The sequence below is a fragment of the Vipera berus genome, assembly GCF_964194415.1.
Source record: "Vipera berus genome assembly, chromosome: 2".
In the NCBI taxonomy this organism is placed as follows: domain Eukaryota; kingdom Metazoa; phylum Chordata; class Lepidosauria; order Squamata; family Viperidae; genus Vipera; species Vipera berus.
This window is the reverse complement of record NC_138203.1, coordinates 220,824,145-221,051,932: the sequence shown is the minus strand read 5'-3', so window position 1 is coordinate 221,051,932 and position 227,788 is coordinate 220,824,145. Positions and strand designations below refer to the sequence as shown.

The 227,788-nt window shown below is 38.6% G+C and overlaps 1 protein-coding gene across 1 annotated transcript; it reads right to left on the bottom strand.

Annotated features, from left to right (window-relative positions):
• Positions 1-10,983: 10,983 nt before the first annotated feature.
• DOCK3 (dedicator of cytokinesis 3) lies at positions 10,984-193,936 on the bottom strand (the record flags this gene model as incomplete). Its single annotated transcript, XM_081319050.1, has 53 exons — positions 10,984-11,490; positions 13,416-13,498; positions 16,102-16,189; positions 19,722-19,840; positions 30,821-30,960; positions 31,857-31,997; positions 33,215-33,336; positions 34,144-34,260; positions 35,044-35,127; positions 35,989-36,168; positions 37,577-37,663; positions 39,663-39,829; positions 41,924-42,065; positions 51,955-52,059; positions 55,611-55,697; positions 56,913-57,061; positions 57,689-57,782; positions 62,637-62,697; positions 63,144-63,239; positions 63,357-63,383; positions 65,542-65,627; positions 87,519-87,667; positions 88,106-88,164; positions 88,338-88,438; positions 89,687-89,762; positions 93,307-93,401; positions 95,082-95,180; positions 96,206-96,352; positions 97,876-98,003; positions 100,277-100,469; positions 105,961-106,131; positions 107,076-107,157; positions 107,756-107,856; positions 108,439-108,522; positions 109,930-110,027; positions 112,555-112,726; positions 114,543-114,649; positions 116,011-116,173; positions 120,125-120,249; positions 127,740-127,865; positions 129,846-129,934; positions 146,606-146,753; positions 149,649-149,709; positions 152,298-152,379; positions 153,552-153,706; positions 155,755-155,796; positions 159,335-159,419; positions 161,431-161,579; positions 167,197-167,293; positions 169,183-169,238; positions 170,358-170,398; positions 175,002-175,085; positions 193,900-193,936. 53 exons carry the CDS (start codon positions 193,934-193,936, stop codon positions 10,984-10,986), a joined length of 6,084 nt encoding a protein of 2,027 aa, XP_081175176.1.
• Positions 193,937-227,788: the final 33,852 nt, after the last annotated feature.

Here is a 227,788-nt window from a genome sequence, read left to right as displayed (position 1 = left end):
GGTGAATCTTACCGGCATAGGCTGAGTGCCGTCCGCTTCTGGTCTGGCATCTGAAATGAAAAGATCCAATTTGGGTCGGTCACCGGGACCAGAGGTTTAATCTTCCGAGCTTTCGGACTCAAGCTGGAGCCCATCCTCGGGGAACGTCTGGTGAGAGACATACCCTGAGGATGGGCTGGTCCAGCATGAGTCCGAAAACTCGGAAGACTAAACCTCTGAGGTCCCGGTGACCGACCCAGATTGGATCCTGTAACATTATGACGGGACACCTATATTTGCCTCCATTTGTGAAATAAAAAGACACACCAAAAAAAACACGTTCTTGACTTTTGGGATGGGGACCTCTTTAATTACAGATCGAGAAGCGTCCACCAGAGGAGGCTCTTCAAAGCGAGGAATCTTATGAATCAGTTTAGATATGACCCGCATCATTACAAATACTAATTATTTGGGGAGGCTAAAATTAGGTAGTTGGAGATAAAGAGTAGGGGATTTGCAACTGCCTCTAGGAATATAAATCTGAAAATAAGACAACTCTCGTAAACATGACAGCTTTATGATGGGAATGTTGTGGAACTAAAGTAAGATAAAAATTATGTCTGACATGAAAATCTATATATTTCAGAGTCGACCAGGAATATATATATATTCAGGTGCTGAAAGCAATTAGGAAATTGTACTCCAGGAAAGGGGAGGTGACTTAAAACTTCAGTATAAAATCTCTTTTGAGATTTATGCATTGGTAAAAAACTAGATCACATGTATACAATATTGCACTACTTATTTATGAATTCATGAAATTTATATGGCCACCCAACTCAAGGTGACTGCAGGCAGCTTACAGGAATAAAACTCAAAATATAAAAATATCTCCCCATTCCTCTAGCAAGAACAATCATAGTAACTACTTGATTGGCTCCATATCAGCCTGGGGATCCCCAGGCCCTGGCAAAACCATGTCTTCGGAGCTTTTTGGAAGAGTAAAGGAGGAGCCCAGTCTTATCTCCATGAAGACACCACGGAAAAGGCCCTTCTAAGCTGACTTACTTAATGGGAATTTGTAATATACCCTGCTGCTTACCTAACTATGCAATTTTTTATATGTAAAGCACCTTAACACTTGAGTTGTAACCTGAATTTTAGTGTTTATAAATGGGTTTGGGAATGAACTGAAATGTTAATCTCTAATATTCCTGAATATTAAATATTAAAAAGTGTTTAAAGTAATATATATAAAGTACCTTCTTCCGTGTCTAGATCAAACTTTGAACTGCCAGAATAAAGCCACCTTCTTTGCTTTGTCATTGGCCAAAAATAAGTCATTATTGGTACGTTTCTGGTAGTAGCTGACATGCCAGCAGATGGACTGGGCTCTAGTCCTTCTATCCAGGATCTAGCATGTAAGTGATGCTTGAGCAAGGTCTGCAGGACCTCTTCATGACCTGTTTTCCTTGTTATCTTCTGGGAGGAGGCTTCGTGGTGTCCGAAGCAGAACATCTGGATTCAGTCACAGTTTTGTTCCATATAGTATCAACCTTGTGAACTCTCAAGTTTCCTTTTTCTGCTATGTGTTCAAAATGGACAGTGATTAATATTTATATGTATGGGCGTAGGTGTGTGTGTGTGTGTGTGTGTAATGTATATATGTGTGTTGTGTATGGGTAGATATATACTTTCTTTTGAGAGCAGGCAACAGAATTTTGTTTTTAATGTGGGCCAGCTTTAAAGTTATTCCTTGTTTGATGGTCTCCTTCCTCCATCTTTCAATTTGCTTTTGTTCTTGCATACCCTCAAGAATGTTGTTACCATAAAATTGTTCTTAGATAAGTCGGTGGGGCTTGGGGCATATGTCCATTCAGGAGGTGTTGATCATTGTCTTGCTTAGTTCTCTCGGCATCTACTGCTACTTCTCTCCTGATCTTAGGTGAAGCAATACCAGTGAGAGGATATATTTTCTCAGTTGGTGTAGATTTGAGACAACCTGTCACTGAGCGTACTGCTTCATTAATTGTGACATCATCATCATCAACTTGTTTCGCATGTGCAGATGTGCCCCACACTGGAGTAGCATATTGTGCTGCAGAGATGGTCAAGGCCAAAGCTGATGTGCACAATGTAGATGGTTGAGCTCCCCATGTGTAGTTTTATCAGTTTCCTAATTATATTGTTCCTCTAGTTGACTTTAGTTTTAATGTTTAAAAAAGAATGTCCTATCAAGAGTCACACCAAGATAGTTCAGTGTTGGACAGTGTTGTAGTTGGTTCCCTTGCCACATAACATCCAACTCTTCCCTTGCATCTCGATTTCGGAGGTGGAAAGCACATATTTGGGTCTTGTTTGGGTAGGGCTTTAAATATAGTAGTGGATAGTGTAATATCAAGGGACGCGGTGGCTCAGTGGGTTAGGACGCTGAGCTTGTCGATCAGGTCGGCAGTTTGGCAGGTCGAATCCCGAGTGCCGCATAACAGAGTGAGCGCCTGTTACTCGTCCCAGCTTCTGCCAACCTAGCAGTTCGAAAGCACATAAAAAATGCAAGTAGAAAAATAGGGACCACTACAGTGGGAAGGTAACAGTGTTCCGTGTGCCTTTGGCATCTAGTCATGCCGGCCACATGACCACGGAGACGTCCTCGGACAAACGCTGGCTCTTTGGCTTTGAAATGGAGATGAGCACCGGCCCCTAGAGTTGGAAACGACTAGCACGCATGTGTGGGGGAACCTTTACCTTTACTAGTGTAATATCATCCTTATTCTTCAAGTGCTACTGTAAGTTTCCCAGCTACCTTTTCAAAAATTGATCCTTGTGTAGCCACTGCTGTATTGTCTGCATAGATGAATGTGTTGTCAGGGACTGGTTGATCATTCATATATATGTTATACAATATGGGAGACAATACACTTTCTTGTGGCAGCCCTTTCTTCTCTATCCTCCATCTACTGTTCTTATCATTTAGTATCACATAAAAATCTTCAGGTCTGGTAAGCTTATTATCTCCGATGATATTATTTAACTTGCATAACAATATTCTATGGTTAACAATGTAACGTGCTGTAGTTAAGTCAATGAAAGTCACTCCAGTAATTAACTTTCTTTTGAAACCACTCTCAATATGTTTTGTAAGATTTAGGATTTGGCCACAACATGACCGCCCAGGTCTAAAACCTGCTTGCTCCCTTAAGATCTTTGCATCAATGAGGTATGGTTGAGAATCATCCATTCCAGTTTCTGATGTTCCATATGGACCTGTTTATTACTTTCATCAATAATTTTTAGCTTATCTACATCCTATTCATCTTTACATGACCTTTATGCACAAATCAATATTAAAATTTAGCTATTAGTATTTATACTGCTAAGTTTTAATGACAAAAAACTTTTCTTTATCTCAGTTCATAACAATGTCTTGTGTTTAACATGCACATCTTATCTATTTAAGTATATTCTGTTTTAGATTTCAATAAGATGGTCGAAACTCCATTCTTCTTCAGTCTTATTCTAGCTTTTTTTCCTTTGCCAAATCATCTTCCATGTCCTTGTTTTTGGGTCATCAAACCAATCTCCTTGTAATGTTATATATATTAATTGATGTTGGCGAAACCATCCAGTCACCATTTTTTTGAGAGGACTTGTAGATCTGGTGGGTCGTGTCTTCCATATCGACGTGATTGTTCTGAATTGTTTATCTTCTCATTTTCTAGATCCTCCAATTCCTTCTGATTTGTATAGGAAACCTTTTCCTTTTTCCAAGTTGTCAGTGTCTTTTCTGGATTTTCAAATGTCAATATTTGTTTCATTTTTTTCTATTGTATTTTGTATAGATGATTCTTAGTTGTGGTCAAAATCTGGGCTTTCATATCTGGGCTGTCTTCTTGTTCCTTCCCATAGCCTCTTAGTTTTTCATTGGCTGTGATAAGAGTTTGAATTATTGTTTTCAACATAGAATTTGTTGATCTTCATCCATAAGGAAATTTTGTTCCTGGTCTTCTTCCATATTAGTATTTTAGACTAAAGGCTTTATACTTAGGAAATCCAAAAGAAAGAAAAAAATTTCTGGGTAAGGAACACAGAGCCTTTCACAGCTGTTGTTTCCAAATTTTCAAGGTTATGTGTCTTATCTATTTCCCTGGGCTGTCAGCCAGGCCCCTGAAGAATAACAGATTAAAATACTAAATTTGACCACACGGTGTTGCCTCTACCTTTTAAACTTTCCCTTTGAGTCCCAAAGTTATTTTAATTTTTTCAGTTTTAATTCTTTTTTTATAAGGAAAAACCCAGATTTTCAACAGAAGTAGATAATGAAAAATAAAAAGTAAAAAGTCTTTCAGTCCACAAGCTTTGAGAAATAAAATTCCAATTGGGATTCAGTTACTTTTTCAACGTTTTAAACTCCCCTGGGTGGTTGGTTGCAGCTCTTTCTGGAGGGAGGGCTAAAATCCTCCTTCCCTCACCAAAGGGGGGAAAATGCTTAGCAGCTTAAGGAGGTACAGAAAATAATTAGGGTGTAAAAGAGGTAGATCTCACCCAGTCTCTTCCCCGCTGCTTTAAGAGTTGCCTGGTGGAAAATGTGACTTTGGCTGTTCACAGCCTAGGCCCTAGGGACAAGCCCTAATGGCCGGTCCTTTTGCCTGCCGGTTTGGAGGGATTGCCAAGTCTAACGGGAGAGTTGTGGCTCTCCCATGATCACCCCTCCTTGCTGGTCACCTCTTCGGGGCAACTTTCGGCCCTTCTCAGGGCCCCTCAGCAATGCGAAACTGGACGGGGGAGAGACAGCAAGTCTCCCAGCTGTCCATGGCGGCCGCATGGCAAACCAGTTTAAGCAAGAGATAGCAGATACAAAGAGGAAGAGAGGAAGTATTAAATACTGAAATAAAAAGAAATTTTGATTTCTACTTGGGAGCAGCAAAATTGCATTGCCTCAAAGTGTCGCATTGGCTTGCAAACATTTTGCGTGGAGAATAGAAGCTTCTGGGCGCTGTGATCTTGTGGGACTTCAGGCTGCCATTCTCTGCAGAAGTGGATGGGTGCCTGAGGTCCCACGTGATCATGGTGTTTAGAAATTTCCAGTCTCCATGCAAAATGTTTGCAAGCCAATGGGATGCTTTGAGGCAACGCAATTTCAAAGCCTCTTGTTGGCATGCAAACACTTTTTGTGCTACGACTGGAAGCCTTTGGGGGAGACAACGTGGCTGTTCCGCTGCTCCAGAAGCCAAGCAGGACACATTTGTCCCGTTCTGCTTTTGGAGCATCGGGAGCAGACACAAACTGCAGCAGAGAGGCCGGAGAAGAGACAGCTTGCTAGATCTTCACAAGATGAGTCTCCACAGGCCAGTGCCTGTGGGGGGGGGGGGGTGAAGACAAACTGTGTGGAGCATGAGGCATCTCAGTGGGTCGGGAAAGGCCTTGGGTGGTCTTAAGAAGGTGGCCTGTTCCATCACCAGGCCCCCCATGGCCTTCCCCACCCTGAGATACCCTGTGTACTTAACGACCCACGCATTCAATTAGTAAAGTTTTCACGTTCATTTCACATGATTTACTCTAATGAATCCTATGGTTACAAATGTAATTGGCAGGCTCCATTGCATTCGTAACTTGGGAACTACCTGTACAGAGTCTGGTATGATATACTTGGCCATCTAAATAAATATTTCATCACTAACTCAGAAAATATATTTTGCTCAATGCTTTTTAATATCAGTATTAATCTTTAATTCCACATCACAGCAGTTGAGTGGGGAAAGAAAAATTCCAAAACAAAACATCAGATATTTACACCTAAAATTCACATCACTTATCTGTTGATTCTGGAAACATGCTATCACAATATATACAACCAAATATCTTTAGGACTCTGGTACATTTTTTTCCTTTAGTTTGTTTTCCTTACAATTAATACAGGTTTTCTGAACAAGAATACACAAAAAGAGAATTGGCTTAATGTGTGTGTGTGTGTTTAAATAAGATTGGCATAGGTTAAAAAACACATTTACAGGGCAGAGTACCAGACATCACAATCTATACATTTTTTGCTCAATTTTCTGTACAACTACAAAGCATTCATGTGAGATATCTACATAAACATAATGCAGAGAAAATTAAGCAAATTATACTCCCTTTGTAAAGTTCCTGCAGTCTCATTATTCCTCATATAGAAAATTATTTAGTCCCCATTGACAATAAAATGAGGACGAGGGTGGGATGGGGAGTCAAAATTATTATGGGGACATTTCCTGGGGAAGGATTTTTTTCCTATAATAACAAAATTTAACTATATTCTCTATTACTAATACATGATGGAATGAATTCATCCCATTTTCCAACCACCATTGTCTTTGAAGTTTCTCTTCCAGGCAACATATTATATTTTGGAGCACTTATACCTTTTTCAAGGCAGCAGGATTGTGATATTTTTGTGTCCAAAAATATAAAAAAGATTATTTTCCATTAGCTACCTGTGTCCAAGAAAAAAGATGCTTTTTTACAGAAAGCCACTTTAACACATAGATTCCATGCAATAGTGCTTATTTGGTGATCTGAAAAATTAATAAGTAACTTTAGCAATATAGCATACGGTATCTAATAAAGAGCCTGACTTCTATCCACATACAGATAGTCCTCGACTTACAACAGTTCATTTAGTGACCAAAGTTACATCACTGAAAAAAGTGTCTTTTTCACATGACCATCACAGCATTCCCATGGTCACGTGATCGAAATTCAGATGCTTGGTAACTGGTTCATATTTATGACAATTGCAATGTTCCGGAGTCATGTGACCTTCTGAAAGCAAAGTCAATGGGGAAACCAGTTTCACTTAACAATCATGTTACTTAATTTAGTAACTGCAGTGATTCACTTAACAACTGCGACAAGAAAAATCGTAAAAAGGGGCAAAACTCACTTAACAAATGTTTAACTTAGCAACAGAAAATTTTGGCTCAATTTTAGTCGTAAGTTGAGGACTAACTGTATTTTGTGATCTTTCAGTTCCAAATTATACAATGCTTAATTTCACATTAATCTTTTAAAATATACTGGAAATCTGATTTTATATTTTGCACAGATATATACACAATGCTTCCTTTAAAAGGCTATCACAAACCTGCGTGGACACGCACCAACATCATAAAAGAAACTGAAAAATAATGGATCCTGAAAATCCTTATTAATGAATCAAAATGGGCCTTCTCCACAGAACCTGGTGATTATGGTAATATGAATGCACTTGGTCTTTGAAACCCTATTTAACATCTACATGAAACCTCTGGGTGAGGTCATCTGTTGGCACTGAATCAAGTATTATCAGTATGTTGATGATACTCAGTTATAATTCTCTGCACCGGGCCATCCAATTGATACTACTGAGGTAGTCTGCCAGTACCTGGATGCTGGGAGAGTGGTGGAGAAGAACAGGCTTTTTCTCAACTGATGAGATTGACTACCTTTGGCTTTTAAAGCTCCCTGAATCTAGTGATCTTCCATTCTTAATATCGTATGGGGTGACATTCCCACAGAGTTGGTAGTCTGGTAGTCCTCAACTTCTGATTGAGGAACAGATAGCAGTTGTGGAAAAAAGGTCTCTGAATAGAGACATCTTATGTATCAGTTGTGCCAGTTCCTAGATTGGGAGGCAGTGCCCTAATAACCTCCCAATTTTCCTTCCTTCTGGTCAATCATATTCAGGTCTTGGAGATTTCCTGGACAAGTTTCTGAAGTTATCCTGCCAAGTTCCAGTAATGGTTTGTAATTGCCTCTTTCCAAGGCTGAGAGAAAATGAGTGGGCCAAGGTCATCCAGTTGGCTTTGTGCCCAATGCAGGATTAGAACTCAGTCTCCTGGTTTTTAGCCTGATTCCTTAATCACTACATCAAATTGGCTCTCAACCTCCCAATTAGACAGTGGCCTGTTCAGTTCTGGATACAATACAATATGCTCATCTAACACTGCTGCTATGTAAACTTCACTGGTTCCCAGTAGACTTCCAAGTGCAATTCAAGATACTGGTTGTCACCTTATCTACGAGCCATGGAGCCAGGTTACTTGCAGTACCGCTACTCCCATTTGTTTCTGCTTGTTCCACTAAATACATCAAGATGGGCATGTTCCAAATCCTCTCAGTGAAACAGTCACTTGGTAGATCCTAGGAAGTGTGCCTTCTCGGCACCTCCCTTAGGGAATAATCTCCCTCTGAACTTTGAAATAGTTCAATCTTTTTTGCTTCTACAAGTCTGTGAAAACCTGGCTTCTCCTTTAGGCACACAGGCCACAATATCGATGGATCCTGGTTTCTGTCTGGGGGAGGTGTTGGCAAAGTGTTTTTCAGTGGTCTTGACTGACTTGTGTGTTATACTTTATCTTTTCTTACCACCTAGAGAGCCATTAGTAGGTCAGCTATATAAATTTATTAAATAAATATTATATGACCTGTTAAAAAATTCAGAATTAAATAAAAAGAAAAAATATAGTTAACATCCAGAATTCAATCCTCTAACCACCACTTATTATAGAACGAGATTCAATGAATTTAAACAAATATTTTATTTAAACATACTTGGGAGTGTGCTGCCGCTCTCTCAAACTTCAAAAAGATTACATACTTCAAGTATCCTGTTGGAGTTTTGAATGTGTGAAATTTAGGATGCCTGGATGTTTGATGTTCTAAAATTTGAAACTTAGGTTTTCTACTGTGCTTTTGTAGATATGCTTTTGGGGGCACCAATGGGAAAATGCTGCTAATGGGACCAAGTTAAGAAATGACTGTAAACAAAATCAACTTTTCATGTTATTTCACTTAAGAATTTAATGTTTCTTGTGCACACAAGAGACACTGAAGAAAGTAACTGAACAACCTGACTTTTGAGCACAATTGGGAGAGGAACTTCCATTTGAAGGTGATGCGATCATTAAATGAGTCGCACCTGATTTTACTATCTTTTTTTGCTACGTTTATTAAGTAAAAACAGCTTCCCCCATTGATTTTGCACATGGGGAATCTCTGGGAAGGTCACAAATCACGAACATGTGACCCTAGGATGCTGCAACCATTGCAAATACATGCCAAGTGCCAATCTCCCAATTTTAATCACATGATCCTGGGGATGCTACAATGGTTCTTAAGTGCAGAGACCAATTATAAGTCAGTTTTTTCAGCACTGTCATAATTTCAGGTGGTTGTTAAACAAACAGTTGTAAGTCAAGGACTACCTGCACTTCCATGAAAAGCAATTTCGGCCACAGGAAGCTGTTGCACATCGTACCCTTGGTCTTTAATTTTTTTCCCCTTTTTTCCTACGAATAATGATTCACTAATTAAAGAAATCAAGATTTTAAATTTGATTTTTTTCCTTAGATTCTATTTACATTTCCATGAGCAGAGTTTGACTCATACATTGCCCATTATTTTTTGCTTTTATACTCCTAAAGTCTGCTTCAAAGAAGACCCCTGGAGTACATCTTGAGAGTATTAAGGGCACAAGAAGGAGAATCCATTCTACGAGTGTTGCATGTTCTATTAATGGATAGACATTTTAATTATTTGCCTTTGTAGGAGAAACACTGAGTAAATCCATTGTAGTGAATAGGATCCATTTTCCTACAATATTAAGTGATTCATAATTTTGTGGAACAGCCATGAACTTATAAATTTTTCACAATGTGCTTGTGAAAAATGTAAAAATAAATGGAATGTTTACCCTTCCAAGGACTGGGCAAAAAACAAAAACAAATCTAGACCTTAAAGCTTTTCCATTTATATTTTCCATTTTAAGAACCTGGAATGAATTATAAGAAAATGAAGCATTGATTAAAATTCTTCAATTATCAATATAAAACTATTTTGCATTATAAGTTTTCCATATTGCTTAATGTGTGTATTCCTTTCATACATTTTCTGACACTTTTCCAACTTTAGTTACGCTATCAACTACTGCATAATATATGGCACCATGTATCATGGTTCCTTTGGTGATAATGTACAATGGCAACAAGTTAAATTAATTGGTAGAACTAGTTCTTGAATACAAATTAAGTAGCTCCTTCCTCTGTATGTCAATGCCTTTCAATCAGTCACGATTTTAATACCTATACTTTAACCCACTGGAACAGGGTTGGGGTGTGTTTTTTTGTGTGTGACATGAACGTCTTTGGGGAACTTAACACAAGACGTTTGAGGCAAAGATCAAGTATGCACTCAGTTCTTCCTTTTATTTTATTCTAGACTAGATTCCCAGCTGCTGAGTCAGTTATTCCTTCTCCAATCCTGAATTGGCTTTTGGCAACACCATTTTTTAAGAATAAAAGAATGCTGGGGCCAAAAGCTTCTTTAGGCACAGCTGGCCAAAAATGGGCTACGGCTTGTTTGAATACACCATAATGAATGAGAAAAAAAAATGAAATAAAAAGTCTAGCAAACTAGAAAATATTTAAAATAGGCAATAGCAAGCGAACGTAAGTCAGATTGCTTCAGCATTCCTGAGGCAGTGCAGGGAGATCACCACAAAAGAGTTCATATGCCCGAAGCCTGAAAGATCCAGTATCTTCAAAAGCAGAATTCACTGTACCTCAAACTTTAAACTGCACCTTCTGGCTTGACATTTCATGGAATCCCCAAATCTATTTAACACAACAAATAAACACATTCCTAGTGCAACTGCTTCAATTTGTGCACATCTTCAAACCAAAAGCTTGTAAAAATCCCATGCCACTTCCCTGTGCGTCATTCAATTCTTCTGTTGTCTGAAACTGTAGAAGGAATGTAGCATCCAGTGTGGGAAAAAGAACAAATCCCAAACCACTAAAAACTTGGAAAGTATAAAATTAAATAAAAAGGAAAGCAGCAGGTTTTTTTTTTACATGCTGGCTCAGTCTCTGATTCCAGTCAATCTCACAGCAGTAGAAAAAAAACACCAACTTCTTCTCTACTTTTTCACACACTGTTCTGGTTCTAAAACCTGGAATGATCATACAAACTATACTCTGAAAATTCTGCCTACTGCTCGCTGATGCCATGTTCCCATGCCACCCTTGCTTGCTCCTCTTTTGCACAAGTAGCTGGTTGGGCAATTTTGCGATGCAGTGCTCGATATTTTTCATCCTCTTCCAGAATCATTCCCTCTTCTTTATCCATGTTTGGGTGACGGGAATGATATGGTTTAGGGGGCAGAGCTGGAGGGTCCATAGTGTCCTGAGGAATGACTCCAGATGGAGCGGAGTGGCTTCGGCAGGGCTGGGTTTTGAGAGTTTCTAAAACATCCGGTTCTGAGAGACTGTACCTGACAGGGAGATAGGGCGTCTCTAAGTCTTCATCAGTGTTCCACGTCTGGCTAGGGACAGAATCCATGGTGTCTGTTCGAGGAGGGGGCTCAGACGAATGGCCAAAATTGCTTTCACTTAGTGAGGAAACGCCACTGCTAGCGCTACCAGAAAGAGTGGAATTGCTTCCATCCAGGCCAGACTGGGGACTGGTGGGGGATGCAGGTATCGGGTGAAGAGGAGACTATTTAAATGGAAAAGCAAAGCAAAAGAGACAGACAGACAGACAGACAGACAGACAGACACATATATTAGAACATACAAAGAGTTTCATGTATTTCCATGGTGAATACTTTATGTTTGCTCTAGATAAAAGAATATTATTCCTATTTTCAGCTCATTTTAGTGATATTCTTGTTTTTCATGTCAATTAAAAAGGAACATATCTCACCTCCTCTAAGCTTCTAAAATGCTACACCTGTTTGTGATATATATATATACATACATATATATATATATATATATATATATATATATATATATATATATATATATATATATATATATATATATATATTCCTGAACTGAAAAAAAAATCACAAAAAATGAGCATTTGTATGGGGTAATACTGAGTAAAAAGCACAATATCTACAGCTAAACAAACTGGGCCAAGCAAAATGTCCAAAACAGCATGCATGAAGCAAATGAATTTTAGTTAAATATGTACAATTTCTGGGGAAGACTGCTTTTTGTTTTTAAAGGTAATTTGCTGATAATTTTATTTCTTGGTGAACTGGATGCTATTTGCATACAAAATAGAAGATTTGGCTTTTGTTCAAGTATGGAAAATTTCAAATGACTAGGTTTGGGAGGTGCTTTGCATTTTTTTGTGTTCTTTCATTTAGTGAGCTTGTAAAACGTAATAAAATTAAAGTAATAGTGCAAAGAGTTGACTGTTTGCCCAGAAAGTGATGTACGTAAATAGTATTATTAAGTGAACAAGGCTACAGTCAGTTATAAAGAAATTAGAACAAAAATTGGTGGAAACTTAACCAAAGATGCCATTTCTACTGTACCCCTACTTTTCCCAAAAGGTTTCCACAATTTTGGCCACTACTGTACATAAGCATTTAAATTTATGAAAGATGGCAAAAATGGCACAAACATTTTTCCCATTTTTTCATAGGCAACATAAAGATGATTCTAACTATCATCTAGATAGATGCATTTAAGAAGGAAGTTTAAAATGGATAAAGGGGTCAGTTAAATTTGATTAGAATATTTACTGAAGAGTTTTAAAAATAATTAAATAAATAATAGATTAATGGGAATGCAGACTGTTCAGAGTTCTAATAGAAAGAAGGATTTAGCAAAACAAATCTGAGACAAACCATGTGTTCACAGAATTAGGGATCAAAGAATTAAGGATGAAATCAAAGATTTAAGGTAGAACAAAGAGTAAACTTTTTTATTTCTATTTTTGCAAGTCAAGATGGAATTTTTGGGAAATAAACAAATTCTGGAAAACAAAATAGAGATAATAAGCAGACTATTTTCTTTCTAAAGACCTAGTTAAATATCTCTTTTTGAATCAATATGTTCAAATAACTGGAAATGAAAATATGTGCTAAGAAAAGGCTTATTTTGTCAGTGGTATCTTAGATGTTCAGCTAAGTTTAGAATATACTGTGTATCGCCTCCTTGATTTTGACAGCACAGCTCAGCAGCAAAGATTCCTTTTCCTTCCCTAGTATTAAGCTAGGAGGAAACTTTGGACTCATCCTCTCACATTAGTCTGGAAGCAAAAGCAAAAATTGGACATAATTTAGACTACTATTTATATGAGCTTGTTCAAGGTGAACAGCTTATATAAAAGAATAAATAGGAATATTTTATTTTTCTTTTGAACATCCTGGGGATGTGTTTCACTTTTTAGCATCTTATTCTCAAATAAACCAGGAGACCCTTATATGATAGCTTGCAGTTTATATGTTTCTCTTAGGGATACTGATTTTTGCTTTTAATCTCTCCAAAAACTGGGTATAACCTAAGCAATACTAGGGTGATATAATATGACAGAGAATGGTTATCAATAAAGTATTTATTTTATATGCCAAAAGAACTGTAACTGACTGGATAGAAGGTTCTGAAATGTGACAAAACATTTACCTTGCGCAATGTTCGTGCAGGCAGCGCTGGGGGAGCGTCATTAAGATGATGGTGGAAGGCATCAAAGTGCAGTAAATAGTGACCTTATAAGGGAAGTCAGATAGGGCAGAATCACTGATCTATTCATACGTCTTAATTTGTGCAATACTGGTTAAAGCAAATGTTAATCCTGACAGTTCAATACCCAATTTCAGAAATCAGTCTTTTTATGTAAATACAGTCTAATGTTTTTAATAAACATAAAATGGAAAATAAAAGGTAAAGGCAGCGGAATTTTACCAACAGCTGATATTGTATCAAGGCTCCCGTGGCAAGAAAATAGGCTCATTAGCAATCCACATCTGAAATCTCAATTACTTTTTGGTACTTGATTGTCCTTGGAAGGATGATAAAAATCTCCTAAGTCATATTTGTTTTCAAAAATAGCTTGAGCTCAATATATATTTATACATTAAAACCTACAGCAAGACACCAGGCTACCTTACATCATTCAAAAATCCAAGTCCAGTCCCAAAGCACATTCACAGCCCTTCTGAAGTTTTCAAGGTTTAGGTAATTGTCAGCCAAAGAGAACCAGGAAAATATTTTCTTCCAAGAATTCCCTTTCTTTTTAGAGAAGTCACAAAGATGTCTGTGTTGGCCTTCACATGATTTTGTCTGGGCATCATTGAAGGGGTTCTGGTGCAGACCCCCTGACCATTTCCTTACCATGGGTCAAACTTCGGGGAGGCACTGGTGGGACCAGGATGCTCCCAACATGAGCAGACAGGAATGGCCGGGCCTCCCTGGTTCCGCTGTCCAGGCTCCAGCTGCTCGGTGCTGCTGAAACAGCTGAAGGATGGAAACAGATTGAATTTGGATAATAGTGAAATACAAGTTTTATTGGGACTTGACAGTATTGAAGGCTGACATTTTTATTTCCTTCAGTCTCTGGAGTATTTTGGGACTGGCTCCGTGCTGTTACATATATTTTTCTATCAGATAGGGTAGATGATAGGAAATAATGGATTTTTTTAACTGAAAGAACAGAACAACTCTGAAAACTAGTAATATATATATATATATATATATATATATATATATATATATATATATATATATATATATATATATATATATATATATATATATATATATATATATATATATATAGTAAGTTGTTTGCTTTGAAAAGCAAGATTTAAAAAAAGCAAAAAATTAGGAAAAGAAGCAACAATATGCACAACAGAGCCTGTTACTGTGCCGCGATGACCAAGATAAAGATGTTTTTCATAGCTTCAAACTGTTTTTCAAAACATTCTCAATAATCATGACACTAAACAAAGAGTATTTCATCAAATACAGTTTATACTGATCTGTAATTACATTCCAAATTAGATCCTTTCTAAAAAACTTGTTTTAATAACTATCCACAAGATTTTTCATTGATCATGTCTGAAGAATTGCTTCTTTGACTGCTAAACAACCAGCACAATCTTAGGCGAATCTGATACAGCACATTAGCCAAAGTCTTATATATCAGCACTTTGTCACTTGAAGGAGAGTACTACAGTTGAAAAAGATGACAATTTGCAGCCTTAGAACCTAGTCCATTTTCACAACCATTTTTTCACAAGTCCATTTTTAAAAATCCAAATATAGTTGCTTTCTATTTTAGCAGGTTTTCTGCTCCTATCATGAGCTAAGCTGCTTTTTGCCACACTTTCAAGCCATTTTTTTAATCTAAAGGCAATATGTTTGAACTCAAAAGTAATTTGAGACAATTCTTTTAATGTGCATTTTTCTTTAAACTCTATGTTGTGCTCTGGGGCCAGATTCCATAGTTCAATAGTCTCAATCCCTATTTAGCAAGTCTCTTAACTGAAGAACATGATTAAGAGAGCAAAATTAGAGATTAGAGTACAGAATCTTGAGAATTTAAGTTAGACCCCTCCAGTCCTCATTTATTAGTGGCTTTGGTAAGAAGAATCTTCAAAAAAATTTGTTTCCAAAAAATGTTTTCATGGTGGACTAAGTCTATTTACTTGACAAACCCTTGATGAAATCCCCCATTTGCTATTTTTTTGGATTCAGAGATACTCTTCTTTCTTTCTCAGCCTCAGCACAATGTCTTATACCATCAGATGCCATTTCTGTTTCATAGTTCATTTGAAAATCTCTTGTTTGCTGTTGGACAACTGATTTTAACTGCTATTTACAGTGGAGAATTAAATGGTACATCTGCAGGAAACCAAGATTCCAGCAAAATCTGACAGATAAAGCATGTGTTGTGATATGGCAATACGAACATTCTTCCCTACGTATTTGTGTGGCACATCACAATGCAACTGCAAAAAGAGTGCAGTCACATCTAATCATTTGCTCACTGCCCAACTTGGCCATTTATTGTATTTTAGTATAGATCAGACCTGTCAAACTCGCGACGTCACATGACTATTTATTTATTTTGAAAATTCCAATTTGAATATATTTTTGTTTGTATGCATTAGTGATGCTTCAGAAATTATTTCCTTAACAATTGTTTTCTGGAGATATTATCTGGATAAAAAGTATGATATATAAACTTAACAGATTGGTGATAAGATTATTTTGTATCAGATAAAATGAAATACTATTAATATCAAGCTTACAAAGGAAAAACAGTAACTGAATGTATAAAACATATATAAAATAGAGTAGACAATACCTTTTTCAGCAACAGATAGATTAGGATCACTGCAGGGTTTGCACGGCCCAATTACCTGCTGGAATAAGGCTCTCTGGAAATTTGGATGCTAGGAAAGATAAAATGCAATTCAAGACTATTGAAAAAAAATATTCCATATAACAAATGCAGAATCATAGGATTAATTAATCAAATATCCTTTTTGCAATGAAAGATCTCATTTGCATATCATGTTCAGGTCTCAAATGGTTAAATAGCAAATGCATTATCTTAGAAATTCCTATGGTGACAGAACAGAAATCCTGTGTCTGAAGCCTTGAAGATAAGGCAGCCAGTTAATCCAAATAATGCTAGTGATTTCCTGGCTATATCACATCATACCAATTTATTCATTAAGGCTGAAATTGAAGCCAAGCAAGACAGAGGTGTGTTCTTTTTCAGTGTTATATCTCAAAGAAATGACACTGCCCCCATGGGAGCAGGTTCATGATTTGAGACCTTCCTTGATTTCTAGCTTCAACTGGGGGGGGCAATGGAGGATATGGTGATGTGAACCTCAGCCAAACATTGGCTCGTGCACCAGCAGTAGCTCTTTTTGGAGAGAAGACTTTGTGACAGACACTCGCTTGTACTCTCATTGCAAGCCAATTAGATTACTACAATGTATTCTACATGGAGCTGCCTTTAAAGACTCGAAGAAAACCAGTTGGTTCAATATGCAACACCCATGTAGTAACTGGCACTAGGTGTCATGTGCACAAATTCATATTGTGCGCCTACTGTACCTGTTCCTGGATTGTGAAGCTCTACTCACAGTCACTCATGCCCTCCTCATCTCCTGAATGGACTAGTGTAACATGCTCTAAATGGGGCTGCTCCTGAAAAGTATCTGGAAGCTTCAGCTGGTGCAAAATGGAGTAATATGGGCAGTAATGGATGTTCCGAGAAGGATTCACATTATACTTCTCTCCATGAGCTGCACTGGTTGCCAGTTTGCTTTTGGTATAGTTCAAGATAGTGTATTTGACCTTTAAAGCTCTATGTGACATGGGGCCAGATTATCTGAGGACCAGTTACTAACTTCTATCAAGGAGCTTCATCAAGAGGCCTGCTGCAGGTCCCATTTGCTAAGGAATTCCATTTGATGGGTTCCCGGAATTGAGCCCTTTCTACTATGGCACTTACCCTCTGTAACATTCCTCCCCTCAATACCTTACAGCCTTTTGGAAAGCACACAAAATATAGTTTTCCCATCAGGCCTGGGGAATCCCCTGGCAGCAGTTAGTTGAACCATGTATAACAGACATGTCAAACACAAGGCCCAGGGGCCGGATGCGGCCCGCGAAGTGGTTTCATGTGGCTCGTGAAGCCATCCTGGAAACAGTTAAGAGAACGGCCCCCGCTGTCTTGGCCCCGACCCAGGTTGGCCAGGAGCCAATGTACAATTTCGTGGTGGTCATCTATGCTGAAATACATTCAGTCTTAGCTCCACAAGGCCATCTGGAAACAGCGAGGAACCGGCCCGTGCTGTGTCGGCACTGCCCCCTCGGCGCATGCTGGGGAGGTATCACCCTTTGTGAGGAATGAAGAAATGCACCAACACCTGGAAGTGGCCAGCAGATGGCCCTGCCTACTTTGGGCAGGCTAGGGGTTGGGGAGCATTGTGCTTCTCTTCAGATTCATGCCACCCGGTTCATCCTCTCGGCACTGTGAGTAGAGCACTCTGCTACCTGCCAAAACCAGGCAGGCTAGGGGCTGGGCAGCATTGCGCAGGTAACATGGCATCCCCTCCCATAGAGCCCACCAAGCTGGATATGTGAAGTAGGCGAGGGCCATGTGCTGGCCATTTCCAGGCAATGGTGCATTTCTTCATTCCTCACGGAGGATGACACTTCCCGAGCTGTGTTTCTTGCCTGTTTTTCTCCCTCCCTCATCTCAAATATTTTCCCACCACTCTGTTCTTTGGAAGGAAGGAAGGAGAGGGAAGGTCTGAGGGAAGTCCTACCTTAGTCCTGCCCTGCTGCCCTTTCACCATCCCCTTGCCCCCTCCTCCTGGCCTATCGTGGGGTGTCTCCCATCCTATTGCTAAGGAAGCTTTGGATACAAAGCCAGGTCTCCTCACATGGAGAGGGAATGGGCCTCCCTCTTGATTTTGCCCTCGTACCCATAATGAGCAACCTGGCTAAGGAGAGCAAGCACAGCAGCAGCAACAGCAGCCTTGAGGAGGAGGTAAATGCAGCTGGGCACCCCCTTGGGGAAGTAGGGCTGGGCTTAGTGCCGTGGGTGCTTGATGGCTGGGCTAGGCATTTGACCTCCATGCCACCATCCAGCCCCCCTCCCCCGCATGGCCTGAGAGGAACAGTGAGGCTCCTCTGGTGGACCATGCCTTGGCACTTCCCTGGTCCCATCTCCTTCTGCCAGAGACCCTCAGATCTGTCCCACTCCTGCCCAGGCCCCCATAGGCACCCTTGACGCAAATGATGTAGAGCTGGCCATGCCCACCCAGTAGGCCACGCCCACCCTGGCCACACCCAGCCGGCCCCCTAAGGGCAACCGCAATGCTGATGCGGCCCTCAATGAAATTGAGTTTGACACCCCTGATGTATAACATCTTAATTAACTCTCTTGAAATATTGTTTTTATACTTATGTTAATTATTTAATAATTTTAACTGGTTTTTATGTTTGACTTTAATAGTTTTATTGTACATCATCCAAAATCATTTTGTGTGAGATGGGTAGGCATATTAATTTGATAAATAAATTATACCTTGTTACAGGTCCTGAATTGGTAGCCAATGGTTTTCCAGAAGTAGTTTAAAGCAATGGTTTTAACTCATAAAGCCCTATATGTCTTGAAGAGTGTATACTATCAGCATGCATGTGATAGTATAATACATTTATACTTAAATTACAAGCAGTAAGTGACAATATACCTTTGCTGATAGATAATGGAATGTAGAATTAAATCCTTTAGTAAGATGCTGAATAAAAGAAAACAGCTGAAGACAGATAATTGGGTGCAAGAGTAATTATGACATGAAGGAACAGAGAAAATCTCAAGCATATCCCTTTTTGGAGACGAGAGTACCTTCATTTGCAGCAGAAAAAGAACCTTTTTCTCTCTCTCTAGACGTATATGTCTCTAGACCCTGCATTTCCCTCCCCTACAACCACAGTGCCTGGCAAGGAAGACTTCCTATTCTTCCAGGTTGATTTGAAGAGTGGCTGTGCTTTCCTGTCAAGTGACTCCATGATGCGACAAAAATAAGGAAGGGGTGATGGCACTGCTGGCTGATTTCTCTCCCACTATTATTGATCCGGTCAGAGTTGTAGCTGTAGCAAGGATGGCAGTGAGGACACTTGTGGCACCTTCCAGAAACACTTCCAATAGCATGGAAGAGTGAAACCAGTGACTGGCTTTTAGCAAAATATATACTAACCGTATCCTTTGCCCAAATCAGGAAAGTATCTAATTTCCTGTAGGTAATTTTTAAGACAACTCCCCACATATAGGAAAATGTTTTTAAGCTAATTGTGTCAGAGCTGGTATAATCTAACTCACAAAGATACACACATATATGCAGGTACATGGGTATGCATGCATATACATACAAAGACACACACGCACACATACTTTACCTGTCCATTTTCCATGATAGCTGTAGGATACATAGCACTGCTAGGCCGATCCCGGTGTGCTGGTAGTAGCATCATTAATTCTCGATGATGACGGTATTTATCTGGTAGAGAGGGAGAGCCTGTAAACGAGTCAGAGCAATCACGTACACATGACAAAACACAAAAGGTTCTCTTTCATCCAGTTCTTTCATCTTCCGGAGATGTATAACTCACAAACATTTACAACATTCCAAATATAAGATGGCAATGAGAGAGTGGGTAATTATGGGAGGATAATGAGGAATTATGATAATGAGGAATCTTGTGGTGAACAAAGATGACATTGGCAGAAAGTGACCAACCGAATGAAACTACAACAGACAAGGAGATAAGAGTGGGATTTTTAAAGGAATTTGAAAGTTATTTAATAAATGTAATATACCCTACATCACAAAATGGCAGAGAATTATGCCATCATTTTTCATCAGCTTATCAAAGGGGGTTTGGGTGGCTTGAAGAACCATCAGGTTAGAGCAGCCGGGTTAATAAGTCAATGAATTCTATAACTCCATTTTTACTGAAATAAAAATCTTTCTGGTACATCTGCCAGCATTAGCTTCAGTGGCAGTGTGACTGTCTAAAAAAGACCGTCTGCCTGGGAAACTAGATGTACCAGATACTTGTGCACTTGGTTGGCCACTCTGAGAACAGATAGCTGGTTGAGATGGGCCAAAGGTCCAATTCAGCAAGGCACTGCTTATGTTATTAGTTACCTTTCTACATTTATATAATTTCATTTTAAAAATATTAACATATTTGACTGAACAGGAAGGAATACTACATGTTCAGCTTTGGCATATATTTTATACAGTACATCTCACTCAAACAATACTGTGTTTCCCCTAAAATAAGACCCACCCAGAAAATAAACCCTAGCCTGATTTTTTTGGGTAGACCAAAAGAAGCAGTTGGTCTTATAGGCAGGCTTTTGAACCTCTAGCATTCCACTCAGATGACGTCAGCAGTTAGCCGACGAAAGCTAAGTTTATTAAACAGTTGTTGGTTTTTTTATATATATATATTATCCCGTTGTTTGACTATTTTTCATACACACACACACACACACACACACACACACACGGGTATAAAGTTAGGGCTATAAGTTCAAAACAAATTTATTTTTCCCCCTCCAAAAAATTAAGCAGTTAAAAATTAATCTGAAAATATTAAAACACTATTATAGCCAATTCTATCTTTAAACTGGCAGAACAGCATCCACAAGCATAGAAGCCCAATAACGTCTATGGGCTTTATCAATTTGCATATTTTCAAAACTATTCCAGAGGGTTGGCAATATATGAAAGCACTGTAAGAGACTAATTTTTAGATTTTCCACTTTGATAGAAGTTTGTTGGAAAATTGCAGTTTTTCTACTCTTCAAAATGTATGTTGACGTGTATAGCTTTTGAAAATTTAATTTGGGGAAAATGGTTACATTGCTCACCAATCTCCCAAATGATTAAATTTTCTGAATTTTTTTTAGATATTTATATTGTCTCTAATTTATGCTTAGGTTTATATCAACAATGATAATGAACTGAATAAGTACACTTGCTACAAGGGCTATGACTGCCACTTGGTAAATTTTCCAGAACTCGGAATGTTGGAGCCCTTCCAACGGATCTGTCTAAAGCTGATCTGGCTTTCACATCAATAGAAACATAGTATATGTCCTGGGTCCCAGATATACCCCCTGACCATTTTATAATAAACAAGATTCTCTGTTGTGCCGAGATGGACAGGTTAACATACATTTTAAAAGATAAACGTGAATCACTATATAATATAAGTTGGAACAAATGTTTTGTATGGCTTAAAAGAAGGTTCAATTTAGGAGACGAGTGATGAGATCGCCCACTTAATTGACCTGTGTAATTTATTAGGCTTACAAGGTTGACAAGATATGACCAATGGTAGTTTTGTTTTTCTTTTAATGATAAGGATATTCTATGTATTGGAAAGTTTAGCTGGGATGATATATTTTTTGTTAATAGGAGAGTAGATATAACTCTTGGTCTGTTTTGTTTGTCTTCCATGGTTTGTGTTATGTGATTATATGGTTTGTGTCTTTAAACCCCTTGTCCCTTCCCCTATGTATTATTCTGTTGTCATTCTTATTGTAAATAATTAATAAATATTAATTAAAAAATTATAAAAAAATAAACATAGTATGTGGATTGTAGTAATAAATTAATTAGTAATACAGGGGAAAGCATTAGAGTTGCAGTTTTTCTCATGTTCAAATATACATAGCAAATACTTAATTCACAAAGCACATATGACACAAATGGTCTGAACCCACAATCACTCACAATATTAACTTAAGTAAACATATTTTGCTCATCCTACTCATATGCACATCAAAGATAAGTTTGATGCATATATGAATAAAATAGTGAACTTTCTTGAACATGAAAAATTGTATAAAGGCCCACTGAATGTCACGGGTTCCTCCTCTTTATCCAATATTTCTCATATTGTTTCCCAAATGCAGATACAGATATCATAAATTTCAAAAAGCACATGGCTCTAAGACAGTTACTGCCTTAACCTAATCTGTAAAATGTAGTTGTGCAGCTTTTGGTATTGGAATTGGTGGTTAGCGGGGAGTCTCTCACCTGGAATATTTGTTTATTTAATATATTATTCTTGTTAAATAGGGATAGGAGAGTTTATAACTATTTGTAGACTCATTTTGTAAACGGGAGGAAAATTTATCAGTTTTTCTTCTTCCTCAGTAAGCAGCAGGGGTGGATTCTATCAGCTTAATGTTAAATTTATTTGATATTTGGGTTATTTTTTCCTTTTTTATACACAATTTATTTTACTTTTTTGTTGTTAGGTTTGGAAGTATGTTTTTATTATTATTATTATTATTATTATTATTATTATTATTATTATTATTATTATTATTATTATTATTATTATTATTATTATTATTATTATTATTACTTTGCACTTTATTCTTGTTATCTCTCTGTCTATTTTGCTAATTTTTTTCCTGTGCACTAATTCGGAAACTACTGAATCAAAAAAGAGGACCATTTTCAAAGTAAAAGAACATGTAAAAAGTAATATTGTAAGTAACAGAACTTTGTAAATCCTAACCATTTGGACAAGGTTTAGATATATTCTCTTACTAGGGAAAACAAAGGTATTGGCATCTTTTTAAAAATAACAGCAAATAGAATATCTAAGTTCCTTGTTATCAGATGTTTGCAGATAGCTCAGAGATATACTGGATGGATGCTTCATAAATATATGCATCTCTGATCATACAAAATACCTACTTCCTGTATTACTTTTAGGCTGACATACTGCAAAAGAGCAGCACACTCACATTTAAATGGGAAAAAAGGTTCAATCATTTAAAGTTGTAAATACAATGGTATGCACACAGGAATCGGATAGTTGTTTGATCCATAAACAAAGATATCAGAGGCATCTTTCAATCAATATGTTTGACTCTGTCAGTTTAATTGATGAGCAGTTTTCTCATCAATTAAATACCAATATTCAGTACAAAAATAACATCAAATCTTTACAACAGATGTCTTTGATAAAGATGTTGTATAGAAAAATAATAATCTATAATCTATAATTAATAATCTAATTGTTGTACAATAAAATTGGCAGCTGGAAATGGGATATCTGGATAATTTTGTTAATGCCACTGGACAAGTATCTGAAAGAAGTGATCCTAGCTTTAAGAGAGGCTACGATTGATAAGGAAATGATGTGATTTACTATATAATTAGAATATTTTCTTCTTGAAGTTTTGAATTAAACACTCAGGGTTTATAAACAATCAGCGTGGTTTGATTGTCAATATCTCTGAGCAAGGCGGGTAGTTCAAAAATGTGAAAAATAAATAAACATTTATTTTTTAAATTAAATTTGATTTTGCATATCCTGCCTCTTTTGGGATCACCCTTCCAATAAAATATAAAAAATATTCTTAGTGCTGTGGCATTGGAGTTTTGTTGGGTATTATGAACATATCAACATATAATCCTGCACATAGGAATGCATGAATATGTGGTACATTCATATTGCAGTAAAGCTTGAAATGGTATTTACTACATATATTGAAATTGAATGACAGCTGATGGCCAAAAATATAGCATGATTCTGATCTACAGCTGACAACATTTGAAAAGAATAAATGACTATGAGAACATGAAATGCCTCTACTAAAAGATAGTATTAATAGTCTCTCAGCGACAGTCACGTACACAAAACGTGGCCATTCATGCATTTAATTTACATATAATCATTACATACAGACATAAGTGTGTGTACATGTGTGTACTTGTGTGTACGTGTGTGTGTGTGTGAGAGAGAGAGAGAGAGAGAGAGAGACGCTACACATAAATCTTTAAAGAGTACAAAACTGTATTACAATGTGCCTTCTACATGCAAATATGGTAAGATAGGAACTGCCATTACTACAGCCTGTCCACAATTCTGCAAACAAAATAATCCTCAGACAGCTTCAGTAGAAGTAATATATAATTCAGCCAATTCAGATACAAGCAACTTAAAATGTTTGATTTCATTGGATCAACTGCTGTATTAAATGCCCTCCTTATTTGCAGTATGCACAGCAACATCTGAGTGGATTACTTTGCTAACAGCAGAAAGAAATATGCATCTTTTCAACCAACCCTAATAAAATCATTACTTTTATTCAGGTGTATGTATGTCACATACATTTATCATTTTGGGAAGTCACATCACAACTTGCGCGGCTGAATTCTGCACCAGTTGAAGCCTCCGAGTGGTCCTCAAGGGCAGCCCCATGTAGAGGGCATTGCAGTAGTCTAAACGGGAAGTCACAAGTGCATGAGTGACTGTGTGTAGGGCATCTCGATCCAGATAGGGCCACAACTGGCTCACCAGGCAAATCTGGGCAAAAGCCCCCCTGGTCACGGCTCCTATATGATCTTCAAAACTGAGTTGTGAATCCAGGAGGACGCCCAAGTTGCGAGCCCTATCAACAGGGGGTAACACCTCATCCCCTATTGTTAATGATGGAGAAAACTGGTCAGCCCGAGATGACGGTATGAACAGCCACTCAGTCTTGGCAGGATTGAGACGAAGCCTGTTTCTCCCCATCCAAACCCGGACCGCCTCTAGGCAACGGGACATCACGGCGAGGGCATCAATGGGTTGGTTAGGGGTGGAAAGAAAAAGTTGGGTATCATCAGCGTACTGGTGATACCCCACCACGAAACCACGAATGAGCTCACCCAGCAGCTTCATGTAGATGTTGAACAGGAGGGGAGAGAGGACCGACCCCTGAGGGGCTCTACAAATGAGAGATCTCGGGGTGGACCTCTGTCCTCCCGTCAACACCGACTGTGAGCGGCCCAAGAGGTAGGAGAACCACCATAAAACAGCGCCCCCCACTCCCAGCCCCCTGAGACGCCGCAATAGGATACCATGGTCAATGGTATCAAAAGCCGCTGAGAGGTCTAATAGGACTAGGACAGAGGAACAACCCAAGCCCGCCAGAGATCATTCACCAGCACGACCAATGCTGTCTCCGTGCTATGCCCGGGCCTGAAACCCGATTGGTACGGGTCAAGATAATCAGTTTCCTCCAGGAATAGAGGGAGCTGATGCGCTACCACACTCTCAACAACCTTCGCCAAAAAGCGAAGGTTGGAGACAGGACAATATTCAAAATCGCCGGGTCCAGGGCAGGCTTCTTGAGGAGGGGCCTCACCACTGCCTCTTTCAAGGCGGCAGGGAAAACACCCTCCCTCAAAGAAGCAGTTATTACTGCCTGGAACCAGCCTCGTGTCTCCTCCCGGGCTGCATAAACCAGCCAGGAGGGGCACGGGTCCAATAAACAGGTGGTAGAGCTCAGCCTCCTCATGATCCTGTCCACCTCATCGGGGGTCATAGGATCAAACTCAGTCCAGATAACACTCTCAAGACCGCTCGATTCCTCCCCGTCAGACTCTGTCCAGTCAGAGTCCAAGCTGGCCCGAATCTGAGCAATTTTATCCATAAGATGACGACTAAACTCCTCGGCCTGCCCCTGCAAGGGCTCCTCCCTCTTCTCCCGATGAAGGAGGGAGCGAGTAACCCGAACCAGGGCAGCCGGGCGATTATCTGCGGACGCGATGAGGGCAGCAAAGTAATTAGACTTCGCCGTCCTCATTGCAGTGAGATAAGACCTCGTAAAGGCTCTTAGCCGCAATCGGTCAGGTTCAGACCGGCTGGATCTCCAACAGCACTCTAGACCCCGTCTCTTATAATTATTATAAGAGGAAAACGAATTATATGAACTGAATACCATCCTGTGTTTCTGAGCGAAGAAATGAGATGAAAAATATTTAAAAGATATTTTGAAACATTTGTTCTAAAGCATTTGTTCCATTTTCTAGATGCACATAAAACTTAAGACTCGTAAGTCTCTATATAGCTAACATAAAGCTAAATTTGTGGCATACATTTTCACTGTGAACTCAAAATCTCACAATTCATTATCTCTCATTTTGTACAACTGGTATTCCTTATTCCTAAATAACTTTGTTATATACAACAAATATGTATTGATAGGTTCATATTTACTAAATTTCTTAACGTTCTTTTAAATACAAGTCTAATATTAATCTTCTACTATATAATTCTGATTATTTATGTAATTATTTATAAATGTGATTTGCTGCTTAGGCGGAGGAAAGAAAAGTCCGATAAAATAGCATGAATTACCAGATTGTTCCCACTATGACCATAGCAGGGAGCCATTTTGAAAATATATTAACTACATTTAAATATTGCTTTCAAACAGAATTAATGTATCTTTGCATGAAACGTTCCTATTTTAACTTCAGATGAAATCTTATATATAAAATATGAGGCCATGGCAAACAGTGCTTCTCTAGCATTAGTCCACAGGACGAATCATTACAGAAGGTCACTGCTCCTCCTTTTCAATAAATTCATGTTAGTGCAGTCATGATCTTATTAACAATAAATATGGCACCCTATTATGTAGCATGTGAAGGAGTAAGGACTTCAGTTTTTTTGTATTTAGATTTATAAAACAAATATATGAATGTTTATTTAATATCATTGATATTACATCAGTTGCTAATTAGTTGCTAATTACAGATATATACTAGAAATTTTATCTCAGTATTGTCATCCAAGAATAGCTAGTGCTTGTAGAATCCTTATGGAAGTTTTATCTGTGCTCTAAGTTCAATTCTGAAAGAAGGGTATGTACTAGATTAGAAATTCATAACTAGCATTTGTGAGGGAAAAGATTATATGACTTCTTACACTGTTAGTAAATAGCATTTTGAGTTATACTTTAGAATGCCAATAAATTAATCTGTGAAGCAAAGCTTCTTAAAGTTGCTTTATGCATCATGTTTTACTACTCTAAGAACAGAATATAACTATAGAAAATGGATTAATACAGGATACTTTTTATTTCACAGTGGTATGAATTTAGAATATACCAGCATTTTGCTAGACAGTACTACTTTCAATAGTACTTTGAGATTTTTGTAAACTGCAAATGAAACAGCTTGACACATTTTTTTTATTCACTAATATTTACTTCATGAAATAGAATAATATGCAAGGAAGAAAAGTATTCTTTTAATTTGAATTTCATGTCATGCTGGCTTATGAAAGGGCCAATCAAAATACTCAATATTTTGCTGGAAATTAAGAAATTGTTGGAAAAGTGTAGTGACTGACATATCGTTTAGGCCAACAATGATCCTCGATATCTCTATTCAGTTAGTCAAGGCTCAGTAACAATTTCTGAAATCATGGTGGAATCTATCGACACTGAATAGATACAGTGAAACCTGCTGATGAATGTGGCACATTTTCTGACTGAACGGGGTATGCTACCACAAGCTAGCAGTCTTAACAGAAAGGCCAAGGACTGAAAGAGCCATGGAGACCAATCTCTCTTCTCACCTCTAGAGGTGGTCCCTCCAGGACAGAGATGAGGCACATTGGTGGGGGCAGTGTGGGAAAGCTTGCACTGCTGCCGCCCAGGCTGTATCTGTTCTGTGGATAAATAGAGGGCTTCAGCCTCCAGAGTTGTCAATCCAGCACCCTTCAGCACTAAATTAAAAAGAATATAAATAAATATAAAAGAACTGAGGTAGATTGGCAAAGCTAGGCATTTGAAACATGAATTGTACCTTGCTTTAGTGCCAGTGCTTATTTGACGTATAAAATCATTAAAATAAAAAAGCACAAATGAACGAACGAAAACCTTGCTATTTTTGCACCAGGATCAATATGGTTTGCTAAACAATATCATCCTCCATGGTGGTTTCATAAAAATACATTATTAATGAAGCATCAAAATGATTTTAATTTTTCTATTTTACTATTTTCTAGAATTTCAAATTGTTTATCAGTTACTCTGGGGACACTGTTTAAAAATAAATGATAACATTTCAGTATATGTCATAAACATATACTGAAGTACATAAACATTTCTTTCTATATGAAGCTAAAAGAATAAAAAGTGATCATTTTGTTTGCTTTTTAATTCTTTTTGAGGGAAATGCTGATTTATTTATTAGCTCTCCATTAAACAGATTGTCTGGTCTCTCTAGAATCAAACAGTAGGAAAGCTTTTTGAAAAATTCAGCATATACAAATCCAATATGTTACCAGCAGTTACAATAGTATTTTTCTGCAAAATGCATACTGCAAAATGTATAGATTGATACAATTAGTTTACAAGTATGAGGTTACATATTTATTTATCCCCATTATTATTATATCATCTTACTAATGTTAAATACTTTTGCATCCATTTATATGTAATGTTCAGTCCAATATAAAAGGAATTGTTACATCTGGTACATGATGAAAAGAAAACAAAATTATTTTTAATGGCATGATTTGTCAATATACTTCCTCTGGAAAATAAAAAGCAATTACTTTTTTAAAAAGTGGGGAATGTTACTCAGAAGTGATGTAAAAACAAAGAAACTGTTACTTTCTGATTATATATTATACAGTTTACATATATCTATCCCAAAATATTATCTCAGTGCAAGAAATTCATGTTTAGCTCCTTTAGTTAATGTATACCAACTATTTACTGCCCCTATATTTAGAAGACTCATCTTTTTCTGACAATTTACTTAACGGTAAAAGATCAAAAGGGGTGTACTGTAGACCAGGAGCAACAAACATTTTTAGGACTGGTAGAAGCTTTTATAATTTTGAGACCAAAGTTGTTGATCAGCAGTGCCCAACTTTCTGGCTCTGCAGACCAGCAGCGGCAGTGGCAGAGAGGGGGAGGGGGTATGGTTCTGCAAGAGCAGCGGGTGAGTGTGTACATGTGCAGCTCATGCAAATGGAGCTTTGCACGCTTGTCCACTGCTCGCACAAGTGGAGCTGCGCACACTTGTTTGCTCGCCCACTACTTGTGTGGCCCAGTTCCAAATGGGCCATGGCCCAGTACCAGCCTGGGGCTGGGGACCCCTGTTATGGATAGTCTTGCAAAACAGTTTCTGGGAATAGAAGACTTCTGCAAAATGGCTATCATAAGAGGTATAACTAACTACATTTTGTCAGAAATCTACATGCTACTCCTATAACATCTCTCATAGGATGCTTCCTATCACCCATACATATTTTGCTCCTTTTTTCTGTGCCCATTTCCAAAAAAAAAACAAAAACCCTCAGCTAAAACCTCCAGATATATTTATATTTGAAGAAAGCATAAGGGTCCTGGGAACCCTGGAAAATTAGAATGATTTTGGAGGCTACCATTTCGCTTTGTAGCATTACATTGTCTAAAGTTTTATATTAAAGATTATTTTCAATCTAAGTCAGGTAGAACACAGAGCATGTTGAATGCCAAGGGACACCACACTGGGCATGTTAGTACCTTGGGGTAAACTTTTGGGAACCAAAGCCATGAGACTTTACAGAATAAGATGGCACGGAAAAAAGTGACTTATGACCGGTTTCCATATTTACAACCATTGCAGCTTACCCATAGTCACGTGATCAAAATTTGGACACTTGACAATGACATGTATTTATGATAGTTGAACTGTCCCGAGATCATGTGATTGCCATTTGTAACCTTCCCAGACAGCGTCTAACAAAGACAATGTGGGAAGCCAGATTCACTTAACAAACACATGATTCACTTAACAACTATGGCAAAAAGGTCATAAAGTGAGGCAAAACTCACTTAATGAGTGCTTTGTTGTAAGCCAAGAACTATCTGTGATCTCTTTTTGTACAGTGCATATTTCAACATTTTTTTTCTTTTCTAAGTATTATATCAATTATTGGGAAGGTCCTCTTTGTTTCTTTCTATCTATCTAAAGCTTTGAAGGCTTATTCACAATACAATAGTGAGAAGAGTTTTTTTATATCTCCCAATCCCCTCTCTAATTGCTTTTGTTTGGGTAGAATTAAACTGCAAGGCTGATAAACATAGCACAATCAGTCTGGGATTATCTCAGACATACTCCCAATTTTATTTCTATACTTCAGAATAATAGAATAACTATTATTGGAGGGACTTTGAATGTCTTCTAGTCCAACCCCCTGCTCAGGCAGGAAACCCTATACCATTTAAGAAAAATGGTTGTCCAATCTCTTCTTAAAAACTTCTAGTGTTGGAGCACCAGTATTGGGATTCAGCCGGTTCGCACCATTTCGGCAGAACCGGTATCTAATTTTTTGTTGCCCAGGCCCAAAATGGACTTCCAGAAGAGGCATCCACACAGAGAACTGGTTGTTCACATATCTGAATCCCACCACTGTGGAGCACCCATAGCTTTTGGAGGCAAAACAGTGATCTGATGTCAGAAAGATATAACATTGAAATCTCCTGGATATCCCTTTGTACTGTTCTAAGAACAGAACCCCAAAATATCCTATAGTGTCCAGGAAATCTAGGCAGAATATGGTACTGCAGTTGAAAGTCACTTTCTGTGAGATGCCCTGTTATATAAATTTAATAAATAAATAAAAAGCAATTATCTCAGCCATTTGTAGGACTTTGCATTACTTTATCTTAAATGCCTCATTCATACCTCTTGCACTAGCAGGTGCAGAGTTGATCATTTGAGATGGCGCAGAATGGGTAGAGCTCAAGCTTGAGGTGGAAGGACTGGCCTGGGAATAAGCAAAAACAACCCTGATAAGTAAGTTCAAATATTTATTATTAAGGAGCCTGTGATGTATATGACAACATTAACAAGATGAAGGACTCGGGGGAAAATAGATTATTTATTTTAAATACTTATAATGCCACCCATCTTATTTGTCATATCCTTCGGTGGCTCACAATTTGCTTCATAGCACCTTTATCTTGCATAATTAATACAATTCATATCCAATATTGCAAAATATACCCACTAGCGCTTTCCATGCAATGTAAAAGAAATCTACATTCCTTTAACTTTATACTTCAAGTTATTATTTGTACACTCAGGCATATAGGACTGCACTATTTGGGCCAGTATAAAATTTTCAAATTCTTCAAACAGAGTAACCAGGTATAAGAAGTTTATCCATCCACGACTCTAGAGAAGCAATAAAAATGCAAAAGGAACAGCAGAAAGAAGCTTTTGGTAGCTCTGGAATATTCATTTTACCTCAGCAGGTGCAGAAACCTGGAAGGATCTCACAAAGGACAAATAACGGAATATAATGTCTTTCTCATCAAGACTGGTACCATGGAGCCCTTAGATCAGGGGTGTTAAACTGCCAGCCCGCAGGGCGGTTTCATCATACCGAAGCAGCACCCACCCTATTGCCAGCAATGCAAAAAGAGTTGCGATATGTCGTGACACGTCACGTGACGTGGCGAGTTGGACACCCGTGCCTTGGATAGAATCCTTTGGAGAACTGTGGCTCCGAAGAAAGATATTTTGCCTAAGGCCTCATAGGCAAGTTAATGGCATAAGACAAGGTGTTAATTGAGATTTCTCAGTTTGTAGCTCAGTCTATTACCTATTATGCTACAGTAGTAACTTCTACAAGCACATTGTATGTAATCTATAGTTTTCTGTAAAATAGTCATGAATTATATATACTGCTTGCAATGTGTTTCTAGTATATTTGCATGATACCTGCATGTGGTACACATCCTCTGCGTTTTCTCCAGCAGAACTGTCTGTTAATATAACCATATTTCCTGTTTCACTTGATGTATGGGAAGAAAGGGAAGATGACGAGTGTCGGACCGTACCCAGCATATTCAAAGGGCTACAAAAAAAATACAAAACTGCTATTAACAAATATTTTCTTAAGCTTTTTTAATGAAGAAAATTTCATGCTGAAACATGCAGAACTTTGAATTCTTATACAGGTCTGTTCGTAACATGTACAGACAAGCATTTTTTATTTCTGCATGGAAAACATTAGCAAATTAATACAAACACACACACACACGTTCCCAAATGGAAATAGTTAAAACTAGCGATATAAATATTTTCATCATACTATTCTCTTTTGGAATAAACAGCAGAAGATGAAGAAAAAAGTAGTTACTGTATTCTATCCAGATATTGTCTTTTCTTTTTTAAACTAATAATCTCTCTTTTCCAAGTTCTCATTAATTCCATCTAACCCTCTTTCTACTTCCTCTCAAAAATATTAATTCCTTGTTTGTATATTATTTTTGCAATTCAGTCTTCATTCATTTTATCACTATGATCAAAAAAGCTGAGTATTTCTTTCATACTGATTGCTTTTGTAATTCAAATTTATCCGACAGCACCCATTAATTTATGACTCTGTTCTGGGTTGATCACACACACTTAAGTAATCCACTTCCATTTCAGCATATGTTTTTCTTGACACACGCAGACTTTCAGTTCTGAATGAATCATGGTTTTATACACAGCCATTTTGGTTGAGTTGGGTTTTTTTTTAACAAACATTCATTCATTCCTGACATCTAGCACTATTTTTCTACTTACATTTGCACATTTTAAAATTTCTCCATCCATTTTCCTGTCTTTAATAAATATTCTAAGATGCACTAAATCATTTTCTTCTTTGTATTTTCATCATTAATGTGTAACTTGCAATCATTCAGCCTACACAATTATCTTGGTCTTCGATAACATCAATTTTCAGATATTAATAACTGAAAAATTATTTTTCTATTAGATCTGGTTGATAATCATTATGATCTTATCATTTTATTACCTGTTAATGTCAGGTTACTACATAAATAGTAAGAAATAATAAATGTTCAGACAACAAAAACAATCTTATAGGAAATTTAATCCCACAATAATAAAGTAAATTTAAAAGTCTGGCCTTTTATTTATTATAATTTTGAATACTCCAAAAGTTTTGTTAATGAGACTTTTTAGTTACACGTAGCAGGTATATTAATTATACAATTTCAGATGTTACTTGAAAATGCAGATACAGAAAGACTCTTCTAAAATAGAACGTGTTTAAAATAATACCTGTGGCGATGCATTACTTTGATGTTCTCTGGACTCATTGGACTGTGTGATACAAGCATACTGCTGCGTGGTGTGCTTGTTCCTGAGCAGGCTGGACTCAATTTTTCCAGAGTGGGTAACTCCTATAAAGGGCATTAAATGCTAGTTGTGAATGGATACGGAAGACTATAAATATTGTTTATAAAACTGGATACAACCAATATGGTCTGTCCACCAGTTCTACATGTTTAGAAGATAATACAAATAAAATAAGCAAAGATGAAGAAATTGAAAAATTGAGTCATGGTGACAATATTCACTTCTAAAACATAACAAGAAGATCAATGGTAGAGACAAAAAGTATGGAAATTCTGTATCTTAGAATAGCATTAATAATGTTTTGTTTAAACTGGATTATTTCTTGGCATGGAACCACAACGTGAAGGTAATAATATCACAAAGGCACTACATTAACAATGTGTGTTTAGTGGAAAAGCTCTATTTATTTATTTATAAAATTTATTGGCTGCCCATCTTATCACAGAATCTTATCTCAATGCTGAATTTCAGTGAAACAAAAAACAAAATGATTAATATAATTCGATTTTTTGTTTTATACATGTAATGAAAACTAAAATATGTTTATCAGCTCATTTACTATCAGCCAAACAGTTCTTTCATGTATTGTCACTTGCAAGTATTGACTATATATGGATAATGAAACAATCAAGACCATGTAAAATAATTCACTGGAATAATATCTAATTGAGGAAAAAGTTAAGGTCCAATGGGTAACTAGACACGAGTGGTATCCAAAATGTATTTCTGTTAACATCATACATCTCAAGTGTTACTAAAAATTCTGTCTCAAAGTTTAAAAGTACAAATTTATATTTATTCTATTTTATAAGACATATTGGATAAGGTCAAAAATACTGTTATGAACTTACATGGTACAAACTAGATCGCATCATTTGAAATTGGTCAATTAATTTCTTATGGAGTGGACGCATCTCAGGATGTACAAACTTCTCATGTACTGCCAGACCTATTCCTAGGATATGTACCTATTAAAATTAAAATCACAACTTAATATTCAGTTTCAATGAGACTACAGTATAATGTTTTCAATATTGCAAGCTTACTAAAAATATTTAAACATTGTAGCTATTAAAATTATAATTCATGATTGCTAGATATGATTTCCAGATTTTACTAGTAAGAATTGTAAATGATATCTAAGCAATAATTGATTTACTTCCCTGGTAACTATTTTGAAACAAACTTTCTAGTAGCAATGTTAAGACTATGAAATGATAACAGTTTTAATTGGAAAGATAAAAATGCAGATACATATGAAAGGTATTTGATAAATTGAAACAACCTAGCACACTGGCATTTTTTTATCTGAAAAGGAAATGTGAGTTTGAGATCATAATCTTTTTAAAAAGATTTGTTCTACAAGTATGTGCACTTCTATTTACACTACTGAAGATCCAAGTGGCTAATACAGGTTAGCAAACAGCATTTTTTAGATTTGCATTGTCCCCACTTTCTTAGTTTTCAGTTATTTTCAAGTATCTGTATTTGTTTTATACATCTGGTACATAATGTTATAAAGGTGGACATCAAATTCTACATTTCTACATTTTTTTTGTTTTGTCATTAAATCCTATAGTTGTTTTAGAAGATGAGCATAAACCAAATATATATGTAGTGTAACGTTCTGGTCTTCAGTATTTTATATAGTTTAAATAATTCCATGTTATTTTGCATTACTGTAGATAATATTAAAAGAAACAAATTTTATTACAGTATTATTTATTTTTATTTAAAAAAGATAAGAATACCTGTTCATGCATCAGTTCTTTCAACTGTGTGATTTTTTCTGCATCTCCAGGATGAGAGGAGATATAATCCCTATCAAAAAATGCCTGGAGAAGAAAAATTATAAGTTGTACTTTGGTAGCTTTATTTTTTATACATGACTATGGAATCCATTTTAAATATTTTGTCACCTTCTCCTCCCATTTTATGCAGCCTATATTTTCCCCATTCTTGGATTTTGTAAATTCAAAAGCCAACACATATAAATCAGTGGCAAAGGAAATTTGCTCTAGGATAGTGCTAAGCAATTTTTAGTAGACCAAATTTATTTTAAATTTCAACAGTAATACTACCAACATATTTCTTCACAAAATCCTGAAACTCTCATTTATTTCATTGTTTATTTCCACTGAACAGTAGATGAGAAATAAGCGATCATCAATATAAAAGTGTTTTGTGGATTTTCTGCATGCAGATAATCCAGAAATAATTTTACTAATTTACATTTTAACTAAGATCAACATTACTTAACAGCTTAGTTGTTGAAAAGTAATGAATTCCTCAGCAATTGTCACTATCCTTCTCTTTAGACATATATCCAACATTATCAAGATAATGACTTTGATTATTTTATTAACACAGCAATTTCTAAGGAGCATTTATTATTTGTAATTATTATAATTACAAACTTTTATCTTTTCAATGAATTTCATATTTATACAAACAATAAAATATGATGCTATAACAATTTACTTATATACAGAAGGTAGAATGACCCAAAATAAAATAGCTACTGTTGTTTAGACTAGAATACTGACATAAAGCTAAGCATTGTGTTATAATTATGAAAAATTAACAGTTTCTTATATAATTAAACATTCTTATATATTGTTAAAGACAACAATGAAATACAACTGTATTGTGAAAAGCTGCTGAAAGTAACAATAATCAGAGAAGTCTGAATTTACCTCCTGATAACGGGCTATGCCACCATTCACAGCAGCGTCAATAACTCCATTCAGGCACATACTGAGTAGGTTAATGTTCCCATGCATTTGTTTGTGTTGATACTGGCTTATCAGTGTCCTTAGCTCCTGATTTTTGTTCTCTACTACTTGAATGGCATTTTCTAGTGGGCTTACTTCAACCTATAAGACATACAAGCATGTATCAATATTATCATATATCATTATCATATACCTTCATCATAAGTATAAATAAATGTAGTGCCTCTTCATCCCTTCTAATATTATAAAAATTATCTCTTCACATTATATCCCGTCTCTTATCTATAGGCACATTCATAAAATATCATCAGTCTGGGTGTCAGCAGAAAGCCCAGAAGTAATAACACATCTTGTTTTAACCTTATTCAAATAAGCTAACTTTATATTCCTTTCTTTTTCTTCTAATAGTCTTCAGTTCAGACAAATATTGTTGTAGGATTTGATTTCTTATCCCATCACATTACAGTTCTTCAAGTTTTAATACGTCATTTTTGCAAATCCAGTAAGAAAAAATTATTCAGGTCACTTGGTTTACCATTTGTATTTTCCTTCTCATTTTTAAAACAATGATCAGTTTCTTTTGTATAGCCAATGAGACATCCTTTTCCAAGTCCTTCCTTGTAAATCCACTTTCAGTATCATCCCTGTCAGTCAGATAAAATTTGTTCCACATCAGTCATTTCTTTAATAACATCTTTTGGACATAATCTATCCATAGAGGTAGATATCATGGCTGATACTGTTGATATTATGGCTGCTAATTTGGGGGTCCATTCTTCAAAAGTCTTCTTTAATAGTTTCAATGTTATAAAGTTTTGCATCATTTTATAGGTCTTAGTTAATTAACACCAAAAATAGGCTTGTGTTTTGTCCTTCTGCCTAGAATGTTTAGTCCCATCTACTGTCCAGTTTTTAAAATCATAAAATAAGTTATCTTTATGTCTTGCAAAACCCGAAAGAGATATACAGTATCTCTAGTGAGAAGTTGTTCTTTATTAATTCAAAATCTTATTGTAAAAGTTTCTGTATTCCAAATTTATCTGAACTCTTAATCTGTTTGTAACTTTTAAAGATCAATATTTTATTTAACTTTTTACTCTTTACTTCAAATTCTTTAAATTCACATGGTATTTTCAAGCATTATAATGAGCAATTTACAGAGTAGTTAGAAAGTGAGGTTAGCACACCTCACTTTCCTTTAAAAGGCACCAATTGCAATTGCAAGCAAGAGGACAATTCCCGTTTCCCAACAGTTGCAGTTTCCTTGCAGGAAGCAGCCATCCTGAGCATGTATGGACAGGTTTTTGTCCTTTCTTTATCTTGAAGTTCCATGGTTCTCTGGTCTTGTTATGGTTGTCAGTTCCATTTTCGTGGAGACATATTCAGTGGAACACTCCTCTCCGGGGAGACCTTTTATTAAATTAGTCTTAATTATGTGAAACACTCATTTGTTACAAGCACATTTAACATTTTATTTTATCCATTAGATAAAAAATTAACCACTCTTTCTCTTTACTTTATACCTTAACTTACAAAAATAATAGATTACCAATTCTCGTTTTTCCACTTCAAACCACCGAGAGATTCCAGGTAAACTGTGAGTCAGGGTTAGAGTGGTACGTTCAATCCACAAGCTCTACAAAGAAAAACAAAGCTTGGTAGAATAATCAGGTTTTCACTAAAGGTGGGTCAAGAAGGGGGCAATTACACATGATGGGAAGGAACTATTCCAGAGAAGGGGAAGTGACTGAAAAAGTATATTTATAAGGTCCCCAAAGGTGAAAAGTATTTAATTGAGTGAATGAGTGATCTTATTGTGTAGGCAAACATTACAGGGAGAAAACAGTCCTGCAGATAACAGGCTCTGAACCATGAAGGTGAGAACCACACTTTGAATTGCATTCAAAAGGCAACTGGCAATCAGCTGCACTAGTTGCCAGTTGGCTTCTGAATGCAATTCAGAAGTTATAGGTATGTTTCAAGTGCATCCATCGTTTCTCAAGCTGCTGCATTCTGGACCATCTGCAGCTTTTGAATGTTCTTCAAGGGAAGCCCCATGTAGAACTTAATATAATAGTCCAATAGACAGGAAGTCATTCCTGTCATTCCAGGAAAAGTAGCAATTGGCAGACTAGATGAAAGCAAATTCTTTTTAACCTTAACTACCCCTAGCTCCTAAAGCAGGATCCACTAGTTCAACCCTCAAAATTGCGAAGTAATTCTGCTCAGGGAAGTACAATTCTATTTAGAATTAAGGATGTAATTTTACTGGAAAGTGTCAGAAATTTGCAGATGATGGGTCTTGATCCCCTGTGATCCTGACTGAAAACATCATTTTAGCAATTGCCATGATATAATGTTTTCCCCCCACTCATAAACTTCAGAGATGGTTCAGAAGCATACGTACAGTACTATTGAAAGCTGCTGGGAGACAAAGAAGGATGGTTGCATTACTCTTATCTCAGTTCTGCCAGATTAGTTTTTAATTGTGCTGAAACTAGGCAGAAACTGGGCTGAAACTAGGCAGAAACTGGGCTGAAACAGATCCAGATAATCTGTTGTAGTCTAACCAAGTAAAATTGGGCCAAGCAATGATTTCTTAAGGAGAGGGTGCATCATCACCTCTTTCAAAGTATGCAATAATATACCTTCTTTCAAGGATGCATTTTACCATCTCCCTGACTGAGCTTTCTATAATCTCCTTGGCAGTTTTTACCAACTACTGTAGAAGGGGCAGAGGTCCAGACCAAAGGTAGTTGGGTTGCAAAGGATCAGATCACACACAGGATCAAACTCATCTCAGATAACTCAGATAACACCCAAGGACTCACTAAATTCCTCTGAAGCTGCTCAGCTGGCATCAAGCTCCAAGTGAATCTGAACAACTATGTCCTTCAGATGCCTAAAAGGATTTTCACAGTGGCTTCTTATATGATCTTCCTGCTTCTTCTTACCCAGTGGGATTTTTGTCACTTTGGAAAGAGCTGCTGAGCAGCAGTTTGTGGATACAATAGGAGAGTGAAGAAATATCAATATTTTGCCACTGTCATCACTATGGTGTAGACCTTGATATGGGCTCTTATCCATGCTTGGTCATATTCTGCTTTTTGTTTTGCTCCAGTAGTACACTAGTTTTTTTTAATTATTATTATTTGTTTCATTTCATGGAACTCCTCAAAAAAGCAACAACCTCCCTCTGTCCTCCAAGTCTACAAATTGGGAGAAGACATTCAAATGCAATTTTGTTCACGGGCACTGCAACTTTCCTATTTCAGCGGGAAGTTCAGGCCTTGGCTTCTGAAGCATCCTCTAGAAACTAGAGAGTTCCATTAGCTCCCTCAGTCAGATTAATCAATCTGTTATTGCACAGTGCTGTGCATGCCTAAACAGAATTATGTCTTATAGAGCTCAACAAGGGTTACTTTTGCACCAGTTGAGCTGCTTTACAAGATCTACTTTTATATCATAAAGCTGCAATCAAATATTCAAAGATTTTAGTTGCTATTATTTTTCTCAACATTAAAATTGTTTAACACTTGCTTTGAGGATAGCAATAATGCTATGAGCTCTTACATATGTCTAAAAGTTCAATATATTTTGCATAAAAATGTTAATATATTAGGAAGAATTAGAACCTTAAATTCATTTTCCTTGTCTTTGGGGCCCTTGTGAAAAGGCCTATCATAGCGGAATTTCCTGATGTTGTTAACTCGATAAAAGCTCTTTATACGATCAGGGACACGATCCATATGTAGTACATCAATATTGTCAGGAATTGGAGTCACCGCATAGATTTGCAAGTCTGTAATAAGAGTCCAGTCAAAGGAAAAAACTACATACAATACAAAAGAATACAGATTAGCCTTACACATTGCATAGTAATATTACAGTTCTTTATTATTTTTAATACTTTTTAAACCATACACACACCCCGGAAACTCATGCAGGATAGAAACTACAATGTGAATCTGTGCAATTTTAGCAACTATGGCATCCTATGACATAAACTTGCTAACATCATGTAGTTCTAACCTGTTCCTCCAAATGAAATAATTGAAAGTGAGATGACGGGTACTTTCAGTATTATTTCCTTCCCATTTCTACTTGCATCTTGATCTGTTATAAAATACTATTGGATGAACATTTTTTAAAATGATACTCATTGTACCTTGTTCAATAATTTTCCATTTCTGTCGTGTTCTTAAAAGCTCTTCTGAGCCCTAATTTGCTTTAAATTTAGCCCTAATAAAACAAATACTCATTTTCCTTTTTTCACTATTTTTTCATAAGGAAACCACAGTTTAAATCAACGTTATCACAGGATTTAATCCATTTTTATTCGGACATCTGAACATATATATTCATTTCAAGTTTGCAAAAGGATTTGTAATAGAACTTTATATTAGAATTTGCATTAAAACTTTGGTGTTTATTTCGCTGTGCTATGTAAGTTTCCTGTTTTTATTTCTCTGTACAAGATGTATAATTATGATATTTCAGCCATTTATGCCTACTTTAGATTGTTCATGAATATTTAATTTCTAGTTTGAACTTTTAGTGATCTGGAATTAAAAACTGAAATTCTTCCTCTATCTCTTTACAGCAAGTTATTTTTTTACTTCGAGTAGACAGCACTAAAACAATTTTTATTTCCATCAAAATTCCTATAGTTTTTTTCTTGCCAGTGTTTTTTTTTCTTATACTAGAGCAATTTATTATGTTACTTTGGATTTTACTATTGCTGAAAATTCAATTCTAATTCTCAGGCAATTTAATTAAGTTTTTATTTTAAAAGTGCCCAGGTTTAAGGGCAAATATTACCATCAATTCTTTTTGTTTCATCGAAGTCTAAGGTCACATTTAGTTTTCATTTCAATTTATTAAATTTATTTACCAAATTTTGCTTCTTAACAACAACACTATCCAATAAATTCACAATCAAGGCCTCTCAGAAATTTAAAATAAAATAAAGTGCTAGTTTTTAAAGGTTCAGCAAGAAAGTCATATGCATCCTCAACTTATTTTTAACAGTATGCTGTTGTCAGTGAATGTATGAAAATTTCCCTCTGCCCCATATATAGATAATTATACATGGAGGAACCCTATTAGATATGGTAATTAATATATTCTAAATTTGGGTTACAACTTAGACTTTAAAATACATTATGGTTGAGCTTTATCAAACAGCTGGAATCTAGGAATATCAACAACAAATGATAGCTACTACAGTACTGACAAATGAAGTAAACAATATCTTTTTCCTATTTAAACAGTATACAGAAATGATTATCATAAAAGTTTTATTGCATCTGATTTGCTATTGATTTCACAGTGCAATTTATTATGTATATCATAAAGATAATAAATGACACTGTAAACTCCTACAACAGATACTTTGCAATAATAAATGTATTAATATTTAAGGTGCTATAAAATTCTGTTGCTTTTTCTGCAAAACACTAATATGGCACTCTGGGAACATGTTTATTTGGGCATTCTCATTCTTTTAAAAAGTTAGGCATCTCAACTTACATTTCTTGATTTCACTTCACAGGGGAAAAGGAAATAAGCAACACACTTTTTAAAAAATGTTTTGAGGGGGATATTAGAATAGAAATACTGTAGAAGTAAAAACAAAGATCTTGTCAGGAAATTACAGAATATAATTTTATGAAGTTAGGAAAAATTAACATGTATGATAGTGAATATCAAAGCTCCCTTTCACAAATCTGACAGTGCATGCTATATTCTATTTTTAAGCAACCCCCCCAAACCCCCATTGCAGTTAAAGTTTTAACTGTCTGTAAGAGGGCAATGAAAAATATTAAAATTACTATAATGTGTTCCAATTGTGAAATCTTGGTAACTTAATTCTAAAAATATTAATCAAGGATACACTGGGCATCACACTGCAATATGCTGTCATCTGGGTGATTTGGATGTTGCATTGCAATGGCTTGTGGAAATTCACTAAGCATTCTTTGTTGGAAGGTCTCTAATCTCTCATAGTCATGGCCTCGGCAAACATACTCTTTATTCTGAAAGGAGAAGAAAGTAACATGAAATTAAAATATCACTGAATTGTTCCCTTAGCCTCCTCATTTTTATTTATCAACCAGACTAAAAGACAGTGGAATAAGACAGTTCAAACAATTTTACAAAGTGGAAAGAAGGAAGGGGCAAACCATACCTCCAGAGGAGGCATGTTTCAGAGTATGGTTCTAGCACAGGTAGTTGTTAAGTTACGACTGTAATAGAGCCTGCCCATTATTGTCATAATGTTAAGTGAATCACATTAAATGAATGAGCCCCCATCCCTGCTCTCCTTAATGTGTCCTTTCTTCAGACCTTGGCGAAGTTGTTTTCCTTCAATCTTGCATTTTTACACATGCTTCCATCCTCTCTGGAAAAGCCTTTTTGCACGGAGGACAGAGGCCTGCATGGTCATGAGATCTATTGCACCCCTGCAGGCTTCCACCCTCTTTAGAAAAGCATTTTTGTGGGGAGGACGAAATCATATGTAAGAACACGAGATCTATTGTGAGGTCTGCAGAGACAGAGGCATTTCCAAAGAGGAAAATAGAAAGAGCTTCCTCTGAGCAAAAAGGCGTTTCTAAAGAGAATGGAAGCATGTGTAAGAAAAAGAAATCTAAGGAAAACAGCTTTGCCAGGCTCTTGAGAAAAAGGCCACTTTTTTGCAACGTGGCCCAGTCTGTTCTCCTTTCCTACCCCGACATCTTGAGGTCTGGAGATCTTCGAAAGGTGAGTGATCGGTGACAGGGTGGGGAGAAGCACATGGAACCCCATGGGCTAGCAAAGCAGGCCTAGTGCCTGTGGGGACCGAGTGGGCAGGACTGGAGGGGAAATAGACAGGGGGCCTGTTGCAGCAGGTTGTAAGGGATAATGATCACTGTGGTGCTACAACATACGTAACTGCAGGACCGGATCATAAGTATTTTTGGGTGTGTGTGTGTGTCATAACTTTGAACTGTCGCTAAGTGAATGGTCGTAACTAAGGACTACCTGTAGTGAGAAGCTGTGCAATGTCATTCATAGTGGACACTTTATATAGTGCCTGCACAGAATTCTTAGTAGAACCTCTTTAGATGTTCAGATCAGATAGGTGGATTCAACTTTAGCAGGCTAGTATGGGATGTATTCCAGTGCTACATCATATAAGTGACAATTAGCACCTTGAAACTCACTAACAACCATGACCAACTTTAAATTTGTGTATTCTGCAGTGCCAGACTGCTAGATTTTGCACAATTGCATCTTTCGAGTCAACTTGGAAGGCAGCTCCATGTGAGATATTTCACAGTAATCCAACTGCATCATGGTTAAGACATGAGTTACCACTACCAGAGGATCTTAATATAGATAGTGACATAACTGGCAAATCTGCTACAATTGGGCAAAGGCTAAACAAAGGACACCAGATCATTAGTCAACTTTTTTAGAGGGAGAATAATTCCATCCAAGATAACTGCAAGGACTAATGTTTCAAAATTCCCTGAATATTTATTAATACATCTCAACCCGGGTAATATTTTGTCTGAGCTTATTTCACTCCATCTAGTTTTTAACAGCTTCCAAGCCCTAATTCAAGCTTTCTACAATCTAGGATAGTAATGTATAAATGAATATCATTAGCATACTCATAGAATCATAGTATCATAGGGTTGGAAAGGACCTTGAAATCATCCAGTCCATGTCCTTGTCCTGGATAGGAATCACAGCATCGCAGACAAATGGCTACCCAAACCTTGAGCCTAGGACCGAAGTCAAATAAACTGTTTCATTGCTTAATTGTTCTGATGACACTTTACTGTAGTCCACTGATAGTGATCACTGATAGTGCCTTTCATGTGCATGATAAATAATTCCTGGGGAGAGCAGTGAACCCTGTGAAGCCCCCTGTTCATATAGGAGAGAATCACCATTATATAGTGCAATGTCCAATCTTTGCTGATAATCCAGACAGTTGATAGTATGTCTTGAGTGTTTTGAGCACCTCGTCAACCCAAATATGGGCGAATCTCAGAAGGGTGTGACTGACTGATGAGAGCAAAGAAGCTTGAAATAGCTATATCAGTCTCCCTTTAATTCTTTGTTAGCAATCCAAATTTATTTAATACAAAGAATTGTTGCAGTTGCGACTGCTGCCTATGGATGGTCCTAGTTTGGGCTGATACAGGCAAAAGATTTCACCCATATTTGGATCAAGGAAGTGCTCAAAACACTCAAGACATATCTCCTCCCCTCGTCTCTTTCTTCCCTAATGCAGCTGAGAAAGTGAGAAAGAGCCTGTGGCCTAGAGGTTAAAACAACTGCCTAACATGCAAAGCAGCCCAGGTTCGAATCTCAGAAGGGTGTGGCTGACTGATGAGAGTAAAGAAGCTTGAAATAGCTATATCAGTCTCCCTTTAATTCTTTGTCAGCAATCCAAATTTATTTAATACAGTTGCTAGTATCCAACACTGCAGAGTCTGATAAGACTGAAATGGACAACATTCACTATTTACTGTAGGTCTTAGTGAGAGTTATCTTCCGTCACCAGTAACATTTTTGTCCCATGACTGGGCCTGAATTCCAACTGGTACAGATCCAAATAAACATTTCCTTTAGGATCCTCTATAGGTGATTTCCCACATTGTTCCAAACAATCTTCCATAAAAAGAGAAGGTTGGAGACAAAACAAAATTTGTTCAGGAAAAACGTCAGAATGTGACCACCTCCTCATTCAAAGCTGTGTCACTATGTCTTCCCTCAAAGCAAGACTGGCTGATCTCCTGGATCCAACCACTCACACCCACTAGCCACCTAAAGGAATTAGGAAGAGCATGAATTTGGCCAACATGTAATGAGAATTTTGGTCATATCCACATCTGGTTTTCCATTACTGTTGCTCTATGTATGTTTTTAGTCACTTTATCTCAGTGGATATGATTATGAAATGGTCAAACAGGCCCAATCATATCCAGCATCTTTTCAATGTCTGAATTCCAGAAATTCAGAGGGCATAAAACAGAACTGCCCACCAAATTGTCAGGAAAGTACCAAAGTGACTTTTGAAAGGCCTGTTCCACATGCAAAGTTCAGGTATCCATGACCCTCAGTTTAATAAGGAACTGGTTTGATTATGGCAAAAGAAAGATATCAGTGTTATTTTCAGATCACATTTCATCTTCTTCAAATCTCTAGCTTATGTCTTCCCACATGTGTTGTGACCACTATTACGTTTGACACCCCCACGGTTGTCATTAGGGCTATCAGCTCACAAATGATACTGGAACCCTCCTCCAGTACAAGAAGGCTGAAGATATTATAGAACAATAAAATTATGTAGTTGGAGGGAATGCTTAGGCCAGGGGTAGGCAACTTTGGCTCTTTTATGACTCGTGGACTTCAACTCCCAGAATTCCTCAGCCAGCATGCCTGGCTCAGGAATTCTGGGAGTTGAAGTCCATGAGTCATAAAAGAGCCAAGGTTGTCTACCCCTGGCTTAGGCCATCCAATGCAAACTACAGTTTAACACAGGAATCAAAAACATCCTTGACAAATGTCTGTCCAGGCTCTGCTTGAAGACTTCCAGTAAAAGTGAACTCACCATCTTCTAGATAAATAGTCCCATAATCTATCTGCTGTTACAGTTAGCATTTTTTTTCTAATATTCAACAAAAATCTTGGAATTTAAAATCATTATTCTGTATCCTGCATTCTGGGTCAGCAGAAAATAAGTCAAGATTTAATTCTTGTGACAATATATATTAATTGAATTGATTATGTGTCATCAAGCCGTTCCTGACTCTCAGCAACCATACAGATTTCCCCCCCAAGATGATCTATGCTTAATTTGTTCTTTCAGGTCTCCCAAATGTGCACCTTTATAACAGTCCATCCACCTTGCTGCTGGTCATCTTCTCTTTTCTTCTGCTTTTTCCAGCATTAGATCCTTTTACAGAGACCCAAGTCTTCACATAATGTGTCTGAAGTAGAGTAATTTGAGCCTAATTACTTATATCTTGAATGAAAAATTTGATTTGATTTGTTCAATGATCCATCAGTTTGTTTTCTGGACTAACCACAATATTCTCAGCAGTCTTTTCCAACACCAAAATTCAAAAACATCAATACTCTCCCTATCTTGCTTCTTCAAAGTTCAACTTTTGTTTCCATGGTGTGTATCAGGGAATACCATGGCTTGCATGATTCTGATCTTTGATGGTACACATCAAGGCATTTGAATATTGTTTCCTAGGTCTTCATGGCTGTTCTAACAAGTGCTAGTATGCAGCGTATTTCTTGTTCCTTTACTGTTGATAGTTGATCCTAAAAGCTATTGACCATTTCACCATCTTCACTGTCGATTCTAAAGCTGATTATTAGGCTATTCAGTGAGGATATGGGAATCTAGACATCCCTGAAGCTGTGGATATGGCATTAAAGCTGAAATTGGTGGGGAATGGATTGATTAATTAATTAGGATGGAATCTCTCTGGAGATTTGCTCTCTCTGGAGAGAGATTGAGGGATTGACCATATATACTCTGGACAGCTGCTTGCTCTTCATGAGTAAACCACCAAGAATTTTGGGTGATAAGTGGAGAGATCCCATCTATGCCCACAACTGTAATGCAGCCTATGTGGACATAAAGTTTGGCTGAGCCTCATTTCCTAATCACCTTTGGAATTACTTTTTTTTACTGTTTTAAAATATTAAGAATCTTAGGAGCAGCAAATTTGATAGCATTGACTGGGATTCCTTCAATCTTTCAAGAAATTTTAATTGGAGCTTTAAAGATTTCACAATTTGGGCAAACAAATAGAAAAAAATAATTAGAGTATTATTTTAGGAAAGATGTAAGGGTCTAGATCAGACCTGGGCATTTTATGGCCCCAACCCACATCCAGCCCTTTTGCTGTCCTTGTCCAACCTGTGTGAGGTCAACTGGAAAGTACAACTCAAATGTAAATAAGGGTACACCATCCATGCAATACAACTGCGTTGCTTTTATTTTGAAGCAGACTATTTTTTCATCAACTTACATATGTGTCTGCATGTGTGCCTACTACTTTCACTATTGGATTGATCCTCCACAACAGTCACAGTTTCTCATGTGGCCCCTTGAGATAATTAATTTCCCATCTAGATGGACTTTAAATAGGTTTTTGAAATTAATTGAATAAATCATCCCTGTGGGAAAATGGCCTATGTTTTGAATTCTAAAAAAACCAAACATGATAGTATGGGATTTTGAAGGCTGGACACTAGAAGGAGCTAAAAGGAAGTAAAGATTACAATTAAAGGAGAAGAAAATCTATTTGATTTGTTAATACAGAATGGAGCCAAATACCTTATAACACTGAATGTACTGAAGGATATATGTGAACAATAGTGTCATAAATTAATTTTAAAAATGTCAATCATAGACAAATTCCATAACATGATGTTATGGAAGAGGAATAAGTTCTATCAGAGAAAACCGAAGTAGAACTGAATGTGGATTTTTAAAATGATGGACTATAAGCATGATCTGGAAAAAGATAAAATATTAAATTTACAAATGAAACTGGCTGACATCTTATTAATTAAAAAAGGACATATAAACAACTAACATGAAACGATTTGGATAATTTTAAAATATTAGATTTACAAAGGACATCTGTTAAGTTTTGAAAGAGTTGGTGAGAAGGAAAAAAAGAAAAAGAAATTTAAGTTCTAGGATATTATTTGAAGAAATAAAAGATCAAGATTGTTAAATGTAAAGGGAATAAATATAAAGTTGATTTATTTGATCAAGATTAAAACAGAAGTTGTTATTTCTGATAATGCTTAATAAACTTGCTGACTAGGACTGAATGACAAGATTTGCTTCTTTATTTTTTTTCTTTGGTTATAGTCATATTTTTCTTTCTTCTCTATTCTTTCTTTTATATGCTTCTTTTTTCCTTTTCTACACTTTGTATTTTTTCTTTTTGTCTGCATAACCATTAGAATAAATTCTAAGGCTGGTTGTATTGCCTGTTGTCATTAATTTGGTCTTTCTAATATTTAATTTTAGTCCCTTTTTTCACTGTGCTTTTTAGTTGTAGTATTAGGGCTTGGAGATCATTTGCATTTTCAGTTTTTAGGATATTATCATCAGCATAGCACAGATTATTAATGTTTCTTCCTCCTATTTTAAAACCATGCTTCCAATCTAGCTTCCCTTCATATATAATCAACATATAGATTGAATAAAGAAGAGAGTATGCAGCCTTGTTGTACTCCTTTACTAACCTGGCTCCTGCTTTACCATCTTCTCTTATTCTGTGGCTTCCTGACCTTTATATAAGTTTGTCGTAAGGAAAATGAGATGTTCTGAAATTCTGAGCACATTCCACAGCTTGACATGTAATTTAATTTTATTTAATTACAACCTTTCTAATATGTGTAATAAACTTATTTATCTAACAGCTGCATCCTTGAAACTGCTTGCTAGCCTTCAAGTTTGAATATCACTCTGGGTGAAGCCTGACAATCTTACACAACTTCAAAATCTGTTTCTTCTTCTTCCAGAATGCAGGACATAAGGGTACAGAATGTTTAAAATAAGGCAATTAATTTTAGGAATTAATTCCCAATTAATATTACGAAAAACTTCATACCTGTAAGAGCAATTTGATCAGGTACCAATTAACCAGAGAGGTAGTGGGCTTTCACTGGATCTGTTCAACTAGAAGCTAGACATTCATTTGTCTGGGATTCTTCATCTTGGATTCCTATACTGAGTGGGGGGTGGGAAGTTAGAATTCATATCCTAAATAGTTCTTTCAAACTGATTGTATTCTTTTTAGATTAGTTTAGATAACCTTTATTGTCATTTTTTACTGTGGGCACAATGGCACACATTAAAAATGAAATTTAGTTGCTTGCTCTCAAAGTGTACACATACACAACACACATTTAAACATACTATATACAACGTATGTATAAATCTACACCCTTACATATAAGTAACATATAAATATTAATCACTGTCCATCTTGAATACATAACTGAAGGAGGAAGCTTTAGAGTTCACAAGGTTAATACTGTATGGAGCAAAACTGTGACTGAATCTGGATGTTTTGCTTCAGATACCACAAAGTCTCCTCCCAGAAGGTAACAAGGAAAACAGGTCGTGAAGAGGATGTGTAATGTCCCAGACAATCTTATGTGCTATGTCCTGGATGGAAGAGAGGGAACTGTCAATAATCTTTTCAGCCATCCTGAACACTCTCTGCACCGCCTTCCTGTCTGAAGCAATGATGCTTCTACACCAGACTGTGATGCTGTATGACAGGATGCTCTCGATCATCCCTCTGTAGAAAGTGGTAAGGACAGGGGAAAGAAGATGTGCTTTTCTCATGCTACGGAGAAAATATAGACACTGCTGTGCCTACTTCACCAGTGTCTTGCTGTTAAGCGACCAAGCCAGCCTACTTGTTAACTGCACACCCAGGAATTTGATGCTGGTAACCATCTCCACAGTGAACCATTAATGCACAGAGGAGTGTGGTTGTGCCTACCATTTCTGAAATCGACAATGATCTCTTTGGTTTTTCCAGTATTTAAAACTAGGCTGTTTTCCTTACACCAGTTCACCAAACCCTCAACCTCCTTGCGGTAAGCACCCTAACTGTCATCATGAATAAGGCCCCCTACTGTTGTATCATCTGCAAACTTCACAATATGGCTGGTGGCAAACCTAGCACAACAATCATGGGTCAACAGGGTGAACAGCAGTGGACTTAGGACACAGCCCTGAGGAGAACCTGTGTTCAAGAAAATGGTGTTAGAAATATTTGTTCCAGCTCGCACATATTAGGGCCTGTTAGTAAGAAAATCAAGAATCCAGTTGCACAAAGGAGTGTTTAAGCCTAAAAGGCCCAGTTTGTGTACTAGATGCTAGGGAATGATTGTGTTAAATGCCAAACTGAAGTCGACAAACACCAAATGCACATGAGTGTTTCATTCCTCTAAGTGCTTCAAGTTTAGATGGAGAACGGAAGAAATAGCATCCTCCGTAGAGTGATTTGGTCGGTAAGCAAACTGAAGCAGGTCAAATGCTGGCAGGAGACTAGATACAATAATGTCCTTTATCAGTTTCTCAAAGCATTTCATAATGATGGATGTCAGTGCAACCGGACTGTTTGCTTCACAACAATGCTTTTAAGGACACAGACTTCCTCTATGCACTTTTGGATATATGCAGACACTGTGGTGGCATATTCCTCAACATTTATACGTTGGTTATGAGTAGCTGCTTCTTTAAACATGCCCCAATCTGTGCATTCAAAGCAGTCTTATAATGCTTCTATCCCTCTGCTTTACTGTAGGTTTCACTCTGACTAATAAAGGTTTATGTGTTGGAATAAGCAACACTGAGATTATCAGAGGGGCCCAGGTGAGGGCGAGGGATAGCTTTGAATGCATTCTTGACGTTGGAATAAGCAAGATCCAGTGTATTCTCCCCTCTGGTTGCAAAGTCCACATATTGATGGAAATGTGGCAGAGTAGCTTTCAGATCAACTTGATTAAAGTCCCCCACTACAATAAATGCAGCCCCAGAGTGAGTAGTTTGTAAGTCACTGATGGTATGATAGAGAACATTCAGGGCCTCTTCTCTGTTTGCATCAGGGGGGATATATACAGCTGTGATAATGATAACAGAACATTCTCTAAGCAGATAGAAGGGTCTGCATTTGATGGTCAGAAGCTCCTCATCAGGGGAGCACAGAGTTGAAACCAGCTTGGCATTATTACACTATCTGTCATTTATATAAAAACAGAAAAACAGACACCCCCTCCCCAGGATTTGCCACTAACAGCAAAACTCCGGTCCAGCCAAAATGTTGAAAATCCCATCAAGCTAACAGCACTATCTGGGACAGAGGGCTTTAACCAAGTTTCTGTTGCAATGAGGAGACAGCAGTTTCTCACCTCCCAGTGTGATGTTAAATCTAGCCTCAAGTAATCTATTTTCGGCTCTAAGGAACAAGCATTTGCAAACAAAATAGATGGAAGTGATGCTCTGTAAGGTCTAACTTTTAGCCTAGATGTTAGGCGTCCGCATTTGCCATGTTTCCTCTTTCGGTCACAACTCCTCCTCTTCTTCCGAAGATGGCCAGCAACGGAGGGAAACTTCCCAGCTGCAATGGCCACTGCCCCATTCTGCCCGTCACCCGAAACGCTGCCTTCGCTACTCAAAACATTGAGCACGACACTGTTTCCACCTCCAGTAATTCCCTTTCTTCCTCCCCGCTCCTCTAGACTTTGCAGCCGATCTCTCACCCTCCATGTCAACCGCCGGTGCCTCCGTTGTTGATTCTTTCCCCCATAGTAATCCGAGGCCATGCAGACTCTCCAGAACAGTTTTCTCGACAGTTCCTCTCTCGCTAACTAACTTTATCTCCAGTATGGACTGACGTTCGTATGAAAGTTTAGCAATCCAACTCGGCTTACTTGTCACTATTTTTGAAATAGATTCTGTGAATCTAAGTCTCGTTTGAATTAATATTACTTGGCAATGCTATTAAACTATAGAATGACTTTTTGAAATTTCAAACCTAGCTGTCTTATCACTGCAGTTAGAAGATTTATTGTATGTACAATATTTTATATGAAAAAAACTCAATCATATTTATAAATAATGAAACAGCCACTAGGAATGCATATACTTTCCAGCTACAAAACTACATTAAATATTAAACTTTGGAAAATAGAGACAATAACTAAACTAGCAGAAACAACAATATTTTGGATGAATCAAGCAATTTTATAATTTTCTAGATAAATCCATGTTTTAAAACAGAACAATTTTAATTCCTTCAATGAATACACAAATCATCATTATGAATTGCAGTTAATTCATACAGTAATGAAAATGTTAAACGCACTTACACGGAGGAAGAAAGGAAATTTTCTTCCATAAAAGCCAACTCTGAAAAATTCAGGTTCCAACCGTTGCTGTTCCATTATATTGTCATAATAGTTAGCTTCCATTTTCTAAAGATAGAAAAGAAAAAATTATACTGGACTGAAATAATGCTGTACCTTTAGGAGAAAAATGCTGACAGCTGGAACAACTCACTGAGGCCATCTCGTTATGGCTGTCTCACTGCTGCCAGCTTGCCCTGGCCATCTTGACAGAAACACAAATAATGCTGAAGAAACAGTGGAGGATAATATTTATCACCTTGAGTTATGCTTAGTGGAACTATCCCCCAGCGAGTTGTCCTGTGGTGAGTTGGCTGCAACAAGTTATCCCGTGGCGAGTTGTCCCAGACCTTATGTAGTAACACTATGGCATCTGACACCATTAACAGGTGGTTTTTCAAACATTTAAAGTATCATACCATTATGAAACACATATTCAAGGTAACTTTACAGAGAACTCCGTTTTTTATAGAGAGGATTCTATGCATACGTACTTTTAATATTTTTATAGAATACAATAATTCTTTTTACAAGCTTAAGGTTATAAGAACTCAAAGAACAGTTAACAATAGACAATCTTTGGCAAAATTAAGTTCATCAGGTCATAAAGATTCAGAAGTGATTGAATGTCTGAACAATTTTTAGCATAAAGCATATAGAGTAGACTATTGATTAAACAAAGTGTTGTGAAAAGTTTTCAAAGATTCATATAAAAATCCAAACCAATGCCTTAGACTTGTAACAATGTAAAAACGCATAATCCTATGTACAAATTTGAAAAGAAATTTTATTTTCATCCCTTTATCTTCAATTAATTTTAAAAAGAGCAGCCTGAAGGTTAAACAGTGTTGATTTGAGGATTTGAAAATATAATTATTTTCAGTTATATAGTGTTAAATTTAATCACACTTATTTCCATTTGAATAACTATACTCAGGGCTTTTTTTTCTCACAGAATGCTCAGAATGGCATTCTGGCACCTTTTTTTGCCAAAAAAAAGCTCCCTCTATTGGCTTTAGGAGTAGGCAATCTTGGCTCTTTTTTATGACTCGTGGACTTCAACTCCCAGAAATCCTGAGCCAGCCACACTGAGAGGAAAGGGAGAGGTTTCCAAGCTGAGCTGTGCTGGCTCAGGAATTCTGGGAGTTGAAGTCCTTGAGTCATAAAAGAGCCTGCAGTAGAGGAGGACATTAAAATTATTTACAGGATTACTTCTTTAGGAACTAAACTTTTAGAATCTAAAACAGCTAATTCAAAAAAGCCAACAAGAAAGAACCTCACATTTTTCCTCTGCTTCTGTCTTTTGGAAGGTAAAATTAGATAACAAAATAATCTATTTCCTATGTTAACATCTCTGCAATGAAATCAATAAAGGTAACAGGAAAGAAATGAGAAACATTTTTCTCAATGTAATATGTCTAATTTAGCTGATGCTAGAAAAAATAGTATCTTTTGTACACTCTTGAAAACTATTTTGAATCTATAACCATCTATTACAACTAAACCACTTTAAATTAAACAATTCTTAAGAATGAAATATTCTTAACTTGGACTTTACTTTTACTGCTTGGACTGTTGTGTGTTTTGAAAAATAGATTATTTAGAATCTAGTTATGTTGCACTTCAGTCTTTAAATAATTAACCTAGCATATACATAACAATATATGATGTTTTCCATGGTGAGCTTAACATCAATAACAACATTTATTAAAAAGGCTAAAATAATTTCTAGTGGTATTATCTGTACATTAAAATTTTGTTTAGTCACAATCTTTCACTTTTCACATTCTGGACAAGCAGTGGTCATGTATCCTAGCAAAAGATGTTACATATGTGCATAAGTGTAGTCAGTAGCATATGCCTTTTTAAAAATATCAAACTTGGAAAGAAACAAAAATAAGTCCAAAATATCTGTATTACATCCAGGAAAGCCAACTTTGCAACCAATATTTCTCATCCATAACTATGGCACCCTAAGGATACCTGCATACATGCAAATGCTTCTCTGGGATCAGTAACGCAGCAGGGATTGCTTTTTCCTTCCAGTAACAGATTGCTGGGAAATACCAAACATGGCCTTGAGAATTCCAATGTTTGTTACAAATTTTTCTGGATGTGGTTGGAAGGAGGCTGTTTGGTGCCGGAGACCACTACCACGAGGAACACAGCTCTGGGTCAGGGTTTGGAGCAGCTCCGGGTGGGGGCTCAGCACAGGCTGCGGCATGGCAACTACGGGGAGGGGAATCCCCACAGCGGCTGTGGGGATGGGAATCCTGGCGGCATGTGGCTCCAAGCCACAGGGGTGGGGGTGTAAAGGCAGGCGGCGACGCCGTAGCAAGACACTGGCATTGCTCCCAGTGACAGCACCTCTGAGTTCCGGCACCTTTTTTTTTTTTTAGAAAAAAAGCACTGACTATACCATATATAGACTGGATGTCTGAATTTCTATATACATTTTAGTAAAATATGGAATTTTGTCAAAAAAACTGAATGATAAAGGGATCCTTGAGGACCACTCGGAGGCTTCAGCTGGTGCAGAATGCAGCCGCGCGAGTAGTGTTGGGGGTCTCCCGATACTCCCATGTTACACCTCTGCTCCGCGAGCTGCATTGGCTGCCAGTTGCCCTCCGGGTGAGATTCAAGGTGCTGGTGATGACCTTTAAAGCCCTACATGGCATGGGTCCGGATTACCTACAGCAGCACCTGCTGCCGGCGTCAACTTCCCTCCGCCCAGTGCGCTCCCACAGAGTGGGCCTCCTCAGGGTGCCTCCGATCAGAGAATGTCGATTGGTGGCCCCCAGGGGGAGGGCGTTCTCTGTGGGCGCGCCAGACCTATGGAACCGCTTGCCGGTTGAGCTCCAGACGGCCCCCGACCTTCGCTCCTTCCGACGCGATCTAAAACCTTATTTATTTGAACAATCCGGCCTGGTCTGATGGGGTTGGGGTTTGGATTTGGTTTTAACATTTTTTAATCATTGTTTTATATTGGGCATAATTATTTAATTCTTTTTAACTTTTGTATGTATATTTTGATATTTATTGGCAAAAAAGTGACCGCTGCCAGGTGGGAAAGGAAGCAAGATCTGTGGATAGCCAGGGAAATACAGAATGAGTATGGCGGGGTTTGGGGTAGCTGCTGTCAGGCAGGAGAGTGCGCAAGTAGCCAGGGAGGGTGTGCAGGGTTGCACAAATAGCAGAGAGGCTATCCAGGTGGTTGCTGAAGCACAGCATGTCAGCAAGAACAAAGGTACTGAGGGAAGGTATGTGAGTGGGTGAGACTTATCTGAACAACTTGCAGTTTTCCCATCTGGCTTTGCTTATGGGAAGCCCACAGGGAAGGTTGTAAATCACAATCACATGATTGTAGGATGCTGCAACCATTGCAAGTGCAAGCTGGTTGCCAAGCACCCAGATCATTATCGTATGACTGGAGGGTGCTGGGATGGCTGGTACTATGAGGACCAGTCATAGCCACCACTTGTTCAACACCATTGTAACTTTGAATGATCACTAAACAAGTGATATTAACCAAGGACTGTCTGTATATTTCTGATTGGCAAAATATTGTGACAGCATTTGTCCTGCAGGAAATGCCATTTTAAAAGCTGAACATCACTCACCCGAATCCAGCTGAGACTTTGATAATCATATAATGTTTCATACTGAGTAGCCAACTCTCTGCATAGCGGGATTCCAAATTCCCAGCTCTAAAAGAAAGATTAAAAACTGAGATGAAATATGATTTTTATTCATTAAAAATATATAATTAAAATTAAGAAAGTAACCCTTAGTAGTGTAACCCTAACCCTAACCTTAACCCTATGATAAACTTAAGAATGGAGACAAGAAAAATAAGTGAACATTTAATCATTCTTAATGAGCTCCTTTATTATTTGTTAGCCAGTCAGAGGTATAGACTCTAGGTTTTCTGTTCTCTAGCCAAAGAAAAGATTAGTTGAGTTGGACAAAAGATACCATGCAAAATCAAAAAATGTTTATCAAAACAATACTAACAATGAATAACAGCAGACAGTAAAGCATAGGGTAGGTTTAATATGACAATTCTGCAAAAACGTAAAAGAAAGAATGAATCTAAATTCTGTGTTTCTGTTTCTTATTGTATATAAATATTTACTCAAATATTACCCTAACCATCTTCTGGGGAAGAAAGAATATAGTGTGCGTGTTTGTTTGTGTACGCAATGACTCAAACTTAGATTGTAATAGCACGTTTCTTATTTCAGGAGAGAAAATCAGATGTTTCTTTGACTGAATATAACTTGAAGCTTTCTTAAATTAAACACTCTTTTCCTAGGAGAGTTTTAAGCAGGTATAAGATCTGTTCAGCAGAAATGCAAATCTATATTTATTTAATTGTTCTTTGAAACAATTTGTACAACCTGATTAGCACAGATCTTGGAATGTAAAAAAGTAATAGAGCTGAGAAATTCTGATGAAAATTAGACCCATCTCCAGAAGATCTTGTGTAACACATTTCTACTAAAAGCAGCATTTGCAGAAGTTTATTTATCTTGTGGCACCTTGCCAATGTATGGACAAAAAACAAATATAAAGCTCATCCACTTCTTCCACTTATTGCTAACCATTTTTAAGGGACATGATTTTGCCTCTATCTAATCCATTATTAAGATGGCCTGAATTTTAGGCATTCCACCATGAAAGTGGTGCTTTCTCCCTTATTCCAGCAAGTCTTTCCACACATGCTTAAATTGGAAACCTGTACCAATCAGACTAGATTTGAAAGCCTAAATGGCTCCTTCCTACAGTGTAATGCAATGAATTTATGATTCTCCTGACAAGTAAATAAATCTTCCAGTAATTTTGCAGAAAACATTTAGTTCTATCTTTAGCAAAGAATATCAAATAAAATTTGAAAACAATTACTAATAACATTTGCTGACCTTGCCTTTATTAAAATAATGGATAATCTTCCGACAAAGATTTTCTTTACGTTGCCACTCTGTCTGAGATGGATAGTGGAGGAATTCCCGAAGAGGCCTGTCCTCCCATTGTAGTAGCTCACAATACAAAAGCAATGTAAAAGCAGCCTCTGCCAAACCAATAAGCAATGAACACTGCATAATAATATCAAAACATTTCAACTTGTATAAATATGTAAACAGACAAACTAAAAAGTTATGAAAATCCTAAATGAATCAGATAAAAAAGGCATTTTGCTAGTAAAAAGTTATGCTGAAGTAAAGAAAAATAAATTGAGAGACCACACAGTGTTTAGTTAATTAATTATTCTTATTTGGACTTTAGATAATATCAATGAAAATAATGTGGATTTAGTAAAAAAATACACTATATGCATGCAATTAAAATAAATTAGCTGTAACTCTCCAGCTAGTGCTTATATGCACCTCAAATGGCTAATTGCTAATCTAAGTATTTATGCAGACATTGGTAATGTAAACAAATAATGGAGAATTAGTTGCAACCTGCTTACAAAAATGCAATGTCTTCCAACGATATTGTGTCACTATTTGAAAACATCCATGATCCTAGCTACGTACTTTTACTGACCACTGATATAATTTAATATGAATTATGCTACTTACTGTATGCTTATACAACCATTTACTGTGTAAACTACACAGTTACAGTAAAAAATATATGAAAATGTACATATTTAAGAGACCACTGTAAATATATAACTTTCTTCCATATTTACCTGTGTAATTTTCAGCCTGCAGATGCATGTCACATAACTTGTGTATATAACGAATATACATTTCCTCCTTATTAATTTCAGATTTATAAAAATTCTGAAAAATAAAATATTTCAAAAAAATAATCTCTGAAAATTTATCAATCAAAATATTTTCAAGACTTTTGTATTTTTTTCAAAATACAGCGCTCAATCATGTTTCAGTTTCATGAAATAAACCATGAAGAAACTGAAAACAATATATCCTCTTCTACATCCACCTTCTTCTATGCTCATCCTTCCAGTGCAGGAAGCTTTTAGTTTTGAATGTACTGTATTACATTTCTGTGTTACATCTTAATTTTGTTTATTCCATCATATTTTATTTACAAATTAGGATTATTTGAAATACAAATTAGATCTCAGTAGATTCAATGATCTCTTAATACAGGTAACAGCTCAAAACAAATAATGGCCCAATATTATGTCTTTAACAGGTCCTCCTTAAGAAATGTACTTAAAGGTTGAAAATGGTGCCATTCTATTTTTATTTAAATCATGTCAAATTAATATATATATTGATTTTAGGGGATTTTTTCTTCTTTCTTTTTTCTTCCATTTAATCTATTGGAGAGTGCCTGGATAAGTCCATCTAGTTTTCTTGACAAGGTTTTTCAGAAGTGGGTTGTCACTGCCTCCTTCCTAGGGCTTAGAGAAAGTGGATGGTCCAAGATCATTCAGCTGGCTTTGTGCCCAAGGCAGGATTAGAACTTACAGCATTCCAGTTTCTAGCCTGATTCCTTAATTACTATATAATATTTTTTTAAAAATCCCTTCTCACCTCGATGGGGAATACAATCTTATGTCTTCCATGTGGTATCTTAGCTCTTTGGGACAGAGAGCTCTGATATTGTTCCTGGGAACAGCTGGAGCCACTCTCTCATCTTAAGATTCACAGCCCTGACTGCTCCTCCTACCACTAGGACCACTTTGGTCTTTACTTTCCACATCCTCTCTAGTTCTTCCTTCAAGCCCTGGTACTTCTCCAGTTTCTCATATTCCTTTTTCCTGATGCTGCTGTCACTTGGCTCCACTACATCTATCACTACCACTGTCTTCTGGTCCTTGTCTTTTACCATGTTATCTTCTTGACTGGTTAATACCTGCCTGTCCATCTGGATTTGGACGTCCCACAAGATCTTAGCTCTGTTAAGTCTCCACAACTTTCTGTTGTGATTCAGGGTCAGCCTGTGGGTTCGGCAGTTGGGTCGGACGACTCAGAGGAGGAGGAGGAGGGGGGTGTTGAAGAGCTTGCTGAGGGGGGTTGGACAGCTTGATGAGAGCCCTCAGCCAGGCCCCTCTCATCTGGTCACGACGCAGACCCAGCTGTGTGAGCCTGACAGCGTGGATAAAGATGACCCACAGCTGGCCCTGTTCAAGGACGCCCGACGCAGGAGGCAGTCAATCAGGAGTAAACAGAGGAAGGCAATGGGGCTCCTCGGAAGCCACGCCCTGAACTGTATTTAAGGGGGAATGCGTGGGAGGGCTGGTTTGCTGAAGGCAACCGCTTGAAAAGCTCCTGTTTCTTGGTTTGTGTCTTGTTCTATTTGTTTTTGTAGCAATAAATTTGGCAGGCGTAATTCCAGCCTCTTGCCTTCTTGTAAAAGGGGTTGTCCCTGCCTTTTCTGCAGGGCCGGTAGCAGGCTGGTACAGAACACTTTCTACGGAACTTCCCATCTGGACTTTGGAGGTCTAGCCCATACACTCTGGTACACAATGCCAGCTACTTAGTTCAGTGCATGCTTCTGCCTGCATCTTACATCATGCCACTATGTGCTGGACTGTCTCTGAGGCCTCTCTTCAGTCTGCATCTTGGTTCCTGTCTAGTGTGGTAAATCCCTGTTTTTATGGATCTGGTGTTAGTGCCTGTTCTTGTACTGCGATAATCAGTCCCTCGGTGTTGTCTTTCAGTTCAGCCCCTTTCAGACACTGGTAGAATTTCTCAATGTCAGCCATCTCAGCTATCTATCAGTGATACATCTCACGCAGGGTATTGTCTTGGCATGGCACTTCCTCTGCTTGATCTTCTTTCCAGGTTTGCTGCTGCCTCAGACATTCCCTTAGCAGCTCATTTTCAAGTGCCCTCTTATAGCTAGATGCTCTAGGTTTTGTCCAGGACAGTACTAATGAACTTAAAACTTAGATATTTTGAGCACATAGTACAAAGGCAGGAGTCATTGGAGAAAACCCCAGTGTTTGGAACAATAAAAAGAATCATTTGAATCAGAATAGAGCTGGAAGGGATCTTGGAGGTCTTCTAGTTCAACCCCCTGCTCAAGCAGGAGACCCTATACTATTTCAGACAAGAGACTGTCCAGTCTCCAGTGAGGAAGTACCCTCAACTTCTGACAGCAAGCTGTTCCACTGGTTAATTGTCCTATTAGAAATTTTCTCCTTAATTCCAGGTTGCTTTTCTCCTTGATTAGTTTCAATCCATTGTTTCTTGTCTTGTCTTCTAGTGCTTTGGAAAATATGTTGACTCCCTCTTCTTTATGGCAGACCCTCAAATACTGAATACTACTATCATGTCCCCACTGGTTCTTCTTTTCTCTAGACTAGTTAAACCCAAGTCCTGCAAACATTCTTCATGTTTAACCTTCAGGCCCTTAAATCATCTTAGTTGCTCTTCTTTGCACATTTTCCAAAGTCTCAATATCTTTTTTGTAATGTAGTGACCCAAACTGGATGCAGTATTCCAGGCGAGGCCTTACTAAGGCTTTATGAAGTGGTACTAATACCACATGATTTTCATTCTATGCCTCTGTTTATGCAACCAAGGATTGTATTAGCTTTTTTTGGCTGCTGCTGCACACTGTTGGCTCCTATTTAAGTGATCATCCACTAGGACTCCAAGGTCCCTCTCACAGTTACTGTTTTGAGCCAGGTTTAACCTAATCTGTACTCGTACCTTTGGTTTTTCCTGCCTATATATAAAACCTTGTTTTTCTCCACATTAAATTTTATTTTGTTGGATAGGGCCCTTTGTTCAAGTCTGTCAAGATCTTTTTGGATTCTGAGCTTGTCTTCTGGGGTGTTGGCTATTCCTTCTAGCTTAGTGTCATCTGCAGATTTGATGAGTTCTCCTTCTATTCCCTTATCTAAGTCATTTATGAAGATATTGAAGAATACTGGGGCTAAGACAGAGCCTTGTGGTACCCCGCTGCTTACTTCTCTTTATGTGAATATAGTACATTAAGGACTACTCATTGAGTGCGGTTTGCCAGCCAGCTATATATCCATCTGGTCTATTCCACCTTTTTCTAGCTTACCAAGAAATAGATTGTGGTCTACTTTGTCAAATGCCTTAATGAAATCTAAGTATACTATGTGCACAGCATTCCGCTGGCCTACTAATTTAGTTCTTTCTTAAAGAATGAAATGAGATTGGCTTGGCATTATGTTTAACAAACCCATGCTGGCTTTTAGTTATAACTTTATTTGTTTCTAGATGTTCACAGATCTGTTTTTTTTTATTATCTTTTCCAGTATCTTCCCAGGTATTGATATTAGGCTGAGTGGTCTGTAGTTTCCTGGGTCTGTTTTTTCCCTTTTTTGAAGATGGGAACATATCAGCTCTTTTCCAATCCTCAGGTAATTCCCTGGTATTCCAGGATTTTTGAAAGATATGGTACAATGGTTCTGAAATAATATCTGCCAGTTTCTTCAGAACACTGGGATGTAATCTGTCAGATCCTGGTGAATTATATTTGTTAAGATCAGATAAGTGTTCTCTAACCATTTTCTTGCTTATTGTAATTTTTATTTCTAGTCTGTCTTTTACAATTATTTTTGGTAGGCTGGGCTATAGTTTCTTTTTGCGTGAAGACTGATGCAAGGAACGAATTAAGCTGTTCAGCTTTCTCTCTGCTGCCTGTTACTTCCTTGCCATCTTCTCTCTTAAGTAGATCTATTGTTTCCTTGACTTTTTTCTTGTTATTTATATGTTGAAAGAAACTTTTTTTAAAATTATCTTTGACTTCTCTTGCAAATCTTTGTTCATTCTGAGCCTTTGCTTTCCTGACTTCATCTTTGGAGATTCTGACTACAGTATCTGCTGATACTGCCTTAGTTATGTGTCCCTCTTTCTATTTTTTGTACTTGTCCTTTTTGTCTTTTAGTTCATCAAAGAGATCTTTGTGCAACCATGCTGGATTCTTCTTAAATTTCTTGTTTTTCTTTTTCAGTGGTATTGTGCTGTACTGGGCTTTTATTATCATATTTTCCAGAGTTTCCCACGCTTCTTGAGTTGTTTTCGCCTTTGGGATTTTCATCCATGGAATTTTTCTTAGACTTTCTCTGAATTTGTTGAAATCAGCTCTTCTGAAGTTTAAGACACTGGCTGGATTATCTTCTATTGCTTGTGTTTGCATTATATTGAATTCCAATATGATGTGGTCACTTCTGACCCAAAGTTCCAGCAACTTCAACACTCTCTATCACTTCTTCTCTATTAGTAGGAATTAGGTCCAGTATAGCTTTTCCTCTAGTTCCCTCCTCTACCTTTTGGATGACAAAGTTGTCAGCTAGTTTGATTAGAAATTTGTTTGATTTCCCACTTGCTACAGAGTTTGTCTCCCAGTTGATATCAGGGTAGTTAAAGTCTCCCATTACTATTATGGTATATTTCCTATATACATTTGTTAATTGTTTAGTAAAAAGTTTATCTATTTCTTCTGCTTGGTTGGGTGGCCTGTAGTATACGCCTGTAGCAATGTCATTCCTTTTTCCTTTTATATTGATCCATATGGATTCTAGGAAGTTTTCATCCTTGGTTTTTTTATTTCTGTAGGCCAACAAAATATAAGGAGGCTAAATGCTTTCACTGACACAAGTATGAGATTACAAGAATTGAAAGAAAGAGTTTTTGATCCTGGCAAATAATGTTTGTCATGTCACAAAGGATGATTCTCACCATCAAGTTAACAGTGCAACCAATTTTCTTGTTCTCTGTTTCATCTCCTTTCATACAGTCTCTGAAAAAAAGGAACAGTTGATATGTTCAAATTTCAAAACCTTCTTCCATTACGGAATTAAAAACAATATAGGCAGTTCTGAAGAATTAATCCATAAAGTTATTTCTACAACTTTGACTATGTAACTTTAGCAAGATTAGCAGTTTTATTTACTTCTTGATTCTGTAAATCATCAAGAAATTCCTTAGTCTTAATTCTCTAGGGTTTTTTTCTTTTTCTTTTATATCATTTATATAATATACTAGAGAGGCATTTATTCTGAAAATACAAAAAAGTGATTACATATTAAATTCTTAAAAAACTGGTGTACAACTCATGATACTCATTGTACATACACTGTTATAAGCATGAAAAAAATATTTGGGGAAAAATATTATGTCATTAGTTACTCCTAACATTACTTGCATATGTATCAGAGGTCCATGAACTGTGAATAACTGCATTACCTGTAGTCAAGGAGACGCTCCATCAAACGAGTAACTGATGTAACGAAAGAAACACCTGTCTCCCTCCAAGTTTCTTGTTCTATCTTTTCTAGCAGGCTGTGTGAAAGTGAACAATCAGTAAGACTTACTCAGAAATATTATTGATTGTGAATAGTTTTGAGAACATTTAAAATACCTAAACCCTTCCATACAAAATCTGAACAATCATCTTACCTGGGATAAGGCCCAAACAGCTGGGTTCTGATCCACGTTGCATGAAGCAAAGACAAGGAAATTATTGAACTAAGATGATACACTATTATTATTTCATACCAAGAAAATATTGTGCCTGGTCTAGAGATTGCATTTACACTACTGCTACTTGTGAATGTTACTCTGGGTAGTTTGCATACATTTGCAGACATACACACACATATTTCCTTTACTGTAGAAATAATGTACTGCTGAGAAAAAGCAGGGTTCACACTATGAGATTGCGTTCATCAAGCTGATTTCTGCCCCCCCCCCCCATGCCCAGCGATACTGTTGGTGCTCAAATTAGAAAGTAAGCATTAGTATTGTGGTGATGTTATCATTCAGTTGAGTCCAACTCTTGGTGTAACTATGGGCCTAGTCTTTCCACATCTTCTGATCTTGCACCATTTCTTTCAGGTTTTTCTATGCTCTGCCTACTGTCAGCTTTAATAGTGTCCAGCCTCCATGTTCTTTGACAGCCTGGTTTTCTTTTACACATTATTATTAATGGGAGATAAAAGAAATCTCAACATTCCTCTGCTTGGTTCTTTTCTAAAATTACAAGTTATATGTCTTCTCTCCTTAAAAAGATACAAAGTTCTTTTTCATAATATCCAGTATTTTTAACAATGGAGCAACTGAAAGCACAGCATGGAAATATAGTTCTATTCAGTGCTTCTAGTATAGCAATAGCACTTAGACTTATATATCGCTTCACAGTGCTTTACAGCCCTGTAAGCGGTTTACAGAGTCAGCATATTGCCCACAACAATCTGGGTCCTCATTTTACTGACCTTGGAAGGATCAAAGGCTGAGTCAACCTTGAGCCAGTGAGATTCGAACTGCCAAACTACTGGCAGCCAGGAGTCAGCAGAAGTAGCCAGCAGTAATACATTCTAACCACTACACCACCAGGACTCAATATAATATTTTATTTTTCAGTAATGTAAGTTGTATAACATCTATATATTGTTTGTGTATTTACATTGTGAAATAGTGGCTATGAAGTGGCTATGACTACAAGAATAAACTAACCTGACATTTTCTGCAAGTAAGGATGGCTTCGGTAAAAATATTTTTAAAAATCTGAGCTTTCAGAAGTGAACTCTTCAATTTAATTAATTTGGTTCAGAGAATTAATAACATATTTTATCTTAATCATTTAAGTTTGTGTTAGTTATGACACTAATATTGAAACACTGCTGAAATTTAATATTTTAATATTGACTTTAAACCATCTGAAAAACAAACTCCTTTGTATGGTCTTTTGACAAGTTCTGAATGATCAGGAAAGAATTTAGGTTGTCAAAGCAATATAATGAATATTTTAATAGTTAGTGCTTTAATTCAGGGGTCCCCAACCCCCGGTCCATGGACCAATACTGGGTCACGGCATGCTAGCAACCAGTTCACACAAACAAGAAAAGCCCCATCCACAGGATGCAGGCAGCACACAAAGGCATGCTCCCTACGGTCCGCAGAAAAATCTTTCTCCACATAACCGGCCCCTGGTGGCCAAAAGGTTGGGGACCTCTGCTTTAATTCATGTCTTAATTTTGGAACAATGCCAGTTTCTTTTCAGAATTCATGGTGTGCTTATTTTAAAAATGAATAACAACAGAGATCTTATGGTAATTCAGAGCTGTTTGCCTAACCTCATTTTTCGTGTCATGTACTTTCATTGACACTCCAAACTATATTTGTGCAATCTTAATGAAGCTCATATATTTCACAAATAATTTAGTAAATCCTGTTGAAGATAAAAGATTACAAGAAGATATTCAATTCAGTTTGAGACACTGAAAGGATAATTATTGGGAAACAGCAGGCAAGACTTCTTCCCTACTCCCGTACTCATTTTGTCAAAACATAGGGATATATATCTCCAATTGTAAAATGGCATCTCAAAACAGAAAGTAAAGAAAAAAACAGAAATCCAAACATCCTTCAGAAAAAATGAAGGCATTCAAATTTCTGCAATTATTAAATAAAATGGATATGCTACTTTATATTGAAGTTTTTGTTGTACTTTTTAATCAAACCAGAGAGCCATTCATTGTGATGTATTATTCATTTCTAAGAACAGTTATTATGTTTAGATCATCCTTCCAATCACTTTTATATAGATATGTAAAGTTTTAATAATGCTAAACATAAGACTTACAGCAGACTGAAAAGTTCCCTGTAATTTTCATCTCCCTTTCCCTCTGATACCAAACTGTCCAGCTTATCAATCAATTCTGCCTCCACCTGGATAAAAAAAAAGAATTTGTAAGAGTAGCTTAGTTTGTAAACTCTAAATAAAAAGAAGGATGTGAAAATGATATTTCATGATATTTCTCCTACTCTGCATGAAGATTATTTTTATGGTGCTATGAATGATTTAATATAAAGAGCTCCAAAAGGAGCAAAGCCTAATTTCATAAAACAATGGTTTTATGAAAAATAATATACCTCATTTGTCTGAGCAGTAAGCACTGTCACAATTTTTTTGACTGGACATCCAATACAATGGCCTTTTTTCATTTTCCAAATATCACTACTCATTCTTATTTATGCATTTAGTGTAGAATAAACAACTTTCTAGAAAATCAGTGTATTATTTAAAATGTAAAGCAAAACCATTCGCCAAAACTGTTACTTGCTAATTAAAGTTGATCAAAAAATAATTAGGTCTTCATAATAATTCCTTAGCTATGTAATTGCAATTCCAAGACTTTTTAAAATATTAGTGTAGTTGCATAGTTAAATCTTGTCTGGGCTTTTCTAAACACACATTTTCTTCCACATATATCCCACAGGTATTATGCATCTATTGAGAAACTGGTCATTAAATAAAACTCATTTTTCCCTGAACTAATATGGCGTTCTATTAATAGACAATTCACAAGAAAAAGTAGCTGTTTTTGTTGCACAGATATTTACTAGACACTCATTAATAGCATTGTAAGACTGTCAAGCACGCCATTCCTCAATATCCTTCATTGCTTTACCAATGATTTTTTTTGCCATTTCTCTTATTTCATTCCTTTTCCAATAATGCAAATTGTGTGTATATAATAACATTTTTAAAAAGGAGATTTTGTTGCCCTCAGTTGGACAGCCTTGTTTTTCTCTAGTGCATGGGGAAGATTTATGTCTTGCCTATAAGATATGGTGGATGGCTAGAAAAACTCTGCTACTTTCCTTATTACACTTTAATTTGTACTGCACTTCATTTTTCTTATAACAAACCTGTAGATGTAACAGCTTTAGTCATGGCTTGGAATGTGTTATACTTTTGCTTTTATATAGTTCTTAAAACCAAACATTTCTAAGGTTTGAAGAAAAAACATATTACATATTTGCAAAAGTCTATAACAAGACAGACTGCACAAAGTAATCATCAGCGATATTTGTGTAGATATGATCTGTTGCCAGTGGTGGGATTCAGCCAGTTCGCATGAGTTCGGCAGAACTTCCGGGAGCGGCATCCACACAGAGAACCAGTTGTTCACATATTTGAATCCTACCACTGTCCGTGGCTATACACAGATGTGGTATTTTTGGGAGAAAGCTGCCATTTCTCATATATTCAATGTATATCATAGCCAAACTAACATGATCCACTTTTCTGTGATCAACAATTAGTTTAGCTGATCATGGGAATGTGGTAGATAGTATATCTTAACTTCAGCAAAGCATTCAGTAAAGATTCCAATGATATACTGGTAGAGAACAAGACAAAATGTGGGCTGGATTATACTATAATTAGTAGACAATCATATCTATTAGGTATGTGTCAATAGCTCTATTAGATATATGTCAATAGCTCTATTAGATACATGTCAATAGCTCAACATCAAGTTGGAAGTGTAAATTGGTACATCAGAATTCCATTCTAAGCCCTATGCTGTTGAATAAATGACTTAGAAAAGAGAATTAAAAAATAAGGTTATAAAATATGGTTAGTCGATATAAAAGTAGCAGGGGTAGCACATATCTTAGAGGATAATATTAACATTCAGGAAGACCTTGACAAGCTAAAACAATCAAGATAAATTTCGGTGGAGAAAAATCCTATATTTGGATAGAATAAATTAAATGTTTGGGTGAAGGAACCATACTGAGTAGCAGGTGTCCTGGTAAATCAAAAATTAAATGTGAGCAAACATATGATGCAGCTGTGAAAAAAGCAAATGCAATCCTATACAAAAGTAAAGTATAAGATCAGAGAAACAATTGTTCCTTCCTATTCTGTGTTGGTCACATCACACTTAGAAAATTGCTTTCAGTTCTTGGCATCTGGTTTTAAGAAAGAAATGGCAAACTGAAACATGTCTGGAAGACAACAACCAACTTGATAGGAAATGGTTGGATGCATTGGACATATTTAGCCTGGAGAATAAACTATTGTGTGAAAACACAATAGTGGCCTTCAGAAATTGTCTGAATTGTCATGTAGAAATAGGAACAGAATTGTTCAGAGTTGTTCCAGCAGACTAGGCAAGAAATCATGGATTTAAATCATAAGGAAATAATTTCACTTGAACATCAGAAAATATTTCTTAATGCTGTTAGATTTTCAACCATAAATTGTCTTGTGAAATGGTGGACTTTCCATCTAAGGTTATATTTAAAAATTAAATTTAACATTTAAAAGATATTCAAAATTTAAGTTTACAAGGTAACTTTATATTTAAGTTATATAAACTATGATCTGTTCTCCATCTAAGTCCTAAAACTAAAGAAAACACAAGCAAATGAGTCAAAAATATTATACTTGTTCATTATTGAGGAGAATAACCCAAAGCTGCATTTTTGTGTGGGGCAAAATTAGGTGAACCTCTGCTTTCACTAACTGGCATGGACTGTTGGGCAGTAATAACTGCAACTACATGTTTCTGATAATTGTTGAGCAATCCTGTGCATCAGCATGGACAAATTTTAGCCTATTCATCCTTTAAAAATTGACTTGGTGGCTGTTTTAATTTGAAAATGTAATAATTATGTAGTTACAGAACTGGCTTGTAATAATTATAGGTATATACTCTGTCTAATCTTTGATTGTCAGTTGCAAAGGAACTGTGTCGTGTAAGACCTGTCTTGCCCATCAATAGTTTCAATAATCATTGGACATTCTAGGCCTTGAGTAGGCAACTTAAGTTTCTGTACTGTTTCTGTATCAATAAAATTAGTAGTTGTCCCATAGTTTACAAGAGCTGAAAGCCTGGAATCTAAAGTAATAATAGCAGGAGTAATTAAGAATGTTTGCCTTATCTGCCTGTAAAGGTAAAGGTTCCCCCGCACATGCGTGCTAGTCGTTTCCAACTCTAGGGGCCGGTGCTCATCTCCATTTCAAAGCTGAAGAGCCAGCGCTTGTCCGAGGACATCTCCGTGGTCATGTGGCCGGCATGACTAGACGCCAAAGGTGCACGGAACACTGTTACCTTCCCACCATAGTGGTCCCTATTCTTCTACTTGCATTTTTACGTGCTTTCGAACTGCTAGGTTGGCAGAAGGTGGGATGAGTAACAGGCGCTCACTCTGTTACGTGGCACTCGGGATTCAACCCACCAAACTGCCGACCATCTGATCAACAAGCTCAGCGTGTTAACCCGCTGAGCCACCGCGTCCCTGCCTGAGCTCTCCTCAAATAATGGATGGCCCCTCTTCAGATCTCTGGGGATAGGGACTGGCAAAGTTGCCGCAAGGTACTATCTGGGACTGAGCTGGGCATTTGATGGCTTCATGCTCCGTACATTTCTGTATCTTATTGTATTGTCTCTTTCAGTGTCATGGATCATCTAGCTGCTCTTATTTGTGTAGGTTCTCCCACTATGGATTCCGAAGAGGTCACTGGGAGGGGTGCTATGGGGGAAGACAGGCTGCACATTCTTTTTTCCTTCCCATTTCTCCTTTGCTTCCACTCTTCCAGTTGGGCATCTATAATTATGCAGAGGTAATAATGCTCTTCCGGAGTAATAAGAGTGCCTTGTCTCATCAGCTCAACTCTCAGGTCATCGGTTAGCTCTCTGTGATACTCTGTGTGGTATCCCTAAAATGTCTCTTGAGTATAGAAGAAATCTTAATAGTGGTTCTGCATTGGAGTGTTCCCCAGTGAACAGTATCGCCTGTTTGGCTGCTATTTCCTTCAGCAAGCTCAGCACCAAGTTACCTTGGTGTGATCAATGGGAAACTCCAGTAATCTGCTTGCCATAAACATTTCACACTGAGCAACAAAAGTACAGAATTGATCCTGTTCTCTCCAAAAGAGAGCCTTGGTGGAGCAGTGGGCTAATGCCTCCTTAAGTAACACCAGCTGCCTGCAATTAGTGCAGGTTCGAGTCCCACCAGGCTCAAGGTTGACTCAGCCTTCCATCCTTCCGAGGTAGGTAAAATGAGGACCCAGATTGTTGGGGGCAATAAGCTGACTTTGTAATAATGCTGCTTGGGGGGCGGGACGAAAGCCCTAATAAGCAGGCATATACATAGAATGAAGGCTATTGCTAAGCACATTGATTTGTGTTTAGATTGTAAGCCGCCCTGAGTCTTCGGAGAAGGGCGGGATATAAATGGGATTAAAAAAAAAGTCTCTGGTAAGCTTCCATGGGAATGCAGAATCATTAGTTAACCTGCTATCTGTTGTGCTGCCATAGGTTGAGGCAAATTCTACTCCACTTGCTGAATTTGTTGTATCATGGCATTCTGTACATCTACTTGTTGTTGCCGTTCTAATATAAGGTGACTGCCAGATGCTCAGTGCATCAGAGAATCAGAGACCAGTGTTGAAATTCCTCTTTCTGAAAGAGAGTAGGAGACTTGCAAGATTGTTATCAGGAAAAAAAATTTTTTCCACTGAAAAGAGGAAAAGCAAATTTTCATCTTTTAGTCCTCAAATTATCATGTATTCCATTTTTTAAAAAATTTGATTTGATGACTGTATGACATCCCTCCCAGGTAACCCAGGCAGGAAGCATGACCAGATGAGCTAAATCTACTTTATTGAAAAGCTGTATTAATACAATCTTGCAAGTCTGAAAGTACAAGCTTCTAGTACCACTTTTAATTGCTTGATCCATTAGGGTGAGTCCTTCCTAAGTTTCTCTCTCTGTTAAGCCACTGGGGATTCCTGCCTCTCTCATTTGATTGTTTCCTAGGCAGCATCTCTTATCCTCACACCCCAAGCTCATTTGCACATTCTATTATAGTATTTGCCTTTTGCCTTTCTAATTTTTCCAATAGCCTTCTGTTTATCCACAGGGTCTTTTGCCAACTACTGTATAATTGAGCAACAATGTTCTTTTTGGAGAGTCTGGCTTTTTCCTTTCAACCCTGCCAGGTACACTATTACAGTTTGTTGTTGATAAGCACAAATGCTTATCATCACCAATGCAAAAGAGGCCTTGAGTTCCTTAGATGTTATGCTAGGCTTCTTTGAAACCTCCTGGAGTATTACATACCTTGTATTAGGTGTGATCTTGGTTGGCTGACCACTCCTGAGGATAAAATGATATTGAATTGCCTCCCTTTCTACACATTGGATAGGTAGGGTCCAAACATTTTGGAAATCATTTTGTTAACTTTTTCCACTTGGTTTCTGGAAGTCCTCAGAAATCTTTGCCTGAACCATGACATATTTCTACAAACCTGGATTCTAAAGATCAGATTTTGATAGTGAATACCCAGAATTCTTTTCTATAAATAAAGCAGGAAACTTCATACTCAAATCTAATTATCATTCCATTGTTTGAAACAGCTGACTCTACCGTCCCCTTCAAATGAACTAATAATCTTAGAGGCTCACATGTTGACTTGTAAAGCCCTACATGGCACAGGGAACCTATGGAACTGGCCCATTACATAGCCATCCCACCTGGTCAGGCAGGGAAAGTATGTTACATACCCTGTCAGTTAAAGAACTCCAATTGGCAGGATTCAGGAAAAGTGCCTTCTCTGCTGTTACCCCCGTCCTGTGGAATATTCTCTCCCTGGAGATGAGGAATTCCTGGCCTTCCAAAATGGACTTAAAACACACTCTGCAGTCTTGCATGGGGAACCGAAATGAGCACCCAGTTGTGGAGTTGGTTGGTGCCATGAGAGCCCTTCTCTGCTTTTTTTAACTATTTTTAACAGGGTTTAATTATTCTTGCCTCATTTTATAATTTATAAAACTTTTATAATTCTAAAACTTTAATTTTAACATTTTAATTTTTATCTACTATTTTTATAGTTTGATGTTTTATTGTACACTGCTCAAGAGTTCCTCTTTGAGGGAGATGGGCAGTTCAGTAATGTGAAAAACAAAAAAACAATTTTTTTTTTGCTTTGGATCATTTCCCTCAATAAATCAATTAACAAAAATAATGTTTCTGACTCATTTGTTTAACTGAATTCTCTTTAACTAGTTTTAGGCCTTGGGTGGAGAACAGATCACATTTCAGGTCAAATATGTGCAATTCAATAGGATTCACAAAAGTTTAAACATTGTTATGCATGATCCCCTTAATTCCTCCCAATATTATATTCTATGATTCTAGAAGTACTACTACCTATTCTCTTCAGTTTGTTTATCAATATAGTGGATAGAAATATATGAAAATAACAAGAATCTGAGAAAGGAAGCAACTAGTTGAGTGAATAGAAAATTACTATTTAAAGTATCAAAGTTACATATATACAACTTACCTTTTCTCTTGTTCTCTGTGCATCACTTACATGGGTGAATAATGAACTTATTTGTGGAGGACAGATATAAATTAAAGCAGACAAGACAAGACAGAACATCATGATCAATGCCATTATCACAGGTTTAGATAATTATGGCATATGAAAATTTGATGACTGGTCCTCACATATTAAAAAGAGTGACTCTATTGAAAAATGCTAGAGAAATCACCATTATTCTAGTATTCTGGTCCCTAATGGAAGACGATTTCAGTTCAGTGGTATTTCACAATCAATAAGCAAACTTTATGAACTTGTGAACAGCGTCTTGTGGACAAAGATAGGATACAAAACTCTAAAGTCCATCTGATTTTCAAGAAATGTAAAGAAAGTTTAAGAGGCATAATCAGGTTTGAAAGGAACACAGCACATCAAAGTGTGAACACAGCTTAAGAGCATGTTTGATCGTAGACAAGTATTTGTGTATGAGTGAGTGAAGTGTATGACCATCAGCAAGTGAGAAAACAAAATTAATTAGCACTACATGTGGAAACAGTTCATGTGAAGAAGTGTTTCTTAATGGAAAAACAAACAGAAATCTAAAAAGAAAGTAATTAGACTAAAATTCAGTAAGTGCCAACATGGATTTTGAAAGCACAAGTTCCAAGTATGCATTGCTACTTGAAAGTAGAGGATGGAAATTGGTATGTTCCATAGTTAATTTTCTCAAATGTAAATATTTTTAAAAGAATACAGTATATTACAGAGGAATGATATCTAGAAATCCCAATAAAATAACCTGGGACTGAGAAAGTTTTCAAAGTCAGGAATATTTTTTTTAAAAAAGCTGCTCACAAATAAATAAGACAAAAAATGCACAAAGCATAACTCAAAAAAAATCCATTTTAAAGGTATGCAGAACTTTCAGAAAGGTTTTCAAGAAACCTGAATCACATTTGTTGCAGACATGGACTCAAAGAATAATTCAGTGCTGCGAGTATCAGAGCAAACCAACTAAGAAAGGATACCGATTCTTTTCTTGTCCTGGGATAGAAGGTCAGACATTTTTAAAGGAGAGAAAAGTTCCTATATGGATGAATGGTTTCAAATTAGTACTGAATTATAACCTGAAAGAAAACTTTTACAAAATGATATATTGCTGGTATCTAATGCCTGACACAGCGTTCCGTGCGCCTTTGGCATCTAGTCATGCCGGCCACATGACCACAGAGACGTCCTCGGACAAGCGCTGGCTCTTCGGCTTTGAAACGGAGATGAGCACCAGCCCCTAGAGTTGGAAACGACTAGCACGCATGTGCGGGGGAACCTTTACCTTTACCTAATGCCTGACAAAGATATTTCTGTTGGAAATATAATTGTAAAGAAGGTGCTTATTATCTTTGGTGGAATTGTGATAAAGCGAAAAAATATTGGGGCCAGATTCATGCTTTGATTCAGAAGAGCTTTAAAACAAATATAAAACTGAAGTTTTTCTTCTGAGACTATTGGACAAGGATCTTGAAAAATTTAAAACTTTGTTATTATGTATGTTGATTGCGGCGAGCATTCTGTATGCGCAAAAGTGGAAAAATATGTCAGTTCCTACAATGGAAGAACAGATGGAAAAAGTGGTGGAGCTAACAGAGATGGAAAAATGAACTTTTTGAATTAAAGAAGAGAATGCATCTAGTTTTGTTTTTAATTAAAAACCTCTTGTACACTTAGTGCTGAGAAGAGAAAAAAATTTGCAATTCTGACTTTCTGTTTTGCTGATTAGAGAAATGGATAGTACTCACTAAATGTGCAGAAGTAAAAAGCTGAAGTTGCAACTTTATTTTGTATTTTTCTGCACGCAAAAATTGAAGTACTGTTTTTTCTTTTCTTTCTTTCCTTTTACCCTACACTCCTTTCCTCCTTCTTTTTCCTCCCCTATTTTCCTATTTTTATTTTCATTTGTATAATATAAATATAAATTATGTATTTTGGGGAAAAAATAAGTTCATATGACTACCTGGAACAATGTTGGAAATCAAGCCTGGCATGGCAATCACAGACAGTGAATATACAGTCTGCTTTGCATGTTTGCATAGGAAAACTACATTTATGACAAAGGAAATTGGAGAGAAGATCTAGAAAATATGACAATCCCACTTACATATATCTGTTACAATTATGGAAGGTTGCAGGAGGAAAAAATGGTCCTGCATTTTTAAGCTTGAGAGGAAAAGACAAGCTCAAAAATTAGAGTACAAAAATAAAAGTACAAAATTTTAACAGTTGAAAACCAACACTGAACCTAGGAAGTGAGAGAAAACAGGGTGAACAGAATTTAAAGAATACATTTTTGTTTGGTTTGAAATCACAAACCAAACTCACTGACATCAGTATGCTGTGTCACTGTAAGCACCTTAGATCTAGGATCTGATATCCACATCTAACTTCAGAACTGTGAAATATTTCTTGAAGGAATGCATTATTTCATGGCACCTTTATTCATACTGGAAATCTCAGTTTCTTGAGATGGCAAGGAATTGCTACCAGAAAATACCAAGAGGAGAAAATGTATTAAGTTATGTGGCATATGAGTGTTTGATGATGAACGCTTAGAATCAAAGAGTTCATTTTTGGTTAATTGGTTCCACTGTTGAACTGCTTTAACTATTAGGACACCTTTTTAAACTTTCAACTGAAATTAACTTTCTGTCATTTAAATCCATTATTCCAGCGATCCCCAACCTTTGTGGCTTGGCGGCTCAGCTGAGGGAGAGGGGGTACCGGGCTATGTGAGTGACGGGCTGGCATGTGCGCGTACACACCTACCACAGCTCCACTCACAAAAGAGAGAAGAGAAGCCTTTGGGGAGCGGTTTCACGCTCCTTCAGGCTTCTCCGCACCAAAAGCTTTTGCAAAGGGACGGAAGGCCTGAAGCAGCGCAAGATCACTCCCCCAAAGTCTTTCATCCATTTGCAAAAGCTTTTGGCTTGGAGAAAAGAAGTCTTTGGGGGATGCAGTCTTGTGCTCCTTCAGACTCACCAAGGTTGCCTGATGCTCCAAAACCAGATTGGGGGTCCTGCGCAGGAAGCCCCGGTAAGTCAGCAAAACTGAGCAGGTGACGCTCGTCCCATCAGACTCTGTTCGCACCACTCTGCTTTTGGAGCATTGGGAGTAGGTAGCTTGGCGGCCCAGCTGGAAGGGGAGAGGGAAACCAGGCTGTGCGAGTGGGGGGGCCTGAGCACATGCGCAGCTCCATTCATGCACAAAAGAGAGGCCTTTGGAGTGCCGCTCGCACAAGTGGAGCTGCGTGCCACACTGGCCCGCCTTGCATGGCCCAGTTCCAAATAGGCCACGGCCCACTGTTGGGCCGCAGTCCAGGAGTTAGGGACCCCTGCATTATTTCATGTCCTGTGTTCTGGAATGAGCATGAACAGAATTTAACCTTCTATGTGACATTGTTTCAGGTATTTCAAAATGGCTATCATACCCCACCCCATACTCTCAATGACTAAAATTGACCATCACCTTCAATCTCTCTCTATAGGGCTTGGTTTCTGATCATCATCCTTTCTCTGTACCTGTTCTGATTTATTTATTTATTTTATTTATTTATTTGCATTTATATACCGCCCTATTCCCTGAGGACTCAGGGCGGTTTTATTTCACAAAATAGTTTCCTAAGTACGTTGTCCTCCCAAAAGATACAGTAACCAAGGTGAGAGTGATCAAAGTAGGATAAAGTTGAATGGTTATTTCTTGTAATTTGGAAATTATATTTACTTTGGTGCAGCCTGAAATTACATTTGCCTGGCTTGTAGCCACTATTTATTGGTGATTCATATTCAATTTGCAATTAACTAATATTCTAAGATGTTTTTTATAAATACCACAGGTATCTCCTATATAGCTATATACGTAGTTTAACTGTCATGTCATCTAATCCAGACTTATATATATATATAAAACATATAAAGTATATGATAGTGTGTCATATTTTGTCAAATGCTTTGCTGAAGTCAAGATAAATTGTTGTGGCACTGCTAAGGAAGTGACCCAATCAAAAAGTGAGATAAGATTAGTCTGGAAAGATCTGTTCTTGACAAATCCATGCTAATATCTGGTAACTCCAGCATTATTCTCAACATGTTTACAGATCGGCAACTCCTTGATCTTCTCCTCCTTTTCTTGGGACTAATGTTAGACTGGTGTTTAGTTTCCAAGACATTCCTTTTCCCCATTTAAAGACAGGAATGTTTGCTTTTTTCCATTGATATGGTACTTTACCAATTCACCAAATCTCCTAGAGAGATTTAAACTTATTCAAAGTAAAGAGGCATTAGTCTTAATTTTCAATCCTGACCCTTTGTCCTGATATTCAGAAATTTCCTGGTGCAACACATTCTTCTTAGATGGAGAAGATGGAACCAAAAATCAAATTTGAGTAGCCTTGCCTATTACATGTTTGAATGTTGATGCCTTTATTTGGAATCTGGTTTGATTTTTTTAATATTCTGAGAAATAATGTCCTTTGTTATTCTTAAATTCCTTCATTAACCTTTTGCTGATTCTAAGATTTCACTTTTCTGATTCCATCTCTACATATTTGGACTATCACTCTGTATGCTTTTTTTCTGATCTCCCAATTTTCATTTTCTACATATGCTATTGTTACTTTCAAATATTCAGTAAGCTTTCTGCATAGCCATGCTGGTTACTCTGGCTGTCTTCCATTTGGTTTCTTCTAACTGGAATTTTTGTAACTGCTTTTAATATCTTCTTCTATAGAACTCCCTCATTCCTGGAGCTTCTTTTCCCATCAGCATTTCCTGTCATGGTATTGCACGTGCCACTGCTCTGAGTTATTAAAATACTATACATTTTCTTAAAATCTGGGGTATATGTTAGACAAATGCTCAGTTTTCCATTTCCTTCAAATCAAGAATTTGGAGCTCCAACATTACCCGGCAACCTTTCCCCCAATATTCCTGTTACTTCCACCTCCTCAACAAGGATTTCCAAATGATTAAAATCTGATCAAAGATATCTGATCTTGTGCCTGTGTCTGCTCTTTGAAAGAAAATATTGCCAACAATAACAACAATAATAATAAAAAGCCAGGCGTTTTCTGAAAAAATCATGTAACACAATGATTTCTCCCCTGATATTAATGACAGTTTGCCTTTGGAAAATATTGTCTGCATTTTTCCCCCCTGGTTGGGAGGGAAACAGTAGAAAATAATGCTATCTTGAATTGTTCCTCAATTTATTTTAATTGAAATAATCTCTACAGCATTGCCATTCTTTGAATAAGAATACTTGTTTTTAACGTTCAGCACATCTACACCTGATTTTCTTTTGCTTCTGTTCCTTTTGAACATATTCTCTCTTTTAGTTACCATATTCCAGTCATGGATATCATCCCATCAGGTCTCCATTACATGTATTAAATTATATTTGTCTTTCTGTACCAGGAATGTAACTGCAAGAACATTATTTCTTATATATTGGTGTATTATACACAATGAAGGCCGTGACCACCATAAGTCCATCTTTTTTCTGATTTGCTTTTCTTTCTTGCAAATTTTCTTTCAAATGATTTAAGAGGATTGATGTATGTTTATCAGTTTGTATGAAGTACAGCCCACATGCCAGTAATTCCATTATCTAAATAAATCAGACTGTGGCTCCAGAAACTAAATCTCTTCATTCATATGGCACCATTTCGACGGCGGAGGGGACGACCGCTGGTCAGCTTGGTGGCAGAGATGTCCCTTGTGCTGTTTTTCGGGCCACTGCCGGCGGCGGAGGCGGCGACGGTGACGGCGTCCTCGGGCTGCCTTGGGCAGTGGAGAGGACGACCGCGGCGACGGTGGCGGTGCTGTTGCTTCGTTTGCCTCGTTCCGGCCTCTGACGGTGATGGCGACGACGGCGTTTTCGGGGCTTGCTGGCCCGTTCCATCGGCAGCGATATGGCGGTGGTTGGTGCTTTCATCTGGTCTGCGGTGGCCGTAGCAGCTCCGGTGGACTACCAATTACTAACTTTCCATCTGCCTCCCTATTCCCCTTTGGACTGGGACGGACCTGGGTACAAGCCGCAGTGGAAGAGCGGCTTGTTTTACATCGGCACCCCCATAGAGGTGGGAGCTCTATGGGTTATGCCCCACCCAGGGTGTACATTCTGGACCATCCCCTGGAGCAGACTTTTGACCTGTCGTGAGAGGACGGGTTGGGGTCTGCCCCCGGGAGCACCCAACCGGGTGGCAGTAGGTTGGGTGATGGCCCGAATGTTTCACTCCCTCCCTTTTGAACCTCCTACTGGACTTTTCTATCACGGGACTGCCTTATCTGGACTTGTTGGACTTATGTATAGATACTCCAGCACGGACTTGCTCGCCCTCAGGGGTGCCCCCCTCTCCTGGGTGCGTCCCGCCTTCTTTGCCACTCCCAGTCTCAATGAAGGGCCCAATTATTGGGACCCTGAGAGATGGCCGGGTAAGGTCAGGGGCTCTCGATATAAATTTAATAGGAGGCCCCTGGTTAAATTTTTAGTCAAATTTTTAGGGGGTTAGGGAGAGGGGCGGGGGGTAATGGTTGTTTGATTATGGGGGGTGGCCATACAACCGTGGTGCAGGCCAGGCCTGGGTCCGACTGCGTTCGGGGGGAGCGGGGTGTGGTTACATCTGGGGCTCGGGAGCGGGTCGTGGGATTACCGATTCCCACGACACTGGGGTATGGCAGCAGGCGTATGGACAGAGGGCCGTATCGTTACCGGGAGGGCCGTCCCCGCTGTCTACAAGCGGTGAGGCGCTCCGACCCTCTGTTTCTTCCCCGAGGTGCCGGGAGCGAGGATGTGCAGCCTCCTGAGCTCCGGCTGGTTTACCTGAATGCCAGGTCCGTGGTTAACAAGGCTCCCCTTGTGCGGGATTTGGTGGAGGGTGAGCATGCGGACCTGGCTTGTATCACCGAAACCTGGTTGGGTCCGGAGGGTGGGGTCCCTTTGGTTGATCTTTGCCCACCAGGTTTCCGAGCGTTACACCGGCCTCGAGCTCAAGGTAGGGGCGGGGGAGTGGCGGTAGTTATCAGGGAGACCTTATGTCCGCGGGAGACCACCGTCCCTCAGATAGTCGGGTGTGAGTCTCTCTTTTTGAGGTTTGGTTCGGGGGCGCAGTTGGGCTTGCTGCTGGTGTACGTTTCGCCTAGTCACACAGCGGCAGCCCTGCCTGAGCTACTCGATGTCCTCTCCGGTTTGGTGATTGAGTTCCCCAAACTTTTAGTTTTGGGTGACTTCAATCTACCATCCCTGGGAGGGTCATCTGAGTTAGCTCGGGAGTTCATGGCTTCCATGACGGCCATGGACCTGACGCAGGTAATTTCTGAACCAACTCATGAGGGAGGCCACACCCTTGACCTGGTTTTTTTATCTGGACGATGGTTGGATGATCTTGGTGGGGGCTCTCCATTTATTATGCCCCTGTCATGGACCGATCATCACCTCCTGCGGCTGGTCTTCCGTTTTACCACCCCCCGCCGTGGGGATGCGGAACCAATTAGATGGTACCGCCCCAGGCGCTTAATGGACCCTGACGGGTTCCGGGCAGCGCTGGGATCCCCACCTGCCTCCGTCGCTCACAACTCGGCGGATGCCTTAGTGGAAGCCTGGGAAAGGGCAGCCACTGAGGCACTGGACCGAGTTGTACCCTTGCGGCCCCTTATCCGGTGCAGATCCCAACGAGCTCCATGGTTTTCCGCGGAGCTCCGGGAGATGAAGCGTCGGAAACGGGGCCTAGAGAGCTGCTGGAGGTCCAGCCGATCCGAATCCGACCGGTTGCGGTTAAGAACCTATATTAGGTCTTATCTCGCAGCGATGAGGGCGGCGAGGTGTAATTACTTCTCCGCCCTCATCGCGTCCGCAGATAATCGCCCGGCCGCCCTGTTCAGGGTGACTCGCTCACTTCTTAATCAGGAGGTGAGGGGGGATCCCTTGCAGGGTCGTGCCGAGGAGTTTGGTCAGCATCTGTCGGATAAAATCGCTCGGATTCGGACCGGTCTGGACTCCAGCTGGGCAGAGTCTGACGATCAGGACACGGGCGGTCTTGTCAATGTTATCTGGGAGGAGTTTGATTCTGTGACCCCTGATGAAGTGGACAGGATTATGGGGAGGTTGAGCTCCACCACATGTTTATTGGACCCGTGCCCTTCCTGGCTGGTTTATGCAGCTAGGGAGAGGACACGAGGCTGGTTCCAGGCGATTATATCTGCTTCTTTGAGTGAGGGTAATTTCCCCACCGTCTTGAAGGAGGCGGTGGTGAGACCCCTCCTCAAGAAGCCAGCCTTGGACCCAGCTGTGTTGAACAACTTTCGTCCAGTCTCCAACCTTCGCTTTCTTGCGAAGGTTGTTGAGAGTGTGGTGGCGCATCAGCTCCCTCTGGTCCTGGATGAAGCGGATTATCTGGATCCGTACCAATCGGGTTTCAGGCCCGGGTACAGCACGGAGATGGCATTGGTCGCTCTGGTGAATGATCTCTGGAGGGCTTGGGATAGGGGATGTTCCTCTGTCCTAGTCCTATTAGACCTCTCAGCGGCTTTCGATACCATCGACCATGGTATCCTACTGCGGCGTCTAAAGGGGATTGGGAGTGGGAGGCACGGTTCTTCGGTGGTTCTCCTCCTATCTCCTGGGACGTTCGCAGTCGGTGTTGGCAGGGGGGCAGAGATCGGCCCCTAGGTCTCTCGTTTGTGGAGTTCCTCAGGGGTCGGTTCTCTCGCCTCTCCTGTTCAACATCTACATGAAACCGCTGGGTGAGATCATTCGTGGTTTTGGAGTTGGGTATCATCAATATGCTGATGATACCCAACTTTTTATTTCGACCCCAAACCACCCCAGTGATGCCCTCGCTGTGATGTCCCGTTGCCTGGAGGCGGTTCGGGTCTGGATGGGGAGGAACAGACTTCAACTCAACCCTGACAAGACTGAGTGGCTGTACATTCCGGCATCCCGGGACATTCAAAATGTTCCATCTCTCTTTATGGGGGGTGAGTCTTTACCCCCCGTGGATAGGGCGCGCAACTTGGGAGTCCTCCTAGATTCGCGGCTTACCTTAGAAGATCATATAGTAGCCGTGACTAGGGGGGCTTTCGCTCAGGTTCGCCTGGTGCGTCAGTTGCAGCCCTATCTAGACCGGGATGCCTTGTGTACGGTCACTCATGCGCTCGTGACCTCTCGTCTTGACTATTGCAATGCTCTCTACATGGGGCTTCCCTTGAAGACCACTCGGAGGCTCCAACTGGTACAGAATGCGGCCGCGAGAGTTGTCTTGGGAGTTTCCCGGTACTCCCATGTTACACCTTTGCTCCGCGAGCTGCATTGGTTACCAGTTGTCTTCCGGGTGAGGTTCAAGGTCTTAGTGATGGTTTTTAAGTCCTTACATGGCATGGGTCCGGAATACCTCGGGGATCACCTGCTGCCGGCGTCAACTCCCCTCCGCCCTGTGCGTTCCCACAGAGAGGGCCTCCTCAGGGTGCCTCCGGTCAGAGAATGCCGGCTGGTGGCCCCCAGGGGGAGGGCCTTCTCTGTGGGCGCCCCGGCTTTGTGGAATCAACTGCCGGTTGAGCTCCGGATGGCACCGGATCTCCGCTCCTTCCGGCGCGGGTTAAAGACCCACTTATTCGAACAAGCTGGCCTGGCCTGATGGGGAGTTAATTTAGGGTTTTAAATATTTGTATATTTTATTGTTTTATTTTGGGCATTAATTTAATTCTATTTTAACTTTTGTATTTTTGTATTTTTATTATATGCCCTGTTCACCGCCCTGAGTCCTTCAGGAGAAGGGCGGTATAAAAATTTAATAAAACGTAAACGTAAACGTAAACCATTCATATAGCTAGATGTTGACATCTAAGATTTCTGGTTCTCTTCCACAGACCAGGATGAAAATACAAATTGATCTTCCAGTTTCTTGAGATTCCTTCTGAGTTTTTCAAAGAAATATGGTTATAGCTGCTCTTTGAAGTATAATTTGTTCCCACATGTGCTGGCAAAAGACGATCATTATTTTGGCAACTGTTCCATTACATCTTTCCATTTTGCTGTTGCTAGATAGCATACTTCATGAGGCATTGGTCAGCATACATTTGCTTTAGTTTCTTTTAAAGATGAACTATTAAATTGCAATGAATCTTCTTTTTTGTTTTTTACAGTGTACAGCTGCATCCTCCCTACCTTTCAGAAGGACCCATGATCCTGTCTCCTGCTCTGCAGCATCTTTTTACTCTTGAATGCTCACGTTTTTTCATCTGCAAGGCCAGAAAACTAAACTGCAGCTCTATCACCTGTCTTATGTTTCTTATTGATACCCTCACCCACTGTATTTGCTCCTTGTCTGCTTGCTTATGGGGAATACTCTATTATCCGCTTTTGTTCTAGAGCCTCATTTAGTCAAACCAACACATCATCATCCTTTTTCATTGGCTGCAAATTTTCCTTTTGATGCTCCAATCTTTTTCTTCAAATGCTGCCGCAATTGCTGCTGCTCTAAATATATCCCAGAGTGTTTTTAGATAGGAATACGAATATACTATTAACATTTCAGGTTGCAGCTGCAGATTTCTGTCCAGTCAACTTTACATTTACTTCACAGGGCATAGAAGTAGAAAAGCTTTTATTTTTTCTTGATGTTTCTTTACTTTTTTTCTTGTTCCTTTCTCAGGCTCTATTCTTTTTTGTTTCATTCTCAGGCTCCAAATTTACACTGTTCACTTATATACCGAAAAAAATGTTAGGGATTTCTATTTCAGATACATATTAATTTTTCCTATTCATTTACTTAGTGAACTCATTATCAGGCAGCCATACAGATTCTACTAACTCAGCAAAAGGAAGCACTCACTCCATTACCCACAATGAGCAACTCTCAGGACACCCCCCAGTATGCTCAACAATTCAAGAGATCCCACATCTTAGCACACAAAGCATCCTGGTCCTTATTCTCTTTTTCCCTCTGTTGAACTATCCAGGGAAACGCCTGTTAGCCTTCCTTATCAGCTCACTTAGATATGTACTTGCCTGGCATAATATGGGTCACTGATATGCAAAATACCATAGTCTGTGATTGAAATGAATGAGAATCTTATTTTTGGGATGGGACTACATCATAATAAAAAATATTGCTTACAACTCTGTTGATTTGCTGTGGGGAGCCCTCTTGAATTTTGAGGAGGCAAAAGAAGACTTCAAGCCCTGCAGGTAGAAAAATAAGATGACTCTGATGTGAAGACTGACCAAACTCTTTTGGCATCTGGAACCTAGAACCAGGACATACATAGGAATGCTGTGGTTGAAATGAAAAGCTCATCTTCTATCTTGTAGTTCTTAGTTTCTTTACTCTATTGAACACATCACTATCAAAGTATGTGTATTCACCAAGACTCCTTCATTAAAAGAAAGGTTTTCCATTTTGAAATGTATCCTTTGGGACAGACTTGCTAGTTTGTGCTAAACATAAGGATAGAAGGCTATTGATCTAGCCAAGGTCACCACAGCACCGCATGTTTATAGAGTTTAGTATAATCCTTTGAAAAATAAATGCTTTCCATCTCAAAAGAAACCTCTTGAGAAATCACTGGTAATGTGATACGTAAGCCTCACAGTTAGCACTAGAAAATTCCAAAGAAGCTGAGAAGTAATGTTTCTTTTACCTAGCTTCCAGTATCTAGCTCTCTTTTTTCAGCTGATGCTGAAAGTTTCTGGCTAGAATTTCCCGAAGAAGTCTCAACAATAACTGAAGGAAAAAAATCTTGAGAAAAAAAAATCTACAGCCCTATACATTATTATGGGTTTCCAATTTCCTGAATACTGGCATTGTAGGTGATGGCTTCTATGGCAGGAGCAGGTTGTTGCTTGACTTCCAGTTAAAAGGAAGGAACCATGTGAAATAGTTACTGTGAATATTTTTTCTTCTTTTGAAAAAAAAATAGGTTTAATAATGCATTATCAAGAAAAAAGCGTAACAGTTCAGAAGCAAAAATGGAAGCAGATTCTAATGTGCTACCCATCCCTCTAGCACATACTGTATTCCAGGAATATTATTCAGATTAATAATATGAAATGGGAGCAAGGAAGAAAATCTTGGGAGTTAGGAAGATGAGAGATATTTGAAGGCACAGGAACAAAAATTTGAGCAAAACTGAGAAAGTTGCTTATAGTGAAAGTCGTTCCTGGCAAAGGTACATGTGGGATATAAGTAGAGTAAAAAATGACATTCCCAGCAGCAGCTGAGAGAAGATAGGAAATGGAGGGAAGGGAAAGTACTGGAAAGTCTGGGGAACAAGTGGGCTGGTGGGATATGCTATGTTGGGAGGCTGTCCTTACTGCAATAAGGAAGCCTTGCAATTAAGGAACAAGTGCAGAGGCCAGTATACCAGTGGTAGCTATGGAGAGGGAGGAAAACAAAATGCTTGAAAGATTGTGCTTAAGCTGTCTGGTGGGATATGTTGATCTGGGACCTTGGTGTAGCTAAGAGAAGGAAGAGAGGAATAATGCTGTGGTGATTCAGAGAAAGCAGAGAAGGAACTGCTAAGAAGACTGGGATGGGCAGCCTGGTGGAATATGATATCCTGAGATATCTGTGAGAGCACAGTAGGAAACAGCCTAAAATGACTACGGAGTGGGTAGGCCAATATGATATGCTGGATGGGAAGTTGCTGAAAGGGAGTCAAAAGAAAGGGGTCATGAACCAGCCTTGCCATTTATCCCATAAAATCACTGTAAAATTTTCCAAAATCCTTCTGAATTTTTTCATTGAAAATGTGTTTGGTATTTTAATATTCTATGATAGCAAAGCTAATTCAGGATTGTTCAACAAAAAACTTTGGAGTACAATAATTTGTTTTGGATTAAAACAAAACAAAGTTTCTGCTTTGTGCATAGCGCTACTTGGGAATCTGAGACTAAAAATCGTAAGAATTGTGTGGCTACAATTCTGGTTTTCACTAGAGAATGTGCAGCTTGAAGGCCTCCTATAAAATGAGTTGATATCCAAGTCACAATCATTATCATACTAAGGAAGTGAAATAGGGAGAAGGTTGAACTGCTTAATTCATATTTTGCATCTGTAGTTTGGCAAAAGAAAAGAGGACTGGTCCAAACTGTCATAAGCTGCATTGGGTGTTGGGATAAGAAGAGAAAGGTCATAATTGACAAAGAATTGGTGAAAAAAAACCTGAGTAATTTTCAATCAAGGATCTGGAACTATTGCAGGAATTAGCACATGTAATTTCAGAACACTAATTGTAATCTTTGAAAATTGTTAAAGAATTAAAAGAAAGTTTGTTCTGGAAGAAATGCCAGAAAACTGTAGAAGAGCAAATGTTGCCCCCATTTTCTTAAAAAGGAAAACATTGATTCAGGAAACTACAGATCGGTTAAGTTGACATCAGTAAGTGGGAAATTCTAGAAAAGATAATTAAACAGTGGCTCTGCAGGCACCTAGAGAAGAACAAAATGATTATTAGTAGCCAGCATGGTTTTGTCAAAACTAGGTCACACCAGACAAATCTTAGTACATTTTTTTGATGAAGTGATTAATTTAGTAGACCAGGAAAATGCTGTGAATATAGTGTAATTACTTCCAATATGGTATTTAATAATATTGACCATATGCTTTTCCTTGAAAAAATAGAACAATGTGGGATGGATAATCTCTCTAGCACAGGGCTTCCCAGCCGGGGGTGTGAGACAATATTCCAGGGACTGCGAAAATTTGACTTTTCAAAATTATAGTGTATATGCATAATTCATTGCCGTTATTTTGAACTTTTGTAAGGGTGTGAGAATATATCAGAAGTGTTCTAGGGGCACAGGGCATAGCAAAGGTTGGGAGCCATTGCTCTAGCAGAAGGATTTGTAGCTGACTGAACAACCAGCCTCAACATGTGATCCTTGATTACTTCTATGCCAACGTGGAGAGATAAGTATCCTGTGGAAGATCTTGACTACTTTGATGATGAACTAGAAGGAGTACAAAAAAATTGCAGATGATGCAAAGCTAGGGATTGCTAACACATTAGAAAACAGACTCAGTGTTCCAAAGGATTTTGACAGTTTTGAACACTGGGCCATAGCCAAGAAAAAACAATTCAATGTTGAGAAATGTAGGTTCTACAGATAGGTAGGAAAAACAGATACAAGATAGGCAGCAATAGCCTAGTAATAATACAGTACTTAGAAAGTGGATCAGGTAGGACTAGTAGACCACTTCAGCCAGTAATGTGATGCTGCCGCCAAAACAGCTAATTCACTCTTGAGCAACATTAATAGAACTATAGTGTCAAGATCATGAGAAGAGATAATTCTGCTCCATGCTGCATCTGCCAGACTGTATTTGGGATATTGATTGCCTTAATACAAGGATGATGAGGACCCAGAAAGAGTGCAAAGAGTGACAAAGATGACAAGGGGCTTGGAAACTAAACCCAATGAAGAAAGCTTAAATGAACAGGCTATGTTTAGCTTTAAGAAGAAAAGATTGAAAGGAAACATGATAGCCGTCTTCAAATACTTAAAGGGTCATCCTAGGGAAGCTAGGAGCCATGGCTCCTGAGAGTAAGACAAAAAGTAATGGGTGGATGCTTTACAGAGGAGATCCAAACTCTAAATTAATATATTCTTCACTTACAGCTATTTTGCAGTAGTAGTAGCTATTTAGCTTTTTGGAGTTGTGGGTACTCTGTCACTGGAGGTTTTCAAGCAAGCCTTGGAGAGTCCTTTGGGTTGTATAAAATGAGGATTCCTGCTCTGGACATAGGATTGAATCTCTTCAGTCCTATGATTCGATGAAGGTTTTCTCCTGTGAGTATTCTACATTAATCAAAGCCTCCATAAATAACTTTAGTACAATTGTTTTCTGTAATGCATAAATATTTGTGTGATATACAGAGATAATAAAGAAGAATGGTTTGTCTTCTAATTTTTTCCAGAGACGGAAAATACACAAAATTTAAACCCATTATTTCATCTTAACAAAAATAAAAATTAAAGAGACAAGGGATCCTTTTCCCTTTTTAAGATTAGAGCTTGAAAGGAGGAAGAATACAACTCACAATCTGGATTTACTGTACAGTTGAACCAAAATTCAGAACAGCTTGTGAGTGGGAAACAGTAAAATAGAGAATGGGATTGGAAAAAGTCTCACTCAAATGGGAAGAAGCTTTGCAATTGGCTGTATATTCTATACATAGTTCCTGACTTACAACCATTTGTTTAGTAACTATTCAAAGTTACATTGGTGGTGAAAACTGACTTACTTCCAACCCTTTGCACTTAAGACCATCACAGAGTCCCCATATATGGGTACTTGGCAGCCAGCATTTAATTATGATGGTTGCAGTATTCCAAGGTCATTGAAATATGCTTAATACTTTGGGAGCAAAATGCTTATTATTTCTACTCTGTAAATGAACATTTAAGTAAGAAATAACCATTATAAGAACTGAAAAGACATTTTACCTGTTTAAAGTTGCCATTTTTTCGCTGTTCCCAGTCCATCATATCATGAAAAATGGGGATCATAATGTTGCGGACCTCTAGCTGTGGGACAAGTGTGACACCCAGAAAAGGACCAATCATTCCAGGAATAAAGTGAATTTTATGTTCCCCTGAACAACAACAATAACAAAAGAAAACAAAAACAAGCAGTTATTTACACCATTTCCTTTGCATACCATTTCCCGCTCTTTTTTGTTTACCTTCACTGCTAATTGAAAATATTCTATAACTGAAGATAAGGAATCAAGTCAGATATGAATCAAGCTAGATGCTTACCATAAAGAATTAAACCAAGAAGGATAGAATAAGTTATGCCTGGAAATGTGTATGTGCATGAGCAACTATCATCTAGTGATAGTGTACAGTTCCAAAGGACAAATGATTCTCCTGTTTTATAAAAATTATTTCTATGAAGTTGTACCAATATGTGCTATATAATCTGAATGTTCCTTTAACAGTGGATGAAAGATTGTCCAGCACTGTGCTATTATATTAAAAATAAATCTTAAAACTGAGCAAAACTCAGTTTACTTTCAAGATTAACTTACCCAAATTCTGCCACATGCTGAAAAGCTCATATGCCATCATCACACGCATATCACCATATCTGAAATATAAACACAGATCCAAAGAAAAAAATTGGAATATTGGAATTTTAAAAATAAAACAATATTTGGCAGCATTACTACATCTTATAAAAACAGACCCAGAGGGAAAAACCAACTACCTTACTTTCAAAACAAAAATCTGAAAATGAAAATTAAGTTAATATGTTCTTACTTGTCCAGAATCTTTTTCTGCTTAGCTGGAGTAAATGTTTCTAGCTGCAGGCTGGGTTGGTTGATAAATAAAACAGACAAGCTGAAATAAGAGTTCCAGGCCTACAAAACAGAAAAACAATGAAGCAACTAACTGAAAATTCATATACAATTTACTTCTTTACTATACCATTAATAAATGTCAACCGACTGTTCTAAAAAGCATCAGAGATAAAGATAATGACAATGTACTTATTATGATGATAAATTTATATTCTGCGTATCTGCTCAGAAAACATCCAAGCCAAATGATTATAACAAATAAATACCCTCATTACATAATGATGGTAGTTTCATGGTCCATTCTGTATGCAAGTGCTGTACATATGACATGGGCACTTCTTTCACACACATCAATAAACAATGCATAGGCAGATCTATTTCATAATATAATTCTATAACTGAATTTTTGAAAGTCAACTATAGAATTATTATAATAAAAATTATATAAATCCACACACAAAAGGCAAAAACTAGAGCTATCTGAGGTGAGGAATCCCATATATATTACTCTACAGAGACTATGATGTCAAGAATTTTTGAATTTTTATAAACAAAATTTCTAAAGTAAAAAAACTTGTATTGCAATTTTTTACACCATTACCTGGGAGTTGGTTCACTAAACTCACTGAGATTTACCTCTGAATTTTTTTCCCTTCCTTTCAATTTTGTCCCCATTCTCTGAGACTGCCTGGACAAGTTTTCTTGCAAGGTTTTTCAGAAGTGGTCTTGCCATTGTCTATTTCCTAGGGCTAAGAGAAAGTGAATAGCCCAAGGTCACCCAGCTAGCATTGTGCCCAAGATGGAACTACAACATGATCTCTTGGTTTCTAGCCTGATGCCTTAACCACTGCACCAAAATGTCTCTCTGAATAGACACACATAATTAATTTTCTGTGCTGCTTAGCAACAAAAATTCTGGCACTTCTGGTAGGCATTGTTAAGTGAATTGTTGTAATTAAATGAGAACATAATCACAATCTGCAGTCTCCTACTAGCTTTTCCATTCATTTTGCTTGTAGGAAGCTGGCCAAGAATATGACAAATGTGGATAATATGAGCACAGGGATACTGTGATGGCTGTAAGTACAAGGACCAATTATACATATGTTCATTCAGTGCTGTCATACATTTGAATACTCACTGAACGAGTGGTCATTAAATGAGAAACATCTGCATTCTTTTTTTTTCTATTTTAAAGTTCTGGACACTCTTGGAGAACTTTGGTGCAAATGCTTTACGAGTTGTCATTTAATAGCAAAACAAATACAATGTTGACAATTTCATAGTATAAATAAATTTTTAGAATACCTTAAAATCAAAATCTGTTTCCGTGAAATTCTTATGTAGTGCTGCAGACAGATACTGCACTGTTGTAACTATTACACTATAAGAATGAAAGGAACAACATTATAGCACTGTTGTACAGAATATACAGAATATTTCAATCTAAATTTAGTGAAAATCATGGTCTTTTATATTAATTCACAAAATAGTGGTTAATGTACAATTAAAAAAAATTGCTAATTCATTGGATCATGAACATGAAGGTAACCACAAACATTCCAATCTAAAAATTTGCCCTGTGGAAAGCTAATACATAAATAGATTCTAATTCCAATGCATTATTGAAAAATCTATCCAATTAAAATTATTCCATGTCTTAGACAGCCTAACAACACACTGAACTTCTAAATAATAATTTCTCCCACATCTACTGGTTTGTTCATAGCTACTATTAAGAACTGAATTGAATTATACTGGGTTGATATTCTGGGCTGTTGTTGCTGTTATTCAAGATATTTATTTTCATTTTTATAAACTGGTTGTGATTGTTCTAATAACAACAAAGTATTGCCACATAGGTAACTATCTCAAACAGCCCAGATATGGAGGATGTTGGTTAGCAAGATGGAAAATACATCCACAACACCCTAATTCTCTGTCTTGAGAATTTGATGAGTTCCCCATCTATCCCCTCATCCAAATTGTTGATGAAGATGTTCAAAGAAAATTTGTTCAGGCACTGACAGGTTTTTTTTGGACTAGGGAGAGGAACCAAGAATGAGATTGACAAAGTATATCACAAAAAATCTTTTTTTTTTGCAAGTATAAGAAATATCCCAAGGGATGTTTTACTCCATTTTGTTAGGAAAAAGACAAGAGATCAAGTATTGCAACAGCATTTTAAAGTAAAATTAAAGATTGATAGTATAGATATAATTATCTTAAAAAGCATTCCTATTACAATTTTACATAAAAGAAATACCCTTTTTTAACTGAGATACATGTTATGTATGGGGTTTAAGCAGCAGCTCAGCAAATACCACCAGGTAGCGCTGTACCATCACCGTATTGGCTGGTTAGCTTTCAGCGGGAGATTCAGATGAACGGATTGGCCGAGAGCGTACCTGGCAAGGTATATAAGGGGTACAGGAAACCCCCTTTGTTCAGTACAGTCCTACCCACAATAAAGAGCTGTTGCTGTACTCATCTGCCTGCTGTCTTCCATGCGGTCCAGAACCCACTACACAATAGTGGTGACGAAGGTGGGATGCTGCTTCACTCAGAGCTGAAATCACTAGCTGAAGTCACTAGGGAACGGAGGAAAAGTTTCTTACTCTGATTCCCTTCTATCGAAGCAGCATTCACAGGACCGGACACAGCATGGCAAAACTTAATCAGATCCGCGAATTCGACGTCAGCCATCCCGAACACTGGGAATCGCATCTGGGTCAGGTCGAGGGATACCTGCTGGTCAACCGGATCACCGAAGACCGTTTTAAAGCGGCGGCCCTGCTGTGCATCAGCAGCCCTGCCGTTTATGATATAGCCATCGGGTTGTGCTCACCGACAGCTATCGGAGCCATTTCCTACAGCGATCTCACGGCCAAACTAAACAAGCCGACTTTATAGCGGCCATGCGACAGGCCGCCTGTCTCTGTAAGTTTCACGATTTAGAAGAGCGGCTTCGCGACCGGATCGTTTTTGGTCTAAGCGAGCAGCGGCTGCGACAGAAATTACTCGCGAAACCTACAATGAGCCTGCAGGAGGTTCTGGATGAGGTCCTGGCATACAAGGTGGCCAGCGACTCAGGCCAGACCACTCACCAACCCAGCAGCAGCTCTGGGGGATCAGTCCACCATGAGAGCGCTGCGTACGGTGGAGCAGACGGAGACGAAGCAGCTGAAATTGACGTGGTATACCGGAGGCCGGACAATCGACAAATCCAACAGCGCGGAGACCAAGAGGCCCATTGGCGGCCAACGCCATTGCAAAAATACACCGGAGGGAATGGTGCCAAAACTACCTCTGGAGGCGGAGCGACCAGTCCCAAGTGTGCCGGCTGTGGAGGGAACCATGTGAGGGCGGCCTGCAGATTCCATTCGGCTAAGTGCCGGGTCTGTGGAAAAACAGGCCTTCCAGGGCTCACAGGCCACCTGCCTATCTCGCAGACTATGTACAATCTTGAGGGGGGGACAGGCCTAGAGTCACGTCATGGGTTGCCATTAACCATTGTAACTGCAGGAAATATTTTGCATGATGTTTTGTATTAAATATATTGTTTGTTCTTTTAAGGGGGAAGGGGTTTAAGCAGCAGCTCAGCAAATACCACCAGGTGGCGCTGTACCATCACCGTATTGGCTGGTTAGCTTTCAGCAGGAGATTCAGATGAACGGATTGGCCGAGAGCGTACCTGGCTTTGGAAATAAATTTTGTGAACTTTTGTGAATTTTATGCAGAATTGACTTGGGAGGCCGGTGTGTGGTGTAGTTGGTTCACATGGTGTAGTAAGATGGAGGGTTTGTTGTCACTGTGTGTTGGGAGGCTCAGCTAATCTCAATGTACACATACTGTAGTTGTACTTTGACAATAAAGGTTCATTTCATTTCAAAGTACAACCATTTATACATTGAGATTGGCTAAGCCTCCCTTCGTGCCCCCACCACCCAGCTTACAATGACACAAACCCTCCATCTTATTACACCATGTGAACTAATTGCACAACACACCGGCCTCGCAAGTCAATTATGCATAAAGTTTATAAAAATTATTTCCCGTTCAAAAGCCTAACAGCCCATGGATAAAAGCTGTTCTTCAGCCTGTTGGTGCGGCTGGCTATACTCCTATATCTCCTACCCAATGGTAGGAGAGTAAAGAGGTACCGTCCAGGGTGTGAGTAATCCCTGAGAATTTTCCTCACTCTTCCAAGGCAGTGAGCTCTAACCCTCTTCCCCCCCCCAGAAAATCACCTTCCAATGACCCTGACCTGATATACTCTCCCCATCACAAGACCCATTACCAGCCTCCCACTGATGACTCACTCCTGGCCCACTAATTCATACCCTCTAACTACCTTTACCTGAAGTACCTCCCCATCACAAGCCTCTCTCTGATGACTGACACCTGGCCCATCACAAGATCCTCACTTGACACTCCCACACCTGAAGCCCTTATATAAGTGGAACACCGACACAGACAGCTGAAGATGTTACCTAATCTGGTAATGAAACATTTGAAAACCAACCCTAAAGCTCAGAGAACGAACCTTCACCCTCATCCTACACCCGAGCTACGGATATTCGCCACTATTGTAAGTTTATATCTATTCCATACTGTCAATAGAGCATGTCTAATAAAATGGTTTTTGAAATCTACCTTAACTTTTTATTTTGCTTTCTTTTTCATTCTTTACTTCTTTCTTTCTTCTACTTCAATTATTAGTTTTTATTTCTTTATTTATTTTAAATAAGGTTGCCAAAAAAAACCAGTTCTCAGTATGTTTCAATGAAGAATAAAAATGGAACATATCTAAAATGATCTATGTGTTTAAAAATTTAATGAGCTGAAACTATTTAAAAGGCATCATGTTTTAAAAATGTACATGATTTTAGTAAAATTCAACTGTTTTAAAATGCATCAGCACTCACTTGCTAGTGAGTAATCTCATCACCATCCAATCTCGAGGAAAGACACTCATCTTCATCAGATTTCGAAACACACAGAAAATCTTCAGAAGAAATTCCTAGTAAAAACCAAGAAAACAATGTTAAAACATTACTAGCTGTGTTTTGAAGCAAATATGCAGCTTCAACAAGGGAAAGAAAAGTTGTAAGTTTCAAAATGGGATGTAAAATCACTTACAGATTTATCTCCAATAGCCCTAGAAAAAGGCCAGGGCAAACTATTTTTGAAAACTCTAGGAACTTTCCAAAATTGACTCGAAATAAATAAATAAAAGATATAAAGAAGAATTTTAGAGATTATCAGAATCATCTTCAGGGCATAGCTGCTGCACACTAGTCAAAGATAAGAAAAAGTATTCTATAATAGAGCCCCCTTGAAATCCACTACCTCCAGATTGCTAACCATTTTTTTCAAAGAGAACGTAATTTGTTTTTTAAAAATAAAATTCAAACTGCCTTATGATCTGTCATCTTAATAACAACGGGCATATGTGCTGTATCTGGATTAGGTTAGAATTTGTTTCTTTAAAACAGTCTATTAATGACTAGGAGTACACTTAGATCTCCTCAAACTCATGGTATCAGAAAATTCAATGTCACCAGCATATTAATAATTTGTTGTTATTGTTGTTAGCTGCAAAGTCGTGTCCGACCCATCGCGACCCTATGGACAATGTTCTTCCAGGACTTCCTGTCCTCTACCATCTTCTGGAGTCCATTTAAGCTCACGCCTACTGCTTCAGTGACTCCAGCCAGCCACCTCATTCTCTGTCGTCCCCTTCTTCTCTTGCCCTCAATCTTTCCCAGCATTAGGCTCTTCTCCAGTGAGTTAATAATATCAGACTCCAAATTTCTAATTGCTGAATCCTTATGATACATAGTGTATGGGAGAGTAACATGAAACCTTGGCCATAGCTTCTTGCCAATTAGCATTAAAACATGTGGGAACTTAAGAATCAGCTGGTGGAACTTCTACATAGTATAGCCTCTACTTTTTACCACCTTCCTGTCTGTATTGTTTTTCCTCTAAGGGTCTTTACATTAGTATTCAAATAGGAAATCTGCCAAGACTAAAACAGTCAAGGACAATTCTTTTAGTTACTTAGTCAACATTAAACTGAAAACTTTAAAAATATTATTTATATATCGCTTCATATTTAATAAATATGTTAATTTAAAGTATTAAATATTTAATACATATTTTATTTTAAAGTATTTCAAATCATTCTTTGGGTGTTTACCTTTCTATGGGGAGTTCACTGATAGCAGAATTACAATTAAAAAAAGAACAAAAATATGAAGCATCAGTGAAATAATATCAACACAAAAGTAACATAAGCATGAGTACTGCATCAAATAGATTCTAGCCTAAATACAGTAAGTATAATTAGATTCAACTCTATTAAATGATTCAATTATTTTTTAAAAAAAATATACATGTCAGGTGACACAGGAACATCTAACTGCTAATGGATTTGCAACCTCAGTATGCATCTGGGTCAGCTGCAATTTACATATCTATTGAGTGCAATAGGCTCAGTTCCCAATCAAGTATGTATGATAAAATAAATAATATGGAATGGCTTTGAATCTGTGACAAAAGAGAAAGAACAGACTTCTACGTAACCAAGATCATTCTCAGCATTCCAGAGCTACAAGATGTACATCAGCACAAAAGCACAGATGGGAAATATAACTAGACTACATTTATAATGTATCTACATTTATAATGTATATACCTTTAGCTCATCTTTACTCTGAAAATTTTCCAGTAGATGTTGAAAGTGAGTGTCAGACATCTGACGAAGTAGAGACAAAAGACAGGATACATATTCCCCCTGTTAATTTCAGAGAATAATTATTTTAGTGGAACCATCATATTCACAAGTCTAAATAAAAACATTAAGTTGGAGGTATAGGAAAAAGTTGTAGGGACTGAAAATGGAGCGATATTTATGAAATGAAATGCTATAATTTTTTTTCCATTCTTCTTATCATGACTGTACTTTTTAAATAAATTCATACCATTTAGAAAGTGTTCATGTAAAGAGATGTGTAATGGTATGTGGGAATATCTTGGGGAAAGAGGGTAAGAGAGGCTGTCTAGGAAACAATCAGACAAAAGAGGTAGGAATCCCCTTTCTCAGTCAGAGAAAGAATCCTAGAACAGACCTGCCATAATGGAGCAAGCAGGTAAAAGTGGCAGTGGGCAGTTTGGACTTGCAAGATGTTGTTAATATAGCCTTACAAGAAAGTAAATTTAGCCCAGATAGTAAACTGTCTAGTTCACCCACGGGGGCTGACAAATAGCCACCAAATCAAATTAAAAATGGAATACAGAATAATTAGAGGCTTAAAGGATGAGAATTTGCTTTTCCTCTCTGCAGTGGAAAATATTTTTTTTCTGAAAGTTCATTCATTCATTCCTATAAATAGGGCTTTGAGGGGGTTTTCCCCCTATTTATCATAGCAGGCAATACAGCACTGTTTTCTACCTTTCTCATTTCAGTTGAGGCTAAGTTGACACAACACACTGTCCAACCTCATAACAATAATATGGTGTAAAATTCCAGTCATTTATTTTTTTTACTTAAGCACCCGCTAATTATTATAGCAAATGCCTTAGAAATAATTAAAAATATAACCTAGAATAATAGGCTAAATAAACTTAACAGCGGCATGGCTACAGTTCTTAGCTTCACCCTGAGAGTTCAGGACAGTTATTTTTAGTTTGGTAGCACAAAGAAATAATGAATGAATGAACAAAGAATGAATGAAAAATGTAGTAAACTAGAGATGAGAGGACAGGGAAAGGGAGCAGGCTAGATAAGCAGGAAATAGAATTTGATGGTTAGTTACTAACAGTGATTTCAGCTGTGCATTGTGGACAACGCTGCCCTCTTACCGCCTCCTGAGATTGTGATTTACTCATAATAGTCAGAAGAGTTTGTAACAGCACATCCAGGAGGCTCTCCACCATCATTTCTACCTCCTCAATTACATCTGTCTCCTAGAGTAAACAGTTAGAACACAAAGAGTTAACATCTTATAAGATGGAAATGAAAATTTTTGAAGTTGCTTTTGGCCTGCCTGTACATTCATTTGTCTATGAGGTTTATAGTCTAGAAGACAAGAGGGACTAGAGGACAGTGACTGTTTTGATGGGAACACAGGGAAAACTTGAAAATAGAGCCACTTAGTTCTATTACTGTATTACTAGTTTTTAGTTTGCTTTTATCTACTTTTCGACTAATAAAAAGGCTGCTAGAGGAGATTATAAAAGTTGCACTAGGTTTTTGCTAGAACCTGCTTTCCAGACTTCCAATAAAGGATACAAAACACAAGAAAGGAGAATGGGAAAGAAAAGAATGTATTACCCAAGTCAGGATCTCTAAAAAGGTGAAATCATGGCAACTAGACCAGGTTGCCATGATTTCACCTTTTTTAAGATACTTTTGGCCTGGATGATTGAGTCTTCACTTACTTATCTAAGTCAGGATGGTTATAAAAATGTATTTTAACCCATTTCATTCTAGGCTTAATGCCCAATAGTCATTCTTATCTTTAAAACCCGTAATGATGCAGTCCTATGGTCCCAGATAGAGCATCCCAAGAAGTCATAGTTACATCAAATTTTCTCCTCAGAAATCATAATAAAGCCCCCCCCTTTGTTTTTAACACCATATTTATTTAAATCTACAATAATTGATATTTTGTACTCCTAGATCAAATGTTCTTATAATAATCTAATACCTGATTAAAGACAATTGATTTACTGTATTACTTTAATATTTTGCATTCAGTCCTGTTCACAAACAAAATTCTATGATTAGTATTATGCCCAGCTCCCCCTTTTAAAATATTTTCAAACGTAGTATTTTGGGATATTGTTAAACTTCCTTTGGGTATGTTTGATACTGACTTTAAGATATTATAGTCCAAACCTATTTTCAAAACATGTACATCAGTGCTAAAGGTTCTACTTAAATAGCCATCTTTGAAGGTAGATGGGAATATATCAAATTAACAATTTTAGTAATGTAATGTTATTGCTGTCATTATTATTTGTTTGCTCAGCAGTACTATCTATCCAAAATAAATTGAATAATTTTAGGAAAAAAATCAGGAAATTATTTAAGAGCCTAGGACATACCATACAGTAGTCTGGATTTTATATGTTACACAGAATTTTAATCATGTTTATTTTTCTGCTAAAGATGCAGAACAATTCTATATAGGCTGGCTAGTAGCCATATATCTTCTCTCAAGTAAATGTTTGAAAACTTTGTTAAGCACAATAACTAATGCACAATTTTCTGTCCTTTATGTAAAAAAAACATGCATTCAATAATCCATTATACTAATGAGAAGTAGGTCACAACTATACTATGTTGCAAAAAACATATCATTTGAATTCTTCAGAGACAGATGATAGATAGATAGATAGATAGATAGATAGATAGATAGATAGATAGATAGATAGATAGATAGATAGATAGATGATAGAAAGATAGAATGATAGACTTAGATTACCACGGAGCTAGTTTTGATGATAGAGAAGATACTGCTAAGAATTCCAGAGCAGATAAGCAACTCTTTTTGTTGTCTCAGATGAAGATGAATATGATGAAGGACCACAGGTAATAAGATTCGCCGGGATTCTAGGAATGGGAAACCAGAGGCTTGACATTATTTTACAGGAGAACTCAAAATACTGGAATGAGAAGCCTGCCTCATTTTAATTCACAAGCATATATAGAGAACCTGAAGAACTACCATTAATAACAAAGAAGGATGCAATAAAATTAATTGGACTTTTAATAAATCGTACAACAGTTTAATTAGAGGCCTCTATGAAACAGATTTTAAGGGAAACCCATTTTTATTCATTGAAATGCTAATTCTGAATAGCTAATTTACAAACTGTTGCAAAAGGTTACATAGCACTTACAGTACAGTAAATAAAATGAGCAAATTATCTTTACTGGCAGCCTTATTTTCCTTCACTGTTTAATTAATATTGCTTCCCACAGAAGCTAAATTGTCAAAAGTCATGAACCTACAATATTATCAACCGTCATAGGAGATATTATTACATCAGGCAACAGAAATACTGGCTACCAAAAGTGAAGGAAAAGGCAATATCTAAGTAACATGAAATCTCTAACCGTTGATATTCTCACGTGAACCATAAAATACCGGATGACACTGAAATTCACATTTATGTCCTCCTTCAAAATAATATTAGGTATACTTAGATATTTATTAGTGTGGATATATTAATTACTAACCTAAATGAATTCATACAATGCTTTCACTGTTTTTGTCTTTATTATTTTTAAAATTATTCTGAAAGTAAGACACGCTTGTGAACTTCAGGGTCCCTTTTCTTGATTCTAACAGTTCACTTAGGTTCAAAGGAAACGGTACAGATTTGTGCACCAATTGCACCTATTCCTGGACAGGAAGGCCTTGTTCATAGTCGCTTGAGGACTTCCTGGTTGGACTATTGCAACAGGGCTGCACTTGAAGACCAAGCAGGTCCAGAATACAGCAGCACATGAAGTGTTTGGAACTCATATTGCACTACTGTTGTGCAAGCTGCACTGGCTTAATTCCCTTTAAAGTCCTACTTGGCATGGGACCAGGCTATCTGAGGGACCATTCTCCACTGGGATGGATACAGTAAGCACGGTACGGGTCCCATCCTTTTATGCTGTCATCTTAGGGGACCAGAAAACATGCCTTTTTCACAGCAGCCTCTGCCCTGTAGAATATACTTCTCCCTGGATCCAGCAGGCCTCTATTACTTTAGTTTTTTGGAAGGCCATAAAAAGCTGGCCCTTCCCCAAAATGCTAGAATAGGATGAAATAGGAACATATGGATGGTTCTGTTGGATGCATCCAAGGGGGATGACTGAAGTGTCAGGGTTTTTGTTTGTTTGTTTTTTCACTGTAGTGAGCCCCCCAGAGTTGAGTTCTTAAGATGGGAGGCCCTTATGAATTTTTTAAATAAATAAATTGAATAAGGTATCTTAGACTTCACCACTTTATTAAAAAATATGGACATCAGTTCCCTAACTAAATCTCAAGTATTTCTAAAACTGGTTACTGTATATACCCTAGTACAGAACCAGATATTAGTGTAAACACTATGACGAAGACATGGCTTTACTTTGGTGTGCTATAGCTATACAAGAATATTAATATGGACATAAATAAGGTTTTCAGGATCCGTTGTTTTTTTAAATTAAACATGAAAAAATTTAATAATATTTAAAGAGAATGCTATGTCCTCTGTGTAGAATGGGCCCTGACATTTAAAAAAATATTTCTTACTTCATTTCCTAATTTCCTAATCTCTTTATTTATTAGTAAACTCATATACCCATTGAAAAACAAATGAATGAGGGAAATTCAAAAATTATAGGACAATCTTCTCCCCATGTACATAAAAAAGAGGGAAAGCAAAAGCAGATGAAACAGTTCAAGGCAAAATCAGTGTTTAGGAACAATATGCAAAGTTGTTCAAAGAAAACAGAAAAAGAGGGAGTATAGTATTCTGGAAGATGTGGCTAGTTAGAATAGAAATATTATGCAGTATAATTTTTGTACATTAATTCTAATGAATCAACTTTTCAAAATATAATTTATTTTATGCTATTTTAGGGATACAGTAAATCAGACATGTCAAACTTGTGATGTCACATGACATCACGCAACATATCAGAACTTTTTCCCCACTGACAGCAATGGGGTGAGTGCGGTTTCCTTGTCACACATCCAACTGGCAAGACGGCAGTTTGACACCCCTGTAGTAAATGAAACCTAAAACAGTTTTATATATTATGTTCCTAAAGTGGCATAAAGCAAATTCTGTCCATATCGGGTATGCAAAGAGACGTATTATAATGATTAATATTATAACTGTTACCTGAGAAAGAAAATAAGCGACTGTCTACTGTACGAGCTATAGATTGCAATTTAACCACATCCATAGACTGTCCAATATGCACTGTACTGGGCATGCTCCCAAGAGTTCCTCGCACAAACTCTGCTACTTCCTGTACTGTAAACATCTGCAATAGCTCATCAAAAATTGCAGGGAAAGAATTCAATAGAGCAGCCTAAAAAAAATGGAAATGAGACTTTTTGAACTCTTTTTGTAGTAATGATACCAAACAAATCCCTCTTTAAAGTTTCATGTTTCTATTAGAAAGATATTTTGGAAATTATGGCATTGTAACATGATTTCATAATACAAAGGAAGCCTAAACTACAACATCTTATAGATACTGAAGCACACAATAAAGACCCCCCCCCAGACTGCTCATGTCTTCTGAGTTGCATTCAGATCACATTTATAAAAACAGAATATTTTTGTGGCTATCACAGTTGATAGGGAAGTTCAATAGTCCTCTTCATACATTAAATTGTTTTAAATATATATGTAAGTAGGAGATGACACTACAATGCTTCATGAAATTAGAAAGCCATAGTATTGCGATCATCTTCAAACCAATATAAAAGCTAAAGAAGTCCCTGCAGATTTTATTCTGCTAGTTGTTGCCTATACGGGACAGTGCTCATCTCTGTTTCAAGGCCACTGACCAAGCGCTATCTGAAGACATTTCTGTTGTCATGTGGCCAGCATGATGTCACAGAGCGCTGTTACCTTCCCACAGAAGTAGTATCTATCTATTCACATTTGCATACTTTCGAACTGCTAGGTTGGCAGGAGCCGGGAAGAGGTCAGGAGATCATCCTATCGCGTGACACTTAGATCTCAAACCTGGGCTGCCGGCTTTCCCAGGGCTGCTGACAAGCCCAGAGTCTTAACCACTGAGCCACCACACTGCCCTCTTCAAAAAAACATACATACTTTCAAATATTTTCTGCTAATATGAAGAGTTTGAAGAAAGAAGGAATGAAACAGAAGTATATAATCTGACTCTTACAGTTCAACTAATTATTATAATTTATATAGAGAAAGCAATAATTATGCACCATTATGGCAAATCATAGAAATAATGGATTTTGAAAATATGACAATGTGCATTGTTCAATAGCTTTATGTTCATTTGTTCTTATATAAAATTGATAAAGGCTTCCAGAATATGATAGAATAATGGTTTAAATCTTGAGTAGCCATCAGTAAATCTTTATTTACAGGATGTCCCTAGAGTCATAGCAATCATATTTACAATTATTTATTCTCTTTTTCTGCAGCCTATTGTTGATCTGCTATAAAGTGAGAGGACACCCTAAAGCAATATGGGTTGTTGTAAGGAGAATCTGCAAAAATTAATTCCTGTCTCTTAGAGCAGTAGCTTCCACCATATTGCAAACTTACTTTCTTCTATTAAGACTTATTTTAGTGCTGGATAAGATTTTTTTTCAGCCCCAAAAGCACATTGTCTTATTGGAAAATTAATAAACTGTGTATCATCAGTGGAAGGGCCAAATCACCAAGTGCCAAAGCCAAAATCAACAATGAGCAAGTCACCCCACATTCTGTGTCACATGCATGCATGCATCTTGTGGTAAGATGGGCAATCAATACATTTAAATAAATAAATAAATGACAATGATATTTTCATCCATCTAATTATATGAACTTCATATTAGTGCCACCCAGATAGATATAACATGTTAAATTTTTACTCTTTATTTATTCAATTTCTAGTCACCCAACTCAACCAAGTGACTTACTTATTTCAAAACTTCCCACTACATGCCATGTTAGTTTGTTTTAACTGCATTAGAGAAAGAGAGGTAAGTATGGTGAGAGCTTTGGAAGTAAATTTTAATTTCCCAACAGTGACCTCCCTCTTTCATTCCTATTATAATAATTTACAGTAATTAGTCTTAGAAAACTATTGTCTCAAATCAAAGGCACTTCTGAGCTCAATTTCAATATTGGTGATAAGGAAGAAGAACAGGAGTACATTAGAACAGTGTTTTTCAACCTTTTTTGGGCAAAGGCACACTTGTTTCATGAAAAAAATCACGAGGCACTCCACCATTAGAAAATGTTAAAAAATTTAACTCTGTGCCTATATTGACTATATATAAAGTAATTCTCTTGAATAGGAATCAAATAAACACAAAGAAAGTATTTTATAATTACTTTTCAATTTTTCCCACGGCACACCAGGCAACATCTCGCGGCACACTAGTGTGCCGCGGAACAGTGGTTGAAAAACACTGCATTAGAAGATGAAAAAATTATCAGTCCTGTCCGATCCAGATGAACCTTCTCCTCCCTATCATCCTAGCTAAAGTTATCTTGAGTGGAAGCCCATTTGCAATACAGTGTGAATAGCTAGGAGGGAGTATTGGGGCATTCAAAAAGATAAGAATTAACTTTTTTGTTTCCTAGCTGCAACCTGCCCCAAATCTAATGATGGAAAAAGTGAGCAACTCATTTTCACATCGCTCAGAAAATCTTTTGATAGATGGTATCATATGATACAAGTAACACATCTCCCTATGGTAAACAGTATTACCAGTGGGATTTGCAATAAGCCACAATTATGCCAAAATGGTTGTCCATGTTTCATGAAAACATTGCACAAATAATGTAATAATGCAATGATGTCACAACATCTGATGTAAATATGTCTGTAGGTATCCCCATTGTGGATGCTTGTAAGTATGAGTGGACTATCCTCCATCAGCACTTGGCAAGCCAGAACAAACAGTTTATTATTTCCCCTCTTCTGGCTATTCATTTCTTTTTGTTTTATTTTATTTATAAAGTATAATTAAATTAAAGATGGGTGGTGACTTCCATTGAAACATTTTAGAATTAATATTCTCAATCCAAAGAAATATAGACAAAATAAATAAAGATAATAATTAAATACCAAACCAAACAACCATTGTTATTTTAATTTCTTTATTTTTAAGATAAGTCAATTTCATCCCAGGGAAATATGCAGCAAATGCTGCTATTATTTCCAGTGACAGTTGTATCAGAAGTGGTGATATCAAAAGACTTGTAATTAGAGAGAACATGATGCTCTTGGCTATTTCCATGAAAAAAAAATAACAGAAAGAGATTAAAATAAGACCAAAATTCATTATATTTTCATTATTGGCTCTTATTGGCTCTACATGAATATTTAGTTGTTTACAATATGACATAAACCAAAACTCAATATTTAAGTTATTAAATATTCTATTAGATTTTTTGTTACTTTTTATTATCATTATCATTAATATGTATTCTTTGAATTACCAGAGATAATCCAAAAGTTTGCCATAACTGATATAATTTCTCTCTAATGACTGGTGCTCATATTCAAAGTAATTCATGCAAACAGTAGAATAGTTCTTTGCAAATCATTTTATAGTTGCAAACATTGAAGTGTGCAATATATTTCAGATCTTTGTGCAGAAAAATGGACTGGATAAGGAAAAACACTCATTAGATACACCCATGATTAAATGTTTACAGGATATGGGGATAATTACTTACAGACTTAAATGATGGCCTTGCAATGCCACCACATTTTTGTGGGGCACATGTCCCAGCTCCGCTCACCTGTCCTTCAGGCTGAGGGGCCTATGGGGCAATTAGGGTTAAGGGACAACACAGTGGCAAGTGGGAAACAAAAAAAGGTAAACTTTTGATGCATTAAAGTATTAAATAAGTTTTTGAATGAATATTTTTTTTCAAGTACTGTGTCAGAGGTGAAAAAATAAAGTTAATGATTAGAAAACATTGCTATCAAAATTTTGTTTTCTTTAGAGAACAAACTATTATTGTTACTAGATTCTTCAGATTTATTTCTTTCACAAATGTGCAACAATATTAAGATTCTTAAGACATATTAATAAGCCTGGAATACATACTGTATTATCTACTGGACAACAATTGAACATCTTAGCAGAATTCTCATGCTTGGGGCTTTTTAATGAGCCATTATTTTACTAGTAAAATCTTTACAGAAAATGTTTATAAAATTGAATTGTGCTGAATGTGCCTGTGGGAAGAGATGGTGCATCTACTCAATAAAACATACTGAGCCAACTATTACTTTGCTGGTAAAATCCTTATTAAAAATGTTTACAAAATTGAATTGTGTTGAATGTTTCTTTGTGAGGGGATGGTACATCTCAGTAAAATATAGGTTGTCCTGGTAACTTTAAATAACTATAAACTAGTCTCCAATTTTTCCTTCTGCAGAAAAGGGTTTTTTTATGGTTTACAGTTGCAGAAACTGGAGGATAGATTATCAGGACCCTTTTCATAATGATTCAGGCCGAGACATGAAGCTGAATCCACACTGATCACTTTTCTGTCATCCTGTAGCAAGAGTAGGATATTGGTGTAATCCTTCTGATTCAGTGTGTTCTCTTAGTTGCTTTGATACCATTGATAGTGATATTTTTCTGGACCACCTGAAGGGGTTAGGAATAGGTGGCACTGCTTCGTAGTAATTCTTCTTAAATGGGCAGTTCCAGACAGTGGTAGTGGGAGTTAAGAGTTCAAGCTTTATGGCTCTCTCTTGTAATGTGCTGCAGAAATTGACATCTTCTCCTCTCTTACTTAACATCTACATGAAGGTACTGGTGATGGTCATCCAATAGATGATATTTAACTGTAGATGATATTTAACTGTGTATCTTGACTCCAGACAAATAGAAGATATGGCTGAGGGTTTTATCCCACAGCTTGGAAGCCATAAAACTGGATAGGAATAATAAAAAGAGTCTGGTTCAATCTCAACAAAGGGAAATAGTTTTCAGTATAGAAGCCCTCCAATTCCAAAGAATTGCATCTTTGACTCTGGATGGAGTTGTACTTCCCTTTCAGTGTTAATTCATAATCTGGGGCTTAACCATAGCTAAGAGCAGATGGCAACTGTGGTTAAGAAGGGCTGTTACACTGTTTTATCTTGTGCAACAATTATAGCCTTTCCTGCATTAATAGGCTTTGCCCAGTCACTTAACCCTTGGATTTCTCTCAGTTAAATTATTGCAATGTCCTCTGCATGAGATGGTCATTGAAAACCATCCAGAAATTTCAATTGCTTCACAATAAGCAACTAAAGAAGTTTTGGACGCCCAACAATTTATCCAAGGAACACCTCTGCTTTGAGAGCTACACTGCTTATCAATATTGTTCTGGGTGCAATTCAAGATGTTGAGTGTCACCTTAAAAGTGCTTTATATTCAGGACTGGGCATCTAGGAACCACCTTCTCCCAGTAGTCTCTGCCCATCCTTTGAGATCTGAAAGTGAAGTTGTTCCAGTTGGCTTACACAGGCTGTGGGGTAATTTTTGTTACACCTGATGATTAAATGTAAATATGGGTTCTGGTTGTTCCCCAGGAATCTGGTGATTTATATTGCAATATAGCTATGTTTTTAATTTTTAATTTCATTACTATTTGTGCTGCTCAGAGACAGATATGACAGAAGTAGCATGTAAGTTCAGTGAAACAAATAAATAGAAAACTGAAAAACTGATAGGAATGCAGAAGGATTGTATTATGGGTTCCTAGCATTTTCCTAGTCAATCGGTTATTTTCCTTTGAAAAGTTTTGGTACATTGACAAGTAATTCTATAATTTACAAACACACAAATAGAACTTTAGAGATTTATAACCTGTGTAAAGATGAGAGTCTCAGAGCTTCTGCTGTCCAAACTGAGTACAAATCTGATGGACTGGAAAAGTTCCTGGATACTGATTCTGAATTGTTCCTCCTCCATTCCACAAGTAGCTCTGGAGTAAAGGATCCGAGACTGAACAATAAACTTGAAAAGATATTCCAATGCCTTAAGAACAGGAGAGGAATTAGGAAAAAAAAGAATAAGGGGTTTATAAATAGCCAGAGGGGAATACATTAAGTATATTATTAATATTCAAATTCTTATCTTTTATATGAAGGATATTACTATTATTAATAAACTCATTTGCTGCCCAACTCAGAGTTTGAAGCAACTCTGAGTGGTGGATAGATACATATTTATTTAGTTAACAATCAATAAAATAAAAACAAAATTTAGCATTCTCCTTCAAGAAAGCCATTTGCAAAAATAGCAGGTTCCAAGAATTTGAAAAAAAACCCATACAATCTATTGTTAGTTGACAAATTATGGCTTGGTATTTTTTATCTTAGTAGGAGAATAGCAATAATGTAATTAATATTTACATATATTAAATATGAACCAAATAGACAAAATGGGTTAATATTTTTTAAAGAAAAACTTGATGAGATCTGGACAGCACTGTAGTGCAAAAAGGTTATCCAGTTTTTTAAATTTGTTTTCCAAGTTTGGACATTAATATTATTTTTTCTTATTATTAATTATGAATGGATTATTAAGCTTATGTGAGAAATAACATGGAGGAATCCAACTGTTATCTGTATGTTTGAAAAGAAATTGCACCTTTCAGCAAACCTTCTTGTTCCACTGTTGATGAGTGAGTACATTTTTATTCCGGTGTTTTTCCCTAGTCTTAAATTAATCTACTGACTCAGCAACAATAAATCTGATTTGTAACCCATTTTAAGCTTCAAAATTTCACCTTCTTAAATCAATATTTTGAGGTAAGCATTTAATTCTAAATAGCACCAGTGAAGATCGATATTGCTGGAAATCTCTGAAAAAAACTCATTAAATAATATATTATTTAATTTTCATTCCTAATTAAGTTTTGCCCTTAGAAAAGAAATATTTTCTTTTTAAACTGAGTAATATTTACATAGAATACATACCCGCATTGCTTCTTGAATAGGATCCTGTCTTACTAGTTCAGCTGATCGATCCATATACCATTTCAAACAGCGGATGAGTTCTCTGAATAAAAAAATCACATTGACAGACATTTCAACAGGAGAAAAGCTCAAAGTGACAGATTTTTCTGAAATATATCAATATCTATATTTATACTTACATTTATATGCATACATGTATGTTTCTGTATGTATATGTATGTATATATATGTGTGTACATGTATGTAACAAATTAAATAAACAAATGATGCTTTAGCAGCACAATTTTGATCTATAATCACTGGACTTTCAGTGGCTATGATTATGCTCTGTTTTTAACTCTTTGCTATGCTGATTCTATAAACTAGGGGTCCCCAAACCCCAGTCCGTGGACCAGTATCGGGCCGTGGCATGCCAGCAACTGGGCTGCACAAACAAGCAAAACCCAATCCACAGGATGCAGGCAGCATACAAAACCATGCCCTCTCCGGTCCACAGAAAAACCTCTCTCCACATAACCGGTCCCTGGTACCCAAAAGGTTGGAGTCCTCTGCCATAAACTATTCTCTGTGAGAACTTAGTATGTGTAAAACCCCAAGCAAATGAATATCCTTTTCTAAATATCATTGTGTTGATATTAACATTTACTTAATAAACTGGCCTCCAAAAAGAGATGACTTACTTATATGCCAGAGCTCCTGCAAAGTGCTTCTGAATATAAGTGTCCATTACAGGTCGAAAATGAAAATATTTACTATCACGCAAAAGATTTATGATAAACACCTAAAAGAGAAAGATAAAAAAGAAACATATTAGACATACTCAATTCCAGCAACCGTTCCTTGTATGTTTTAGTCTCCAGTCTCCTAATCATCTTTGTTGCTCTTCTCTGTACTCTTTCCAGTCTCAACATCTTTTTTACATCATGGTGACCAAAACTGGATGCAGTATTCCAAGTGTGGCCTTACCAAGGCATTGTAAAGTGGTATTAATACTTCACGTGATCTTGATTCTATTCCTCTGTTAATGCAGCCTAGCACTGTGTTGGCTTTTTTGGCAGCTGCAGCACACTGCTGGCTCATATTTAAGTGATTGTCCACTAGGACTCAAGATCTCTCTCGCAGTTACTACTATGGAGCAAGGTACTTCCTATACTATACCTGTGCATTTGGTTTTTCTTGCCTAAGTAAAGAACCTTACTATGGTAGTTGTGTATCCACAAGTGATTAAAAAAGTTTTGGAAAAGTTTCAGCAACTAACGCGGCAAAGGGAAATAGTATCTTAATTTTTAGTAAAGTATTGAGGGGAAAGTGCTCTCACATCTTGCCTCAGAATATTGACCTGTCAGAAATATTTTGTGCTTACCAAAGATTGAAAGACCAGAAGTCCATATTTTTCTGTGTTATCATCCAGAATCACAAACAATGTATCCAGAATATCCTGTAAGAACTGGAAAAGCACAGGGATTTTTACATCTCTTTTTAGAAAGTTCTAGCAAACCAATTTCATAATTTTCTGACATTATTTGTAAGTACATTTATTATTCTCTTTTAATTCTAAAGTACAATATTATATAGAAAATCAAAACCAGATATTCTGAGCAAATTTAATTTTTTCTAGTCCTCAATTTGTTTTATGAGCTCTTTTTATTAAGTCAAATCTGAAGCAAAAAATCCAGATTAATATTTTTGACAGGGTTTTCATATGGCACTAATGAAGTATTAGAGGTTGGATCTTGCTTGTTTATTATTTATGTATTTGATAACACCTATGGTATATGTATATATTTATATAATATAGGCAATCATATACACATTTTTATATTTTTTAAAAATTAATAAGGATCTATAAATAGACAGGATCCACAACAAGAACAAGCATACAACATGATGGTAAAAGTGAGGACAAGAATGCTGGCAGGAAAATGTTCAAATGGCTTTGGGGAAAATTTTCCAGCCATTTGGTGTAAACTGATAATTTTAATCCTTGAGTTACGACTGCAGTTAGAACTGAAATTCTTGTCACTAAGCAATGGGGTGTAAAAGGTGATGTCATGTGACCACATCACTTAGTAACAGCCAGGGCTTTTTTTGTCATAGAAGGCTCAGAACGGAGTTCCGGCACCTTTTTTGGATGGAAAATTATAGGGTAGGCAAGGCGGGTTGTATGACATGTGTGAGTTCCGGCACCTTTTTCTTTTACAAAAAAAGCATTGGTAACAGCAATCCAGAAAATCCTACTTGTCATTGTAACCCCAGATGCGCAGATTGTCAAGACTAAGCATTATTTGTTAGCCTTATTAATACTATATCACACATTTTCAATACATGTGATGAAATGTGCACCTGGAAAAGGAGTGGGGAAGGGATCTCGGCAAGAATACCATGGTTTCCCCAGGAGGAGACTGTACATTTCAGCCCAGAATAAAAGTCTGTGCACTCCTGAACTAGCTGGGGGAGGGAGGAAGAGAGGCTACACCTAGAATCTCTCAGAGTATATCTATTAGGTTAAAAGGGTACAGCTTTAGCCTGGCAAGATTCTTTCTATTAAATCGTATTGGACTAGATGTCACAGTATCGTCTTATGGACTGGGACTGACAATATACTGTACCAGTGTTATTTTTTTAAAAAAAATAGGGCAGGAAAAGATTTGAAATAGTTCTGGGTCCTCCGTATCATTTTAGTTCATAAAGTAATGAAGAGAATTTGACATATCACTTCTTACATTGGTGATTAAGGTAATCACACTGAGATTTTATTTATTGATAAATACAAATATTAATCAATCTTTTTCCCCCTAAAACAATGAGTTATTGTAATTAATTTATTAATAATAGCTTAGACCAAATTCAATACCTTAACAATTTCTTCACCGCTAACTTGGCGTAGTCTACCTAAAATATCCATTACACGATCTGGATAAGCTTTCCATTTCAGAAGAGCAAGCAGGTCCACTGTATATAATAGAAAGGAAATAATATAAGATGATAGAGGACAGGAAAGCCTGGAGGAACGTTATCCATGGGGTCGCGATGGGTCGGACACGAGTTCGCAACTAACAACAACAGAGTATATAAATAATAGTACTTATTTAAAACACTCTGAATACATTGATAGCAACTTTTTGTGGATTTTTATGAAGATCATCTAGTCCTGGGCATGAACAAAATATAAAATATATTTGTTAAATAATTTGAGAAACTATTGGACACAACTGTGATTAATACTTTGCAATTTCATTTATATTGTTCTCTTGTTTTCACAGTAGGTGAACTAGAAACATTAATTCAAATGAAAGTGCACTTCACTATTAATTTGATAAGGGAGAAAAAACGCTGCTGGATATCTATAAGAAATTTTGCTTCCCAAAATGAATTCAATTACAGAAGATCATACATTATATTAGTATTTTTAAAAATACTAAAAAATATTTTTAAAAATTATAATCATGAAGTCTAAAAATAACTTAGGAAAACATGTTATTTAGCAGGATTTTTCTCTTCTTTCAAGGTATGTGCTATCAGATCATTATATTTCTAATATTTTTCCAAACTAAAAATTATTTGCTTCCTTTTTAACTCTAGGAAACACCATTAGGTGTTTCTGAAGGCTACAAAAACACATAATCTGAGCTATTTATTTGTATATGAAATCATGTGATTTTGTTACTCATTAGTTATGTTCACTCATAATGATAAACCAGAATGGATTTTTTACAGTCATGATCATTGAACAAACTGCAGTGTCTTCTATATTGCATAACTAAAACATAATGGCATAACATACTAAACCAGATTTTAAAATGCTGTCTAAACAACTTTAATTTAGTAAGTATTGTAGGAATATGTCCTATCTGGAAATGCTTGATGTAATTCCAGTAGGTGGCAGCATCTAGACAAGTTGGTTGATCTTGGAAAAAACCTGTCTGTAGGACAGGACAGGACCTAATTTATACTTGGAAGGGAAATCAGGAAAGACTAACTGGAAAAAAATTTTTGCCAGTCACATAAATTTTTGTTGTCAGGAAAACTACGTGGGCATATCCATGTGATCACCAGGAGTCAAGGTCAATAGGAAAGAATCATTGCTTCTTTATCTGTTCTGCCTGAATCCAAATGGTAAAATATTCAAGTGGCAGAAGGTAAATTTGGTCAAATGTTTAGAGGACCTGCTTAATTAAGTTAGAATGTGGTTTTTGCTTGTTTATTTGTAGAAATTTTGGTGAGAAGTATTATTGTATATATAGCTGCTCTTACAATGTAAATTGGAAACAACCAGCTATCTCGCAAAAAGAAATAAGGAAATAAGAATGTATAAGCTAACTAAAATTTTGTTTTCAAATTAATACTAGAAAAAAATAAGCATTAATTTGTTTTCTGAGTTACTCTATTAAACAACAGTTACATAAAACAACTATAATCTAGGCAAGCCAGATAATTAATAAAACAGTTTATTTCTTACAAATGTCCATTAAGTTTATAGACATTAAACTATTGGAATGTATTAAACTATTATGAAAACCTGAGCTTTGTTACCAATCCCTGAAGACACAGGTTGAACATAGAAAATGTAGCTTCTTTCTGCATTCATAAGTTCATATTCATATTTTTCTGCATTCATGGCCTGGGTCCGGGATATCTGAGGGAACACCTGCTGCCGGCATCAAATGCCCTTCGCCCAGTGCGCTCCCACAGGGAGGGTCTGCTCAGGGTCCCGCCGGTAAGAGACTGCCGGCGGGTGACACCCAGGGATAGGGCCTTCTCGGTGGGAGCGCCTGCCCTCTGGAACCAGCTGCCGGTGGAGCTGAGAACTGCCCCCGACCTTCGATCATTCCGCCGGGGCCTGAAGACCTGGCTCTTCGAGCTCTCGGGCCCAGACTGAGGAGGAATTTTTAATTTGGGGTTCTTTTTAACTGACTACAGGGTTAATTTAATATTTTTTAATTTGGTTCTTAATTTTTGTATTTTGGATTTTTAATTCCCTGTAAACCGCCCTGAGTCCTCAGGGAATAGGGCGGTATATAAATATAACTAACTAACTAAATAAATAAATAAGTGAAATACTGTAATACTGTAAACCACCTAGAGTGCAATAGGATATATATTGGCAGCATATACATTTCATGAGTAAATAATAAATTTTCAAGGCTACTTGTTATGAATTTGTACACTAAATACTCAATTCTTTGAATTTTTCTATTAAAATAATAAATTATATTTTATTTACAATTGTGATTGGGAAGTTAATCACAGCAAAGTATGTATTTTTAATGTGAAAATGTGTTTCATAACTGTTTCATACACATAGAAACAGAGTCTTTCAAGTACAGATACATGCTGCAAGTAACCACATCAATCAGAACCACCATATGAAAATCCATTTCAAGCATGTATATACAGTAGGTAAGACCATTATGCTTTAATGAAAAGTAGACTATGTATCATCTGTCTTATGAATTCTTGGAATAAAAAACTGCTGTACCATTCTGGGTAAGTTTGGTAGAAGACAGCTGAGTAGTGATTGAAAAAAACTCTTTGGTGCTGCGCTGAAAAATCAAGCTTGAAGGGATGTTGGGACAACCATTATAATCTTCTTTGCAGCATGGAAGACCCAAGTAAAGTGCATGGTTATTGAATGTGCTGTTTTCATCACACTGGAAATACAAGAAAATAAATTATTCAGTTTTTTATTTTGTTCTATACATTGTTACATTAATCTGATTAGGGTGAAGATTCATTCTCTGAGCTTGTGGGTTGGTTTCCGAACATTTCATTATTTTTATTTTTATTTTTTATTTTAATTCCATTTATATCCCGCCCTTCTCCGAAGACTCAGGGCGGCTTACAAGCTTAGCAGTAGCCTTCATTCTATGTATATGCCTGCTTATTAGGGCTTTCACAGACCCCCCAAGCGGCATTATTACAAAGTCAGCTTAATTGCCCCCAACAATCTGGGTCCTCATTTTACCTACCTCGGAAGGATGGAAGGCTGAGTCAACCTTGAGCCTGGTGGGATGCGAACCCACCCTTATCAGGCTAGGTAACATCTTCAGAGAAGTTTAGGGGATGTCAGTGTTCTGTTAATAAGGGATCTGTGTGGTCAGCAAGTCTTGTGATGGGTCAGATGTGGATGTGTCAAGTGAGGGTCCTATAATGGATCTTGTGATGGGTCAGGTGTGGGTGTCCCAAGTGAGGGTCTTGTAATGAGTCTTGTGATGGGTCAGCTGTGAGAGTCTCATAATGGGTCTTATGATGGAGAGGTTACATCAATGTGTCTGTTCCTGGAATTGCTTGTGGAGTGCCAGGCTTTGATGAACTCATGAGTGTGGCAGGTGCTAGTGTGGCCGATGATTTTTGTGTTGCTCCAATGGAAGCCTGGCATTCCACAAGCAATTCCATCAACAGACACATTGACCTACAACCAGCCTACGATCCCCTTAGAATCCAAATCAACCACACAGCCAATGAGGGACATTATGGACCCTCAACTAACCCAAGCAAGCCTCAACCAGCACTTCACCTCTCAATGACCCTCACCTGATGTAACCTCCCCATCCCAAGACTCTCACTGATGATTCATATCTGACCCATCACAAGACCCTCACTTGACACACTCACACCTGACCCTCATAAGGCCTACTGACCACAGAAGAAAAACTGATATTGGCATCCCCTAAACTCTGCTGAAGATGTTACCTAGCCTGGTAAAAAATGTTTGGAAACCAACTCACAAGCTGGAGAACGAACCTTCACCCTCATCCTTCGCCTGAACTACAGATATTTGCCACTATTGCTAATCAGACTATATTGAAAAGCAGCACTGATCCTATTCATGTATATGTTTTGCCTACAAATGCGTACAACATTCATTTATTAATTACATCATTTAGAATCAAAACGTTACACGTATCTGCCATTAGAATTAGCTTCCTTTAAATATCAGAATCAGAATGAGTACGGGGATTAAAATGTATTCCTGTGATCCCAAAATGCAACACTTTTCATTTATTTTACCTGTCAAGGATTCTAAATATCTGTTCTAGCGACACAAAACAGTAACATTCTTTGCTAAATGGAGTATTTTTTTCAGAATCTGTATGTGATACTCTAGTCTATCCAAAAGCAGTAACAGAACACCCCAAAATGGTGAGTAAGGAACCTTTTTTTAATTTGTGTTAATATTGTGCTTCAGATGACTATAGTATAAAGCAAGAAAAAAGGAACCAAGATTTTAGTGATACTTTTCCATGATTAACTGCAATATTTTGACTGTTTATTTAAAAAAAGTTATCAGCATTCTTAGATTTCCAAAACTGCAAACTTTTATGTAACAGAATAACAGAATTGGAAGGGGCCTTGGAGGTCTTCTGGTCCAACCTAGTCAAGCAGATGTGTTTCTCGCATTAAATATAAGTCAAAGAGGGGATATAAACATGCAAGGATCAGAACACAAAAAATGAAGAATAGTACCTTATAAACATAAAGCTCATGAATATCATCAGATAGGGTAGTGCCATCATCTCTCATTAATGGTGTAAATGCAAAGCCAAAGAGTTTCTTTTCTCCTTTATCTTTTGCTGCAAAAGCCAATCAAATGTTTGCACACATTTTTAAAATGACAGATTAGGTCCTTAGGTTATCTGTCACAAATGAAAATGGTAGTCACAGTGCACATGTATGACTAAAGAAGCCAGAGTTCAAATCCTCACTAAAGCATGCAGTTCAGTGGGTGATTCTGGACCAGCCATTCACAACCTGACATGTCATAAAGTTGCAAGAATAAAAAAACACTGCTTCCAACCAATTTTATACTTGCTCAGCTATAAGTTAGGTAAGTTCCTGTGACTATTGCTGGTTGACATAGGTGCAATAATTTACGCTGTCATATATTTTCAAATTATTTCCTGCTCTATGCACTAATCTAATGAAAACATGCAAAATACGACAATAAGATCTCCTGCAGATATAGAAACTTGGAGATGCTTCTGGTGAGGGGAAAACCAATGCCTGCATTTTTGCAGAGGCAGCTAGACGTGAGATGAGGACTGTCGAAATTTTCTCTGGAAGAAAGAACTGGAGATTGCCCACAAGTACTTTGGACAGCTGATTTATATAAACAGACAGCAGAAGCCGTTATTTTTGCAGCCACCTGCAATCAGCTGGAAGTTGCGGATTCCATCATGCTCCCAGCCGTAAATGCACTTTTTCAGGACTCAAGGTTCAACGAAGCCTCATCTTTTTATTCACTTTGGAGCTTTACCTTTCTTACTGTTTTTTTTAAGATTGAAAAACCTTAAGAGCCACAGTCACTGGGTAGAATTCTCTTCGATCCATTTTGAAAAGAAAGAACATCACGTCTGTCCAGCTTTCTAAAATTTTTTTTTTTTATAATTTCTTATAATATACAGCAAATATTGAAAAATTAAAAATACTGCATATAAAAATTTAAAAATACATTGTGGAATAACCTTTTTAAATTGAATTGTAAGAGATTTACTTGAGTTACTTCATGAAAATTACAAATGGACCTTGAAAGATGATAAGAACTTCTAGAAAAGAGGAAAAGATATGAAAAGATAACAGAAGCTGGACAGGGAGAAGGCCTATTGGGTGTAGTAGAGTGGGGCTAAGGCCCAGGCCTCTTTGGCATGGTGGGACAGGAAGAGAGGCCAGACATTCTGGCACATGGAAGGCTTCTATACACTGATGGGCCCTGTAGCTGGCCTAGGCCTCCCAAAGACTCCCCCATTCCCTGTGGTACCAGGGTTGGGTCATTGAGTGAAGCAGTCACTTGGGCATCTTGCTTAACAACCACTTCATTCAACGACTGTGGTGATAAGTTGAGGGCTACCTGTATTTTGGTAGGTTTTGGTTTGTCTTATCTATTTAATATAATCCTTAATAAAAATTATGTAAAATATTAACAAGTTATACTCACTGGAACAGTGTCTGAATTCAAAACGGAGGTGAGACCCGCGGAATCTGTCAATGGGAATTGGGAGCTTGATGACCTCTCCCCAGCGAGGGCTATTATTATGATAGAGAACAAACGAATGATATATACTTCTATTTGGCTCTCCTGAGCCTAAGCTAATGCAGTCCTAGAAAAAAAAGTACAAGGTAAGAATACTAAAATATTACAGTAAACATGATACAAGATACTAAGATACTAACAACCTCATGTTAACAATACAAGGATTCTGTATATTTTAATTAGTCTGTGTTGTGCATGTAGCCCCTTATGCCAGACTGTGAATTCACATTCCCATGGGAAAGGGAGAGGGAGGGAGAGAGGGAAAGAGAAGGAGGGAGGGTCTGTCACATGCTCCAGCTCCTTCCTCTACTGGACACAGAACACATTCGGTCTTCTGTCTCCAAAAAAAGTCTCTGTGGAAAATTTGGTATCCCCACAAAACTAGAGTAATCCAGGAATCTTAAGTAAAGGATAATTTTGCTTTATGTCAGGTGCAAAAGACCAGGTCCACACGTGAAGGTTCAATTAAACTGACTTATAGCTAAAGCCTATGCGCAGAAATTTCCCAAAAGTGCTTTTTAAAAGGCAACTAGACTTTCTTAGTTTATTTCCTTGAAAACATTCCGCTTCTCATCCAAGAAGCTTCTTCAGTTCTGATGGAATGTCAGTCAGTTTTTCCACATTTTTCTCTTCCTTATATCAGAGGCTTAATTTTGGCTGGCTTAGGGGGCATGCTCAGACAAGGAATTCCTTATGACTGAGTCCAGGAGAAGGACCTTCTCTGCCATGGCTCCTGCCCTTTGGAATATCTTATCCTCTGAGGTGAGATTGGCTCCCACGCTTTTGACTTCCTGCAAGACCGTGAAGACCTGGTTCTGTCAAATGGCTTGGGGCCCCAATAAAGGTGCATCATCACACTGGATGTGGTTGATGAATTAAGAAGCAATTCCATCTCCCCCCACCCCACCCCCTTGTACATCCTGTTCCGTTCCTGATCTTTTTATTTTGATTGTGATTTCCATTTTATTGTTGTAGAAATATTTATCTCTTAGGATTTTAATGTTTTAATGCTGTAAGCCACTCAGAGTCATTTTGATATGAGATGGACGGCAAACAAACAAACAGATAAATAAATAGCTGAATTTTTGATATTAAATTTGGTAACCATTTGCTGAGTTTCAGGTAGGAGAAACAATATCTAACCTAATTTAACAGTATCTAAAACAAGCAATAAAAGTAAGCTTGTCCAACTTTTTTTTAGCTTTGCTTAAATAGCATAAGAGGATATAGTTTGAATGTTATGGCAGGGAGAAAAGAACATACTGAATGAGGTGTCTTGGGGATAATAGGAGCCAATATTATTATTATTATTATTATTATTATTATTATTATTATTATTATTTATTTATTTATTATTATTTATTGAACTTATATACCACCCTTCTCCCGTAGGACCCAGGGTGGTTCACAAGGCAATTAAAACAATATTACAATACAAAAGTTAATAACAATTAAAATAGATTAAATTATCCTTGATTGAAAATCTAAAACCCCTATAACTCTGATTAAAAAACCCAATTATAATAAGTTAAAAATTAAAAATTCTCAGTCCTGGCCGGAAAGCTCAAAGAGACAGGTCTTCAGGTCCCGGCGGAACGAACGAAAATCAGGGGCAGTCCTGAGCTCTACGGGTAGCTGGTTCCAAAGGGTAGGCGTGCCCACAGAGAAGGCCCTCCCCCTGGGTGTCGCCTGCCGGCAATCCTTTGCCGGCGGCACCCTAAGAAGGCCCTATCTGTGGGAGCTCACAGGACGAAGGGAACTTGATGCCAGCAGCAGGTGTTCCCTCAGATATCCCGGACCCAAGCCATTTAGGGCTTTATAGGTCATCACCAGCACCTTGAATCTCACCCGGAGGGCAACCGGAAGCCAATGCAGCTCGCGGAGTAGAGGTGTTACATGGGAGTATCGGGAAGCCCCCATCACAACTCGCGCGGCTGCATTCTGCACCAGTTGAAGCCTCCGAGTGGTCCTCAAGGGCAGCCCCATGTAGAGAGCATTGCAGTAGTCTAACCGGGAGGTCACGAGCGCATGAGTGACTGTGCGCAAGGCATCTCGGTCCAGATAGGGCTGCAACTGGCGCACCAGGCGAACATGGGCAAAAGCCCCCCTGGTCACGGCTCCTATATGATCTTCAAAACTGAGCCGCGAGTCCAGGAGGACACCCAAGTTGCAAGCCCTATCGATGGGAGGTAACACCTCACCCCCCATCATTAAAGATGGAATAGAATGATTCACTCGAGATGCCTGTACACACAGCCACTCAGTCTTGGCAGGACTGAGTCGGAGCCTGTTTCTCCCCATCCAAACCTGAACCGCCTCCAGGCAACGGGACATCACGTCGAGGGCATCACTGAGTTGGTTTGGGGTGGAAAGAAAAAGTTGGGTATCATCGGTGTACTGATGATACCCCACCCCAAAACTACGAATAATCTCACCCAGCGGCTTCATATAGATATTGAACAGGAGGGGAGAGAGGACCGACCCCTGAGGAACTCCACAAACGAGAGACCTCGGGGCGGACCTCTGCCCTCCCATCAACACCGACTGCGAACGGCCCAAGAGGTAGGAGGAGAACCACCGTAAAACAGTGCCCCCCACTCCCAACCCCCTGAGACGTCGCAGCAGGATACCATGGTCGATGGTATCAAAAGCCGCTGAGAGATCTAATAGGACTAGGACAGAGGAACAACCCCTGTCCCGAGCCCGCCAGAGATCATTCATCAGCGCGACCAATGCCGTCTCCGTGCTGTACCCGGGCCTGAAACCCGATTGGTATGGGTCAAGATAATCAGTTTCCTCCAGGAACAGAAGAAGCTGATGCGCCACCACACTCTCAACAACCTTCACTAAAAAGCGAAGGTTGGAGACCGGACGATAGTTATTCAAAATAGCTGCATCCAGGGCAGGCTTCTTGAGAAGGGGTCTCACCACCACTTCCTTCAAAGCGGCGGGAAAGACACCCTCACTCAAAGAAGCAGATATCACTGCCTGGAACCAGCCTCGTGTCTCCTCCCGAGCTGAATAAACCAGCCAGGAAGGGCATGGGTAAGGGTGTTGCTGTGATATCCTGGTGTCAAGCTGGAACTGCATCACAGTCACATCCTGACTGTCACAACCTGGGGCCAGACTTGGTACATATTTCCCTGGAGGCTGAGGCTGGACTATGGGTTCAAGTTGCTAATGTGGAAAACCTCAGAAAAATATTCCAAAATATTTAGTTGACTGAGTCAAAGTAAGGACTATCTGGGTTTAAAATCTATTGCTTTGCTCTAACAGGACCATGTGAGCATAATCTAAAATGGTTAAAATGGGTGAATACAAAAACTTAAAAATAAAACATTGTCTCAAAACCTCATACAGTAAATAGATTCTAGTATAATTAGGTAGAAGGCCCTTAAAGTGAAGACAAGATTAATTTCTCTTAAAAGGAATTGACAATAGACTATGTATACTATACTGTAATATGGGTAGGGTGAATTCTTCAATATTATTACAATATTTCAGTGATTTTGGATTTTGGATATAAGAAAAGAGAAGATACAGTTTTTATAATACGCTATGCAATGCAATACTATTTGAAATGTATGGATTCTCTTGGGAGGGTTATTAGAATTCAACATGCAAATATTGTTTGGTAGTTGGAATCCTCATTGAAATCTGACCACAGTGTAAAATGGAGGAGAACTATGTTACGTTTCCATAAACATTTTGGTGCAAAGATGGAAAAGTGATGTAATAATAAATTAAATGGTCCATCTAAGAAACAGAATTGGTGCTAGATGTTTTGGGATAGAAAATACAGCAGATTAAATCATGCAAAAGAATCTTAAATCATAACATACCAGTGAAATAAGCAATTTTTCTAGCTGAAAAGTCTAGTTTTTGCTTTAGTTCATCATTAAAATAAAGATTTGATTAAGAATTTCAACTCTTCCACATATAAAAGATTTTAAATTTTAAAGAATTTAAACCCAACAATGAAAGAAATACATTGAATAAAGTATGTAAATATTTACACCTTTAGAATCTCTCCATCTGCATACAGAACGTACATAGTTACTTCTATGTTCTTTTGAACACTTTTTCCACCTCTCTCAAAGTCTCCTTTCTCTAAAGTCAGGTACAAATCATTTCGTATATCACCTACATATAAGGAGAGAAAATGCTTTTAGAAAAGAGTACATAGTAAATTATTCTTCTGGACAAGCCAATGATATTTTGTTTACTATTCTTATAAGATATCAACTCATTCCAATTGTAAAATGAATAGTTAATAAAAATGAACATTTAATATCAGTGTATTATATTTGATGGCTGTTAGTAATGCTTTATGGAGTCTGAAAATAGGAAACCAGTTATGAGACAAAGGAGAGGGAGAGGACATGAGGTAAGATTTTCAAATTCCTTTTAAATTATCTAGTTAACAAATAATTGGTCAAATCATTCAAGATTGTTCTATTTCCACATTGATAGCTAATTATAAACAGTTGTAGACAATAAAGTCAATACTCTAACTTTTACTGCATACATTCTTCCATCCTCTCTGTAGGACAGGTTTACCCAGCCGTCTTTTTCAAGCAACTATAGTTCTTAAAAGTACTTAAAAATTAGTGAATCCTTTTGAATTTTCAATATTTCTGCATAAATATAACTGGAAAATGACTTATTCCCTATATCACAAGTTCTAAAACTAGATAATGAGAACTCAATTAAACAAATATATCAAAAACATTATACTTATTCATTAATTTATTGAGGAAAATGATCCTAAATTGCATATTTGTATGTAGCATAAGTATATGAACTCTAGGATTACCAGTCTGCTTGAAGGGGGAATTAGAGACAAGTGTTTCAATCAAAGGTCTTACATTTGCAAATGGCACTATTTATGCGACCACCGTCAGGAAAACACTGAACAACAATGAGGTGCATGGCAGGGTTGCAAAAAGGAAGCCACTACACTCCAAAAAGGACATCGCTGCTACTACACATGCTCCAGGTTTGGCTTATGGTCACTCACACTCTCACAGCGCTGGTCAACAGCCATATTCAACCAAACACAGAGGCTCAGCTGGTTGTTTGTAATAACATGGAGACCCAATTAATTTAAAGTAAGCAAACCTTTACCAGTTACAATATAAATTTGCTCTTTCTTTGCACACTCATACACACACACACAAACTCAAACACTCACGCATCCATATTTACCCACATCCTTCTCAACTAGGCTGGCAAACATCAGCCAGAGGGAAACTGCCAAGTCTGGATCCAAAGACAACTGAAAGACTGGGCAGGTTTCAAGACCTTTTATCCCTCCAAATCCTTGCTTTGTAGATTCACAAGACTACCAGCTATCCTTGCTTTGTTGATTTTCTAGATATGGGATGCATACAAAGGATAGGGGGACATAGTTGGCACTAAGAAGACATCTGAAACCTGATGTATGACTTGGCTTTCAGTCAAATTCCTAAGGCTGTTTTAGAAAGAGATATTTGTACAAACCAAGAGGGTTTCAGAACCAACATATCATTTGTTTTGTGGATAGTCATTTTAGACATAGCAAAGCACATCACACAGAACATGATTAGCTGAGGTACTGTGGGATTGCATACGCAATCCAGGTAAAACAGATAATCTGAAAATTTAACACAGGAGGGCAAAAAGTAGACAAGCTACCATTACCTTGAAGTCCACTCGGAGGCTCCAACTGGTGCAGAATGCAGCCGCGCGAGTTGTGCTGGGGGTTTCCCGATACTCCCATGTTACACCTTTGCTCCGCGAGCTGCATTGGCTGCCGGTTGCCCTCCGGGTGAGATTCAAGGTGTTAGTAATGGCTTACAAAGCCCTACATGGCATGGGTCCGGATTACCTACGGCAACACCTGCGGCCGGCGTCAACCTCCCTCCGTCCAGTGCGCTCCCACAGAGAGGGCCTCCTCAGGGTGCCTCCGATCAAAGAATGTCAATTGGTGGCCCCCAGGGGGAGAGCGTTCTCTGTGGGCGCGCCAGACCTATGGAACCGCTTGCCGGTTGAGCTCCGGACGGCCCCCGACCTTCGCTCCTTCCGGCGCGATCTAAAAACGTATCTATTTGAGCAATCTGACCTGGTCTGATGGGTTAGGGTTGGGGTTTTAATACGTCTTAATTATTGTTTTAACCTTGGGCATTTATTTAATCGTTTTTAACTTTTGTATCCTGTTTTTGTATTTATTGCCCTGTACACCGCCCTGAGTCCTTCGGGAGAAGGGCGGTATAAAAATATAATAAATAAAATAAATAAATAAATAAATTGTATTGTTTCAAATATGAAGAAAGGATTGCATAATAAAGGAATTATTATTATTTATATTTATTATGATCAACCATTCCAAAAGACTCTGAGCAGATTACAAGACCAAAATATACTTAAAACATTAAAAACGTAACAAACTACAAGATTAAAAAACACTCACAACACTTTTTTAAAAACCGCAACAACTCCACAAACACAGTAGCTCCCAGCCTGGAACAGTTAGATGCCTAAGGCCTTACACTAGATTGCTTTTATATGAATGCTAACTAGATACCAATTCAGGGAAGTAGCTTAGTTTTCTGAGGAGCTCTGGGAGATGAAGCACCAGAATCCAAGATTGAATCTGGCTGAACATAAGTAAAACCATTATTTAGGCAATAAGGATAATGAAAGTTATTTCTGTGCCATGGTTGCATTGGCTGAATGCCACCTAGTGGATCTGTTTAGAGTGACTTATTTTCTGCTGGCAGGTGGCTAGACTACCTGCAGGCTATAGTGAGGAATATTCATGCTACCTGAAAGATAAAGTCACTCAGATTCATCCAGATTTAGACTTTAACTGGGCAGGAAGGAAGAAGTGAATTATGAGATTATGTCGACTGAATTTGTTTGCAAGGTCTTCCAAACTGTCATCTTGACCATCTGTTTGTTAGACAATGGCCCCTTCTGGGGTCCAGGTGGCCTTGGAGGTAACCAAATGATTGGTCCATGCAGTGGTATGGTCTTCTAAAGGAGTATAAGATCCCTCGCTCTTGAAGGCGGTGGTGGTACATCCACTTCTTAAGAGATCATCATTGGCCCATCCTATTCTGGACAATTACAGTCCAGTTTCCAATCTTCCTTTTGTGAAGAAGACTGTAGGCTAGTAGGCTAAGTGAGTCCTAAGTGATGCTAAGAGGCTGTGACTTTATCTTCTTTCTTGTCCTTATGCTATATTAGTGGTACTCAAGCCATCTGCTTTATTAAGTGATGCCTAATAGGGTGTGATTTTGTCTTCCTCCATTATTGAAAATACTTCTAAAGAAAGCATGGCACTAACGAAATCAAATTTGTTTCTATACGTTTAAATTTGAAACATCCAATTACATGTCATAGCCAGCCCTTTGGAATCAATTACCGGTTGAGCTCCGGATGGCTCCCGACCTTCGCTCTTTCCGCCGGGATCTGAAAACCTATTTATTTGAACAGGCCGGCCTGGTTTAAGGGTTTGGGTTTTTTAAAATTATTTATTGTTAGGGCTTCATTAATTTAATTTACTTTTAACTTTTGTAACTTTTGTAGTGCTTTTATTGCCCTGTACACCGCCCTGAGTCCTTCGGGAGAAGGGCGGTATAGAAATTCATATATATATATATATATATATATATATATATATGTGTGTGTGTGTGTGTGTGTGTGTGTGTGTGTGTGTGTGTGTGTGTAAATTACTAACAAAGAATTTAGGGAGGCTGAGATGCATTTCTGACTCATTAGTCTTCATCAGTCAGTCATACCCTTCTGAGATTCGAACCTGAGCTGATTGCACGTTAGGCAGTGTTTTTACTTCTTGAGCCACAGGTTCTCTCTCGCTTTGTTAGCTTTCTGCAAGGGGAGAGATATGTCCGGTGTGACTACAGCCTGTTCGATGGCCTTTGAGATAAGGCTGAAAACAGGAAATAAAGATTTGCCCCATGTTTGGGGCCTAGCAAAGTAATCTAAGAGTTAACATATCACACACACACACACACACACACACACACACACACACACACATATATATATATATCCCTGCAAATCGCAAGGGAGTTGTCTGCAAATTATATAACACATTAACAGAAAATAAAGTGTTTGTACATAGTGCCAAAGCATTTCTATCAAACTCAAGTAGTTTTCAAAATATCATAAAATTTTTAATAATGTATTAATGTAGATCAATTTACTATTTTGAAGCCTGTTTTAAGAGAATATATGACAACTAATGTTCCATTTCAAAAATATCACTTAATTAGGACTGTATTCTAGAAATGAGTAAAATATAAATGTAGAACTGCCTGGCTGAAACTGGAAGAATCTCCTTTCTTTAGAGAAACTTTATGTATATTATAATTTCACAATAAACAAATTCCAATCCATGAAAGGTTTAGATCCCATGTAGTACAGTGCATAGAAAAGGGATGTGAGGAATACAATCATCAGAAAATAAAAACAACAATAGCAACATCAATAGAAAACCTAAAACTTGGTTTATGAATAAAAAATGAGACAATAAGAGAAACAGGCTTTGCACCATTGCCACACTCTGCTCCCCGGCAACAATATTTTTTTTCATAAATTGTCATAGAAAATAATGTTATTTCTTGTTGACCATTTTTGTTCTTTTCCTCCTGGGTATTCCAAGGATATCTCATAACTATATTGAGTTGGAAATAAGATAATCTATAGTTTCTTATTTCATAACTTAATTTTTCCCATCTTTTCAGAGTAATTTGAGATGCACTGGAGGGACAGATAATTTTATTCACTAGTATCTGTTCAGCTGGCAAAAAACACTGATGAACACAATATAGTGATGACAGAATGCAAATCTGGAATTGTGATATACACTTGTAACTGTTCCATTCCAGAAGTAACCCCCATAGGAAAGAGGAATGAATATTTTGAAGAGGAGAAAACTATGAATGCCTGAACACACCTCAGGGAGTTAGTTTAGTCAGAATGTGTAATACATTGGGTAATGGGAAGTGTTTTCTGGCATACACCATCAGCATAGCTGACTTACATTATATTTATGAATTTCAATCATTCAGTGAAAATTATGGGGTAAAGTATGGTGTAGAAAATGTGAAAAAAGCAAGCAATAAATGGTCAGAACACAATGAAGCAACAACTTACACCCAACTATCTTCACGTCTGTGCCATTAAGGGGAGAGAATGAAGGGAAGATAAACAGAGTGCCAAGAAAATTTAGACAAGAAAGCTAAAACCAAACATTACAGTTAAATGTTAAAATACATTTTATGAGTAAATTAAAAACAAAATACGCACAATAATTGAGGAAAAGAGAAAAGATGTTCTTTGAGATATACACTTGTTTGCAAATAAATAGATTAGTAATATGGGTCCACACATGAAATAAAAATCAAGAACCAAAGAGATATCTTGGGTAAATTTCTGAAGTACTGTATTAGACTCACTCATAATTTCTAATAACAACAGTGCTTGGAGCACCACCTGCTGAGTGTTTAGAAACTAAGCACTGCTCAAGGTTGGATACTGCTTGGATAGGAAACTGCCAGGTAATTCCGAACTATATATTAAGTCAGAAGTAAAAAAAAAACATCCTGAAAGAAAGCAATGTGAAATTCCTTCTGTATTGTTCCTCCCCCAAACCTATAAAGATTAATTCATCAAGAATGAAGCCCAATTTGAAGGAGACTTCATCAATTTTATTTCCATGATAAAACATCAAGGGAGCCACAAAGGGGCCCGGAATGGCCCTGGCCATGTATCAGTTGATGGGTGCTACAGTGTGGCAGAAGGTCAGGGTAGACCGGAAAATAGGACACAGGGTACATGCGAGCACAGGGAGGCTCAGGGAAGGAGAGTGCTGATGGATGTGTGCCTGAGTGCCAGCACATGAAGACCAGGGAGCGAGGGCACTGGAGGGTGCATAAGTCTGTGCAAGCACAAAGATGCCCAGGGAAGGAGGACAGTGGTGGGCCCAAACCAGCAAAGGGAGAAGGAAAGATGCATGTGAGTGAACAAAGGTGGGGTTAGGAGACTTACCCGAGTGACTTATGATTTTCCCTGCCAGCTTCCCCAATGACTTTACTTGAGGTAAGCTGGCAGAGTAGGTTGACAATAATAATCACATGACCAAAGGATGCTCCTTCTGGTCATAAGTGTGAGCCAGTTACCAAACCCCAAGTTTGTTTATGTGACCAGGGAGGCACTGCAACGACCAGAAGTTCAAGAAGCGGGTGAAAGTCCCATAACTTCAAATAGTCGCTTAATGAATGTTCATAACTCATGTATTACCTCATGATAAATAGTAATGTAAGAAACAATTTGTTATATTTTATTTAAAATTCCATGGAAGACCATTCCATGGAACATAAATAGGTCTTGGTTTCAACATTTAATTAAACCAAATGTTTCCATTCAATACAGTTGCCAATATTTCATAGTGTATCAAATACACATAATTAGTAGAGTCCATCAGTTAAATCATTCTTTTACTGTTCTAGAAATTGGAAAATGATTCATTTTGAAACAATGGAAATTCAAAAATTCATGAAGTATCCTATTAAAGCAGAAAACTTCTTTTTCAAAAAAAACCAGAATGGGCCATCTCGTGCATTTTGGAAATGTACCAATGTCAGAATACAAAAGTGTAAAATATTGCTTGATATTGAAACCAGGAGTTTCATTCTTAAAAGAAAGTTAATAAAATTTCTCACTCAAATGTTTTGGAATAAAACATCTATCACAATGTTATATTGTCCTTTAATATAAAATTATTATGGGACAAAGCAACAAAATAATGAAATACTAAACATAAACAAATTCAATTCAATTTTATCTGTCACTGCCCTTTATATTAATTAAAAATCTTCCTTGTACTAAAATTCTATACTGATGGAGAACAAAAAATGCACTTGGAAATATGTAACAAGTATCTTTTATAATTGCTAATTGTAATTAAAGAAGATGAAATGTTTCAATAAGGAATCAAAACAATGGAAATGTTTGTTTGCTGAAAAGCTGATACATGATCAAAATTATTTTGAAACCATTTTCATTCTGAAAGCAGTATTCCATACAGCATTAAGAACTATTACTTCATGTTGAAATTCTGTAAGGCTTACAAAAGGGGTTTCATGAGTAACATAATCCTTACTAATACAAGCTTTCTTACACTAATGCATACCTGAGACTTAAAACCAAGTCAGGCATGTGGCAAGCTAGCAAGAAGAGCCGTACCATTGTATATGCATTCATTCCTAATTTAAGACTGACTTCTAAAACATGCTCAAATCATCTAAAGTAACATCCAGGAAAAAAAATCCTGCTGCATTAAAAATTCATCCCCAGACTTCAAACATAAGTAGAACAGGAAGCATTATCAAGTTACAATTGGAGTTATAATTCTACATAAGTTATAAGAAGGGGTTTCATTGGGGAAAAAACTAAAGAGGACATTCCTGTATAAGCTTTAGTTCTGTCAAATTATTTTTAGTAAAATATACTATTTACAATTAAATCAGCTACATCTTTTATTTAATATTTATTTTATAACGCTATTTACATTGATAAAGATCAGCATTCAATAATTGCTATAAATGGAACTTTCATTCACTTACCAGGCATGATCACATCTGGGAATCCTACTTTTCTTGTAATAGACACCCCTCTGTTAAAGATAATAGGATATTCTCTTCGAATTTGTTCCATTTCTCCACGGAGAAGTTGAAGAGAAATTATAAGTCCTGAAAAAATGGAGCAAAATTAGATCCATATAGTTCAATTTACTATGAAACAAATAAAAAATATAATGTACCAGAATTATGTTAAAGACAACACAATACTATCAGAGAATAGGAATTATTATATTTTTATGTTGAAGATTCTCTGGGCAGCATAAAATAATATAAGAGATTGTCCTCTTCAACACAGTGGAAACAGCAGCACGAAGCAATTCTAGTTGTGTATTTGTTCAGAGGAGATGGCAACACCTGCAAATGGTAATGCCAAGTGACAGGACATAAAGAGCCTATCCTACACCATTTTATCAAGGGGGAAGATCTTTTTTTATTCTTATCAGAAGCACCTTCAAATTATAGACATAACATTCAATGCTGAGCAAGTAAAATAGATATAAAATAGGTCATAGAAACACAGTATGTGTAAAAAGTATTGAAATAAACAGAATTAAAACTAAATGACTTTCGCCCAGTATTGGCCACTTCCCGCAAGTGGGAAGATATTAGTAGAAAAAAGTGGTGTACAGATATAAGGGTCTTAAACCAGGAAATGTTTAAGTAAAAGCTAGCACCCTGAATTGTACTCAGAAGCCAAGTGGTAACAATACATTTCTCAAAAAAACAGTATTATATTGATAAGAATAATTATATAATGATATATATTAATATATTAACAATACATAGTACTATATGATATGATATATGTATTTATATCTGATAAAACTATGCAAATAGAAATAAAGGTGTATCAATTAAATTAGAATATACAACAATGTAGATAGTTTAAAACCTAGGCAGTGCTAATTATAAGAGAACAATGGAATAGCAAAAGGGAAGTCATTTTACAATAAAAATAATAAAGCTGACCTACTGTATAAAAACTAAAAATAATATATAACTAATTAAATTGAATAAAATTAAGCTATATTCAATATAAAAGTCAAACAGGTCTGTTACTGAAGTAGTCAAAATGCCACAACTGTCCAATCAGAATAAAAAAAAATCTGCTACTGCTCATAACTGAAAAGTTTTAAGTCTAGATTTAAAACGCAAAACTTTTTCTGTCATCAGAAGAGTACAAGGGTGACAACTCTGGGACTAAATCAATCCCGAAGTTGCTGTTAGAGTAACAGGAACAACAAAGTATCAAGGAGGCTGGCTGAGTAGATTTTAAGTGTATATAAAATAAGGTATACAAAAAATAGTATTGCTCCATCTGTATTTAATTAATATAATTACTCTAAACAATAGATGGCATAAAGAATTTGGAAGCATGAGGGCTTTTGATCTGATACTTTAACAAGGATGAAAATCGATTTTAAGAACTTGATATTCTGTGATCTTTTCCATTTTTTTCTCTTCTATTCTACTATCCCCCGTTACTGCCAGATCATCTACACTTTCTTACTTTCAGGCAGTTATATCTTGTTTAACAATACGCAGGTGCCACAGCCAATTTTAGAGATGTGTTAATTGTCGATGTAGTTATTAGACTTTTTCTTCTGAAAATGAGTGTCAAGCAAGTGCTTCAAGCTGGTCCTATTTTGCAACACACAATACTATTATAGTAACAGAATTCTTGCCATTCTGCATCACAGTTACCTTACATGCTCCTCTTATGTTAGGTATTGATTTGCTTCATACCCAATAATCTAAATATGGCCTGAGAGAAAGGACAAGTTTTTTTTCCTCTCAAGGATGTTAGCAGCATCCCCTGCAAACTTCCCACTCTCGTCATCCTTTCTTCCATGCTATACTCTCTGTATTCCCCTCCTTGCCAGATAAATATGCAAATACGTTTGGGGGGCGGGGCGGAGGAAGCAACCTATAAGCAGGTACAGTACATTCCTCACTGAACATGTGACATCGACTTGAGGACTGTTCATGACTGACCACAGGCTCTAAAATATGAACTATGTGGCAAGTATAATTTTTTCATTCCCAAAGAAAATATGTATCTTTAAAAGAGCTAAAATAAAACATTACCATAATTTGAACTGGGTGCTGTATATTTGGTGCTCGACTTGCGAATTATATTTTCATGGATCTGATACCATTCATTCTCATTGTTGCACCTGAAAAGTAGAGTCAATGTTATTTGCCACTGTCAATGATATTAAATATGCACATAATTACACAGGGAAGAAATTAAACTATTTACAACTAAATGAGAAGCATTACAGAATAGAATTTTATATAACTCAGATTAAGTGAATATCTAAGATGATGCACCTTAATAAGGAAAGTTTTGCCTTCATTGAAAATTCCATTATTGTATATTTGAAATCCATTAGCAGCTTCTTGATATATCTCAATGCCTGATGTTGCATTTCTACTATGTCTATATAATCATACCATTTTAAGAAAATGGTGCACTTTATATATCTTATATTCCTATTTGAGAATTTAAAAGGATGGTATCAGAGCCTAACATTCATGAATCATAATAAAAGTTGAAATTATAAAGGAATTTATTAATTATTTATTAATAAAATTATTAATTATCAATTAGATGATGACATTTGAAATAAAAAATTAATACTACCGTACAAGGAACTTAAACACACACACAGACATACAGTGTGTGTGTGTGAGTGGGGGGGGTTATATACCCATGTTTCCCTGAAAATAAGACCTGGTCTTATTTTTTTATTTGCTTCCCAAAGAGGCACCAGGTCTTATTTCGGGAGGGGGGGGGGTGTCTTTTCCACTCACCTTGCTGCAGCAGCACCGGCAGCCCCACCCAGCTGGCCCACTAAGAAAATGCCTCTGCAGCTGAGAATGGAGCTCCGACCTGCATTTCGCTGTCAGAGGCCTTTCCAGAAGGCCTCTGATAACGAAATGCAGGCCAGGGGACGCAGCAGAAATGGTCCGGTGAGGAGAGGCAGGTGTCAATTCACAGGAAGCCTGGCTGCAATGGTAAGTGGGTGCGGGGTGCATGAGGCAGCTCCACCCCACCCACCCAAAGCCCTGTTTTGATTTTTAAGCAAGTGCCTCACTCCAAAACTAGGGCTTATTTTGGGGATAGGTCTTACTTTCGGGGGGAAACGGTATGTTATGTTATTGCAGCAAGACTGAGTCCATAGGCTAAAAGATTAGAGTTCTCAACCCTCCTGTCAATCCAATCTGTGGGAACAGCATTCTAGAGGGCGGTTGCTGTGACAGAAAAGGCTCTCTTTTTGAGTCCCATCAGATGGTATTCTTTTGTAAATGAAACCCGAAGTATGCCTCTTCTGCCAGACCTAATGACAGACTGACATTTCACTTAAGGGATAAAGCTGAAATATCCACCTCCTCCTCATCTGCCATGGTTTAAAATTTTATTGTTTCTTTCCCAGAATGTGACAACTCCTTTACACCTCGCTCTATTGCCTGCTTTGTGTGTGGTAGCACTTTTTGCAACCATCTACCTTTTAGGGAATGCTTTATATGGCATTCTCCCTGCAGCCATGTTATGTAAGAAAAACAGGGTGCCCACATTTGCTGTTAAATTAAGAGGGGAAAAATGAGAAAAAATTAAATCTATAGTGCCATCTCCCCGGACTGAGGTCTGTGACTAGAAAAATCAGCCTTTTCTTTCCTCTCCTCTTTTTAAGAGATATACTAATCTTATAAAAGTGGAGTATATGTAGTCCACACTTAACAACCACAAATGCCACTGGTAACTCCGTCTCTAAACAATTAGGTCATCATACAAGACAACATGTGACCAGGGCAGATTTACAGCCTCACTTCCACCATAGTTGTTAAACAAATCACCTGCAGTTATTAAATAAGATATCATGTGACCAAGTATGTACTGCCCATTTCTCCACTGACTCTTCTTGTGAAGCAAATAAATGGTGATCACAAGATGCTGTGACATTCACAATTACCAGTTGCAAACACCCAAATGTTGATCATTTAACCTTGGGGATGATGCAACAGACATAAGTGCAAGAACTGGACATAAAATTACCTTTTCAACACAGTTGTGACTTTGGTTATTAAATAAGGCACAAGGACTACTGTAAAATCATGCTTTTAAAGCAAAAAAAGTAAAAATTATTTTTGGTGTTTAAGCAGTGCCAAATAAATATTTAAAGGCAATGAAGATAAACATGCAGAGTTGTTCAAATCTGATAGTGACTTGAAAGTACCAGTGGTAAAATAACAAACAGAAACATGGACAGAATACATGATGATGTTGGACTGTTCCTAATTTATAGAATCCATTTAATTTTGAAAATGGAATTACTAAGCAGAGACAAAATATTATTTTAAGTATATGCCATCATATACTGCTAAGCTTGTAAGCCGCCCTGAGTCTTCGGAGAAGGGCGGGATATAAATCGAATTAAAATAAAATCAAATAAATAAATTGTCCCTGGCAATATTTTTCAGCTAAACTAGTTAAATATTTTCTATTATGTCCTGAACCCTGCTTGTTTCTTGGACTTTTTCCAGTTTCTTGTAAAGTTTCCTTTTATTGAAGGCTGAGGGCTCTAATCCTTAGCTTCTTGATTAATTCCTTTCTCTAGAGAACTGCCTGCACTTTCCAAAAGAACAAAAAATCTTCTGAGTTTGCTATGGGAGAAAGGGTATATATATTAAAAAGCCTTTTTCTCTCATGAAGATGTTAGATATAATCTATTGCCAACAAACCCAGTATTAATTTTGTATGCAAAGTAAAATCTCCTTGGAAATGACTTTGAAATGCAGAATTCAGTTGCCTGATGAAAACTTCAAAGCTTGCATAATCTTTTCTACCACTCTGATTCACCCCAATAAAGGAAATGGACCTAAATAAACATGATTGCTTTCAATGAAAAATTATAATATTTCATGTTGAACATGGAAGCACAGAAGCAAGTTATTTCCCAGTGGTGACAGATATTCTGATTATATGAGTACAAGCAATACAGTACAAAAATAATATACTTAGCAAAATAAAAAAAAATTAAAACTAGACATTCATGGTGGTAGAGTGTGGAGGTTGCAGTATGATAACACAAAATTATTCCCCTATATATTTGCATGTAATACCATAACGCAACTATAATAGGATGACCTACCCAATGGAATTTCATACAGAATTATTTTAAAATATGTAAGATAGGCAGTTGTATTGGGATGTGAGAATGCCCTAGAAAAATGAGGGGAAAAGATCAGATATGGAATGATCAGATAAAAGGGGGAGGAGCCTACAGCTGTAAAATGGGCAGAGAAAGAAACTTAGAAAGGATCCATCCTAATTTATCAGGTGGTAAAAAGAGATGGTGGGAGGACCGTACTTTAAGATTTAGAAGAATCTGTTAATGTAGCTTTACAATAAAGTAAAATTAGCTTATCTTGCATCACCTCTCTGGTCTTCTTGGGAGGCATTTTATTAGTTTATTACTGCAGCTTCAATATAAACCTTTTGAGGGAAAATGAAATAGTTATTGTTTTCTCTGGATGTGAATTCAGAAAAATAATGGAATTTTATAATTTAGATACCATTATGTCTCTCCCCCTCTTTCTCTCTCTTGTCATGGTGCTAAGACAAATGACATGTTGTTGAAGACACACCACTGGTGTTACAGCAAAATATGTTATATCTTCTGTGTGGTTGCATTGAAGCTTGTAGAAAATTAGGAAAGTTTTCTAGTATTTCTTTGGTTGGCATGTATGCCCTTTGGTGTTCCCCAGAAACCCTCTGCAGCAGTATTCAAAGTCTTCAAAGCAACTGTTGGACAACTATGTAATGTCTTCACTGGACCTGGAGGAAGAGCTGGCAATGGTAGTTGGACAGTGATTGGGATGGAGCCTCTGATCAACAGTTTAGCAGCAAGAGGCTCCAGATAGAAACACTGCCACTCAGCCACTGAGCAGCCTAATAGTGATGCTGGTGTATTTGAAGAGGTTCCTCCCGATGGTAACAAATGGTAGCAAACTTGTAATGACCAGTTTTCCTGGCTGTGCAAAGATGAGACTGACGGCTCTGATATGCCTGTCGTCAATATTTCAGAGTTGGGGCAACTGAGTATTAGTGTCAAATATCAATAAGACCAGGAGCCGGCTGCTGATCTTGCAGGAAAACCAATCACCATCCTGCAGTTAGGCTGAGGTATATCCAGGGAGATAGCAGCCATCTTGGATGGCACTTGTGAACATCAAAGAAGCCAGAATGTAGATTGGATTCATCATTTCTCAATAGATTTGAGGTTTAACAGTCTCACCTTCTTAAAGTTTGACTGGAGAACGATTCTGAACTTAAGAACTTTATCCTGACTGGACTTTGAAGTAAGTTCTGTGGGGATGAAGGGGGAAGTTATCTGGGGTGTTGTTGTTTATCCCCCCTTGGATTGAAAAATGGAAATTGGGTGTAAAAACCTACCCTAGTTTACTCACTAGTTATGGTATATTTTCTTGCTTCTGCCCACCTTGATAGGAGCAGAGGAGCCAGAGCAGTGGTGTAGATGTGGCTGGATTATAGGGGTGGGGTATGGCAGCTGAGCTTAGACCACTGGCTGGTAGGCAGAACCATTCAGATACTAAGACAATCATTGGGGAGAGAAAAGGGTAGCTCTAAATGCCTGCTCTGCAGGGTGTTTCAGGGCTTTAGTCTCTCACAATTTTTGCTTAACATCTACATGAAGCTTCTGGATAGATCACCTGCCAGCACTCGGTTAACTAACATCACTATGCTAACAATTGTTGTTGTTGTTGTTGTTAGCTGCGAAGTCGTGTCCGACCCATCGCGACCCTATGGACAACATTCCTCCAGGCCTTCCTGTCCTCTACCATCTTCTGGAGTCCATTTAAGCTCACGCCTACTGCTTCAGTGACTCCATCCAGCCACCTCATTCTCTGTCGTCCCCTTCTTCTATTGCCCTCGATCTTTCCCAGCATTAGGCTCTTCTCCAGTGAGTCCTTCTTTCTCATTAGGTGGCCAAAGTACTTGAGTTTTAGCTTCAGGATCTGGCCTTCTAAAGAGCAGTCAGGATTGATCTCGTCTAGGACTGACCGGTTTGATCGCCTTGCGGTCCAAGGGACTCGCAGGAGTCTTCTCCAGCACCACAGTTCAAAGGCCTCAATTCTTTGGCGCTCAGCCTTTCTTATGGTCCAACTTTCACTGCCATACATTGCAACTGGGAAGACCATAGCCTTGACTATACGCACTTTTGTTGACAGGGTGATGTCTCTGCTTTTTAGTGTGCTGTCTAGATTTGCCATGGCTTTCCTCCCCAGGAGCAAGCGTCTTTTAATTTCTTGGCTACAGTCCCCATCTGCAGTGATCTTGGAGCCCAGGAAAATAAAATCTGTCACTACCTCCATTTCTTCCCCATCTATTTGCCAGGAATTGAGAGGGCCAGATGCCATGATCTTGGTTTTCTTAATGTTAAGTTTCAACCCAAGTTTTGCACTCTCCTTCTTCACCTGCAACAAGAGGCTCTTTAGTTCTTCTTCACTTTCTGCCATTAGAGTGGTATCATCTGCGTATCTTAGGTTGTTGATATTTCTTCCGGCAATCTTAATTCCAGCTTTTGATTCATCTAGCCCTGCCTTTCTCATGATGTGCTCTGCATATAAGTTAAATAGGCAGGGCGACAGTATACAGCCTTGCCGGACTCCTTTCCCAATTTTGAACCAATCAGTGGTTCCGTGTCCAGTTCTCACTGTTGCTTCTTGGCCCGCATATAGGTTTCTCAAGAGACAAATAAGATGGTCTGGTACTCCCATCTCTTTAAGAACTTGCCACAGTTTGTTATGATCCACACAATCAAAGGCTTTAGCATAGTCAATGAAGCAGAAGTAGATGTTTTTCTGGAACTCCCTAGCTTTCTCCATGATCCAGCGTATGTTGGCAATTTGATCTCTAGTTCCTCTGCCTCTTCGAAGTCCTGCCTGCACTTCTGGTAGTTCTCGATCCACATACTGCTGAAGTCTAGCTTGTAGGATTTTAAGCATGACTTTACTAGCATGAGAAATGAGTGCAATGGTGCGATAGTTTGAACATTCTTTGGCACTGCCTTTCTTTGGAATTGGAATGTAAACTGATCTTTTCCAATCCTGTGGCCATTGTTGAGTTTTCCAAATTTGCTGGCAAATTGAGTGTAGCACTTTTACTGCACTGTCTTTTAAGATTTTGAATAGCTCAGCTGGAATACTGTCACTTCCACTAGCTTTGTTGTTGCTCAGCTTTTCTAAGGCCCACTTCACTTCACATTCTAGGATGTCTGGCTCGAGGTCAGTGACCACCTCATTGTGATTATCAGGGACGTTAAGCTCATTCTTGTATAGTTCTTCTGTGTAATTTTGCCACCTCTTCTTAATCTCTTCTGCCTCTGTTAGGTCCCTGCCATTTTGGTCCTTTATCATGCCCATTTTTGCATTAAACGTTCCCTTCATTTCTCCAATTTTCTTGAAAAGATCTCTGGTCCTCCCTATTCTATTGTTTTCTTCTATTTCTTTGCACTGTTCATTTAAGAAGGCATTCTTATCTCTTCTAGCTATTCTCTGGAATTCTGCATTCAATTGGGTGTATCTTTCTTTTTCTCCCTTGCCTTTCGCTTCCCTCCTTTCCTCAGCTATTTGCAAAGCTTCCTCAGACAGCCATTTTGCTTTCTTGCATTTCTTTTTCTTTGGGATGGTTTTGGTTGCTACCTGTTGTACAATGTCGCGAACCTCTGTCCATAGTTCTTCAGGCACTCTGTCTATCAGATCTAATTCCTTAAATCTATTTGTCACCTCTACTGTATATTCAACAGGGATATGATTTAATTCATACCTGAGTGGCCTAGTGCTTTTCCCTACTTTCTTCAGTTTAAGTCTAAACTTTGCAAGGAGAAGCTCATGGTCTGAGCCACAGTCAGCTCCTGGTCTTGTTTTTACTGACTGTATAGAGCTTCTCCATCTTTGGCTGCAGAGCATATAGTCAATCTGATTTCTGTGTTGACCATCTGGTGATGTCCATGTGTAGAGCCGTCTCTTGGGTTGTTGGAAAAGAGTGTTTGCTATGACCATCGTATTCTCTTGACAGAATTCTATCAGCCTGTGCCCTGCTTCATTTTGCACTCCAAGGCCAAACTTGCCTGTTATTCCAGTTATCTTTTGGCTTCCTACTTCAGCATTCCAATCCCCCATGATGATAAGAACATCATTTTTTGGTGTTAGTTCTATAAGGTGCTGTAGTGCTTCATAGAACTGGTCAATTTCATCCTCTTCAGCACTGGTGGTTGGGGCATAGACTTGGACTACTGTGATATTGAATGGTTTGCCTTGGATTCGAACTGAGATCATTCTGTCATTTTGAGGATTGTATCCCAGTATTGCTTTTCCTACTCTTTTATTGACTATGAAGGCTACTCCATTTCTTCTGAAGGATTCTTGCCCACAGTAGTATACCTGATGGTCATCTGAATTAAATTCACCCATTCCTGTCCATTTTAGTTCGCTGATACCTAAGATGTCAATGTTCAGTCTTGTCATCTCTTGTTTGACCACGTCCAGTTTTCCTTGATTCATGGATATTACATTCCAGGTTCCTATGGAGAAAAAATCTTTACAGCATCGGACTTTCCTCTCACCACCAGACACATCCACAGCTGAGCGTCCTTTCGGCTTTGGCCCAGTCGCTTCATTCTTTCTGGCGCTACTAGTACTAGCCCTCTGCTCTTCCCCAGTAGCATATTGGACGCCTTCCGACTTGAGGGGCTCATCTTCCAGCGTCATATCGTTTTGCCTTTTGGTACTGTCCATAGGGTTTTCATGGCAAAGATACTGGAGTGGGTTGCCATTTCCTCCTCCAGTGGATCACGTTTTGTCAGAACTCTCTGCTATGACCTGTCCGTCTTGGGTGGCCCTGCATGGCATAGCTCATAGCTTCATTGAATTACGCAAGCCCCTTCGCCACGACAAGGCAGTAATCCATGAAGGGGATGCTAACAATACTCATTTGTAAATCACCACCCTGGGTCAATCAAGTGATGTTGTCAAGATATTTTCCAGTGTTTGAGAGGGTCTGTGGGCCTGACTGGGGAAGAACAGGCTTTGAGTCAATGGCAAAGACTAAATGAGTTTTGGGTACCTCTGAACTGTAGGTTCTGGAAGGGGCTGCATTCTCATTCACAACAGTTTGCAGTTTGGAAGTCTTTCTGGACTCACAGCTCCTAATTGAGGAGCAGGTGGCAGCCATGCTTACAAGAGCCTCTGCACAGCCTCTTGAGTGCCAATTGTACCCTTCACATGCTGTGGAAAATAGGGAGGATAACCTTGATGAAAATATCAAGCTACCTATGCAAAGGGGCTGTGACATTTTTAAGTTTAGAACAGCGCATTTGGAAATAGCTGAAGCAAATGTTTCTCTAGTGAACTAAAGTATAAGAAGGAGAAGGAGGTATATTAAAATGGAAGATTCTGTTATTATAGCTAATTCCATTTTTAACCTTCTTCTACAGTTGATTTTAATTGTTTTTTTAATGTTTTTATGCTGTAAGCTGCCCAGAGTCATTTGAGACAAGATGGGCGCAAATAAATTTCATACTTACTTACTAAAAAAACAAACAAACAAAATTTTCTGGTCTGGTCTAACTAGTAAGATTGACATTCATGTCTTAGTCATTTCCCATTTGGACAACTGCCATATAGGGCTGCCCTTGAAGACCAATCAAAAACTGCAATTGGTTCAGAATGCAGCAGCATGGGCAGTTAGGAGTGTTTCACAACATGCCCATATAATGCCCATACTTTGGGCCGCGCTCGGCGGCGGTGACAGCCCTCGTTCGGCGGCGACGGCAACGGCAGCGGCGGTGTTCTGGCCGTTTTCAGCGACCAGCAGCTAGCGGTGACATTTCCGGGGCCTTCTGGCCCGAGCGGCGACATCCGGTCTGTTTTCGGGCCGCTTCGGCGGCACCGGCGTTTTCGGGCCTATTCGGGCCGTTTGCGGAGGCCGGTGGTTGGCTGCGGCCTTTTCTGGGCTTTTGGCCCCTTTCGCCGGCGGTGGCGTTTCCATCTTGCCCCAGGCCGCTTCGGGCCACTTTTGGCGACGTTGTCGTCCTCGGGCCGTTTCGGCGGTGGAGAGGGCGACTGCGAGTTATCCCAGCGGCGATGATGTTTTTTATGCTGCCTCGGACCGCTTGTGCCGGCGACGGCGTCTTCGGGCCGTTTCAGCGGCGGAGAAGACAACCGCGGGTCACCTCAATGGAGCAACGGCGACAGGTGGTCCTTGCACCGCTTTTGGACCGCTTCAGCGGCGGTGATGGCGCTTCCAGACCACCTTTACTACCTTGGCCTGCCTACCCTTCTGCCTTGAATACATACATCTACCAACTCTCTGCCTACCCCCCCTCTCCCCTTTGGATTTGGTCGGTTCTGGGTACCAGCCACGGTGGGAGAGTGGCTTGGTTTTACATCTGCAGCCCCATAGAGGTGGGAGCTCTATGGGGTATGCCTACACAGAGTATATCTTGGACCACCCCCAGGAACAGAGTTGCAACCCGTCGTGAGAGGGCGGGGGTGGCCTGCTTCCGGGGGCACCCAACTGAGTGGCAGTGCAGTTGGGTGTGGATCCAGATATTTATTCCCGTCCTTCGATCCTCCTATGGACATGACCAACTATGGGACTGCCTATCCTGGACTTGTTGGACCTATATGCGGCAATACACCAGCACAGACTTGTTCGCCCTCAGGGGTGCCCCCCTCTCCTGGGTGCGACCCGCCTTTATAAAAAACTCCAATCTCGATGAAGGGCCCGATTGTTGGGACCCAGAGAGATAGCTGAGCAGGGGCAGGGGCCTTCAACATAAATTTAATAGGAGGCCCCTGGTTAATTTTTTATCAAAATTTTTTATTGGGTTAGGGAGAAGGGTGGGACGGGGTGGGGGTTGTTTGGCTATGGGGGGTGGTCAATCAACCATGGCTCAGGCCAGGTTTGGGTCTGGTCGCGCGGGGGGAGAGCAGGGTGTGGTTGTCTCCGGGGCTCTGGAGCGGGTCGTGGGACTGTCGATTCCCACGACGCTGGGGAATGGCAGCAGGTGCATAAACAGAGGGCCGTATCGTTACCAGGGGGGCCGTCTCCGCTATTTGCAAGCGGTGAGGCGCTCCGACCCTCTTGTTTCTTCCCCGAGGTTCCGGGAGCGAGGATATGCAGCCCAATGCCAGGTCCGTGGTTAACAAAGCTCCCCTTGTTAGAGATTTAGTTGAGGGTGAGCATGCGGACCTGGCTTGCATCCGGGCATGGGCCCGGAGGGTGGGGTCCCTTTGGTTGACCTCTGCCCAGCAGGTTTCCGGGTGCTACACCGACCACGAGCTCAAGGTAGGGGTGGGGGTGTGGCGGTAGCTATCAGGGAGACCTTATATCCGCGGGAGACCACCGTTCCTCAGATAGTCGGGTGTGAGTCTCTCTTCTTGAGATTTGGTCCGGGGGCGCAGTTGGGCTTGCTGCTGGTGTACTTTTCGCCTAGTCGCGCAGCGGCAGCCCTGCCCGAGCTGCTCGATATCCTCTCGGGGTTGGTCATTGAGTTCCCCAAACTTATAGTTTTGGGTGACTTCAACCTACCATCCCTGGGAGGTTCATCTGAGCTAGCTCGGGAGTTCATGGCTTCCATGACAGCCATGGACCTGACGCAAGTAATTTCTGAACCAACTCATGAGGGAGGCCACACCCTTGACCTGGTTTTTTTATCTGGACGGTGGTTTGATGATCTTGGTGGGGGCTCTCCATTTATTATGCCCCTGTCATGGACCGATCATCACCTCCTGTGGCTGGTCTTCCGTTTTGCCAACCCCCACCGTGGGGGTACGGAGCCAATTAGATGGTACCGCCACAGACGCTTAATGGATCCTGATAGATTCCAGGCGGCGCTGGGGTCCCCACCTGCCTCCGTTGCTCACAACTCGGCGGATGCCCTAGTGGACGCCTGGGAAAGGACGGCCACTGAGGCACTCGACCGAGTTGTACCCTTGCGGCCCCTGACCCGGTGCAGATCCCAACGAGCTCCATGGTTCTCCTTGGAGCTCCGGGAGATGAAGCGTCGGAAACGGGGCCTAGAGAGCTGTTGGAGGTCCAGCCGATCCGAATCCGACCGGTTGCGACTAAGAACCTTTATTAGGTCTTATCTCGCAGCGATGAGGACGGCGAGGTGTAATTACTTCTCTGCCCTCATCGCGTCCGCAGAAAATCGCCCGGCCGCCCTGTTCAGGGTGACCCGCTCCCTCCTTAATCAGGAGGTGAGGGAGGATCCCTTGCAGGGTCGTGCCGAGGAGTTTGGACAACATCTGCTGGATAAAATCGCTCGGATTCGGACCGGTCTGGACTCCACCTGGGCAGAGTCTGACGAGCAGGACACGGGCGGTCTTGTCGATGTTATTTGGGAGGAGTTTGATTCTGTAACCCCTGAGGAAGTGGACAGGATTATGGGGAGGCTGAGCTCCACCACGTTTATTGGACCCGTGCCCTTCTTGGCTGGTTTATGCAGCCCGGGAGAGGACACGAGGCTGGTTCCAGGCAGTTATATCTGCTTCCTTGAGTGAGGGTAATTTCCCCGCCGTCTTGAAGGAGGCGGTGGTGAGACCTCTCCTCAAGAAGCCTGCCCTGGACCCAGCTGTTTTGAACAACTTTCGTCCGGTCTCCAACCTTCGCTTTCTTGCGAAGGTTGTTGAGAGTGTGGTGGCGCATCAGCTTCCCCTGGTCCTGGATGAAGCGGATTATCTAGACCCGTTCCAATCGGGTTTCAGGCCCGGGTATAGCACGGAGACGGCATTGGTCGCTCTGGTGAATGATCTCTGGAGGGCTCGGGACAGAGGATATTCCTCTGTCCTTGTCCTATTAGACCTCTCGGCGGCTTTCGATACCATCGACCATGGTATCCTGCTGCGGCGTCTCAGGGGATTGGGAGTGGGAGGCACAGTTCTTCAGTGGTTCTCCTCCTATCTCCTGGGACGCTCGCAGTCGGTGTTGGCAGGAGGGCAGAGGTCGACCCCTAGGACCCTCGCTTGTGGAGTTCCTCAGGGGTCGGTCCTCTCGCCTCTCCTGTTCAACATCTACATGAAACCGCTGGGTGAGATCATTCGTGGTTTTGGAGTTGGGTATCATCAATATGCCGATGATACCCAACTTTTTATTTCGACCCCAAACCACCCCAGTGATGCCCTCGATGTGATGTCCCGTTGCCTGGAGGCGGTGCGGGCCTGGATGGGGAGGAACAGACTTCAACTCAACCCCGACAAGACTGAGTGGCTGTGCATTCCGGCATCCCGGGACATTCAAAATATTCCATCTCTTCTTATGGGGGGTGAGTCTTTACCCCCCGTGGATAGGGCTCGCTACTTGGGAGTCCTCCTAGATTCACGACTCACTCTGGAAGATCATATAGTGGCAGTGACTAGGGGGGCTTTCGCCCAGGTTCGCCTGGTGCGCCAGTTGCGGCCCTATCTGGACCGGGATGCCCTGTGTACGGTCACTCATGCGCTCGTGACCTCTCGCCTGGACTACTGCAATGCTCTCTACATGGGGCTTCCCTTGAAGACCACTCGGAGGCTCCAACTGGTACAGAATGCAGCCGCGAGAGTTGTCTTGGGAGTTTCCCGGTACTCCCATGTTACACCTTTGCTCCGCGAGCTGCATTGGTTACCAGTTGTCTTCCGGGTGAGGTTCAAGGTTTTGGTTATGATCTTCAAGTCCTTACATGGCATGGGTCCGGGATACCTCGAGGACCACCTGCTGCCGGCGTCAACTCCCCTCCGCCCTGTGCGTGCCCACAGAGAGGGCCTCCTCAGGGTGCCTCCGGTCAGGGAATGCCGACTGGTGGCCCCCAGGGGGAGGGCCTTCTCTGTGGGTGCTCCAGCACTATGGAACCAACTGCCGGTTGAGCTCCGGATGGCACCGGACCTCCGCTCCTTCCGCCGCGGGCTGAAGACCCACTTCTTTGAACTAGCTGGTCTGGCCTGATGGGGAGGGTCTTTTTAACGGGTTTTTTATTATTTTATTGTCATTGTATTTTAATTGGGCATTGGTTTAATCTCTTTTTAATTTTTGTACTGTTATTTATTTATATATGCCCTGTTAACCGCCCTGAGTCCCTCGGGAGAAGGGCGGTATAGAAATTGAATAAAACCTAAACCTAAACCTACTTGGCATGCCGCGCTAGTTCCCTATAGGTTTCCAAGTACAATTCAAGGTTTGTTACAAAGCCCTTCATGGCAAAGGCCCAGGTTATTTACATGACTGCTTATCTACAGTTATTTCTGCCCATTTGATGCTCTTTCCCAGAGCGGGCATGCTCCAGGCTTCCCCTTGAGGCAATGTTATCTGAAGAGACCTATGAAGTATGCCTTTTCTGCTGAGGTACCTGTCTTTAGGAAGGTGCTTTCCTTAAGATTTGTATAGTTCCAACCTTGTTAGTCTTCAGGAAAGTTTTTAAAATGTGGCTTTTTGTCTGGGCATTGAGCCAAGACAATAACTGTACTTGTCTTCTGTGAGATGGAATAAATGTTTGATGAGCCTTGGTATGTATGTATGTTAAGTATGTACTGGATTTATGTGCTACCTATTTCCTCTAGAGGCAACACTGGGTGGCTTACAAGCAGAAACTCTAAAAGACGAAATAATAATAACTATCTTAGTGATAATAAAAATTACCCTCAAAAGATTAAAAGATGGGGCAAGAAAGGAGTATGAAGATCACAGAAGGGGCTTCTCTCAATCTACTAACCACCTTCACAGCGATACCCTCAGATCCACTGACGGAACCAGGTACTCAAGCCTTATAAAAGGTCAGGAGGGTCAGTACAGATCTCACATCAGAGGGTATGATGTTCCAGAGGGTATGACGTTTCACTTTTGTTAATATTTTTACTTTTTAGAGGATAGGGGTTGCTTGATGTACCAGTTGCATGAAGCCTTGCCCTCGCGTAAATGTGTAAAAACACAAAGGGATTTGTGTGTCAATCAGCAACTTGATTTCTGAACTCCTCCATGCCAATACTGCTGGGATTATGATAGCTGTTTGCAACATTTTTTAAACCAACTACTTGAGAAATAGCTAATTCCTTTCCCTCAAAAGCCAGAAAACTTTGATATATAAATCCTTTCACTATAATCAGTTATGGTATTTCAGAAGTATGTTACATAATACCCTCATATAGGATAAGCTGGATATGAAAACAATAGAGATCAAAGAACATCCCTAAATATTTCTATGTTAATTTTATATCTAGAGATTAGTATGATAGAGTTTACACAAGAACTATAAATTATAGAATATTTCATTTTTCTCTAAATGTTGCTTTAAGACGTAACAATAGATTGGTTAGAAACCAATGCCCTAAACTCCTTCACAGGAATTCCACCCACTCACTGGTATAGATATGTCAACGATACTTGGGTCAAGATTAAACACAGGAATTGGAAGCCTTCACCAAACACATCAACTCTGTGGACAGATACATTCAGTTCACTCAGGAAGCTGTTAAGGAAAATAGTCTGGCCTTCCTGGATTGTGCAGTATACATTAAGGAAGCCTTAACATTGAAGTTTACAGAAGTTTACAGAAAACCCCCATACACAGATCAGTATTTACATTTTGATTCTCACCACCCACTGGAGCACAAAATGGGAATTATTAGAACCCTACACCACTGGGCTGAAAGTTTATCTACCAGCAAACATGGAAAAGAAAAAGAACTAAAACATGTCAAGGAGGCTCTCAGAACTTGTGATCCCAACTGGGCCTTCATCAAATCCAGAGAAAAACCCAGTCAGAGTTCCTCCGTAACAAAGAAGAGAACAACAAATGAAGCAACGTTGTCATTCCATACATTGCAGGAATATTGGAGAAGCTCAGGAAGATTTTCAGCCAACACAATATACGTCCACACTTTAACCCCCAAAATACACTATGGCAGAAGCTTATCCACCCCAAGGATAACACACTCAGACATAAACTGAACAATTTGTTATATGCAATACAATGCAGTGAGACATGTGCAAATCTGTACATCGGAGAAACAAAACAATGACTTCACCAACACATGGCACAACATAGGAGAACAAACCCAACAGGACAAGATTCAGTAGTCCATCTGCATTTTAAAGACAAAGGCACTTTTTTGAAGACAGTGAAATCCACATTCTGGACAGAGAGGACCGCTGGTTTGAAAGAGGGGTCAAAGAGGCCATCTACATTAAAACTGAACAGCTCACTGTCAACAGAGAGGGAGGGATACAACACCACCTATCTTCTGTCTACAACACAGTCCTTTTAGCAGTCCCAAGAAGGTTTCACACCTATTTGCACTACCCAGGTGTCCCTGAGGGTACAAATAAACCTCCAAGTGGCCTCCACAACTCTTAGAAAGAGTGCTTAACAACCAGATGACTGCAAGGAATATAAATCCTTCCATTCTCCACCATTCATTCAGAATCGAACAAGCTTCTTGGATGAGAAGCAAAATGTTTTCAAGCAAAAACAAAGAAAGTCCAACTGTTTCTTTGAAAAAGCACTTTGGGGAGTAGATTGGTTAAAAACTCCATGATTAATTGATGGAAAATTAAGGAAAATTATATCCAATAATGGAGAATATTTGTAGCTCAGAGTTGAAATGAGGGGTCCTTGGTGCTCTTTGAACTTGCTTGTTTTCTTGCAGACATTTCATTACCCAAACTGGTAACATCATCAGTATTAGTCAACGATTGACTAAGAGATAACATGCAATTATTTTATTTTTGCAACTGAGAATGGGTTTCCCCCCGTCTTATAAGGATTGGTTGAGACCAGGTGGTAATATGGTAATGTTTCACAAGGATAGGTCTAAATGTTTTACAATTTTTTGTGATTTGTGCTCTTGATGAAATTTAATGTACATAAAGTTTTAACGTTCCTACTCTATATATGTATAAACATGCACACATATTGCACATATATTATTTGTATATATGCCTGCTGACTTTTGGCAGCTCAGTATGGAAATGTCCTTAGAGGACTCAAGAAGAATATAGCTGCTTAAATGTAGTGGAGATACAATCAGCCCATTTAGTCATTAATTAAACAATTGAACAATAGGTCAAAGTCACTTTAAAAGTTGTCCCTCCGCTATTTAAATCCAGTGAGATGATTTGGAGGGCACTGGGAACTTCTAAAAATGGTTCTTGGAGCTTGTATATGACTTAGAAGCAGTTCATCTCTATCTCCCACCATAAGTGATTTCTTAATTTGCCTGCAAATTATTTGCTGTTTCATGCTGCTCTTCTGAAAAAAGTGAATCATTGCCTTGATAAACAATTGTACTTTTTATCTTGGATTGCACATGGGTTCTTGTTAAGGAGGCACTCCAAAGCATCTTGCTGCAGTCTTATCACTGACTAACTAATCCATACATACATTTTCCTGTAGTAGTGTGGCTACCAAATAATTTCAGTTAAAGTTGTAGCCTCTTTAAGAAGATGCTAACGGGTGTAGAATATACACCTCTCCAAAGCAACTTCCAACTTTAGATCTGAAGTGTTGCAGGCAGATATGTTAGTCACATATTGGCTTGTCATAGATGAAAATACATTTTAATCGTTTAAGTAATATTTTTAAATAACACATCCTAAACTGTGACTACAGCACCTGTATTTTACATATCAGAAAAATATTAGACTTGACATGAACAAATTAAGGCATTTCTGATTATTTACTTATTTATTAAACCAATTTATACAGCTACTTATCACACTAACAGTGACTCTGGGCAGAGTATAACAGATTTAAAAACAACTAAATGCTTTAACTAAATAAACTTACGTGTAAACTTTGAGAACAAAATCCTTTTCTTCTTTGAGTTCAGAAATTGATGGAATTACATCCAAGATACTCAATACAGCACAGCCATACGGACGCCGGTAATACAGGTGAGATGGACCCTTTCTTGAGTCATTTAGCAACATACGCCCTAAAACAAACAGAAGAAAAGCTCTTCTGAATCAGGCTAAGACCCTTATAGTCCAGATGCTTCCTCTTCCAGCAAGTTCCGTATAAGTTGTTTGAGAGGCATGTTGCCCACAACTCTTGAGGCCAATAGCCAGCTCATGAATTTATCCAGTCCATTTTAAAATAATTCATATTAGTTGCCATCATTTTATCTTTTATATTAAATTCTATAAATTAATTATTTTAATTTTTTTCTCAATCTGTTTCAATCAGTTTCACTGGATTAATGAGGGTTCTAGTGTTTCAAGAAAAGGAGAACAGTGTCATAAACTTTTTTTTCCAGGTCATGGATGATTCAATCATATCTTTCTCAGGTGCCTTTCTTTCTGTGCTAAGAAATCCCAAAAGTTCTAGCTAAAATATATTAGTGGAAGTAGATAAAAAAATTGACTTTTATTTTTAATCTCTTTCCTGACAATCTCTAATATGACATTTGCCTTTTTCTCAGTCGGTGCACATTGAATTGTGACTTTATTGAGATATTTGCTGAGAGCCCAAGATCACCTTCCTTATTAGTTTGGGTAAAATAGCTCAAACTACATAAATCTATATGTGAAATTGGATGTGAGTGACCCAATGTGTATCACTTTACACTTGCATCGATTGAACTGTACTTGCCGTTTCATTTATCATTTTACCGTACTTCAAAAAACCCTTTCTAGAGCTGTTTATCATAAATTTTAGATTTAATTACCCTGCCAGCTTACTGCTTATTCCAAAACAACTTGACCATAAACCAGAAAAACACTGATCTCAGCACAGATCTTTAAGGAATTACACTTTCATTTTCTAAGAAAAGTGACCATTTTATCCTACACTTTACCTTTTGTTTTTAGCCAATTATAATGGATAAAGAGTGTATCTTCATACATCATGATTACTAAGTTTACTTGAAAAATTATTGATGAGGAATTCTCTAAAGCCTTTTTTGAAAATCAGCTGGCAGAATCATTTTTGTCCTTTAAAAAATTATAGATATCACACTGGTATCACACTGGCTACTTTCCAGTCCTCTAGCACTAAACTGAATTTGAGGGATAAGTTATATATTCTTGCAGGGAAATCAGCAATTTTACCTCTGATAGTTCAAGTCATCAAGACACAAGAATTCTTTATATTTTACTTTGTCAAAATATCCTAGATTGTTTTCTCAAATTGCCTAATTTGCTGTGACTTCCTCCCTGATAAACTAAATACAGACTCACAGATCTGTCTTTGATCTTGTACAATAAAGAAAGTTGCAGAGAATTTATTCAGTTTCTCTGCAATCTCCATATCCCTACACTTCTCTTTTGTTTAATGGAGGGTTCTTTAGGTTGCAGAACCTGTCAGTAAAAATAAAAAAAATACCATAACTCCTGATCATGAGACGAAACTCGAGTGATTGGAAAATAAACAGTAATACAAAACTTGTCCTTGTTTCAATTTATGCAAATTCTATATTAAAATTATTTGAATTTCACAAAAATGGATGCACTAATTACTGTACCATTTATGAATTAGCATGAAATTATATCATTTTTTTCAATTATGAATGGCTGGCTGAAGCCACATAAGCAGTCATCTTCTTTCTGCCTGCCTGCTTGGTTTTTGCATTCAATCTCCTAGCTATCCATTATTTTCAATTAGATTTACACAAAACATATTTTTGAGTAGAAAGCTGCCATAAGGTTCAAGCTGCTGGAAATTAAAATGCAGTGCACAAAGATAATTCTCATGTGTGTTTTTTTTCTCTAGACAAGTCCCATTCTAAAGGAATTTGAGGCTGCATCCAAGCTGCACTTATACTAGTAATCTTTTAAAAATCATCCTGTCTCTTTTCACTGTATTTAGGACGAAGTAATAACCAAGCAAAAATCAAGAAAAGAAAGTCCAACATCTTTGACAGGGATAAGGAGAAAAGACATAGCCATTAATCTGGTGCTGTTAAGCAAATTAAAACTTTCTGCTGGATTTCAAGCTCTCTTTGCTCACAAACTGTCAACCGCAATGGTCCCTTTTAATATCCTGGCTATCCTTTTGAAAATAAGGACAGCTTATTAGAAAATGTTTTTTTAGACTTTTTTTTAGGCAGGTAAAAAGTCAGATAGAATGCAGATTAAAAAAAAACTAGTTCTGGGGGAAAGGCAGTCACCCATCTGTTATTCAAACTCCTTGCAGAGAAGAAGGGAGAGCAATGTAATCCAGTGATTATTTTTTTTATGATCTTACGATCCCCATCAATTTCTTGTGGATCCCTAATGGCCCAACAATTTTGATAGGTTTTTTTTTTAATTCAGGAGCAAAAATATTTAAATACCAAAATTAAAATGGGATATTTGCGCCATTAAATATTGCAGCTCAGTCTTTGGTTAAATATTTGCTCACAAATGTTTTGGGCAACATGGATGTTTTTTTCAGTCTTCAACTCAAACCTGAAAACTAGTAGGGCTGCTTTTGGTAATTACACTGAAGGTGCAGCTGCTTTATTTCCAAGACACTTTTTCCAAGTCTTTTTCAAAGCAGCACAACTCTAAATGGCAGGGACTGAAAGAAATCAAAATAGGTCAAACATAATTCAGATAGGCGCTGCCAGAAGTATGTTATTATCCTTTCTAACAGATTGATTTATAATATAAAAATAATACATGCAATATGTTGAAATAGATATACAATATCCTCCCATTCCATTAAAACATTTAGCGAGTATGCTTATAATTGAGAAGTCTCTAATAATTAGTATTAAAACGTAAGGGATCTTCTGTTACTGTCTCCAGCAGACAGAGAAACTACCATAACTTACACAACAGATCATATCATATGTTAATTCTGTTGTTTAAATAAAAAATGTAAATGTTTTTAATAAGGAATACTGTACCTATTCGGATCACATGGGCAACTATGTACAAATCTTTCTTCATATCTTTACTGCCAAGGTCCTTATAAACAGGAAAGATGCAAAAGAAAAAAATAAATTAGCAACATTTCTAAGTTATAGTTACATTTCAGAAAAGCAGCCTCATGTTTTTTTTTACAAAATCCACAAAAAGATATGGAAGACTAGGGAGAAAAGAAAGAAAAATGAAAATAAAAATACAGAAATTTATTATTATTATTATTATTATTATTATTATTATTATTATTATTATTAATAATAATAATAATAATAATAATAATAATAATAAACCTTTATTGTCAAAGTACATGTGTACATTGAGATTAGCTGAGCCTCCCCCTGTGCTCTCTCCCCCCAACACACAGTGACAACAAACCCTCCATCCCACCACACCATGTGAACCAACTACACCACACACCGGCCTCCCAAGTCAATTCTGCATAAGATTATGTCCCATTTAAAAGCCTAACAGCCCACGGATAAAAGCTATTTTTCAGCCTGTTGGTACGGCTGGCTATATTCCTGTATCTCCTACCGGATGGTAGGAGAGTAAAGAGATACCGTCCAGGGTGTGAGTCATCCCTGAGAATCTTCCTCACTCTTCCAATGTTATCTCATTGTTCTAAACTTAAAAAAATTCTGGAAAATGAAGTTTTTCAATAATTTCTCTTTTAAAATAAGATGAAACTCTACATATAATCATTTATATTAGAACTAAATAGTTCAGTCTTAATTTTCTAAATATAAAATAACATTTCTTCTAAAAATAGTGAAGAACATTATTAATTAGTTTTAATATTTTATTAAATACATTTATTTTTCTTCCAGAACATCTAAAGGATAGCCCCTATACCTATCTGTTTTCAACCTACATATTTTCATATACTTTGAACATATTATAGGAGCCTTGGTGGAGCAGTGGGCTGATGCCTCCTTAAGTAACACCAGCTGCCTGCAATTAGTGCAGGTTCGCATCCCACCAGGCTCAAGGTTGACTCAGCCTTCCATCCTTCCGAGGTAGGTAAAATGAGGACCCAGATTGTTGGGGGCAATAAGCTGTAATAATGCCACTGGGGGGGGGGGGGCTGAAAGCCCTAATAAGCAGGCATATACATAGAATGAAGGCTATTGCTAAGCACATTGATTTGTGCTTAGATTGTAAGCCGCCCTGAGTCTTCGGAGAAGGGCGGGATATAAATGGGATTAAAATAAAATAAATAAATAAATAAATATTGCTTATTTATTATTTATCAAATTTATATGCTACCCATCTTACTTTGCAAAGCTATTATTTGGACATAAGACAGCATAAACAATTAAACTACAATGAAAGTATAAATCCTAAAACTCATAATCACAAGTATTTTAGAAAGGAAGTCTGGACTTCCAGGGAAGAAACAGCAAACTGAAGATTGCGCTACTTAAAGTGGAACCAATGACTGGGACAGAATGAAGACTCTAATTACTCTCCAGACAAGAGGACCTGAGATCATCTATGAGTGCTCCACACACTTGCTCCTCACGACAAGACCAAAAAACAGCAGCTGGCATGACGCTGGCTCATATTTCGTCTCAGTATTTTAAAACAATAATGTTCTATAAAATTTGTGGTATTATAAATTTAGAAATGTTAATCATTCGCAAGTGACCGTGTCAGGAACAGGTTGTCCTCAACTTATGATCATAATGGATCTTTGAATTTAAATTGTACAGAATGATGGTTGTAAGTTGAGGCACCCACGTAACTGATCCAATTTTACAATCTTTTTTGCAGCAGTCATAAAGCAAACATGATAGTTGTTGAGTCAATGCATTCCCTATGCATGTTTTTTGCCAGTAATTGGCCTTTTCAGCTAGTTTTAGGTTAAAAAAAAGTTGTAAACTGCATCAGCTGACCACAGAATGCTGCAACCGGTCATAAGGTAAGCTGTTGCAAAGTGCCTGAAATGCAGTCATGTGACTGTGGGGAATGCTGCCATCAGAACTCTTGAACTAAGTAATAAGTACCTTTTGAGGAGAGCATCATAACTTTTAATGGTCGCTAAATAAGGACTACCTATATTTCTTTTTAAATGTCTTCTTCACAAATCAGCACAGAAAATCTATTACAATAGAACTTAGGTTTTTAGAGTTTATTATTTACCACTCTCACCCAAGCTTTCATTAAAGATTGTTGGTTCTTGTGATGAATATGACTCACTTACAAAAATAATTTCAAATTCAGCTATCACATGAGTCTGTGATCTTGCTTGGTTACTCTATAAACTGAGGTAAATCAGACTGGATATTAATGAGCATAGGAGATCTTCTCATCCTAGGATGGGCATCCTAGGTAAGTTAGCAACTCAAAAGTCTCAGGATTACTACTAATCCCTCTACCACCACCTACTATTAAATATATTATCAAACAACTGCATCAAATTAGAAACTTCTTGAAGTTCAATTTCAAACCAAACTACAATTAAGAACATTGGTCTTTTATCTTCTATGTGATAAAGATGGAAACATATGAATTAATTTCTAAATTCAGCATGAATCAAATTTTGTTTGTATCTGAAACTAATCTTGGCTGAAAAGGTAAAGGAGAGGAAAAGTCTAACTTGACAACACAGAACATAGAGCAATACATACTGTAAAAAGTGTACACATCCGATCAATCTTCTCTGGATTCTTGGCACCTCCATTCTTGTTCAACCTTACCAGAAATCTTTCACTGAAAGGCAACAAGGATATGTCTATAATTAATACTTTATTTTATTCTATTCTAGTAAGAATTAAATCTAAAGATTTCAAAAAAGGTTATCTCGATAAAGGGCTACAACTGACCTCTCACTGCACCCAAGCAATACACTAGAGATCTCTCTCCTTGGCAGTTCTGAAGAGCCTATATAAAAAAAGTCCCTTATGAGCTGAGACTGTGCCCCTGTGGATAAGGGGCCATTGAAACCATAGCCCTGTTATATTATTTCTTTTATAAGTATTCACAGAAATATGTTTTGAAGTACTCAAGTCATTTGATAAGTCAGAAAGATGTTTATATCAAATAACTATTCCTAAACACCAAAAAGAACTAACATTAATATAACTTCTGTTCCCAAAGGCAAATATTAAAATGTTCCTTAAGAGCTAAAATTGTGCCATAAGAAGGACCCAATGAATCTATAGCCCATATTCCTTTATAATGCAATTTCTATAAGGACACTGGGATCTGTTTCATAACTCCCTATTTGGTGAAGTACCAAAACATATTTATTTTATTTTATGTACAGTGACACCTGTTGGGCTAGTATGTTTTCCTTGAATGTGATAAAATTTGTAATACTGTTGATAAAGTTTGACATACTTTGATCAGATTGGTGATCTAGCTATAGTTTTATTATACTTGAAACAGAAACTGTTATTTTATTTACTTGTAGAATTCTGTTCAGTGACTGTAATAAAGAACGAGCACTAACAAATTAATTGAGCACTTTTCTACTTCAGTAGAAGTATAATTCCTTGACATCATATTCATATTACATAATGAAATATTTCATAATTGTATTTCATAATAACTATATTAATAAATATATAAATATTGCATAAATGAGGATTCTAGATGAAAGTATCAATACTGAGCTATGTTGGTTCAGTGGTTAGAATGTAGTATTGCAGGCTAATTCTGTCAACTGCCAGCAGTTCAATCCTGACCGGCTCAAGGTTGACCCAGCCTTTCATCCTTCCAAGGAAAGTAAAATGAGGACCCAGATTGTTGGGGGCAATATGGTGATTCTGTAAACTGCTTAGAAAGGGCTGTAAAGAAGTGTGAAGCAGTATATAAGTCTAAGTGCTATTGCTATTGCTAATCTATATATTCTGAAAAAGTAAAAAGTTGTCCTGATTTACCTGATCTGCTTCCCTTCTCGAACATCATATAAAAAAAAGAATACATCTGCATCTTCTCCAATGGTATTGTATGTGAAACTCTTTAAACTGAGAAAGAAATGGTGAGGTACTGGCAGACGGCATACTTCTCCATGGCGTGGCCTCATCGTATCCACCTAATTTGAAAAAAAGAAATAAAAAGAGCTCTATTTTCTTTACAAGTATTCAATATTTATGCAATTATTTATGGAACAAGTGACTTATTCTCCCTTCTTTTAGAAACTTTAGGTTTTCCATTTAATAACATACCCATTATAAATATTCATCATGTCCACTAATTTTTAGTTGTAACAATTTGGAGATCAAGCAATGCCACCAAAATACATTTGGATGTTTGATAAAAAAACCTGAGGATACATACCTGGTATTATTACTAAAACCACATTACAATATTTACTATCAAAGTAGGTTACATAAAGTTCAGTATTAAACATATTAATCTGGAATGTGGAAAATCTAGATACAAAAGTAGTCTTTCATTATTAAATGAAACCTATTATCCCCAGCATTTCTCTGCACTGGCTATGTTGGATGGGTTTCTATGTGTTGTGGTTCAACAACATCTGGAGGTAAACCCATTCCCCCATCTCTTTTTAAAATTATTATTTTATCTATTGCATGAGGGAGGGTTGTTTTGTAAATAACTATGAACAATATGTGAGGGTACGTACTGTAACAATCTCAAATCAATAAACCCTTATAATAAAATATCAGCAATTTTATACATTTTCTTCCTTTTGTAAGTTCTTTATTAACACTTGAGGTTTCCTTAAAAAAATTCCAGTTGTTTGCTCTACATTAATTTTCACAACCACATGTAAGATTCCATAAATGTGAGCAAACGGCTTAATAAAGCAGGGTTTTTGGTCCATATTAAGTTACTGCAGCCTAGCACTATCTTAACCATTTCCTGAATTGTGGAATGCAGTTGAAAAGAAAATGAGATAGTACCTATGTTGATAAGAATAGGTGAGTTATTTAAACATAAATAACATTTAGCTATATATAGTTGCAAGTAACCTATACATAATGATGAAATGTTTTGCAAGTATATTCAGTTACGTTGGTTTATATCTGTCCAGCTGACATCCATAAGTATGAGGACCATACAGAGGCAATGAGTACTATTCTTCCTTCCTTTACACTTTTTTTTCATCTCATTGATCAAAGACTTGTTGGCTCCATTTTTGATGAAATTTACAGTGATGTTATTGTCTCTACTTAAGTAGACAATTATCGGACTTAAATACTTGTATACAAGTGGGAAGGTAGAGTAAGAAAAAAAATTGAGGAAGCTCATGGAAATCATTAGTAACACAGTCTTTCTTTTGAAGTTATTTTGAAGTGACAGATGCTGCCACTAATGTTTCAGACCTTTGCCATATCTTGAAATTCAGCTGTATTGTGCTAAATACATTCTATATCAGGGGTGTCAAACTGCCAGCCCACAGGCCGGCTGCATCATCCGGAAGCCACGCCCAGCCGATTGCCAGCAATGGCAAAAAAGGGTCCAATATGTTGCGCGACATCACGTGATGTTGCGAGTTTGACATGTCTGTTCTATATAGTCTGTTAGGTAAAAGAGAAAATACACACAACCCAAACATTTCATGGACACAGACCTGTGTACTGTATCAATATCACATTTTACACCATTTTTTAAACTAATGCAAGCAGTTCTAAACAAAGATCAAGATTAAAGTTGCTGCAGAAGAAAATAAATTAGTTTCTGTACACTGGCACTGTCAAACAAAACCTTTTAATACCTTTTAATACCTTTTAATACCATTACATGTATTAAGCTTTGGTGGAGCAGTGGGCTAATGCCTCCTTAAGTAACACCAGCTGCCTGCAATTAGTGCAGGTTCGCATCCCACCAGGCTCAAGGTTGACTCAGCCTTCCATCCTTCTGAGGTAGGTAAAATGAGGACCCAGATTGTTGGGGGCAATTAAGCTGACTTTGTAATAATGCCGCTTGGGGTGTGTGTGTGAAAGCCCTAATAAGCAGGCATATACATAGAATGAAGGCTACTGCTAAGCTTGTAAGCCGCCCTGAGTCTTCGGAGAAGGGCGGGATATAAATGGAATAAAAATAAATAAATAAAAATAAATACTATTCATGTGATATTTAGGAAAGCGATGATGCTTTTATAACTCAACTTACCTGTGATATGCTTTGTTGCACACTGTGCCTACTGGATAAATGCTGTAAAGATGACAGGGAAAATGTTATTTTTCTCAATACACTGCTTTGGTTCTTTACTTAATTAAGCAGAATTACTTTTACTCTTTAATATGTAATTAATTTGCTTGAACAGATTCCGTCAGTTAGCTATGATGATTAAGTCAGTTTCCCAAAAGTATGGGGGAGGGGGGATGGAATTGGGTAATGACACACAAGTCATTACCCAGTCATAACAGGAACATTTTAAGTTGACTATTGGACAAAAAGGACTTTTTGATAAGCAGCTTTGGGTACAAGTAGTCTTCTACTTTCGGCCATTTATTTAATAACTGTTCAAAGTCATGTCAGCATTGAAAAACAAACTGGTCCTTACACTGATGATCACTGCAATCACATGACCAAAATTCAGATTCTTTGCAAGTGGTATGTATTTATGACACTTGCATTTCCCCAGGCTCATGTGATCACCATTTGGTTTGGCTGAACCCTGGCAAAACCAAATGGCTTTGGCTACATGGAGCTTGAAGGTCTGGGACTTTGGCATCTTTAGCTCTGAATGGGGTGGCACTACCTCAGACAGACTCAGTCCACAATTTGGAGGATGTGCTGGACTTGTGACTCTTGCTCAAAAGAGGGGACCCCTACGATGGCTTATGTTACACCACTGTCCCATGAGCTGCACTAACTGAGGCTTGCTTCTGGATGCAATTCAAGGTGTTGGTCATTACCTATAAAGCCCTGTATGGCATAGGTCCAGATTACTTGAGGAATCATTCTATGACACAGGCCTAACCCACCTGTGCTGGCAGAGGAGGCATGCTGCGGATCCCATCAGTCAAGAAATTCTGCCTGTCAGGGTCCAAGAGAAAAAGCCTTCTCTGCCAGGGCCCTTTGGATCATCTTGCCCTCTGAAGAGAGATTGGTTCACACTTTCCTGACCTTCCACAACAGCCTGAAGATTTGGCTCTCCCATTTGGCTTGGAAACCCCAATGGGAGAGAATCACACTGGAGGTGGTTGATCGACTAATAGCAGTTCCCACCTCTCCTATACATTCTGCTCATTTCCTCCCCATCTTTTAGTTATAACCTGTATTTCTATTGCAATTTTATACCTACATATACATCCATACATACACACACACACACACACATACATACATACATACGGGTTTTGATGTTCTAAGCTGCCCAAAGTTGCCTTGTGGCAAGATGGGCAGCAAACAAATACAATAAATAAAACAAAGTAAACAAATAAATTTGCAACCTTCCCAGGGGGCTTCTGACAAGCAAAGTCAATGTGGGAAGCTGAATTTGCTTAATGATTGTGATAATTTGCTTAATGAATGAGGCAAGAAAGGTGGTAAAATCAGGTGCAACTCATTTCATAACCGCATCACTTAGTGGTCCCAATTGTGGTCATAAGTTGAGGACTATCTGTAATGAAGTGAAAAATTTAGGAAGCACTGAGTTAAAGTAACAGGCTAGAAACTGGGAGATCTAGTCCTGCTTAGACATAAAGCCAGCTGGATCACTCTCTCTCAGTCTTAGGAAGTAGACAATGGCAAACCACCTCCAAAATCTTACCTAGAACACTGCAAGGGCTTGTCAAGGCAGTTTCCAGGAGTTGGTATTAACTCAAAGGCACTCTTTTCCAGACAAATCAGACTAAAGAATTGGGAATTATGGTACCAATTTATCTGCAACTACATTCCCATGAGGTCAATTGCATATTTTTCACAGTAGATTTCTCAACAAAAACAATTGTAATTTGTAATTTTCAGTGTCATTTAAAGTTCTTTCTTTCTTTAATTAGGAACCATCCAGTTATATTAAGTAAAGATATATTATGGTTGGTCACACAGTCAGATGGATTTGTCATTTTTATCCATCTATCAAGTTCTTCCCAAAGACCAGACACACGGAGATTTTGTTATTTGATGGTGTTGAAGATATTTCAGGATGTAAGTGTGCTGCAGCTGCCAAAAAAGTCAACACAGTGCTAGGCTGCATTAACAGAGGAATAGAATAAAGATCACGTGAAGTACTAATACCACTTTACAATGCCTTGGTAAGGCCACACTTGGAATACTGCATCCAGTTTTGGTCACCACGATGTAAAAAAGATGTTGAGACTCTGGAAAGAGTACAGAGAAGAGCAACAAAGATGAGTAGGGGACTGGAGGCTAAAACATATAAGGAACAGCTGCTGGAATTGGGTATATCTAGTTTAATGAAGAGAAGGACTAGGGGTGACATGATAGCAGTGTTCCAATATCTCAGGGGCTGCCACAAAGAAGAGGAAGTGAAGCTATTCTCCAAAGCGCCCGAAGGCAGGACAAGAAGCAATGGATGGAAACTAATCAAGGAGAGAAGCAACCTAGAACTAAGAAGAAACTTCCTGACAGTTAGAACAATTAACCAGTGGAACAACCTGCCTCCAGAAGCAGTGAATGCTCCAACACTGGAAGTTTTTAAGAAGAGACTGGACAGCCATTTGTCTGAAATGGTATAGGGTTTCCTGCCTAAGCAGAGGGTTGGACTAGATGACCTCCAAGGTTCCTTCCAACTTTACTATTATGATTATTTATGATTAAGCTGCTCCATATATAGTGGCCTTTTGCAACTGAGGGAAATTTTGTTAATGATGATGGTGTTCAAGTGATGCTCCAGATGTTTTAGGAAGGCTGCTATTATTGTTACTATTTTTGCTTTCTTTTGTCACAGTCATTTTACTTCTATTTGCCAAATCTTTATATTTTGCGATTTTTTCCATTTGTTCTCTTTTCTTCTCCAAATACTGTACTATCCAGACTTTTTGTTTTTGTTGTCAACAATTGTTATGCCAGGGGAGTTATGTGGCAGGTGCTTGTCTATTTGAATGTGAAATCCCAATTTTCATTTTCTATTACTTTGTCTATTTCTACTTTGTCTATTCCCACTGAGTCTTGCTCATAAGCAAATGACATTTCTTACATCAATGTTGCTACTTTGTCATTCTATTGTTTGTAGGTATTCTATGCAATCTTCTTGCAGCAGATAACTAGGTGATTCACTGTTTCTTCAGCTTCTTTGCAGATAGCATTTGCTGTCTATTGCTGTCCACTGAATTCTGGCTTTTTATGATATTTGTTCTTGATACTTGGTTTTATGTAACTAGAATTAGCCTTCTGTCTCTTTCTTCAGCTTTCCTACTCTTAGCCATTGGAAGGTCCCATTATTACCTGTTTTCCCTGCTTTTTTAATGTGCTGGTCATGTAATACTTTGCCTTGACATGTCTCTCTTCTATTCTTTATTTAGTCTTTCTTGTAGGCTCCAGTATTCAATAAGCCTTCATGGTGTATTAGCTTCAGTGCATAATTGGCAAATTTATCCTCACAACAATCCTTTAATTTAAGTTAATCCGAGAGTTTGATTGGCCAAAATCACCCATTTGAATGAGGATTTGAATCTGAATCTTGCCGGTCCTAAATATACTATACTTGACACAGTTACATAAATAATTTTTGGTTACACAAAATGTTCTTAAACATATCCTTCTTCTCCATAAACAGTCTTACCATTTTGTATAGATCAGACACACTGATCTGATCAGAATCCACAATCTCAAAGTCCTTCCGTGGGACAAGATCCAAGCCCAAATGCCTATGAAGAAACAAGCAAACAAACCCAGAATCAATTTTTTAAAAAATATCTCCAAGATGATCCTTTGATCCTTTAAATGGATTCAGATTTGAGAACAGCTTTCATTCATTTCAGCAATTACTGTAAATTAAAGCATAGCAAAGATGCTTCCCATTTTCCTATTCTTTGTTTAAAATACTGTACATTCTAATAAAAGAGATCAATTGCTCTATTTCATAATTAACACAATAATGAGGAAATGTCACTTAGACTTGGACTAGAGAACCCTGAGCTTAAATTTCTATTAAACTCTCCTCCTGTAACTAGTTGTTAGTTTATTTTTGATGTCTTCATGTCAGTCTTGATTCCTGACAAATATATGGACAAGCCCATACAGTTTTCTGTATGGCAGTATTTTCTAAATTGGTTTGCCATCGCCTCTTACTATGGCTTAAAGAGAATCACTGGCCCAAGGACAAGAAGCAACTGATGGAAACTAGTCAAGGAGAGAAGAAACCTAGAACTAAGGAGAAACTTCCTGACAGAACAATTAACCAGTGGAACAATCTGCCTCCAGAAGCGGTGAATGCTCCAACACTGGAAGTTTTTAAGAAGAGACTGGACAACCATTTGCTGAAATGGTATAGGGTTTCCTGCCTGAGCAAGAGGTTGGACTAGATGACTTCCAAGGTCCCTTCCAACATCATCATCGATGATGATGATGATGATGATGATGATGATGATGATGATGATGATGATGTTTATCTGACTTCTTGGGCCTGAGGCAAAATTAGAAATTAGAACCCAGTCTCTTGGCTTGCAGCACTTTATCCTCTATATCAATCTGGCTTTCTATTAAAAGTACAAATAGCCATGCACCCTTCATAGTATAATTATGCCATATCCTATCAATTATTATGCTTGTAGTGTTTATTTATCCTACTATACATATGGGAATCTGTACTAAACATCATATTGTTAAGGTTAGAATTATTTAGTAGTTGGCTTTATCACTACCCAGTGATAACTTTTATCAAAAACATCACAGCAAGTATAATAGTTCAACCTTTACTATGAGGTGTTACAGAAAAAAGGTTTGATTCAGGAAGCACTTTTTATAAGTCTCTATGCAGGCACATGTATGAAGTACTAGCACGTCCATTAACTATTTTGATTTGCACTGCACCTTCGTACGCATATAGCACTGATAATAAAGAGACAGAATACTTCTAACATGGCACTGCACAAGGCTGAAAATCCAAAGTATAACTGTCCAATGAATGCTGAAGACTTTATCAACACTACAATATGCAACACAGATTTTGAACTGACCAGCCTTTACTATATGGACTTTTGTTGGCAGGGTGATGTCTCTGCTTTTTAGTGTGCTGTCTAGATTTGCCATGGCTTTCCTCCGCAGGAGCAAGCGTCTTTTAATTTCTTGGCTGCAGTCCCCATCTGTGGTGATCTTGGAGCCCAGGAAAATAAAATCTGTCACTACCTCCATTTCTTCCCCATCTATTTGCCAGGAATTGAGAGAGTCAGATGCCATGATCTTGGTTTTCTTAATGTTAAGTTTATCTGTATATAGTTTGGTCATATAAAGAATGTGAATGAGGCCCGAATCACCAAACTAATATACTGAGAGATAATAAAGATACTGAGAGAAAGGGAAAGTCAGAAAAATTAACAGATGAATGAGATGGATCCTGAAAAAGTGAGAAGTTTAAAGAGCAAGAGATATGATGTATAGAGATGGAGGAGCCAAGAATGTGAAAAGAAAGCATGGAGATATATTTTGAATGATTTCAGTGTAAATGTGATTTACTAAGAATTGTTTTTCTATTCTCTTAACTCCTGTCTTTTCTTTTGTTCACTTCTTCTCATTATTTTTCTGTGCTTTGAATAATACTGTTTATCCCAAAAGACCATAATATGACAATATGTGGGCTATATATGAAGCTTCTGACTCTTTTCAAATTCTATTATTTCACCATTACATTTATTTAAACAAAACTAGAACCATACTTACTCATTTCCCCAGTCCAATCGTACAGTGAGATGTCTCTTGACTTCTCGAACTTGATCCTGGATCAAATGACCAGAAAGTAATTGTCTGCGAAGATCAATCAGTTCATTCATCACATGGCGTAGCTTGTAGAACAGATCTATCTTATGTTTCTGTGAACATTTTATTTTTTTCAAAAGCAGAAAGGGAGAAAAAAAGATTGAGAACCCTGAAAATTTCCTGACAAAACCAAGAATGGCATAGTTTACATTTTAAACCTCAGATTTGAATACATAGGTAATCCTCATTTATCAACCACAACTGAAAATAAAACTACGATTGTGCTTATGATATTGCTTTAGCTTTCCTTTGCTTTACAGCTCTGTGAAGGTCATTAAGGCAATGATTGGTCACTGTTATCTTTCTATCACCATTGTAACTACAGACACTGTTGCTCCACAAGGAATACTTGTAGAATACATATGTATTGTGAAATAATTATTTTCAGAAGTATGGCAGCACTTCAAACCAATTTCAGTGAAGCATTGACTGCAGAGGCAGATGAATATAACTTTATTTACTGAGCAGAGCTTTTCGCATTACATTCTACTCCCCCCCCCCAAGAACTGCAGTTGCAAAGTGTCATTTAGCAATAGCAATCCCAGCAGTGCCGGTTGCCATCATAACCCCCGGGACCATGCAGGTCGATAAGTCAGGACCTCATATAACTGTGACATGAGAAGTGCCAGGATTGCAGTCATTGAGTGAAGAAGTCAAGTGGCCTTCTCTCTTAACAACTACAGTATTTCACTCAAAGACCAAGATTCCATTCCCAATTATAGTCATAAGTCGAGGACTATCTGTATAGGACTATCTATAAGTAAGATTTATCACAATGGACTATGAAGAATAAGTGCTATTGGTTAGGAAGGGTATACATCACTAATTTTATCTTGGAGAAGGGGACTACATTCCACCACAATCAGATTGCTAACACCTTTTTTAAAAGTACAACCAAAAATATAAAAGTGCTAATAAATAAATAAAAAACAATATACAGAATAGAGATTACATGAATGCCATTTGTAAAAACTAAAATATGTATCTATAAGGTCTTAATATAGAACTAATTCAATACTTTAACATACAATCTGCCTTCATTTAGTGATCACAATTTGTTCCAGCAATATGGTTGTTAAGTGAAATCATACAAAATGGTTACATAGCAAATTGCTGCAAAGACCATTGGTTGCTGCCATCTCATTTAGATAAAGCATTACTCTCATTCTGGCATGGATATTTGTTAGTTGTAGAAATTTGGCCATAAGTGCATGCATTGGTCATAAAATAATATTACTGTTTTATCGTCATCATCATTTTAGCCATTGTCTATCCACTGCAAAATGAAAACCTCTTCTACCTGTTTCCAACCAATATGATCCTGAGCGTTCTTTTGCTAATTGGGCCTGCAATACTTGATATTGTTGATCCATCTTGTTTTAGATCTCTTTCATGGATGCTTTTTATCAAGTGGGACCCATTCTATGACTTGCCTAGGTCCACCTGCCATTAGTTCTTCTTGCTACGTGACCAGCCCATTTTCATTTCAATTCCTTTACTCTCTTGATGATATTGTATACATTTGTTTGTTCTCTAATCCATGTGCAGGTCTTTCCACCTTGTCTTGTAATGCCGAGCATGTATCTTTCCATGGCTCTTTGCGCCTCTCGTAGCTTTTGTACTGATTGCAAGGATATGGTCTATGTTTCACTGGCATGTTAGAGCAGACAGCACACACTGATCAAACTTTTCTCTTCAGATATAGAGGGAGGTTGTTCTTGAAAATTATGCTTAGCTTGCCAAATGTCTGCCAACCACATTTAACACACCGTTCAATTTACTTTATTATATCACCTTCCACTGAGACCCATTGGCCAAGGTATATTTAGTGGTCTACTACATCTAGTTCTTCTCCAGATATATATTTTTTTCTTTCTTTGGTGAATTTATTAAACATAACCTGGCTCTTTTACAGGTTTATTTTTAAGCCAAATGGTTCTCCTGCTTTGTGCAGCTCTTGCATGAATCTTTGTAGCTCTTCTGAGTCTTGTGAGAAGAGAACACCATCATCTGTAAATCTTAAGTGATTTAAATAGGCACCATTGATTTTTATTCCATCATTTGCCCAGTGTAGTTTGCAAAATACTTCTTCAAGGCAGGCTGAGAAAAGGATAGGTGATATTGTATCGCCTTGTCGTACACCTTGTTCTATGTTGATTTCCACTTTAAGATCATTAAGGCAAATTGTTGCCATTGTTTTTTCATATATTGATTGTAGTAAGTTTATGTAAGCAGTGTCTATGACTTGGTTGAGCAATACCTTAATTGTTGCTTGCTGGAATACTGAGTTAAACACCTTTTTGTAGTCAATAAAAGCCATAAACTGAGACATGATGTACTGTTGTGCCTTTCAATGACTTGTTGAACAACCTTGATGTGATCCATTGTGCTGTAGCCACTTCTGAACTTTGCCTGCTCCTTTGGCTGTGCATCATTTAATGTTCTCAATATTCCTTTTGTTATTATCTTGGTGAAAACCTTGTAGTTGACTGAAAGGAGGCTTATTGGGCGATAGTTCTCTAAATCACCTTGGGCCCCTTTCCTGTGCATAAGAATCACTTCAGCATTTTCCTGTGCATCAGGTATTTTTTCTTCTCTGAGACATCTCATGTAGTTTTGCTAGTTATCTGGGGTAAACTGTGACCACCAGCTTTCAGCATTTCAACTGTAATACAGTCATTTCCTGAAGCTTTGCCATTTTTCATTGATTTTATGGCACTTGATACTTCCTCCACTAGAATATCTGACATTTCCTCTTTTGCGGGTGTTGTTACTTTTGAGTGATCTTGATCTCTGTATAGCTCTGAATAGAATTTTCCAATTATTTCTAATATTTCCTGTCTTGTTCTACACACAGAGCCATCTTCAAGTTTTAGTGCCAAAACCTTCTTTCTTGTATTTATAAGCTCGCATTTTGCTCTATTAATCCCTTTGTTTTCTTCAATTGCCTTTTTCACAAGCTTCACATTAAACTGACATGTTTCTTATTTATTACCATTTATTGTCACTTTATTTGTAAGTGGTTGTAAACCAAGGATCTAGTTTTGTTAGATCTAGTCATATACACTATCTATTACTCCATCTTCTCTGTATTTAGGTGCCTTTAATAGTGATTTAAAGATTCTTTATCTCACATGATTTGATCTTGTTCTGTTACACTTTCTTTTGCTTTCAGATCAATATCTATGATAATGTGATTTTGGGAAGTATTATTAAGGATCTCAACGTGATGTTGAATTATATTCCTAAAATTTGGTATCTTATGAAGATCTCTGGCTTTATCCAGCTTGGGCTAGAAAGAGAATAATTTTATAAGATTGGAAAGAAAGTTGCTCTCCTGATTTTAAGGAATGGATCTAGAAAATATATTTGATAACTATTCTTTAAAAATTCTATGCATTATAAAAATATGAAGCATTGTGTTGCTATAAGTTTAAATTAATTACTTGTAGATATTTATAACTTTTCTTTTTGTTCATTTTTATGTTATAGTATTCATTTGATTGTTATATATTCAACTTTTTCACTGTATTATCACTATTCAATGTTTTTTCTTCTTTACTATTATAAGATAAAAATCAAAAATAACTCACTGAATTAAGGAGAAACTTCCTAACAGTGAGGACAATTAACCATTGGAACAGCTTGCCTTCAGAAGTTGTGGGTGCTTCATCACCGGAGATTTTTAAGAAGAATGGACAACCTATCTGAAATGGTACAGGGTCTCCCTTCCAGCTCTATTCTGATTGATTGATTGAAAATGATGTGTATCAAACCACAAAAACAGAAATTAGTAAGTGTGTTGTGCTTGACCAATTTTCCAACTCCCCCCTTGTACAGTGGAGATTATTTAAACAAGCATTTTCTTCCTGTGCTGCTTTTCTCCACAGCACAGTGTTTTTACAAAAGATACTAACTGCAAGTTAATAGCGCAGTTCTGTGACTTTCGTTAGTCAGCTGCTGCTGTAACTGACAAGACTTTAATCACTTTCACACCTTCAGCTTTTGTTTGCCTCCAAGCAGCTGGAGGGTTGGAACTGGGCTAGGGAAACAGCTGCTGCTCACACATTCCTTTCAATGTGTATTCTCCATTGTGTGCCTATTTACGTTCTTGTAATCACTTCCTCTCTGATGAATGTAAATGTCAAGGTATTGATTTAACAGCTAATCAGCTTATGTAATGTAAGATGTAAGATGTAATAATGGGAATGACTCAGCAGGGTCTGTGTCTCTTTAAGAGCCTTTGTATAAAGGAAAGGCTCTGCTGATGTCTTCTTTCTTCTTCCGTTTCCTGCTGTAACTCTGGTTTGTTGGATTCTGCTGTATTAGTTTGTGTACGTATATTGTTCCTGGTGTATGATATTGTAGATAGCGTAAGATAAACCACCATTTACTATAGACCACTGTTTACTGTATTTACTCCTGGGTTATCTTGTGCAATAAGACTGTGCACGCTCTGATAGTAAATACAAATATTAATCACCTTCTTGCTAATTATCCCTGTAATAGGGGGAGCATTCCAGAGAAGTGGTGAAAAAGGGAAGCTGAAGTAAAATCATAAGCAAGTTGTGGTAACATGATTTTCCAATTAGTGGCCATACCATTAAGTATATGAATTGGTGGTCTTAATTGTGGTTGCTAAACAAGGACTACCTGTGTTACTTATTTACTTTTGGTTTTATCTCTTTTTCATTTGTGTTCATAAAGTACTTATTAATATATAATATATTGTACATTTGATCTATTTTGATTTGGAAAGATATTTTTCTGTACCCCAGCTTGGGGTATTATCAGACATTTTTGCCTTCCATAGCTTCAGAAAATATAAGTTCAGCACATCTTTTATCTGCTCCTATGTTTTGTTTACAACATTATACAGGTAGTCCTCAACTTAAAACAGTTCATTTAGTGACCATTCAAAGTTACAACAGCACTGAAAAAAGTGACTTATGACCATTTTCCATATTTACAACTATTGCAGCATCTCCATTAACACATGATCAAAATTCAGATGCTTGGCAACTGATTCATATTTATGACGGTTGCAGTGTCCCAAGGTCATGTGATCACCTTTTGTGACTTTCTGACAAGCAAAGTCAATGGGGAAGCCAGATTCACTTAAAAATGTGTTATTGACTTAACAACTATAGTGATTCACTTAACTATTGTGGCATGAAGTATCATAAAATGGGACACTTAACAAGTGACTCAATTGTGGTTATAAATTGAGGACTACCTGTAATCTGGAAATAATCTACTCTAATAACAGTGTGCTATACAATGTTCACCCTTAAGTAAAAAGTTGAGACTCACTGACCTATCTTAGCTATAATTATAAAATAAGGCACAATGAAAAGTTACAATGGACTATATTTTTAATAATTTACTGTATTACTAATCATTTAAACAATAGTTACCTTTTCAGTATAAAAAAATCACCATAGGGTCATGTATTTATGGAAGAATCTTGTTTTATTTTCTTAAACCATTCAGGGAATCAAGCATAATGGGCTATTCCTGGACCTATTCAGGTTGGACCATTTCTGGATTCTCAGGAACTAGACTTTGAAAGTGTCAGATGGTCTCTAAGTACCATACTTATTATCATCATCTTCAATCACACTATATAACTATTATACCCTTGTGAGCTACATGCTTTTGCTTACATACCACATATAACTGCTTCCAGAGCAGAGCCCATTCCTGGAGAGTTGCTGTAACTTCAGTAATAACAGAATCTTCAAGTGGAACAACTGTTTCATACTGCCTGTAAAATGTATAAACACCAGTGAAAATATCATAAAAAGAAGGACTGCGGAATCATTTATTTCCATCTTCCCTTGAAACTATGTATTCATTTGTATATAATAAACATCCCCAAATACATAACACTTACTTCATATAGTGGAATGTTCAATCTCAAATAATCTTCTGCCTTATATGTATAGTTTCATTGTACAAAATTTTATTTTATGACAATTTTAGTTCTATCTTTTTACTGGAATTGTGTAATGGGATGTAAGAATAACCTTGAGAAAAAGAAGAAGAGCAACAACCAAGGAAACAATCAACTAAATGAAATCTGAGTCCAAAACAGAAATGTAATTTGAGAAAATGTTTCAGACTTGACTCTTTCCTGTTATCTTGCAGATAAAGAGGGAGGGGGAGGCATTTTCAGACTTGCAGAAGTCTGCCAATCCTGTGGGGGAAGGTGGTTCCTCATATAAGCTGGATCCATGCCATGAAGGACTTTAAAGATGATAACTAACATCTTGAATTGGATCTGGAAGCAAAGTGGCAACCAGTGCAGCTTTCCGAACAGCAGTGTGGCATGGGCCATCCTAGGGCCCCAAGACCTGTCTGCATGGCTGTGTTCTGGCTAGTTGTAGTTTCCAAATATTTTTCAAGGGTAGCCCCAGGTAAAGCATCTTAGGTAAAGGTAAAGGTTCCCCCGCACATGCGTGCTAGTCGTTTCCAACTCTAGGGGCCTGTGCTCATCTCCGTTTCAAAGCTGAAGAGCCAGCGTTTGTCCGAGGACATCTCCTTGGTCATGTGGCCGGCATGACTAGACGCCAAAGGCGCACAGAACGCTGTTACCTTCCCACCGTAGTGGTCCCTATTTTTCTACTTGCATTTTTACGTGCCTTCGAACTGCTAGGTTGGCAGAAGCTGGGACGAGTAACAGGCGCTCACTCTGTTATGCGGCACTCGGGATTCGACCCACCAAACTGTCGATCTTCTGATCGACAAGCTCAGCGTCCTAACCCACTGAGCCACAGCATCCCTAAAGCATCTTGCAACAGCCCAAATATCAGATTTACAGGACTGTGTAAATCTCAATAAAAGTAATTTCAGTACTCTTTTGAAGTTGATTTTCTGGTCTGCTCTACCCAGTGGGGCTGACAAACATTAATTCATACTCTGGTTAATCTATATATATTATTAAAACTCTTATTCCTATAGCCTTTAAACATGTGAAACAGTGCAAACTATGGCAAAACCTTTTGAGCCAAAATATCTGAAATGGGCTAATTTATACAATGCATCCAAAATCCAGGAGCCATGACTCTCACAGAATTGAAATTTGATAAATTTTATAAAACGTCTAATGACATTATCATAAAGCAATTTGTGATGCCATATAAAATGTCATAAAACACATCCTATGCTGATATTTGACTGGACTGACATGGGCTATTTTCAAGGCAGATAATCTTTGAATGTATTTCTAACTTTTACAGTGAAGGCAACACATTAGAAGCACTGTTATTGAGGAATCTGATAAGGAAATATCTCTAAAACATGGGTTATCTAGTTTAGTCTCATAGGGATATCACATAACTGAAAAGAAAAACAGCCTGCCTGACATTTTATTCTTATGACAAAGGACTAATCAGTGATCCTTAAGAAAACATTTTTAACTATGCTCCTTATGTTTAGCAAAAAAATTAGAGAAGAAATTGGATGTAATTTTTTTCTTGGAATTATTTGCTAGAACAAATATAGTTTTGTAGAATATCAGCATTTCAGCTTTAGACAACTGTATTAAATATTACACGCAAAAGTAGTTTAAATTAAGACTATATTAAATAATGTTAAGATTCCTATCTATTTGTCAGATATATTAATTTCTTGATAATAGAAGTGCATACTCACCCTCTGTTACTGACAAGTGCCTTTTTCAAATGAATGTAATTTGCAGGAAAGATTCCCTGCAAGAAAAATGGAATTAATTGATGGGCAGCAGAATTCAGTATTTATCAGGCCATTTGGTGAAACTAGTTTTAGAATCCCTTTTCTTCTTTTTTGTTAATCTACGGTATCTGTGTTTTGGGGTCTCATTACTTCTGTTTTCCTGTATTTTGCATTACCCCAAAATGAAATGTGATACATTTGTAAGGTTTTTATAAATGCAGTTTAACAACCCTACTTAAGTATCGTTTGGTGAATGCTGATAGATTAGAAAATCTGATTGATTGAAATTGATTTATTCTCAATTACATACAAGTCTTATCAGTTTTCTGAATCCTGAATGTGTATCATTGCAGGTAATCCTTGACTTACAACCACAATTTGGACCAGAATTTCAGTCATTAAGCGATACAGTTGTAAATAAATCATCATGTGACAAGACCTAATTTTACAACAATTTTTACCCTGATCATTAGGTGAATGAAGTGGCTGTTAAATGAATCTAGCTTGTCAGAAGCTGGGACCTCGGAAAGCTGCAAATTGCAACCAAAGACACTGCAACCATTGTAAATGCAAAACAATTGCCAAGCACCCAAATTGTGATCATGTGAGCTAGTGCAATAGTCTTAACTTCAAGGTTGGGTTTTAAGTCAATTTTTCTGAGGCCATTGTAATTTTTGAACTGTTGTTAAACAGTCATAAGTCAAGGCTTACCTGTACTGTATGGTATACGTATTTTTCATATTTTGGCTTGTAAAATAGTTACTAAAGTACAGAGCATTGGGTAAAACCAGCATTTGGTTGTGCTTTGTCATGCTAGTAAAAACATAACCAAAACTGACTGCTAATATATTTACCATTAGCAATGAATGTTGAATGTGCCACCCATTAGGACTAAGGCTTGTGGTTGACACTATTGACTATTTCAATTTTCATGATTGACTGCCCTTTTATAAGAGATTATTATTATAACTCTACAGAGAGCTTATCAGAAGACTAAATATTCTGCTGGACTTATTGACAATACAGGAGACTGTTTCATTAGTTCAAGTCAACATTTATCAGTGCCTTTGTAAGTGTATTTGAAAGTATGCATCAAATTCAATACAGTTTTTGTTAAAAGCAGCATCTAAACATACCTTTATGCTAGGTCTCCTTATTGAAATTCCTCTGTACCAACCTAAAATAAAATAAATTAAATTATATTAAAATATATTATTAAAAGATTTAACATTTACAAATTTTGTTATTTTCATTAATTGTAAGAGGTTCATATGATATTCTGGCAATATCTCTAATTAGAGCTCTGAGTTTTAGTTTTTATGTTGATAAGTGATCATCTAACAATTCTGCTTTCAGAATAATCAAATGGAAATTTAAAAAATCAATTTACTACATGGTGTTGTTGTCTGAGTTTCTTTTTTTAATGAAATAGAAACATTAATAGAAACATCTCCCACCTATATTTTATAGAATCACAGATTTGGGGGCAGTTTCTGCTTTCTGAAGTATCTCTTAAAGCACCTAAGCACCTGTAACAGATAATATCCAGCCTCGATTTGAAAATCTCCAACAATGAAAATATATGACAGCCAGATCCACTGGCTGACAATTGTACTCTCAGAAAGTTTGTTCTGACATTTAGCCCAAACATACTTCCTTATAGTTTTAACTCAGTGTTTTTGATTCTACCCTCTGCATTCTCTTTCCTGTACGACAATCTTGTACAACAATTTGAAGACTGTTATCATATTCCCCATAGCTATCTCTTTTGCAAACGTAACACACTCCTTTGTGTTTCTGGTAGGATTTATTTTCCAGAACTCTCATCTTTTTGATAGTCTTCCCTTGAATTGCTCCAGTTTGTCACTTTCCATTGATATATGAGGCCCAGAAGCAAACAAAGCATTCAAACTGGAATTTGATCAGGAGAGAATAGATTAAAACAATTTCCTTCCATGATCTGGGCTTTATACTATTGTTATTATACCACAAGATCATTTTATTTTTTGTTTTTCTTATCAAATTCAGATAAGAAATTTTCCCTATTAAATTCATCCTATTCATTTTGGGCCATTGCTCAAGCCTGTCCAGATGTTTTTAATTTTCCATTTCAATTTTAAACTATTTTTTATCCTTCTGAGCTCTGTATCATTTGTAAACTTGTTAAATGTTCCCCAACTCCAAGTCATTGATAAAAATATTTTATTTGAAGATAGGTATCAAGAAATCATTGGAGTGGCAAATTTAAACCAGTCTCCTGCTTCATTTCGGTTTCTTAAACCATACAATCCAACTACGTTTTTTTCTTTTAATTTTCCAACTTTGGCATTTCAGTCCCCAATCACAAGCATTGTATACTTACACTTTCTGTTAATTTCTAATTAAACCTGATTATAAATAATGATGATAAAATTCAAGTTTGTGCTCCAACTACTGATGCAAAAGGGGTTAACTGCCCCTTTTGCATCAGTAGATGGAGCACAAACTTGAATAACTGTCATATTAAATAATTGTCCATGAAGTCTAATCAATATTATTCATTCATTCATTGCATTGTAGCCAAGCATTATTTTTGTATAACATTTCTAACTGTAAAAGCAACACCATTCCATCCTTTTTTTGTCCTGAGTAATAAGCAGTATGATCTTCTGAATAAATATGTTCAATCCCAATTCATCTCAATTCACTGATGCCTAAGATGTCAATTTATAGCCATTTCATTTCATATTTCACTGTGTTTCAGAGTGTCATACTTCTTACATTCCATGTTCCTAATGTAATTCTATCTTTTCAACTTTGGTTTTCTTTCCTATATGGCAATATCAGCAATTAGATATCCCAAAGATTTCCATCTAGCCACAGCATAAACACCATTAATACCAAATCCTAACCTAGTTTGAAATTCATACTCTGAATTCGCAGCTACAATTTTCTCTCTATGTAATTGCTAGGAGTCAAAGTGGCACATAATCACTTTGTAGGATAAAAGCACAAGTGCTCAGTTACTACGTGGAATATTAAAGCTACTTACCTACTTGCAAAGAAAATAATAAGACTTTGAAATACTTCAAGGTCACTATTTTAATGTTCTTAGTTGTCATATACAGCATAGATATTTAACCCTTTATTTATAATCTAACATACAATTATAACCCTTTCGTTATACAGGTAAACCTCAAAGTATGACAGGCCATTTAATGAACTTTTGAGATTATGACACACCTCCCAAAAGCTACATATAACATTTGAAAGTTATGACAGCTGCAACAGGCTTGCAGTTGTTTGCTGTTATGACCCACCACAGGGTCGCTGCAGCTCCCTCCTGCCACTCTCCCCATCCCACTCTGTCAGAACCCTGCAGCGTTTGGGCCTCCTCCTCACACACCCATCACATCCCACTTACCTTCTGAGACTCTCCAGACCTCATATGAAAGGAGGGCAGGCCATGTGTTCCCAGAAACGTGACCTCCATTTTGTCCCACACATTTGTGAATATATCAAAATGGCAGCCAATAGAGAAATTGCTTCATTTTGCTTCCTTAGATTGGAAGATCTGCACAGTGAAGCAGAAGTTTCTGAATGCTACATAAAGCTTCCTCCTTGAGATAGCAAGAGCCTAATTATCATATCTGAACTACAGAAAGTCTTGGGACCTTTGTAAGGCAGCAAAATGAAGCAGTTTACTCCAGGGTTGTGCAGCAGCAACCTAAATGCAGCCACCAATTTGTCCCAACCATTTGTTGATGGGGACAAAATGGCGGCCACCAGACAAACTACTTCATTTTGCTGCATCACAGTAGTCTGTCCAGTGCTATAAAAGATTCTCAATGCTGCAGGCCTTGTTAAGGCAGCAAAGTGAAGTAGTTTATCCTTGGGCCACATGGCAGTGACCCAAATTCAACCACCATTTTGTGGAAGGATAAAATGGCGGCCACTTTCGGAACCGTGCTGTTTGGCTATGCAAATAAAATTCATTCCAGAGCTCTGGAAGACCTTTAAAAGGTAAATGAGAAGGTTGTTTGGCCTGGTGGGTGGGAATCAGGCCTAAGGCCTGGGAGGAGCCAGTGAGAGTGGGGAAAAACTTGTTGGAATCTACGGTGTTGGAAGTGGAGCATGGGACATCTTGGGGGAGGGGGAGATCTTGGGAGACGAGGGCAGGTGGACCTGTGCCTGTACTAGGTCTCCAATGGCCTCCCCCACCCAGGAAGCACTCCACATTCCACTTGCAAAACATTGGGGAGAGCAGGGATAGTGGGCTTGTTACGTTTCACCTAATGACACGTCATGTGAGCATAATGGGCAGGCTCAATAGCAGTCGTATCTTGAGGATTATCTGTAGTGTTATATGTTGACAGCTTTATTTTTTACAAATTTTACTGTAGTTGCAATAGTTTCAAGAAAGTTTTGAAATTAGTCACTGGTATGACCAGGGGGGCTTTTGCCCAGGTTCGCCTGGTGCGCCAGTTGCGACCCTATCTGGACCGAGATGCCCTACGCACAGTCACTCATGCGCTCGTGACCTCCCATTTAGATTACTGCAACGCTCTCTACATGGGGCTGCCCTTGAAGACCACTCGGAGGCTTCAGCTGGTGCAGAATGCGGCCGCGCGAGTTGTGATGGGGGTCTCCCGATACTCCCATGTAACACCTCTACTCCGCGAGCTGCATTGGCTTCCAGTTGCCCTCCGGGTGAGATTCAAGGTGCTGGTGATGACCTATAAAGCCCTAAATGGCTTGGGTCCGGGATATCTGAGGGAACACCTGCTGCCGGCATCAAGTTCCCTTCGTCCAGTGCGCTCCCACAGGGTCTTCTCAGGGTCCCTCCGGTAAAAGATTGCCGGCGGGTAACACCCAGAGATAGAGCCTTGTCAGTGGGGGCACCTGCCCTTTGGAACCAGCTGCCAGTGGAGCTGAGGACTGCCCCCGACCTCCGTTCATTCCGCCGGGGCCTGAAGACCTGGCTCTTCGAGCTCTCTGACCCAGGCTGAGGAAATCTGATTTTAATGGGGGTTTTATTTGACAGGGGCACATACAATTTTTTCTTTTTAAATTTGTTTTAACTTTTGTAATCGGTTTTTTTTTTAATCTACCCTGTAAACCGCCCTGAGTCCTTCGGGAAAGGGCGGTATAGAAATGTAATAAAATAAATAAATAAATAAATAAATAATTTGGACTATGTATTAGAATGCAACTCATTAAGAAATCTAAATATATTCCTGGTTATCATGATAAAATCATCACAAGCCACCCTTATCCTCCCAAAAATGAGGTTCCAATATTTCTAGACAGATGGTTAATAAATATGCTGACCCCTTTCTGACAGGATTACTAATAACGCTTCAATCTTTCTTATAGAAAGTGGGTCAGATTAGATTTACTAAGCATTTGAATAATCATGGTTCTCAAATGATTTATTGAAACATAGGTTTGCAAAATATAAAATGCACTCCTTTTGGGGAATGCACAGATAGCTCTAACATGGTTGGCTTCCCAACACCTAATAAAAAACAATGAACCTCAGTGATCACAGAAATTCATTTCTCCTATCTTATTCATCTCCTCTTTACAAGACAAAAGGTGGTAAATGAATAGAAACAAGGGAAGGGGATATAAAATTTACATTCTGCACTGTATTTAGTGTAGCATTGGCTACAAAAGTACACCCACAAGATACCATTATGATCACAAATTATTATTACTACTTGAATAAAAAGAAAAAGCAAAGTAAGTAGTTGGGGCAGTTCATAAACGTCAGAAGAAATATTTTCAATATATCATACCTTCACATTTTTCCAAGATCTGAACAGTTTCTCCTAGTTCTAGAACTAAGCCTTGCTGTACATGTCCTTGGAAGCTGCATATAACTAGGGACACACAATATGTTAAAAGATTAGATGTTGAACAGTACATTGATATTTGATTTCATAAAACAGAAACAAGGTTCATATTAACATGCTTTTTATAATATTTAGTTTATTCAAAAATAGTTAAAATACAAAATGCCAAAATATTTAAAGAAAAAGAAAAAACACAAGACATTAAAGAAGTGTCTTAAAAAAAGATTAATATAAACATAACATCCTCCCTAACTGAATGCTGATTAATTATAATACAATCATGTTAATCCCACACCCCTTTTAAAACAGGCCAAAAGAATTTTATATCAATAACAAAATAGTTAGCAGAAATTAAAATGCTTTTTAATAAGACATTAGTTTTATATATATATATATAGTTCCTCTTTAAAAAAAATCATTAACAAATAATCAGTAACGTTATTAGTTTAAAACAATCAAAACTCAAACAATCAGTAACCTAATTTAACATTATAAACTAATTTAAAGAAAGCAAATAAGAATGTAAGAATTTTAACCCAGTGAATTTTGTTAAACTATAGTTCATAATAATAGTTTATTAAATTTATGTGCTTTTAAACCACATGATGTATTCGATATTACTTTATATTTTTATCCTCTGCTCTTATTTTGAAAATCTGTTAGGAATTTGTGATTTTGTATTTATCTGTCATAAATCTATAACATAGTTTCCAGACAACAGGAAAAAGCTTCAAAAAAAAAAAGAATTTGGCAGATACTCATATCCAGCAAGCCCTCAATTACTTGTCCCTTAGCATAGCTTCTTTATCTGTAAGTAGTGTGTTTCATCAAACTGGGATAAATTTGATTAGTTTAAACTTTAGTTAGTTCAAGCATGGCAAGATCAAATTGTATTTATATTACTAGATGACAATAGAAAAATTCTATTATGATCTATACCTTATAGTTATGTTGTAAGAAGATGTAAATACATAAACCAAAAATCACCTCAATGATAGTTAAAATTATTTATTACAAGATGCATACATCTAGATCCCAGATCCCTATATCCTCTCAACTCCAAATCTCCTTTCTGAACAAATCCATTTCCACAACCTTTCTAAAATTTAGGAGCACAGATGCTGTCCAGATGTCTAACAGCTATACCTACCAGTGGCTGCTGCCTCTAAGAAGCATATTTTTGATTTTCTGTCAAGTCTCCTCAATATTCCAATCCTTAGTTTCCACTTCATTTTACATGGAAGAAGTTGGTCTAAACAGCTCCAGTCCAGATAATAACATTATCATATGCAGATCTGCTTGAAAATAATCTTAAAAATTCAGGTACTCCTCTATTTACAACCATTCGTTTAGCAACCAGTTGAAGTTACAACAGCACTGAAAAAAGTGACATGACTGTTTTTCAGTTATGACTGATGCAGCATCCCCCATGGTCAAGTGATCAAAATTCAGACACTTGGCAACTGACTCATATTTATAACGGTTGCAGTGTCAGAGTCATGTGATCCCTTTTGTGACCTTCTGACAAGCAAAGTCAATGGGGAAGCCAGATTCACTTAACAACCATGTTAATAACTTAACAACTGTAGTGATTCACTTAACAACTGTGGCAAGGAAGTTCGTAAAATGGGGCAAAAATTCACTTAGCAACTGTCTTGCTTAGCAACAGAAATTTTGAGCTGATTGGGAATTCAAGAGATATACTAGTACAAACTGATGGTATTAATACATTTTCCCTGCATATTAGCACATTGTTATTTGAAAGTCTACTTAATGTTGCATGAGCTTGTATGCTTGTTTCAATTATTTGACCTGGGTCATTTTCATTCTATCATGTTATTAGAATAACTATTTTATAGTTAAAAGCTTTTTCTCACCTGACTTCAGTTTTGTGGAACAAATCTATCTATCTATCTATCTATCTATCTATCTATCTATCTATCTATCTATCCATCCATCCATCCACCCACCCACCCACCCACCCACCCACCCATCTAATTTAGTTGCCCATCTAATTTAGATCCTCCCCAAATTCTTGGGCTGTAAAGGTGTTGGTGGTAGAATTGTACTTTCAGACTTGCAAGACTGATATCAGCCTTGTCAGTTAGACCAAATAAGAAACATCATCATAAACTAAATCTACTTTATTGTAAGGCTACGTTAATAGAGTCTTGCAAAAATCTGAAAGTACAATTCTCTCACCAACAACTTTATAACCTAGGAACTTAGGGAAGCTCCCTTCTGAACCTCTCGCTCTTCCCGCTATGCAGGTGTGGTCTATGCTGTTTCTTATTTGACTACTCCCTAGGCAGCATCTCTTTGGCCCATCTCCCAAGACCTTTCTCACATACTGTTAACCTACATAGATTGCTTGAGAGTGGTTTTTTTTTCCTTTCTCCTCTCTCCGAGGCATATTAACTGTGATACTATAATTAATTCCAATCATAAAAGTATGTGACAGCAAAATAGTCCCAGTGATCAGATATGGCACAGAACTGTGGGGATGTGTAAGTCTCCCTTAATGGAACAGATACAATCTACTTTTTTGAATTATATCTTGGGGTTGGATAAGTTTACACCAGTCCCAGCAATAAGGGCAGAGTTGGGCATAATCCCTACACAAAGCCATTTAGTAATTACAGTTTTTAATTACTGACTGAACATCCTATTCATGGACCCAAATAGACTACTAAGGATGTGCTTCAAAGAGCAATTCCACAACAAGAAACCTTGTGCTTAGGCCACCCAGCTTTTTCAACCAATTCGCAGTCCAATTAAATCTAAAGCTTTCAAACAAAGATTTATTGATATGACTGCCCAAGATGATATTGCGGTACTTAAATGCATCAAGTCTCTGAAGGCTCAAACAAATCAGTCTTCCACTTAGAAAAATATTTAACAAGCTACATACATCAACATTTCAAAAGAGCTTTTTCTAGACCACAGGTCGGCAACCCGCAGCTCCGGAGCCGCATGTGGCTCTTTAAGCCATCTCCTGCGGCTCCCGGTCGCCCGGTGTCCACACACCACTCCAAACGGGCGGAGGTGCGCGCGCACCACTCCGAACGGGAGGAGGTGCGCGCGCACCACTCCAAAGGTTTGGAGAGCTGCGCACGCACCTCTCGGAACGGGCAGCAGCGGTACCCGTTTGGAGACCTGCTGGTGCCGGTTTGGAAAGCTGCCGCGGCCCGTTTACAGAGCTACCGCCTTTAGTAGCTCTGTAAACAGGCCGCGGCAGCTTCCTAAACCAGCACCAGGTCTCCAAACGGGTGTATGGGCGGAGGTGCGTGCACACCTCTCCAAAGGTTTGGAGAGCTGTGCGTGCACCTCGGAACGGGCAGCGGCGGTACCCGTTTGGAAACCTGCTGGTGCCGGTTTGGAAAGCTGCTGCGGCCCGTTTACAGAGCTACTGAAGGCGGTAACTCTGTAAACGGGCCGCGGCAGCTTTCTAAACCTGCGGCAGCAGGTCTCCAAATGGGTGTTCGGGCAGAGGTGCGTGCGCACCTCTCCAAAGGTTTGGAGAGCTGCGCGCGCACCTCGGAACGGGCAGCGGTGGTACCCGTTTGGAGACCTGCTGGTGCCGGTTTGGAAAGCTGCCGCGGCCCGTTTACAGAGCTACCGCCTTTAGTAGCTCTGTAAACAGGCCGCGGCAGCTTCCTAAACCAGCACCAGGTCTCCAAACGGGTGTACGGGCGGAGGTGCGTTCGCACCTCTCCAAAGGTTTGGAGAGCTGTGCGTGCACCTCGGAACGGGCAGCGGCGGTACCCGTTTGGAAACCTGCTGGTGCCGGTTTGGAAAGCTGCTGCGGCCCGTTTACAGAGCTACTGAAGGCGGTAACTCTGTAAACGGGCCGCGGCAGCTTTCTAAACCTGCGGCAGCAGGTCTCCAAATGGGTGTTCGGGCAGAGGTGCGTGCGCACCTCTCCAAAGGTTTGGAGAGCTGCGCGCGCACCTCGGAACGGGCAGCGGCGGTACCCATTTGGAGACATGGTGGTGCCGGTTTGGAAAGCTGCTGCAGCCCGTTTACAGAGCTACCGCCTTCAGTAGCTCTGTAAACGGGCCGCGGCAGCTTTCTAAACCTGTGGCAGCAGGTCTCCAAACGGGTGTTCGAGCGGAGGTGCGTGCGCACCTCTCCAAAGGTTTGGAGAGCTGCGCGTGCACCTCGGAATGGGCAACGGCGGTACCCGTTTGGAGACCTGCTGGTGCCGGTTTGGAAAGCTGCCGCGGCCCGTTTACAGAGCTACCGCCTTCAGTAGCTCTGTAAACGGGCCGCGGCAGCTTTCTAAACCGGCGGCAGCAGGTCTCCAAACGGGTGTTCGGGCGGAGGTGCGTGCGCACCTCTCCAAAGGTTTGGAGAGCTGCGCGCGCACCTCTCCGAACGGGCGGCAGTTTGGAGGTCCCGGGGGTGGCTCCGGCGGCGCCAAGGCTGAAGGCGGCGCCGCAACCCAGCACCCGTCACCAGGGAGACCCATCGCCGCTGGCGTGCAGGTGCGTCCACATAAAAAAAGTGGAACCGTGCACGTGTATCCGCGCACGCGCATGTGCAAAAAACAAAATATTTTGTTTTATGCGCATGCGCGTGCGCGGATGCACGCGCGCGGCTCCCACTTTTTTTATGTGTGATGGAACCGGTTCCCAGTGGCTCTTTTGCTTTTTCAGGTTGCCGACCCCTGTTCTAGACCTTGATTTGAACAACTGGACTCAGTGGTAAGACATGGGAGGTTTCATGGAGTCCCAACTAGAGTTCTAAGATTGTGCATTTGGGGAACAGCAGCCTTTGAAGACACTGGACACATTCTTGTTTACTGAAATTGTACTCTCCAGAAAGGGCCGCTTATATAGACACTTATTTAAAAACTAAAAAATATTGGTGCACCCAGGGGTCTTATTTATTGCAAGGAACAAACCTAATATCATCAAGACTGAACTCTTAATTTCAAAGGCCATCTCAAAAAGGACAGAAAGAGGACAACGTTGATCAGATTGGAGATAAGTGTAGGGGTGACAATCTGTTATGAAGTTTTGTTTTCTTTTTATCCAATTGCATTTTTGTATCAATTTTATATACCGGTATACGATAGTCAGTTGATTTAATTAATAGTTTTCTTCTTCTATTTTGCCATATACTGTTTTATTTTACTCTTACCCACTGTATTTTATTCTATTTTATCACACAATAGCTATTTTATCTCATTTTACTGTATATTATCTCATGTTATTGTATTGTACTTATTGATGCTTATGTTTAATATGGTCAATTGAATAATCAATAAAGTATATTGCGTCGTAACTATAATGGCGATCACATGACAGAAGGACGCTGTAAAGGTCAAAAATATGTAAAGGCATAAGTTATAGTTATTTTTGCAACACCACTGGAACTCTCAACTATCATTGAAAAAGGAAGTTGGTAAGCAAAGTTTACCTCTAAATAAATCAGGAATTTGTGCACAATTTTTAAAAATCTTTTGAATTATTGCCCCCTCACCTCATATAGTGGTTCAATCTTAAATAAATATTCTCTCAATCAGCTCACAGGATGGCATAATTATTATTTATATCCCCAGATATAATTACAGGCATTGATAAAATTGCTAACCAAAATAGATAATTTAACTATATCCTTCCAGTTATGTTTCATAGCATACAATACTATGAAATATCATATGTCTCCAATGGCTTATCTTTAGAAGAGCTGAAAAAATTATATTCCTTATGTTTGACAATTTTATATGTAGCTAAATTACATTCATTTTAAATGTGCTTTTTTAATTGCATAATGCAACCTAATTGCTAACTGTACTGATTCATTTTGTGAGAAATAATCCATTATTTCTCTTTACAGAACAAAGAATACATTCAACACATTGTGCAGGATTTATACTGGAAAAAAATTAAAAGCAGTCTACCAATACATATAAAGTTTGCAACAGGATAAGTGCTCCCAGAATAAGTAGTTTTTGCCTGTCTCCTCTTTAGACTCAAACACTGGAGGAAAAGCATACAACCTGGCATTTCCTCTCCCCCACCCCGCCCCAATATTTTTGCCTGATATTGCGCTACAATCAGCCCACACATACACCAAAGTCAGAATAGGGAATATACTATCTGCAATGACAGGCAGGAATTATCATACTTCCACAAAGATATGCTTAATATATACTCTTTATAGAAAGAGTCAATGTATTGTACTGATTTTGGACACATTATCGATGCAATTAATAATTCTTACAAAACAGGCATTAAAAATTGAGTTGCTTGAAAGAAAAAATAATAAAATTAATTAATGGGTGATTTTTACTGGCTGCCATGGAGAAATATTTCCAAGAATTGGCCAAATTAAAAGATTTTCTGATGATAATATGGAATTACTGAATGTAGAATATAGAATTTCAAGTAGACTGATTCCTGTCATGATAGAATTTCTTTAGAGAAAGAAATTCTATACGGGATAGAAACCTTCAGCTTTCTAGGCAAGTATCATCCCTGGAATATGCTGGGTAGAGGGGAAATAACGCTACTTCCTGATTTGCCATCTATGTTTGATAATAAACAAAGAATTTAATCTCAATCATGACAAATTGAATCAAGAGGTAAAGATTTTTTTTCTTTATCCTGCAATCTTTGGAAGGTAGAATGAGAAAATTTCATACGGTAATTTCTATTTTTTTTTTTAGGGGGATACCTTCAAATTAGTATTGGCTCCTGGTGAGTGGCTGGGCAAGTCCCTGCAGTTTTCTTGGCAAAATTTAGGAAGAGGTTTGACATTCCCTAAGGAAAGACTAGAACTCAGTCTTCTAGTTGCTAGACTATATCTTAGCCACTACACCAAATTGGCTCACAATCCTGAAATTCTTGCCTATTATTTAAACTTAAGGACTGAAATTTAACTTGCAAAAGGAATTCATCACTACTCACAGTAAAAAATGCCTCTATTAAGAGGGCTATTTCTGTTTATCTTTTTATGTCCAATTGCAAAATAGAGGATGTTCCTTGCATTTAATTAAACAATTAAACAATTAGATTTTCAGCATAGGAAAGAGGAAGAGTAAACCTACAAATTAGGCATATTTTTATTGTTAGTTAATTTTTTAAAATAATTTTGTGATTTATTATTTTACTTCTTGCTTTCATTTTTTATAACTCTCAATTTTCTAAATACCAGTGTTAATTTTTTCATTATGTTAAAATGTATTTTAATTGGCCTAAAGCAGGGGTCTCCAACCTTGGCAACTTTAAGACTTGTGGACTTCAACTCCCAGAATTCTGGCTGAGGAATTCTGGGAGTTGAAGTCCACAAGTCTTAAAGTTGCCAAGGTTGAGGACCCCTGACCTAAAGCTTATGGGATGTTTTATCTCAGCTTGTCATTTTGTTATACTATATGAGAAAAGGTTTATATTATTTTTTGACTTTTGAAGTATAAGTCAGATTAGCAGAAAGCCGCTTGGGGTGTGTGTGAAAGCCCTAATAAGCAGGCATATACATAGAATGAAGGCTACTGCTAAGCTTGTAAGCCGCCCTGAGTCTTCGGAGAAGGGCGGGATATAAATGGAATTTAAAAAAAAAAAGGAGAGGACTTGAGATTGCAAACAAGTGCTCCAGACAGTTACTCCTCACAAGAAGACCATAAGATAGCAGCCTCTGGTTTAGAACTCTGGGAGACAAAGGAATAGCCACCTGGCTCAAATCGCACTCAGCATTTTTAAAAGGACTCTAACTTCCTTTTCTAATCACTTTCAGAAGTTGTTTAATTGTTTTTCAGTTATTAGATACCGTACCTTTGGATTAACATGTTTGACAGCACTGAGTGAATTTCCCTCAATCCTTAGCAGAAGTTAAATAGTTTAAGAACATATGTTCACACGCATAAACACAAAGAGCAAAAAGGTGATTAAAACTTTTGACTGTGGAAAGTTACAAATGGACTTAGGATCCAAATAAATTTGAAATTAGATTTTGGAATTAATTATAATGGAAGAACTCTTGAATTCAATTTACAGTTACAGAATGAAGCAATATTTTCTAATATTGGACATACTGAAGAATATTTTTGAAAATATTTTGAAAAATGGACTTAGAAATTAATAGTATCGACCGAGACATCCGCCTCTATAATAAGACTGTATCTAAAAGAAGTTATAAAAGAGGAACAAGTTTTACCTGATAAGATCAAGGCTGAGCTGAATGGACTTACAAAAGACCGCTACCAAAATGACATAGAAAATGTCTTATGCTAGATATAAAAAGAAACCAGAGTGTTTTAATAATTAAAGGGGATATACAACTAACAAACCAAGAGAGTAGCCTGGATATCCCAAAGTTGCTTTTTCACAAGGCAACTGGCAGTGAGCCATATGCAGATCTGTACATTGGGCAACAAAGCAACCACTTCATAAACGCATGGCACAACATAGGAGAAGAAACCCATCAAGACAAAATTCGGCAGTCCATCTGCATTTAAAAGACAAAGGCCATTGTTTCAAAGACAGCAAAGTCCACATTTTGGACAGAGAGAACCGCTGGTTTTTGAAAGAGGGGTCAAAGAGACCATCTATGTCAAAACTGAAGAGCCTTCTTTCAACAAAGGGGGAGGGTACGACATCATCTATCTCCAATTTACAACACAGTCCTTTCAACAGAAGGCTCCACACCCATTTGCACTACTCAGGTGACCATGACGACATAGGTAAGCCTCCAGGTGGCCTCAACAACTCTCTAAAAGAATGCAAATGACCAGCTCTCTGCAAGAGAGTATAAATCCTTCTATTCCCCACCATCCAATCACAGCTGAAGAAATTTCTTGGATGAGAAGTGAAATGTCTTCAAAGAAAAACAAGAAAGTCCAGTTACCTCATGAAAAAACATATTTGGAACAACTATGACCTGGATGACTGAGAATCTCCGTAGACAAGTAGCCTGAATAGTTTTCCTATATTGTATTTACAAAAGAAATGTATTAAAAATTTTGAAAAATCTTGTGAGAAGGGGCAAAGAAAAATAAAAAGAAATTAAGTCTTATTTGAATGGACTAAAGATTAAGATCATTAAATATAAAGGGAAAATATAAAATTGGTTTATTTGATAAAAGTTAAAATAAATATGTTGTTATTTCTGATAACCCAAATGGACTTTTCTTCTTGACATCAGGACTGAAATGACAATTCTTTATGGATTTGTCTATAGATAAGAAATGGAATATGGAAAAAAGAGATCATTTGTTGTATTTTAAAAGGAAGTGATAATTTACTAAAATTGTTTATACTTGTGACGATGGTGGGAAATCAGTTCTTTGTTCATTTATTTTCTCTTTATTATATTTTATTTTGTATTTCTCTATTTTTTCCTTTTTTTCTTTCTTTGTTTCATCTTTTTATTCTTTTTAATTTGTATTAAATTTGACTGTTAAAATATAATCTTTAATAAAATTATTATACCAAAGAAAGAATAAGTTTATATTTGAATACCATTTTTCTTTTATTGGAGCCTCATTCAGGTTATTGTTAGATCCTTCTGGTATAAAACTGTATAATTTAATGTTTTTGTTCAATCATTATTTAAATGTATCAGCAGGTTTAGATAAAGACAAAACTTTGCATAAGGGCTTTTTTTTTTACAAACTGAAGATGCTGAAGCCTGAAATAGGTTTTCTGAAAAAAACCTTAATGGAAAATATTGGAACTGGATTGATCATATTCCTGTTATGGTGCTGGAGAAGACTCCTGGAGTCCTTGGACTGCAAGGCGATCAAAATGGTCAGGCCTAGAGGAGATCAACCCTGACTGCTCTTTAGAAGGCCAGATCCTGAAGTTGAAACTCAAATACTTTGGCCACCTAATGAGAAGGAAGGACTCACTGGAGAAGAGCTTAATGCTGGGAAAGGTTGAGGGCAAGAGAAGAATGGGACGACAGAGAATGAGGTGGCTGGATGGAGTCACTGAAGCAGTAGGCATAAGCTTAAATGGACTCCAGATGATGATAGAGGATAGGAACGCCTGGAGGAACGTTGTCCATGGGGTCGCGATGGGTCGGACACGACTTCGCAGCTAACAACAACAACAAAATTCCATTTGAATTGAACAGGATATATTATTTTTGTTTTTCATTTTTTTATATAACTTAAATCAATCTAAATATCAGGAAAGATGTACCTATGGCATCTATTGTATATGACAAAGAATTCATTTTAGGGTAAAAAAGAAAACCAATGGGGGATATAATAAAGGCATATATAACTACACATTGTATAGAATAGGAAGGTATTTTATTAGCTCTCTCATAACAGCATTAAACAAATTAATGGAAGATAATACTATCAACAAAAATTGTTAAAGAACAGGAATTGAAAGTTACTCTTCTCAAAAATTTGTGGCTTCTCTTATACTTATGATACTGACTGTTGTATAAATAACAAGCTGATTGGATATTTTTTGTTCTGATCAAATACAATTGTTATATTAATAAACAATAGTTTAGTTAGCCAAGTATTTTTAGATTACCATTACAATTCATATCATAAGTTTTAAATGAAGGCAAGTGGCAAATATATGTGAAATAGAGCTTGACAGTAACAACAGTAAACACTGGTAGGCTAATCTTTGCATGAATATAACTAGCTCCTTGGCTCTCAGATGAAAGAAGCTGTGCAGATTCTGAATTATTTCACAGTAAAGTAACAAGCCTGGAGAAATATGTTAATCTTGAAAGCTCTAAATGCACTAGAATCTAAAAATCTATCTCTTTCATTCAAAACTTGTCAGACTATTAGGATTTGCAAGAAAGACATTCTTAGAGACACTTCTATTGCCAATGGCCAATTAATTAGCATATCAGAAAGGACTTTTTCATCAAGCCCAAATTCTGAAGTGCACTCTCTCCAGAAGTACAAGAGGTTTCCATTTTTTAGTGTTTAGCTATGTGTTAAAGGCACATTTTATTTAATATATTCAAATTATTTTCATATGTATTTTAATTACTGTGGTTATTTTAATAGAAATAGGATAGAATTCTAATAGAATTTTTAGAATAGGATTGTTATATTTTTGTTGCTGTTATTAACTGTACACAATCCTTTGACAGTTTTAGCAGAAAGCTGTTAAATAATTAATATTCTAAGTTTAACATATTTTAAATACATTAACTATAGATAATATTTTAATACTATGGATAATATTTAAAAAGATTAAACATACGCATTTTCTACACTTTAATTCTTAAGCAATAACAGAGTTGCAAAAGTACCATGTGACTTGACCTACTGTGTGAGTGTTCTGTTATTGACCTCTATTTTTTTAATTAACACCTGGAAGACAGGCTGCTTAGAGAAGCTAGCTCTTCCTATTTACTTTTCCAAGTTGTGAGATAATAAACTTTCTGTTCTAACTTCAATTAAATGATTCATCTCTTTAGTTTTCGTTAAACATTCAATACCTGCTAGACACTTAATCCTCATTGATAGGTAATCTTCTCATAGCTGATGCCTAAACTAAGCATCTCTGGGGATGGTGATGAGGATTGGTTACAAGACATAAAACTTATCAGCAAAAGCAATTCTTTTGTGATTAGAATTCCGGAGACTGCCCCTAACACCTGAGCTCACCCTGGAAGCTGTAAGGAATTACAAGGGATAATTTAAATAAATGTGACACTATTTGTTTCCCTCGTGGCATCTAATTTCTTTTTGCTTCAGCATCCATTCTGAAAATTCTAAATTAGCCAGCCACACAAGAATTTCAGAAAACACTGAATATTTTATAGCTGAAATTTTATTTGAAGGTTGTATTTCCTTTTGGATTTTAGAAGTTAGATTATTTTTTGCTAAGAGTACATTTATTTGGAATTCTTAATATTCCTTCTCCTTAGTATTCTCTTTTCTCTGAAACCAAGAGTTAAGGTAGTCTTACAAATGTTGATGAATATTGTACAGGTTTGCAAATGGAGCTGAAAGATAGCTGGAATTGCCAATTAGGCATGAACAAAACATAAATATCCAAGCTATATTTTATTTAAAAAATCCAAGTGCTAAATTTCCAAACCAATAATTTATAATGATTATTTGACAATAATAAGGAGATTTTGAACAAAGTGTTATATATTAAGTACTAATATTATGGTGCTGTAAAACTAATGTACCTCCAACTGTTTTGGAGGGAACTTCAAAAGGATTCAAGTTTGGGTGGGAGCAAGCTAACGTTATGATTGGCTGACGCCCTAGAGGGAGAGTATAAATTGCAGGCATGTTGCCTGTTTTTGTCAGTTCTGTTCTGGTTCAATAAACGCTTTTGTATCATGCCAGTCTGGTCATTGCCTTCAAGACCTAATATACAATAATGGCGACGAAGGTGGGATTCTGCAGCTAGTGAGCTGATGTGAACTAACAGACTGAAGTCACTGGGTGTCAGACCAGGCACAGAGCCCTGGTGGGACCGCGTCCCCGCCCTGCCTGCCAGTAAGACACACTGGAGGCACAAACATCCTGAGGGATCCATCCCCAGGATTAAAAGGCAACACAGCTCCTATCGCAGTAGCAAAGGCAGTAACCAGGACCTCACAGAACTCCCGGAATGGCTAAACTCAGAAGGCTCAACAAGTTCGACATCACCCATCCGGAGCAGTGGAGCTACTATATCTCCCGTGTTGACAATTACCTACGGCGAACCAGGTCAGAGACAATGGCCTGAAGGTAGCAACCCTACTCTGTGCATGCGGGCAAGCGACATTTGACATCGCAGAAAACCTGGTAGCACTGGCAAACATAGAGTCAGTGAAATACACAGACCTCAAGAGGAGGTTAAAAGAACATTTTGAGCCAAAACTCTCCATAATAGCTTGGCGCCATACTTTCGAGCAACGAGAGCAGAGGTCTGGAGAATCGGCAGCTGAGTTTGTGGCCGCACTTCGACAAGCTTCACAACACTTTGAGTTTCCAGATTTGGAAGACCGCCTCAGAGACAGATTCGTTTGTGGCTTGTTAAATAGAGAGCTACAGCAGCCCCTATTCACCATGGAAACACTGACATTCCAAGACACTTTAAAGGAAGTCATGGCAAATGAGGCTGCCAGAGGAGCAATGAAGGCTCTCCAGCCACCAAAAGCACAAACCAGCCCCGCAGTGATCCACCAAGAGTCCACTGAGGGACCGGGGGAGACTGATGAGGACGATGAGAGAGAGCAGAGAGCTACCTAGATGGCAACTCTCAACAGAGCAAACAATGTCTCCACAGAACTGTGCTAGCTGTGGGGGACAGTATAAAAGGGCACAGTGCAGATTTCACACAGCTATGTGCCGCAGCTTTGGAAAGCAAGGGCACATTGCCAGTCTGTAGAGGTCGTCAGCGAGAAATGCGAACTGCGCCCGCACAGCAGAAAGGTAATTGGGGCCCAGGGCAGAACAGGGTTGGATTTTGTTCAGGGAGGCGAAATATCCAATGAACGGGAGCCCAACGCCCCCTCAAGGAGAAGTTAAAGGTCCAAATTAGACTGCAGGGGGTCCCATGCTCCATGGAGCTAGACACCGGGTCAACTCTATCAATCATCTCATACAAGACTTTTGATTATATTCGCAGGCAAGGCAAAGGGCGAGTTCCGCTCAAGCCATCAAGCCTCATATTAACGGACTTCCAAAATTGCCATGTTTCCGTAAGGGGAGAAGCCGCCATTAGAGTTAAGTTCAAGGAATTTGAGGGTCCCCTCAGCATTGTGGTCGTAATTGGACAGCGCACCAGCCTCATTGGACTGCACTGGTTCAAAGCCCTGGGCATCTGTGTGATGGGCATCCATCACACACAAACAGCTGACCTGGCAGCAGTATGCCAACAATATGCTGATGTTTTCAGCACAGAGTAGGGACAATACACAGGGGCGCCCATTTCATTCAATCTTGACCCAGCAGTCACTCCAATCTGAGTGAAACCATGCAGAGTGCCTTTCGCACTAAAGCCAAAGATTGATGCAAAACTTGACAAACTAGTGCAGCAGGGAGTGCTCCAACCTGTAGACAGTACCCTGTGGGAGACTCCCATAGTGACCCCAGTAAAGCCAAACGGGGACATTCGCATCTGTGCGGACTACAAATGCACAATAAATAAGGCCCTACAGCAACATGCTTACCCAGTTCCGGTGGTAAGCCACACTCGCCTCGCTTCAAGGAGGCCAAATTTTTGCCAAATTAGACCTCACACAGGCATATCAGCAGCTGCCAGTTGACGATGCCACCTCTGAGGCACAGACCATCATCACACATAGAGGGGCATTTCGAGTCCGCTGCCTGCAGGTTGGGGTAAGCGTAGCCCCCCGGTTATTCCAAAGCATCATGGAACGGACTCTTGAAAACATACCCGGCATCTGCTTGTACTATGACAACGACCTGATCACAGGGAAATCAGCAGCAGTTCTGGCAGAACGTCTCTGGGTAGTACTTCAATGTTTCCATGAGGCAGGCTACCTACTCGTACAGGTTAGTCCACAAGTGGGGAAGGAAATGGGCCACGCTGATGCACTCAGCCGACTGCCTCTGCCGCAGACGCATCCAGACCCGGCTTCGGCAGCGCGTATCCTGGCAATCCAGGACTTACCTGAAACACCCCTACATGCAGGGGACGTGGCCACTGAAACCACCACAGACAAAATGCTCAGCCGCGTTCTCAATTGGGTGTTGAGAGGATGGCCAGAAATCCAGCCAGGCCCAGAGTTCCAGCACTATGTGTGCAGGAAAGATGAACTATCAGCCCACTATGGGGGAGCAGGATCGTTGTTCCACCCAGTCTTCAAGCCAGATTCCCTACATGAAGGGCACCCCGGAATCGTGAGGATGAAGGCTCTAGCCAGGAGCTACTTGTGGTGGCCAGGCCTGGACAAAGACATTGAAACCCAAGTAAGGGGCTGTGAGGTCCAGAGATGCCCCAAGCACCCGTGCACCGCTGGGAGACCACACATGCCCCTTGGTCTCGCATGCACATTGACTTTGCAGGCCCATTCCAAGGACAGGTATTCCTCATTGTCGTTGGCAGCTATTCCAAGTGGTTGGAAGTGGTACCTTCCCATCAATGACAACTGCCAGGGTCATCCAAGAGCTACGCCAGCTCTTCCCCACACACAGTCTGCCAGACGTCATTGTGTCCGACGGGGGATAACTCACGGCAGCTGAATTCAATCATTCCTAAACGCTAACTTGATAAGGTACGCAACTTCTGCTCCCTTCCACCCAGCTTCCAACGGCCAGGCCAAATGAATGGTGAGCTCCACCAAGGAATCGCTCAAGCGGATGATAATGGGAGATTAGAATCACCGCCTCGGAAATTTTCTCCTGTGCCAACGCACAACTCCTAGCACCGCAACAGGTCGTAGCCCTGCAGAACTAAGGTGGGGCCACCAGCTCACAACAAAGCTTGACCGACTCCACCCAGACAGGATAGCAGCAGAAACAGCTCAACCAAAGCCTCCCAGGAACCTACAGCTGGGTGAACTGGTATGGACCAGGAACTATGGGCCGGGAACACCCTGGGTTGCTGCTAAAGTGGCTAAGGTAACAGGGCCATTGTCCTACGAGGTGGCCCTGGAAAATGGTCGTGTGATCAGACGCCACACTGACCAGTTACGGTGTCGGCAGGCCGGTCCAATCCTGGGGGAGGAGTTTGAGGGGAATTCGGACACACCGGGTTACCATGTTGTCCCAAATTTGCCCACACCTGCAAGGGCCGCAGAAGCAGAGGCACCCCAGGTCATAGAACCGCCTCTCCTAAACGGCTACCATGGCACAGGTCAACCAGGGGCGGACAATCGTCCAGTCAAACAAGACGCCCAAACTACATTATGGCAATCTGCCCAAAGCTGCAGGCCCCTGGCCTACCTTAAGGACTATGTGCCTTAATGCAACAAGAATAGCAACTATCCTAAGTGGGAGGGCTGTTATATATTAAGTATTAATATTATGGTGCTGCAAAACTAATGTACCTCCAACTGTTTTGAAGGGAACTTCAAAAGGATTCAAGTTTGGGCAGGAGTGAGCTAACGTTATGATTGGCTGATGCCTTAGACTAAGGCAGAGTATAAATTGCAGGCATGTTGCCAGTTTTTGTCAATTCTGTTCTGGTTCAATAAACGCTTTTGAATCATGCTGGTCTGGTCATTGCCTTCAAGACCCAATACACAATAAAACAGTAGTTTACTTGGTTATGTTTCTGTTCAGCCAGAACATTTTGTTAATTTCTGAGAAAGTCTGGAAGTTGAGTCATGGCAACTAAACTTAGTTTGTTGTTGATTTGAGATATTTAGCTGCCCATCCAAGTAGCTTCTTCAAGTTAGTTAGGGGAATTTGAGTAGCAAAGTCATTGGAATTCATACACACAAACACACACACACACACATACATTAAAATGTCTATTTGAGACAATAATAAAATGGGGGGAAGGGGCTATGAAAAGTATTTCAATAAGACAATAATGCTAACAACCAACAGTAAGATATTTTGAACATCGGAAAAAAGAAACAAAACAAACATTTTAGCTTTCCAAGGCAAACAAGGAAATTTTTGCATTGGAACATGTGACTGGAAAGACAATGAACATCTCACCCAATCAGTATTCAACTATTTAAAAAGGCTTGTATATTTAAACAAATAATATCATGATTAATCTGATTTATTGCTTGGACTGCTTGTAGCATTGGAAATAGACTCTTATTTTTAAATCCCTTATGCTACAATGCAAATTTAAAGCTCTCATGACTATTAGTATTGCTGGGGGGTTGGCAGTTTAGCTTTAACCCCGCCAATAACTATTTTTGTAATAGGTTATTACATAATTTATTTCATACTGTCATATTACATCTTTGTGCTATGGTGGTTTTCCAGAAATATCAGGGTGCCTCTTTTTAAAGTTGAACTGTTGAATTAAAAACACTGCTTTCTTCTTCATGTTATTGCTTTCTAAAAATTCTTATTTTAAATGAAGGTTAAATATAAAAACTGTACAGAACATGGACAAACGTTCATTGGTTAAAACAGAGTGACTGATCAGTATGAAAATATCAATATGGAAAATTCCATATTCCATATGGAAGTCTTAAATATTAAAGAAACAAAAAATAGAGTAAAGTTCAATAGTCTAATAATTCTTTAAACTTTAAACCTGAACTTTTTTTAATTAGGTATAATTCCAGAAAAAAATGATAAACAAAATGTATATTTAACATTACATGTATTAACAGCAGTGAGGATTGTATTTGCTCAGCACTGGACAAATGAAGAAACACCATTGGATGAAGAGATAATCAAGAAAATACTGGACTGTGCTGAAATGGACAGACTTACATTGAGGATCAAAGAAAAAGAAGATACAGAATATTTTCAAACATGGAACTTATTTTATGAACAGCTGTAAAAATGGGATAGGGAGTAAGAACTTAACTTGTATTACTAAGCAAAACAAATCAACCCAGACAACACATTGTTCATTAAGCACTAATGAAATGTAATAACAGAAAATCAATAAAATATTTAAAAAAAACATTCTAATAATTCTAAGATTGCATGCACTATTTCGTTTCAGTCTCTTATTTATGAAATCATCAGCTTCATCATAGCAAAGCTATGATACAATCTCATCTTTGCAAAGTTACTTTTATGACAGTAACATAGCTTTCTCCTTTCAAATTTTTACATGGAAAAAACAGGCAAGCCTAACTATTTTAAAAAATAAACAAAAATAGCAATATATTTTAAAATATTTTAAACTGGTCAAAATATGTAAAAGAGAAGACAGGCACACAATATTCATTATTTTTCCTATGTCATATAGGTATGTTCATATGGAGAGGAGAAATCGTTAGTATCCTTGCTTAGAGTACTGCCAGTTAATGAAGTTGACTTTTGGTTACCATTCTTGGAATAATTAACTGAGCAGGTACATAATTGGCGCCCTCTACCGACGCTTCAACCCCGTATTTTTAATCCCAAGAAGATCGTCGCAGACGCTGATAATAAAAAGGCGCACCATAAATAAGTAGGTTATAAAATGAGACTTGGGTTTCTATTTTTCTCATCCGGTTAGTTTTTATACGCGGACTTGGGAAGCCCATTTTGATCAGCTCACAAGGACACTTATTTACACGTAACATCAATCCTCTCTAACTCCTAACACTGGATGAGAGGGGCTAACTGGATTTCCGCACGAGCGAAATACTGTCCATCTTTCACTTCGAGAGCACTGCCCTAGACCAGGGGTAGGCAACCTCGGCTCTTTTATGACTCGTGGACTTCAACTCCCAGAATTCCTGAGCCAGCTATGCTGGCTCAGGAATTCTGGGAGTTGAAGTCCACGAGTCATAAAAGAGCCGAGGTTGCCGACCCCTGCCCTAGACGATCGGTGCAGAATTTGGAAGGGGCTCTCGCGTGCCATTTTGCAACGAGAAAGCAAGGCAGCCCAACCGGGAGGAGATGGAGAAGCTCTGAGCTGCAAGCGGGAAGAGGGATAACACGGCACTCGCCATCCTTTCCGAAAACCAAGCGAGGCCGCTCGCTGTTGCCAGCCAACAGCACGCAGCAGCCCCGCATCCCTCCCATCTCCGCCGCCACCACCACCCCCCTCCAAAAAACGGCACCCTCCCCCGAAACGCCATTTTCTGACAAAAGAACCAGAGTTGGGCTCCCTGGGAGAGCCAGGGACGCGCAAGGCAGAGGCAGCGCGCGAGCGAGCGAGCGAGCGAGCGCGCGCGCGCAACAGGGATCGCTTACCGCCTCTCCGCCCGCCCGCCCGCCCGCCAGCCGTTTTGCTGAGAGGGGAGGCGACGCAGCCTCCCTTCACCCCCACCCGCCCCACAGGGCCAGGACAGGAGGCCGGGGACCTACCCACGCCGTATTTTTCCTCCTCCGTTGGGATCCACATGCTGCTCCCCCCGCCGCCGGGGCTGCTCCTGAAGCCGGCTCCCCCCTGGCGGAGTGGAGCTCCGGTGCCGCGATGCTCATTGACGAGCAGAGGCGGCTTTTCTTGACGAGCCCGGGGCCGCTGCTCCGTACAGCCCCCAGGGCAGCGCGGCTGTGGCGGCGGCGGCGGCGGCGGCGTCGTCTTCTCCGTCTCCGCAGGCCAGCAAGCGAGCGGGAGGGCAACGGTGGGCGCAGAAGCGGGCGGCAGCCTTTCCCCGGAGGGACTCGGCAGATTCCTCCGCGCTGGGGAAGGAAGAGCACTGCGCTTCCCCAGGCCGGCTCGGAGGCAGGACGACTCCGAGGAAGGACAGCTCCTCGCCTTAATCCAGTCGCCCCGAGAGCCCTTGCCCTGCCCTGGCCGCTCCTCAGCCTGACTCTCTCCCTTTCCCGGCGGCGACGGAGGATGAAGGAACGACGGCAGCCCCTCGAAACGCTTCCTCGGCGGTGCCGGCGGCGCGACAACGACTGTTGTTGTCTCCCCCGCTGCTGCTGAAGGACTCCCGCGCCCACCCGCTTGGCAACCAGGCGCATGCGTGGCAGCCCCCGCGGCCGGCCTTCCCGCGCGAACTCAGTCGGCGTTTGGGTTGCGTCCTACGGCTGAGGTGGGCGAGGAGCGGGAGTTTGCGGGATGTCCCTTGCGGGAATCTTCCTTTGGATGTGCCTTTCTCGCCTACCCCAAACTACGGTAGCGGGTAAGCTGGAGCTCGCGGGGTCCGCTAAATCCCAAAACCCTTCGGAAATCAATAGGTTTTGGGAAGGAAACCCGATCAAACGTGACTGCTGAAAAGAAATGGCCTCTGTGGAATCAAGGTGATTATTGCCATAAAAAAAAATTGGTTCGAAGGCAAACTTCGTATAAACCAGGGGTAGGCAACCTCGGCTCTTTTATGACTCATGGACTTCAACTCCCAGAATTCCTGAGCCAGCTATGCTGGCTCAGGAATTCTGGGAGTTGAAGTCCATGAGTCATAAAAGAGCCGAGGTTGCCTACCCCTGGTATAAACGTTCTATACTCCCTAATGTAACCTTTGGAAAACATCAGAAGAAAATGCCACAATTCCCCTACTTCCCACCCACCCACCCACCCCCCAACTTTAAGATGCAGCTGGTTCATCAACCATTAGACTTAAGATAGGAGAGACCGTGAATAGGAAGGCTTTAGCTGTAATAAGCAAAGTAATACTTAGAAAAATGAATGAAATGCAGGGGTACATGATGGAAGATACCTGTTTTTGTAATAATATTTGGGAAAAAGAATATTGGAATTGGTCATGGAGTATATGTCTACTGAAAAGGCATAGTCTTCAACTTACAACCATCCATTTAGTGACCGCTCACAATTACAACAGCACTGAAAAAAGGGGCTAATGACTATTTTTCACACTTCCAACCGTTGCAGCATCCCCATTGTCATGTGATCAAAATTTGGATGCTTGGCAACTGGCTCATATTTGTGATGGTTGCAATGTCCCAGGATCATATAATCACCTTTTGCAACTGTCTGACAAAGAAAGTCAATGGAGCAGATTCACTTTAGAACCATGTTACTAACTTAACAACTGCATGATTCATTTAACTGTGGCAAGAAAGGTCATAAATGGGGCAAAACTCACTCAACTGTCTTGCAGTTGGGCTCAACTGTGGTTCTAAGTTGAGGACTATCTGTATTCAGTTTTAGGTTGCATCAATAGAAGAACAATTTCCAATACGTACAAAATAATAGTTTCACTATATTCTGTCCTGTTTTGAGTACTGTCACCAGTTCTGAGGCACCATATTTATTTGATTACTTTTGTGCTTGCTTGCTTTTTTATTTGATTTAGGTTCTATATGACTCAGAACAGAAAACAAAATTAAATGATAAATTCAGCCAACATAGAGAAACATATACCACACATCCAGGAAATATAAAAGATCCAGAGAAATTGGAGCAGAGGAAAAAAAAACTAGTTTGATCTAGTGGTTAAGCCACCAGGTTAGATTAAGAGTTCTAGCCCTCTCTTGTGCATGACGCAGCTGGGTGACTCTCAGTTCTACTGACCTCTCTGAGGGTTTTGTGGAGAAAACAGGAGGAAGGAGTATTAGATATATTCACTGCCTTGAATTATTTATAAAAACAATAAAGATGGGATTAAAAAACTAAAAAAAGTATTGAGGATGTTCCTAGAAGACGTGATGAGAGATATATGTAGGCTTAATAAAAGACTAGGTACATTTTAACAATTGTAGATAGCTAATAAGGTGTTACATAGAAGATCAGTCAAATTCACAATCATCACAGAGATGGTTTTAGAATAGAATAATGGTCGTTACTGAAAACTAGTTTTTTGTTGAATATTTCAAAAACATTCGTAACATAAGAACAGTTTAATAGGATAATCAATTACAAAGATAGTAGTGAGGTTCCTTTTATTGTATGCATTAAACCAGAGGTTGAATGAAAGATTGTTTTAATTTCAATTTTTCTGCTGTGCAGAGTTGGATTTAATAGTTCTTTTTTTCTTGCTGATTAGCCTATCAAAGCAGTGGAAGCAAATGTTTTGAAACTATTCATCCAAAGTTCTAGAATGAATTATAGCATTTAGAATAAAGTGACTCTGAACCAAACGTCCATAATTGTGAGAATAAACAACAGGTGTATTATCATGAACACAGTATGATTTGGACTACCAGGCAGGCAAATATATTGATAAAACAATAATAAATATAATCAGAAATACATAATCACTGGTTTAGATATTATATAAAAACATGCAATGGGAGTTCTAAAATGTTATCCTAATGAAATGACTAGTAAATAGTGGAATATCTTTTGGTTCATAATTTGAGCATGGCTTAGTAATGGAGTGTCAACATTTGAAAAATAATGCCATTGGAATAATGAACAGTACCATGAGTAAAATAATAGTATCTGAATCATAATAATATATGACATTTCATAACCCAGAAAAAGGTGACAATGATAGTGTTAAGTTGAAAGACAGTGATGTACCCAAATGTAGAGTAAACAAAAGAAGTAGAAGAATAACAAAGTGATTTCTGTTAGTGACAACATAAAATTTCTTTTATGAAAGAATACATTACAAATATGGATGAATTACAAGGGTTATGGCACTTAGAAATATAGCCTTATGGTCTAACAATTTGTTTTCATTTCATGTAAAATAAATGGGGCGGGGACTGTCTTAACTGTATTTTCAATACATGTTCTGCTTTTATGTTATGGGGGGGGAAATAACTCAGTAGTAATCATTTGTCATGTCCTCCTTTTCTATTGGAAGAGATTTTAAGGTTAGCAAAGATCAGAAATCTTGATTTTTCCCTAATTTCTTCCTCCAGCCATTCCCTAAGTAATTATTTCTCATGCTTTTGCACATTCCATAAACTGCAATCTTGTTAACTAACAATAAGGCAAGAAAGGCAGGTATGGGAAGGTACTACAGTTGCCAGTATCATTGGCTTGCTCTTGCATCAGGCAGCTCACTTTCACATTACAAAACACCATAAATTCCTTATACTGAAGCAGATCACTGCTGTTTGATGGCATAAGAGTGATGGCTGGTTGTGGTAGCATTAGACCCTGAAGAGAATAAAATAAAAATCCAAAGTGGAATGACAGATTTTTTATGTTGAAATATGTCTTCCACAAAATTTGATTTTATGTATGTTTACCTAAACAATTCTCATTGAATTTAATAAGTAGGTAAAGTAAGTAAGTATTATTTCAGCCCTGAAATTCTGAAAGTTCTTCCAATTCAATTATTATTTCTAAGTATAATTCCACAAGCATCAAAATTATTTACTCCTATTGATCCATATATCTCAGACATTTAATAGAAATGGAGTATTTTAACATAAGATAGAGGCCAAAAATCTTTAATGGAAATCACTTGTCTGATGGGATGTTTCATTAGTAATAGTTGTAAAATTAATAATTATGATAATACCATTAATGTAAACTTGCTCTTTGCTTATTTATTTAAAAAATCAAATAACCCATCATGGAACTCTGGGTGACTCATAACAACAATAAAACTACAAAATCTCCTCAGACTTGCTGGCCTGGAATTATGTTCATTACTACTGGAGGTTGGGCAAAGTTATCATAAATGACAAGTGTCTTTGATGCAGTACCTGAACTGTGGGAGATAATATGCAGGGGTTTTTAATACAATTCATAAACAGTCTTCATGTTTTGCCAAATCATAATCCTGTAGCCTTCTAACAACAAGATACAAATAGACAGTCATATGTCCAGATCCGTTTTAGACTCTTTGAATTTTGAGCAGCAATAATTAGATGATTATTTGGCTTGATATTCTTACAAACACTGATTATTCTTATACAGAGATTCTCTAGACTTAAGCAGTTGTTGGGAACAGCCTGGATTTAATCTTCCCAACCCCAAATAGATAGTAACAGAGCCAGAGCTAACATTACTGATAATTTTTCCCAAATAGATCTTAAATATTGACACCAAATCACCATTGCCAGCATCATTGGCTTGCTCTTGCATCAAGCAGTTCACTTTCAGAATTGGATTGTGTTTCTACTAGCTCAGCTATAATATTTCATTTTTCCGGTTTTTCAACAACAAAAACATAAAATCTTTCACACTGAAGGAGACATATAAAGAATTCTAACAAATGGGGAAAATATGATGAGGCTGAAAAGCCAAATGAGAGGGACGTAACATTAGGGCTTATGCAAACAGTAGGAATAATATACGTTGGTGATACTAGAAGCATTCGCTCTTGAGGATGGTTCTGATCTCACAAGGAAGAGTAGGTGTGGAAGCTTTCCTCCCACTGCATAACAGACTGTGAAATGCTTCTCAATGTTAATGTAATGTAAATGAATTTATTGAAGTATCAAATGGTTGTGGGGTTTTTTTCATTGGGAAAGATTACACTTTTTCCCCAGACTCTACATAAAAGACTATTGACCATCTTGCTTTAAAGACTTGGTGCGGGTGTCAGATGTAAATGGCATAATATCTTCAGCATTTTCCTGGGCCTTCATCTCTGCAGCCAATTAGTAATTTGTCATCTCCAGCTTAGTACGATATAACAACAATACAACTATCTTTCAGTAGGGAAAAAAATCAGGGACATCATTCAAACCAGTCAGCAGATATTTTGCACATAGCTTCTGAGGTCATTTACTATAAGTAAAAAAGAACTATATACAATTAATGAAACGATAAGAAATTTCACTATAAAACAGCATCTTTATAGCCTTAGCATTTGTATATTTATTAGAAGCAACCTTTTCGGAGTTTAATGGGATTTGTTGCAATATATTTTTAAGATTGTGTAAAAGTACACAGCTATTATTGAATTATCTAAGATCTTACTGTTCACCAAACTTCTTATACATGATGGTGAAATCTGAAATAGGATAATCTTGAATTTTCTAGGGCCTAAAAATAAGAAAATAAAGAACTGGGAGGTTTTATTAAATATAAAATGACTAATTGTTCCCAAACATTATTCCTTATGTTTTTTCACTGCTCTTATTTTGCTAGATTATTTGAGCATTAAATGATCAGTGACCTTATTCAAAAACAAGAAACCTTTCATCACAATGAGCTTTCTGTGTTTGCAGTTTGCATGGAATTAAATCTATGTATGTCAAGATATTTCAGCTTGTTGAGCTGAATCCTGTTACTAACCTGATGACTTAATGAATATAATAATATTCACACTAATACTTTTATCAGTCTTGTTTTTTCATTTTTTCCCCAATTTAGATAAACCCAACATTAAATAACTGCAACTATACCATAAAGGTTGTGCCTCAAAGTGTTAGTTCTCTGTAATGTTTACATTTCAAAAATAGTAAGTCTTATAACAGCATTAGAATTGAAAATGCATGGACATGAGTTCATACCTAGAATATGTGCCTAACCTTCCCTAACCCATTGCTGAAATATACAATGCACTTTAGTATCTCCTGTTTTAATATTGTATATTGTATTTTAACATATTGAATGTTCATTAAATATATTCCTTAGCACACATGGATACAACATATGGATAGTACAAAATATTATTCTATTGTTATTAAATACTATAGTTATTTTTCCGTTCTGAATGCTGTAATACTTATACAGTAGTTTTCATAGTCTGTATATATATATATATATATATATATATATATATATATATATATATATATATACATACATGTATTGATTTATTCTCTACAGTATATATGTTCTATATTTATGTAATGCAGCAGAATGAAGGGTGCAGAGCACAGTGAGGTTGCTGTGGAAACCTGTTCTGAATCTATGCACTGAAGTTCTGTAGTCTTTGATGTCCTAACATAATTTACATTTGGAATACAGTCCAGTTGCTTTTCCCTTTACTTAAACATGTTCCTGCTATGAGTGAACCTAAATTTTCAATAACTTGGGAAGTTATATTAAAATTTATGTTGTCACGATAATACAATAGGATTTATTTCTTTTTTAATATGAATGTCTTTATGTTATAGTGTTGGCAGTTTTGTGGACTCGCTGCCTGTTAATATTATCTTTCTTCGTCACAAGCAGTAATGGTTACGAATAGTGAGAGTGATGATATATTGGTTATGCCTAACTAAACGTACAGTATGCTCTATATTTATCACAAACATAGCAATGCAGCAACACTTCTTTAATTTGAAGTAAACCTTCTAATACTTATGTTTTAAAGAAGAGAAATAAGTCTTCATTTCAGAAAGTCTTTTGAAACATGTATTAGGTTTTGTTTTCTAACATTAAAATATTACTTTTTGCCCAATGGTAGCATTCCTAAGAACATAAGAATCATGCTGACCCTAATCTACCTAGCATATTTGTACAATTGCTAAATAATGCCTTTGTGAAACTGATAGAATAATACCTTTCTCACTGATTTTGGAGGTTACAATTAGGCATCATTAATATTTGCAATTGAGAGGTTTATCCATCAGTTTTTCTAATCACTTTTTCTGTTTTGTTGAAATTGTTGCCTATCACTGCTTATGATTGAAAATTCCAGAGTTTAATGCCATGTCATGAATTCAAAAAGCTCATGATATTCATTGCTGCTCTATTTCTACCATATTGATTCAGTATAGCACCATGTATGTAAATCACAGCAGAGAATACAGAAAATTAATTTGATATTCTGCACGGAATCAGACCGTCTCAAAGGACAACTATCAGCATAATACAGAATTATATTACTTAGAAAAACAATATTGAGTTCTACTGTAAAGATTCCTCAGGTGCATTTTATTTTTCAGTGTCTGAAAAGGTCAGATAATAATACTTTCTCATTATTCTGTCACTTATCACAAGGCCTGCTTCGCATGTTAGTCAGAGCTCTTGCTATAAAATTAAATATTCCATGGTACTTATTTTTAGAAAAGAGTTCATTATTATGGGGGATGCGGTGACTGTAAAGATATAACCATTATCTATAGCACTAGCTTATACATAAAAAAATAAGGGGAGTAAATCTTTGGTGGTACAAAGAGTGAAATACAAAAAAATGGCACAGATCTATCTTCAAATGATGTTTTTTGGACAGGAAGAGAACTAAGAAGGAACTGTCCATGGTACTGACATATACAAAGCCAGCTAACTAGAAGAAAAAATAAGTTCATTTAAATAAGCTATTCTGTTATTAAACAGAACCAGGTAACAAATCTGTATCTGTTTCAGAATCAGCTGCTTATCTTTTGAATTTATTATAATAGTAAGAATTTTGAAGTAAATAAAATACATTTTTCTCGCATATAAAAATCACACTATTAGGATTTGAAAATTATATTTTAATATGTGTGATGAATTTAAAAATAAAAAGAAACATCATATTGACAAATTCATTTTAAAAAATGTGTTGATTAATTAACATTATTTTTTCAATTTAAAATTTAAAATCATTTAAATTTATTTTAAAAAATAAAAATAGTCAAAGATACCATTCTACTCATTTAATATAAGTACTTAAGTACCTTTTGATGCAACCTTGTTTTTTATCATCTTAGTATAATACATAGCAATGAGAATGTTTGTGTTTTCTTTACATGCAGTATCATAGGAAATAATAATATTGATGCCGAATTTTGGCAGGAGGGTTTAAGTTATATTACTATAAACATGTTTAAATATTAACATTTCCAAGAAACAAGATGTTATTAAGAGAGAAAGCACACTAATTTTCATAAAAATCATAGCAGTGATTAATCTAATTTTATATTTAAAATATATGCATAATGTTTTCATGGAACAATAAAATTTGTAGCAAAAATGGCCATATTTTGAGGAGTAAAAAAGTAAAGTCTCCCTTGAAATAAACTTGGGTATGTAGATACACCCATGTTCTTTTCTTGGCAATAGTACAAAGTTGTTTTCAGTGGTCATCCACCAGGATTATTGTTTAAATTTCCAGATTTTCTGTGGTTTTCTATCTAAGTATTAGCCATATCCAGTCCTGTTAACTTTTTGAAGATTAACTGAAATTGGCCAAGAGCTGAATTTATCTGTGCCAAATCTGAAGCTGATAAATTGAAGCTTTTTTTGCCAAGGAAATAATTGGGGGCAAGAAATAAAGATGCTCCTTCATGAGAGGATAGGATTTTCTGTCACTAGTATGAGAAAGACAAAAAATATAACAAATTAGTTCATCTCTATTCTACCTGTGTACTAATACATCTTTAGTGTCCAACATTTAACGGGATGAAACTATACATTGTAGGGCAATTTTTTTTTTCAACCAACGTACCTCAAATGGGCTAACTTACAGAATGTGAGACCCATTACTATTGAGGGAATGAAATTTTGAAAAGTTGTAGCTGCTTCAGTGCTGCTATGCTGCTACAGTCATGTGATCCTTATTTTCAGGATGATTCTTTCAATCCTTCACTCCTTGTTTATTTATTTATTTATTTATTTATTTATTGATGGGATTTATATCCCGCCCTATCTCCCAAAGGACTCAGGGTGGCTAACAACAAAACATAATTTACTAATTTAATAGTAAATTAGTATGAATTGTCCAGAGAATGTGCTAGGTGGTGTGAGATTGTAAGTAATTTTAGGCTGGTTTGTAGCAGTGCCCTATACATGGTGCTGACAGAATGAATAGATGGCAAAAGCTTACACTTATTAAAAAGAGCTAGAAAAAGATTCAGCAAGTGAAAAGATGGGTGACTGTGATGGCCAAGGAACATTCAATAAAAGACACTGTGTTGGCTGTTGCAGGAGAATGGGGTTTATCAGAAACATTATATAAACATGGAACAGATCCCTATCTTCATCTCCAAAAATGGGACAATCAAAATTCCACTGACTTGAAAAGACAGGAGTAAAAGCCCTAGAATTTTAAACCCTGTCATAGATACCTATATTTCATTAGACTTGAAAAAGTGTTCTGCAAATAGTCTGGTCCGCAGTAAATTATCTAGGCCTGTCATATGTACTGCTAATAGCAAATTTCTGAACGTAGGATATAGTATCTGGAGATTTATTACTATGTCGGATGTGAAATCTGACAGCTACTAGATCACCTATTATTTGAAGAAATACTTTTCTTTTGTAGTTAAAAGGACAACACCTTTCCCACTTTTTCGATAAAATATGCATCAATTGTGTTAGTTCTCACAGTTCCCAAACAATATGTTCAACTGCTATGCTAACTTGGAATTTGGAAAATTGGAATCCAATACATTCAACAAGCTCTTTTGGGAAAGGCTGGGATAAGTCTTCCTTCCCATCTGAGCAATTCCATAATTTGCATGTAGAATGTAACCCTAGAATGTAGAGGAGAAGATCCCCATAAACAGGGCAATGGTATTTTTTTTTCTAAAGTGGGTGTTAACCATACATGCTGAAAAACAGTTTGTGATTAGCATAAAAGGTCCTGATTTTTCCATCAGGACCTTGAACAAAACTGATTTAACTGAGACACGAAATGAAGCAAAGTAATATCTTAAGAATATTTCCAAGAATATGTTTCCTAAACAATATTTCAACAGAGATTCCTTTGAAAGTTGCTATGTTCTGAGATTGAGATTAAGTAATGGCCATTTTTTGTGTAAATTGTTGAGTTTCTACCTTGTGTTTTGTATGTGCATATTTTGTGGCTTAGCACATTGACTGACCCTATATTTTGCAATTTTGCAGCCATGTTTTATATTTCATAGATATGTAGGAACCAGGCCGTTGTGCCTTATTTAATTAACCATGATTGAAACAAAACATTACATAGTATTGTATGTTAATGTACCATAAAAGAAAGCATTAACGCCACTGCTTTTTGTCACCATGAACATTCAAGTATCATTTAAGTTGACTAATTATTAACATTAGTTTAACTGAGTTAGTTTATTTTGCATTTTATTGTTTTTCTTACACTGTTCAGAAATAGTCAGAATGGGACAGATTATCAATTTTGTCAAAGAAACAAAAATATTCACTTTAGCACAGCCTTGTTAATTTATGGACTGAGAATAGTTCTCACTAATACAGAACTGATCTCTTTGCCCTCCTCCAATATATTTTACTTATTTTTGTCTTGTATTAAATTTGAAAACCAAGATAGAACATATCAACTAGTGTGTGAACTGAGCCATCCCACTAGGCCAGGGGTAGGCAACCTTGGCTCTTTTATGACTCGTGGACTTCAACTCCCAGAATTCCTGAGCCAGCCATGTTGGCTCAGGAATTCTGGGAATTGAAGTCCACGAGTCATAAAAAAGCCAAGGCTGCCTACCTCTGCACTAGGCTATTGAAATTGAGAAAGGTGTTAAGCAATTTTGCACAATGTCCCCACTCCTATTTAACATTATATTAACTCCATAATGGGCCATCTCTACAACATGGACTTTCACTTCCCAAAACTTGATAGAAGACACATTTCTGTTCCACTCCATGCAGATAATTCATCAACATTTTCAACAGTGTATATTGGCCTTAAAACAGAACAAAATCATACCAGAATATTGCAAAAAAGAGTATCTCTAACTCAAACTAAAAACACTTCATTTGCCCAAGGGCCCAAGAACTATTTCTGGAGCAAGATGACCAGAGGATAGAGCAGGTTTTCTATTTCAAAGGCTTGGGAATAATCATTCACTCTGCTACATTGCTGAAAATGCACAGAGAAGCTCATCTGCCATTCTTAACTACCTAAAGGTAACAAGTGACCATTATGTATCTGCAACTCTTTAAATTATTTGAAACTAATTAGCACAGTTTCTCTAAGTCCTTGCTCAGTTTCCTACTGCAAAAGTGCATATAATCTAAGTTCCTAAGAACAGCCTTTAATTGTGTCTTTAATTGTGTCTCTAATGACCTCTTGTAACCTAGAGGCGGGTTTTATGAAGGGGAAGGCTAGAGTGTGAGAGGTCATGCTCAACTATTGTGTCAGATTGTCTTTCTTTCCTCTTGGCCTTGCCTCAGTATGAGCAGCAAATTCTAATATTCATGGAAACTCAGTGGCAACCAAAATCCCCTCCATGGACCTTTTTTCAGATCTTCTACTTAGGATGGGATACAAACAGGCCAAAGCATTCATCAAACAGACATAACTAATATAAGGCACCAATTAACAGGACCCAAAATGCTTTCCTGTGAACCCATTATGTACTGTATACCTTTTATATCATTCATGCATGCATACATACATATACACATATATCCATAATACTCCTGTCAGATTCTCATTTTTGTAACTATTATACCTTCTATATTGCATGTATGTTCTCTATTCTAGCAATTTATATTTGATAGATAGATAGATAGATAGATAGATAGATAGATAGATAGATAGATGATAGATAGATAGAGATTGTTGTTGTTGTTAACTACGAAGTCGTGTCCGACTCATCGCGACCCTATGGACAACGTTCCTCCAGGCCTTCCTGTCCTCTACCATCTTCTGGAGTCCATTTAAGCTCACGCCTACTGCTTCAGTGACTCCATCCAGCCACCTCATTCTCTGTCGTCCCCTTCTTCTATTGCCCTCAATCTTTCCCAGCATTTGGCTCTTCTCCAGTGAGTCCTTCCTTCTCATTAGGTGGCCAAAGTATTTCAGTTTTAGCTTCAGAATCTGGCCTTCTAAATAGCAGTCGGTGTTGATCTCCTCTAGGACTGACCGGTTTGATCGCCTTGCAGTCCAAGAGACTCGCAGGAGTCTTCTCCAGCACCATAGTTCAAAGGCCTCAATTCTTTGGTGCTCAGCCTTTTTTATGGTCCAACTTTCACTGCCATACATTGCAACTGGGAAGACCATAGCCTTGACTATACGCACTTTTGTTGACAGGGTGATGTCTCTGCTTTTTAATGTGCTGTCTAGATTTGCCATGGCTTTCCTCCCCAGGAGCAAGCGTCTTTTAATTTCTTGGCTACGGTCCCCATCTGCAGTGATCTTGGAACCCAGGAAAATAAAATCTCTCACTACCTCCATTTCTTCCCTATCTATTTGCCAGGAATTGAGAGGGCTGGATGCCATGATCTTGGTTTTCTTAATGTTAAGTTTCAAGCCAAGTTTTGCACTCTCCTTCTTCACCCGCAACAAGAGGCTCTTTAGTTCTTCACTTTCTGCCATTAGAGTGGTATCATCTGCATATCTCAGGTTATTGATATTTCTTCCGGCAATCTTAATTCCAACTTTTGATTCCTCTAACCCTGCCTTTCTCATGATGTGCTCTGCATATAAGTTAAATGGGCAGGGCGACAGTATACAGCCTTGCCGGACTCCTTTCCCAATTTTGAACCAATCAGTGGTTCCGTGTCCAGTTCTCACTGTTGCTTCTTGGCCCACATATAGGTTTCTCAAGAGACAAATAAGATGGTCTGGTACGCCCATCTCTTTAAGAACTTGCCACAGTTTGTTATGATCCACACAATCAAAGGCTTTAGCATAGTCAATGAAGCAGAAGTAGATGTTTTTCTGGAACTCTCTAGCTTTCTCCATGATCCAGCGTATGTTGGCAATTTGATCTCTTGTTCCTCTGCCTCTTCGAAATCCTGCCTGTACTTCTGGTAGTTCTCGATCCACATACTGCTGGAGTCTAGCTTGTAGAATTTTAAGCATAACTTTACTAGCATGAGAAATGAGTGCAATGGTGCGGTAGTTTGAACATTCTTTGGCACTGCCTTTCTTTGGAATTGGAATGTAAACTGATCTTTTCCAATCCTGTGGACACTGTTGAGTTTTCCAAATTTGCTGGCAAATTGAGTGTAGCACTTTTACTGCATCGTCTTTTAAGATTTTGAACAGCTCAGCTGAAATACTGTCACCTCCACTAGCTTTGTTGTTGCTCAGCTTTTTTAAGGCCCACTTCACTTCACATTCCAAGATGTCTGGCTCGAGGTCAGTGACCACCTCTTTGTGATTATCATTCTTGTATAGTTCTTCTGTGTAATTTTGCCACCTCTTCTTAATCTCTTCTGCCTCTGTTAGGTCACTGCCATTTTGGTCCTTTATCATGCCCATTTTTGCATGAAACGTTCCCTTCATCTCTCCAATTTTCTTGAAGAGATCTCTGGTCCTCCCTATTCTATTGTTTTCTTCTGTTTCTTTGCATTGTTCATTTAAGAAGGCACTCTTATCTCTTCTACCTATTTTCTGGAATTCTGCATTCAATTGGGCGTATCTTTCTTTTTCTCCCTTGCCTTTCGCTTCCCTCCTTTCCTTAGCTATTTGCAAAGCTTCCTCAGACAGCCATTTTGCTTTCTTGCATTTCTTTTTCTTTGGGATGGTTTTGGTTGCTACCTGTTGTACAATGTTGCGAACCTCTGCCCATAGTTCTTCAGGCACTCTGTCTTTCAGATCTAATTCCTTAAATCTATTTGTTACCTCTACTGTACATTCAACAGGGATATGATTTAATTCATACCTGACTGGCCTAGTGCTTTTTCCTACTTTCTTCAGTTTAAGCCTAAACTTTGCAATGAGAAGCTCATGGTCTGAGCCACAGTCAGCTCCTGGTCTTGTTTTTACTGACTGTATAGAGCTTCTCCATCTTTGGCTGCAGAGCATATAGTCAATCTGATTTCTGTGTTGTCCGTCTGGTGATGTCCATGTGTAAAGCCGTCTCTTGGGTTGTTGGAAAAGAGTGTTTGCTATGACCATCGTATTCTCTTGACAAAATTCTATCAGCCTGTGCCCTGCTTCATTTTGTACTCCAAGGCCAAACTTGCCTGTTATTCCAGTTATCTTTTGGCTTCCTACTTTAGCATTCCAATCCCCCATGACGATAAGGACATCATTTTTGGGTGTTAGTTCTATAAGGTGCTGTAGGGCTTCATAGAACCGGTCAATTTCATCCTCTTCAGCACCGGTGGTTGGGGCATAGACTTGGACTACTGTGATATTGAATGGTTTGCCTTGGATTCGAACTGAGATCATTCTGTCATTTTGAGGATTGTATCCCAGTATTGCTTTTCCTACTTTTTTATTGACTATGAAGGCTACTCCATTTCTTCTGAGGGATTCTTGTCCGCAGTAGTATACCTGATGGTCATCTGAATTAAATTCACCCATTCCTGTCCATTTTAGTTCGCTGATACCTAAGATGTCGATGTTTAGTCTTGTCATCTCTTGTTTGACCACGTCCAGCTTTCCTTGATTCATGGATCTTACATTCCAGGTTCCTATGGAGAAAAAATCTTTACAGCATCGGACTTTCCTTTCACCACCAGACATATCCACAGCTGAGCGTCCTTTCGGCTTTGGCCCAGTCGCTTCATTCTTTCTGGCGCTACTAGTACTAGCCCTCTGCTCTTCCCCAGTAGCATATTGGACGCCTTCCGACCTGAGGGGCTCATCTTTCAGCGTCATATCGTTTTGCCTTTTGGTACTGTCCATAGGGTTTTCATGGCAAAGATACTGGAGTGGTTTGCCATTTCCTTCTCCAGTGGATCACGTTTTGTCAGAACTCTCTGCTATGACCTTTCCGTCTTGGGTGGCCCTGCACGGCATAGCTCATAGCTTCATTGAATTACGCAAGCCCCTTCGCCACGACAAGGCAGTAATCCATGAAGGGGTAGGAATCATAGTTCATTGTAAATCACTTTGATATTATTTACTAAAGTACAGGTAGTCCTCAACTTTCAGCCACAATTGATCCCAAAATTTATGCTGCTAAATGAGAAATTTGTTAAGTGAATTTTGTCCCAATTTAAAACTTTTCTTGCCACATTTGTTAAGTGATGTGTAGAGCTGTCTCTTGGGTTGTTGAAAAAGAGTGTTTGCTATGACCATCGTATTCTCTTGACAAAATTCTATCAGCCTGTGCCCTGCTTCATTTTGTAATCCAAGGCCAAACTTGCCTGTTATTCCGGTTATCTTTTGGCTTCCTACTTTAGCATTCCAATCCCCCATGATGATAAGGACATCATTTTTTGGTGGTAGTTCTATAAGGTGCTGTAGGGCTTCATTTTCTTCTCCAGTGGATCACGTTTTGTCAGAACTCTCTGCTATGACCTGTCCGTCTTGGGTGGCCCTGCACAGCATAGCTCATAGCTTCATTGAATTACGCAAGCCCCTTCGCCACAACAAGGCAGTAATCCATGAAGGGGGAGATAGAGATAGAGATAGGTATAGATATAGATATATAAACTCGAATCCCAGGTATATTCATATCAAAAGTACAACAAAGCCATTGAATTCCAGGAGACAACAGACCAATGAGAACAGGATAGGGCATTTGGCAGCATGAATGCTACCAGATGTGACCATGCAACAACTTACAGGACAGGGTAACTCAAGAGGATGATCCGGCAGTAATGCTAAACAACCACACATGAGCGGAAGGAAGGAAAGCGCCAAGACTCATACAAACACAAGTAGATGCGATACGATTTGGAACAATATGACTGGCTGAGGGAGGGGCGGGTAGACCGGTTACAGCTACATAAGCAAATCTTCCAGCCACCGGCTTTCACTCTGACGATGTCAGCAGAGGACCAATGAAAGCTTAGTATTAAACAGTTTGTTTTTTATATTTATCCCGGAGTTCAGTGACTTTGTCGTAATATATAAATAATTCCTTCTAGATTCTCATTTTTATAACTTGTATACCTTCTATATTGCTTATGCACCTATCTTCTCTGTGTTGTATGTGTGTGTGTACATGCATGCATGTGAATATATTCTTTTACTTTACATACTACGTTGCATGTATCCCTTATGCTGGTCTATGACTATAATCAAGTTTAAATAAACGTAACTGATTATGTGAATAAATGTTATTTTTAAAATGCATGACTATGTCTACAGTTAAGAGCTCCCATTTATTTGTGAGATATACTAGCCTAATATAAATTGATTGAAGTATTTAGCACATAAATCAACTGTACTGATTTGTAATTAGTTCCAAATCAGGTTAGAGATAAAAATACCATACTAATTGGTTTGCTGAACTGTATAGAGAAAAAAAGGCCCTGTAGGATACCTAGAGAACTGGGTTCCTATGGTTGTGCAATATTACAATGTAAAAGTTATTTATATGAAGTATAGCACTAAGGAATTTTGATACAACAAAGAATAGCAGATGCAAAGGGACCAGTCAAGAGAGTAATCTGTCTTTTGTTACAATGTCTTTGTAAGAATTGTCTTTTTGACTAATAAGTGGTTGGTTTTGTTAAGCAACATTAAGAGTTTCTGTAAAATAATTTTCAGAACCCTCAGCTTTGTGCTAAGATCTGAAGATTAAAGAAAATAAGTAGTTGAAAACTAAACTTGCATTACAATTTTGTTTGCATCAAGATGTGGATAAACATAGTTGAATAGTTATGTGTTTTAAAGTCTAAAGTCTAATCTGAATTGTATTCACATTTCATCATTGGTTGGTTTTGCATATTTGAAATTATTTAAATACATTGATCGGCTGTTGTTAACTATTCATGTTACATTTTAAAAATTTCAGGCAGATACCTCTGACAACTCACATTTTTAAAACTTGGACTTTTTATTTGGTGTTAGCAAATTAACCAAGCTAAGTTTCAGTAGTATTTTTAACCATGATTTTATACAAAAAAGCTATTAGTTTTTCTAGTAATTTTGAAAGGGGAGTGGCATATTCTCAAAAAATTTGAATCCTGTTAGCTACAGTATGCTATAATTTGCCTAAAGCAGGGGTAGGCAACCTTGGCTCTTTTATGACTCGTGGACTTCAATTCCCAGAATTCCTGAGCCACGAGTCATAAAAGAGCCAAGGTTGCCTAGGTAAAGGTAAAGGTTCCCCCGCACATGCGTGGCAGTCGTTTCCGACTCTAGGGGCCGATGCTCATCTCCGTTTCAAAGCCGAAGAGCCAGCGCTTGTCCGAGGACGTCTCCGTGGTCATGTGGCCGGCATGACTAGATGCCAAAGGCGCATGGAACGCTGTTACCTTCCCACCGTAGTGGTCCCTATTTTTCTACTTGCATTTTTACGTGCTTTCGAACTGCTGGGACGAGTAACAGGCGCTCACTCTGTTATGCGGCACTCGGGATTTGACCCGCAAACTGCCGACCTTCTGATCGACAAGCTCAGCGTCCTAACCCACTGAGCCACCACGTCCCTACCCCTGGCCTAAAGTAAAGATGATTTTTTTTGTAGCCACATTAAACAAATATAACAATTTTCCATACTTAGCATTAAAAGCCTGGTGAACCCTTACTCTGAGGGATCAGCATGATTCTGAAGTACAGTATTTGGTAGCTATTTGTGATAGGAAAGGCTGCCTGCAAAATGAGAAGCATGTGGGCTACCAGTGCCCTGTCTCTTTACATCTCTCCCTAGCCAGCCCAGCAACTGGTTTTTCCAAAATAAAATTATAGACTTCTGATATTTCCTCATGCAAAATCTCAGCATTAAAAAGCTGAAAATGCAATTATAAATTTTACTTCTCAGTACAGCCTAGTTATAATAAGAGTCAAATATTTATAACTAACCATATATGATTGTGCCTCAGGATCTTCTGATAATTTTTTTAATAGTTCAGTACAGGAGTTTCTTTTATACTAGGCACATGTAAACCTTGACAAATTACTCTCTTGAACTTTCAGATGAGATGAAAGGGGATCGCTATGTGCTCCAAAACGAAAATGTGCTCTAGTGTACTTTTGGTGACCTAATTTAATATAATTGAAGCTTCAGTAGAAATGGGGATAATCTTTGTAAATAGTCCTGAGACCACAGAACACTCTGCATTCATTGAGCATAAATGTCTGCTGCAGCTTCAATGTGGTAGATTAGAATGCCTTATAAAGCCTGAGAAGGTAATGCTGTTTGTTCCATATGGGTTTATTTCAGTTACTGACACCTTGTAAAAACGATTTAAAAATGGAGTACCGTACATGTATTTTTCATAAAGATAATTAGTATTTTTCATGTGTTTTTTCCATTGGAAACTATAAAATATTCTTCTTTTCCTGTTCAACTTTTCTACATAAGATAGAAATGTTATGTATGCATTTCAAGGTTTTTTTCCCCATCAGAACTATGCTAGACAATAGTCCAAAAGCTGAAGCAGGGGAAATTTGCTCTTATTTAGTTAGCATATTTATATGGCCACCTATCAAGCAAGGCATACTGTGTGGTAAACAAAACATGACAAATGCATAATCTATTACATAAAAAGTATCATGCCCCTAAGAAATGTCATAAGCAATATAGCACTATAGCAATATGCTTGCACCCCATCAGAGTTTTATTAACACCTTGTCTCAATCTCTGGAGGAATAACCGGATCTTTTTTTATATAAATATTTTATCAATTTTCTATTTTTACAATCAAGTACTTAATAGACAACGTGTTGTCTGGGTCCATTAATAATTCAGTGGTATATATTAACTTCTTCAATCTAGATCCAATATTGCACCATCAAATATTTCTTCTCTTCTTCCGGTATTACCTGTTTTCCCACCCTAGGCAAATACAATTCTTATTGTTATTAGTAAATATACAATTGTATATCAACATCTTTGTTACATTTTTCTCATAATATCAGTAATATCAGTTTTAGATTACTTTTCTAATCAAAACATATCTTAATTGCATTTGCAAGTAATATCCATATGTTCAATCAGTATCCTGTTTTCGCTTTTTTTAGTTTTAATTTCCCATCAATATTCAGAATGTCTCTATTGTTTATAATTTCAAAGTAAGTTATATTTGGGTAACCAAAAGCTTCCCTTATTCAAACGTCTTAATGTTTTCCTGTTTCCCTTCTTATACCAAAATCTAAAATTCTAGTTACAAATCTTATTTTTCTAGTTATAATAGTACTTCTATTTCTAGCAATTATCTATTCTCCACCATATTTAAACATCTAGTTAATAATATAATATCCCATCTAATGGATCAAAACCTCTAGCTTTCTTCCTTTGCCAACTAACTTTCCAAGTCAATGCATTTGAATCATCAAGTAATTTTTCCTCTGTTTTTTGTATATTATTTGGAATAAGAAAGACCATTTGGTTAAAGTATTTTTGGAAGAACGAACCCATTGATATTCATTAAACAGCCTCCCCCCTTCTCCAATTCCCTACAGTTCTCCTAATAGCTCTATCTTCCATTCAAGCAGTTCTTCCTTTTCCTCGAATATGTCCTGAATTCTTGCTTGGTAAGATGTCTTTTCCATTTCCGATATTATCGCTCTGTCTTCTAGTTCTTCAGTTGTCTGAATCTGTCGGTTGGTTTCTTCCTTTAGGTCTTCAATCTTTGGATCTGCGTCCTCTAGTTTTCCTTCTATTTTCTGGGTTGCTAGTTCCTTCTTTGTAGTCATATTCTGAGTTTGTAAATTTAGATTAGAAAATTGTTCTTCTATCTCCTTTATGTTATTTCTAGTCTCATCACGAGCTAAAGCAATAGTCTCTTGTATTGATTTTACCATGGAGTGAATTTCTTTGTGATCTTCATTCATATTACTGAAGCCTTTGGGAACAAGTGTTAGAGATGGTTTTTTACCATTTCAGGTTGAGTATGTGACATCCATTTCATTTTTTATAGGTGGTCTTTATAATAAAAATTGTTCATCAATCAAGGATTTGTAATCCAAAATATTCCATCATCTCAGGCAATGAAATGTATTTCTCCTGCAGGGAAATAGTTTCACAACAGGACAATGACCCAAAGCATACAAGTAATTCAACAAAACAATGGCTTCAACAGAACAGAATACGCCTTCTGGAGTGGCCCAGTCAGAGTCCTGACCTCAACCCAATTGAAATGCTGTGGCATGACCTTAAGAGAGCGATTCACACCAGACATCCCAAGAATATTGCTACACTGAAACAGTTTTGTGAAGAGGAGTGGTCCAAAATTACTTCAGATCATTGTGCAGGTCTGATCTGCAACTACAGGAAATGTTTGGTTGAGGTTATTGCTGCCAAAGGAGGGTCAACCAGTTATTAAGTCCAAAGGTTCACATACTTTTGCCACCCTGCGCTGTGAATGTTTCCATCTTATGTTCAATTAAAACATGACAACAGCTAATGTTTGTGTAGTATTATTTTAAGCAGACTGTGTTTTTCTATTGTTGTGACTTACATGAGGTTTAGAGCGCATTTTATGGCCAATTTATGCAAAACTCCACGTAATCCCAAAGGGTTCACGTACCGTATTTTCTGGCGTATAAGATGACTTTTTAACCCATGAAAATCTTCTCAAAAGTCAGGGGTCGTCTTATACGCCCAGTCATCTTATACGCCGGAAAATAGTAAATCAATCCTCAGGAGCGGAGACGTTAGTGGAAACGGACAAATCCAGCGCTCGAGAACAGTGAAAGACGGCCTCCTCATAAATAAACTGACCAGCCCAACCAAGGCTGAGGCTCCAGCTTACCGGCGTCCTAGGGCAGCAGCCCTTTTTTTTTTGGAAGGGAGCGGGAATTAAGCGCGTGCCGAGCTGCTGGCACTCCGCGAGCATGAGAGCTCAAGGGAGCGCAGGAAGCCAGGCGGAGGCCGACCTGCCATGTTCGTGCAGAGCTAAGCTTCACCTGACCCTGGGAGTTTGACTTCAGGGCGTGGTGCCGCGGCAGACCTACAGCAACACCCGCCTGGGAAGGCGCAGCTCGGGAATTGCGACAGACCACAGCGGAAAGCTGGCGCTGGGGCTTCAGCAGCCCGGGGTCGCCCCTCCACCCTGAAGTAGAAGGCAGCCGTGGGGAGGGTGTGTGTGTGAATCTTAAACTTGCGGCGCAGGGCTGAGCCCGTTTCTTCCCCCCCCCACTCCTCCGCCGCCCTGTTCATTAACTAACCTATGGAAAGAACCGCCTTCTTTCAGACCTGGTGCCTTCCCGAAGTGTTGGGCCACAATGCTTGTCGCTCCTGGCCGAAACAGCCAGCGTGTGTGGCTGAAGTAGAAGGGGGCGCCAAGGCGAGAGGAGACGAGGTTTAGGCGAGGCAGAGCAAAGCTGATCTCGAGGCCAAAAGCTCTTGATAAACCTTCACCTAATTGAGAAGCAGCCCTGACTTCCTACTTATGTCTGGCAGAAGCCGTTTGTTCACTTTGTCTAGACAGGCACAATCATACCAAAGAGAATGCCTGTGGAGATTCTCAGTCATGCAGGTCATGGTTGTGTTTTTTTTCCAAAAGGCAACTCAACTTTCTTGGTGGTTGGTTTTTTTTTCTGTGCAAACGTTTTGCTTCTCATCCAAGAAGCTTCTTAGTTCAACTAAAGAAGCTTGCTTAGATGAGAAGTGAAAACATTTTCAAAGGAAAAAAAACCCAAGAAAGGCCAGTTGCCTTTTGGAAAAAGCACCTTTGGGACTACCAAAGAGTGTTATCATTAATAAGTGTAAGTGTTACAAATATGCAAATAAAATCTGCATGAGCCAGTCAAGTCAATAGTACTATATTCCTACATTGCCTCATAACTACAAGTGTGCTAAAGCTCACAACATACTAGAAATGCATCTTTTTTGTATGTCAGTCAACTGGAGAGAGCTGGACATATCTAGAAGATTCCGCTACTGAGGACATTTATAAAATAAAAATAAGGTCACAGTTTAATGGCTTGCTAAGCTGTGCACAAATAAAAATATGCTGGGTTTATTTAGAAAGATCAGAAGCAAACAATGAAGGTTAAACATCAAGACTCTGTATATCCAAACAGCTAAGATAAAAGCGTCATTGTCTCTTTTTGCCTAAGATGCTGAGAATCAAAACATTTTGGTTAAATCAGTCTTTCCCTAGCTTGGCATTCTCCAGATGTGTGAAAATTAAAATTCTCAGCCAGAACAATTTTGAGCATTGTTAACTCTAATGCACCTGAGGAGCACCACATAGGGAAAACTACTTTTTAACCCATGAAAATCTTCTCAAAAGTCGGGGGTCGTCTTATACGCCCAGTCGTCTTATACGCCAGAAAATACGGTACTTTTTCTTGCAACTGTATGCTTTTTCTTTCTACTTTTTGTGCAGTACATAGTGGTCATCCTATTTATTAGATAGCAGATCAGTTATTTTATATCTTATCACTGGAAATGGCTCCAGCAGGTGTTTCTCTCTTTTCTCATTCTACAGTTGCCAACCTGCTGCCCATCACCTGCCTACTCTTTATATCAGCCCTCTTCCTCACACTCAAGAATTAGTTTTTCCAAATAGATGGTTCTCTCAGTCAACCATAGAGAAAGAATGCCAGAATCATTGTGCATATTTGTAATAGTATTCAGGGAACATAATTATCAAGTAGTTGTGAGAAAGATGTACTTGGATATAAATTCCTGGTTGAAATTAGTCAATTAGAATTGCAATAGATCACAGACATAAGTCAGCCAGCATAGTGCATCATGTTTAAGACAGTTTTTAAATGGGTGGGTGCAGACAGAAATGAGGGTAAGAGAGCAACAAAAACAGGAAAGAATATAATTTGTTACTTGTTTATAGAATCAAACAGTTGGAAAAGATCATAGAGGCCTCCTAGTCCAACACCCCCTCCCCCATCCAGTGTAGGATCCTGTAGAAATGACCATCAGGTCTGTTTGAACCCCTCTAGTGAAGAGCACACTAGAGGCAGCTTGTGGCAGCTTGTTACATTGACTAAACTTGTACTGTCAAGAAGTTCCTTCTGATCTCTAGCTTCCTTATAGTTTTAAGGTGGAGCAGTGGGCTAATGCCTCCTTAAGTAACACCAGCTGCCTGCAATTAGTGCAGGTTCGAGTCCCACCAGGCTCAAGGTTGACTCAGCCTTCCATCCTTCCGAGGTAGGTAAAATGAGGACCCAGATTGTTGGGGGCAATTAAGCTGACTTTGTAATAATGCCGCTTGGGGTGTGTGTGAAAGCCCTAATAAGCAGGCATATACATAGAATGAAGGCTACTGCTAAGCTTGTAAGCCGCCCTGAGTCTTTGGAGAAGGGCGGGATATAAATGGAATTTTAAAAAAAAAATATTGGTCCTATTTCTGCAACTCTAGGGCAATAAATAATATATTCATGCCTACCCAATATGCTGCATGACAATCTGTGAAGATCTTGTCCAGAATAGATACCAAAGTGATAAGTCAGTAGATTCTTTGGTCCTCCTTCTTCCCTTTTATGAAAGTGGGGTGATAATTGCTCTCCTTCAGTGTTCTGAGACTTCATCAATACCTCATGAATTCTAAGGGTAGTTCTGCAATTCCCTCTGCTAGTTCCTTCAATATTCTAGTATGTAATCCATCTGACCATGGAGCCTGGGGTTAAGTATTTCTGCCTTCTCACCGTCACCATTTCACATTGAAGCCAATACGCTGTCGGGCTTTTGTTTCACTGCTACATTACCCAAAGAATCTTTACAAAAATACTGCCTAATTCATAGTTAGCTTTTCTGAGTTATCTGGAATTATTGTTTGGTTATATGCCCCCTCCTTCTATGTCCCCTTTTCAGCATTTTAGAGGATTCCATGCCATTCACCAGGCCTGTTTCAATTTTTCCCCCATGTTCCTTCTTCAGCAGAACTTTGTGTTCTTTGTGTCTGCACCTCCAAAAACTCTTTGTAGAAATGCCTGCCCTTCCATCACACCGTTTTCCTTAAGGATTTGAACCATTGGATCCGATCTAGCTTCCCTCAGAATTCACCACAGTCTGTTCTTCTAAAGTCTGATCTTCTCTGTTACTTCCCCTCTTGATACCATGATTTCAGCAATATATTCCAGATAATCGAGTTGGCTGTGCTACTGCTTTACCCCACAATCTCTAGGTAGATTTCCAGGCCCCTAGAATGAGAAGTATCTTAGGAATATAATTGACTTGCTTAGCATGTTTTATAAAACATTGAAATATTATTGCTAGAATAACAAAGGCAATAACAAACCACAGAAAGGTAAAATACTGAAGGGAAAAAAATCCTAGCTGAAAGAACCATATATGGAAGTTGGTGTGTAGGCTTCTGGCAAACTCTTGCAGTAATAACTACAGGGCTGGACATGATTGCAAGTCACCTAGTCTTCTGCATAGAAAGCTATTATTTACACCACATTTCAAGACATAGGAACACGCCTCTAAGTCACTCCCATAGCTGAAAATATCTTCTCAGAATGCTTTTAATCTGCTTAGCAAGCAGAGATGCAGATGAGGGAGCACTTTGAGTGATGACATAGGTATGAGTTTTCAATACCTTTAGTTGCTGTTGCTAATTATAATAGTAAATAATAAACCCAACATTCTACAGCATTTCCCAGCATTTAGAGGAATTCAAATGCATTATTTAGATTAAGACTGTGTTATTACAGTATTGCAGATTGCAGGAATTTCTTGTAGTTCAGTTCTTAGTTACTGCACAGTGGCCTTGCCCTGATAAAATATCTTCTACAGCTCTGTGATTTTGTAAAAGAAAGCCATAGTCATTCTTCTATCATCATCAGTGCTTTCTTATATTGGTTGAATTTCATAATAAATAGAATTAACAGAAAAGTGCTAAGAAAAAAACATCGTCTTAAGCTGTTTAATAAAAATCCATCAATATATGCTGTGAAATGAGATTTAAAATATCACTTCAGCTTTGGATTCTGCTGGTGTCTTATTTTTGAAGAATTAGGATTTTCTTTGCCAGAGGGATTTGAAAGAAAAATAAAAGATTAGATACTAAATGACATAAGGAGGATTTATGTTTTAATTTTTCCCCCCTCTTACAACACTTAAAAGATTTAGTTTTAAATGTTGTACTGCACCCAGACTGAATGCTTCAGGCCTTGATAGTAGACACATATGAGCCATAAGAAGTGGTTAATTCTTCTTTAAAGTGAAAAATCTTACCATTAGTGCACTTATCATTTTCATAATAGAATTTATTCAAAGCACATCTTCAGTGAAATACAGCATGAGCAGCCATGCAGAACCAACAGCCTATCAGCTCACAAGGAGATCATCTTGCATAATTGGTGATAGCTGCCTGTCTCAATTCTCTATAAATTTATCATCAAAACAACTATCAAGCATCTTGATAAATACATAGAAGAAAGCATATTGCAATAATTCAGTGACTCAGTTTTCCATAACGATTGTTCACTTTTTTCAGAAAAGCCCAGATTTCAAATAAAGTAATTTTCAAATACAGAAACAGCAAAGCTGGTTTATTTGATTAAAATTAAAACAAGATACATTGCTACTTCTGGGTAACCTTTATGGACTTTCTGCTGTCTCACAATAAACTTTAGAGTAATCTTTCTCATGAAATAAAACAAGGCACGTGTCAGGACCCACCCCAAACCACGTCTTAGGAAGACAAAAACTCTTGGAGTTAGTTCTAGTCCAAAAGGAATCTTTACTAGGACATGCTTGGTTGTGGGAATACAAGACAGGACTTAGTATTGTTTTACAAATTGAAATTTTATAAAGGGTACCCGGTTCAACCCCCCTTCCCTCAACCCCATTTGGTCAGCCCCCATCCTTCTACTTCGTGTCATCCCTTTCGTGGGGGAAAAAAGGAACTTCGAATCTTTATGGTTATTGCCTTCTTCCTCTCCAGAATTAAAAGAAAACACAAGCCAGATACCGTATTTTCTGGCATATAAGATGACTTTTTAACCCATGAAAATCTTCTCAAAAGTCAGGGGTTGTCTTATATGCCGGGTGCTGAAACTTTAGGGACAGGGCTGGCTGGAAAACCTGGAGCGGATCTCCCATTTGGTCTGCGCAGGGAAAGCGGGACCAATTGGAGAAGAAGCTGCAGTCTGTGATTTTTTACAGGCTGGGGTCTGGGTGTCTTTCCTTCTGAAGTTGAAGAGCAGCTGCAGTCTATCCCAACTTGAAAGGCAGGTGGGGAATGCAGCAGTCAGAGCAGCTGCTTAGCTCTAAGGACACATTTGACTCAGGAACTGGGCAGGCTGGCTGGAAAATCTGGAGCGGATCTCCCATTTGGTCTGCGCAGGGAAATCTTTAGAGTGAATTAGGAAAAGTTTAATCCACTTGCACTGTTTTATGTTTACATGTTTGATGACAAACAGCCTTATGTTTATAAGTGTCAGTTTTCCTACTAAATACCTGCATGTCATAAGCATTTGAATTAAAATTACCATATTAAAATCAAATCTGATGTTTTTTAATTTTTATTTGGTGTGCGTTGGAAGAGGGGTAGTCTTATACTGCGAGTATAGCCCAAACCCTATAATTTAACAGGAAATGTAGGGGGTCGTCTTATACGCCGGAAAATACGGTACCTTCTTCCCTAACCCTCCCTTTTGATCCTCCCAGTTCAAAAGGTTTCCTTGGTCTTTGAAATAACCTAAGGCAGGCTGAATCCACATGCGCTCCTCCTTCCTCGGGAGATGGCAGAATCCATGGGGGGGGGAATAATGTTTTAAACATACATTTATGAATGTGATATAAATGGATTCTGACAGCACGGTTCTTTTGATCTTACATACTGTATATTTTGGTGTATAACCTACCTGTTAATCAGTTGGGCTGTTGAAGAAGTTATTTAATTTTTAATTTAACAAAGTTTTGTACTGAAGAAAATGGCTTAAAAGTATCAGATTTAACTGCCAAAATTTTCTCTCCCAGCAAGAGCACAGAGCAGTAAATGGTGCAGTGTCCTCTTGGATTTGCCTCGCCTATGACATCCTTTCCATGTAGCCACAGGAAAATAGCAGGTAACAAGACAGAAAGCCAGGGAGACGTGGCTCTGTCCTCTTGCTTCTCTTTGAGGATTCTCCTTGCTCCTTCCAGGCTGCATCTTTCCAACACCTCTCTTTCTAGCTTTGTGCTTGGCTTGCAGTTGGCAGTTGGCAGTAAATAAGTCCAGCAACCAACTGCAAAACATTGCCTGTAAAATTATCTTTCGTTAGAAATAAGCTGAAAATGGAACTATTAGCGTATAAAAATATTGTGGAGGTGTTTAGAATTTGTTTGCCGTAATTATGTAAAATGGATTTGTCTTCATTTAAGAAATTGTATATTGAGTGAAAAGCACGTGAATAGGTTTACAAAATATACAGGTTTATCCAAAATAGCATGGCCCATGAAAAGAGTAAAGTGGTCAACTAGCAGCTGCGTGGGCTTTAATGTAATAAGGGCAAGCATATTTGATGCAATAAATTTGCAATGATTGTGAAAGTAGTTTATGTGATGGTTTTCCCCAGTAGCCTTTCCTGCTAACAGTTTGCCTTTGGTTCAATGTCTTCATTGCATATTGAGGCCACACTAACAATTTGCCTTTGGTTCAGGGACCGTATAGCATGTTGAAGCTACACTCCAAAATTGACTGAGGCCAGGATCCATTTCTGGCTGGGTGCAAAAACTCTTTTTAAGTTTTCATTATAAACCCCCCCCCTCCCCTCAATTTTAAGGAACAAAGTGATATCTAAAGCTTGGTTTTCAGTTCCTTGGTTTTTCTCCAAGACAAAAATCATACCTCCATCAGTACTGACAGGGCAAACTACTATAAACAGGCAGCAAACCCCAAACTCCCTAGCCCTGATGTTATCCACATAGTGTCCTCTCCTTCAGTTTACAATCGATTAAAATCAAATTTCACCCCAAACAGTTTTGAGACATATTGTGACAGTGCTCTTCAGGTAAAGTATATGTAGGATTTAAAAAAAAATTAAAATGCATAACTGTAATGAGCCACATGTCACTAGAATTTATATTTATTTTTTATTAGCATAGTTTGGTTTTGCAGACTATAGCTGTTCACAAATACCTCTTAAGGTTATTTTAATCTTGGTTTGAGAAGGTCTGTTTTTCCACTGATGCATTCTAGTCTAATTTTACCTTTTGAAGAAGCATCTTTTTCACATTTCAATGATGGGTGTGGCTTTCAGATTGCCTACCCTTTGTCACTGACTGATAAAAAGCAATCTTAGAAGGGACTCTAAGTCTGGGCGGCATTGGGAAAGACATTTTGGGAGAAACACAGTAAACTCAGTATTAAAGCTGGACCAACAATTGGATGCAGCAACATTCCTTGTTAAAATATAAGAGGGTGCTTTTCATATAGACTATATATATATATTGGCAATTAATGTAACTGAAAGAGAATGTTTCTCATTAATCTGAACACAGCCAGAATTGAGAAAAAAATCCATTTCATGGCCACTCAGGGAACAAGAAAGCTTTGATTGATTTATTCCTTTGACCGCTTAGCCTCCTGTGACCATCAGGCTACAGACAACCTCCATAACAGAATAGCAACAGGGGGATGCCTCAGCTATTCCAAATGCATTACTAAACAATCTTAAGTAATGTTCAGCTGGGCTTGGCAGCCTGCCTGGAGACAAAAAGGCATCAGCAGTTACTGTGTTATATTTCCTTTTTCTAGCCTGCCTAAGGTCAGTTTTTCACAGGGCTTGGGGTTCAAAATGCTATTAGCATTGTTTCACATTGGTAGTTCAAGTTTAAAAATCCAGGAGGATGGACTTCTTAGACATCAGTAGCAGAGCCCTTGGATAAGGAGTGGTAGAGGACATCTGCTCCAATGCAGTCTCTGTGCCAGGCAGAGGTTCTGCCACTGTAAACGAGGAAACAGAATTAGAGGGCTGGAAAGGACCTTGGAGGGCTTTTAGTCCAACTCCCTGCCCAAGGAGTCCTTATACAGTCCACTCTTGGTTGTCCACTCTTTCACATCCCCAATTTCAGGGGGCAAACTGTTCCATTGAGTAATTGTATCCTCTGTCAGAAATTCCTCCTTGGTTGAATCTCCCTCTGATGAGCTTCCACCTGTTGCTTCTTGTTCTGCCTCAGGTGCCCTCAGGTACTATGGAGAATAAATTGAGCCCCCTCTTTAGGTATTGGAAGACAGCTAACATGTCACCTTCTAAGCCTTTTTTCGGCTAATTATACTTGTTTCCCTTAGCTCAAGAGTGTCAAACTGCCGGCCTGTGGGCCGGATGCATCATAGCAAAACCGCGCCCATCCCATTGCTGGCAATGGCAAAAAAAGTCACGATACGTCGCGACACATCACGTGACGTTGCAAGTTTGACACCCCTGCCTTAGCTGTACATTGTACAATTTAGCCTCCAGACACTTGATCATCTTTGTTGTTTCCTCTGCACTCCTTCTAGGGCAGGGGTGTCAAACTGCCAGCCCGTGCGCTGGTTGCATCATACGGAGGCTGCGCTCACCCCAGCTATGGAAATGCAAAAAAAGTCACGATATGTCGCAACATGTCATGTGACGCGGTGAGTTTGACACCCATGTTCTAGGGCCTCAACATTTATTTTTTTTTTTTTGTATTGTGACCAGAAACAGATACAGTGTTGCAAGTGTAGTCTTGTTAGTGCAGTAAATAGCAGTACTATTACTCCCTTTGGTCTTGATGCTCTCCCTCTGTCGATGCAGCCTAGGGTTGCCATGGGTTTTTTGGCAGCTGCATCACACTGCTGACTTACAGTTAAGCAGTGATCCACCAGGATAGCTAGATCCCTCTCACAACCACTGACTTTGAGCCGGGGACTGCCAGTTCTGTACATTTAGACTGTCAGTTCTGTACATTTAAATCCTGTGCGTTTAGTTTTTCCTGTCTTATGTACAGGACCTTACTTTTTTCATCACTGAATTGCATCTTTTTGGATAAAGCCTAATGCTCAAGTCTGTCAAGATCTTCTCAATTTTGAGCTTATTTTCCAAAGTATTAGCAATTCCGTCCAGCTTGGTGTCTTCTGGGAATTTGATGAGTACCCTTTCAATCTCTTCATCTAGGTCATGTATGAAGATGTTGAAGAGCACTTGGCTCAAGACAGAACCTTGAGGTATCCCACTGCATGCTTCCCTCTGTGTAGATGTAGTTCCCTTAAGGACTACACACTAGTGTGGATGGTCAGCCAATTGAGAATCCATCTGATGGTGGTGCAGTCTATTCCCACATTGTTCTATCTTACCAAAATGTAGGCTGTGGTCTATTTTACCAGATGTCCTGCTGAAGTCTATTATATCCACAGCATTTCCTTGATCCACTAATTTAGTCACTTTATCAAAGAAGGCAACAAGGTTTCTGTGACATGACCTGCTTTTAACAAATCCATGCAGGCTTCTGGTAATCATCTTGTTAATTTCTAGCTGCTCACAAATCTGTTGCTTCATTATCTTTTCCAGAATTTTCCTGGGTGCTTATGTCAAGCTGATTGATCTGTAGTTTCATGGATCTACTGTTTTCCCCTTTTTGAAGATTTGAACCACTTTTCTTTTTTCTTTTCTCTTTTCCAGTCCTCTGCAATTTCCCCATGCCCCAGAAGCTCAGAAAGATTTTACTCAATGGTTCCAAGATAATATCTGCCAGCTCCTTCAATACCCCCAAGTTTGTCCCAGAGATTTGAACTCATCTAAAGTGGAGAGGTATTCACTTACCTTGCCTATTTTGATCTGCATTCCTGTTCTGTCTGACATGATGCTGCTTTTGATAGGTTGGACTATTTTTGCCTTTTGTGTAAAGACAGATGCAGATACGGAATTCTGCAGAGTTTTCCTTTCTCCCTCTCACCTTCTTACCATTTTCTCCCATTAGTGGTCCAACCATTTTCTTGATTTTCTTCTTGTAAAGTAGTAAAATCAGAACAGGCTGCTGGTTTTACAGTTTCTTTGTGCCACTCATGCAGATTAAGATATAAGGCAGCTATCTGAATGTTCAGATTGTTTTTTCCTACTTCAGCCAATTTGGATCAATTCTGTCAAGCTTGCTGAAAAGCTAATATTCCTCCAGGTCACTTTGCACAATTACTGGTTGAAATTCCTGTGGAAATCAAACCTTGGACTATTTTCTGTATCATTTAACCCAACTTTCTTTAGTGTGATGTCAGTTCTTACTGGGTAATCCTTCTAGCACAGGCATGTCCAAAGTCCGGCCCACGGGCCATTTGCGGCCCGCGGGGCGGTTTAATACGGCCCTCAACAGCCCTCCCTGCTGTATGTAAATGCGGCCCTCCCACGGCCCTCCCTTCTGATTGAGGGCCGCCCCTTTGGGAGCTGCTCCCGCCTCCCCCGCCGAGGGGCCGCCCCAGGAAGCGCAGGCCGGCCCAGCTGCCGCCCCCACCCCGCCAGCCAGGCTCTGGGGCTCCACGCGGCTTCCTCCGCCTCCTCCTCCTCCGCCAGGCCTGCTCGGGGCCCGGGGCGGCTCCAGTGCGCAGGGGAAGCGCGCGGAGAGCGGATCGCGCCCTCATCCCGGCCGGAGCGCAGCCCAGAGGAGGAGCCGCTGGGCCGGGCATGCCCTGAGCGGCCGGGGGTCTCCGGTCGGGCCATGCGGCGCTGTGGGCGAGGTGGGGGTGGCCGGCGGGGGTCTCGGCCTGCCCGCCCGTCCCGCTGAGCACCTTCCCTGCGCGCCGCGGCTGCCCATGGCGGCGGCTCCGGCGGCGCTGGGGCTCCCGGGCGCGGGGGCTCCGGCGGTGCCGGGCTGGCCGCTCTGGTACCACAAGGACCTGAGCCGGGCGGCGGCCGAGGAGCTGCTGGCGTGGGCCGGGCGGGCCGGCAGCTTCCTGGTACGCGACAGCGAGAGCGTGGCCGGCGCCTTCGCCCTCTGTGTGCTGTGAGTCCGGGGACCCGCGGGCACCGCCTTGGGGACGGGCCGCGGGAGGGAGGGAGGGGAGGGGAGGGGGCCAGGGCGCGCCTGCAGAAGACTCCCCCCCGAGGCTGGGCATTCCGTGGCGGCGGCCCTGGAGCGGGGTCTGTCCAAGCCTCCGATTTCTTTCTTTTTTCTTTCTTTCTTTCTTTCTTTCTTTCTTTCTTTCTTTCTTTCTTTCTTTCTTTCTTTCTTTCTTTCTTTCTTTCTTTCTCTCTCTCTCTCTCTCTCTCTCTCTCTCTCTCTCTCTCTCTTCTCTTTCTTCTTCCTCTCTCCTGCCTCCATTCTCTCTTCTTCCTTCCTTCCTTCCTTCTTTCTCTCTTTCTCCTTCCCTCCCTCCCCCCATTCGTCCTTTCTCCTCCCTGTCTCCTTCCCTCCCTTTCTCCCCCCCTCCCCCTCTCAGCCCTGCCTGGCGCTGGAGTCCCGGGGGTGACCTTCCGCCATGGAATCCGAGACGACTTTTTCGGCTGCAGAAATGTCAGCCTCCCGGGACGGGCTGGGCGACCCCCCGGCGGGGAGAGGTGACCCCTCCCCCTTCTAGTGGCTTTCCCGACTCCGGCCGCGCCGATCTGCCGCTCCTCCAGTGGGTTGAAGGGCCGGCTGCCTGGCCGAACCGCCGCGCTCCTTCCCCTTGCCCCGGGCTTGGCGCGGCGTCTGTGCCGGTGCAGCGAGGCTGACGGTGCGCACCTGGCCTGGCTGAGCGCGTGGCGGTTCGGCCAGGCAGGAAAAGGTGCAGGAAGCGGCCGCCGCCTGGTAACGGCGCCCGGGCTCACAACGTGGAGGCGGCGAGCAAGCGCATGCTCAGGGCGAGGCGGCCGCGGTCCAGTGAGGGAAGAGCGCCGAGGGAGTGGCCGGCCGGGCTGCGCTGCTGCCGAGCAAAGCTCGGCCGGGGCGCCCGCTCTGCTCTGCCTGGTGCCAGCTCAGAGACTCCGCCCGCCAGGCCCTTCTCCCGCTCAGCCAGGCCAGGCGCGCACCGTCAGCCTCGCTACACCGCCTCCACGTTGTGAGCCCGGGCGCCGTTACCAGGTGGCGGTCGCTTCCCGCACCTTTTCCTGCCTGGCCGAACCGCCACGCTCCTCCCCCCCCGCCCCAGGCTTGGCGCAGCGTCTGTGCCGGTGCAGCGAGGCTGACGGTGCGCACCTGGCCTGGCTGAGCGGGAGAAGGGCCTGGCGGGCGGAGTCTCTGAGCTGGCGCCAGGCAGAGCAGAGCGGGCACCCCGGCCGAGCTTCGCTCAGCAGCAGCGCAGCCCGGCCGGCCACTCCCTCGGCGCTCTTCCCTCACCGGACCGCGGCCGCCTCGCCCTGAGCGCGTGCTTGCTCGCCGCCTCCACGTTGTGAGCCCGGGCGCCGTTACCAGGCGGAGGCCGCTTCCTGCACCTTTTCCTGTCTGGCCGAACCACCACGCTCCTCCCCCCGCCGCGGGCTTGGCACGGCGTCTGTGCCGGTGTAGCGAGGGCGCGCCTTCTTTGCCGCCGGAGCTGCCCCGGCTTCGAAGCCCTCTGGCTCCCCTGGGCGAAGGCGACGTCCAGGGAAGGGCGGGTGTGTCTGTGTGTGTGTGTGTGTGTGTGTGTGTGCACGTGCGCGCATTCTGTGTTTCACAGCCATTTTATGGGCTGGGATGTGGGGAGCTGGACAGGGGTAGGTAGGGCCCTGGCCTAGCAGAATTTGTGAAGTGGTGGAAGTGAAGTGTGTGAGCTGTTACGAGAGTCTGACCTTGTCAAAGTAAGTTTGACAAGGTCAGACTCTCTGGTAACAGCTCACACAGTAAGTTTTTTTTAAAATTTATTTAAAATACATTGTGAAAACTCAGCTGTCAGTTGATCTTATGTTATAAAATGAAAAGTATGCCATTTGCAATTAACTTGGCATAA